Source organism: Eretmochelys imbricata, chromosome 2, assembly GCF_965152235.1.
Source record: "Eretmochelys imbricata isolate rEreImb1 chromosome 2, rEreImb1.hap1, whole genome shotgun sequence".
Classification (NCBI taxonomy): Eukaryota; Metazoa; Chordata; order Testudines; family Cheloniidae; genus Eretmochelys; species Eretmochelys imbricata.
This window is the reverse complement of record NC_135573.1, coordinates 78,539,006-78,827,363: the sequence shown is the minus strand read 5'-3', so window position 1 is coordinate 78,827,363 and position 288,358 is coordinate 78,539,006. Positions and strand designations below refer to the sequence as shown.

General features: G+C 41.9%; 1 protein-coding gene across 1 annotated transcript; it reads right to left on the bottom strand.

Annotated features, from left to right (window-relative positions):
• Positions 1-92,893: 92,893 nt before the first annotated feature.
• On the bottom strand, positions 92,894-270,222 carry CDH2 (cadherin 2). The gene is made up of 16 exons (XM_077808689.1): positions 270,148-270,222; positions 255,979-256,090; positions 143,904-144,130; positions 141,405-141,551; positions 140,048-140,203; positions 137,913-138,057; positions 135,999-136,171; positions 130,208-130,345; positions 129,261-129,446; positions 127,300-127,556; positions 125,517-125,659; positions 123,485-123,718; positions 122,882-123,115; positions 119,000-119,139; positions 103,283-103,447; positions 92,894-93,100 (listed from the first exon to the last, which is right to left on the bottom strand). The coding sequence occupies exons 1-16, from the start codon at positions 270,220-270,222 to the stop codon at positions 92,894-92,896; spliced, it is 2,739 nt and encodes a 912-aa protein (XP_077664815.1).
• Positions 270,223-288,358: the final 18,136 nt, after the last annotated feature.

Below are 288,358 nucleotides of genomic sequence, written 5' to 3'. Positions count from 1 at the left end.
CTGTACAGCAAAAGCATGAATTACTGAATGCTTCGGATCTGCCATCCAATTTTGGGATATTTCGTTTAAAGCTGAGAGTGAATTATGCCACATGTGACTGCACTGACAGACCCTAGGCTGATGCTGTCAGTGACTAGTAAAATAAAAAGGAGTACTTGTGGCACCTTAGAGACTAACCAATTTATTTGAACATAAGCTTTCGTGAGCTCACGAAAGTTTATGCTCAAATAAATTGGTTAGTCTCTAAGGTGCCACAAGTCCTCCTTTTCTTTTTGCGAATACAGACTAACACGGCTGTTACTCTGAAACCTGTAGTAAAATAAAGCAACTCAGCCTAATTGGATAAAAAAAATGTAACTTTTATTGATGAAAGCTATGATACAGGTTAGGCTCCTGTCCCTATACATTTTAGCAAGTACAAGTCTGATACTTCCTATTTCTATTATAGTTTGCAGAGCCAACACATGGTATCACTTAAGCTTTTTCAGTATCTGCCCTGTACTTATTCTTATTGTTGTTCACCTACACTATCTAAAACCCTGTCAAAAGTTAAAGCCAGCATCCTAATCCCAGCATGACTGTTTGAGCTCTGTGCTTTCAGACATCCTGCTTTGTGCTTTAATAGACACCACAAGAGACCCTACAAAAGGTGAAGGAAAGAGGCAGCTGCATTCCATGGCCTAGTTGTTGTTCTGCCCACTCCCAGCTCCAGAGCTTGACCTTGAAGTTGGACAGCTAAAGCAGCAGCAACAAATGGCAACTGGGGGGAGGAGGGGAAGGGAAGATGCACCCGTACAGCCCAGTGTGGGCCAGGATCTACGCTAGCTTGTCAAGCCACATCAATATTAAAATCCCATTATGACACTGAATGAAGGGGTCCGGGATGCTGCTGCCTTCCTTCTTTGTCTGCATCAGTTGTATTATAGCACTCCCGAGATGCCCCCAGATCATTACTATCCTAGGTTCTCACATGGGGCCTCACTTTCCCCAGCAGAGATAATTTCTAAAGCACTTTGATATCTACAGATGAAAAGTGCTATGTGAGAGCTAGGTGTTATACAAACACCTAGAACAGTGGTCCTCCACCAGGGGTCCTTGGGGAGGGGCGGGGGCACAAGCAGAGGGGCCGCCAAAATCAACCAGAGAGCAGTGCTGGCATTAGACTTGCTGGAGCTCAGGGCAGAAAGCCAAAGCCTAAGCCCCACTGCCCGGAGCTGAAAATTGAAGCCCAAACAGCTTAGCTTCACAGAGTCCTCTGTGGTTTGGAGCCCTGGGCAATTGCCCGGCTTGCTACCTCCTAACACTGTCCCTGGCTTTTAATCCACTGGATATGCAGAAAAACAGTTGTGACACAGGTAGGCCATGGAATTTTTATAATATGGGGGGGAGGGCGAGGTGCTCAGAAAGAAAAAGGTTGAGAACCCCTGACCTAGAGTACATCTATGCAGCAATCTGGAGGTGTTATTGCAGCACATGTAGACATACCCAAGATACCTCAGGCATGACTACACGAGCTGCAATCAGACCTCCTGACTGCAATGTAGACATACCCTTAGTAAGACATTGCCTTTTAGACATTGCCCTTCAGACATTGCTGGTGAGTAACCACACACCACACAACAAAAACACGAACCCAGGAACCTATCCTTGCAACAAAGCCTGTTGCCAACTCTGTCCACATATCTATTCAAGGGACACTATCATAGGGCCTAATCACATCAGCCACACTATCAGAGACTCATTCACCTGCACATCTACCAACGTGATGTATGCCATCATGTGCCAAGCAATGCCCCTCTGCCATGTACATTGGCCAAACTTGACAATCTCTATGCAAAAGAATAAATGGACATAAATCAGACGTCAAGAATTATAACATTCAAAAACCAATCGGAGAACACTTCAACCTCCCTGGTCACTCAATTTCAGACCTAAAAGTCGCAATATTACAACAAAAAAACTTCAAAAACAGACTCCAGCGAGAAACTGCAGAATTGGAATTAATTTGTAAACTGGACACCATTAAATTAGGCTTGAATAAAGACTGGGAGTGGATGGGTCATTACACAAAGTAAAAACTATTTCCCCATGCTAATTTTCCCCCTACCATTACTCACACCTTCTTGTCAACTGTTTGACATGGGCCATCCTGATTATCACTATAAAAGTTTTTTTTTCTCCTGCTGATAATAGCCCACCTTAATTGATTAGTCTCGTTACAGTTGGTATGGCAACACCCATTTTTTCATGTTCTCTGTGTGTATATATATCTTCCTACTGTATTTGCCACTGCATGCATCTGATGAAGTGGGTTTTAGCCCACGAAAGCTTATGCCCAAATAAATTTGTTAGTCTCTAAGGTGCCACAAGTACTCCTCGTTTTTTTTCGATAGATGCATCCAACTCATTGCACAATTCTTTATCCATGACAGGAGCCAAATGGGAACAACAAAAGAACTTCATTGCAATGGAATGGTCCAGAGCTCAGAAGGGTAATAGATTAAGCAAGTCTCAGTGCATACTGCACAAACATGTACATAGAACCAACAGCTGTGCCTCTTTCAGGAGGCGTGGGCATTGGGCTGGGGTGCGGGAGGGAGAAATAGTTAAGAGGTATAATCAATCTATATGTATAATGTAAAGATTTTTAATCATTTGTTTGATTTTGGATTTGGAGGTAGACTGCTGCAATATTACAAATATGGTTATGCACAGAGAAAGTCATTTAAGAAAAATAATAGACTAAGCAAATGATGTACAGATAATGCACATCATGAAGGAGGCAGACATGGTCTGAGTCTCATTTACACTAAGGCCCCTTTACACTGCTGTAATGATGTAAAAGGGCATTGGTGTAAATGCAGATTAGGCTCACAGAATCCCCACACACGTAACTTCCACACATTCAGCTAAAATAACATCACATACTGTACTCATATTCTTACCGGTGAAAAGTCACTGATACGATCTAAAGCTGCCAAATGCAGATTTGAGCAAGCCACCAGATTTCCAGATGTTGAAAGCTACTTGTTCTTAGCTCCCCCAGCTATCAGATTATATTAATTCTAAAAGGAACCTGGATGCCAGATTTATTGGTAAAAAATCTGGGAGTAAAAAAGAAAATCCTGAAACACAGATGCTGATGAAATTCTTTAGAAAGAGGCCTGTTTAGTATTAGAAAGCAGGCAAACCAACAAGGTATTTACATGACGAGAAAGAAAAAAATTCTCTCTCCAATCTTGGGCCTGGTCTACACTACGAGTTTAGGTCGAATTTAGCAGCGTTATCTCAATTTAACCCTGCACCCGTCCACACGACGAAGCCCTTTTTTTTTACTTAAAGGGCTCTTAAAATCGATTTCTTTACTCCACCCCTGATGAGGGGATTAGCACTGAAATCGGCCTTGCTGAGTCAAATTTGGGGTACCGTGGACACAATTCGACAGTATTGGCCTCCAGGAGCTATCCCAGAGTGCTCAGTTGTGACTACTCTGGACAGCGCTCTCAACTCAGATGCACTGGACAGGTAGACAGGAAAAGGCCCACGAACTTTTGAATTTCATTTCCTGTTTGGCCAGCGAGGCGAGCTCACCTGCACATGTCACCATGCAGAGCTCATCAGCATGGGAGACCATGCAGTCCCAGAATTGCCGAAGAGCTCCAGCATGGACCGAGTGGGAGGTACGGGATCTGATTGCTGTATGGGGGAGACGAATCTGTGCTGGCAGAACTCCGTTCAAAAAGATGAAATGCCAAAGTATCTGAAAAAATCTCCAATGGCATGAAGGACAGAGGCTATAACAGGGACCTGCAGCAGTGCTGCATGAAAATTAAGCTCAGGCAAGCCTACCAAAAAACCAGAGAGGCAAACAGCCGCTCCGATTCAGAGCCCAAGACATGCCGCTTCTATGATGAGCTGCATGCCAATCTAGGGGGGGCAGCCACCACTACCCCAACCCTGTGCTTTGACTCCATCCAAGGAGTGGGAGGCAACATGGAAACGGGTTTTGGGGGCGAGGAAAATGATGAGGAGGAGGTTGTAGATAGCTCACAGCAAGGAAACGGACAAACCGGTTTCCCCAACAGCCAGGATCTGTTTCTCACCCTGGACCTGGAGCCAGTACCCCTCAAACCCACACAAGGTGGGCTCCTGGACCCTGAAGGCAGAGAAGGGACCTCTGGTAAGTGTACCTTTGTAAATAGTTTAAAAGCAAGTGTGTTTAATGATTAATTTGCCCTGGCATTCACAGCCAGTACAGCTACTGGAAAAGTCTGTTAATGTGTCTGGGGATGGAGCAGAAATCCTCCAGGGACATATCCATAAACCTCTCCTGGCTGTACTCCCAAAGCCTTTGTAGAAGGTTTCTGGGGAGGGCAGCCTTATTCTGTCCTCCATGGTAGGACACTTTACCACGCCAGACCAGTAGCACGTAGTCCGGAATCATTGCAGAACAAAGCATTGCAGCGTATGGTCCCGGTGTTTGCTGGCATTCAAACAACATCCGTTCTTTATCTCTCTGTGTTACCCTCAGGAGAGTAATATCATTCATGGTCACCTAGTTGAAACAGGGTGGTTTTAGTAAGCGGACATTCAGAGATGCCCGTTCCTGCTGGGCTGTTTGCCTGTGGCTGCACAGAAATCTTCCCCGCTGTTAGCCATGTGGTGGGGGGAGGGGTGAAGCCATCATCCCAGAGAATTGGGTGTATGTGTGTGCAGGGGGCGGTTAGTTGGGTTTCTGCTGCACATGAACCCGGAAACTGCAGCCCCTCCTTTTAAACTGCCAATCCATTTTTAATGGCCAACCCAATGGCTACTTCGCACAGGAAATGAGGGCGCTGCTGTTTGAAGCCATTCCCACATGTTATGAAGGTTAAAGAAGCCAAAAGACTGTGGCTTACCATGGCTTCCTGCAAGCCAAATTCTGCTGCCCGGCCCTGCGTGAGTGATCTCTCACACCAAACCACCATACCCTCAATAAGCGGCAAAATGCAACCTTGTAATGAAAGCAGATTTGCTGTGTAATGTTAACAGCAAGGTTTACCGTGAAAGAGTGTACCCATTGTTCTATAAAATGTGTCTTTTTAACTACCACTCTCGCTTTTTTTTCCCTGCACCAGCTGCATATGTTTCTCCTTCCCAGAGACTAGCGAAGATTAGAAGGTGAAAAAAACACACTCGTGATGAAATGTTCTCTGACCTCATGCTGTCCTCCCACACTGACAGAGCACAGCAAAATACGTGGAGGCAGACCATGTCCGAGTGCAGGAAAACACAATAAGATCACGAGGAGAGGTGGCGGGCTGAAGATGGTAGGTGGCGTCAGCTTGCTGAAAGAAGGCAGGAGTCAATGCTCGGGCTGCTGGAGGATCAAACTCATATGCTCCAGCGTATGGTTGAGCTGCAGGAAAGGCAGCAGGAGCACCGACCGCCGCTACAGCCCCTGTGTAACCAACCGCCCTCCTCCCCAAGTTCCATAGCCTCCTCACCCAGACGCCCAAGAATGCGGTGGGGGGAGCCTCCAGCCACTCCACCCCAGAGGATTGCCCAAGCAACAGAAGGCTGGCATTCAATAAGTTTTAAAGTGCTGTGTGGCCTTGTCCTTCCCTCCTCCACCACCCCACCCGGTGCTTCCCTCCTCTACCACCCCTCCCGGGCTACCTTGGCAGTTATCCCCCGATTTGTGCGATGAATGAATAAATAAAGAATGCATGAATGTGAAGCAACAATGACTTTATTGCCTCTGCAAACGGTGATCAAAGGGGGTAGCAGAGGGTGCTTAGCTTACAGGAAAGCAGAGTGAAACCTGGGGGTGGGGTGTTTCCATCAAGGAGAAACAAACAGAACTTTCACATCGTAGCCTGGCCAGGCATGAAACTGGTTTTCAAAGCTTCTCTGATGTGCACCGCGCCCTCCTGTGCTCTTCTAACTGCTTTGGTGTCTGGCTGCGCATAATCAGCAGCCAGGCGATTTGCCTCAAGCTCCCACCCCACCATAAACGTCTCCCCCTTACTCTCACAGATATTGTGGAGCGCACAGCAAGCAGTAATAACAATGGGAATACTGGTTTCGCTGAGGTCTAAATGACTCAGTAAACTGCGTCAGCTTGCTTTTAAACGCCCAAATGCACATTCTACCACTATTCTGCAATTGCTCAGCCTGTAGTTGAAGAGCTCCTGACTACTGTCCAGGCTGCTTGTGTACGGCTTCATGAGCCATGGCATTAAGGGGTAGGCTGGGTCCCTAAGGATAACTATAGGCATTTCAACATCCCCAACGATTATTTTCTGGTCTGGAAAGTAAGTCCCTTCCTGCAGCTGTTGAAACAGACCGGAGTTCCTGAAAATGCGAATGTCATATACCTTTCCCGGCCACCCCACGTTGATGTTGGTGAAACATCCCTTGCGATCCATCAGTGCTTGCAGCACCATTGAAAAGTACCCATTGCAGTTTATGTACTCGCTGCCTTGGTGTTCCGGTGCCTAGATAGGAATATGGGTTCCGTCTATCGCCCCACCACAGTTAGGGAATCCCATTGCAGCAAAGCCATCCACTATGACCTGCACATTTCCCAGAGTCACTACCCTTGATATCAGCAGATGTTTGATTGTATTGGCTACTTGCATCACAGCAGCCCGCACAGTAGATTTGCCCACTCCAAATTGATTCCCGACTGACTGGTAGCTGTCTGGCGTTGTAAGCTTCCACAGGGATACTGCCACTCACTTTTCGACTGCGAGGGCTGCTCTCATCTTGGTATTCATGCGCTTCAGGGCAGAGGAAAGCAAATCACAAAGTTTCATGAAAGTGCCCTTACGCATGCAAAAGTTTCGCAGCCCCTGGGAATCATCCCAGACCTGCAACACTATGTGGTCCCACCAGTCTACGCTTGTTTCCCAGGCCCAGAATCGGCGTTCCATGCCAGGAACCTGCCCAATTGACACCATGATATGCACATTGCAGGGGCCCGTACTTTGTGAGAAGACTACGTCCATGTCCTCATCACTCTCGTCACCACTCTGCAGTTGCCTCCTCCTCACCTGGTTTCGCTTTTCTTGCAGGTTATAGTCCTGCATATCCTGCTGGATAACACGCGCAGTGTTTATAGTGCTCATAATTGCTGCGGTGATCTGAGCAGGCTCCATGTTCCCAGTGCTATGACATCTGCACTGAAAAAAGGCGCGAAACGATTGTCTGCCATTGCTCTGACGGATGGAGAGGTGACTGATAACATGGCTTACAGGGTTGGCTTACAGGGACTGAAAATCAACAAAGGGGGTGGCTTTGCTTCAAGGAGAAACAGAATGGCCCCCTCAAGAATAGAACTCAAAACTCTGGGTTTAACAGGCTGTTGATTTCACGCAGGGAGGAGAAAATGAATACAAAACAAATCTGGTCTATTTCTTGTTTGATCCACTTCATCTATCTTTATACATCTTGCTGGCAGCAGACTGTGCAGTATGACTGCTGGCCATCATCATCTCCTGGCTGCTCATTAAAAGACGGTGCAGTAGGACTGCCAGCAGGACTGAATCGCCATGAGACAAAACTTAAAAGAGTAATGACCTGGCTGAGTCACTCCCATGTTTGCCCAGGTGCCCCTGACCTCACTGAGGTCGGTTAAAAGAGCACCCTGGAGTACGTCAACGATGGCTACCAGTCATACTGCACTGTCTGCTGCCAAAAGGCAATGAGCGGCTGCTGTGTAGCAATGCAGTACTGTGTCTGCCAACATCCAGGAGACATACAGTGACAGTGAGCTGAACAGGCTCCATGCTTGCTGAGGTATGGTGTCTGCTCAGGTAACCCAGGAAAAAAGGCACAAAACGATTGTCTGCCGTTGCTTTCACGGAGGGAGGAAAGGGGGGGCCTGACGATATGTACCCAGAACCACCCGCAACAATGTTTTTGCCCCATCAGGCATTGGGATTTCTACCCAGAATTGAAATGGGCAGTGGAGACTGCGGGAACAGTGGGATAGCTACCCACAGTGCAGCGCTCCGGAAGTCGACGGTTGCCTCGGTACTGTGGATGCACTCCGCCAACTAAATGCCGGATAAATGCACTAAGACCATTTGTGTGGGGACACACACAATTGACTGTATAAAAACGCTTTCTACAAAACCGACTTCTATAAATTTGACCTAATTTCATAGTGTAGACATAGCCTTGGTATCTATTTTAGCACTGGTCAGCTTCTTCTTCACCTTCTTTTAGTGTTTCTCTTTTTGAAATGTATTTTCCCCAGGATATGTTAGTTCACAGAGGCTTTTTTATTTCTTGGTTTTGTGTTATATTGGTTTTAAACCAACAAATGATATTGCTAAACTGAGCAAGAGAATTAGGAGACATTTTTGAGATTACACAATAGGTTAGTGGGTAATCCTACTTTGAACCAAGGGGTTTCTAATTACTTGACTTTTGCTGCAACCATCTGTGCTGTCTCCTGTGGCTTTGGCCTTTCAATATCAGTTGAAAATTGCTGTAAAGATTGCAAGGGTGAAAATATGATCAAGAGGAAAAGATGAGTTATTAACTATCACTAACGAGTCAGAGGTTGTGACTTCTAAAAACATATGAACTGGACTATATCCTGATGTATTTGACATTCACAAAGGGATTAATCAACTCTCAGAAATGGCGGCTATAGGTAATAGTATCTTACCCTCAGATCACTGAGCACCTAATGACAGCCATGCCTATGATATTATGGTATTTTCTTGTGTTTCATTGGTGGAATGTGTTGTCACTTAATGTCCCGGTGGGAGTATTGTGTGGGTGGAACTCTGGAATAGGCCACACTTTCACTTGAGGCCTTTCAATCAAATTTCACTTTAAATTTACCTCTTAATAAAAAAAGCAGTTGTTATTTTTTTAAATTTGCCTTGACACTTTTTCTAACCGCTACTTTACACACAATGGGTATTGGCTGCAGTTGATTAAATTAGTCATAAGCATTTGTTGGCTCTCTCACTAACAAATGTGACTGTGCAGTGTGCAGAAATGAGGCAATTGCCATTCAGGGTCAAGAGACCTCATGCTTTCAGGAGGTTTCATTAGCACTGTGGAAGATGAACTGGAGCATCTAATAAAGCTACTAAAATGACAGAGAAATATATAATTTCTTTCGTCCACATACCCACTTTCAGCTTTTGCTCCTATACTTCTCTGAAGTTCTGAACAGTTGTGGCGAATTTTAGACCCAGATCCTCGAAGGGTATTTAAGGTCCTATACTCCATTGATTTCAGTGGAAGTTAGGAGTCTAGATACCTATGGGGCTCTGACTCTTACTGTTAAAGGTTTAGCGGAGACATTTCTAGGTCTCTGCATGTTCCTATGTCCCAAAGAAAATCACAGGAATACTTAAACTGGTGCTTATTGCCGCATGCCTAATATCTTACATCTAAAGGAAGGATGATTTAGACAAGCTGATATGCATTGTGTCTCTTGTGTCTGACATGAAGGAGGAGAGTATTATATCTGGACAGGTATCTGTTTATTGTGGAGCTGTCAGTATTCGACTGTTGTCATGTCCATCACTAGAATTTGCTCACCATATCAAAAGTGAGTTGCAAAACTAGAAGAGAAGAGGAAAAGAGGTTTGACAGCAGTGAATACCCCTCTATTCTCTAAATACTCCTGTATACCCTAACAGGAACTCCTGCCCCAATAACCTTGCAAGATTGCATCCAATCACTTTGGCAGGGAATCAGAAGACTGCCCTATTCACACACTAACCAATTCCATGCAACACGAACCTCTGCAGCCATCTGCTATTTGAAATGGACTTTGGACACAAGAGAGAGGGGACTGTCCAGAAGCTGGTTAGAGCTGATTCTCTGGCCCCAGCTCTCCATATAGCCTCAGGGCTATTTTGCACCAGCCATTCTACGTGATCATACATGACCTGACAGCTGGAGTACACTCTAGTTACTCCCCTTTCCTGACTCTGACACACTCTCACCGCTGGAGATTGTAAGGAGGGAAGCGTGAGAGCTGGTGGAGCTGTGAGAGCTGTGCCTGCTGAAGACTCTCCTGCTCTGGAGAATCCCAGACAGGACATTTAAGGGAAGCACCCTCTCTCTTTGAGATACTTGAATGGTGCGAGGAGTGGAAAGGGGCTGAGAATCTGGTCCAAAATCTCTATGTAGCACGGTCCCATCCACGTAGTATGACATCTTTGGACCATCAGCTTTCATATTAATGTCAGCATTGCACAAATTCCTACATTCATCAAACAGAAGCTATAGCTGTGGTCATCAGAACCAGCCATGACATTCAAAAATATTCTGTGGGCTGAGGAACGGGAGGTAAAATAGCTCTAGAATATAATATAGGACTAGATCATCTCCCCACCCCCCATCTTCATGGGCAAAGGGGATGAAAGCCAGCAGACTGCGGGAGTGCTGCCTCTACAGCTTTGTTTCCCCTGCCACTAGAAAAGCCCCTCCAAGGAGTGAAATGGTGATCTGAATCTGCTATGTGAAGGGCTAACCAGGACCAAAGATAAGAGATAGTTGGATGGACAAGCTTCAGTCCCAACCACTAAGCTATTCCCCTTCCACCTCATTCCCAATGCAGCATGCCCTGAAGGTCCACAGATGAGATTTCATTGACTAAGGTAGCGTGCGAGCCAAAAGGTCCTCCACCGAAAGTGTCCGAGCACCACCACTGATCACTAGTGCCATAGCCCAGAGGGGGTGTCTAAAGTAGTTAGGACCCAAACCACTGAAGGTAAAAAAACCAAGTACTTTAAGGTTCATCTGGAACCTAATATAGATAACTGAGCACAAGTGTAGTGTGAACTAGTACTTCATATGCGGGCACTCCTGCTTTGCACTAGCTGATATTTCAGTGTGGTCTTCAGGTATAGCCTCATGTGCAGCTGTGAAATTGAAATAATCGTAATAATTTTACTTGCTAGGCTGTACTTCCATACCGTACTTCCTTGTCTATATTTTAAAATGCTAGCCATTCAGAACAACTTCAAACCTCATCAGTACTCACCAGAGGGTTGGGGTTTAGAACCTCAGTCAATTAAGTCTGTGTAGATGAGTAATAAACAGTTTAAAACATAGCTCCCATTCTGGAAAAGGATCTGCAGCTTTGACTATTCAGAAGCAATTATAGTTTAGTTGCAAAAAGACATTTTCAACCTCTAATTGCTCCAAATGCACAAAAGAGTCATTCCATTTTAACCTCTCTCTGACATCAGGAACGAATGCTGTAATTGAAATGTGTCATCACTGATCTCAATTCAAAGCCATTAAAAGAGTTGTTCTTTTCCCATCTTGCTATTGCTCTTCCTGATCACAGCAATGTCCACAGACACGGAGCCAGAACTGCTGCTGTTGTAAATGGATGCAGCAACATTGAGGACAGTGGTGTTGGGTCCACCTACAGCTGTGATTAAATTGGTCTGTACACCCTGTGAACTATAAAAATAGCCAGTAAGGTGGAATACTTGAAGGGACTTAGACATTGCAACACTAAGCAACAAGGCACCTGGAAAAATCAAAGGAACACTGTGATACACAAAGCCCAGTTAGGTGCCTAGATTCTCTATAACACATATGGGGAGAGTAATTGGAGCAGGGGACTGGACCCTGGGTTTCCCACATCCCAGGTGAGTGCTCTTATTACTGGGCTAAAAGTTATAAGATGATGTCACGGTTCCCCAAGTTTCGGTGCTCTCAAACAGCCCACACAGGAACCTGTGGTGGTGTGTTAACCCTCCTTAGGGTCTCACTCACTGGGGTAAGCCCCTTGGCTTCTCTGCCTCCTGGGACTGAACTTCGGCGTTTCAGTGCCCCTGGTTCACACTGTGAGTCCCCCTCAGTGAATCCACCCAAACTGGACACCTGGGGGAGACTTACATGCCCAAAGGGAGCAATGCACCTCTGACTCAATCTGGAGTGACTCTCAGCCAGCATTGTAAAACAGAAGGATTTATGAGTTGTCTGGAACACAGTGTAGAAAGACCTTAGGTCAGGAATGAAAATGGAAAAGTTACAGCAAACTCCATTTGGGTGAACCCTGAGCTCAGAGGCCCACTCCTCTGACCCATCCTGAGTCCCAGTCCAGCAGCCGATACTGTACCATCCCCCTGGCCCCTCTCAGTCTTTGTTCTTCTTCTCGGGTGACCAGAGTCACCTGGTCATTCCCCTTAGCTCTTTGTTCTCCCGCTGGCCAAAACTGACTGGCTTCCTAGAGAGGGTGGGCCCCAGAGTCATCAGCTGCTGGGTTACAAAATGTATGGGCCATGGCCTGGGCCCAGGCAGTGAGGCAACCATCACACCTGGATTGTTACAAAGAATAAACCACCTTGTTCTCACCACCTTGTTAAACATGCAGCACAGAGGGGAAACTGAGGCACTGTCAAGGTTCCTTCCCCACTCTGAACTCTAGGGTATAGATGTGGGGACCTGCATGAAAGACCCCCTAAGCTTATTCTTACCAGTTTAGGTTAAAAACTTCCTCAAGGTACAAACTTTGCCTTGTCCTTGAACCCTATGCTGCCACCACCACACGTGTTAAACAAAGAACAGGGAAAGAGCCTACTTGGAGATGTCTTCCCCCAAAATATCCCCCCAAGCCCTACACCCCTTTTCCTGGGGAAGGCTTGATAAAAATCCTCACCAATTTGCATAGGTGAACACAGACCCAAACCCTTGGATCTTAAGAACAATGAAAAAACAATCAGGTTCTTAAAAGAAGAATTTCAATTAAAGAAAAAGTAAAAGAATCACCTCTGAAAAATCAGGATGGTAAATACCTTACAGGGTAACCAGATTCAAAACATAGAGAATCCCTCTAGGCAAAACCTTAAGTTACAAAAAGACACAAAAATAGGAATATACATTCCATTCAGCACAACCTATTTTACCAGCCATTTAACAAAAGGAATCTAACGCATGTCTAGCTAGATTACTTACTAACTTAACAGAAGTTCTGACCTGCATTCCTGATCTGTTCCCGGCAAAAGCATCACACAGACAGACAGACCCTTTGGCCCCCCCCCCCAGCTTTGAAAGTATCTTGTCTCCTCATTTGTCATTTTGGTCAGGTGCCAGCGAGGTTACCTTAGCTTCTTAACCCTTTACAGGTGAAAGGGTTTTGCCTCTGGCCAGGAGGGATTTTATAATTTGGTATGCAAAAAGGTGGTTACCCTTCCCTTTATTTTTATGACAGGCACACACAATATTCTTATGAAATATTATGAAAAAAATCCCACTTTGTCACAATGGGCACCTGCTTCTTGATTTCAAATGGGGCTTAATCTGGTAGGTGAAGCACTAACGTGCATGCCCAGAGGCAGAAACTTAAGCGCCTAGGGAATATTCACTTTGAAAAACTTCAACACCAAGTGAATTTAGGTGCATACAGGGTTCAGCGGGAGTTTGGGGCATTTTGGCACCTAAATCTTGGTTTAAGCACTTAAGTAGCTTTGTGGATTCCACGCAATATGCTGCATGATACCCCTTATCCCGTTCAGACTGCAGAGTCACACATACAGTACTGAAGTAGTGGGCAACTACCTAACACAGTGGTATTGAAAGACAACTAGGTTTTCACCTGCTTTTCATCAACAATACATTTTACAATAGCTAGGCTTATTTCACATCAGTTCACATGATTCTTGATTCCATTTCTAAGCAGGAAGATTAAGTGATGTTTAAATACCTTGGACCAAACTGTGTCTCAGATTGTATCATGCCATGCTGTCAACTTCACTGGAATTGCACAAGAGTAATGCAGATCTGACTTAGCCTCCCTCTCCTTACTCCCCAAGATTTTAATTGAGGAGCTAAAGAAGCTAAGAAACATAAAATTAAAATCTAGGTTTTGCTGTACATGCAAATGAGAAACATTAAAGGTAGGGAACGTTTTTAAGTACAGGACTAGATGCTGATATTTCTTCATAGAGTATGGTAGTTATTGGCAACTGATAATATGTGCTCTGTGGTGACACTATAATTAGTATTCTCTCAACGTTTGTGTTTCATACCGAGTCATAAAACCTTGCTCTGAACTGTAACTTGGCATCCAGATCTGAGCACAGCAGTCATTTTTTTGTTTTGTTTTCAATTTCAAAAAGTCCATTCAGCCATTTTATAGCAGGGAAAAAATAAAATCTGAGTTAGAATTTTCCAGACCCTTAGTTTCACTCTTATACAACTCATCTGAACCGAATGTTAGCCCTCACAAATGTGACAGATTGATAGCATTTGCTTGGCATTAGATGGCGTAGATCACAACACCCAGATGACAGGCACTGAGCGAGTTTCCCTATCCTAGCACTGCCAAAGCAGCTGCCTCATGACCTGCAGCTCTCCTGCCTTTCTATTTTGATCCTTTCCTGAAGAGAAATTCCCTTTCCAAACCATGTGGCAGTTTTGTTACCTACAGCTGTCCTCCAGGGGTTAAACTGAAGCCAACAAATTTATATCCATTTGTGACATGAATTGAACCATGGTGTCCAAAGGTGAAAAACTAGTACACCTGTAGGCCCGCATCCTGCAAACTAATCCACCATTATAGATCTTATATCTGTGCCAGTAGAAGTCAGTTTGGCTCATCATGGGTGCAGGGGACCCACGTGGATCAGAATGCAGTAGGGTGACCAGATGATCCGATTTTATAAGGACAGTCCCGATTTTTGGGTCTTTTTCTTATATTGGCTCCTATTACCCCCTGTCCCGATGTTTCATACTTCCTGTCTGGTCACCCTAGAATGCAGTATTTGTGGCCTAGAAGTGATAAGCAGAATCTGTCCCTAGACCACTGCGCAAACCCTTCAGGTTTTCTGTTTTAAAACCCAGGTTTTGAGGCATTTGCTCCAACCATATGATCTATATTTAATCACTTCTGCTATTTTGCAAAAGTAAAATTAGAAATGACTAATATGCTGAACTTTAGAATTTGCCCAATGTGTATGCACAGTCGGTTTCTTCCATGAAGCTTAATAGGAATTTTTTCTAGTACAGTCACACGTCGTAATTACATGTGCTTATCTAATTTAATTTATACTAAATAGATAATGCAACCTATTTTCAATAATTACTTTCCTTAATAAGCAGTTGAAAATTATTTAAAAAAAAACATTATTAAGAAAATTCACAAAGCACAAATTATATTATATTAATTATATTATATCTTTATATATCTATAAAGATAGACAGGTCCATTCTGCATGAGCAAACATTAGGGTGAGATTTTCCAAGAGCACTCAGCGTTGGCTTAACTCTGCTCCCCAAACTGGAAACCCCCGTCTTGAAGGTCCATTGCATTTCTCGCATGTCAGAAGAGTTTGGAGCAAAAAGTTCCTTTTTGCTCCAAAAAAGTTCCAGCCACTCTCCTGCAGCATGCTACACAACAGTTATCCTCACCACTGTCTTGTTCGCCCAACTGGTGGCTTCATTTCAGTGGCACTGAACAGATCTGGATCTTGTGTATGCCAGGCACTGGAATAAATGGCAATGATTCTTATCAGCTGTGGTAGAATAATCATTATCATTATGATTCCAAAATTAGGTTCCACATTAATATTTTTCCTGTGGTGTCCTTAATATTAAACCACAGAGGTTTAATCTGCAACTATAATTTTTCTTGTTTTGGTGGACTTCTTTTATAGCTTTAACATTCTTTTAATAGATAATGCTTTGGGTACCTGAAACTGTGAGCATGTATTGTAAACCTTAAAAAAAAAAAAAAAAGCATTCTGATTGGCAATGGGAAAAGATGATTTAGGTCCCAAGGAAGGCTTGGGTTTTTTGACCAGAAGCCGTTTCTGCATTCAGATATTGTGCTGATTACCAAGCCTGCTAAACCAAAGCCATAATTTCTATTTTTAGATTGCATGGCTTCTGTGTGAACACTTTTCCCTGCGCCATAGAACTAATTACCGTCCTATGCACCATTTTGCACACCTTCCATTTAAATCAAAGGTTATGTTTATTCAGCAATTCTTTCTAAATGAGCACAATGCTAAGAGATTCATGCCCTCTGCCTAATTGTAACGCACGGAAACCTTCAGTTTATCTACCTCCATATTTTAAAGAGTTAATTTCCATTTTGACTGTGCCTTATTAATAGGTTACTGGCAGCTTACAAACACTCCAAGGCTTTTCAGAACACGGTTTGAGAAAATGCTTAATTATGCAGTGTTATAGACTGCGATGCCCTCCTTTTTCATGGTTTTCAAAATACTTGCTTGCTGTCATGTAGCTTCAACAGTTTGGTGAACACAGGAACGTTTTCTCCCTTTTTTAAGGAGCCTTTGATTTGTTATTTAGGTCATATTACAAGGTGCAACTATGCCACTCACACAGTTATGCTGCCCTGTTGCTCTGAAGCTGCAAGATTGTTCAATAACGTGTTGAATACTCAACACCTGTTTTTTAAAGTTAGTTTAGTATTTGTGCAGAGTGCCCAGGGCCGTCCTTACCCATACACAAAGTACGCAGCTGCGTAGGGCACCAAATTTCCTGCGGCACTGCACGGCTCCGCGCTGCTCCAGCCCCTGCTCTGGCTCTTCTCCAGGCCCCCGCCCCAGCCCCGACTCTTCCCGCCCCGACTCCCCTGAAGATTGCAGCCAGGTCAGACCCTGCACTCACCGCGTGGTAAGTGGAGCGACCCGGCCCCAGCCTGCTCCGCTCCCCTGGCTCCCAGGCTTGCGGGGAACCGCCCCCCAGCACTCTCCGGTGGCGCGGCTGGGAGCCAGGGGGGTGGAGGAGGCTGGAGCCAGGTCACTCCATTTCCCACTGGAAGTGGCCAGCCCCGTGGAAGCCTGGGGCGGGGCCCCCCCCAGCAACCCCAGCGGAGGCCTGGGGCCACAGGGCGGCTGCGTAGGGCACCAAAATAGCTAGGGACGGCCCTGAAAGTGCCAGAGTATCATTCCCAGAGACTAACAGATTTTTAAGGCCAGAAGGGACCACTATGACCATCTGCTGTGACCCCATGTATAATACAGGCCATAGCACTTCACCCAGTAATTTCTTCAGTGGAGAGAATTTTTCTTCCCTATTACAAAAGGACAGGGAAGTGACAAGCTACTGTCTTCCATGCCGTCTTACTAATGTATCTCAAGGATCTTTTAAAGAGACAACATCTAGGTAGCTACCATATGGAAGCAGTCCATGAAATCGATGTTGATCATGCCAAGTGAATACTGTAAGAAGAGTCTGAGAATAGCTATTTGGATTTTTAATGAATTTAGTTAGGACCACTTTCCTGTTATCTTTCTGTGAATATTGCAGTGGATGACGTGACGGGGAATGCGTGCATTGCACAGGTACAGCAGAAGAATCACAGAAGAGGACTTTTGATTTCATAATTGCAAAAATTCACAGTGGAAACCTGATTATAATCCGTATGACTCACCTGGCTAGAACATCATGGAACATACATATCCAAGCACAACAGGACACATTTCAAACATTTCCAGTGTTGACCAGTAAGTATCTGCTGAAATTGTTCTGAAATAAGGTTTGAATATCATGTAAATTCAACTACACTGTGATGTGTTCACAGGCAGTTCAGAAACAGAAAAAGATGCAACAATCTTAGACAAAAAGATACAAATATCTTAACAACAAGCTGGCCTATGTAGCCGTTCAGGGCAGCAAGGTGGAAAAAGACACCCTCTTACTCCCCTTTGTGGCTTATCTGCATCAAGGGACCCAGAGTGGCTGCCCAGAGACCTGCAGGGGGATCTGCAGGCAGGGTTAGGGAGTTTCTAGAACCCTGGCTCTGCCCCTCTCCCCCAAACCTGTCAGCAAGCACAACTGAGCTATCATGAGAGGAAACTTTCAGAGGTGGGCTAGAAAATGGCTGGCACAGCTTGCTTACGCCTTGCTCCATAGGGGAAGTGAGGAAACTCTGAGCTACAATTCAGTACCTGCTCTGCTCCTGGGGTAGGACAACTACATGCTGCCCCTTACTTAAAGCAGATTGCAAAGTCTAGTCAGGTCTAGCCTAGCCCAGAGTAAGTAATTCAATACAAATTGTTCATCCAGCTCCATAACGGAAAGGTACCAGTTATTTCCCATTATCACTTCTCTATAAAGATTTTGCATACTGATTTGTAATTATACTTTGCCTTTCTGTAGTGACTTCCACCCCGATTTTCAGAGTGGTCTAAAAACATTAATAAATTTAGCTTCACAACAAAAGTGTGAGGCAGGCAAAATCCCATTTTACAGGTGGGAAAACAGAGGCACATGGATGTTAAGTGACTTGCCCAGTGACACACAGGAAATCAATGGCATGAGTGTGTGTCTACTACTTCCTTAATATGAAGAAAGAAGATGGGCAAGAGGAGGGCTAGAAAGGTTCAAGGCAGAAGGTCTACAGTGCAGCAATCCCTCCTCGTCCCCTCACCCCCACCCCCACTGAGAGAAATGCTTTACGGATAACTTTTTTCAGCTCTAGAATAAAATTCCTTTTTGAATAATAGAAGAAAGCAACTTTTTCTGTGATTCTTAGCTATTGTCACAGGAGAGTGACAGAGCAGATTATACAACCTAATGCTGCTCACCCCCAGTTTTGTGAGTTAACAACAAAGCGAGCCTTCCTCTCCCCACAGCTGTCAGATGGTGATAATTTCTGGCCACATCTGACCAGGGTGGATTTGAATCAATGAACTATAGGGGGAAAGCTTGATGGTATATCCTATTACTAAACCCTCTGAATCATCCATTCCTCCCGAGGCTCAACTTTTTGAATATTTTCTTCATGAATGAACATCAGCTTAATTCCCCACAAAAGCTTCTTTTAGTATAAGAGCATAGTGAAAAATGACTAAGTTCAAACCATCTTGGATAACCAACATAATGAGCCTGTGCTGCAATGGTTCACAAGTCCATCATTTGAATAATGAGTAACAGCACAGTCTAAAGAGGGGAGTTTACCTTGAAACCAAGTCAGAAAACAACAGGCTAATAACAAAAGTCCATATGAATGCGAGATGATTTTGGAAACAGAACAGAGAATAGAAAAACCAAGCAACAGAAATGGCTATGAAGAACAAGAGCTGAATCTCATGGCATACTCAGTTACAAAGAGCACCATTGCTAGGAATGGCAAGTAGCCAACAACACTGATTGTGATCAGGATTAAGTAAGCTAATAAATCCAAACTTGGACCAAGTTAGTATTTTAATAATAGGATGAAGCTGCAGAATTCATATCCAGATCTCAAACCCTTCAGAAGTATGGGATGCTTAGGTCCCGGGTTTCAGTATGGTGCCTTGGGGACGATGCCATGACAGATGTGTGAGATCTCTGCTGAGCATTCCCTGGATCAAACACAGAGTGAGGTTTGTATAATGCAAACCAAAGTTCACATTAACGTGAACCAGGTTCCAGTTGGGTAGATGACTTGACTGTTTGCTTGAGGAACTTACTACTGGTTGTAGAGATTTTGAGATAGACGACTGGTCCCAGTTGTGTTGCAGTGAGGGGGGGTCACACACCACAGATGCCACCTAGTGGTTAAACAGCTCATGGCAGGTTCTCTCCTTTCCTGTTACCCTCCGACTGACAGCCACTCTGGTCTCACGGTGGTCTGCCCCTTCTGAGACTCAGCTCTCCAGGCCGGTTACACATTTTATGTCCAGCCCTTTCAGAGTATATAAAAAGTCCAGCAGGGGTAGCCCTCTGGATTAGGCAAGGAGCTTCAGGTGTTCCCCCCAGGTTGGGTTGGGAGGGAAGCATAATTTTGCCCATAATATACAAACTCTGCACCATATGGAAGGGGTTAAGCAGCTGCTCTGGGGTCAGGCAGCCCTACCCTGCTGCACCTGCAAAGCATGCATGGCTTGGAGGAGGCGCTCAAAAGGAAAGCAGCCCAGCTCAGGAGAAGAGCAGATAGTGGAGGTGAACTGAGCTGTACTCTGAGAAGGCGCACTGCGGGAGCTACTGTGCTCTAGCTGTAGCAATGTTGCTGAACTAAAAGGGAAGAGACTTGTGAGTCTCAGAAGGTCTGAGACTTTATCTTTGATTCCAAGTACTTTGCCTATTGGGAAAGAGGAGTCTGCCAGGAAGGCAGCAAAATAGCACATTAGGGGTACAGGACTTAGCATCTTACAATGGGCCCTGGACTCGAATCCAGGAGAGAGGGTGGACCAGGTTCGCCTACCAACTCCTAGGGGGGTGCCAAAGACAGAAGCTGACCCCTGGTAGGGGGAGTTGTCTAGGAGAAAGAAAGCCTCGAGGATAGATGAGTCAAATGGCAATATTATAGACTATAATAGTTAACTGTGCTTTTCAACATAAAACTTCCTAACTTTAGAACAAAAGACAGCTGAAGATCCAGAAGATTATTTATTTATTTATTTAGATCTCTTTGTTATGAGTTGTCAAATGACAACTCAAATCCCACCTGTGGCCAGCAGTAAGCAGGGTACAGCACCTGATGTCTCTTAAGGTTTTTGCTTGGGCTCCTTTGGTAACAAGAATTTACTGCATTCAACACACTTTATCTGGTGCAGTGGGACGAGTCTGCAGGCTACTGTCTTCACAAAGAAAGAGAATCTCTAGTTACTATTTCTCTTTCTTTTTTCATCTCTTTTTTTTTCCTTTATTCCTATCTCAAGGGCTTCTTTCACTTGGTCTTCCTGACACTTGCACTTTCACCTCTTAGTTCCTCTCTCCTCGGTTGTTCATCTTTTTAAGCAAAACATATTGTCTAGGTGGTACAAGAGCTGGTTTTTGGAACTTTAGTGAAAGCCTTTTTTCCCTCCCAGGACTTGTCCCATCTCCCAGTCTGAGGTTTTTCTGCACAGCCCTTGTCTGTTTTTTTCCTTTCTTTCACCTCATCGAAGGCTTAGCTCTTCAAAGTAGATTTTCCTCTCAGCCCCTGCAGCAAGAAAGATGCAGAACTATGCTACAGCTTTATTTTATTTATCTCTTACAGCTGTAATAGAGAATATTCCTTTGCTATTACAGCAGATTGATTGTCTACACTTCAAACCAAACTAGTAAATCACAAAAAATAGTGGCGTTAAACACATCAAATAGCTTCGTACGACATTTATGCCATCCTGTGTCTTTTCTCTTTTCGTATGACCCTGTTTATTCTCGGTCACTGGTCCCTCAGCATTTTACAGTGAAAGGCAGATAGATATTATAGGTTCTTTGCAGATAGAGCACCCCTAACTGCAAGTTGTCTCACACTGGAAATTCTGTAGTATTTGCAGTGTCTTAAAAATGTAGGGGTCTCAGATGGGGAAAATTGAGATAGCTCTGTTGATTTCAATGGAGCTAGGCTGCTTTACAGGTGCTGAAGATCTGCCTGAGCAGCTTGGTCAATGGATAGGTGAAAAACATCACAACTGCCCTCTCTTCCCCACATCTGGGTAGGCTAGCACTGATGATAGTTGTAATGGTTCCTTCCAATGTGCTGCCTAACTCCCTGCAGCCAAATAGCTGCCTGTGTGCTCTGTGTAGCCCACTAGTCAGTGCATGTTATGCATTCCCCTCTGTGCGTGATCCACAGAGAATATGATGTGTTGAAGTCCCCAGTTATGCATGTGTAAGCAGGGTCTGAATGAACTCTCCCCAACAGCAAGCTGGGAAGGGGAGAGACTTCAGGAGCAAACTGTATTTATATGAACAAACGTACTCTGCTTATCCAGCAGATAGAGCGGTGTTTCTCAAAGTGATCAACTTTGGCTGGTGTTGGGTTACAATCACCTTAGTACTGAATGCAGGGTTAGGGAAATGCTGTCATCAGTGTTGTTGTCTTTACTGTATGAATAAAGGGACCTGTCCCATATGAGGGGGTCACCCTCAGCTGAAAGGATCTCGTTAAACCAGGAGCTCGAATGCCAGACCCCTGTAAAAGTAAGAAGGATGGAGACAGGTGTCCCAGCCAGGAGGTGTGGACCCTCCCTAAGGATACCTGGTCTGGTTTAACCTGTTCCTCCCTACTGCTCAATGATAGAGGTAAATAGGCTTCATTAAGAGACTTTTGTTATGTTACGTACTCAATGAGAGCTGAAATCACTTGTGACGGGGTAGCGTTTCTGCCCAGCCTGCTGAGAGCTTTAAAAAAAAATCACTAAGAGACTGACTTACAGAGGTCACAGCAGAAAGGCAGGTGGCAGCAGGAGGTGACTGACGGGTGGCTGGCGAATGTGGCAAGCAGTTGGCTGGAGGTAGGCAATGAGGAACAGTGGCTGGCAGGGCAGCCAGGCAGCGAGGAACAGCGGCTGGCAGGGTGGCCAGGCGGTGAGGAACAGCAGCTGGCGAGGCGGCCAGCCAGAGCAAGTGCTCAGATGGTGGAGCAAGCCAGGTGTCTTCTTCCCCGCGTGGGAGGTGAACTCACACAGATCCACTTCTGAACTCTGGGTCCTCACTGACCAAGGACAACCACTGTGAGTGGGGTATGGTGAGGGAGCAGAGAGGGGCACAGAAAAAGAACTTTTGGTTGTAGAACTCAAGAACACGAGGCAGAAGACACTGCCCCACGCACTCTGGGGTGGGTGTCCTGCTCATGGTTTTATGATTATGAATCCTGCTTGTGGCATTTTCCCCAGTTAATGTTGGGTGACTTCCCACTTTTCATTAAAAGTTTCTTTTCTACACTCAGACTCTGCTTGCGAGTGGGGAAGTATTGCCTCTCAGAGGCACCCAGGGGTGGTGTGTAATTTTCCTAGGTTACTGGATGGGGGCTTGAGCCCGTTCTGTATTGTATTGTTGAAAAGGAACCCCTAGACATTGAACCAGGCCCTGGTTGCTGCTGGCTCCACCTGGCAGAAGGGTTACACATGTATGGGTGTGGGGCAGCAGAGCTATCCTTTCAGTCACACATGTATGGGAGTGGCACCATCAGGTCATGTCTGAGGCACAGGGGTGGGATAATGTGAGGAAGGCTCCACGGCACTCCTCCTGTGTACGGAGAGGACTTCAGTCCACAGAGATGTCAATCCAGCACAAACTTTAAATGTACCCTTCCTGGGTGGAAGGTACTGCAGCAGCTTTTCCTCGCTTTCCATAGGTACCCTGCGGAGGAAATGCCCTGGAGTTCTGGGTGCAGTGCCAGGGCTTGGAGGGTGTTGTGGAACAAAGGAAGCCCTGCAACAGCTCAGTCATGAGGTAATGCAGCAGACAGCTACACTGCCACCGCTGGTACTGAGCAGCTGCAGGGGGACTTAGACAGCGGAGCTTTGACAACAGGAGAGGGGGCCTTCACGATATAGTTCCTTGCTCCACATGAGGAGGGGTCTCTTACCTACAGATTACAGGGATTCGCAGAACGAGGTGGGGGCACTAGCTCCAAACTCTAGGGTCCCCCAAACTAAAAGGAATGTTTCTTCGTTATTTTCACTGCATCCCTTTACAGAACAGTCTCTCGCCCCCCCAAGAGCTCTCAGAGTGTTGCTATTTTAGGTCTGGCAAGTGGGGACAACAAGTCAATGGGAAGGGATGGGGTGAGGAAGGATGAGTTATTGCCCATTGTGACCATTTCATTCAGTTCTAAATACACATGAATAATAATTGCCTCATGTACTGCAGGCATCACATAAGAAGTAAATCTTACAAAGGCAACGGGTGATCTACTTCAATGTGTAATATCTGCCTAAGAAGACATTGAGGTCTGGTCTACACGACAGACCTATGTGGGTATAACGACGTCGCTCAGGGGGTGTGAAAAATCCACACCCTGAGTGACGTCATTATACCGACCTAGGCCCCCGTGTAAACAGTGCTGTTAACAGGAGAGCTTCTCCCGCCTCTCAGGGAGGTAGATTAACTATGCCAACGGGAGAGCTCTCAGCTACAGCCGCATAGCTGCACAGATACAGAATCAATCTTGAAGTACTTGCATGAGAGGAAAGTGATCAGGAACAGCCAGCATGGATTCACCAAGGGAAGGTCATGCCTGACTAATCTAATCGCCTTTTATCATGAGATTACTGGTTCTGTGGATGAAGGGAAAGCAGTGGATGTATTGTTTCTTGACTTTAGCAAAGCTTTTGACACGGTCTCCCACAGTATTCTTGTCAGCAAGTTAAGGAAGTATGGGCTGGATGAATGCACTATAGGGTGGGTAGAAAGCTGGCTAGATTGTCGGGCTCAACGGGTAGTGATCAATGGCTCCATGTCTAGTTGGCAGCCGGTGTCAAGTGGAGTGCCCCAGGGGTCGGTCCTGGGGCCGGTTTTGTTCAATATCTTCATAAATGATCTGGAGGATGGTGTGGATTGCACTCTCAGCAAATTTGCGGACGATACTAAACTGGGAGGAGTGGTAGATACGCTGGAGGGGAGGGATAGGATACAGAAGGACCTAGACAAATTGGAGGATTGGGCCAAAAGAAATCTGATGAGGTTCAATAAGGATAAGTGCAGGGTCCTGCACTTAGGACGGAAGAATCCAATGCACCGCTACAGACTAGGGACCGAATGGCTAGGCAGCAGTTCTGCGGAAAAGGACCTAGGGGTGACAGTGGACGAGAAGCTGGATATGAGTCAGCAGTGTGCCCTTGTTGCCAAGAAGGCCAATGGCATTTTGGGATGTATAAGTAGGGGCATAGCGAGCAGATCGAGGGACGTGATCGTCCCCCTCTATTCGACATTGGTGAGGCCTCATCTGGAGTACTGTGTCCAGTTTTGGGCCCCACACTACAAGAAGGATGTGGATAAATTGGAGAGAGTCCAGCGAAGGGCAACAAAAATGATTAGGGGTCTAGAACACATGACTTATGAGGAGAGGCTGAGGGAGCTGGGATTGTTTAGCCTGCAGAAGAGAAGAATGAGGGGGGATTTGATAGCTGCTTTCAACTACCTGAAAGGGGGTTCCAAAGAGGATGGCTCTAGACTGTTCTCAATGGTAGCAGATGACAGAACGAGGAGTAATGGCCTCAAGTTGCAGTGGGGGAGGTTTAGATTGGATATTAGGAAAAACTTTTTCACTAAGAGGGTGGTGAAACACTGGAATGCGTTGCCTAGGGAGGTGGTGGAATCTCCTTCCTTGGAAGTTTTTAAGGTCAGGCTTGACAAAGCCCTGGCTGGGATGATTTAACTGGGAATTGGTCCTGCTTCGAGCAGGGGGTTGGACTAGATGACCTTCAGGGGTCCCTTCCAACCCTGATATTCTATGATTCTATGATTCTATGCAGGAGATACTGCTTGTGAAACTGTTGAGGGAGGAAGAGGGGGACTACCTTCCACCTTTTGTAGCTATTCACACCCAGGCAAAGTGAGTGTAAATCAGAATGGTAGCATTTTATACTCAGTCTGCATTGGGTAAATGTCATGGGAGCTAAATGAAAGGCTGTCATTCAATTCACAGTGAGAAGTGCCAAATGTCTTAATTTTACAGAACGCAGAGTATTACCCAAGGGAAAAACACATATACACACCGTGCTACCCTTCACACCAACCTATAAGGACACTGAACAAGCAGTTACAATACAGGACCACAGAATGCACAAGGCTCTGGCCCACCATCACATGAAAACTTTTCACATCTTTAATAACTTATGAGTAAGGATCTCACCAATCGATAGGCATGACTTCTTTACAAGTTTGCCCAGAGCACTTTTTTCCTCCCTGGTGAACTGACAGCAGTAAAAAGTACATTGTGTATAAACTACTGCATGGAGGAAATTCCATCACATCTTTGGCAACATGACCTGTGACATGTTTGGGAACAAGAAAAAATGGTATTCTTAATATTGTAACATCTTACTCCCAAATCTTCTTTGATGCTCATTACTTCCATCTTAAACACCGAATTTCAGACACAACTCAAAGAGAGTGAAGAAAATTCCCAGGCTTTTACCATTACTATTTAGAAATAAGAAACAACGTAACAGCTCTGCTACAGCAAAAGGTAATGGAAGGACAGAAAGAAGGATATTGAAATGTTATACCTCAGGTCTCTGCACAACCTTTGGTAATCTCCCTCAGTAATCAAAACCAGCAATCTGACCTGAAAAAATGACTGACTGAAGTTGCAACAAGATTTGTCTCTTCTGTATTCAAACCAGTGTTATACCACATATGAGTAAATCCCCACAAAACACATGTAACAGAGCAGAGACAGAAGGAAAAGGGAGAATGAGAGGAAAAGTCTTCTTCATTGTGCTCGACTTTTCCTTTTGATTTCTTAGCAATGTGATTTTGGCAGTGATGATCCTGTTGGTCTCAAAGCTCTCTGCACTTTACAGCAAGAGATGCAGCTCTTGGGTCATGGTAGCATAAAGGTAATACTTGTACTGTTGTTTGGGTTTTTTACACTGTGTGAGAGGCTAAGGCCCCAAAGTATTCTAACATCCTGTTCAACGAGTTACTATTATTACTAGTATTAATAAGAATTTTCTTAATCTTGCTAGGCAAGGATCTTTCTGGCCTGCACAGAAAGGCTAAAATACATAGCGCAATTGCTACCATGTAGTTTATGTACCTGTATTACCCATAAAACAAAAGGGGTGATAGCAAGTAATTCATGAATAAGGTTGAAGTCCTGGCCTCTCTGACTAGAAAACTTCCTCTGGCTTCATCTCAAGTTTCCAGTTATATAAATCAGAGTTAATTACAGGTATCAAAAATGAGAATTGTACTGTAGCTGTGTGATTAGTGTACTTGTGTTATGAGGTGTGTCCATTTCAAATGCTGTGGTTATTGTTACCGGAAGTCATTATTAATGGAGTTTAAACTTGATATGCAAAGCATGGCATATATAAGGGCTACGCTGTGCTCCTGTATCCTCCAAAACTTTACTGCATGCACAACTGAGAGGGAAAGGCAGGTGGTGGTGGAGAACCACCAGGATTTAACATAGGCAGCAAGGTCCCTTTTACGGTAGCGGCCAGTCCTGCTACCATAGAAATCAATGGGAACTTTCCCATTGTCTTCAAAGAATGCTAAATCATGGCACTTAATGAGGAGATGGGGATTATGACATTTAGGCAAGGGAGGAGAAGAGGTTTTCCTTCAGGGAGGGGATTCCACCCAATTCCCTCCTGCTCCATTTGTCTGAACTGATTCCATAGTCGGGAACTTCATATCTAGCCTCTACCTCAGCAGGCGAAGCAACTGTTGGGGAAGACATCTGAGGTAAGGAGAGTTGTCTCATTATAATCTCATCCAGCACTGGCTCAAAGGGAATCTGATTTATGGCCCAGCTTGAAACCCAGCTGCAAAATACAAACAATTACAATAGATTTTATACACCATCATTCCCACAGAACATGAGAGAACATTGCTCAGCAGGTTACAATCTATGCTCACAAACACAAATGTACTTGGTTACTATGAGCCATGCAGAAAACACCTGAACCTATGGTAGGGCAGAAGTGAAAGATGGGAAAAACAGCCAAGTTTCAGAGACCTCATCTCTGATAAGGGAAATGGAGAACGATCAAGGGGTAAAAGTTAATTATTCTATTAGAAAAGGAAGCATAGGCCAGGGAGAACAGATGTCTCTTGAGATGGGATAGTGAAAGAGCCAATTAGTGAAAGAAAGGCTGCTCCAGATGGTGGAAGGAATATGGGAGAAGGATCTACCACCGACTGTTGAGAGACGAGGAGGGAAAGGAGACAGAAAGTAGTCTGGTAAATGCAGAGAACACAGTCCTATGCTAGATTTGAGGGAGAGAAAGTTATAATGTATGGATTTTACTTGGTAAAATAAACGGTTTTGACTGACTGTAAGATTTAAGTTTGTCACTGAAATTCTCAAGCAGCCTCTTTTCACACCCCAAAACAGATTTTGTTTTCTCCTGCACTTTGTGTTGAGGGTACAAGAGACTCCTCTGTCAGCACATTTGTGAAGTATTCCTGCAAGACAGTACACAATGTGCCTGAGCAAAACTTTCAAGCAACCAACCAAATAATCCACAGTTCCTCTTTACCTTGTATGCTATGGTATCTCTGACCAACATCCACAAAAGAAGAGTATATGGTTATCTTTTTTGTGTTAAGCCATTGCAGTAGGAATGGGGGATGTAGGACTTGTGGAATCCCAGCAGTGAGTTTATGAATGATGCATGAAATGAAATCTCCCCCCACGTGGTGCACAGAGGGAATATCAGACAGTGCTGCGAGATCACTGCTGTGCTGGGCTGTTTGATGTAATATTCACTTCAGATGCAGTCAGGAAAGACCACCAACCCCAGATATCTCAAAGTAAATGCATAAAAATAGAAATGTAAAAGATTGTAAGTTGTTTTAGGGTCTTTTTTCCCCTCCCTTGCTGTAACTCCCCTTTCTAAAGTCTATGGCTACAAAAAATGGTTGGGAGTAAAGAGATCTTCCTCTAGCACACAATCCTCTCATCACCCTTAAAAATGACAGTATTTATATCCTCTTGGGGAAAAAAATTGATCAATTTTATAACCTTTCCTCATTTAAGGCAGGTTTGAGAGGAAAGAGGAGGGAGTTAACTGGATAAATATAATGGAATGTGACCTTCTTACTCATAAAACCAATAAAATTATCTCCTGAGAGTGCTGTGTGGTAGTAAAGGGATCAGAGGAACAGCAGAAGCAGTTTCTGAGGCATGAGGAAGAAGCTGTCTTCTTCTCAGTAACCTCCCTGTGCTGCTACTCCAGATGTAAAGCTGAGGGCTAGTGGCAGTAAGTGGTGCATAAGGATTAAAGTACTAACTTGGCCCGCATAGTAACACATATCCAAACTAATCACCATCGCTGATAGTTATGAAGACAAGAGGCATCTTTCCATTTACTTCATTCATTTAAATAGGCTTTGGATCAGACACTTGCTGTAAAATACCTATTTTATGCTTGGCTTATACTAAAGACTTCCAAACTCATGTTCCTCAAAAGCTTGTTTGGGGTATAGGCTGGTAGTGGAATACTGAATATTTCACCTCTCTTTTGTATTCGAGCACAACCAACGTCACTGGGTATCAAAAGCAGATACCCAACAATTGTTGACATATATACATTGTTTCAGACTGCAGAACACCACAGAGGCACATCACACTGAACACACAACACACAAGAGTCATTGGCCAGCAATCTTCCTCAGTTTTGTGGTCTTCACACAGCCTGGAGAAACACGTCATACTGCATCCCATCCAGTCAGCGACATCATTGAACCACACTTACCACAGGTGCACCTCTGCCCCCGGCACCAGTTTCTGTGAAACTTGCTTCAGCAATCTTCCTCTGCTCCTTTGGAGGAGTGGTGGAAACTTGAACAGTAGCTTAGTGGCCTGTAATTGAGTTTTTAATCCCACTTCCCAGTGGACAGAAGTGTGTCACTCTCACAACTGGCTGACACCTGTTGGAAGTCCCAAAGCAGAGATGACTAAATGGGCACAGAGAACGAGTCATCTTCTTGCCCCATGAGGGGCGAAAGTGGAACTGGGTGAAATCTTTGGGTCTTCTTGATGTTAACTTGGAATTTCTAACTTTGGTGGACCTGAAACTCAAAATAAACCTCACAGTTTGTTAAACCCTGCCAGACTCCCTGACACACACAACTCTTCGCCACCAGTCTATGCAAAATGTAGTTGCTTAGATCACCTTCCTTGTCTATCATTGTGTTATTATAGATCTGACTACATCACCCTCCACTAACTCCCCCTTCTCCACCAGTTCAAGTTCATACCTATTGTCTTTCAAGGACCTGCATAATTGTGTCTCACCTACTTATCTGCCCCCGGTCTCATCACATTGCCTCCTACCCTCTCTGCTTCATTATCCCAGCTTCGGGGTCCAATATGTCTCCTCCTCCCACCACCTTGATGGTTTCTTCCACAGAACACCAGAGCTGGTCTTCTGGCTCTCATTTATTTCTTCATTCTTTCCTCATTCACATCCTTCTCAGGACCCTCTACTGCCACAATGCCCACAAGAAATCCGCTCCCTAATAATGCCTAGGTGGAAGATAGATGGGATTCAGTTATATAGACAGATCAAAATAATAAGCTGTTGCTTATTATTATTAGGGCTGTTAAGTGATTAAAAAATTAATCGTGATTAATCGCGCCATTAAACAATAATAGAATACCATTTATTTAAATATTTTTGGATGTTTTCTACATTTTCAAATATATTGATTTCAATTACAACACAGAATACAAAGTGTACAGTGCTCAATTTATATTTATTTTTATTACAAATATTTGCACTGTAAATAAACAAAAGAAATACTATATTTCAGTTTACCTAATACAAGTACTGTAGTGCAATCTCTTTATAATGAAACTTAAACTTACTTTTTGTACATAATTCTACATTTGTAACTGCATTCAAAAATAAAACAATGTAAAACTTTAGAATCTACAAGTCCACTCAGTCCTACTTCAGCCAATCACTCAGACAAACAAGTTTGGTTACAATTTGCAGGAGATAATGCTTCCCATATCTTGTTTACAATGTTACTTGAAAGTGAGAACAGGCATTCTCGTGGCGCTGTTGTAGCCCGCATCGCAAGATATTTAAGTGCCAGATGCACTAAAAATTCATATGTCCCTTCATGCTTCAACCACCATTCCAGAATACATGTCCATGCTGATGATGGGTTCTGCTTGATAACAATCCAAAGCAGTGCAGACCGATGCATGTTCATTTTCACCATCTGAGTCAGATGCCACCAGCAGAAGGTTGATTTTCTTTTTTGGTGGTTTGGGTTCTGTAGTTTCCGCTTCAGAGTGTTTCTCTTTTAAGACACCTGAAAGCATTCTCCACACCTCATCAGTCTCAGATTTTGGAAGGCGCTTCAGATTCTTAAACCTTGGGTCGAGGGCTGTATCTATCCTTAGAAATCTCACATTGGTACCTTCTTTGTGTTTTGTCAAATCTGCTGTGAAAGTATTCTGAAAACGAAGATGTGCTGGGTCATCATCCAAGACTGCTATAACATGAAATATATGGCAGAATGTGGGTAAAACAGAACTGGAGACATACAATTCTCCCCCAAGGAGTTCAGTCACAAATTTAATTAACGCATTATTTTTTAAATGAGCATCATCAGCACAGAAGCATGTCCTCTGGAATGGTGGCCGAAGCATGAAGGGACATATGAATGTTTAGCATATCTGACACGTAAATACCTTGCAATGCCAGCTACAAAAGTGCCATGTGAATGCCTGTCCTCACTTTCAGATAACATTGTAAATAAGAAGCAGTCAGCAGTATCGCCTGTAAATGTAAACAAACTTGTTTGTCTTAGCAATTGGCTGAACAAGAAATAGGACTGAGTAGTCTTGTAGGCTTTAAAGTTTTACATTGTTTTGTTTTTGAGTGCAGTTTTTATGTAACAAAAAAAATCTACAGTGTAAGTTACACTTTCATGATAAAGAGATTGCACTACAGTACTTGTACGAGGTGAATTGAAAAATACTATTTCTTTTGTTTACCATTTTTATAGTGCAAATATTTGTTATAAAAATAATGATATAAAGTGAGCACTGTACACTTTGTATTCTGTGCTGTAATAGAAATCAATATATTTGAAAAGTAGAAAAATATCCAAAAATATTTAATACATTTCAATTGGTATTCTATTGTTTAACAGTGTGATTCATCACAATTAATTCTTTTAATTACAGTTAATTTTTTTGAGTTAATTATGTGAGTTAACTGCAATTAATCAACAGCCCTAGTTATTATATACATTGTATCACGTTCACTTCCCCCACATAGGTCTGGTTATCTATTTGTCTTTTTAAATTGTAAGCTCTTCGGGGCAGAGGCTGATCCTTCCTGTACCTCTGTAGAGCATCTAGTACAATCTGGGCATTACAGCAACGTAGATAATACTCTTGATTTATCGTGGTGAGTGCAAGTCAAAATGCAACCTCAAGTACGAAGCCACTAGTGTTCCGCTACAATACTTGATGTACAGGATGAACCCTACGGCTGCTGACACAGGTGTTGTCACTTGCATCAGGAGAGAGAGAAAGGAAAAAGAGAGCTGGGCACCCCAGAGGAGAAAGACTAAGAGGGCAGGAAGAGTTAACATCTAGGCAGTGTATAATGCATCCAAACTGGAACACACCATGTTGCTATCTCCAAATGTCTGCAGGTTATGCTGGACAGACAGTGTATGGCACACCTGATACAGGGTAACAAACCACCAAGCTGTTTTCAACAACAGTTGTCACTTGGCAGGAGTGAAGGAGAAGGAAAAGGCTGTGCTCCATATGGAGAAAAGACAAAGAGGGCAAGAGCAATTAACCTCTGACAGACAATATAATGTATTATAGTCATCATCTGATTCATTAACTACAGTGCCTGGAGTAGGAATGTGCTCATACTTGTACACAAATCTTGCAGGCTTCATTTGCAAAATACCACGTGCTCTGCAGTCTCTGGTAGCAGTCTGCATTTCAGCTCTTGTGTAATTCTTCGACACAAAGAACAGGAGGACTTGTGGCACCTGAGAGACTAACAAATTTATTAGAGCATGAGCTTTCGTGGGCTACTTCATCGGATGCATAGAATGGAACATAGAGTCAGAGAGATATATGTATACGCATACACATGCAGATAAGGTGGAAGTTACCATACAAACGGTGAGAGGCTAATTAGTTAAGATGAGCTATTATCAGCAGGAGAAAAAAACTTTAGTGATCAGCAGGATGGCCCATTTAGACAGCTGACAGGAAGGTGTGAGGATACTTAACTTTAGGGAAATAGATTCAATCTGTGTTATGACCCAGCCGCTCCCAGTCTCTATTCAAACCCAAGTTAATGGTATCTAGTTTGCACATTAATTCAAGCTCAGCAGTTTCTCCTTGGAGTCTGTTTTTGAAGCTTTTCTGTTGCAAAATTGCCACCCTTAAATCTTTTACTGAGTGGCCAGAGAGGTTGAAGTGTGCTTCTACCGGTTTTTGAACGTTATGATTCCTGATGTCAGATGTGTGTCCATTTATTCTTTTGCGTAGAGACTGTCCGGTTTGGCCAATGTACATGGCAGAGGGGCATTGCTGGCACATGACGGCATATATCACATTGGTAGATGTGCAGGTGAACGTGCCCCTGATGGCGTGGCTAATGTGATTAGGTCCTATGATGGTGTCACTTGAATAAATATGTGGACAGAGTTGGCATTGGGCTTTGTTGCAAGGATAGGTTCCTGAGTTAGTGTTTTTGTTGTGTGGTTGCTGGTGAGTATTTGCTTCAGGTTGGGGGACTGTCTGTAAGCAAGGACTGGTCTGTCTCCCAAGATCTGTGAGAGTGAGGGATCATTTTTCAGGATAGGTTGTAAATCTTTGATGATGCGCTGGAGAGGTTTTAGTTGGGGGCTGAAGGTGACAGCTCATGGTGTTCTGTTATTTTCTTTGTTGGGCCTGTCCTGCAGTAGGTGACTTCTGGGTACTCTTCTGGCTCTGTCAATCTGTTTTTTCACTTCAGCAGGTGGGTATTGTAGTTTTAAGAATGCTTGATAGAGATCTTGTAGGTGTTTGTCTCTGTCTGAGGGATTGGAGCAAATGCGGTTGTATCTTAGAGCTTGGCTGTAGACAATGGATCGTGTGGTGTGTCCTGGATCAACACAGTAACTGTAACTTAAAGTTCCCAGTGTGAGAAACATGACAAACAAAATGCTAAAAGTGTTTAAATTAAAAAATAAAACCAGAGCCATACAAAAGTATGGAAGACCTAATAAGTTTTAAGGACTGCATATAATGGTTTGAATATTCTTACTGCTTATATATTTGCTAGCTTAAATCTGCTCACTTGCAAAAAGTGACTGTAGCTATTCTCCTGACTAGTGGGACTCAGGGACTGGGGCACTGGATCAGGACTCAGGAAACCTCGGTTCTATTTTTGGCTCTGCCACTGGACTGGGGGGTGACCTTGGTCAAATCATTATGCCTCAGTTTCCCCATCTGTAAAATGGGGTTAATGCTACTTGTCTTATAGAGCATTTTGAGCATTGTGGATGAAAAACACTCTGTAAAATGAAGGTATTTTTATTCCCCATATTCATAACATGATCTAGCACCAGCCACTGCACAGTAATGTTTGTGTGATGTGGTTTATGTTACACACTCCCTGAATGCATGAGGAGGAGGTTTCTGCTGCCATCAGTGCTCTAATATATGGGCCTTAGTTTAATGGGATGCTTCCCAGGGGTCCTCAGTGTTGTGAGGCACCTGGCGACCATTTGCCTTTAAGGTGAGTAAACCTGGTCTGTGCCTGCCGGGGTCAGTTCCCCAACTCCAATAGCCACAGGAAACACAAGCACTCCCCTCTAGGCCTATGTAGGGCCTGCTCTCTCTCTCTGCTGGTTAGTACTGGCAAATTCCAATTCCAGACACCTCCTAGCGTCACCTTGGAATGTGCAGCCCTGTAGGCACTGGGCACTCACAGCACTCACAGATTTGCTGGTTCCAAAGAAGCAGCACACCCCAGCTTACCACTTTCACCTCAGATCACCTCTCCGCTGGACAAACAACACTCAGATATGTTTATAGTGAAAACAAGTAAACGTTTGTTTAACAAAGTATACAGACCCAAGTGATAGCAAGTAGATGTATTGGAAAGAAATGGTTATATATAAAATAAAGTGATTACACACATTCTAGAACCTAAACTTACTTAATTGGATACTTTCATGTCTTGCAAAGCAATGCTCACCCACATCCTTCCAGTGTTTTACAGCCAGGCTTGTCTGTGATCCTCTGTTCATAAGTCAAATATGCTGTTAGCTTGCCTCCTCAGTGAAGGATCCAGGGTGTACCTCTGCACCCTCAGACATACCCCAAGAATGCACTGTCTTTACTCCATAAATAGGATCCCCTCCTGCTGTTTATTTCTACCTGTCAATTTCCTCTCTTGAAGATTTTGCTTAATTTTGATTAGCATTTGGCTCAGTATGCAGACAGGCATTAATTGTGAGACATACAATGCCCACTACACATGTGACTAGCCACAGAGATAAGCATCTTTACCTCTTGTTTGAAAGGAACCTGTCTCAGACCTGTCACCTCCTGATTACTTGCCTTAAGAACATACTTTTTCGTACGGATACCTAATTCCTTAAATATTATCCGAACATACATTTGACAGTGATTGTGATGACCAGTAGGCTACTGGCTCTCGGTAGGTTTTAATACAAACTAAACGTTTGGGTTTTTAAAACTACCCAGCAGGAGTTTTCACTTAGCTGTCCAAAATGAGGCCTAAATCTATCTACTGAATGCTTACAGTTAATTTAGAACTGATCAGTATAAAAGTGCATTTCCCTCTAATCTGTATTATCTTATATTTGTTTACACTGAATTTCATCTGCCAGCATTTTGCCCACTGCCTAGTTTTGTTCAGTACTTCTAGAATTCCTCACTGTCTTCCCCATCCTAAGGGCTAGATCATGAAGTTACCAAAAGTCCTGAATAAGACTCATGGGCTTGTCTACACAGTGCATTAGTCTGCACCAGCGTATCATGCATTAACTGGCCATGTGGACCCTGCAGGCATGCACTAAAAGTCCCCTAAACGCACGTTAACATAGTCCCATTTCAAACAGTGCTACGTTAATGAGCACTAGGGAACTTTTAGTGCATGCCAGCAAGGTGCACAATGGCCAGTTAGTGCACGGCGTGCTGGTGCAGATTAAAATTTACACCCCACTGGTGCGGACTAACACAGTGCGCAGATGAGCTCTTAGTTGCGCTGCTCCAGAAGACCAGAATCCAAATTGTGCCTCAGCCACAATTCAGTCTGTAGTTCTTCCAGCCCTTATCCTGCCACAGCTGATATCCACTTCCACTCCAACTCAGCTATGGTAACAAGCACATTTGGAATAGGGCTGGGCAGCAAACAAGAATTCCAAAAAACTTCTGCAGCTTTCAAAATTTGTTTTCATTCCATGTCGGAGCAAAACCAAGACTTTTCAAAAATGTTCACAAAAAACAGAGAGAGATTAACCAACCCGCTCCAGAATACCAACTCGGGCTCTCACCTGGGATGTAGGAGACCCAACTTCAAGTCCCTGCTCTGCCTAAATCAGAGTCAATCAGTCTCTCTCTCTGGCCCAATGAATATTTAATTTATACAAAGTAAAACAGCTCCAACAGGAGAGATTAAGTGAGGGACTCCCACATCCCAGATGCCCAGATAACCAAGCTATTGGTTATTCTGGGAGGGTTGGTCTCTCTCATTTTGACAAGAAATTGCATTTTAGACTTGAGGAACCTTCCTGATTAAAGTTTCCGTTAACCTGATGTGTTTCCACATAGAGTTTTGGTTTCAACAAATCGGCATTTCCTACAAGAAAAATTTTAGTTGAAAAATTCCTCACCAGCTCCAGTTGGAGCGTGGAGTCAAGGATCTACAACTCTGCCTGCCCACTCTCCCGTCTACACACCTGGGAGAGGAACCAGCAACCCCACCGATGCTGAACTCCATGCTTTTGCTATGACCCACATTGCAAGTAGCCCATGCTGGGGAGCACATGCCTCAGGTTATGATTTGTCCCTGACTGGGTTTCTTACTGACTACCTTGTCTAAACTAAGCAATTCTGTATCATCCACACACTTTGCCATCTTACTCCTCGCCTCCTCTTCCAAATCTTTAAATATAAGGAAAATGCCAATCCATGGATTCTAGGGAACCAGCTATTCAACCTATTTCCATGCTAAACAGTGACCATGTATTGCCACCATTTGATTTCAACCTCTTAGCGAGCATCTAATATATGACACAACCATTTCACTCAACCCATGACTGCTTCATTTCTTTAGATGTCTCTTAGGAAGGACTGTCCGGAAATGTGCAGCAGGTGGTACAGCTAGAGTGCTGTCTCCTACAAAATGAAGCTGAATTGTCCTTTCCCCCAAGCATTTCAGGCTCAGACGCACAGTGGGTTCCCTAAATTAGGATGGCACTTGGCAGCAGCAGCTGCATGTACCACAGCACAGCAGTTCAGAGAGTGGCCCAATAGAAGAACAGATGCCACAGCAAATGACTTCTGCCTGGAATAACTGGTTGTGTTTTGTTCTGAGTAAAGGCATCTGCCCTCTCTCACCTCCTTGCAGAGTGTTTCCTACCTCTAATAAAGGAGTTTCTTCTTCTTGCCTCTCTCTCTCCATATATGCAGTTTATGCAATTTTCTCCATTCATATCCAAAGATTTCTGCTGCCTTCTTCTTCTCCTGTTTCTGGCCTTCTTTTCTGAAATCATTCCCACCCACACAGCAGTTAGCTCAAACAGGCTAGAAATATGAGAGAGCTACTCCCACAAGACTTCCATGGGGGAGGCAGTAGTGTGTATTAGAATTCACCCGCAAACCCCCTTTGTGATTAACCATTTCTGCAGGGACCCATTTTAAACTCTTACACTAAAGTGTGGGCACAGATGTTTGAACCTGCATTACATATGTTGTGCTTCCAGCATTGGAAATACAAAAAAAAAGTGTAAATTGTATTTGTTTATGGATAATCCAGAAGCAAGGAAACCAGCAATTTCATGAGAGACTGTTCTGGCCAAGTTTCCAGTTTTGTTTTTTCCCCAGCCTCCAGGGGTTGAGATAGTTTTGTTAAAAATCAGAATTTCTGGGGCTTTATCTAAAGAAAAACATAGCACTACTGACATTTTCCCAAAACTAATCCCATAGTTCTCACAGGCAGTATACACAGAAGCTCAGATGACACTGAAATGTAGCCACCTCTGGAACTGGACCATAGCCGATATTCTGCACCAGCAACACTGCACATCAGATTTTAGGGAGGAAAGTAGGAAAGAGTAACTTCTCTAATTAAAACCACGGGGGAAACTTTAAGGAGAGAGGATCTGACTCAAGCTGGAATGCCACCAGGATACAGAGATTATCTCTTGAGAGAAGTGCCTTGGGATCTTTAATTACAAAAAATGATCAGGGCCTTAGCTTTATATCTAGCAGCCTTAATACCAGGTTAGTAATATTAGGCTACTAGCAGTGTTAATCGGTTCAGTACTGGTTGTCCACACATTTAGGCCATCATCAAATGGTTGAAATCATGGTGGAATTCCTCAAGGACCTCTTTTCCATGGGTCCAGATGATGAAGATGTCATCAATGTAGCACAAGTAGAGTAGGGGTGTTAGGAGACGAAAGCGTAGGAAGCGTTGTTCTAAGTCAGCCATAAAAATGTTGGCATACTGTGGGGCCATGCGGGTTCCGATAGCAGTGCCGCTGACTTGAAGGTATATATTGTCCCCAAATGTGAAATAGTTGTGGGTGAGGACAAAGTCACAAAGGTCAGCCACCAGGTTTGCCGTGACATTATCAGGGATACTGTTCCTGATGGCTTGTAGTCTATCTTTGTGTGGAATGTTGGTGTAGAGGGCTTTTACATCCATAGTGGCCAGGATGGTGTTTTCTGGAAGATCACCGATGGATTGTAGTTTCTTCAGGAAGTCAGTGGTGTCTCGAAGATAGCTGGGAGTGCTGGGAGTGTAGGGCCTGAGGAGAGAGTCTACATAGCCAGACAATCCTTCTGTTAGGGTGCCAATGCCTGAGATGATGGGGTGTCCAGAATTCCCAGGTTTATGGATCTTGGGAAGCAGATAGAATACCCCAGGTCGGGGTTCTAAGCATGTGTCTGCACAGATCTGTTCCTGTGCTTTTTCAGGGAGTTTCTTGAGCAGATGGTGCAGTTTCTTTTGGTAATCTTCAGTGGGATCAGAGGATAATGGCCTGTAGAATGTGGAGTTAGAGAGCTGCCTAGCAGCCTCTTGTTCATATTCCAGTTTATTCATGATGACGACAGCACCTCCTTTGTCAGCCTTTTGGATTATGCAGACTCCAACGAGAAACTGCTGAGCTTGAATTAATATGCAAACTAGATACCATTAACTTGGGTTTGAATAGAGACTGGGAGTGGCTGGGTCATACACAGATTGAATCTATTTCCCTAAAGTTAAGTATCCTCACACCTTCTTGTCAGTTGTCTAAATGGGCCATCTTGATTATCACTACAAAAGTTTTTTTCTCCTGCTGATAATAGCTCATCTTAACTAATTAGCCTGTCACAGCTTGTATGGCAACTTCCACCTTCTCTGTATGTATATATATTTCTTCTTACTGTATGTTCCATTCTATGCATCTGATGAAGTGGGCTGTAGCCCACGAAAGCTTATGCTCTAATAAATTTGTTAGTCTCTAAGGTGCCACAAGTACTCCAGTTCTTTTCCTTTGGAATCCCTGAGTATTGTTCTCCCCTTCCCCGCCCCTCCCCCAATAATTCAGGCTAGAGTAATGGAGCTAGACCCAGCCTTTGGGGTTCTTCTAGTCAAGTCTTCCACTGAAGATCTTGAGATCCTGTCTCTCCAGATTGGAGGAAGGGGCTTGAGCTCCTGTTTAGCTGGAGAGATTGGAGGAGATTGCTGTACTGGGTGATACAGCTGCAGGCATATAGGAGTAGAATCATCCCTTCATGGGGACAGAGGAGGTGTAGCATGTGCTTTCTCTATTCAGGTTCTGAGGGGGCCAGTGAAAACTCTGGCACAGTCTATGGCCACTGTAGTGGCTACAATTCAATGTGGCCCTCCAAAATTGGCCCCCAGGAGTACACTGACAGCACACATTATCGTCTCACATTGACTTCAAAAGAGAAAGTGACAATTAGGAAAGGTGAAGGAGTACAGCAGATACGAGATAGTCGACTAAGGATATTAGTGGATGGATGAAATTCATCCGCCCAAGCAGTTAAGATTTGAAGGTTTGAAAATGCATCAGAAGCCGGATAAAATATTTCAATATATATCAGCACAGCAGAAAAAAAGACTCCAGCCGAGAAAAGCTGCAAAGCCACACACACGCTGTGCAGGAGAACAGGATTAACATAATTTATTCACTTTTGAAGTTGGGGGAGTGAACACCGTGAATGTGCTAATCAAAATATTAGAAAATTGTTGCACCCTTAAGATAAATACCCATTTCAAAACCATGTGTTCAATACTTGCAAACAAAGAGCACACGAGACATCTGATCCTTTTGTCACAGACTTTCAAATGGCCTTCATACCTATGTGGGGACATTTTATAGAGAAATAATTTGTAATAGCATTAAAGATGGGTTGAAAAGTGATGAGGCAAGGCAGTGATAACATGGACAAGAGCAACTTTAATCTACGAGAGTGCACAGATGCATGCAGGGCAAGAGACACTGTGGGTACCGCACAATAACAAATGAGAACTCTGACATAAGATTGTGCTGTAAGCTCTGTTCAAAAGAAAATCATATGATACCACATCAAGAAAACAAATGCACTCTTGTACACAAGACAGAAAATGAGCTTGGGGGCCAAAGTCCCAAACAGAGCTAGGAATTATGAGTTGCCAAGAAACCACATAAGTGAAAATATTGAGGAAGACTGGTGTGCATTTAAGGCAGTGGAGTGAGGCTCAGGAGATCAGTATTCAATTCCTGCGTTGGTCTCTGACTTCCTCTGAGACCTATGGCAAAATCAATCAGTTCCCATCTGCAAAATGGAGACAATTGTTCCTTTCTTCAACCCTTTGCTGGTCTTGTCTATATAGATTGTAAACTCTTCAAGCAGGGACAATGTCATTTACACTTAATTGGGGCCTCTAGGTGCTACTGCAATACAAAAAATAAGTAGCATTCTGGAGACATGATAAAAGAGCGAAAAGTGATACAGGATAGCCATTTTGAAAAATTGAATATATTCAAAGTAGAGTATGAGACTATCAGTGACCATGAAATAGAGTCTCTCTTTTTGTGTAATGACAGTGAGTATGAATTCACAATTCCTTGTATGCAAATCCGGATATCGTTATGGTGACAGATGCTAATAGCTGCCAGCAGGTGAACCTTAGATCCAAAGACAATCACAGACATCATTAAAACCAATGGATGTGCCAAACAGTCTTTTAGGTTCAACAGGAGTGGTAGTCAAGCCCGCTTACGTATTAAAGACAGCTGCCGAAAATGGTTGGATTACCCTTACCATGACAGGCTGCTGTGAAGTCAGAACACTCAACTTCTGGAACCATCTTGGTCTCCTAGGTACTGGCTGGGCCCCACCCAACTTGGCCAGTTGAAAAGAAACCTTAGTGGATTGCAGAAGCAACTGTGTTCAATTACATGGAAAGGTCAGTTGTTATGACAGCAATCTAAAGCAGAGAGAAAAGGAACTCGGGTATGCCCCTTGCTTGCTCCCATTGGCCAGCAATCCACTGTAGATCCTGTACATTATCAGCCACAAGCTCATGGTATTTATACTGTAGGACAGTGCAAAAAATGTAACCTGGGTTTCCTCTGTCACCGCACCTCAGTCTGTATGTGCCAAGGCCTGGAGACTCTTTTTCTCGTGTGATCTACTTCTTTCCTAGTGGGTCTCCAAAAGAGAAGGATAGAGTCAAAAAATGTGAAGATTCAATTCCCTTTCAATCTGAGTGGGTGAGGTTTTAAGACTGGGAAACGGAGACCCAAAGGGAAACAGGAAAGAGAAGCCACCCTGTACCAGCACAACTGGACCTTGTTCCACCTAGAGCAATTGCTCTTGTCCAAACACAGCATCGAAGGAATCCTGTCCAGCTGCAGAAACCCCACTTGCAAACAGAAGGCAAATCCAGAAGAGGGCAAGTCATGCTGCTGTTCGGCATGCACAGTGGGCATGCTGCGAACTCTGACTACATCAGTGTTGCTGTAGTTTACATTTTTTTTTAAATGTGTTTAGTTCATTTGCCTTATTTATTCCTTATCCCCAAAATCCAAGTCTCTCCTTCCCACACTTCCAAATAAGTGTGTCACCTTGTGGGAAGTCACTTCATGGTTTGAGAAACCCAATTACCTACGGAGTTTCTGGTTGAGTAACTATCTTTATATTGACAGGTTTCAGAGTGGTAGCCATGTTAGTCTGTATCAGCAGAAAGGACGAGTACTTGTGGCACCTTAGACCTGGTCTACACTACGAGTTTAGGTCGAATTTAGCAGTGTTACCTCGATTTAACCCTTTTGAATCTCATTTCCTGCTTGGCCAGCATGGCGAGCTCACCTGCACAGGTCACCATGCAGAGCCCATCAGCACAGGAAACCATGCAGTCCCAGAATCACCGAAGAGCTCCAGCATGGACCGAATGGGAGGTATGGGATCTGATCGCTGTGTGGGGAGACGAATCCGAACTGGCAGAACTCCGTTTGAAAAGACGAAATGACAAAATATTTGAAAAAAATCTCCAGTGCCATGAAGGACAGAGGCTATAACAGAGACCCGCAGCAGTGCCATGTGAAAATTAAGGAGCTCAGGCAAGCCTACCAGAAAACCAGAGAGGCAAACGGCAGCTCCGATTCAGATCCCCAGACATGCCGCTTCTATGATGAGCTGCATGCCAATCTAGGGGGGGCAGCCACCACTACCCCAACCCTGTGCTTTGACTCCATCCAAGGAGTGGGAGGCAACATGGAAGCGGGTTTTGGGGGTGATGAAAATGATGAGGAGAAGGTAGAAGATAGCTCACAGCAAGGAAGTGGAGAAACCAGTTTCCCCAACAGCCAGGATCTGTTTCTCACCCTGGACCTGGAGCCAGTACCCCCCAAACCCACCCAGGGCTACCTCCTGGACCCTGAAGGCAGAGAAGGGACCTCTGGTGAGTGTACCTTTGTAAATATTATACATGGTTTAAAAGCAAGCGTGTTTAATGGTTAATTTGCCCTGGCATTCGCAGCCAGTACAGCTACTGGAAAAGTCTGTTAACATGTCTGGGGAAGGAGCAGAAATCCTCCAGGGACATCTCCATAAAGCTCTCCTGGATATACTCCCAAAACTTTTGCAGAAGGTTTCTGGGGAGGGCAGCCTTATTCTGTCCTCCATGGTAGGACATTTTACCACGCCAGACCAGTAGCATGTAGTCCAGAATCATTGCGGAACAAAGCATTGCAGCGTGTGGTCCCGGTGTTTGCTGGCATTCAAACAACATCCGTTCTTTATCTCTCTCTGTGTTACCCTCAGGAGAGGGATATCATTCACGGTCACCTGGTTGAAACAGGGTGGTTTTAGTAAGCGGACATTCAGAGGTGCCCGTTGCTGCTGGGGAGTTTGCCTGTGGCTGCACAGAAATCTTCCCCGCTGTTAGCCATGTGGTGGGGGGAGGGGTGAAGCCATCATCCCAGAGAATTGTATGTGTGTGGGGGGAGCGGGGGGGTTAGTTGGTTTTTTGCTGCACGTGAACCCGGAAACCGCAGCCCCTCCTTTTAAATTGCCAACCCATTTTAAATGACCAACCCAACGGCTACTTCATATGGGAAATGAAGGCGCTGCTGTTTGAAGTCATTCCCACATGTTATGAAGGTTAAAGAAGCCAAAAGACTGTGGCTTACCATGGCTTCCTGCAAGCCAAATTCTGCTGCCCGGCCCTGCGTGAGTGATCTCTCACACCAAACCAGCATACCCTCAATAAGAGGCAAAATGTGACCTTGTAATGAAAGCAGATTTGTTCTGTAATGTTAACAGAAAGGTTTACCGTGAAAGAGTGTACCCATTGTTCTATAAAATGTGTCTTTTTAACTACCACTCTCGCTTTTTTTTCCCCTGCACCAGCTGCATATGTTTCTCCTTCTCAGAGGCTAGCGAAGATTAGAAGGCGAAAAAAACACACTCATGATGAAATGTTCTCTGACCTCATTCTGTCCTCCCAGACTGACAGAGCAAGGCAAAATACATGGAGGCAGACCATGTCCGAGTGCAGGAAAACACAATATGACCACGAGGAGAGGTGGCGGGTTGAAGATGGTAGGTGGCGTCAGCTTGCTGAAAGAAGGCAGGAGTCAATGCTCAGGCTGCTGGAGGATCAAACTCATATGCTCCAGCGTATGGTTGAGCTGCAGGAAAACAGACCGCCGCTACAGCCCCTATGTAACCAACCACCCTCCTCCCCAAGTTCCATAGCCTCCTCACCCAGACGCCCAAGAACGTGGCCGGGGGGGCCTCTGGCCACCCAGCCACTCCACCCCAGAGGATTGCCCAAGCAACAGAAGGCTGGCATTCAATAAGTTTTAAAGTTTTAAACTTTTAAAGTGCTGTGTGGTCTTGTCCATCCCTCCTCCACCACCACTCCTGGGCTACCTTGGCAGTTATCCCCCTATTTGTGCAATGAATGAATAAATAAAGAATGCATGAATGTGAAGCAACAATGACTTTATTGCCTCTGCAAGCGGTGATCAAAGAGGGCCGCAGAGGGTGCTTAGCTTATAGGAAAGTAGAGTGAAACCTGGGGTTGGGGGGGTTTCCAACAAGGAGAAACAAACAGAAGTTTCACACCGTAGCCTGGCCAGGCATGAAACTGGTTTTCAAAGCTTCTCTGATGTGCACCGCACTCTCCTGTGCTCTTCTAACTGCTCTGGTGTCTGGCTGCGCGAAATCAGCAGCCAGGCGATTTGCCTCAACCTCCCACCCCACCATAAACGTCTCCCCCTTACTCTCACAGATATTGTGGAGCACACAGCAAGCAGTAATAACAATGGAAATATTGGTTTCGCTGAGGTCTAAACGACTCAGTAAACTGCGCCAGCGCACTTTTAAATGCCCAAATGCACATTCTACCACCATTCTGCATTGCTCAGCCTATGGTTGAATAGCTCTTGACTACTGTTCAGGCTGCCTGTGAATCGATTCATGAGCCATGGCATTAAGGGGTAGGCTGGGTCCCCAAGGATAACTATAGGCATTTCAACATTCCCAACAGTAATTTTCTGGTCTGGAAAATAAGTCCAGCAATAACTTGCTGCAGCTGTTGAAACAGACTAGAGTTCCTGAAGATGCGAGTGTCATGTACCTTTCCCGGCCATCCCACACTGATGTTGGTGAAACGTCCCTTGTGAGCTACCAGTGCTTGCAGCACCATTGAAAAGTACCCTTTGCGGTTTATGTACTCGCTGCCTTGGTGCTCTGGTGCCAAGATAGGGATATGGGTTCCATCTATCACCCCACCACAGTTAGGGAATCCCATTGCAGCAAAGCCATCCACTATGACTTGCACATTTCCCAGAGTCACTATCCTTGATATCAGCAGCTCAGTGATTGTGTTGGCTACTTGTGTCACAGCAGCCCCCACAGTAGATTTGCCCACTCCAAATTGATTCCCAACTGACCGGTAGCTGTCTGGTGTTGCAAGCTTCCACAGGACTATCGCCACTCACTTCTCAGCTGTGAGGGCTGCTCTCATCTTGGTATTCTTGCACCTCAGGGCAGGGGAAAGCAAGTCACAAAGTTCCATGAAAGTGCCCTTATGCATGCAAAAGTTTCTCAGCCCCTGGGAATATAGTGCTCATAATTGCTGTGGTGATCTGAGCAGGCTCCATGTTCCCAGTGCTATGACATCTGCACTGAAAAAAGGCACAAAACGATTGTCTGCCGTTGCTCTGACAGAGGGAGGGGCGACTGACAACATGGCTTACAGGTTTGGCTTACAGGGACTGAAGATCAACAAAGGGGGTTGCTTTGCATCAAGGAGAAACAGAATGGCACCCTCAAGAATAGAACTCAAAACCCTGGGTTTTACAGATGGTTGATTTCACAGAGGGAGGGAGGAGAAAATGAATACAAAACAAATCTGGTCTATTTTTTGTTTTGATCCACTTCATCTATCTTTGTACATCTTAGGCTGGCAGCAGACGGTGCAGTATGACTGCTGGCCATCATCGTCTCCTAGCTGCTCACCAGAAGATGGTGCAGTATGACTGCCGGCAGGACTGAATCTCCAGGAGACAAAACTTAAGAAGGGAAATGACCTGGCTGAGTCACTCCCACGTCTGCCCAGGCACCCCTGACCGACCTCACTGAGGTCGGTTAAAAGAGCACCCAGGAGTACAACGATGATGGCTACCAGTCATACTGCACCGTTTGCTGCCAAAAGGCAATGAGCTGCTGCTGGGTAGCAATGGAGTACTGCGTCTACCAACACCAGGGAGATATACGTGACGGTGACGGTGAGCTGAGCAGGCTTCATGCTTGCCGTGGTATGGCGTCTGCAAGGGTAACCCAGGAAAAAAGGCGCGAAATGATTGTCTGCCGTTGCTTTCACGGAGGGAGGGAGGGAAGGGGGGGCCTGACGATATGTACCCAGAAGCACCCATGACAATGTTTTTGCCTCATCAGGCATTGGGATTTCAATCCAGAATTCAAATGGGCAGCGGAGACTGCAGGATAGCTACCCACAGTGCAACGCTCCGGAAGTCGACGGTTGCCTCAGTTCTGTGGACACACTCCGCCGACTAAATGCACTAAGACCATTTGTGTGGGGGACACACAATTGACTGTATAAAAACGCTTTCTAAAAAACTGACTTCTATAAATTTGACCTAATTTCGTAGTGTATACATACCTTTACAGACTAACAAATTTATTTGAGCATAAGCTTTCATGGTCTAAAGCCCACTTCATCAGATGCATGCAGTGGAAAATACAGTAGAAATATATATATATACAGAGAACATGAAAAAATGGGAGTTGCCATACCAACTCTTAATGAGGCCAATCAATTAAGGTGGGCTATTAGCGGCAGGAGAAAAAAAAACTTTTGTAGTGATAATCAGGATGACCCATTTCAAACAGTTGGACAGCATTAAATTAGGGTTGAATAAAGACTGGGAGTGGATGAGTCATTACACTAACTATTTCCCCATGCTAATTTTCCCCCTGTTACTCACACCTTTTTGTCAACTGTCTGAAATGGGCCATCCTGATCATCACTACAGATTTTGTTTTCTCCTGCTGATAATAGCCCACCTTAATCAATTGGTCTTGTTTGTAGTCAACCCCCATTTTTTCATGTTCTGTGTGTGTGTGTGTGTATATAATCTTCCTACTGTATTTTCCACTGTGTGCATCTGATGAAGTGGACTTTAGCCCACAAAAACTTATGCTCAAATAAATTTGTTAGTCTCTGAGGTGCCACAAGTACTCCTTGTTCTTATTTTTATATTGGTTATTCACTTTCCCGCTTATTTCCCAGGGGAGGCAGGCACCAGGTGCTTATACCAAACACCAAATTCAGGAATCATTTGGGTATAACACAGTACTTTGATGGGTACATAGTTACATAGCTAAGATATTTCTACAAAATAAACCTGGCGTTCACAATATAGCCATGACTGAGCACTGATGGGACTTTGCAAAGTTCTTCTGTCTCAAAATCACCTCAGAGAGGTGGTCAGCAGCTGAAATCTGTTTTGTTTTTTCTCTGCATGAGAGGCTATCCTAAACTGTAAGTGATGCAAAATCTAAATGAGCTGGGAATGGGTTTGCCAACCCCTCCTCTGTAGAATCTGTATTAGCTTGCACACAAAATAACATTTCAGACCATCATGTACTAAAGTTCTGACCATCTGTGACAGTAAATGACAATGACAAATTCAATGGGAATTAATATTTCTCACTTGTTAACCCTCAGTATACTATCCCTGTAGCTAATACCACCATGTGCTTTGCTGTAATTCTAATAAATAGCAATTGGTAGCAGCCCACTTGGTAATAAGTGTTAAAAAAAATGGTGTAAGGTAGACATACTCTGCAGAAGAGAGTCCAAGATAATTTGCAGCAACCACTCAGGCATCAGTGCCAATCACAGTTGTCTGCCTGGTAGAAAAAACAGTCCCCACACAGCTGCTACCAATTGTAACAGGCCAAATTAGAAATAATGAGAGAGAGAGAGAGAGAGACACTACTAGGAATGGTTGCAAAGTCACATAGACCAGTTGTAGCTGCCCCCACAGCTCCCAGGGCGTCTTTCCCTCATATTATCCTCACAACAATATAATAGGTCATCATCTGTTGGTGGCCTCCAATTTTGCACTGCAGCAATTCAGTGAACCAATCTGCAGAACATTGTTCTTGTCTTTAAAGGAAGTGTGATATTAACAGCCCAAACCCTTGTGAAATGGTGGCTTTAGGTGAGTGTGTGAAGCTCAGCCAGCATTCACAGCTTGACCAAAGAACCCGACACAGAGCTGAAGGACAGGAAAGAGGAGAGAGCCCCTGAAAGAAGCTCCACTCTTAGGAAGGGGGATTGAGCACAGCCCCTTGAGGAACATGATGGGGAACACTGATTGATTGGCACAGGGGAAAGAGAGAAAGGAAAAGCCAGAGAGAAGCGGTACACTCTAACTCACAAGACTGGGCCCCAATCTCTCAAGGTCCCTGATCAAACCCCTCCCTCCCTTGATCTCCCTCAGGTCTCCATCCACCCTAAACTTCTCCCAGTCATTAATCGTGATGTCATTTTGGGGGTGCCTGGTCAGCACATTCCCCCATCGAGCATTCTTCAACAACATCTGCCTGCTCATCCAACCATCTACTTTTTTTGTGTGTGGTAATGCTACAAAGGTACAGGATGCTTCCCCATACTAGTGTCTGACTTCTCCATATACAATAATTCTAGTAAAAAAAAAGAATCTATGCTATAACTTTGCTTTTCTGCACAGATCAATTTAATATCTTCATCCACCTTGGAGAGGACAAATTAACATCTGAACAGCACTTCGAAGGTGTAAAATGCTAAGTACACAGCACACGGTCTTATTGTTGCCACATTCATCTTCCCCCTTGTTTGTTCCTCTCTCTTCTTTTCCCTAGATCGCAGGCAACATTTTGTCTAGGTTGTCGTGCCAATAAAGTATTATTGAATCAAAATGTCTGAAGAGCCATAAGCTCTATCTACATAATAAATAAGAACTATTAGTTGTACTGAATGATATGTCAGCAGGTTCCACAGACAATAAACATTTTGTGTGTTTCCCAGCCCTGATCGGTGCCTCTTTGCACTGCCACAGTACAAATAGGAATACCTCGGCTTTCAGGATAAATGGGGATTTTGGGGTACCTTGTAATGATAAATTCTCTCTTTACGGAGTTGGAAGAAACTTCCACCCTCCCACCCCGAACTTGAGGCCAACTGACAAAAGATACAAACCTTAATTATCCACTCCCAACGTCATTTGCTGAACGTTGGACTGTCTTTGTCCAGGGCACGTTTTGCACGTTGCTAATGACTTTGATGTAATTAGTGCTTCCAACATCGCCACAGCTATCCTTGCCATTACATATTCAGGGGACATGCTGCATGCTTGGATAAGATTCAGGAGATAGAGTTAAATGCTACGTTTTATTCAGAGGAAGAAGGCATGTTTGATAAGCAGCTTTATCTGTATGCATCCGATGAAGTGAGCTGTAGCTCACGAAAGCTTATGCTCAAATAACTTGGTTAGTCTCTAAGGTGTCACAAGTCCTCCTTTTCTTTTTGCAAATACAGACTAACATGGCTGCTACTCTGAAATTTATCTTGAAAGTAATTCCAGGTTTTGTTGGGTTTTTTTTAGCTTATCATGCTTCTCTTGTATTCAGTCTAAATGTCACACATCACCATCTATAGGTTGGCTGTTGTCAGTGACCTTTACATTACCTTGAAAAAGCACCGGCAGCTTCTTTTCTTCCAGCAGCTCAAAGAAAGAAGAGGCGGGAGACACTGAACTCTTTCATTCCCTGCTAACCTAATACCTCGTTTTTGAATAACACGCCTGGTCCCTAACAGGTTAGGGTTAGTCACTCAATACCACTAGCACGGCACAATCTACAGAATTGAAAGGAAGCAAGAAACTACATAGAATGTGCTACTAAAATGGGTCACATAGTAACCGGTGTATTCATTTTACCTCCAGGGACTGTGGATCCCCCAGAGTGAGCCAAAAACAGGACAGCTAAAGTGTTGAAAAAAACAATTAAAAAAACCAGTTTCCATTGGATTGTAGATTAAACAAGAGAAAATGTTAGAGAATTAAATGCTAATGATTCAAGCTGGGTGCTTATGTTTTGGCTTACTTGCCTAATAGTGTTAGCATTTAAATGGTCAGCTTTGAAGTTAACAAACAGCCTATTAAAATGCATGGGGGGAATTCTCTGCTCTTTGGGTGCTATTGTGTCAGGCTGTCTGGTTGCGGACTCAGCAAAACAGCAGTGATGGGATTTACATAGTGGTTTTGCAACTGGAAAGGTTAGAAACTCTTTTTTTTTTTTCTTTTTTAATGAAAGCTTATATTATTGAGAACACAGCATGTGGGAAAGGCCTAAATCTGCTAGTTTTGTCCAAACCCTGGGATTTCTATTGTCCCAGCTGACTGCTTAAATGGAAGTTGCTTGGTTCCCAGCCAATTGCCATGTATAGTGACCATCCTATTGCAAAAAGAAAAGGAGTACTTGTGGCACCTTAGAGACTAACCAATTTATTTTAGCATGAGCTTTCGTGAGCTACAGCTCACTTCATCAGATACATACCGTGGAAACTGCAGCAGACTTTATATATACACAGAGAATATGAAACAATACCTCCTCCCACCCCACTGTCCTGCTGGTAATAGCTTATCTAAAGTAATCGTCAGGTTAGGCCATTTCCAGCACAAATCCAGGTTTTCTCACCCTCCACCCCCCCACACAAATTCACTCTCCTGCTGGTGATAGCCCATCCAAAGTGACAACTCTTTACACAATGTGCATGATAATGAAGTTAGGCCATTTCCTGCACAAATCCAGGTTCTCTCACTCCCTCACCCCCCTCCAAAAACCCACCCCCATACACACACAGACTCACTCTCCTGCTGGCAATAGCTCGTCCAAACTGACCACTCTCCAAGTTTAAATCCAAGTTAAACCAGAACATCTGGGGGCGGGGGGAGGGAGGAAAAAACAAGAGGAAATAGGCTACCTTGCATAATGACTTAGCCACTCCCAGTCTCTATTTAAGCCTAAATTAATAGTATCCAATTTGCAAATGAATTCCAATTCAGCAGTTTAAGCTCCACCGGCTTGTTAACTCACTTTTATGTGCACTGTGAAGGGTTAATAGCAAATCCACCCCTGTCCTCCAACGATAAAGAGGGTACAGAGGCGAAAATTACATCTCATAATGAAAATTCCTCAAGGTGCTGCCACTATTGAAAGGACAGAAATAATTGAGAGATAATTGTCAACGGAATAGCACATTCTCAGGGGATAATGGTCTCCTGCTGCTACAAGAATGCCAAGGCAAAGCCAAGGCATTTAGGGAAAATAAATGTCATGGTGAGGGCAAGCCTTCCCCCCCCCCCCCCGCCCCAAGCACTGAATGTTGATCCTGTGACAATGTTTTATTATTCCGGATCATCGATGTAGAGTTAATAATTGTATCTGAGGGATGCTGATGCAGCACCTGTTCACTATACCATTACAGGCCTATTGCAATTTGACTGCCTCAGAGAAAGGCCGTGTGCTTCATCTGATGGGATTTATATAATACTTACTGACCATGCTTGCCATTCCCAACATTCAACATACAGTGATGCTAGCGATATCTGCTTATTACCTATCCTAATAGGAAGTACTGTGATACCTTGGGTACTGCTGGGTGTTAAGGTGGTAAATATTTATATTGTAGTGGCCACCAGTAGGGGCTTGATGCATCTCTCTTTAAAGTTTTCAGGCCTACAGTGGTTTAGATGGAGACTTATAAATAATTGGTTTTAAATTGGCTCATATCCTATTTTGCTTCTTTATGATGTACAAAGAAGGTCAGAAAGGTTTTGGTTTTTTCATCTTATATCTATTAGCTATTAGAAAGACAAGGTGTGCGAAGTTACATTTTTATTGGTCCATTAAAAGATACTACCTGTCCTCACCCACTTTGTCTAATACCCTGGGATGAACATGGCTACAACAACACTGCATACATCTATTAGGTATGTCAGCTTTAATTATTCTTGGGTTTGTTAAAGGAATTAGTGGAAGTGTCACAAGGTGACACAGTTCTCAGACCTTAACTAAAGGGCTGGAGGCTCTGACTCTTCAACAAAGACTTCCTTTTCCCAAGCAAACAAAAAGCAAAGATTAATAATAAGCTGAATAAAAAACCCTTGTATGCAGTGTTGTTGTAGCCATGTCAGTCACAGGATATTATAGAGACAAGGAGGTGAGGTGAGGTAATAATCTATCTTTTAAAAGATATCACCTCCCCTACTTTGTCTCTCTAAAAATCCCTTCTTCTCCACTGCTCATCTTTCCTTTTTGGTTCTTATAATGTCATTCTACTAGTTAAAGGTAGTGCCTTCTATCATAAAGAAGAGACTGAACCTATCTATTTGTTTCAGTCACCTGTCACATCTTGCCATTAATTCAGATTGTTAACTCTTTAGGGAAGGGACTCTCTTTACCACCACTCATTGCCTCTTCAACAAAACTGTGGCCTTCCTGCTTCAGTTTGGGTGTTCTGTGACTATGCATCGGGGCATCATACCTGGCTCTCAGTCTTTCACGCAAAATTTGAATGTGATTACTTAAAAGGGTAAATTAAAATATCAGTTCTTTTAAAAAAATTAATCCAAGATATAGTGATGACCCAGGCAAAGGGAGATGCAGAATATGATAATTGTATCACGATTACATTGACAATGAAACACTGGCAACTGCTTTTCGAATGATTGGCTGATGATTTTTAATATTGTATTTTGAATCAACTACATTATCAAGAAAGTAAAGAAACCTGTCTTTCACTGTGGTTTTCTGTCTGTTAAAGTGACATGAGAAGCACTGTTATCAGGTTTATGATCTGATGGCCACCTTTCATATTTTAAATTATGTATCAAAAGTGATGGCTCTCAAATGAATTCTCCCTATGGTCAAAACCTTTTCAGCTGTCCATTTCAAACAAATTCTTTTTTTCTCCTCATATCCATTCCCATTTTGATTGTCAGCACATAGGAAAGAGACCGTTACAAATCATAAATGCTTTTCATGCTAAAACATACGGTTATGTTACTTGGGCAAAAATCTTTATTTTTTTATTTTTTACTAGGCTAAAAAGAAGTTTAGAAAGTTATTTCATAGCTACGCACAGCACAACTTGCTGTATGTAGCTCTCTTGGTATTGACACATCTTTGTGCATCTGACTATGGCCCATATACATGATTATTGCAAATGTAGTTGATACACACCCTGTCTATATGGTCTTCATGTAGTTTTTTTTGTCTGTGTTTTATTCTATCTTGCTAGGCTAGGCTTTCTGACCATAGTATACACCAGCTGTAAACAACTTGGCCACCATGTCATATGTATCACTAATTCTCAGGTCCTACTTATGACTGCTGCAATCACACGTGACACATTTCTCCACCAGTGCTACACTACAGAATTTACCAATGGACGATAGAGAATTTTGGAGGTAGGGTCACAACATACTGTATCAAAAAGGCATGTTACAGCCAACTGTATCTGTTTCTATCCTAAGATCATGGGACCAGTCACAGCATCGAGCCTGGTGGCAATTGTCTCTCATGTTATCATTTATTTGTATAACTGTAGGACCTAGGAGCCCGAGTCATCGACCAGGACCCTATTGTGCTCGGCGTTGTACAAACACAGAACCAAAAGACAGGTCCATCCCCTTACCCTTTGCGTTACCCCAGAGCAGCAGCTCCTTGTTTAGCAACTCATTCCTGAGGAACTCCAAGCTCACTACTGTAGTTGGTATGCTTGGGACACTTTCCAACAGACCGACAGCCTCATTACCATCTGCATATTCCATTACTCACAGCATTCATCCAGTGGGTGACTAGTAAGTGGTTAAACACTGCTTAGTATGGTTTGGCTCTTCTGTATTGGAAGAGGAAGAATAGGAAAGGTTATCTGTAATACAATGTCACTCATAGACAGTGCTTGTCTTCCGAGGATCAAAATGTGCTTTATACCGGAGGGAAGTAATAGCATCCTTTTGTACAGAGAGGGAAATCGAGGCACTGAATGGATGTCTGAAAGCCCAAGGTCATTCACAGATGTTGTCTGCATTGCCAGTATAACTCATCAATCCTGTGTTCCTCACTCAGGCAATACTCACTGAAGTCTGCCCCAGTAAGGTGAATAGGATTGGGCTCTGCATTGTTAGGTGAGCTGTCCTCTGCAGCGTCCCTACTGTAGCTGTTTGCACCTGTGCAAACTACAAACAAAAGGGGTATATAATTCTGATAGGGTCGCATTTTACATTCACTTTGCACAGGTGCGCATGCCTACACAAAGGGCACAGCAGTGGGCAGTTAGGTATAGACTATAGCTGTATAGCCCAAATGTCAGTATAGACATACCACAAACAGACCTAACCCAAATAGTCATGCAGTGCTCTAGGGAGCATCTCACAAGGAAAAAAAATCCTTTCCCAGGACCATGACAGCAGAGCTGGTGCCACCCAGGAAGTTAATCAGGTCTATATCTTTTGAGTACTTATAAGTCTGATTTTTAGGACAGCTGACAAATATTTGTATATGCTTTTTAAAACCTGGATTAGTCAAAGAAAAACCCCACATATCATGGGTTAGTTACAAAAGCCGCAGAGAGAACAAACCAAGAGAACACTGATCACAAAAAGAGAAAAGTGCAGTAGATTTTGATAAATTAAAGAAGTTAAAAAGAGAAATATATCATGAAAGGCAGGCAAAGATAAAGAGAACTGAATCTAGGTTGGAGCTGAGTCACACAGGTGACCAACCACAATCAGTTGCTTCATTGGTGGTCTTTAAATAAAGGTCAAACAAAATTGTACTGAAAGCCACATGGGGATAATTTAAAGTGGTTATTTAAGGCAATGGGTTGCCTGTTGGAGACAGTGTTCAGGGCTGAATTCACTGTATTTTTAATAGCATTTAATTTGTTCATCAGTTGTTTGGAGTGATCCTTCCTTGAAGTATTATATGAAAAGCTTTTTGTTACTGTTCATACTTTCTTTCATCTTACAAGCACTGCTTACTCCCACAGTGTTTCATGGAACAGAAATCGTATGGGTCTGGATTGTTTGCTTCCTTGCCACTGTACCATGTGATTTCTGAGGTGGGCAGCCAAAGTCTTTGGGGGCCGGATGCAGGGGGAGTCTATTGGGGCAAGGACATAGAGCACAGCCAAAGCATTTAGACTCCACACCCTTAGCCCCAATTCTTGTGGGACAGCACGAGCAGAGGATCCATGCACCCTGTGACGTTATTGACTTGAACTGGGACCATATAGATCATTGTTGCAACCAAGGTCCTGCAGTGGCACCAAATCTTATATAAAGGGGGGTCAAATGAGGTGTCTAAGACAAGGTTATGGTTCGCTGGTTATGATTATGCTATGTGTATCATTTTTATGAATATTAGCTCTATGCTGTATTTCAAACTTATGCTGTGCTTCTGGGTGACACCCCAGACACCCCTGCTCTGCCTAGCCTGCTTGATGGCCCATTAAGGACCATCAGCCATACAACTGACCCACTGAGAGAAGGCAGACATACCTTGTGACTCAGCAAGGTATGCAGGAACATGCCTATGGACAGAACTCTGAGGTTTTTTTCATGCCATATGATGGACAGCTTGTCTTTGGAACAAAGAAAGAAAGACCACATGGCAAGAGAATATAACAAGCTGCTGCAGCTCCTCCATCTGGTCTTCAGTCCTGCTTCATACCTCTGGAGGAACTTGGCTATACTGAAGCGTTGAACCAAGGACTGAAAGACCCATCCCAGCTGTGGATGTTCTCCAGAGACTTGATTTGAACCTGCAGTTTATTCTATCACTGCTGCAAGCCTGAACCAAGAACTTTGCCATTACTGTATGTAATTGATTCCAGTTAACCAATTCTAACTCTCATCTATATTTCTTTCCTTTTATGAATAAGCCTTTAGATTTTAGATTCTAAAGGATTGGCAACAGCGTGATTTGTGGGTAAGATCTGATTTGTATATTGACCTGGGTCTGGGGCTTGGTCCTTTGGGATCAAGAGAACCTTTTATTTTTTTTTACTGGGGTATTGGTTTTCCTAACCATTTGTCCCCATAATGAGTGGCACTGGTGGTGATACTAGGAAACTGGAGTATCTAAGGGATTTGCTTGTGTGACTTGTGGTTAGCCAGTGGGGTAAAACCAAAGTCTTCTCTGTTTGGGCTGGTTTGGTTTGCCTTGGTGTGCAGAGAAACCCCAGCCTTGGGCTGTAACTGCCCTGCTTTAAGCAATTTGTCCTGAATTGGCACTCTCAGTTGGGTCCCTCCAGAACCAGCCTCGCTACATACCCACCATGGCAATTTAACTCATGTAATTATCAAACAATTGATGACAAAAATATTTAAGGGCCTCTGATTCTGATATGGTGCTGATTGTGTTGTTCCTGTGTAGATTTGGTTATGGCAAAAGATTCTTAGATGTCCAGTTATATAGTTTTCACATGTAGTTGCCAATTTGGATATGAAAATGCAGGTTTTGCATGTTATGGTGGGCATGCAATGCAGGTCATGTACACAGATGGTAAATAGGCTTGGAAGGATTAGATTTTTACTGGTAAATGTTGATAAATGTCAATTTCACTGCACACACACACAAACCAACAAAATTTCCATCAATAATTTACAGATAGACAAAGTTAGAAAAATGCTGCTTGAGAACTTAAAGTTTGATTTTAGAATATTTACTTTGTATATTTTGACACATGGTGTTGACCAGTGGTGGGCAACCCACATGGGGCCCCATCAGGGTAACCTGATTGCAGGCCACAAGACATTTTGCTGATGTTGACCGTCCCAGGCACAGCCCCCGCAGCTCCCAGTAGAGCTCCCGGTTCGCCATTCCCGGCAGATGGGAGCTTTCAGAACGTACTTAAAATTAAAGGCCATTTAAACACTACACCGACCCTGTGCTGGGAGATGTTGGCCTCCATTGTGGTATGTACAGTGGACTGCCTTTTCATATGAACCTTTTAGAGAATGGTGCAGAAGGATGCTATACATCCTAAGAGCTAATATCTTTTAGGGGATCAACTTCTCTTGGTGAAAGAGATAAGCTTTTGAACTTATACAGAGTTCTTCAGGTCTGGGAAAGGTAATGAGTATCACAACCAAATACAAGGTGGAACAGATTGTTAAGTGGTAGCAGGTAACATATATTGCAAGAAACCATTCAAAGTTAAGTGAGCAATTAACACCTCTGTAGTCATACCACAAAGGAGAGTTAGTGGGTTGCAGATTTCAGAGGGGTAGCTGTGTTATTCTGTATCAGCAAAAACAAGGAGGAGGCCTTGTGGCACCTTAGAGACTAACAAATTTATTTGGGCATAATTTTTAGTGGGCTAAAACCCACTTCATCAGATGCAAAATACAGTAGGCAGGTATATATATTACAGCACATGAAAAGATAGGAGTTTCCTTACCAAGTGGGACGTCAGTGCTAATGAGGCCAATTCAATCAAGGTGGAAGTGGTCTATTCCCAACAGGTTTCAGAGTAGCAGTCTGTATCCCCAAAAAGAACAGGACTACTTGTGGCATCTTAGAGAGTAACAAATTTATTTGAGCATAAGCTTTCATGGTCTACAGCCCACTTCATCAGATGCATAGAATGGAACATACAGTAAGAAGATATTTATATATACATACAAAGAACATGAAAAGGTGGAAGTTGCCATACCAACTCTAAGGCGAGAACTCAGCAGGAGAAAAAAAAAGTTTTGTAGTGATAATCAAGATGGCCCATTTCAGACAGTTGACAAGAAGATGTGAGGACACTTAACATGGGGAAATAGATTCAATTTGTGTAATGACCCAGCCACTCCCAGTCGCTATTCAAGCCCAAGTTAATGGTATCTAGTTTGCAAATTAATTCCAGTTCAGCAGTTTCTCATTTGAGTCTGTTTTTGAAGCTTTTCTGTTGCAAAAGGTAACAATTTTGCAACAGAAAAGCTTCAAAAACAGACTCCAACAAGAAACTGTTATAATGAGACATAAAACCTGTGTCTCTATGGAAGCCATGATTTTTGGTGTCTAGCAGAGTTATGCATTTAAGCGCCCAGGCTCATCTTTTAAAGGCGTTCTGCAAATTTCCCTTGAGGACGAGGAGCGAGAAATCAGATGTGGAGTGATTGCTTTATGAAAAGTGTTCACCCACAGGTGGCTGGGTGTTTTTATCTTATTTTTCTGTGTGAGTTCATTCAAGAGCATCATGATTGTCTAAATTCACCTGCAGTTGTTTTTGGGGCATAGATGCACTGGATGAGGTACACCACCATTGTAACAGGCACCTGCAGGTGTGTTGTGGGGGGATATGGATCATCATAGCAGTATAGATATGGCTGCAGGGTTTGCATCTGTTATTATGGCAGGGTTTGGTGCCACTTTGAGTTGATGTATCCTGGTCTGTGAGGAGCTTGCTTCTGATGATGAGCTTAGAAAGGTTGAGGGATGTGCAAAAGCCAAAAGAGGGGATTCTGGAAATATTTCTTTCAGGATGGGGTCCCCATCAACTATGGGTCATACTTGTTTGATGCATGGGTTCCAGTGTGGGGCCATAGGTGACAAGCAGGTGTGTGCAGTCAGTGAGGGTTTTTTTCCCCTGTAGTGAAGCAGATTCTCCTGGGGAATTAAGGGGGCCCATTTCATGAAGTCATCTACTTCGCTGGTGGAGTTTTCTTGTTTTACGTAGGTGGTTTTAAGGGTGTATTCCAGATTTTCTCCTCAGAATGTATTCTGTGGTATCTGAATGTTTAGATGTAGAGAACAGATTTCTTGGTGGGTCTAGGGTGCCTGCTGGATCTGTGGAGTTAAGTGTGGTGTTCCGTGGGTTTCTTTTATTCAGTTTTCTGTTGGGCTCCATTGCTGAAGCTCATTGTGCTGCCCAGAACATTGATGCTAGTGTGGGAGTGTTCTATAGAGAGCTTGAGGGCTGGGTAGTGGTTCTTGAATTTGTGATAGAAATCTACAAGGGAGTTTAGGACATCTATTCAGAGGATGAACATGTCATCATGTATCTAAGGTAGATCATTGGTTCCATGGTGTGTTTATCCAGAAATTTTTCCTTGAGGTGGCTTATGAAGAGGTTGGCATATTGGGAAGCCATCGTGGTATCCTTGGCTGTTCCCCTGCTTTGGCAAAGTGATGGTTGTTGAATGTAATTTTGTGAAGAGTGAGGATGAAATGGATGAGTTTGGCGATGTGTTTGGGGGTAGATATCTGAGTGTTGTCCCTTGTCTTGTAGACATTTGAGGCAGGCAGCAATGTACTCATGGACAGGGATTTTGGTGTACAGGGAAGTGATAACCGTGCTGGCAAGTATGGTGTTCTGAGGGAGGTTGTTGATGTTGCAGACTTTCTGGAGGAAGTCAGTTGTATCCTGGAAGAAACTTGCCCTTTTGTGTGGTGAGTGGTTTGAGGATGGTTTCTATGAGTCCTGGTATTCCTTCAGTAAGAGTGCAATGGCCAGATATGATGGATCTACCTGGGTTCCCTTATTTGTGTAGCCTGGGAAGCAGGTAGGTCCCTGGGGTGGGTTCGTGGAGGAATAGGAGTTCCATGGGACTTGAATGCTTGTCTCTTTCACCAACAGTAGCTGGTCCAGGAAAAGATACCCACCTTGTCTCTCTCATATCCTGGGATCAGCATGGCTACAGCAACACTGCTATACCACTGAAGACTTACTGGGTTTCAAGAACACAGTACTACCAGTATCTATACCTTTGCAGGAAAGAATATAATATAGCAGAACTCTGGAAAAATCTCTTTCCTCCCTTGACTCAATACTATTATTTAAAACCAGCAAACAAGCCCGGAGGTCATTGTCTGTTGTAATCTGGAGACTACCCAGCTAAAACTGACCACAAAATGCTTGTACTAAACCCTGTGTTAGGACCCCAAAATACATGGATAATTACCAGTCCATTATCACTCATGGCCCACAATGAGCATGTGCTCTCATAAATATTACTTTGTGTTTAGTGGAAACCACCAATTCTCATTTTAAGAAAGGTGTGATGAGAAATTCCCCTGCTGAATACACAGTCGGTGGTTCCTACATGCTACTCTTGATGACACAGAACCCTGAGTAACTCCCAACTCTGCGAAACCCCTCGGTTCCCCTGGACAAGCAAAAATATCCAAGAAACACAGCCCATTTGTTTAACAATTGCACTATACAGGCATTAAAAGGGAATGGTAGAAATTAATTATGAGGCCAGTAGTCTGTCTGTTGGATTACCTACCTCGTGTGGTGTCATCGTATCCAAGGACAGGTTGTGCACTAATTTTTGTTCACCCATACAACAGGGTAAAATGTTTTGAGATGGCTTAGAAACCCACCAGTGTCTTGTTAGTGGTCATCTAATATCCAAAGGAATATCTGTTCTGCGGCTAAGAATATTGGCTGTCCCTGAAGGTCCTAGCAGGGGCTGGCTGGTCACCCACTGAAGATGTCAGAGGTGGGCATTCCCAAGACCAGACCGGCCCAAGAAAATGCACCATGTTAAAGGCAAAGAGCCCTAGCCAGTTGTGTGCCTATGTGGTGGGGGTGGTGATAGTGTTATGGGGAAAGAGGACCATGGCCTATTGAAAGGAAAGATGGGTTGTTTGTGTGTGTATTTGGCAAGGGGGGTAGAATGAGGAGCTGTGACTAAAGAATACCTTAACCTGTTGAGGGGAGAAAAGGATGCTTGACTTGGGACTGCATTGGTATTACAGGATCTAAATATTTCCTGTAGGACCCTGCAATGCAAAAATCATCCAGATGTGGACAATGAACTATCCACCCTCCATTACTAGTATTTAGATTCAGAAGGCCTTGAACCCATCCTTACGCAATGCCTGAATTAGGACTGTTGGTGTGCCTTGCTGCTAGGACTACTCAGTGCTGGATAGTACTAGCACAGGAATGTACAGCTCCAGTTTAGGATCAAAACTACTTTCTTAAGAACTGTTCCTTTAAGGCAAAAAGGATTTAGTATTACATAAGCCCTGCAGGGAACATTCTGCTCTTTGCTTCCACAGAGAGAGTGCAAGTTGTTCCCTACCTTTCACAAAGTGATATTTGATAAGTACTCGTATTAGCTGGAAAACGTACTTTGCTCAGCGAAACCAGTTCATTTTTTACTTCTGAATTGTTGCTGTTCCCTAAGGAAAAGTACCAGTCCCCTGCAATCCAGTATCAGACAATGATTTTGTTACACCTGGCACACATTTATCAGACCAACAATTATTTTTAAAATAGGGGTGGGAAATGGCAAAGTCTGAAGAGGCGTCTTGATCAAATGGGAGAAGTGTTTTCCCTTGTATTTGACACTCTTTATGTCTGCCAGCAGGGTGCTTTACAGGCACATACAGGGATAAAAAGCAGTCACGCAAGATATTTTATTCAGCGCAGATTATTCACTTCTCTTTCACTAAGCTTCATTATCCATATGCCATTTCTGGTGTAGTTTGGTTTTGGTCACTGACTTTTAAAATAAGCAATCGTTGTTTTTAATATTTGCTCCAAAAATGTATTAACATGAGACATTGATTAGCCTCTAAATGGGCCATAGACAGTGGCAAGAAAAGTTTGCTTTTAAACGGACACCTTTTTTGCTGGTTAATGCTTTGAAGTGCTCACTCTTTATTAAAGCTATTTGATCCTTTGGTTCCATTTCATCATTTTTACTATGTTTCCTCTTACACTCTCGTCTTCCAGGTTTTTGGTTTCCATAATCACTGGTATCCTATTATACCTGCCTCACTGGCCCGAAACTTATAACTACATAAAAAAGAAAACTAAGGGATATATGTGCTATTAGGACTGGGCAGACAGGCAAATATTGAGATTCAGATGATATTTGCATTCAGAAGTCATCTTATTTGGATGATATACAGATTGCAAAAAATGTGCTATGAATTTCAGATGCGACAAATTTAGAGGAGCATGAAGCACACCTTTAGAAACCCAATTTAGAGCAGCCCATATTGCTGGCATCAAGCCAGAGCAGACCAAGTCTACAGTGGATAATGGCACACTAACCTCATCGACCAGATTGTGTAGCCCTTATGGACTCAAGTAACCACAGGGGTTTCACTGGGAATTCACACATGAGTAAGTGATCCCCAGGGAAAGTAAGGGATCCATAATCCAGCCCTAAATTTTTAAACTCTGAAATTAGAGCTACTTACACTAGAGAAATGCTGATCGTTAGCCTGTTAGTCCACTTGAGGGGGACAGAGTGCAACACCGAGGAGGCATGGCTTGTACCCTTCCCTGGCCAGGGAAGGGCCAAGCTTCATAGGCTTTCTAGGTCAAGTCTCTGCCCGGGCCACCACCTGTAACTCAGGGTATGATTTCACTACCCGCTGGATTGGCGGGCAGCGATCGATCCAGCGGGGATGGATTTATCGCATCTAGTCTAGATGCGATAAATCGACCCCCGAGCGCTCTCCTGTCAACTCCTGTACTCCAGTGCCACGAGAGGCGCAGGCAGAGTTGACGGGGGAGCAGAAGCAGTCTATTCACCGTGCTGGAGACACCACGATAAGTCGATCTAAGTACGTCAACTTCAGCTACTTTATTCACATAGCTGAAGCTGAGCAACTTAGATCGATTTCCCCCCCTCCCCAGTGTAGACCATGGCATTGATGCCCCTTGCTGGGTCGTTGGCAGCAGGGATTAAACAGGGGAGGTTTAGATCTTAACGCATAATTCTATTGCCTGAGCTAAAAGACCACTTCTAGCCAAGACTGTAGCAGGTTCATCAATTGTTTGTTGGCCTAGTTCTCCTCCCCTCCCCCCTCAACCCCGGAAGGGGACAGAGCATCACACCTAGCAGGGATGACTTACACTAGGTTTGTCAGAAAAAGCTACAAGTTCTGGCAAAGCCACACTCTGATCACAGAGAGCAAAGTAACCTGTGATGGGGAGAGAAGTGAGGGCAGGAACATCACAAGAACAAGTAGGGAGGAGAAGAGAATTGAGATTTCTCTCTCCTTTTTATTAGGCCATGCTTATCTTTAATGAGAGGATCCTGGCAGCAGTAAGAGAGAAATTCTGACACACTTGGGCTTATGAACTAACATTGCTGAGTTCACTTGAGACTTTCTAACAGAAGTTCAAAATACACACATTGTGTGTTACTCTCTTGTTAAAGTTGTTCTGTTAAACATTTAGGGCTAGCTCCACATAGCAGACTCAGCAATGTAATGCCTAGTATGTCTATTTTGCTTATTTGTCATAACTCTAGATTATCCAGCTTCTAAAACTGGTTTTTTGTAGCAGGGGGAGCAATGGGCCCAATTCTCCTCACCACTTACATGAGAGTTAATCAGAAATAAAGACTTGGAAGTTACATTTGTGTAAAACTAGTGTAGCCAAAATCTTAGGGTACGTCTACACTTGGGGCTGGGATGTAGTTCCCAGTTCAAGGCGACACACTCACACTAACTCTTATCAAGCTAGTGCCACTAAAAATAGAATGAAGCCAGGGCAGCATGAGTGGCAGAGGCCAAGTGACCCCAAACGTGCATCTAGCATCTCAGGCAGGGCTGTACTTGGAGGAACTAGTCCATCCCACAGCTTGCTTTGCCACAGCTAACCTCTATCTTTAGCCTGCTTGCTGGATGAGAGCTAGCATGAGTGTCTCCTCAAGCTGGGAATCACCCACCCCAGCTCTAAGTGTAGACATATCCAGAATCAGTCCCACCGCATCTGCAGATACTCATCATGGATTGTTCTGTAACAAAGCAGGTGCTCTGGAGCTGTCGACATTAAAGAGTTTGTGCAGTAGACTTTGGGCATAACATCTTCTAACATCAGTATTTCCTAATCCTAAAATGGCATTTTAGAATACAGCCATTAAACATTTCAAAGGACCCTGCCAGGATTTATGGGGCCCTATGCAGTATTATTAAACTGGTGCCCCTATACCCGATGGCAGCCCGAGCTCGCAGCCCAGCGTGGGGGGAGGAAAGGACGAGGCAGCAAAGGATAACAAGATGCCTGGCCCACCTCATGGTAGCACAGAGTCGCAGTTCCCCCCAGGCACCCCCGTTCCCTCTCCCTCACGCACAATAGACATGCAGAAGGTACCTAATTAAAACCACTAAACTTGGGAATAAAAAATGTCAGTCACAGGTTTTTTTATATGCCCTGAAGTTTGTCAGACATTTATTTGCAAAAACTTTGTAGTAAGGGTGAGTCAGCTGTCTTGCTGAATACAACATTAAATATTATGGAATACATGAGGCAGCTCTTCTCTGTTTTACATTTTCTTAATCAGTATTTCTAAGCTGATTTTATATTTTAAATGTACTCTTAAGCCTTCATAAAGTAATCATTCCAGATTACTACTTATTTAACTGACTGAAACAAAGACATTATTTTAAATTAATCAGTCACAGCGGTTTAGTGTGTTCATAACCACGTTCATTGCTTTTAGAAAAAGGGAACACTGATTTACTTTGTGTGATCTCCATAACAATAGACATGTTTATGAAATTTCGCCAACTTTAAAAAATATGTTTCCAAAGATTTTAGGCATAAGAAAGGATTTTATATCTTACTAAGGTATTGATTTTGCTGGAGGGTTCTCCTAAAACTAGTTTATCAGATAGTCAGAAGTAAAGAAAGGGAATCTTTCTGTCCAACTATCTGGAAGGAAAGGGGGGGGGGGGTTCCCTTTAAGACTCTCTTCAATGGTGGGGGGTGTGAAGGGAGAAAGGGATCATAGAATCATAGACTTTAAGTTCAGAAGGGACCATTATGATCATCTAGTCTGACCTCCTGCACAACGCAGGCCACAGAATCTCACCCACCCACTCCTGTAATAAACCCCTAACCTATGTCTGAGCTATTGAAGTCCTCAAATCGTGGTTTAAAGACTTCAAGGTGCAGAGAATCCTCCAGGAAGTGACCCATGCCCCACGCTGCAGAGGAAGGCAAAAAACCCCCAGGGCCTCTGCCAATCTGCCCTGGAGGAAAATTCCTTCCCGACTCCAAATATGGCGATCAGCTAAACCCTAAGCATGTGGGCAAGACCCACCAGACAGACACCCAGGAAAGAATTCCCTGTAGTAACTCATATCCCACCCCATCTAACATCCCATCACAGGCCATTGGGCATATCTACCGCTAATAGTTGAAGATCAATTAATTGCCAAAATTAGGCTATCCCATCACATCATCCCTTCCATAAACTTATCAAGCTTAGTCTTGAAGCCAGATATGTCTTTTGCCCCCACTGCTTCCCTTGGAAGGCTGTTCCAGAACTTCACTCCTCTGATGTTTAGAAACCTTCATCTAATTTCAATCTAAACTTCCTGATGGCAGTTTATATCCATTTGTTCTTGTGTCCACATTGGTACTGATCTTAAATAATTCTTCTCCCTCTGTGGTATTTATCCCTCTGTTACATTTATAGAGAGCAATCATATCTCCCCTCAGCCTTCTTTTCGTTAGGCTAAATAATCCAAGCTCTTTAAGTCTTCTTTCATAAGACAGGTTTTCCATTCCTCGGATCATCCTAGTTGCCCTTCTCTGTACCTGTTTCAGTTTGAATTCATCTTTCTTAAACATGGGAGACCAGAACTGCACACAGTATTGCAGATGAGGTCTCACCAGTGCCTTGTATAATGGTACTAACACCTCCTTATCTCTACTGGAAATACCTCGCCTGACGCATCCCAAGACTGCATTAGCTTTTTTCACGGCCATATCACATTGGCAGCTCATAGTCATCCTGTGGTCAATCAATATTCCAAGGTCCTTCTCCTCCTCTGTTACTTCCAAGTGATGCATCCCCAGTTTATAACAAAAATTCTTGTTATTAATCCATAAATGCATGACCTTACACTTTTCACTATTAAATTTCATCCTATTACTATTACTCCAGTTTAAAAGGTCATCCAGTATGATATCCCGTTCCTTCTCTGTATTGGCAATATCTCCCAGCTTTGTGTCATCCGCAAACTTTATTAGCACATTCCCGCCTTTTGCCAAGGTCAATAATAAAAAGATGAAATAAGATTGGTCCCAACACAGATCCCCGAGGAACTCCACTAGTAGCCTCCTTCCAGCCTGACAGTTCACCTTTCAGTGTGATCCATTGTAGTCTCCCCTTTAACCAGTTCCTTATCCACCTTTCAGTTTTCATAGTGATCCCCATCTTTTCCAATTTAGCTAATAATTCCCCATGTGGAACCGTATCAAATGCTTTACTGAAATCAAGGTAAATTAGATCCACTGTGTTTCCTTTGTCTAAAAAATCTGTTACCTTCTCAAAGAAGGAGATCAGGTTGGTTTGACATGATCTACCTTTTGTAAAACCATGTTGTATTTTGTCCCAATTACCATTGATCTCAATGTCCTTAACTACTTTCTCCTTCAAAATTTTTTCCAAGACCTTGCATACTACAGGCCTGTATATTACATACTAACAGGCCTGTAGTTATCCAGATCACCTTTTTTTCCTTCCTTAAAATTAGGAACTATGTTAGCAATTCTCCAGTCATATGGAACAACCCCTGACTTTACAGATTCATTAAAAATTTTTGCTAATGGGCTTGCAATTTCATGTGCCAGTTCCTTTAATATTCTTGGATGAAGATTATCTGGGCCCCCCCTATTTAATCCCATTAAGCTGTTCAAGTTTGGCTTCTACCTCGAATGTGGTAATATCTACCTCCATATCCTCATTCCCATTTGTCATTCTACCATTATCCCTAAGGCCCTCATTAGCCTCATTAAAGACTGAGGCAAAGTATTTGTTTAGATATTGGGCCATACCTAGATTATCCTTAACCTCCACTCCATCCTCAGTGTTTAGCGGTCCCACTTCTTCTTTCTTTGTTTTCTTCTTATTTACATGACTATAGAACCTTTTACTATTGGTTTTAATTCCTTTTGCAAGGTCCAACTCTACATGGTTTTTGGCCTTTCTCATTTTGTTCCCACATGAAGGACAATCAGCGGATTCTTGCCCACTCCCGTTAGGATCCTCTTCAGCCTCAGGTCCCCATCCCGTATTTTAGCACCCGGCAGACAGCACACCCTTCTGTTCTCTGGATCAGCTCTTGTTACAGGGCTGTCTTTTCTTCTCAGTAAGGAGTCCCCAATCACATAGACCTGCCTTTTCCTGGTGATGGTGTGATTTTCTGGTCTATCCCCTGTTGCCTCTGGCTGCAAGTTCTCTCGATTCCTATTGTCCCTTGCAGTCCTCTGCAACCCATCCCGTATCCTCCTGGGGCGCATATTTGGTGTTATCTCCATTGACTCTTGCCCTCTTCCTACAGGACTAGCTGCTTTTCTCTTCTTCCTTGCCCTCTCACCTTCAGTGACCACCTGCTGTGCCCCTTCTTCGTTTTCCAACTCCACAGACCTGTTCCTGAGCTCTGTTTCTCCTTCACTAGCTAGTCTTTTTCTCTGCCTGGTTCTCTTAGTCACATGCTTCCACTGTCCACTTTCCTCACCCAGCAGTCTCCCATCAGAGTTCTTTGGTCCTGCTTCCATCTGCAAGTCTGAGCTTTTCCCTTCAGCCTCCTCATGTCTTTGCTCCATCATCTGCTTCTAAACTCAACCAGAGTTTCCACCTGCGTCTCCAATCCTCGGATCTTTTCTTCCATCAGCTCTATCAGGCAGCACTTCATGCAGACGAAACTCTTTTCAGGTACCCCCTCCAGGATCATGTACATACCTCAGCTTCCACATCCAGTCATCTTCATTGTGTCTTCCACTACTTGGGTCACTACCACCACTGCCTCTGTATCTGTCATAGCCTTGCCACCTAAATCCTGTTAGTCCGGGAAACACAAACCAAACCAAAACACCATCACCCACAGCAAAACAAACCCCCAATGAGCACCAAAACACTGCCAGGCACACCACACACTAGCCTATCTGTTCCTTTGCCCGACTCTCTTAGTCTTCCCCCAAAACTCCCCTTACAAACTCCCCATTCAAACTCCCATTCAAACTCCCTTGTTTACAGCTCTGTTTGCTGGCTCCTGTGCCGCAGCAGCTCTCTGGACAGAAAGGACAGGAAGACTTTGGAAGCAAGTTTTTTTTTACTATAGTAATTAAAATGTGTATTTTAGATAAGGGTGGTCTTTTGAAGGATTTATTTAAAAAACTGTATGTCTGATGATCTGAGCATTTAAGGCTAAAGATGCTTGTGCATCTAAAAATCTATGCAAGGATTTTTTAGAGATGTGATTTTATAATTTTCACCAACACACTAATGAAATATTTTTAAAGCAAATTTTAAACGAAGGTCCTGTAGACCGACATGTTCTGAGTAAATATTACAGTAGTGCACAGCTGTTTTTGTCAGTAAATTCAGAAACTGACAGTATATACCTGGGGGTTGGCAAATGCCTGTTAAATGGCTTCATTACCCCTTGAATGGCTCTTTAACAGTTTCAGTGTTGCTAATAGGTCTGGCAGGCTGGAGGCTTTTTCACTTTTAACTACTAGATCCCCTCCCAAGAAAGATTCACCAGGCTGCAGCAGCCAGCTGTGGGAGCCTGTAGGAAGGGTTAGAACAGGGATAGGAAAGCCAGGTGGGTGGACACTAAGACCCAGTGGTGCCCCAAATTTTCAGGTGCCCTATGTTCTGTATGCCTAAGGAGGGCCCTGGACCCTGCATTCCAAAAGGCCTACAGCAGAGGAAGGGCCAGCTTCTTGTCTATTCTGTGAACTTAACAAGAGTGCTGTGCCACACAGGCAACATTTTATAATGTATTTCAGCCAGGTAACAGAAAGTGAACTCCAACTTGCACATCAGAAGGAATCCTGTTCTGTAGGTAACTGTAGAGGACTCCCTCCAGCAGATATTGTCCTTGACTAGTTCCACCCTTTTAACAAATACCATCAAGACTTTAGTTTGGGCTCATTAGGGAAAATGTATTTGAAAATTTGTTCAACCCCATATAAACCATCCCCTTCAATCATGAGTCCCTAATTAACCCAATTTTCTTTGGGGTGTCTGCAGGCTAATCCTAAAATGAAAGAGATATGGGATGGCTTGCTCTATCCAACCCCATTGTTTTACCCATCCCTAGTACCCTCTTATTTCTAGCTCACCTCCTTGCAAGGCCCATCAGCTTGTATATCTAGAGACCTGTTCTCAAGAAGGGCTTTTCCCTTCTGCCTTTGTTTATAGTTGAGCTGTAATTGACCCCAGCTGGTTCTCCTCTTGCATCTTCCCGTTCCCTTCCTTCAGGGTGCTGGGTCCATTATTCCCATCACTCTTATACAATGGAATCTTATTCAGAACGCCTCAAACACAAGGTTCGGAAAGGTTTGCACAGCAAGAATGACTAAAAATCAGGTTAAGGCAAAACGTTTCTGGTCCACTTCTCTCAGGTTCCCCAGCTGAAGCTTCAGAAGGACTCAAAAATAAAGAGGTATTTTCATGATAGCGCCTTACAGGGATTATGCAAAAAGAAAAGGAGGACTTGTGGCACCTTAGAGACTAACCAATTTATTTGAGCATAAGCTTTCGTGAGCTACAGCTCACTTCATCGGATGCATCTGATGAAGTGAGCTGTAGCTCACGAAAGCTTATGCTCAAATAAATTGGTTAGTCTCTAAGGTGCCACAAGTACTGCTTTTCTTTTTGCGAATACAGACTAACATGGCTGCTACTCTGAAATCTTACAGGGATTTTGTAAGACAGTAGACAAAAGCTCTCACTACTGCTGCGATAACAATGGACATATCCGTCAAATTAGCATTATCAGTAGCTTCAGGGACTGTCATTCCCAACTGGGAAATCAGAACAGACATCAGGAAAAATTATATTTTCTGCCACCTGCTAACATTACTCTGGAACTCAGAGAGAGAGAGAGGTGTGAGAGTGGGAAAATTACTGAAGAGAGGCTATATTCAGCGCTCTGTGGCCAAAAACCTTGTCTGTTGAGGTGAAGCCACTAGAGCACCATGTAGCTCTCCACAATCCATGAAGAAGCTCCTGTGTAGTCCAGGGCTCTGGCTGGATATGGGAAGGGTGAGAAGAGTAGTGATCTCTCTTTCCACTCCCTTCCAAGCTTTCAGTAAGTTAAGGAGCAAGCAGAAAAGTGTCTGTGGAAGAAGTAGATATTCTGTGAAATGCCAGTCTGTGTGGAGGCCCTGTGCTGCCACACTGGTTCGGGGACCCTTGGCCTCTGGCTCCCTGGTCGTGTAGTTCCATTGGACCTGTGTGGACAGGGACATCTTCAGCTACCACTGCCTCTTCCTATTGTAGAGGGGACACCACAGGAAAGTTAGCACAGACTCAAGCAGTATTAACTTTTCTGCTGATTCTACACAGGGTAGTTGGGTGTTGGCGGAGGGTGGGAGAGGAGAGCATGAGGGACAATGCATGTCCACCCTGACACCAGTCCTAGCCAGTCCCATTCCTTCCTCTCCCCATTCAAGGTTACTAACTACTGGCAGGGGTAGAAGGAGGCATAGTGCAGGGTCTCTGGAGGTGGGAGGGACAAGAGAAGAGTGCTGAGGTATCAAAAACATAAAAGACAGACCATCCTTGAATGCTATTTTTTCATACAAGGTTCAGATACTGTTTAACAGTAAGAAAATCATGCACAAAGAACTGTTTATCTGTCTATACATGCACATACACACACAAATGCGATGGACCAAATCCTCAGCTGGTGTAAATCCACCTGGCTTCACTAATGTCAATGGAGTTGCACAGGTTTGCCACAGGTGAATACATATATATAATAGTCACGTCCCAATTAAATGTAAACCAAATTGAATCACTCCCATTTCCAAAACAGGCCGAACCTGCATTCATTATGTGATTCTATACCTAGGCAGTAATGTTTCTATTTAGGGCAAAAATTTAATGTGGCTACAGTGTAGAACTGGACTGGAACATGTCTGAGGTTGGATAGCATCCCTGACATGCCTTTGGCCAAATGAGCCATTTGGAGGTAATGCCATCAACAATGAGATGTGATTTTCTGACAGAAGCGAACCAAGTATTTTGGTACCAAAAGGAACAAAAGATACAAGGGTTTGCCTGGAAGTGAGCTGTAGCTCACAAAAGCTTACGCTCAAATAAATTTGTTCGTCTCTAAGGTGCCACAAGAACTCCTTTTCTTTTTGCCTGGAACTTGTTTCCCATTCTCTTCTTCACACACTTTCTCCCAGCTGCTGAATTATTCTCTCTCTTAAAACCTTCCTTTTCCTTTAACTTATGATGATTGACTCCCTGTAAACTGTTTTGTGATATGCTCTGTATGAAGGATGCCATATAAAAATAAATTGCATTGTATTCTATCCAAGTGTCATTCAACTTGAAATTACATTCAGGGATTTTTTTCTCCCCATTTTTAGGACTGACTGGCAAGCCAAATCAGCTTGCTTTGCTATCATAAAGGCTAAATAAAAGGGCAGGGAACTCATTGCCATTTCAATAAAATTCATGTTATTTCAAAATGCAGTTTTCTTTCTTACCCGCATGTTTGCATGGAATGCCATTTGGACTTCTTGTGTGTTTGCATAACACACTGTCTGCAGAAATTGTTTCATTTCTAAATGTAGGATCAATTTATGCCTCTTTCTGGTAGACTCCATGGCTGGGGAAAAAAGAGAGCCCATTGGAAAATTAGTTTTTAGTTACAATATTGAGGACAGTGAATAAATGTAGCCCTTTGCTGGTGTACAGAGAATATTTCCTTCCTTGTAGTAAATCTCAGGACACCCAATTAAACCAAACTTACAGCATGCATATAGTCAGCCTATTAAATTTGCCAGAGATAAGCTGTCATATCATCAGTCAATGTACTTTATATTAAACAGTATGAGACTGTGACAAAACCTCTGATTATCTGATTAGGTTGCAAGAAATAGAGTTCCTTACTCATACTGATTTTTGCATATAGCAGATGTATTGTCTGCATTATTGGCTGGCATGTATTGCTCACTAACTCTAATAAAGAGAAAAGGAAAAATCTGACTGTCAAATACTGGTTTTCAATTGTTAATTTTCCCCCAAACAACAGGGACATCTTTGTTATGTACTTAACCACAATAAAAACGTACGGTACGGAAGGAATTTGGGGGACATGCAGGTAAAGGACAGGTCTTTCCTCTTTGTCTTGGTATGATCTTGCAAAGATTGAAAGAAGGATTAGACATTTATATGTATAACAAGGATAGCTGGCGTTACAATAGTAAAAATCAACCACCAATGGTTTTGGACCTGATTAGGCTCCAGGCCATAAGCCAACCTCACAATAAAGGGGCTAGGAAATAACATTCCCTGTGGGCACATTATTCCACACTACCTGCTGTAGGGTTTCCTTGCACCTTCCTCTGAAGTATCTGGTATTGGCCAGTGTCAGAGACAGAGTAAGGAATTAGATGGACCAGCGCTCTGATCCAGTATGGCAATTCTATGTCCCAAGCTTCCAAATGAAAAGACAAACCCTTAAAAAAAAAAAACAGGCTTTAACAAACGTAGAGAACTAGTCAGAAAAGTTCCTTGGGAAGAAACTCTAGGGGACAAAGGAGTTCAGGAGAGCTAACAGTTTCTCAAGGAGCCAATGGTAAAGGCACAACTGCAAACTCTCCTGATACGAAGGAAAGATAGGAAGAATACTAGGAGGCCACTGTGACTCCATCAGGAGCTTTTTAAAGACCTGAAAATCAGAAAAGATCCCACAGGAAGTGGAAACATGGAGCAATTGTTAAGGAGCAGTACAAAAGAATAGCACAAGTATGTAGAGAGATAATCAGAAAGCTAAGGCACAAAATGAGTCATATGTGGCAAGGGACATAAAAAGCATTAAGAATAGGTTCGTTAGCAGCAGAGAAAGATGAAGGAAAGTGCAGGTCATTATAGCAGGGCAGCTTTGCTCCTGGAGTTTTGCACCACAGAAACCAACTCAGACTCCATTGGCTGTGTACTCAGATGCCATTTATTTGAGTTCCCTCCACCCATACCTTCAGGGGGCAAAGCAAGAGTGCTATTTACAATATCCCCTGTGCTTTCAGCCCTCTTCTCAGGGCCTGAGGGGAGCGGAGGTCTTCCCTCCCTGAGACCTCTACAACAGGATCAGTCAGCCCTGTACCTCTTCCACTTGGCATTGCTTTCCTGTGCCTCTTTAACAGTGTTGAGCTGATGTGCTAAATTGGCTCAGTATCTCACCCAGTCCACCAGCCTGATTAGCTAATTTCCTTTAATTACCCCAGTCACCTTTGGGGGAGGGGAACTAATGGGTATCAGCCTGATCAGTAAGCTCACCTGTTAACTTCCTACTCCTTGTCACAAGCCCTACATTTCTATGATTCTATTACTGCTGCTCTCCTGCCCTTGTCACTGAGCAGTGATTACAGGCCTGAATCTGCACTCCTAGCTCTGCATGAGGTAGTATAAGATTGAGTCCATGAAAATCAGTCAGTAACAAAAGTAGGCGAGCATATAGGAAAGGAAAAATGCAAAATTCTGACAATTGAATTTTCTTTTCTGTTTGTTAGAGCTAGCATGGGCTGCATGCCAGCCAATAATGTACACAATACTTCTGGTATTATGTATGCACAATTCAATCAGAGTAAAGCACTCTAGTTTCTTTTATTACATTTTGTGGCAAGAAAAAGAGATTTTGCTGAGTGTCACGCAACAGCAGCAATTTTTATGGGAGCTGTTCTTGACTGTGTAACTGCAGTACTGTATGTATCATCACATCAGCTATCGTTGTAGTCGGGTTTCATTGCAAGCTTCCTCAGTGTCACAACTGCCCCACCACTAAACAGTAATCTTGGCCACAAGGGACCATCTTTTCCAGAAGGGAGAGGCAATTTAGCCTCCATAACATATCAATCTCCAACTTGTCTTCAAAAGACCGTCAGTTGTGATGAATTATGTATAATATCGATGTGAGATGCTGCCCACGGGGGAATGGGTTGACATTAACAATCTTATATCATGGAGGGCCTCGGATCTCAAATCCTCATGGACAGAGAAGAAACACTAGTTCTTTGCCCACCTATCTGTTTCCAAAATGATCCCCTTCCATAGAATGTCTTTAAAATTCGATAAAGTGTGTAACAAAACCCAGGAAACATCCCTTTAACACATACACTGCATATAAAACAATGACCAAATTAAAATATTGAAGAAGCAGGGCTTCATTAGAAAGCTTGAACATTTCCAACTCTATACTCAGCTAAATGCACATTTGCAAGTGCTTTCTGTAGGAGGACTCCACACAGTATTATTCTATATAGATTAAAATAATGTAAACAACAAAAAACTAGCACTCTTTCAATTCAGTTCCAATAGCAGGAAGTAAAAGAGGATGTGAGTAAATATGCAGTAAACACTAATATGAGTTACTCATAAGAAATGGGGGGACAATACATCTTTATGGAGTTCTTCAAGAAGCATGACGCTGGATTTTCCTGTACCTATTAATCCTATTAATGTAGTGCCATAATCACTACACAGCTATCTATCTATCTGATTGTTATGAGATGTTACACACAATCCCATAATATATATGCAATATACATCTTGCATGCCAGCACTGTGCATTCTATCATACGTTAGTTTAAAGTAGTATATGTGACTGAGACAGTTCTCAGATGTCATTTTTTAGAATAAACTTTGCCTCCTCCAGCAGAATGGTTACAAACCTGATTTTCTTGCGGCAGCTACTACAGGTCTTAACAGCTAGTACTCTTTCAGACTGTGACACAGTCAATCAGCAAAGTTGCACTCTAAATTCTTGTCCAGATATACTGTCCAGAAATGGAATTCTGTAAAAGTTTAATCTACACAGTGTTGTCTAGAACAGTGGTTCTCAACCGGGGGTCTGGGGCCCGCGAGCAGGTTTCAGGGGATCCGCCAAGCAGGGTTGGCATTAGACCTGCAGGGGCCCAGGGCAGAAAGCCAAAGCCCCACCACCTGGGGCTGAAGCTGAAGCCTGAGCAACTTGGTTTTTCAAGGCCCCCTGTGGCATGGGACACCGGGCGATTGCCTTGCTTGCTACCCCCTAACGCTGGCCCTGGTCTTATATGCAGAAAACCAGTTGTTGTGGCACGAGTGGGCCATGGAGTTTTTATAGCATGTTGGGGAGAGAGGGGGAGCTCAAAGAAAAAGGTTGAGATCCCCTGGTCCAGAATGACAGTTTGCGTCAAAGGAACACAGATAAAGCGCCTTCATGGATAAAATGTGGTTTAATAAAATTAACAAGTCTACTTTTCTACTTTACTTGTAGTTAAGTAGCCATTTTGAAAAAGAAGGTAAGTCCTGACTTAAAACAACTTAGCGTCAGTATATTGATTTATATTTGTTGTTGCCCACATGCACACTCCTGTCTTTTCAATGGGATGGTGAAAGAATTGTCAGCCCATACCACACCCCATATGAATTCAGATATTTTATAACAATGAATACGCTCTTTGGAAGGAATTGTGCACTCTGGGCCTGATCCAAATCACTGAAATTGATGGGAGCTTTTCTCCTACTTCAGGGGGCTTTGGATCAGGCCCTAAACACAAAGGCCTAGATGCTATCACCCTTCCTTACATTAAATAGAGCCTGACTCCCTGAGTAGCCAAACTGATTTCAACCTGAGTAAGAGTGGCAGAGTTGGGCCCATATTTTTCACAAAAATGTAAGTTAGTGGACTAATTTTCAGTTCAGAATTAACTGGCAGTTAATAATCTACCTTAAACACTTTGGCCAAAAACGTTCATGCTTGGTCTGTCAATGGGAGCTATGGGCACTGTGCACCCCTGAAAATCAATCCACTTTTACCCTGTGTGCAGCCTTTGACACTGATCACCAAATACTACTGTCCTGCCTTCAAGAAGCTGCAAGAAGGAATGGAAATTCCCTGAAGTGACTCAGGTTTTTCCTTGCAGACCAAATGCAGAGAGACATGTTGAGCAACTGTTCCACTACCTCCAAAGCCCTCACCTGCGTAGTCCCACAGGCCCAGAGCCCCAAAGGGACTTAATCATTTAAAGGCCAGATTTAAGTGTCACTGCGATCCACATAACCCCCACTCAGCTGCTGTCTAATCCTGTAGGAGCCTAAATTTTTGTTGTAAAAGTCCTGTAGCAGCCTACATTTCTGCCACCAAGCATGCATACTACCACCTCAGGCAGGTGTCCAGCTGTCTGCTTCATGTCTGATCCCCAGCATGACCCTCAAGCTGGATGAAGATACACATTTCTCTGCCTATGTAGTTTGCAGGGCCCAAACCAGTAGACGTGATCTAAGAATACTTAACTCCACACAAATTGGCTGGGGGAGGAGCATTTCCTTATAAGCTTTAGCTCAGTGGCTAGTATACTCCTCCAGGATGAAGAAATTACTCACCTTATGCAGAGACGATGGTTCTTTGAGATGTGTGTCCCTATGGGTGCTCCACTGTAGGTGTGTCTGCGTCCCTGCGCTGCTGATCAGAGAACTTCCGTAGCAGTGTCCATTGGGCCTGCACATGCTCTGTCTCTCCTTGTGCTGAGCCACGAGGCTAGCCCGCAAGTTCCTTCTCTACCACAGAGTCATAACGAGAAACTCCGAAGGAGAGGGGCGGAGGGCAGGTTGTGGAGCACCCATACAGATGCACATCTCGAAGAGCAATCGTTAATTCACAAGGTGAGTAACTAGGGCTGTCTGTTAGACCAATAAAATAAAACCCAGCAGGATCCATTTTTATAGGAATTTCTTCCTATGCCAGTCTATGGGAATTGCTTCATCATGCTGTTGCTGAATCAATCAGCAGATGGCACATTCCTGACGGCTGCCAGATGTTATCTTGTTCTTTGGTTCTCCCATCCTTGCATGGATTCCAGTCTGCCTTTCGGGGGTCCTCTGGTTGTTTCCACTTGACGCCTTCTTCAGCCGATGGAAACTGGATTCTTAGGCTGGCACCTCCCTGATCATTCAGTTATTATCCACACCAAGCATCCATCCACATACATCCTCTATCTCTATTTTAATCACAATTGTTAACAAAACAAGATAAATACAACAAAAGGGCGGGGAGGCTCTGTGTGTTGTTTCTGTTGTTACAGAGTATTGCTTTGAATCTCTCTCTGTGTGAGTAGTTGTTGTTACAAGGTATTGCCCTGATCATCGGAGCCCTGGGCGCTCGGGACCCCTGCAACAAGCGTGTGCTGCAGACCTGTGGGATTGGTCGACACTACGCACGGCTCATGCGGTGCCTCATGGTCTCGGACACCATCCGATGGTCCAGGGACATCTACATCGAACACATCACTGGCCACCGATAGTACCAGGAGGTGTGAGCCGGTACGACAACGTGCATCCACTATGGGAAAGGGACTGAGAGACTTTTTCCATTGGACCATATGAACTGGAACCATAAACTCACTGAACATTAAATCCCACCAAATGAGGGTAAATCCATCCTCATCATCGTATCTGCTCATTATACTCCACACCTGAACATAGCCATTATATGAGCAACATACCCCCATATCTCAATGTCTATACTTTGACCCGTTAACCTTTTACCCCCAATCGGGGAGATTGCAGATTATGTATTCCTTAGGCCACCTGTTCCTAAACCGAATTTCGCACCCCTTGATAATCTATACCTTATTCCCCGATAACCAGAAACTTCTATGCTTAAACTCTGTACTGTTTTCTTTTTACTTCAACATCATCTTAATAAAATTATTAAATCTCTACTAACACAATTAGCAGCTTGCAAGTTTCACACAGAGAGGGAGAGAAACAGTACCAAAAACCAAGAGACCTCTTTATTAGTAATACCCTGGAATTTAAACTACGGAGAATCAAACTCATTTGTGATTTTAATACAGAACTTCTTTAATGTGATCCAACAAGGTGTCCTGTAGGTTGAGGGTTGAAAACCAGTCTCCCTATTTCAGTGATGGAATGATCATCGATAAGGTGACTGTCTTGAACTTCTGAGCTTTGACAAACTTGTTGAGAGGTCTGAGGTCCAGTATAGGTCTCCTCCCTCCCTTCCTTTTGAGTATTAGGAAGTAATGAGAGTAGAACCCTTGCCTTGAAGATGTTGAGGAACTGGTTCTATATCTCCTAACTGGAGGAGCCAATCTATCTGCTGTCATAGTAGACTCTTGTCAGAAGGGTTCCTGAAGAGGGATGGGGAAGGGTGTTGTGGAGGGGGTAGAAAGGTGTAGTGGACAGAGTACCCGGAAAGGACCCATCTGTGCAACATTATGCGTTCCCAGGCATTGCAAAATGCTGCCAAATGGTGGCCAAATGGGTGCATGGTGATAGACAGGTAGCGTCTCAACCTCCCTGTCAAAAGTGGTGCTTAGAGGCAGGGGGCTGGGTTGAAGATTGTGGCCCAGATGGCTTATGTTTCAGGAATTTTCCATTTTTTCTTTGTGGCACATAATGGCATTGTGATGGGAATTGAGACGCATAAGGTCTGTGTTGGGATTGAGGGCTAAATGTCTCTTTTGCCCTACGGTGTAGACTCCCAGTGACCTAAGATTGGCCCTGGAATCCTTCAAGGTGTGGAGGGAGGCGTCGCTCTTCTCAGTTGAAGAGGGAGGTGTGGTCTGCAACTCCTTCGGGAATCTTAAAAAGTGGTGCCATGATGCCGTGGAGATGGATCTGGCTGCCATGTCGGCGGTGTCGAGAGCCGACTGCAGTGATGTTTTTGCCACCAGTTGTCCCTCCTGAATGGTGGCCTTGAGGGATTCCTGATGACTCTCTTGCAACTTATCAATGAAGTCATTGAGGTTATTGTAATTCATGTAATCGTATTTTGCTGTAACTGACTGGTAATTGGCAATACAAAATTGTAATGTCTCCAAGGAATAGGTCTTCCAGCCAAAGAGATCGAGGAGCTTCCAGTCCCTGACGTAAGGCGTTGCCCTGGAATGATGTTGTTGGCCACAAGAGTTTACAGCATCCACCATGATGAAATTGGGTGGTGGGTAGGAGAAAAGGAACTCTGATTCCTTTCAGGGGACATAATATTGCTTGTCTGCATGCTTGCATGTCAGGGTAACGATGCCGGGGTTTGCCAAGCTGTTTTAGTGCTTTCTATGATGTCTTCACTGATTAGGAGGGTGATCTTCGAGGAGGATAAAGAGTGGCGGATATCAATGAGCCGATGATGGGTGTGTTCTTGACCTCCTCCAGTGGTATATGGAGGGTATCTGCTACTCTTTTTGCCAGCTCCTGGAACAGATGGAAATCATCTGACATCAATGGTGGTGAAGGCATAACCTTTTTGTCTGGGGAAGAGGAGGATATGGCTTTATGTGTCACCTCCTCCTCCATGTTCCCTTGTTACTCCTCTGTTTCCCGAGGCTCTGATGCACTTGATTCTGTGATTGAAGGAGCGTGCCTGGAGGATTGTCGGGTGATGCTTGAAGCATGTGAGGTAGGATGTCGGTGTGCCACCAAAGGGACCCAGTATGGCCATTGTGGTGGAATAGGGCCTGGTGGAGACGCCCATTGGTAGCTCTACCAAGATGGTGGGACACTACTCAAAAAAGAAGTAGGAGATACCATATCAATTCCCCCTGCTGCCTGATGTGAGATTTGGACAGGGATTTCCTACCTCTCATGGGTGTACCCTGGGTTATTGGCTATTCTTGTGTGGAGCTCTCTCACTGCCTCCTTTTGAAGTTGTTACTTTTGTATAAATAAGTAACAATAAAATATACACTGGGCCAGAAAGTGTGAGTGAGAATGACTCTACAGCCCTGTGGTTAGACCATTCACCTATGAGATGGGATACTCCTATTTGAGTCCCTTATGCTCATCTGGCAGAGGGGGGAATTCTCCCACATCCTGGGTGAGTTCCTTAACCACTCCACTAAAACTCATCAGGGAGGCTTCCATCTCCTTCTTTTTTATGCAGAGTTAGGCACTGCTGCCACTGTTCTTGCTAGAAATGGCTTAGATGCCTGACTCCAGGTTCCTGGCTCTCAATCCCAAGCAGAGATACGGGCCCTTTTCCCAGATAGGGATGGAGCTTATGACACATCCTCTTCCCTGGCATCTACTATTGACTAGGTTATGTGGCTCCTCATCTAGTATGTTGGTTTCAGTGAGCACCGTTCTTAGGCAACGCTCTCTCCCCATGCATTGTATAGAGAGCCTAGCACCTAATTCAGGGTTTGTTGGGTTCCACTGGGTGGCGAGAGCATCTAAGTTCCTTTATGGACCAAGCCACAAAGTTCAGTCATTTGAACCCAGAGCTAAAACCACTGAAATAGCTGGTGGGGCAACAAGGTCTGAAGAGAGAATAAGTAAAGACAAAGACACACACGTTTACATACTCTTCGCATCAGCTGTAAACACCACTATCCTCCAGCTTTCTTGGTTCCTTTCATAACATCTTTATTATGCAACCAGACACGGTCTTGTTTTGTTTGTTCCTGTTGGCGTTTACACTGGAAAAGTCAGGTCTTTACTATCCTCCTTTTTGCTGGAGGACATCGGCAAGATCCTTGGAGTATCTGCATGGTAACATGAGAGGAGAGCGAAACCTGAAGTGCAGCTCATGTCCTAGCCTCCAAGGCCCCAATTCACTTGAGCATGTGTGTAATTTTCAGCTTATGCTCATGTGCTTGAGTGCCCTGCTGGATTGGGATCCAACTGGTGGCTCAGGTGACATATCTCAGCCAGATAGAGCTCCAAGATCTTGCAGTATTCTCCCAGTCATAAAGACAGAAATGAGCACCTAAAAAGGTAAATTAATCACATAATGAAAAAAGTTGAAACTCTGGGTTTTACATCATATAGCAGTGTTAAAAGGCTTCTTTTTGTTTGGCTCCTGCAGAATTCACCCTTAAAATAACATGTTGAGTAAACAGCCCCCTATTACTGCTATATCCAAAATATACCAGTAATGACTATGTGTTTTTAGAGTAATTCTCTCTAGATAATCAACCTAGCAGAAAAACTTTGCTTGGTTTCATATCTCCTTTATATAATACCATCAGTTATGAATGCCATAATTTTGATTATCTGGCCATTACTTTTGGTTTCTGGAGCTCAGAGACAGCTGGATTTTTATAATCTCACCCTGCTGTATTGAAGATAACAAATGGAATACAATAATCAAACTTCTGTAACATGGAACACAGAAAGGGTGTGCCTATAGATCTGTCTATCTATATAAACACACCCACACACACCAGCATCAAGGAATTTTATCTTCAGATGGAAGGGATATAAAAATAATTTGCACAATGCTCCTATTCATTATTCATACCCAGAGCAAACCACATTTCTTTCAGTATCAATATTTAGGCTATGCATTAGGGAGTGAACAATTTAAAGGTAATTTCATTAAATTATATAAACTTATATTGCCACGAGGCTTACTAAAGCCTGCGTTAATAAAAATCACAGCATTACAAGAATACTACATTTAAAAAACTTAAAAATAACCCAGTGAAGATGGTGGAATAGGAAAAAAAATACTAAACCGAAACAAGAAATCACACTCAATCCTAGAAGAAACATAATTTGATGCATCACATTAAAAAAGTTAAAAGACAGGGACAACTTGGTTTATTTACAAAGGACGTGAGAATAAAAATAAAAGAACCTGTAATCAAAGGGAAGGAAGAAAATAAAAATACAAAGTCAGGCTTGCCAGGAAAAGATAAGGAAAGTAAAAAAGCAGAATGAGTTAATGAAAACCAAAAGGGTTTTACAAATATGAAAGCAGAGAAAAATAAAAAAGAACTAGAGAGAAATATCATGTGTTACTAAGGGAGAAGAGAAAAAAAAAACTATTATCCTAAAATGCTTTTAAAAAAATCAATATTTAACAGGAAAAAATAAATCAAGGATACAGGCAATGAGAAAATAATTGACTTTTCTGTATAGCTGTTGATTAAAAAGCCACTATGGGAATATTAGGAAGTACGGAATATGTAAAAGTGTCAGCAAATCTGAATGTTCTGCATCCTGGTGGTAAAATGGAGGTGGCCTTTGAGTACTCAGAAAAGGAGGGATTAAAGAGGTGCACCAGTTGTACACCAATCTGGGTTCTTCCCAAACCCCAAGAGTTCACTTTATTCATGTCCTCCACAGATGGAGCTATAGAAGGGGCATTCCAGAGTATGTGGGCAGTGCACATGTCTAGCGTCGCATCCAGATTATTCCTACCAGGGAGCTCTGTAGGGAGTTACTGGATGAGTTTAAGGGCTCGTATTAATGCTGTTTTTGCAACATCAGTGTATGCCTTTGTGTGACAAAAAAACCAAACCAAACCAAACCAAACCACACACACACACACACACAAAACATCTGAATAAGGCTCCAGCATTGATTCAAGGGATTCAAGCAGTTACTTTACTGAATTACTGGCAATTGCTCTACAGTATTCTTACCAGGCACAGAGATCTAGAGAGGTACCAGTATATAGGAAGAAAAGTAATTTGTGGTGCTAAACTTCAAAAAAGAAAGATTGTTATCTTGGCAATTACCATCTGGCTTCAATCTTCAGTGAAATATAGAAAGAAATACAGCATCCAGGCTTTGATTCAGCAAGGTACTTAAAGCACATGGCTAATACACCCTTGCAGAGGAGTCTTTGAGCCCCTTATCACATGGAAAGTGGCCCCATGTCAGCCTCAAATAGGCCACTATGGAACAAGCTAGCCTGTGTATGGAGCTGCTGGATTGATACTTATTCAGACCGAGTTGACCAAAACAGAATGGGAGCACAGGTGTGCAAAGGGGTAATGCCCCTTACTGCAGTTTATATACCAGACAAGTGATGGTGGAGGGACATTGCTGAGTCCCTGTAGCATGTGCATAGGTTGGAAAGGTATATTCTGCTTTCCCTTACATCCCCCCACCGCCGCTCACCTCCCCATTGGGCTGGGTGTGTGTGTGGTGTGGTGTGTGTGTGTGTGTAAGTGTGAATTCCATCCCATTATAACTGTTTATATTATAGCAAACCCAGTTAGGATAAGAGCCTTACTGTCCTAGGCCCAATACAAAGACATAGGAAGGCATGGTCCCTGCCCGAAAGAGTTTGTAATCTACGAAGACATGATAAATGCATGGAACAAATGGGGGTGCAGGGGTGGGGGAGGCGGGGAGAGGAATGGGTAAGCGAGGCCACGGGTAGTGATATGAATAGATAGCTGCATAAGCCATAGGCTACAATATGCATGGCTTGATAGTTCTGAGATACTAAAAACTGTATAAATATATGAATATACATTATTTAATATATATTGGCACAACCCCAGATCCTTTACTGTGAAGACCACCAGAACCAGGAGCAGTAAAGGGTATGAGTTCGGAAAGAAGAAATCATACCAAAGCCGATCACCTTCAACAGAATTACAAAATGAGCAAAATGGGAAATACCATCATTGAATTCGGCATTTCAGAGTGCGCTAAATCGTATTTGACAAATTCATTCTAATTGGCTTAGATACAATGGGTGAGCTCACTACTGGACAAAAGAACAGACAATTAAGTGCCTTCATTTTCCATTCCTAGCCAATCGAGGCCAGACTGACAGTTATGAGGTAAGATTCCACCCGCCGACCCAGAATAGGACCCATTACCCACCTTTTGTTCCTACGTCTACACTACGAAATTAGGTCAAATTTATAGAAGTCGGTTTTGTAGAAAGTGTTTTTATACAGTTGATTGTGTGTGTCCCACACAAATGCTCTAAGTGCATGTAGTTGGAGGAGTGTGTCCACAGTACTGAGGCAACCGTCGACTTCCAGAGCGTTGCCCTGTGGGTAGCTCTCCCACAGTCTCTGCCGCCCATTTGAATTCTGGGTAGAAATCCCAGTGCCTGATGGGGTTAAAACATTGTTGCAGGTGGTTCTGAGTACATATCGTCAGGCCCCCGTTCCCTCCCTCCTTCCATGAAAGCAAGGGCGACAATCGTTTTGTGCCTTTTTTCTTGAGTTACCTGTGCAGATGCCATACCACGGCAAGCATGGAGCCCGCTCAGCTAACTGTCACCGTATGTCTCCTGGGTGCTGGCAGACGTGGTACTGCATCGTTACACAGCAACAGTTTATTGCCTTTTGGCAGCAGACAGTGCAGTATGACTGGTAGCCATCGTCGACATAGTCCGGGGGGCTCTTTTAACCAACCTTGATGAGGTCAGGGGCGCCTGGGCAAACATGGGAGTGATTCAGCCACGTCATTTCCCTTTTAAATTTCATTTCATGGCGATTCAGTCCTTTTAATCTGCACCCAGCAGAAGACAATGGCCAGCATTCCTATTGCACCGTCTTCTGCTGAGCACCCAGGAGATGACGATGGCTAGTGGTTGTACTGCACAGTCCGCTGCCAGCAAGATGTATAAAGATAGATGAAGTGGATCAAAACGAGAAAAAGACCAGATTTGTTTTGTATTCATTTTCTCCTCCCTCCCTCCGTGAAATCAACAGCCTGCTAAACCCAGTTTTGAGTTCTATCCTTGAGGTTTTGAGTTCCATCCTTGAGGGGGCCATTCTGTTTCTCACAAAGCCACCCCCTTTGTTGATTTTAATTCCCTGTAAGCCAACCCTGTAAGCAATGTCGTCAGTCGCCCCTCCCTCTGTCAGAGCAACGACAGACAATCGTTCCACGCCTTTTTTCTGTGCAGACGCCATACCAAGGCAAGCATGGAGCCCACTCAGATCACTTTGGCAATTAGGAACACATTAAACACCACGCGCATTATCCAGCAGTATATGCAGCATCAGAACCTGGCAAAGGGAAACTGGGTGAGTAGGCGACATCAGCGCAGTGACGAGAGTGATGAGGATATGGACACAGACTTCTATCAAAAGCACCGGCCCTGGCAATGTGGGCATCATGGTGCTAATGGGGCAGGTTCATGCGGTGCAATGCCGATTCTGGGCTCGGGAAACAAGCACAGACTGGTGGGACTGCAGGGACGATTCCCAGTGGCTGCGAAACTTTCGCATGTGTAAGGGCACTTTCATGGAACTTTGTGACTTGCTTTCCCCTGCCCTGAGGTGCAAGAATACCAAGATGAGAGCAGGCCTCACACTTGAGAAGCGAGTGGCAATAGGCCTGTGGAAGCTTGCAATGCCAGACAGCTACCAGTCAGTCGGGAATCAATTTGGAGTGGGCAAATCTACTGTGGGGGCTGCTGTGATGCAAGTAGCCAACACATCAAAGATCTGCTGATATCCAGGGTAGTGACTCTGGGAAATGCGCAGGTCATAGTGGATGGCTTTGCTGCAATGGGATTCCCTAATTGTGGTGGGGCGATAGACGGAACCAATATCCCTATCTTGGCACCGGAGCACCAAGCCGCCGAGTACATAAACTGCAAGGGGTACTTTTCAATAGTGCTCCAAGCACTGGTGGATCACAAGGGACGTTTCACCAACATCAACGTGGGATGGCCGGGAAAGGTACATGACGCTTGCATCTTCTGGAACTCTGGTCTGTTTCAAAAGCTGTAGGAAGGGACTTTCTTCCCAGACCAGAAAATAACCGTTGGGGATGTTGAAATGCCTATAGTTATCCTTGGGGACCCAGCCTACCCCTTAATGCCATGGCTCATGAAGCCGTACACAGGCAGCCTGGACAGTAGTCAGGAGCTGTTCAACTACAGGCTGAGCAAGTGCAGAATGGTGGTAGAATGTGCATTTGGGCATTTAAAAGTGCGCTGGTGCAGTTTACTGACTCGGTTAGACCTCAGCGAAACCAATATTCCCACTGTTATTACTGCTTGCTGTGCACTCCACAATATCTGTGAGAGCAAGGGGGAGACGTTTATGGCGGGGTGGGAGGTTGAGGCAAATCACCTGGCTGCTGGTTATGTGCAGCCAGACACCAGGGCAGTTAGAAGAGCACAGGAGGGCGTGGTGCACATCAGAGAAGCTTTGAAAACCAGTTTCATGCCTGGCCAGGCTACGGTGTGAAAGTTCTGTTTGTTTCTCCTTGATGAAACCCCCCACCCCTTGGTTCACTTTACTTCCCTGTAAGCTAACCACCCTCCCCTCCCCCCTTCGATCACCGCTTGCAGAGGCAATAAAGTCATTGTTGCGTCACATTCATGCATTCTTTACTAATTCATCACACAAATAGGGGGACAACTACCAAGGTAGCTGAGGAGGGGTGGTGGAGGAGAGAAGCACCAGGGTGGGTAGTGGAGGAAGGAACGACAAGGCCACACAGCACTTTAAAAGTTTAAAACTTTAAAACTTATTGAATGCCAGCTTTCTGTTGCTTGGGCAATCTTCTGGGGTGGAGTGGCTGGGTGGCCAGAGGCCCCGCACATTGCGTTCTTGGGCGTCTGGGTGAGGAGGCTATGGAACTTGGGGAGGAGGGTGGTTTGTAACACAGGGGCTGTAGCGGCGGTCTGTGCTCCTGTCTTTCCTGCAGCTCAACCATATGCAGGAGCATATTAGTTTGATCCTCCAGCAGCCTCAGTATTGAATCCTGCCTCTTCTTATCACGCTGCTGCCACCTTTCAGCTTCAGCCCTCTGTTGAGCCTGCCACCTCTCCTCCCGGTCATTTTGTCCTTTCCTGTACTCTGACATTGTCTGCCTCCATGTATTCGTCTGTGCTCTGTCAGTGTGGGAGGACAGCATGAGGTCAGAGAACATTTCATCACGAGTGCGTTTTTTTGTCTTCTAATCTTTGCTAGCCTCTGGGAAGGAGAAGATCCTGTGATCCTTGAAACACATGCAGCTGGTGGAGCAAAAAAAAGGGACAGTGGTATTTAAAAAGACACATTTTATAAAACAATGGGTACACTCTTTCACGGTAAACCTTGCTGTTAACATTACATACATAGCAGATGTGCTTTTGTTCCAAGGTTGCATTTTGCCTCCCCCCACCGTGTGGGTAGCCCCTCATCCCTCCCCATGGCTAACAGCGGGGAACATTTCTGTTCACCCACAGGCGAACAGCCCAGCACCTCTGAATGTCCCCTTAAGAAAAGCACCTATTTCAACCAGGTGACCATGAATGATATCACTCTCCTGAGGATAACACAGAGAGATAAAGAACGGATGTTGTTTGAATGCCAGCAAACATACACTGCAATGCTTTGTTCTACAATGATTCCCGAGTACGTGCTACTGACCTGGAGTAGTAAAGTGTCCTACCATGGTGGACAGAGTAAGACTGCCCTCCCCAGAAACCTTTTGCAAAGGCTTTGGGAGTACATCCAGGAGAGCCGCGAATGTCAGGGCAAATTAATCATTAAACATGCTTGCTTTTAAACCATGTATAGTATTTTAAAAGGTACACTCACCAGAGGTCCCTTGCAGGTCCGGAAGGCAGCCCTTGGGTGGGTTCAGGGGGTACTGGCTCCAGGTCCAGGGTGAGAAACAGTTCTGGCTGTTGGGAAAACCAGTTTCTCCACTTGCTTGCTGTGAGCTATCTTCCTTGTCCCCAAAACCTGCTTCCGTGCTGCCTCCATCTCCATTGAAGGAGTCTGTCAAGGTTCCTTCCCCACTCTGAACTCTAGGGCACAGATGTGGGGACCTTCATGAAAACCCCCTAAGCTTATTTTTACCAGCTTAGGTTAAAACTTCCCCAAGGTACAAACTATTTTACCTTTTGCACTTGGACTTTATTGCTGCCACCACCAAGCATCTAACAAATATGTAATAGGGAAAGAGCCCGCCTGGAAACATCTTTCCCCCCAGATCTTCCCCAAACCCTACACCCCCTTTTCTGGGGAAGGCTTGATAAAAATCCTCACCAATTTGCATAGGTGAACACAGACCCAAACCCTTGGATCTTAAGAACAATGAAAAAGCAATCAGGTTCTTAAAAGAAGAATTTTAATGGAAGAAAAAAAGTAAAAGAATCACCTCTGTAAAATCAGGATGGTAAATACCTTACAGGGTAATCAGATTAAAAACACAGAGAATCCCTCTAGGAAAAACCTTAAGTTACAAAAAGACACAAAAACAGGAATATACATTCCATCCAGCACAGCTTATTTTTTCAGCCATTTAAACAAAACAGAATCTAATGCATATCTAGCTAGATTACTTACTAAGTTCTAAGACTCCATTCCTTTTCTGTTCCCGGCAAAAGCATCACACAGACAGAGCGAGCCTTTGTTTCTCCCCTTCTCCAGCTTTGAAAGTATCTTGTCTCCTCATTGGTCATTTTGGTCAGGTGCCAGCGAGGTTATCCTAGCTTCTTAACCCTTTACAGGTGAAAGGGTTTTTCCTCTGGCCAGGAAGGATTTTAAAGGTGTTTACCCTTCCCTTTATGTTTATGACAGAGTTAAACAACACGGCTGGGGTAGTGGTAGCTGAACCCTCTAAAATGGCATGCAGCTCATCATAGAAGCGGCATGTTTGGGGCTCTGACCCAGAGCGGCCGTTTGCCTCTTTGGTTTTCTGGTAGCCTTGCCTCAGCTCCTTAAGTTTCATGCGGCACTACTTCGGGTCCCTGTTATGGCCTCTGTTCTTCATGCACTGGGAGATTTTGACATATGTTTTGGCATTTCAAAAACTGGAACGGAGTTCTGATAGCACAGATTCCTCTCCCCATACAGCGATCAGATCCTGTACCTCCCGTTCGGTCCATGCTGGAGCTCTTTTGAGATTCTGGGACTCCATCATGGTCACCTCTGCTGATGAGCTCTGCACTCACCTGCAGCTTGCCACGCTGGCCAAACAGAAAATTGAAATTCAAAAGTTCGCGGGCCTTTTCCTGTCTACTTGGCCAGTGTATCTAAGTTGCGAGTGCTGTCTAGAGCGGTCACAATGGAGCACTGTGGGATAGCTCCCGGAGGCCAATACTGTCTAATTGTGTCCACAGTACCCCAAATTTGACCCAGCAAGGCCGATTTCAGTGCTAATCCCCTTGTCGGGGGTGGAGTAAGGAAATCGATTTTAACAGCCCTTTAAGTCGAAAAAAATGGCTTCGTTGTGTGGACGGGTGCAGGGTTAAATCAATTTAACGCTGCTAAATTCAACCTCAACTCCTAGTGTAGACCAAGGCTGAGATAAGGCATGTGAGTGCTTCACCTAGATCTCCTGAATAAAGTAGAGTGGTTTGAAAGTCTGAAGGGAATCTGCATCCAATTCTCAGAAGACTGCTGCATAGGACCATTGACATGGATGTGAATAAGAGGGTGCAAATGTAGATATTCTTTAGGCTGGGTGAGGAATTCTGGGGCCCCAGAAACAGAAAAATAAACAACACAGAAGAAAACGAACCAACCAACCTCCTGAGCAGTAGCTGATTTCAAATGGCTCTCAACACCAAAGCGACCCTGCTGCCCTTGAACTGAAATAGGTGAAGTAAGAGAAAATAAGTAGCTGTCTAAAATGTTTTCATTTACAATGAACAGAGAAACATTGCCTCCCCTCAAACTAGTGCAATTCCAGCAGTAAGTTAAACATTTCTTTTGGTTTAAAATGTAGTTATAAACATATTGTAAAGGTAATGCCAGACAAAGGAACTGGGGGCGGGTGGGAAATAGTTCAGCTTGTAAGTGTTTAGCACTTACCATCTTGCCAGTACAGATTTATAGAGTACTTATGATTCACAAGGATCCCAAAGCACTTTACAGCTACTGTACTGCCATTAGCTGGATCAGCATCTGCTCTGGTGAAACCTGCAGGAGTAGGCCAAGGGATCCTTTCATGTAGATTCTGCCATGTCATTCTGTTGGTATGTGACAGGCACGTAATTTTCTCCTTTGTGGAATGAGCAGCTGAGTTCATCTCCAAGCCCTAAGGACCACAGATGATCCAAAGGAAACCAGATCCATCCATACACAGGGACTGTGTATCCATCTTGGCTCTGTGTCCCCACTGATCACTCCCTGGCAATGTGGCTCTAATGGATCCATGCTACAACGGACTCCCCTTTTAGGAGAATAGCCATTGCGGAGAGGAAGATGACATGGCTTTACTTTTTGCCAGGAATTTTCAAAGGATATGTCGTGTGTGTGTAAAGGGGAAATATATGTTCTTCAGGTGCAAATCCACCACCAAAAATGAGGCTGCCCATTCTCATCTTCCCAGATTACAACCCAGTGCAGCACCTCTAAAGGGCCTGGAGGAAGGGATGGTGCTAGAGAGATGGCTGACCAACTCCCCTTCTGCAGATAAGTCACAGATTATGGAGATCCCTGCATGAATCATGGGAACATAATCTACCACCGTGCTTTTAGGGAGGGAAGAATAAACTTGAAATTCAGGGGAAATATAAGCAGACAAAATAGAGTCAGTACACTTTGTCTTGTAAGATATGTTATGAAATCTTCAATGGCCATAAGTGCCAGGACCTTTCGTTTGTCCAGTAGACAGAGCAATGAGTTTTATATCCATTACTGCTAGAATTCCAAAGTAACTCTAGATTGAATTGTGTGATTACTCTGATCAAGATAAATGGATATCTCTCTTCTTAATGGACGTATGTAACTCCTAGTGCTGTTCATAAGAGCTCTGCATTCAGAAAGAGAAGATGCCCATCATATCACATTTTTCTTTCATAGTTGTAGTGTAGGAGGTTGGGCATTCTTCATATTCCCCCCCCCCCCACCCTTGTATTTAATGTCAACAGAGTGAACATCTTCGACTGACCTTTCCATTTCCTAGCTATGTTTCCTAGCTTGGAAAAGCAGCAAAAAAATTGGCTACTATAATTAAATACATTTCTGCGTAAATTACAGCTGCTGGGAAAGCAATGAAGACGCTGTATGTTACTAGGGGCCTTTTGCCTACCTGTATAATTTGCATGTATAAATCTAGCTTCCTAAATCATGACAACTTTGCTCACTTACGCACAGGCCATCACGTCTTCATTTGCAACTGTTTATACATCTTTCCTCATCTCTAAATAATAAACGTACACCCATTTTTAATAAAGGAAAAAGCTCATTGCTAACTTTCACACCTTATTTAAACAATTAGACTTTCAGAGTTAGTTATGATTAATTACAAACATACAAAACACCTAAATAAAACAGTCTGGGATGTGGAGACACTAAAGGGATCCATTCTGACCCCATGCACATCTATGCCAAAGTCTCCTGCTCCATGCTTTCAATGTGAGCAGGATTGGGCCATAAAATGAACAGGTTCATGAGGAGCCCATTTAAGAAAATACATAGTCTGTTTCTTAATCCCAGTGATATAGGACAAGCTAAAGATAAAGCTCCGTTACTTAGATTGCAGGCTACACCTTTAGAACTTGTGTCCAAATCCCGCCTACAAACACGGGAAATGTGTAGAGAATGCAATGGGGCTGAAGAACAGAATCCTCAAGCTCCACATGTAGATGTGGGGGGACACAGGCTATGTCCCATTGACCTGCACCAGAGCAGAGACAGCTGCCACACTATCTAAGGGAAATGGAGATCTCCACTGCTTGATGCTCTCAGCACACAGAGAAGATGTGACATTTCTGCTAAGTTTTGAGTCTCAGGTGCTTTTCAGAATTTGGCCCCTAAAGTATGGATTAAAAATGGGCGGCAAGTAAATGAATTTCTGTGCCTACTACATTCATTTGGTTTGTAAATCAATAGTTAGGTTAGAAATTTACCTAGTTATTATTACCTACCAAATAGTACTTTTTACAAATATCATTATTCCACTGATAAAACCGTATGATTTTAAGGAACAATTTGAAGGGCTTTTTCTCACTTGTACGGGGAGTATGGACACTGACTTCAACATAAGCAAGGTTAGGCATTGGGTGATTTGCCAGGAACTGCAAAGTCCTTCCAACCTATTATATTTATATAACCCAGTGTCATAATCATCCCATTATGAAACCGGAAAGAATTCAGAGAGCATGCCAATTGGATTTTTTGGAAAACGTATGTTAAAACTGAAGAGCCATCCATCCATTTGAAATGAGAGTTCTGAAGGTGTTGCCTTAATAGTAACACCACAGCGTATTCCTATTTCATTTTGGCACTTTGCTTCCAAACTTGTAACAAAATTCAATCTTTCTTCTAGCCTACATATAGTTTCTTCACAGATCATGTGTACTGAATGATGAAAAACTGCACACACTTTTTCACCATTATTCAATGAAGCTATAGTATCTTGTATTTTTTTGCTACAATCAGAGCTGCTCAAGTGCAAAAGAAGTCCAAACCAGCCACCAGATCCAAAATTAGCATTTTATTCAGAACGTTGGGGTCAGAGGTGTATCATTTATATTCTGGTACACAATACAGAGGCAAAGCTGTTGTCAGAAGTCTCTCCAGTTCAAAAGCTCCTTTTTCCAACATACTGTATATTTACTAGTACCACCAGTATCAGGCCACCCCATCTTCTTTTTGGTACAAATTATGTAAAATCGTTTGTGCTAAGAACTTTTCTCCCTCCCCAAACCAAAACATTAAAATAAAAAATAAAAAATAAAACTGAGTACTCTAACTACAGTTCAACAATTGAATCAATGTCACTTGTTTGCAACCTGTTTTGTAAATACTTTATCCATAACGAAAGATATAAACATGCAAAAACCTGAATCCATAGTCCAAATAATACATACACATGTTCTGAAGTTTCTGCACTTCCCAATAGACTATGCCAATAAAACATTATGTACACATACCATTTTTACAGTGAAGTGAAAAAAAAAGACAGTACCAGAAATTTTTTAAAAAAGTGTACATGGATTAAGACCAAAATGTGCCTAACATTCTACCATAAGGAAAAAAAAATCAATACTGCTACAAATTGGTGATATGAAAACTCCCTTTATTTGCAACCAGCTGCATAAGTTTTAGAATTTTAGTGAAAAAAAACCCCTAACATCTAAAACTAGAAGTAATGTACATTTTTCAATCTCATGGTCTTCTCCCCCAGATAATAAAATGGCTCCATGAGTATTTTTTTTTTAATTTCCTTATTTTAATAAAAGCAATGCACTGTAACAAAAGCATGTTGAAGCATACTGTGATTTAATTTACTCCTCCCCACCCCAACATATTTTGTCTCTTTAATGCATCATTTCAGAAATCAGTACCATTAAAGCCTTAAACATAAAACTAATTCCGATCTGTAAAAGGTACAAAAAGGCACATAAAATCCCAGTGCTTCTGTACTGTAAAATTCAAGTGTAACTGAGCTCAATATTGTTTTCCAAACAGCATTGGATTACTGATATTCCCACTGAGCCCAAATTGGTTTGCAGCCTATGCCAAAGCCTTCAGCAAGCACTTCTGCTAGTAGACTACAAAGTGAAAGCCTAGCTTCTGTATGCTTTTGGGGAATATCGGTTGTAATGTTTGTACTTGTCCAAAACCAAAGTTCGCTTTGAAGTTCAGTCATCACCTCCACCATACATATCAGCAAGTTTCTTGAAACGTGGGCCCCAGTCATTTAGGTAGTCGTAGTCCTGCTCACCGCCACTGCTTGAGGAGTTAAGAGAGCTCAAAGACCCAGCAGTGGAGCCACTACCTTCGTAGTCAAAGACTAGGAGGGAGTCATAGGGTGGAGCCGTAGGGTCGTTGTCAGCAGCTTTAAGTCCCTGAAATAAGGAGAAAAGAAGAAAGACAAAATTCTATATGTGACACAGGGAGAAAAAATGCAACAAGAGTATCTCAATTCTGTCACGTCCACGGCAGGCTGAGAAAACCAGATTCTTCCTCTTATCCATTTCCTCAGATTTCAACTAATGAAACAGCATTCATATTTTTGAAACTTCAAAAATATAAATAATGAGTCTTCTGTTCTTATGGTCAAGTTTCCAGCATTAGCCGATTTTGAATTTAACTGAAAATATGGTTACACATCTTTAGAGAACACTATTATTACTGTTATTTCTGTTGCAGTAGCAACCGAATGGGGATTAGATGCTGTACAAACCAGAATAGACATTCCCTGAGCCAGAGCGCTCACAATCTAAAATATACAATAGGGACCATCACTTGAAGCAGAACTAAGATATGGACAGTTTATGAGAACATGAACAAAACCACAAACCATTGGAGTCAAGGGTATGGAGGGGTAAAGAAAGGAAAGGTTATAGGACAGACAAGTGTGTTTGTATAGATTTGTTACAACAGTGGTCTCACATGGTCCCCACCCAACCACTGAAAGACAGCAGGCCTTTGGTTAATCTGCACATGCCACAAGACACTGGTAGCTCCATAAATAAGTAATTGGGAGGTATTTAACTTCACTCTTGCTCCCTAGTTTTCAGCACTCAGATCACCTACCTCTAAGCCCCACCTTGAGGAAGAGAGCATTAATAAATAATGGCCTAGGCTTTATGAGTTTTACAGTGACCACACATGAGTTCTCGTACATCACTTCACGAGTGCAAATAATAAATTTCACAAGAATGTTTTTTTCAATTATTGCTTTCTTGGGATTGTAACCTTTGCTTCAAAGTCTTCAATCTATTAGACAGTCAAAAGACAATCCATAATTTTAAAATTCCGCTTCTAAGGCTGAGCACCATAAACTAAAGAAACCCATAATTATCAGTGGATCCCAAAAGTTTGGTGAAGTAGTAGTAATAAGACCGGTCTGGCAAATACAACAGCCTGGCTTTGTTTTTTTGGTGGGGCTTATTTCAAGGCAGGGATAACAGATAGCTGTTGCCAATCTCATTTTGGAGGGATGAAAATATTTCATTTTCTGAGGACATTTTGAAATAAATACAAAGTCGGGCATGACTTGTGTTTTCTTTTGTGGATGAAGGATTTCAGTTATCAACATCCTGAAGATAATTTAGAAGACCACTTCTATAGCTTGTCCTGAGGAAGTAAGTGACTCGAATTTCACTTTTAGGGGAAGGTCCTAAAGGGTTTGGAGCACATCCCAGGATTTGGCTTTTAATGAGAGACTGTGTTTTGGTGAAACAATTTGATGCATTAAAGGACAGATGTTGTGGCCATTCATATCTGCCAGCCAAGGAGAGAGCCAGAATGCTCCATGACTTTTACAGCAGGGCTTCTCAGCTCATGGGATACATTTTCAAATGAGCTGCAAGCAGAAGCAGATTAAGGTCTACCCTAGGCCAGAACAAGTGGTGGGCCTCGTGCCAGAACTGTGGCCCAGCCCCTCCCCTTCTGGCTGTGGCCCCGCCTACAGCTCCGTCCCATTCCACCCATTCCACCCTTTTCCCCTGCAGCCCTGCCCCTGTTTCGCCCACAGTCCCACCCCATTCTGCACCCCCCCCCCACCGTGGCCCCAAGACCAGAGAAGCTCTGTCCCCCTGCCATGGCCCAGGGGCCTCAGCGGGGAGTGAGAGTGTTAAGTGGCCGCAAAGAAACTTGGGATTTAGAGGGTCATGGCAAGACCATGGGAGACCAAGGCTACATGCCTGACACTTCTCCTCAGGAGCTGGTGGGCAGGGGATGAACAGAGCCACTGCTGAAGAGGAATACAGGCAAGGCACTCCTCCCTTGAAGCAAGGGCAGAGTAGGGAATGAAATCTCTCTTTCTCCCCTGCTCTCTCTCCGAGACAATTCTTTCCTGGTGCTACCTGCACCATCTTCTTACCCAGGTTTAAGCCTCAAAGCTCAGTCTAGCCTTACAGATTTTAGAAGGTTAAATGAGCATCGTTTGCTAGAGTCTCAGAGACACTGAAAGGAATGGCCACAAAGGCTCAACAAAGAGGGTTGATGTCTGGAAGAGAATATAAATAGAGTCACCATCTTCAGGGGTTTTCAACCGTGCAGTTTCTTCCACTGGACATGAAATATTTTTTCAAGGCCTTTAGCTGAAGTATCTACTTTGGCAGCCACTGGCAACAGATAAATTGTCAGCCAAAATGCCAGAAGCCTTAGTGAAGAATTTAAGAGGGAGGGCCCTGTCAAGCCTCTGACTCTTAAATTAACACTTACAAATTTCTCTGAAAACAGCTTCCTGACAAAACAGATTATCTGCAAGATTGAGTATTTCCTCGGAGATTATCCCTTTTCAGTAAAATTCATTCAATATGGTTTGACATGGCATGTTGTAGGTCTAATCATGTGATGTACAGCCAATTGCATGGGCACTGATTTTCTAGAAAACACCCCAGTATCGCTAAATCAGTTAATTAGGCCATATGTCACGTATGCAGAAGAAAAGAAACACCAGTAAAACTATGTGCCTGATTCTCTACTGTCTTGTGTAACCATTCACAAATATGCAAAATGAGTGTACAGTGCTACCAATGTGATTTAATAGCACGTTATGCCAACTTTGCATGGGTGTACATGACTACACAAGGCAGCAGAGAACCTGGCTCAGGGTATTTAGTTTTTGTATATTTATGATACTAATAACCTCAGCCAAGAACATTTCTAGAATTTAAATAAATGCTTTGGGGTGTACAAAGTCACTGAGCTGGTAATTAGTAGCCAGCACTCTAGTCGAATGATCTAACCAGGATAATTGGTAGCCTTTGTTATATTTCTTTTCTGAGTTTTCCATCCTGATAGCTATAATAAGGACAAATGAGTCCATCATCCTAAATGTCTGTAGCTGGAGTGCAACATCTTATCTGGTCCAACTTCAAAGCTCTAGTCTTTCTTGTTCATTTCTGCTCTTGCAACAGAAACACAATTTTACTTACTGAGCTATATATAGCTGGGTCTACATTGGTGAATGTTCTTCCTTTCAGTCAGTCCCTTAAGCTTGCTCGGGGCTACAGACTCCCATCCTTTTGGATGTAGGTAACGGGGAAGGAAGAGAAGTCCTGCTTCAGCTGAAGAGGTTATGTGGAAAGGATCAGAGCTATTTTGTAAAAGCCATTCACAATGCTGGCCTGGAGCAGAAATTCTGGAGATATTCCTACAGTTTTCACAGTTGATCCACTCTGAGGATGACCAGCTTGTGAGTCTGACTCTGGGATACTAGCTTAATCGGTATCTGTAAATAACAATAGTTTCCCCATGCAACTGTAGAAGTTCTGCCAGGCACCAGCCATCTACAGCATGAAGCGAGGCTTACAGACTGAACAATCTCTTATTATTTTCAAGTTGGTATCTGGTACCTGTTCTCAAGGAAACAATTTGCACATTATATACAGCCTCTGGAACAGTGAATTTTTCATTGTCGTTCTATCCTGTAAACTCAATGACACAGCAAGTTTTATTTCATCCACTGCCAGCAATGGATGCTGAACCAGGAAAATCCAAGAGGCAGCATTATGGGGATATCAACATGGTTAAACTTAAGTTGACATTTGCACTGAAAGCAAGGTTAAAAATCCCTCTATTTCATCTTCTAATGCTCCGAATTTAAACACAGTAACTCTTGGGAGGACAAGTGAATTTTCCACAATATATCCTTGGCAAAATATTTACTAAATTTTAGAGGAAATTTAAAATGAGACAATTTTGCTTTCCTGTTGCTGAATAAAATCACCACACTAACCCAATCTGCCATCTACTTCTGTTGTCTGGTGCTATTTCTATGACTAGCTAGCTCTCCATGCCTTCCTCACATGTGTTCATTACCAGAAGGAGTGCCTGTCTAAAGGAGCTGGTAAGGTCATTTGGACTGGGCTTCCCCATTTGAAGAACCACAGGAGGTTTGCCAGATGGATAAGCTGCCTCAACAGTGGAGATGTAAACTTTACTCAGACAAATTTGGCTGCAACTTCCCCCTTTCTGCCCATGCCCCAGCCCCTGTTACTCAGAGGAGGCATGAAGGAGGAAGGGGAATTTGCACCCAGAGTTGACTAAGGAGGTTCAGCAACCTTATGTTTACATAAGCTAAGCACACATAACGCTCTCATTTTATCTATTGTTACCAAATGACAGGAAAGGGTAAACTACAGAATCCTGAACAGGAATGGGAAACATTAGAGAATCAATGTTCTTGTGCTTATATTTTCATAAATGATAGTTCTTTATCGGATCTGAGAGATGTTTGGTGGTGCTGGGATAGGGATTGGGAATAAGGAAGGGAAGCCTGAGGAATAACTGTAACAATCTAAGAGCTGGCTTTTGAAGAGAGAGCACATTGAAGGGCTCCTTCTTGCAAAAAGCTTAACACCATCAACAACAACTTTACTTCAAAGTGAGTGGAGGGTCCTCTCATCTGATGGGACCTTTAGTTTGTAATTTACATTTAATTTAATGCAGGCTACGTCCTGTGTTGATTAGAAATAGATCTTTAGCCTCAAGCTCGCTACCATAATACAATTTGTTTCAGATTTCTGTTCAGGGACAGGTGACTCTTGAAAATGTACTTTTAGATTGAACAAAGCTATTGCAACGTATGCTTAATTTACACTGGTATGCAAATCCTCAGGTATTCTAAGTGTTAATAATGTTCCACTTTTTAAAAACTCAAAATAGAATGCAGAATGTCTACAGAGGATTCCTAGTAACACATGATTTATCTTACCAACTTGTTTGTACACTGGACTGGAAGCAAAGGAGGTTTTTCCTTAAAATTAGAGACTTATCTATCCACTGAAACAGACAAAGCAAGCAAGTCCCTGTGGTAATTTTTGTTTATGCCTGCAAACCATATTATAACTAAGTCACAACTGGAATTCTTTTCTTTTTGGAAAGTGGTTAGCTATTAAGCATAACTGTATAAATATTTTCAAAATGCTTGATTGTTTTAACAGCATTGCATATTTTAACAGTTGTTTTTAACTGCCAGGTCATTAGGATGGTCCAGCATATTCAGTTACATATTCCTCATCAAGTTCCTTGCATATCACTTGAGTAATTTGGGCCATCTCAAAAAAGATACATTAGAAATGGAAACATACAGAGAAGGGCAACAAAAATGATTAAGGGGGTGGGAAATCTTCCATATGAGGAGAGATTAAAAAGACTAGGACTGCTCAGCTTGGAAAAGAGATGGCTAAGGGGGCAATGATAAAGGTCTACCAAATCATGACCGGTGTGGAGAAAGTGAATAAGGAAGTGTTATTTACTCCTTCTCACAAAAGAATCAGGGGTCACCCAATGAAATTAATAATTAAAACAAACAAAAGGAAGAGTTTCTTCACACAACGCACAGTCACCCTGTGGAACTTGTTGCCAGAGGATGTTGTGAAGGCCTGAACTATAACAGGGTTCAAAAAAAGAACTATATAAGTTCATGGAGGATTTGGTCCACTAATGGCTACTAGCCAGGGTGGGCAGGGATACAACCTCATGCTCTGGGTGTCCCTAGCCTCTGACTGCCAGAAGCTGGGAGTGGATGACAGGGGATGGATCACTTGATCATTATTTATTCTGTTCATTCCCTTTGAAGCACCTGGCATTGGCCACTGTCAGAAGACAGGATACTGGCCTGGATGGGCCAGTGGTCTGACCCAGTGTGGCTGGTCTTCTGACTTGCACTACCAGCATTTTTGTAAAATTCTCAGCACAGACGGTAGAATTAAAAGAAGAGGCTTGTACAGAAATTCGAAGCTCCCGTATGCAAATGCACATGACCAAGTTCCATTCCAGAGACCTTTTTTAGGTGCTGGTAGGGACAAAGGGACTGTGTTGCCAATTCTGGTTTAGAGAGTTTAAGCCCTTTTGCATTCTTTGCTGCTAATTTCCCAACAGCTTTTCACCTGTGACTTGAATGTGCAGAGTATCCATGCTGATGACTGTCTGCTGTCCATGGATGTAGGCACCACTTCCTTGTAGCCACTGAACTGGAGACCTTGCTCTTGAAACAAATCACATTAAGGCCAATAATTTACATAAACTTTGGGTGTACCTGTCCAAAATCTGAACCCAGTCAAATTTGCACAAAGCGAGAATAATTCTCTGAGGCCAATAAGCCACCGGGCTACCATAAATATATTTTCCTCAATAATGACAAGGAATCCTTTTATCTTTAGATCCACACCTTGTAAAGTTGCTGATCCTGCAACGTCTGTGATTGCTACCACTATCTACATGGCTGGTGATGAGGGCTTCAAAGAACTCCCTACAAGGTGTCTTTTGTCTTAAAGTCTCAGTGATTTTTTGTATATAAGTTTGTGTGAGGCTACTCCTGTTCTAACTTTAGGGTCCTGTTGTACTTCATGTAAATGTATGAGATTTTTATGATTTTATTTAACATTTTAATTTGAACTGGGACTTCCCATTTGGAACCTGCCATGTCCTCCAAGGAGGAAAGTAGGGGAAACATCTAATTTTGTTTCGTGGGAAGATATTTCCCCTTAATTTTGGGATCTTCTTCTTTCATTTTGCCTGTTTTACTGCCTTTCAATTGTAGTATTAAAGCACTAGGGGAAAAACCTGAGTGTATGGCTTTCCAGGTCATCGCCGGATGCAGAGATCTTGCCCTCCTCAGAAGCACTGCTGGGGGGAGAAGGGAACTCTTTTGTTGTAGATTCTCATGTGTGACTGCTGCCCTGCGCAAATGGGTGTGAGGCTGCAATACCCTGACTGGACAAAGAGCTTGCCATGGGGCCCTGGGAACCACCTGAAAAGACATCTTCCTGCTTTCCAAGCTATTAACATCCATTTGAGTACTTAAGGAAAGACTTATGAGCACTTGAGGCTTTGCTAAATAAAACATTAAGTGTGTTGTGAACAGAAAGAGACTTCCCACTGCTGAAACATAAATTAAAATTGAAATTATAATAGAATTGTTCAGGAGAAGCCAAACCTCCAACTTTTTCAACAGGCAAAACCTGAGGCAGATGGTCATGAGGGGCACGGCTTAGTCTGAAGAGCCCCTGCAACAACACTGGACTGTCCCCAGCTTCCACAAGGAAGAGGTGTAGCTCATTGTTTATGGCTGACGGGGGATGCCAGGTGCTAGAATGATGCACTGCAGTGAGGATTGCAAAAGAAAGGTGCTGAAAACTTGAGTCTAAATGGTTTAAAAAAAGCCTTTCAGCATCAGAAAAGTAACTGAAATAAAGACTTCTTAAAAATAAAATGTGTTTCTGAAATTTATTACATATTCAAGGATCAGTCTACCAACCCTTACGTACGTAGCAGTCAACAGTACCACTTACATCTGTAGAAGTTTACTCATGTGAGTAAGGGTTTGTTGGAACAGCTCCCTATATTGCAAAGTAAAAATAAAAGCATAACAGTGAAGCATAATTGTAACTGGGTAGCTGGCCCCTTAAATGGAATTGGGCCCAGCTCTCCTGTTCCAATCCAGGTGCGCCCTAGTTTGGTGTAATGTCCCTAGAAATTAGAAATGAGAGACACTCCAAAGGCAAGGGAGAGTTTAGAATGCTGAGTCCTTAGAGAGAAAGAGAGAATCCAGAGTTCTGAGAGGAGAAAGAGCTCAGAGCTTCAGGGAGGGGAAGCCCCTAATACAGGGACCAGTGGAGCTGGTGAAAGCGGAAGGCAGGAAGGCTGCCAGCGGGTCACCTACAAATGTCCCCAGGCCAGAGAGCCAGAGATAGCAACAGAGGGAGATGCCTGCTGGCTCCTTCAGCAAGAGAGCTGAAGCCAGAGGGCCAGAGAGGGTCGAGTCTGGGGATCGACGGAGGGGTCAGCTCGCTGGTATTTCTGGGCAAGTACTGTAACCCTACCCAGGAAGGAAACAAGGTAGAGAAGCACCCCACTAGTGGGGTTGGTGTGAGCAGTGGTGAGAGACACCAGAAAGTATCTGAAAGTCTAAGCGAGGCAAGAGACGCTGAAGCTGTACTTTAGAGCTGGAGTGAGGTGGATGCCGGAGCTGTACTTAGTCTGTTGATGGACTGTTGGGCCTTGAAAGACTTGATGTTTGGATTGTGCTGCGGAATTCTGGATTATGGTTCTTCATATATTGGACTTCTGAAATAAATTAACCTTGGAAAAGAGCTATTTATACGCGAAGAGCTTGTGTGAAGTTACTGGGGACTCCATCATGTGAGAGGCAAATAAGGAAGGCAGTCCAGTCATGCTGTGGCCTGCTGCAGAAGGGCACCCACCCAGGGCCACCACATGACTTTATGAAGGAGGGTGCAGGCAGGCAATCCATCCCTGGGCAGAAGACACCAGAAGAGGGAATTCAAGGCAGGCAACCACTTGCACAGCCAATCTGAGGCCACGAGGAGAAGGTGCCTTGAAGGTAGTCTCCTGCCTCGATTTCCCTTTTCCATGGCTCAGCATGTCCACATTCACAATAAATCATGACTGGATAGTATAACATCATTGTACAGCACGCAGAAACTATGTCACAAGAAGAGCTGGATAAATAATATGTAAGAAATACTTAAAATGGAGCTAGACCATCTCTAGCCCTTGTTTGGCTGTGCAAGGAAGTTAGAACCATCCCCAGAGAGGGGATGGAAACAAGGGACCCATGATGAATGTCACCTTTTTCCCCTCTTGATTCCATACTGTCCAAAAGCAGATTGTGGATCTTCTCAGATATTTATTATTTGAAATAAGAAAAGGAGTACTTGTGGCACCTTAGAGACTAACCAATTTATCTGAGCATGAGCTTTCGTGAGCTACAGCTCACTTCATCAGATACATACCATGAAGTGAGCTGTAGCTCACGAAAGCTCATGCTCAAATAAATTGGTTAGTCTCTAAGGTGCCACAAGTACTCCTTTTCTTTTTGCGAATACAGACTAACACGGCTGTTACTCTGAAACCTGTCATTATTTGAAATGTTAGCTGTGTGACTGGCCACCTTGTCACATGGTTGGTTTCTGCCCTGATTCGAAGAATGCTACTCTCAGAATCAGATTTCTAATGCAGATTTTGAATGCTCATCGAAAGTAAATACTAATATTCTCTCAATGGTTACTTAGAAATGGAGGTCTCTGTGTTCATTCCTGGGAGTAATCTTGTTGCATCCAACAAATATTCTAGCAAACACAAAAGAGGTATGAACATCCCAACAGGGATTTTGTTAAAAAATTCAAATATTCACAAGAGTATTTCTGTAAAATTTTCCTAGCTCCATTCACCAGTCACCTTAAATTGTTTATTCAGGTAACAAAGACTTGAGAAAATCAGAGAATATAAATGACAAGCTATTCTTTAATATTTCTTCTGCCCAAAGTAATAAGCATAAAGAACACACTGAAATGTCTCACATTTTAAGTTTCACAAAACAAATGACTTAAATATACCCGAACATTTGGACAACGATAACAATAATTTAAAAAAATGTTTGTAGGCAAATATTTCTTTCATAACTGAAAATATCTTTTAAAGTAAATTCTTAACCTTCATTCACTGTCAATTATCTTTTTGTTACTTTGCAAGAATCAAAAAGGCACAGAGCCTCTTAAAAACTCTCAGACGAGGAAAGTACTTAAAGCACTTATATAACATTTAATTTAGCTGCCCTACTCACTAATCTTGTTTGCTGGAACTCTTTTGGTCTTTTTCAAGGCATTGAATTTCCACTATTATCTGGATTCAAAGGGTAATATGTGAGGAAAATCAAAATGAACTTCTTCCATTATTAAATTAATCTGCATTAATAAATGATTTTAGGCTAAATTATAATTTTGTTAGTCTGTTTATTACTCGGAACCCATGGTATAATCCCTCTTGGAGATATTGTGGTTAAGGCTGATAACACAGTATGAATGCAATTAATACAAATGTACAAAAGTTAATTGACATATCTTCCCTTTCTGTTTGAATGAGTTAATTAAATTTATCTGCACTTAAAAAGGCCATATTTATTTCTATCTTCCAAGGTCATTTTAATTGTATAAGCAAGTTTTAAAAAGTTATTATGTTCCAAATATAACAGCTATTCATGCAGAGTGCAATTAGCAACATATAAAAGCCTATCGGATCCTACAAGGAAACTATTTTTTCTCCTTTACCTCATTAATGAAGTCCCCGATATCCCCAGGATGAGGAGCAGCTGATCTGACTGGGTACTGAGGTTCTGCATGGATTGGTCTTTCATCGAGCCGTCTGATCCCCACAGGTTTGATGGCATCTGGTTCTATGGTATCGGGTTGCTGAAGCTGACTTAAATCATAGTCCTGAAAAGAAGAAACAAAGAAAATGGGTCCAGAGATTTTTCAACAATTTTTATAGGAAAATAAAATAAAAAGCACATATTCAGCAAAAGACATACCTTGCAAATCATAACATTTATTGAGAATGATTCTGTAGCTATCCTAATGGAAATCGGCCATTTACATTCATGAATAATGAAGAAAACCATCATTTCTTTTATACCCCGTGTCTACCTTCGCAATACCATATCAAATGTCTATATGTCATCAGCTTTGTAGTGCATCTCATCAATTTTCCATTGAGAAACAAAGATTTGGAGTAGCTCTATTAAGCGACTGAACAATTTGCCTAGTAAATGCTGATTTACAGCATGTAGCACAGATGCCAGATCTGACCTGTATTTTTCAAACCAAATAAATGCCAGACGCCCTCATTCTGAGACATACGCAAGTGCAGAGTGCTGCAGTTTTATAATACCTTCCAAGACTGAGTTTAAGACTGCTTGCTGATTTCATGTGGCTTCCATAACAGGAAAGCTAAAGGGGGAAAATGTCATGAAAAGTACAAAACTTCTCAGATTTGGCCTTAATTCTAAGCACTTTCTGGAGATTACTCTTGGATCCGATCATTAAGTACTTGATTCTGCAGATTCAGAACTCTGGCTGATTGATGACACGAGCATAGCATTATGAATTCCATGTCAACGGAAGAGAAAAAAAATCTTTCATTAGTTAAATATCTATAGATTTAAAATATAAATCCCCATCCTGGGCTGCATCTGAATAGTGCCCAGCAGGTGGATGCCCGGCCAGTCCCTGGTATATAAGTAGCATAACCTTAAGGCTGCTCTACATTATGCCAGCTGGCCACTGCCCCACGGGTCATTCCAGCAGCCAGGGGTCACCCAGCCATTCACGCCCACATTTTCCGAGACATGCCCCGTCATAAATATAAAGGGAAGGGTAATCACCTTTCTGTATACAGTGCTATAAAATCCCTCCTGGCCAGAGGCAACATCCTGTTACCTGTAAAGGGTTAAGAAGCTCAGCTAACCTGGCTGGCACCTGACACAAAGGACCAATAAGGGAACGAGATACTTTCAAATCTTGGGTGGGGAAAGGCTTTTGTTTGTGCTCTTTGTTTACGTGGTTGTTTTCTCTTGGGACTGAGAGAGGCCAGACAGAAATCCGTCTTCTCCAACCCATCCTAATCCAAGTCTCAATATTGCAACCAGCATAGGTAAGCCAGGCAAGGCGGATTAGTTTATCTTTTGTTTTATGTGAATTTTCCCTGTGTTAAGAGGGAGGTTTATTCCTGTTTTCTGTAACTTTAAGGTTTTGCCCAGAAGGAGATCCTCTGTGTTTTGAATCTGAATACCCTTTCCATCCTGATTTTAACCTTCCTTCCTTCCTTCCTTTCTTTCATAAAATCTTTCTTTTAAGAACCTGACTGATTTTTTCATTGTTCCAAGATCCAGGGGTTTGGGTCTTTGATGATTTTGTAACCAATTGGTTAGGATATTATTCTCAAGCCTCCCCAGGAAAGGCGGTGTGTAGGGCGTGGGGTGATATTTTGTGGGGAAGATGTCTCCAAGTGGACTCTTTCCCTGTTCTTATTTTAAAACGCTTGGTGGTGGCAGCATATTGTTCAAAGACAAGGCAAAGTTTGTAACTTGGGGAAGTTTTAACCTAAGCTGGTAAGAATAAGCTTAGGGGGTCTCTCATGCGGGTCCCCACATGTGTACCCTAGAGTTCAGAGTGGGGAAGGAACCCTGACACCCCCTATGCTGGGACTTGGGTTGTGGGGAGTGTAGGAGCTGATGTGGTGGTCCTCTGCCATCAGAGAGTGTCCCCTGTATAGACGAACTCCTCATGGAGTTGGATCCATTGACTTTCTGGATGCTTTGCACACTGAAGTGGGGATCAGGATCTGGCCCATGAATATTTAGACCAGGACTATGCCATGTCTGGCTATCATCTCAATTAAATATAAAGATTGTTTTTTAAAATTATGGTCCTGAAGGTAGTTTCAGAGGAAGATGTAAGGAGTTAAACAATACCAACTGCACTTATTGGAAATGTTGAAAATCCCATAATATCATTTAACATTACTTTTCCACATAGAGTCGGCCTAGTAAAGATTATTATTTAGAATTGGAGCTCTCTGTATGTAGTGGGTCTCATGAAAGGCACTTCAGAAAATGTGACATAGGGTGTTTTTGAAAATGTTACTTTGTAATAAAAGGGGTCATGCAGATGGGTGGGTGAACAGGTTTGCTGATAGCAGTAAAATTTGGGAGAATTGTAACAAATTGTCATTTGCACTCTCCACCCCAAAATTTGTTACTGTTCCTCAGCTTTGGGATTGAGACTTTTTGATGGCCATAAATATGTAGTTAAAAAGGTGGAATAGCATTGATGAGCTCTGGGAACGGAATTGCATACATTTAAAATTTATTGCCTGTTTTTGAATTAGCTGGTAAACTCTTCCTCTTTAAAGTGCTCAATACACAAAACAGAATAATAAAGCAGTCTCTACTAAACAGTATGTGAGGTCAATACAATGTAAGAACTGATGAAAGGTGTACAAAAGGAAGAAAGAGCTCTTCATCCTTTCCCTCTATTAAGTAAAATAATCCAAAATAGTTTAGCGACATGTCATATCAGAAAATTCAAGGAAAGACAAAGCAGAATTTTGATTTAAATTTTTAGAAATTATGAAAACAGACTCTAAATATACTTCCCACACCCTCATGAAAGACAAATGTGGAAAACATCAATAGAGAGGAATGAAAACAATTTCTTGATTTTTGTACTCAGCATTTCATGAGGACGCACTCGAGGAAATATGGTTAATAACCAATTTAATACAACTGTGAGGCCCATTCAATTTTTATAATGATGTTAAAAAAAGGCATTTTTGAACAACAATCATACAGCAACAACAAACAAGTCAGGCACAATAATTTAAATATGGTAGCACTCTTTTTTGGTAAGTTTGTAAATATTCCTGGTCTCTACAGCTATGGAGGTTACCTTCTATTGCAAGTGAGTTCTACTAATGCCAAGTTTGTCTTTACACAGCCACCTAGACCTGTTGGTTCTCAGAGCTCAGTCTATGATACTCCCCTGCCTTGTTTTCCAGCTATTGAAACTGTCTCACAGGAATGTCATTATCAGGGATGGCATTCACCAAGGTATGTATTGTGCCTATTATCAGCATATATTCTCTGATATCATTAAAACGTCATTAAAATATTTATCAGTGAGCCATGGGTAGGATCCTGACCACTCCACCAAAATAATTCTAAATTGGCCCAAAGATTGAGAAAAGAGATGGGCCTTATTATACTTTGACATGGAGTTCTGGAAACCAGACGACAGATGTGAATTCCGGAGTGGAGAACCCGACACCAAGAACTTTCTGTCTAAAACCAATTCTACTTTTTGAATGAGGGGAAATGGTAGACGTCAGTATACTTTTGGAATCACAGGTAAAAACAGTGAGTCAGTGCTTTTTACCCAGCCACCATAGCTTGATGTGTCTTTCTCTATGTTGTGCCATGAATCTCTATGACACCCTCTGGGGTTAACTGTTTTAGCACACGCTGTTTAGGACTATCCTTGAAAACTGCTCCTGAGCTTCATGTAGCGCAGAAAATGATGGCCTATCTATTTAGTAGTGCAATCAGTGTTTAGCACATACCCCATGTGCTGCATGTATTGCACTGGCTTCCTTTTTGCATTCATGGAGTTGATATTAATCTAGAAAGCCCTATATAGTTTGGGTCCTGACTATTTAAGACATTTCCTCTTTCCCTCTTTAAACATGCAGCCAAATCACTGTTTGGCCCTTGTTTACGAATATGATGAACAAGGCTGGAAATCTATCAGCAAAGACAGCAGGCCATGCCTGCCAAATCTTTCAGGGTATCTCTTCACAGCCCAGGTTGACGGCCTCAGGCCTGAACGGCTTGTACTAGTGCTCTAAGAGTATATCTATAAACAGCACTTTGAAGTTGCGGCTTTGGCTGGAGCTCAGGCTCTGATGCCTCTTGAGGGGGGCAGGCTTCAGAGCCTGAGTCTAATCAACACACTATCTACTCAGCTGTTCTTAGAGTTCTAGCCTGAGCCCTGCAAGCCTGAGTCTGCTGACCTAGGCTGAGAGATTTGCTGCCATGGGCTGTGTAGACATATCCTCAGAGGCTCCCTTTATTTACCAGTATCATCTTCTTCTTCTGTCTAGCTCAATCTCCAGCAGCTCTCAAATTTTAGTCCCTCCCAGGGAATTTCACATCAGGTAGATCAAATTAACCATACTTTGTGACTAGGTGTAAGAAAAGACAGCTAACTTTTTCCATAACTGGTGTTCTTTGAGATGTGTTGCTCATGTCCGTGCCATGTTAGGTGTGTGCTCGCCATGTGCACTGGTGCTGGAAGTTTTTCTCTCAGTAGTATCCGTAGGGGACCAGCTCTGGCGCCCCCTGGAGTGGTGCCCGCATGGCGTGGTATAAGGGGTACCACCGGTTCCCCCATCCCTCAGTTCCTTCTTGCCGGAACTCCAGCAGTGGGAAAGGAGGGCAGGTCATGGAATGGACATAAGCAACACATCTTGAAGAACAGTAACAGAAAAAGGTAACTGCCTTTTCTTCTTCAAGTGCTTGCTCATGTCCATTCCGTATTAGATGACTCCCAAGCAGTACCAATGGAGGCGAGTAGGATTTCACAGAAAGGTATAAAAAACGGGGAAGATGGATCCGGGGAATAGCCTGCTGCAGTGGGGGGCAACCTGCGGCCTGCACGCAGCCCATCAGGATAATCTGCTGGTGGGCCGTGAGACAGTGTTTACATTGACCGTCCGCAGGCAAGGCCACCCGCACCTCCCAGTGGCTGCGGTTCGCCGTTCCTAGCCAATGGGAGCTGTGGTAAGTGGCAACCAGCAAGTCCTTGCAGCCTGTGCTGCTTCCTGCAGCTCCCATTGGCTGGGAATGGTGAACAATGGCCACTGGGAGCTGCAGGCGGCCGTGCCTATGGACGGTCAATGTAAACACTGTTCATGGCCCGCCAGTGGATTACCCTGATGGGCCGTATGCAGTCCACAAGTTTCCGACCTGGTAGGTTGCCTTCGGGCACACCCTCAAAATGATTGTTTGGCCCCCTGCTTGTTTCGGGTTGAGCCCGACTGAGCAGAGAGTGGAGGAGTGTGGCTCGGACGGCGTCTGTAGCCTTTGGCTTTCTTGTGAGGCAGGTCCTGCCAAGATTGGCTCTCTTGGCCCTGAGGCTGCTGCAGCTTGAACCGCTTACACGTCTGACCTGGGACATAAAGCCCCAGAGTTTTCAGGGTGGTAAGGGAGTCCTTTAAACCATGCAGCTTGCTGTCTGTTCTGCAAACAGGGTCTGGCCGTTGAAGGGAAGGTCCTGCATTGACTGCTGAGCTTCACTGGATAAGCCTGAGAGGAGCAGGCAGAAAGCGTGCCGCATGGAGAGGGCAGAGCCCATGGAGTGGGTGGCAGAGTCCGCTGCGTCAGATGCTGCCTGGAAGGCCACCCTGGCCGTGCCTTCACCGAGGATCACTCAGAATTCCTTCCAGGATCCTTCAGGAAGGGAACCCTTGAACTTGGCCATGGTCTGCCACATGTTAAAGTCACAGTGGCCCAGGAGGGCCTGGTGGTTGGCCACAATCAACTGCAGGCTGGAAGATGAATAAACTTTGCGTCCAAAAAGATTCAGCCTCCTTGAGTCTTTGTTTTTGGAGGTAGCACATGTCCTGTCCCCAGGATAAGTCCCGTTCAGAACTCACAAAGACTCTAAACTACTATTAAGGGTAACTATTTTAACTACTAACTATATACAACTAAATTACAGGTTATTTAAGTTCACAAGAACAGAGAACAGGTAACACTAGCCAAAGCAGCAGACATTCCAGCACCGTCACTGGTGGCAAGAAGGAACTGAGGGTGGGGGTAGCCGGCGGCACCCCTTATATCGCACCGTGCGGGCACCACTCCAGAGGGCTCCAGAGCTGGTCCCCTACGGATGCTGCTGAAAGAAAAACCTCCAGCACTGGTGCATGTGGTGAGCACACACACCTAATATGGAATGGACATGAGCAAGCACTTGAAGAAGAACCAGCAGGACTAGAACCTGGGATGTTCTAGGCCACTGATACTTCTGCATCGTCATTGGAAGCTTGGGCTGGGTTTCCGCTGGAGGACCCTATGAAGCTAGGCTCTTCAGGAAGTACCGCTCTGCATGGCCTGATTGGCGGCCTCTGACAGCCCACTAGTTGGCTTATGCTGCTCTATAAACTGGGAAGCCATCATGGGGAGCTGTCTGAGCAACAATGCAGATTGCCTGTTTGCTTTTGCTCCAGACCTTTCTTTGCTCTGGCTTCTGACCCTAGTTTGTCCCTAACTCTGCTATTTGCATGCTGTCTATAACTTGGGGCCTGATGCTGACTTCCAGGTATCCTGACCTAACTTGACCCTGACACCGCTACTCATCTCCTGACTGCAATTTAGTAGCTGACCGGTGCACACAAGCCACCCACAGCCCAGCCCTGACACTAGGCAGCTCTTGCACTAGATCAGATACAAAAAGCTATATCTCCTTCCCAGCAATCTCCCAGGACAGGCTCACTGCAGTACCTCTTTGGAAGAATCTGTGCCAATATCGTGCCAACCAAATTATCAAAGCAGATCTCCATAATAAAATCCTAAATGATTACATTATACTACCAACTTGAAAAAAAATGACATTTTACTAGGAAATAGTTTGCCTATTATTGCAGCTAAATACTGAAATAAATTAGCTAAATATATGATTTCTCACTATTTTTCAGTTTGTTCTTTTAGTGCATTTGGTGGCACTTTGTATATTGTCACTGTCTTGTAGATACATGAGACAGGAAGCTCAGGTTATCTTTGGTATTGTTTCTCAGCCTTGCTGAAAAGTTCCTTGTAAACATCAGCACTGAAGCAGAAAAATCTTACTTTTTTCCCTCTCATTTTTTTAAAGAAAGGTATAAAGAAAAAAAGATCTGGATGTATTATTGAAAGGGTGTGCTAACAGAAACTTGAGATTTCTGAATTAGGCTATTTTAAAAAAAAATAAAGCTGACAATATCCCTTTAAATCATAGATGGTGGTGACTTTGCAATGGAGAGCTCTGAAGGGAGATTTGGGTCACTGTTAGATCCTGCTTTGCATTCCTGAACCCAGACACCAGCTGAGACAGATCTTAAATGTCAACCAACTGGCCAAGCCCCAGAAATTAACTGCTTCTTAAGTAGGAGGTGCGTAAAAGGGTCCAAACCCCAAAGTTGATTCCTTTCTGGATCTCTAACTCCATAGCACCTGGAAGCATATACCAAATTTCTCAATGACCAGAATAAGATAAAAATGCCATTTTACAATCCCCAGAAATCACTCATCCAAGAGTATACCCCAGTCCAAACAGAGAGGTTCCTCCCCTATCCCCTTGACATGTGCCTAAACAACTTCCTCCTGACACTACAGGGCAGTTGTCACCCACCAGTCCTTACTCCTAAATTGAAAACCTCTCCCCTTTCATGGTGTAGGATAGCTGTAATCCAGTCTCAACATTCCTTCCAAAGACCTAGGTTAGTGAGAATCAAAACCTGATTGCAGGAAACTGGGGAAGGCCCCCTGGATATGTTCACTTGTCTCCAAAAGAGTAAGTAAACATACGAATAAAAAAAGCTTCAACTTGGCCCACAGCAACAAAACACGCTCCCTCAGCAGTTCAGTTACAGGAAGACAGAAGTCTTCTCAGTGGCCTAAGAGAGTGCTGTCACTATAATTTCTCCCTGGCTAATGTCCTCATTACAAATACCACTGAGAGACAGAAGACTGGGCTGGGAGCACATCCAACTGAAGGCACTTTCCCCTCATGGCAATGAAGGGAAGAGAAAGGAGGAACTGACTACTAAGCAGGTGAAACTTCCCTTCTTATAACAGCACTGGGGGATGAGGTCTTGATCACGAATTGAGGGCAGGAAAGGTGATTATAAAAAGCAACCGCCCCTCTCACCATTGGATTTCTGAAGAATCCCAGCAGGAGATGAGGAGACAGACCAGGAATCAGGAATAGTGGTGCTCAGTGGCCACTACACAGAAGCTTTGAGCCCCTCCAATTTATTTTACTTTGGACAGCGGGCAGACCTTTTTCTGGAATAGATACGTCTAATGTACGTGCTGCATTTCAGAACAGCTGTATGGTCCCAGAAGCCCATGTATATTTAAGCTTAATAGGTCCTTAAATCAGGGAAGTATGGTAAACTAAATTAAAGACAGACATATAAATACTCATTTGATGGTTACTAGAGTCTGGAATGCTATCGTTATGAAGGGAAAAAGTATATACAATGCACATATAGCGCCTCTGTCTCACAACTGTCTGACAAGTTATCGTATCTCTGACTGATAACTGAATGAAAAATGTTTGAAAGTGGTTCAGTTTAACAAATGGCACTGTCTGCAGTGAATACTATCAAGAACAATCTCTTATGTAGTTTCAAGGACCAACAACTGACCCTCTAATAAGCATGTGACACCGCTGCAAGTGGGAAAAAAAACTAATTATGCCAAGGAATATATAACTTGAAACTGGGTTTCAGTAAGTGCATCAGGAATACAATACAAAGTACTTTTATGCAACATCCTTCATACTAAGCATCTCAAAATGATTTACAGATAGGAGAAATTTTACCATTAATAAAAAAACCCAAAACAGATGTATTTGAAGGGAATCCAATTACAATGTATCAGTTCTCCTGAGTAAAACTTAAAGATTGGACTGCAGCCATGCATATTTAAATTATAGGGATAGGCACACATTATATAGGTTATAGTATTAAGCAAAGTATAAGGTTATATTCCCAGGTATTCAGGTGCATCCCAAATTTAATGTGTGAAAACTGACACAGTTGCATTGATTGGGGCAAAGCAAGTATTTGATACAGCTGTGCAATCCAAATTGGAACAAAACAAAATAATAGGAAATATTTTTATATGCTCAGTACTTGAAAGCTGTTAAGAGTTTGGAAGACTGTAGCTCTGAAATTGGCCAAATTATGCTTTATTCTGTCTACATATCTTGGAGTGAAAGAGGGGAACAAGTCAAGCAGTTGTGGGGGAGGTTGTCTAATTCAGTAGGATGGAGACATTGCCCTCTCTTCCCCCAGTACACCAGCATATACCTACAGGGGAATGTCTTGGAGAGTGCAGGCTACATCTTTGCAACAAGTGTAGCAAGAGGCACTGTGCTGGGACCCCTGGAAGTATCCTCATAGTCAGACCAAACGTCCATCTAGCCCAATATCCTGTCTTCCAACAGTGGCCAAAACCAGGGGCTCCAGAGATAATGAACCGAACAGCTAATCATCAGCGATCCATCCCCTGTTGTCCATTCCCAGCTTCTGGTAAACAGGGGCTAGGGACATCACTAACATGCCACAGTCAACATGCATCTTTCCACACTACTCCAGAGAAGAAGGTGCGTCTCGTGCCATGAAGTTCCACCATGAATACATCTATAATTTAATTTAATCTAATTAGAGAAATGCACAGCAAAACACTGGCACCTTTCAAGATTAAGTTTCCTCAAAGAGGATTTTTATATACCATGTTTTTTCTTAAGGTGGAAGCAATGTCATGGCTTTGAGAGCAACCAAAGGTAATTTTAAAAAATGCTAAAAGGCAATGCCAGCTGTGTTTGATTGTGGCTCGAAACATCTAAAAATGGGTAGGTAAACCTGACAGACTATTATTAGCGTCTTCAGATTGGGTAGTGTTCCCTTCTGTTTGAATTGCAGGTTTTTGCAGACTCCCGATGAACAGGGCAGCTACGACCTACTCTTCCTGTTCTGGACCAGCTGCTCTGGTTATATTTGAATGTTAAGGTATTTACTTAAATCATTATCAAGAGTTTAACAGATTTTTCTTGTGAATCAGTGAATTATACTGTGTGTAATTAGAGAACTGGATCTGGTCTACATGAGTATGTATCATAATTGCACAAGCCAGATTCTCAATCAAGTGAACGGGCTAGCGACCTCTGTAAAATACAAAACACAGTGCACAAGTAGGGCCAATTTTTCAAGATAATGCTCAGATCCATGAATAAACTCATAAGAGTTCAAATATGACTGTCCACAATTCCTGTGACTGTGTGTGTAAACTGCATGACTGCATACACAAATGTCTAGTTGGCCACCTAGCTAGCTATTTTCATATACAATTACCCAAGCTGCATGCACAGCCCAAGTAACCGTGTGTGGAATCACAGCTGCCTTTTATTTTAAATGTAGGACTTTTAGGAATCATACCCAGGCACTCCATATTGCAATTTGACTTGACCAATCTCTAAGGCTCAGACCCATTCACTAGAAGAACAATCAATTTCAGCAGAATTTGTCTGCTGTTGTACCCACTTAGCTTAAGTTACCTCTTAAACACCCCCAAACCCTAATCTGGAAGGGAGTTTACACTGAAAATATTGGCCCCGATACTACAAGGTGTACTTTGCAGGCTGAATCCGACAGTGGCTCAGGTCAACAGGCTTCAGGAAGTGCAGTGATCTACATAGGTGGTGCAGTTTTGCAGGAGTGTTGCTATTTATGAAAAGCCATAGCTTCACCAATAGTGGACGCCTTTTTTTATTTTCCATTCACTTTTCTGTTACTTTCTGCTGCCTTGGTTTTTCCCATTTGTTTTTATTGTCAGTCTATCTGGAGCACTACAACTTTATAATTTCCTAAGATAACGAAAGAACCAGCTATCTTTTTTTATTAATAAAAAGTGAAAGTTAAACCCAAGCTACAGATAAAGCTCTATACAAGGCCCCAGATTCTAGACAGGATAAAATATATTGCAACGATTTTGTAATGGAATTAAGAAAACATTACCTTTTCTATAATTAGGAAACGGTTCACAAAGGAATGAAAATAATTCCTGCACATGAGCATTGTATGTAATCATTCAGAAAACAAAGTCAAATTTTTTAATATGCAAATTTGATCCCAGTAGGAATTTCCTTTTAATGATAATAATGGAGATGCCTACTGGCTTATAGCAGTTAGTTTATCATTATCATTAAGAACTCGATATAAAATGAATGACAATCTTATCTAACACAAAACAAAGGTTAAATGAGGAGGGAAAATGATCTGATAAGCCCTTTTATGTCACTTGTCTGATAGGAAGGTAAAAATAAAACATGATAGTAGGACTTTACACTTTGATCGGTAAATAAGCAGTATCTTCATATATACAAGAAAAATACCAGTAGGGTCCACAGCACAAAACTGATCAGCTGTTAAGATCTAGGTAACTAGGAAGAGATTACTTAAAATTTCCTTAAGTGCATTTTCTTTTGGTATTTTAAAGGGGAGAGCAGAAAGAGTCAAAGGCTGGCTGGATAAACTCAGAAGGCTACTCAAATATCAAGCATATTTCACGACTTAAGTGCTAGAACAAGTCTGTTCTTCTAATTATCAGGAATTATAAATAAGCTTAATCATTCTGTAACATGCCAAATACTTTATGTGCAATTTAGAAATTAGATCCATTCCTGCACAAGTCCATTCTGTTTTTATTTTTAATGTTCTGGTTATCACCTCTAAAATAAATACTACTAAGTATAGTAATGCTAGTGAATGATTTCTCTCTCTCTCTCTCATACACAAAATAATTCTTATAATCAAAATGATGACACACATCTGAGCTGTAGGCTTTCTAGATAGTTTTTGAATAAGAGTGTCTCTTGTAGAGAACTAAGATCTTAAGGGAAAATATACTCAGAAAAATCTTAACATTGACTTAGAAACTCTTGGAATGAAGAGGGTTGTAGGCAAGACAAAAATAGAAGTCGAAAACAATAGGTCCAAATCCTGCAACACATATGATGAGTAGCACTTACTCACCTGACCAGTCCTACTGACTTCAACGGGACCAACTGCATAAATGCTATTCAACAGGAGTAAGGATTGCAGAATTAGTCCCAAAGTTAACAGGGGATTTGAGTATCAACTTAACTTACTAAAGAAAAATTGTTATATAACCTAATACAATGAGAAAAGAAGGGAATGGTTCAATGTTATTTGGTCAACATTTACTTTGATATCCAAGTCAAACACCCCAGTGGCTTCGTGTAAACCACATCAGTATCCTGATTTATATTTTAAAACGAATTACTATATATATCAACTGCGTTGCACCATGTGCTAGGTGCATTAACACTGAGTCAGTATAAGGTTTGGATATTTAGAGCTGACTGTAGTGGTTACAAATTGAGTGCACATCATTCCAAGGGAGAGCATCATAGTGCCAGTCATTTGTCTATTACACCTATCACATTTACTAACTATGGCAACCTCAAAGTCATGTAATCTGTTGATAATCAGTGCTGTGACGGGCGACTACAGAACTTGTCTAAAGCCTAAACTAGATATGCAAATGTCAGGCGATAAGTATGGGATAATATTCAGATTGCAACGATTTTCTTTCCCTATAAAAATGTTGGGCTAGATCCTCAGCTTTTGAAGTCAACAGAACTATGCCAATTTACACCAGCTGACAATCTCGCTTGTTGTCTTGTACTCCATTGCCCGTATTAACAAACACTGGAAAATAAACAACTCCATCCCCTCGCCCCCACACCCTGCGAGTCAACAGCTGTCTTCAGTACTTAGGGGACTCTTTCTACCCATCTTAAAGAGAACATCACCTCTTTATGCCGGGAAGTCTCTCTTGCTAATCTAAATTTATTTGCCTATGATATAGTGGTGATATTGTCTGACATCAGAAGGATGTATCTGTTGATGTGAGGCCATGGTAACCTTCACACTCATCTCTAGCCTTCTGCCTACCACAGGATAAATCAGCGCTGAAGGGATAGAAATCATGCCCCTCGCCAGTGCTGGGACACAGGGAAGAAGTGCAATACAAGCAGAGTTTGTAATACAGGCTATGGCTGCCTCTCTTTAAAAACCAGAATGATGAAATATTGCCACAGAACCATCACTATTATGTACAAAATCTAAAACTGAAAATAACATGATGCTGCCCTCAATGCTAATCTGAAAGAGATTACTATTAACTAGAGAAAGAACCAATGTTTGGTTTGTATTCAAATACTGCCAGTCACATCCCATCCCATCAAATACCATTCTAAAAATCTCAAACATCAAATAGCATAAGGTATTCATTCACGTGACTTGTGAATGAGAGCAGTAACTGGATACAACATCCAAAGGCAGCCAGTCATGCCATTGGTTATTGAAAACTCCATTTTGATTCCTTGTAGGAAGACCATAAGAGAGAAGATGACACACGTCTTTCAGGAATTTTGCAATAGCAGCTCAGGAAAAAAAAAAAAAAAAAAGACTGAATGTCTGGTAAGAAAAGAACATCTCACAGTAATTCAATTTCAGATTGCACTACAACAACTATTTAATGAATTAATTGACATTTCTATGGCACTGATCACCATATCTGAGCACTAAGACGAACCACATGTAATTCAAGGGCCCCAAGATACGCGAGGGAAAAATAACAAAATGTCACACACATCATTAACTAGCTGTTCAAAAAAGTATACAGCTTAAACAATTTTTAAATGACTGGGATGAAAAAATAAATAAAGTGTTAAAAAGCCATTGGTTGGGGAAATATCTGTTGCTGTTAAAATATGCAGTGCTTTCATTGAGCTGTGACAGAAGCTTTGAACATGGCACCTTATTCTGCTGTGGAAGACAAGGTTTTGTTTGATTCCTCAGTGTTCTGGAGTCATATTATTGCTTTCCACCTAAGTTTTTTGCTCAGTTAATCCTGACATTTTTAGCCTAATGTTAATATTGATAAAAAGCATTCTCTCCGTCCTTCACTGCTCGCTTGTGGATGTGGGGTAACAATACAATTTTTCCTTGGTTTAATTTCACACTGGATTGACCTTGATCGTACTAAAAGGGCTGCAGTTTTCTCTAGGAGGCCTTATTTTGAAAAGAGACTAGAACTGCAATTTCAATTGCTATTCTGAAAGTGCTGGAAATATAGACGCTACCAGAAGAAAGCTCTCATATGTCATTTATGGCAAAGGCACATACATAAGAAAGGGCTAATGGCTAACGTCTATCGTTTAGAATGTTGTATAGGTAAGTCTACATCTGCAATACCTTGCTATGCCCAGTGCCTGTGGCAGATATGACTGCTACTTGCAGGGAACTTGTTAGGCCATTTCAAACATGCATTTCAGATATCTAAATTTTGCATTATACTGTACAAAAAGAGAACTACGAATGCCTATTACCCAGTTAAACTCAGATGGAACTCTAGTTTTTACATGGTAAAATGTCTTATTGGATCCCTTCCTTTCCCCGCTCCCCTGAAAAATAACCCCTCAGTAGTTGAGTGTACATTTTGGTTAAGAACCTAACACTACTCAATGGAACTTTGCAGTGACAGGGCTTTGTGTACTGAGCCCCATGAGGTATTAATTAGAACACTGGTTCTCAACAATAACCCCAACGTTTATCTTCAGGAGGTGTCCATGGAGTCATGGCCAAAAGTCCTCAATTTTATAAAAATACCCCTCAGCCTTCTTGTTTGCAGCTGTGCACCTTGACTCAATGGGAGACAAGGAGATTCTCCCTCTCTTCCCAGCTGTTATCATTTGCAGCTCCTTCTTCTACCACGTGTTCAGTACTCAGCACTGGTAAGAAAGCTCCATTTATGGAGGGTATGCAGTTTTTGTTCACGGTGGCTGCCTGCAGTAGGTGATCTCACACTGTTTGGCTGACTCTACCCCATTGTTAAAAACAGCACATTCACCAGAGATATGTCTACCTGTCCCAGCATCCTGGTATTCCAATGATGGTGCTTCCAGAGGTGGAGGAGAGGATGGATGCATATAGTGCCAACTTGTAAACATATCATAGGGCAGCATTCTCCTTTGGGCATGGAACACCCATCATCCTCTTCCTTGATACTCAATTGAAATGTAAAGCGTTTCTAATCTGCTGTTCCAGCATTGGCCAATCTCTGATTAGCTAGTATTTACAAAGGACCTTTCATCCACAAGAACCTCAAAGAGTTTTACTGATTATAAAATATTGGAAGCATTCATTTACCACTGAAATACGGTGATGTTCAGAGTGGAATGCATTAGCCATTCTGCATCAGTGACTCTACACAACAGTATTTTAGAGAGGTAGTGAAGAATAACATTTAAAAATTGAAATGAAGGGTATTTTAATTTTCTTTTAAATGTAATTACCTAAGTTGGAATTTCACCAGAATGCGAAGGGAAGCTTAATACCTATAAGTGGACAAGATACTGGTTTTACATTTCATGCAAAAGGCAGGAGTTGGACACCTATAACACTGATGAGACCTCACTGGAAAACAGTGCCTGCTTTCAGGATTCTGTCTATTACTCAGCATGTGTATAATTCATTGCAAGAACTGGCTATGTTATACAATGTGGTAATGGAAAAGAAGATTTATTACACCTTCAGGTCTAAACCTACATATTAGAAGCACTAACCACATTTCTCACCTGGTCTTCTTCTCCACCACCTTCTTCATCATATTTCAGAATATTGTCCCTTACGTCATCTTCTGGATCAATCAACAGCTGTTTGGCCTGACGCTCCTTATCACGGCGTTTCATCCATACTACAAACATCAAAACTAGAACTAGATTGGAAAGGGGGAAGACCAGAAACAAAAACATTACTACTCTCCACATTATACTATATTTACACCTTATGAAAATACATATTAAATCACCCACCTGAATATTAAAGCAGAATTCTACCCCATGACATGGTTTTAAGGAAGAGATTTAACTGAATTATTTTGGTAGCTGAAAAACACCACATCTCACAATCCAGACACTAATTATCCAGGATCTGAGACATATATAATGACCTGACTCTGAGATGCACCCTTCTGGAAGTACCACCAAAGAAAAGGGGGCAAAATTAGTTTTAAGTCAGAGGTTGATTTAAACCTAGGGGCTAGTCTACTTTATGGTGGCTTTGAGTGGCCACAGCTGGGTCACTTCAACAGCCCAGAATAGCCAGAGATCAGAGTGCTCTGGCCAGACTTCACTTCCCTTCAACCCACCTCCTTTCCTCTGCCAGAACACCTCTCCTCTTGGGGCTGTGTGGGATGAGGGCAGTGTGTAAGTGATCAACCAGCCCTACGTGACCTGGGGAAGTTCCCTATGCATGTGGTATTTGATGGAAGATGATTTAAGCCATCTTTTTGGCCCCTCTTTGCTAGCTGAATTAGTATCGTAAAAGGGATGCAGCAGAGCCCAGAAATAGGATTTCCATATTATATTAATTATCGTACAAAGAAACTGTGTTAAAAGACTATTATTAAGACTGCAAAGTTAAGCACTCAAAAGTTGGGATGTTTCAGAAAACAAAGGAACTTTGATTTTTCTATTCTTATTTGTAAGGGCAATTTGCGTAGTTTTGTTTTCTGAAGTTGAGAATTGTTCTCTCAAAATTAAAAAAAAAATAGTTTATATAAAATCATGTGACAAAGATGGCTGCACACTGCTGATGACTCGTGGGCTGAAGTCCTAGGTATCCTCTCAAAGTGTTGGATGATCTCTGGTCTCTCTCAAGGAGGCAATTCACTACTGAAGGATCAGTGGAAATGTTCTGAAGCAGACTATATTTATTTTACATAAAAAACACCATAAGAGTTAAATTCAGCTCTCAGCTATGTTAGTCTATCTCCAAATTATTTCCTCTCACTTCAGTGGAGTTACTCTGATGTAACACAGTTCAGAACTTAGGACATAAAATAGTATCTCCCTGTGGGCCCCAGTGCTTTTGTGTTTTTTGTATAGGTAGACTCAGTTGTGCCTTTAAGGCACAACCCTGCATTGGGGGCATTACAGAGTTGCATCACTCCAGGAACAGTGCTAGGAAGTATTCCGTCTGAATGAGGAAGAATTCCTCCCAGAGCCTTTGTGTGTACCGCAAGTGCAACCACTGTTTGCTAACTCCAGCACAAGGTGGAGCTTACTACACTGCCCCCAACTGCATGGCTGCCCAACTCTAATAATATTAGTTGGACTTCACATAATGCTTTTCATCTATAGATCTCAAAGAACTTTTACAAAGATGGGGAAACTAACGAACAGGTTAAGTGATTTCCCCAAGATCAGCGGGACCCAGCGAGTAAGAGAACCTAGGTCACCTGACTCCCAATCCTGTACCCTAGCCACTAGACCAAGCCGCTTCCCTGTGATTTGGAAATTAATAATTCATTGTTGTACAGTCTTTTAGATTTCTTATTGTGACACTGGTGTTTCAGTTCAGAAGTATTTAACAGAATGTTAGTTCTAGTTTGGGTGATATTCTCTGTAACATCTGCAATTCTCATCAAAATGAACACCTTAAACTCAAAGAGAAAAGGAGGACTTGTGGCACCTTAGAGACTAACAAATTTATTTGAGCATAAACTTTCATGAGCTACAGCTCACTGAATGCATCCGATGAAGTGAGCTGTCACTCACGAAAGCTTTTGCTCAAATAAATTGTTAGTCTCTAAGGTGCCACAAGTACTCCTTTTCTTTTTGCGAATACAGACTAACACGGCTGCTACTCTGAAACCTTAAACTCAGAAATGCTTAGACCTAGCTCCAATTAAGCAATGACTTGAACACCAATCGCTCATTCCAACAATACAGGGTCACAAACCTGTCGCATAGCCAAGTCTGCAAAGTAGGATGCACACTGCGGGCAAGAATGATTTAGACATAGTTTTGCAATGAGATGAGAGAATCTCTCTCAGAGAGAAACTGAGCTCTGAAGTTGTATATTATTAATTTATACAGTGCCACAACAGTGCATGGCACATCATATGAAGAGTTACAGTCTTTGACTTTGATCCAGAAGTCTAAGCCATGTGAATGCATGGTGCAGGGTCCACCTGAACAGATCAGTTTGCATGAATGAGGCCTAAGTTTAGGCTTGGGTTTAGAGGTAAAAAAAAGAGTGACTGGAAAGGAAAGCTGTGTTTTTTTGTTTCAATCTTGACAATTCTCAAACTTTAGTTATTTTGTTAGTTTATAAGCTAAAGTTGTTTAAAAAGTAGTATAAAGAGGTAATTCTTGTAGCAGGAGCTGGGTGACTTCGTTCCTAGTACAGAATGCACATTTCAAATTAGAACTAAAAAAGCATTCTGGTGGCAAGAAATCTCAATTCATCTGCCATGTAACCGCCTGAAGAACATTTGTAACTGATTTGGTAATTATGATAGCACTTCACTAAATCAATGGCTAACATTTTAAGAATGGCTCAGTAACATGGAAACATGTTTAATGTATCGTCTCTGTGCACAGCTTGCTTTTCCTGGACAAACTGCTACTATGCAAGTCTTTGCCAGGCATGGAAAGTTTATTCTTCTTTAGGACTCCACTCCATCATTCTGTATATTTTGAATTGGTGCGCTGAGTACTCTTAACAGGTGAATCCCTTTCTTGTGTTTCCACTGCAATCAGAGATAAGCTAAACATATATATAAGAGAGCTACAGTATCTAATTTTACTACACTGGACAGACAGTCATGGCATTTAGTCATTTCCCTCATCAAATGCACTAGACACAAAACAGAATACCACTTTGGGCTTTATGCAGCGCTTAGACAAACACATACCTCTGCTCTTGCGTGACTAGCTGCTTGTCAGGCCTTGTAGAAGGGACTGTGATGTACCATCTTCCCAAATCATAAATTTCTTTACTTAATTCCATTGGGTTTGAGATAACAAAGCCAAATTGTGCCTTACAGGCACTGACCCCTGTTGGGGATGGTGTGCAGTCACATCTGCAACAGCCTGGGGGAAAGACTGGGTCTCTGCGGGCCATGGCCTCGCCTCTTCTCCAGCCACATGAGGCAATGTGTGCCCTGCAATGTGCCTGGAGGGAGGAATCTCTGCACTCCTATGAGCACAGAGAGCGGTAAGCACAAAAGGGAAGCTCCTTAACCCCCAATCTTGAAGTGCCCGCACAAGGGCCAGCTGCCATCTGGCTCTCATATTCCTAATATTGTATTAGTAATTATCACCAGAAAATCTTAACATTGCATCAAAACTATAAAGGTGAATACGGGCAATTCTTTAGGAGGCAAGATTTTTGTCTGGTCCTGCTCATGGCAGAGAGATCTATTCTAGGAATTACTTTGGGGAAGTTCTATGGACTGCATTATACAGGAAGTCGGACCGGATGATCACAACGGTCCCTTCTGGCCTTGGAATATATGTATTAGCACTTGGATGGCTGAGGGGTAGGTATACTATTACCATACATGTAAAAATCTTTTTGAAAAAACCTCATGTTACCTGTTTAGGTTTGCTCTTGTGAAATACTATGAGAAGAGCTTAAAGAACTAATTTTTGAAAGACCCATGTACTTACTGAGCAAGATGATGATACAGAGCAGAATTGCAATGATGGCACCTGTGCCCAATCCTGCACCAACAATCCGATCTACATCAGTACAGTCTCCGTTTATGTCACACTGACAAACCTTCACCTTCAGAATAGATGTGCTGGACTTGGGAGGATTTCCAGAATCAGTGATTATTATAGGAACATCATAGATACCAGCCTCAAGGAATCTGATCCTTAACGAAAGTTGGGCATGATCACCTATATGAGAAAATACATTAGGAGTAAAAATAAAATTTACTGCTTATGTGGATGTTAAACAATGATGGAAAATTTACAGGTTTCTGAACTCTATATTAACCTTTTGTTACTGGATGTACTGGATGCCACATAAGGTGCCACAGACTTATTAGTGTGAACGTTAGTTTCTAAATCTAACTTTTAAAATATCTTTCTCTCATTCTCAAGGGAGCTCACTTTAATGGCATTTGATAACATTTCCTTCACATTAATCTAAACAATCCAGGCACCTAGGGAAGTACCCATTGCCAGACAAAATGAAACGAAACAAAATGCAGTCAGTAGTTCATTTAAAAACATTAAAGTTTCCGTTGTGTAAATTAATTTTACCACTAATACGAATGACGGTCCAATTCCTCTTAATACTAGGAGGAGTTTCTGGCAGTTCAAAGGCAAATGGTCCTGCATTCGGATCAATATCACGGTCTGTTGCTGTGATGTTAGTTGCATTGGGCTGTAGTGTTTCACAGGTTGTAGCCTCTTGAGGATGTACTTGGGGTGCATTATCATTAATGTCAAGCAAATATATCTGAAGAGTGCCAGTCCCACTCATAGGAGGAATTCCTTAAAGAAACAAAAATTGGTATCTTGATTCTGCTTCCCATTAGAAACCTATTCACAATATTTCATGCAAGCATATTTCAGCTACCCATGTACGTGTGTTCAGTTACAATGTAAACTGAAATTTGATTTGAAAGGATAATTAAAACACTGACAACAACAAAACATGCTTCTTCTACCTCTACATTACCCAAAATGTACCAAACTGTTTTATAATGTTTTATGTCAGAATGTCACCTAATAATAAACCTTACACGTGCTTTTGAAATAACTGCGAACAGTTCGAGCTAGACTGAGACGGGGCCTGCCCAAGAACTGCTTGAGCCAGCATTGATAGCAGTGTCAGTGTTCCCTGAGGATAAGAGTGGAGCCAACTGAACAGGACTGAAATCAATCTGTACCCTCTGCATTCTCTGAAAGCATAAAGCAGGGGCTGCTTTGGCCTGTCATCAAAGCAAATGCCTCCGGGAGGTCATGCTGGGGCAGTGCGCTTCCACATACCTCTATTTTAGGGCTCTGGATTTATAAACAAAATCTGGTGCCTGGCCTCGAGGCTGCAAACCTGAACATGAGTAGTTTCACTGTCTTCACAGGGAGTGGTCTTTGAAGGCACAAGTGTCTGCAGGATTAGGGCCTTAGTTGGTGAATACAGGAACAAAGGAATTGCCGTACTGGACCAGAACAGTAGTTCATCCAGTCCATTAAGCTATCTCCAACAGTGGCCAACACCAGATGCTTCAGAGAAAGAGGCGAACAACCGTTCAGTAGGCAGATCTGAGATCATCCCACCCTCAAGACCTCTCCACCTAACCCCCAAATTAGATTGACTTAAGCCCCTAAGCATGAGGATTTACATCCCTTCCAAAACTCATTTTTTTTAGTATTTACTTTTCTAACTCTGGATATTCTTATCTATATAGTGTCTAATATTTCTTTAAATCTTGTTAAATTCTACCTACAATGACAACTCATGGTAACAAGTTCCATAGTATAATTACCCATTGTGTGAAACTTGCCACTTTTCAATTTCATTAAATGCCCCTCTGTGCTGATGTTATGAAATAAGGAAAACAGAACTTTCTGATCTACCTTCCCTATATTTTTTACTGTTTTAAATACTTTTACGATGTCACCTCTTAGTCATCTCTTTACATTTTCTCTTCATATGAGATTTTTTTTCCACATACTGAATTTATACGCCTAAATCTGCAAAATCTGTTTTGGAGATGAGATGACTAGTAAGTAACGCAGTATCCCAGATGAGGGCATATAATTGATTAATGGAACTGTAATATCTCCCATATTAGACCCCATATCCCATTCCTTGTGCATCCTAAAATGTTGTTTGCTTCTTTAACTGCAGTTTAACATATTAACATAGAGGAGAGGTCTTCACTGGGGAATCCACAATGATGGCCTGGCCTTTTCCCTAAAATATTGCAGTTAGTTTAGAACTAGAAGGATATAGTGCGCTTTTTCATTCCAACATGCATTACTTTTCATTTTTAACACTGAATTTCATCTGCTATTGTGTTGCCCATTCACCAAGCTTGATTAGAGCCTCCTGCAGTTCCTCACAGCCTTTGCTGGACTTGACTGTCCTAAATAATTTTGTTGCATTTACAAAATTTGCAACCTCACAGGTTAACCCATTTTCCAGATATTTGATCAATATATTAACTCCAATCTTAGTACCTTCTGCCATGGTGAAAACTGATTTATTCTTCCTTTTTTCTTTCTGTGCTAGTACGATATAATGTCAATTAAAACTTTCTGAATATATATAAATGTGAATACATACCACTGTCAGAGGCAAGGAAAGTCGCATTATACATGTTATTTTCCACATATTGTGACTCTCTGTCCAAAACTGCAATTGTAGTTATCTGTCCACTAACTGGGTCAATTTTTAGCCAGTTTGCAGGATCTGAAAGCTTTGAGTACCTGCATATTTGACGATAAGAAATGTAATTTATCTTCCAATAAACTTTTTAAAAATGAAACATAACTATATTTCAACTCATATTCTGAAAACGCATATATCTGGTACTGTAACACTATTTTATGAGGTTCAGTTTATTAGCCTGCATTCTTGAGTTTTTTTGGATACACGTATTGTTTTAATAAAGAAAGTTTTTAAAAGCCTTTCTATGTAAGTAAGCTGTTATATAACTCTATTTTACATAAGTTATATACAACTGTCTGAAAAGTGAACATACATGTCATAAATTAGTAAAATGCACAATTTTCTTAAGTTGCATATGACTTATTCACCACAAGAATGCAGACTTCACATTCAACCATGATTAAAGTATTTTAATAAGAACTCCTACTTGATTTAAGGCATGAGAGCCATTTATGCGGCCTTCTCAATTCTGTTAACCATGTGTATGTACATGTACACAGAGAGGGAGGAGATGATAGACATATTCTGATTTGACAGAAGTGACCCTATTATCTTAGGCTCTTTTTAGTTTTTAATCCCAGTTGATGACAATATATCATTGGTTTTCTATGGATGCCTTGGTGTATCCAACTAGTTTTACTGTACTCTCTGATTCTGATCTGAAGGAATAGGGTCATTCAAAACCACCCTTCCTTATAAGAAGTTGTCATTGTATCAATTATTAGTTTAAATAAATTACAAACTATCTTAGCTCATGTGATATTTAAAATAAAAACAACAGTACTAGGCTACAAAATTATAGACCTATATATCATTTTTATGGCCCCAAATGAGCAAATATCAGCAATAATAGCTAATTAACTAGGGCTATGTCTACATTCAAAATGCTACAGTGGCATAGCTGCTTATTTCTCCAGTCACTCTAGTAAATCCACCTCCCCAAGAGGCAGTAGTTAGTTGATGGAAGGATTCTTGTGTTGACCTAGCTCTATAGGGAACTTAGGTCGTCTTAACTACATCGCTTAGTGTGGATTTTTCACACTCTGAGCAACATAGTTGGGTCGATATAATTTTCTAGTGTAGAGCAGCCCTAAATAATACAAAAAGCGTAAAATTATATGACGTATAAACGTAAAATCTTTCATTTTACAAGGAAAGAACAAATTAAAGATTATTTTGCCTGCATGAATTCCACAGTTGTTGGGGATGGGATAATGAATCCTGATCTGATCCAGGGCAGCCATAAAGTTGAGCCACAGCAATCATAGTCTACGATCCTGATCAGCAAGATACGTTAGCATGAGCATAAACTTAAGCCTCACTCAATTCACTGGGACAGCCCATATGCTTAAAGTTCTGTATGTGTTTAGGTACCTTGATGAATTTGAGTCCTATGAGCAGAAGAAGATGCCATAGTTTGCTGTACCTGCAGATCTGTACTAGATACAGACTTATTTGCAACACCATTCCCACAGTCCACCCATAATTCCCATCTGGGGTGCTGTAGTAAACCGAGAAATCGTACATGGGCTCTTCACTTCATGGCCAGCCCCAAAGAGAAATACAGCATTCTGTATTCTGTTTCAAGACTTCAGAGCCTGTGCAGAGGGCAGGGGGATTAGGCCCAGTTTTGAGATTACCAGCATGGGATAAAATAGGAATGTGCTCTACACCATACCTTAGAGCAGTTTGCTGCATGTAGCGATCTGGGTCCTGAGCGGTGAAAGTAGTTAACATTTTACCAGCAAGAAGCCCTTCCTCTTGCCGTATAAGCTTAGGGTTTGGGACAAAATATGGACTCTCATTCACGTCAATGACGGTAATGGATACAGTTGCTGTTGATTGAGGAGGATGCTGAATTCCCTTGGCCAAAGGCACTTGATTTTCCGCAGCTACAGTAAGTACAAACATCCTATTGGTCTCAAAGTCAATTGGCTGGCAAAAACAAAAGGGGGAAAATATTAGCAATTGTTCATAGTCGTGACTGGTATGCAAACAAAAAATTACTTTAAAAAGTTCTTCTGTTTTTATAATGCTTATATTGAGCTAGATGAACACAGAGCCTAAACAAAAGAGAACTATGGCAAAACCAGTACCCATAAAGTTTCTATATGTTTTTCTGGAATACAGAATTCTGCAGCACTTCAGGACAATTTCTGCAGCAGCTCTTCTAGTGCCAAGGGCAGCTAGGAACATCCATAGGCAAAGGGATTTAAGGGGCAATGATAGCAAATCTGACCCCAGCTTAGTGGATTCAGCCACTCCTTGTACCCCAAGAAGCATGTTGCTTTTTCACTGTGGCTGGTGATCTCCTGCCAACTTCTGCCCCCTCAAGAGTCCTTGAGCCAAATTAGTCCTCATCAGTGCTTACAACTTTTCTGGGGGGTTTCCTCAGAATGTCATTTATTTATCTCGATTTACTTTTTGCTTCTCTTCTGTCAGTTTAAAGAAATAATTTAGTTTGAAGTATTTCAAGCAGATTATGCCCTTGGGAATTTCATTTGATTCTCTTTATACTGGTTGGATCTGAGTATCATTTTGTTTGCTCTTTCAGAGGTTTCAAGTTTCTAACTGTCAATAGATTTGAAATGGACTTATATGTGCCTAAATACAAGGCACACAGGCAGTCAAGTGTGTCTTGTCAGCAGAATCAAACATAACAGGTATCTCTCAAGAAACGCCAATTATGGGACTTATGGGGGAAAAAAACCCCAAGCATGCAATGTAGCCTAGATTGCTTTATAAAGCCACAGATTCCCCCGCTAGCCCCCCTCCCCCACAAGGTACTGAAAGGATAAATAAATAAATAAATAATAATTCCACCATATCCCAGACTGGAATACAGGCATTTCAAGCCTGAGTGCTGGATTTCATATCCTGTCACCCACTTGAGTGGATGGATCCAAAAATGAACCAGATAAACTAAGAGTCCGGACACTTATCAGACAGTTGAGAGGAAAGGGGACTACTTCTTGACAGATTCAAATTGTAGTACTGCCTTTTTATCATAACTTAGAAAACAAGTCATCCCTTCAGTCCAGGACTTTTTTGGCTGGTGAATGAAGATGAAGAACCTGCTCCATACAAGGCTTTTGAATGAGGTTTTAAAAATAGCATCATCCTTTAGAAGCCTGTTGAAGCGTAGCCTCCTACCATCACTAACACCACTTTCCTTCCCCTCTGATATCATCCTGATTGGCTATTTATTTAATAGAAACATTCTGGCATCATACTTGTGGGGAAAGGCATTCCTAGGCCTGGAAGACCAATGCTGACCAAAAGGTAGAAAGCAGTTTGCTTACTACTCCAACAGACAGCCGTTAATGCTAGTTCTGATCCACTGATAGGCAAATGGCTTTTTCACAGGCTAATTTTTATTTCTGGCAAATAAAGGTTTTCTAATCTGCCATTTAAAAACTAGCTAACCTGATTTTCAGAACTGGTATTTTAGATTGTTCATGATAATGTAAGTAGGAGGACCATTCAAAAGGTGAACAAGTTACTTTCAGAACAAGCACATTAATTTTAATTTCAAATCTCACACTGGCCTCAGGATTAAACAGCAGGGAGATATTTATTCTCAGTGCTCTCCCACTTATTTGTCTCTGCATAATTCAATGAGTTGTAGGAATCACTTACCTTCACAACAGTTACCAACCCATCATTACTATTTGGATCAGTCAGAATAGTAAATCGACCTGTAGGATCTCCACCAGTCATTCGGTACATTGCGTTCCAGGCAGGAGTGTGTGGCTGATCCTTATCAGTTACAGTTAGATTAGCTACTATGACATCCACTCTATTTTCAGGTACCTCGCCATAGAACTACAACAAAAAAGCATATATTTTTACATATTTTACATTCTGTTTGCCAGAAGTTCGGAATGGGCATCAGGGAATGGATCACTTGATGAATACCTATTTTGTTCATTCCCTCTGGGGCATCTGGCATTGGCCACTGCCAGAACACAGGATCCTGGGTTAGATGGACCTTTGGTCTGACCCAGTATGGCCGTTCTTATGTTCTTATATATCAGTGTATAATAGCCCCATGAAATACCCATCAGAGCACAGAAACTGGTATTCATCTTAGTTCAATTGTACACTAAGAGGCAGAGCCTCAGCTGGTGTCAATTGTCCTCAATGGAGCTATGAAAATTTATACCACCTGAGGATTGAAAACTTATGAGGATTCCTGATGTCTTGCTTTAAAGTCAATTTAATCAAAATTCTCTGCGATCCATTTATTTGAAAGAAAAAAAAATCTGACAAATACTTTAATAAAAGGAGACCACCACCTAGCAGTCTACCATTATCAAACAGTAATGTGAGCTAGCAAACTAAAACCTATCTGAAACCACCTAGAAAACGAGAGGGTTGATTCCTTAGCTAAATTCTGTGTTTTGGATTAAGTATGGTAGTCCTAAGGGACAGATTCTCCTCTCAGTTAAATCATTGCAACACAGCAGGCTATTAGATAAGTAACAAATATTTTCAATTCATATATATATATATATAATGTGAAAAATTCCTTAATAATGGTCATAAACATTCATACCCTTCCTTTACTTCTGTACTGTACTTACAGTCATAGCAGTGAACTCTGGAGGATTGTCATTGACATCTGTCACTGTGATGACAGCAGTTGCTGTATTTGAAAGACCATATGTTGGGTTTCCTTCCATGTCCGTAGCTTGAATTATTAATGTATACTGCTGTACTTTCTAAAACACAAAATGACACCAACATAAGTTATAGACAAAAACAACATTCCAGTAGGACACCAGGTGTTCCATAAATTGTGCTTTATTACGCAAAGAGCCTATCATATTGTTTATTCCAGTTAACATCAGTTGAAATGACTGAAGTAAAGTTTACATCACCAGAAGTACAGCAGTGATTTGCATCTAAATATATTAGACTGCCTGCATTTTTCATGCATCACTTGCGATTGGGGAGGCTTGCATGATATGCCCTTACTATGGATAATGAAAGAACTTTATACAAGTTACTGTTATTACCACAGAGGTGGAATTTTGACCAATCTTTTTGTTTCGTTTTTAAATGGAAAAAAAGTATAGTAGTTCTACCTATATAAGTAGTAAATCCAAAAGGGTTTTACGAAATCTGAGCCAGGGAGTATTTCTGGCCAAATGACTACAACCGCCAAGGCTTTATTGTAGCGAAGCCTAAGTATTAGAATGTTGCTGCAACTTCTTGATATCACTATGGAAACTGGAGCTGTCAAGGCTAACAGAAACTAGTAAAGTGACTGGAACACCCCCTCCCCTCCATCCCTGATTATTTCTATAAATGTTAAACATTCCAAACAAGATAGTCCCTTCCTTCTCCCAATTTGCCAGTGCCAGTTGCTTTATGTATTGTTAAAAACAGCACACAGTACAGAGAATCTGTATTCTTAAATCATTGCTGGAAGTATGCCAGGTCTTTCTGAGGCTCAGTGTTAGGTCTATGAAAAAGAATTGCCTGACAGATTAGATCTCAAAACCAGCTAGATCTTACTACAATATTTATAAGATTTTTAAAAAATAATTATGAAGATTTTCTGTACATTTCTGTTGTGAAATGTAAATAAAGTTTTGGGGTTTTTTTACACTTCATTTACCAATTAAACTTCAGCTTTAGCACTCCCTAGCTTGGTGGGATGATACTATGAAATTCAGTTCTTCCTCCAGCAGAATTCTGGCAATGACACGAGCATTTGTTATTACTTTAAAATGTTACTTTCATGCATGGTTTATTGAGACAGCTAAAGAAATTTTTTTCTGTCAAAATAAGGATACTTAAAGAAAAGCTCAGTTTTTTTATTTCCTATGAAACCACATCCTCTCCCCCACACATTCTGATTGCTTGTAAATTGGAGGTATGCAACTGATTATTTCACAAGATAAGTTACAAGACAGAAATCTTTGATTTAACCCCTCCCCCCAAAATAATTACTTTTAAGAAAACTAACATGGGTCCATTCAGTGAAAATTTCTCATTTGCTTTCAAATCTTGGATTGATATTATCATATACATATTGGCCTAAGTTTTTAAAAGCGTGTACACTTATAAAGTATGCACACGACTTTCACATGCAAAAGATCCAGGGTCCAAAATTCACGAAACCATCCCTATTTAGGGAAGCACAAAAGTGCATGTTTAAGTCCCTTAAGCATGTACTTCCATCCTTTTCTGTACTGGAATCTGGACAGTGGGGGCAAGTCATTCTTTATAAAACAATATGGTTTATATATAAAACTCATCGTGCTTCAAGAAAAAATCCTCTTAAGGGTTTGTTCATGACACATAAACAAGGCACGTAGTGATGAAAGAATCAAAGGAATACATTTGTTACATTTATGTTATGGAACAACTGTGCACTGCTTATTGTAAAACAATAAAGGTAACATAAAAATATCAGGCCAAATCCTGGGCCCAGATTCTTCTGTGGCAGAAAGATAGCAGGAGCTCTGTGACCTGTCTGGGCTCTGAAGTCACAAGTCCTGAAGCGCTAGAGAATTCTGCTAGGATTACATGGCTACCCAAGTCTTCCTTTTCCCCAGAATCTTCATCTTATTTATTTTTGACGTGCACCCCACATATCAAGCAAACATATGGTCCCACCCCAATGAGCGTGCTATCTAAATATTCTGTGTAGTCTGACCCTCATGTATGAAAGACGAACTACTTGGAATGAGATTGTTGGGAGGCGTTGGGCATGCACAATAAAGGAACAGCCCAGCATGCTTCAGCCTCTCTAGGAACTTCACAGCAACACTCCTGAAAATGAACTGTCAGGTAGGGAGAGAAGACAGTCCCACTGGGTGAAATCTTTCCACTCCCACCCCAGGCAGGCGGTAAGAGAAAAGAGCACTCCACCTAGCTAACCTCAGTCGCAAGGCAAGAATAATTGGTTATGTCTAAACAACAGTGGCACAACTCTGGTGTGACAGCAGTGCTGCTATAGTGCAAACAGTTCTCACACTGGGGTTTTTCCAGTAATGTAGATAATCCACCTCTCCGAGAGGCAGTAGTTAACTTTCACCTGGGAAGTGAGTGTGGGTTCCCTCATTTCTCCTTTTACACACCAGGCCCAACATTCCATACCATGAGTCAGCTGGTTAGTCAGCTTGATATTCAGCTGGTTCATCAAGCTACCTAGAGCTAACGTGCCCCTTACTACTCTGTAAACAGGGCTAAAGGATCTAGCCCACATAGTTTTAGATTTTTGCAAAGAACGGGTATATGTCCAATGTTCTACCCAAGCCAGGGTAGACATGAAATGATAAAACATTATCCAGGTGCAGCCTAGCACCTTCAGGATGCTCACTGGCAGCTTCTGTAACAGTGAAGTATGCACTTCCCCAATCCGGGTTAGAGCATCTGGCTAGTGAATGAGTACGGGGCCAAGGGATGTGCTGGCCGCTGCTTCCTGCAGCCCCCATTGGCCTGGGACGGCGAACCGCGGCCAGTGGAAGCTGCGATTGGCCAAACCTGCAGACGCTGCAGGTAAACAAACCGGCCCTGCCCGCTAGCGGCTTTCCCTGACAGGCAGCATGCCGAAGGTCACCAATCCCTGCTCTATATCCTCTCCACTCCAGGGCAGTTGTTTTAGAGCAGCCACAATTTGCTCCTAAATTTCCAAATGTGCATACCATTGGCTCCCATCAGCTGGAAATATACTGATGTTCTTTTAGTCTGTTATGGATTAAAAATGCCTTTATCTTATTTTTGTCTAGTTTAGTATTTTAAATGAATATTTCTCAGGCACTTTCATACAACAACCTTTAACAAAGATGTCAAAAGATGACATGTTTTTCCAACATCTTTTACAAACAATTATTCACTAGGACATCAGTAAAGCAATCAGTGAGTAGAATTAATGGCAAACTACTGGGATGGAAGGCCTCTTTGACTGTTAGTTTGAGGGTCTACAGGGAAGTCCTGATGTGGCAGCTGATTTCTTCTGTGGTAAATCAGGTACTGCTAGTTGCTATGTAGCAGAAGACATATCTCATTTATACAGACTGTAAGTCCTTCTGAAAGTACACATGTCAAAGAAGATACCAGGGTTCCAAAACCGGAGATAGATGAAAACCCAAACCTTTCTTTTAGTTTAAAGGGGCAACACCAAGTGAATTTAAGTGACTTTTCCAACACCACATGGAGGAATTATTGTTAGAACCAGAATTAGAAGAATTCAGAAGTTCTTGGATACCAGTCCTGGGCTCAGAACAACTGACTAAGAATACCATTCCCCCTATTCATTATTAATCCTGAAGTACTCATTTTAATTATGCTTTCAAAATGTAAAAGTAGTAATATTTTTTCCATTTATTTTGCTAAAAAAGTTTAGATCAGATAACATTTATTAATTCAGAGGTGGGCAAACTACGGCCCACGGGCCACATCCGGCCCACGGGACCATCCTGCCCAGCCCTTGAGCTCCTGAACAGGGAGGCTAGCCCCCAGCTCCTCCCCTGCAGCCCCAGCTTGCTGTGCCGCCAGTGCTCTGGGCGGCAGGCCTACGAGGTCCTGCTGGGCAGCGTGGCTCTGCCGGGGCGTAGTGTATTAAATTGCTCCCCGTAGGAATGTGCTACTTATGGAGCACCAGGACTGGCAGCTGTAAGTAGTACACCGTAAGTAGCACATTCCTACAGGAAACAATTTAATACACTACACCCCAGCCCTCCATACAGTTTCAGAACCCCGATGTGGCCCTCTGGCCCAAAAGTTTGGTCACCCCTATACTATATGATGACATTAGCAATCCTCAACGAATCATCCATCAATATGACTGCCAGAAGATTTATCCTACATGTCACTAGTGCGGTCCACAGATCGAAGGAAGGTTAGATCCTGATCACAAGCCAGAAGAATGGCTCTATTTCCCAACCCCCACTTCTCCGGAGGAGCTGTGCAGGAGGAGGATGGAGCTCTTTCCTGAGGAACTACTGCTACCCCTGAGTCATAGCTAGCTCTGGGTGTCCTTGTCAGCACTGTTCTGCCACAGCATTCACTCTGTGTGATTTTTAATTCAACAAATGCAAGCTGGCAAGCGTGTCTGTGAAGGGTGAGCAATTATATCACGGTTGTGTAAATTAATTAACACTAAAATACAGGTCACAGGACAGTTCACAAAAAGTTTTGCGTTATGTGCAAAGAAATGTAAAATGAACTGTGTTAAATAAATATATATTAAATAATGTTAAAGAAGTAAATATATATTTTATAAGAAAGTGCAAAAGGGAACTTTTATGCTTTCTGTATGTATCTTATTGATACAACTTTCAAAGGCTGTAAAAAAATAATCAGAAAGTCAGTTTTTGTCTCATTGACAGTGGATTCTTGGTCTGTGTAGATGACAGGGCAAACAATGACTAATTTATCAGCCAGGCCCTAATCCCCCTAGCAAGACAGACTAGGAAAAATAGATAATGACTGGACAGAACTAGCCAACCACTCCAAGGCTACAAGAAGCAGATAAGTAATAAGACAACTGTTGTAAAAAATAATGAATACATAAAAGCAATGGTTTAAAAAATAAAATAAAATAAAAAATACAGCATGGATTAGAGTTGTAGCAGAATAAAGTAAAAATGTATTGGAAAATATATTTAGAATGGAATGTTTATAAATGAGACAAAGTATAAAAATGTGTGTTTAACAGAGGCGGGGTGTGTGTGTGTGAGAGAGTGAGTGACTGAGTGAGTGAAGCAACACAGGACATACACCAGATTGGACCAGCATGGATTTAATAAAGACAGAAAGAGCCTACCTGTGCCCAAAGACTGGGTAATTCATCACAACACTATCCTGCTCATCTGCTTTACTTATGTTTTATGCTTAATTAAGGTGGTAAAATATTGTCCTAAAATTTTCTTATTAAACCTTTAAACTAGTTAAGCTCAGTAAATGGTGTGGACAGTGCTTTTTTATCCAACATACAGTAAGGATGTTTGCTGGAAACTGAAGGATGAGTCTGTTTCTAGACTGAAGTAACCTCCAGGCCATCTCATCCTCTCCCCACAACCATACCCATGGCAAGACCCCCACCTTCCTTCCTCCTTCTCTCCAAGACTCCTTCCACTTTCTGAGCTAACTCCAGTGAATGTGAGTGAGACCAGATGTTTTACATTCTATGCAAAACGAAGCTCGAAAATATCCTTTACCCCTAGGATATTTGCCAAAATCCAAGTTTTCAAATCTTGGGGCTGGCCAGCTCTAAGGGAGTACTGGTTAGGTAGTGCTGTGCAAGGGGAAAAAAATTACATTTGAAAAAAATGTGTAAATTACCTACAAGCTATTTTACATATGCACAAAAATGGACAGCATTTAAAACACAACCTATAAAATTCAGGCCCGCCTTACCTCTCTATCAAGTCCAGCTGCCACTGTGATAATGTCACCAGTCTCATTGTTGATTGTAAACATGTTCGGTGAGGGGGTGCTTGGGGCCTGTGACAAGATTCTGTATCTCAGCATCCCATTCAGTGCATTGGGATCATCGGCATCAATAGCAGTAACAGTCATCACATAGGTTCCTAACAGCACAATACATAATTAGTGTTAAATAAACAGTTTACTTGAATTACACAAGGTCACTTACAAGCACAAAAAATGGTCAAAACATTTACTTCTTTTGATAAACATTACACATTCTTTCTCTTACCCAAAGGAAACTGAGTAGGCCTGAGTCCCAGGATTAATGAAGCAATTAAGATACATAACAGAAGATAACACTGGTGTTTATAAAGTATCAAACTTGCTTATTACTGAAAAAGCTCCACAGGCAATCAAACCCTGCAATTCTGCCATAAACACATTTAATTAACAATGAAGCTTCTAAAGTTTAAATAGCAGGCTCAATCGCTGGGCCACATGAAACATCTGATAATCAAAACATGGCTAATTTTAAAATGTGCCGCACGTGTTAATTGTGTATGCAAATCAACGCAAAAATCAAAACAAGGGCTTTTCTACATACTATTTCTTTCCCTTTGCAATCCTGACTGTTTAAGATCATGTTGGTTCTTGGCACTTGAACTTGGCATAATATGTCTTGAGAGAAACTGAAGGGACATGTCAGTTGTCCTAAAAATTCCTTGTTGCACTGCTAAGAAAATGGCTTCTGACACAAAATTTGCATCTAGATGTAAATCTGAACTTATTCCAACTTTGAGGGTGGTTCAGATACATAATTTTAGTTCTGGGGAAAGTCCTAAATTGTACAGTTTGATTCCAAATCCAAACTTCCCCAGAATTACTGAGATTCATATCCAGGTCTATATATAGGCTCCAATCCTGCAATTAATGGCCTGGATTGGACTGTTGCACTTGTGCACTGTCAACTGCATGACTGCATCTGTATATAGATACAGATGCTAATTTTAGGCTCTCATTTTTGGTCAGTCTTGGCCTAAATAAATTGTATCATACAGATCACATAATCTATTATGTAATACATACTATATTAGGTGTATTTATTTTATATATAACACAGAGAATGGGCTTAAAATATATATATATAATTATATAGACTCTCTAAGGATACTACATGGCATTTCCTTTCTATCAAGGAAGCTATTGTAAAACTTTTGTTTTTAAAATGTTGACATTGTCTTTTCTAGACATTGGATCACTTGTTCCTTGCTTCATTTGAAAAGGACGGTCAAGCAGGCTGCTAGAGTGCAACACATACAAATCTTCAGAATGTACAAATACCCCAAACTGCCACAGGATAAGCACAGGAAAATGTGTTCCACAACCATATAAGGTATCATTACTGTAAATCTGTTCAACTTCTTTTAGTTTTCATTTTTAATCCCCTAGTGTTCTTTTTGTTCAAAACTAGTCAGGGGAGAGAGATATTTTATAGGAAGAGGTGTATTAAAAGGTCACTAATCAGTTGTCTAGCAACAAGCTAATCTTCAAAGTTACAAAACAGCTGTTTGGCCTCCCTTATTTTTCAGGTAAAGCCAATCTTTAATGGGTGCTGCCATAATATAAATATGTGGGTGCTGTCCAAATAAAGTAGTCCTTCCTTATTTTCCTTCTCTCAGCATTGTCCCTTACTCATTCCCTAACATGTGTAATGAAGTCTTTCTTTTAAATTAATTTTTAACTTGCAAAAACGTAAATTAAAAATCAAGAGTAGTGGCAATATAGTATCCTGAAATTTTTGTTGATTACTTCTTTCAAAAACATTATGACTTCTAAAAGTATATTTCTCCAAAATTAAAAAACACACATCTATTTTCACACAGAAAACCTGCTATATTTTACCTGGCTTTGATCCTTCAGGGACTGTCCCATTCCAGACTTGGTGTAAGAACTCAGGCCTATTGTCATTCATATCAATAACATTAATGACAATGTCAATTGGATTCTCCACCTGGTTTCCATTTACATCCACTGCATGCGCTCTCAGCTGCAAAAGCCATTGGGAATTATGTGAGTTTGCAAGACATATGAACATACATGGACATTAGCACAGAGGAGAGGAAATTTTACAATAACCATTTTAGCCAGATCTATTTCAGTGTCTTTTATTGCTCCCCTATCTTGATGACTTCAATTTTCAGTTTATTGAGGGAGCCTTTATAGACTGAGTTCAATGGGTATAACATAAGTGTAACTCAGGGCAAAACTGAGCCCTTTCTTTATATTTAAGGACGGACACTGATTTTTTTGTTTTTTCCTTCTATTTTTGAAGGCCTTTTTTCTTCTGGAAATTTCTTGGGTTGAGAAAGAAAAAAAATCTGAATAGTTCACCCAGAGGGGACAGATTTCTGTGGGGAAGGTTTAAACTCCCCACGGCCTAATTTACAGACTCCAAATTACTTTTGGAATAATAATACTACCTAATGTTATATAGGCTTTTGTACTTCTTAACCCTGATTGCCAGTGGAAAGTCTCCAGGATCACCTAATCCTGCACTATTAGAAAATTTTTGTTGGTAATCCATCTGGAACGAATATTGCTTCGTTTCTGTAAAGTTTGAAATGGTATTATGGAAACTGTATTGTAAGAATATTTCAAAGGAAAGGTAGGACTTGAGATAATATTCTTAATTTAAAGCCTAAAAAAGAAAAAGACAAATTGTGTATATCTATTTTATTTTATTTTGCTGGCAGGGTATGGCAAAAATTGTTCTCACTGAACAACTGAAAATTCAAGAGTCTAAAGTTTATGCCTAAATTTTCCAAAGTGATATTTGGGTGCCCTACTTGAGACACCTTAAAGAAGCTGATATAGACAGTGTTATGTCGGACATAGATACCACCTCTCACAGAGGCAGGAGTTATTAATCCCACAGGAGAGCTCTCTCCTGTCGGATTAGAGTGTCCCCACCATAAGCATTACAGCAGCATAGCTGCCTTGGTGCATCTGTGCTGCTGTAAATGTTGTAGTGTAGATGTATCCTAAATTTGAAACCTGGGAGGTAAAAACCTGTCAGTGTAGCTCAGAAGTAGTTTTGACACATAGTTATAGGAGGCGGGGGGTGAGATTAATCTACCATGTTCTGGAAATGGTTTTAGGGGTTGTTCGAAAATTCCTTAGTCGCTAATACTTAAACTGGAACTGAAAGGGAAAGAGCTAAAACTAATTGTTTCGGTTAATCCAAATTCTTGGTAAAATTCCATGAATTCGAGAGCTGCTGCACCCTAGCATGGTCAAACTCGATCTGTGAATAGCAACTGCTAAATCCTCTGTACAGAAAGCAGGATTAACACTTGCTCCTCAGATGGGCCAACAAATTGTGCACTAAAACTATGCTACTCTGGAAATTATCTCCAGGAACTGTCTCTCTTCCCTATGGTTTCAAGTGAGGGCCGTTTCAGGTCAAACCTTGGTTTCCTGCTTTGCAACCAAATATTTTTTTTCTACTAGTGCTGCAGAATATTTGGTTTACTTTGCAATTTTTCTAGAGCAAAGAACATAGCTTTCATAAACAGAGAGACGTAATTTACAATTATAATTCCCTTAAAATGCTTAGATTTGCCCTGAGAATGAAACCTGGTAGTTTTTCTTCCCACCCATTTCTCAAATTTTAGCTGCTGAAATTCCAGTACAATTATGCCCAAGTTAGGGTGTTATATTAAAAATAAACTTCTGTCAAACAAACAATATGGTGGAATTTGTAATCAATGGTATAAATCAGAAAAATAAACTACAGCATTCACATTTCAGCCTTCTTTAATTATCTAAATATACTAACTCACATTTGTTAAGCTGTTTCAACATGCTAGGACTTCCCTGTATTATGTAATAATAAGTAGAATAAATATTAATTCCAATCCAGTATAAACTCTTTAATTCACATCTTGTAGAAAACTGTGCCAGATGCAGAAATCAAATTTGAAGCAGATGTTTATCTTTGATTTGATCATCTGGTTTATGGTAAATTAAAATCTTACATGAAATGAAGCTATCTGCTCCCGATCTAAAGGTTTCGTCACTGACAGTTGACCTGAGATGGGATTGATGATGAAGATTCCAGTTGGAGGTTGGTCAGCTCCTGGTCCAGTAACACTGTACCTCAGTGAAAGACTTTTATCACGATCAGACCTAATCTAAGTGTCAAGAAGATGAGGTTTTTGTTAGTTAAACAGAACAAGAAATTGGAACTGAGAGTGAAGAACAGTAGATTGGCATTCATTTTAATATTAATAATATTAAATATATTAATATATTTAGGCTGAAATTATATTTACAAGAAAACAATGGCAGAGGCATGAACACTAATACAATGTTTGGGCTTTTCTATATTATAATACATTGTCAGAAAATCAGTCACTGAATTTTTCAGAAAAAATTTCATGTAAAGTGACCCTTCTTATAAATCTCTACTTTTTCCACAATAGGATGAATTATATTACTAAAAATAATTAAATTCTTTTATCCTTAAATTTACTGCTTAGCTCCTAAAACAGTACACAAGATTTGTGAACATTAAAATATACTGTAATACAGTCTCTTTCATTTACCTTTCAAGACCCGTGTCAGCATTCTGCATTTCTTTTATAATACTTGTAGTATTGCAACCATTTAGGTGCTTGTGATTGCATGGTTACTGCAGGGGAAATACTGAACTTTGAACTGAGTTCTTGGCTAACAAATAAAGTAGAAATTGATTTTATAGTATGTTCACTGGTAGCCTTTGCTATACCTTTAAGAAAGTCACTTGCAAGTGTATAGACAGGGTACAGCCATGTTCACATCTGTTACCCTGTCCACACACACCCCTCTCCCCCCACCTTTTGGTAAATTGACTGTGCAGGCAACACTAATGGAACACCTGCCCCCAGCCTCTTGTGCAGGAATGCCTGGTAATAGACACCCACTTGCTGTGCATTCTTGCACAGTAGGCACTGTGTAATCTCAATCAGCCACGTCCCTTCCCCTTGTTCCCCTCCTCTGACAGGCCTATCTCTTCCCCCGCCTCTCCCAACAAACACATACAGAAACACACAAGTGGGGAGGTTCCAGTGCAGGATGCAGCAGAGTTGGCTGAGTTACAAATGCCACCTTTTGCACCAGCTGAAGTTCCCCCTACTTCAGGGCAGTTGCTGTCTGATTTAAATTCACTGTAATTCAATGTAAGAAAAACAAAGAGGGCTTGGCAGACCACAGAATTTGCCCCATTATCTTATGTATAGGTATAACAGCTGAATTTGGTCCTTTAATCTTTGATAAGCAGAAAGCCTATCCGAGGTTGACTTCCAAGGAATTCTGAAATCACACCTCTGCCTTCTTGGTGGTTAATTACCTTACCCTAACTAATTCCTGAGGAAAAGGCCCTCTGGAGTTTTCTGGTAAGTTGATTGGAGGGATGACCCAGTCTCTCTTTTGTCTCTGCAGATGACTGCTGTGCTTATATTGTTGCCGTGGAAATACTATTTCTTCAATTTTGTTTTCATCCTTAAAACAGACATTAGAATGAGAATTGGTAAAAATGTGTATATTGGAGAATGGTTTTCATACCATTACATGACTGTCTGAGACACACACTTCATTCCATGTTTATGAAGCTATTTATTGGGTTCACAGTACAAAATGGAAATAAGCAATATTATTACATTTTTCGTATGAAATAGTAGCAATTCCTTCATTTTTCAGCATGCCACTTGGAGGTCAAATGGAATTATAAGCAATTTATTACCCAGTACTGCTGTGTAAACTACTTTGCACTTTCTATATTCCAGTTGGATAGTAGTTAATATTGTGCAGAATTTTAATAGGATGCCTTTATATGTATATAATCTCATTAATTGGAACTACAGTTCAGGTAATGTGAAACTGTATATTAAATTTAGATCTGGGTGTGCTAAAATATAATTTGAGTTCCAAGAGAAGTTTAATACATACTGGTAAGGAATGTCTGAAATATTTATGACCTTATTAAATCCCATAGAATTAATGCTGTAATTATTTTAAACCTATGTCACCCATGATGGATGTTGTAGATGACCCACTTTGCACAGTGGGCATTAATCTCTGCTGGGTGTCAACACTGCCTTTATATTCCTCTCTACATCTGCAGTTATTTCAGCCTTTAGCTCTTGATGCACATGTGCATACAGACATGTTACTCTGGTTAGGGAAAAAAGCCCAAAATACATTCTTTGGTTACTTTGCGGAAAAAAGTTATTTTGAATCAAGTAAATGTGTTGGAGGCTAAAAACCACAGGTGCAAACTGAGGGCCAGTTTCTGCTACCTTCACTCCCTTTGAATAGTGCCTTACAAGTGAGTAGCCCCTGTCTAGTAAGGATATGCCTACACTGCAAAGAAAAACCCATGGTGCTGAGTCTCAGAGCCAGAGTCAACTGGCTTGTGCTTGAGGGGCTTGGGCTGTGGGGCTAAAAATAGCAGTTTAGACGTTTGGGCTTGGGTTGGAGCCCTGGGTCTGAAACCCAGCGAGGGCGGAGGGTCTCAGAGCCCAGCTAACGTAACCCAAGCCTCAATGTCTACACTGCAATTTTTAGCCTCATTGCCCAAGCCCAAGTCAACTGAACTGGACTCAGATTTGGTGCAGCGGGTTTCTCTTTGCAGTGTAGACATACCCTCACATGTAAGGCACTACCTGAGTGTGACTGAGGGCACCAGAACTGGGCCCAAAGGGTTTGTCTTCACTGCAACTCTTAAATCAGGTTAGGTAACCTGGGTTAAAATAGCAGTGATGACACAGCAACTTGGCTTGTAACTCTGGTTAAGAGCTGGAATTTGACCGCAGGCTTTCTTAGAGCTTTAACTTGAGTTGCGAACTCAAGTTAAAAGCTGAGGTGTCACTGTTATTTTAACCTGAGTTTCTTAACTCATGTTAGCAAATCCAAGTTTAAGGACATTACTTTCGTTGCAGAAAAGACGTCCTCTGAAAGGAACAGTTTCTTGTGTGCCTCTTTAATGTGAGCCACCGCATGCTTCTTTATTAAGATTTGGTCTTAAATGTCTCCAAAACCCAGAACAATTGCTTATTCTTAGAAAAATATATAGCACAACTAAAAGCAATCTATTTTGAAACAGATACTTAAGTCTTTGATCTGTAAATATAATTTTAGTGTGGCTATATCAATCTATGAAGAATATTTATTTTTTAAAAAGATGCTTTGCAAAAGGAAGTAAAAAAAGCAGGCAGTAGTATAAGGGGTGGGTGTAGCAGAAATATCACATAATATTTTACTACAGGGAGTATATTAGTATATTGGTAGGTTCAATTTTGTGTTACTTTGGCTTTGCGTATATTGGTTTCCACCAGAGTGAGACTATCTTCCCTAAAAGTAGTGCTGGAGTCCTAAATAATTTCCAGTCCTCAATTTGATTATTAAGGGACAATACAAATACTCTGTGCCAGGAATGCCTTCCTGCTACTGCTGTAAATCTACAGTTCTAGTCTAATCTTGATTGATGGATTCTAGCAGAGATTTGTTTATTTTGTGGTTAAATTTAACTGCTTGAATAAATATTGTAATGCTCTCCAGCAATTTAAAATAAAGAAATGACCACTTCCAATTTAAATTCAGGTACAAATCTCAAACTGTACAAACAATATGTTCAAATACAAATGATTTCTGGATCTTTAAACAGATATGGGTTTGCATGACTTTAGCAGGGATACAAAATAATAGATTATGGAACATTATTTTTAAAGACTACAGCTTTACAATTATTTATGCACTAGTTACCCACTAGCAGGAAGTCAGATGTGGAGGTGTGTGACAGATTTAGTCTAAAAACCTATTTTTCAGAGACATTTCCAAAGGCAAATGTTTTACCTTCTCTGAATGCTCTGCAAATGTTGGCTCGATGCTCAGCTTCACCACCACTTGCCACTGTTGCTGGGTTTCTTTGTCTTGAGCATATATGATGAATTCTGTGGCGTCTGTAGAAAGCTGAAAGCTTCTTGCTACATATACCATACCATCTTCACCTACTCTAAAATCTGCTGGCTCGCTGCTTTCAAACTGTACTTTTATCTTTTCATCACAGCTTCTAAATCCCACTGTAAAACACAAAAAACATTGAGAATATAAGAACTGAAAGAGACAGAGCCTGCTTAAACTGAATCATCAGCTGGTGTTAGGTCAAGAACAAAAACCTGTATCTTAAAAGCCTATTCTCCGCAGTCACAATAAACTCACTGTCATTTCATCATATTAAGTGCATGCATTCTTTAGGAATTAAAAATCGTACTTTATGGATCAGCCCACATAATAGTGGCATCCTTCAGAGAGGGAAGACTAAGTTCTCCTTCCCAACCAGATTGCCTGTTTCTACTACAGGGGCCTTGAGCTCCACAACAACCACCTGCTCTTTCTCACAAAGGGGCAGAACTGATTGGTTCCAAATACAGGTCCAGCCTCTTTGACCTTGACTGCAATTACTATCACTAATAAGTATATGTGATAGATGAACCCAAGTGGTCAAAGGCCACAGGGGATTAAAATGAAGAACACTTGGGGCTCTTCAAACCGACACAGAGAAGCGCCTGTCAAAGGGAGATTTTTCTATTCATAACTTTTTTTAAAAAGGATAGTTTTTTCGTATCTAGAGTTAGATTTCACTATGACCTCATTAGACTTTCTGCAGAGAATGACAAAACAAGTGCACAAAATAATATGCATTCTGAAAATTCAAAAGGTCTTTTCCCCTTTATGAACGCCTAAAACTAGTAAAAAGGACTGAGTGGAGAGAAAGTAGTCCAACTGCTATCATGGACTGGAAAAAAATATGCCCCGAACATTTTTAATATGTGGCAATCATCATCACAAACATGGTTTAGATTCAGCACCTCCAGTGCTAACAGCAGTGAAGTAGCAGCCTAGAGGTCAGTGCACAACTCTGGGAGTTAGACCTACTTTCTATTCCTGTCTCTGTCACCGACATGCTGTATTACTGTGGACAGATCACATAACAGCTCCGGTCCTCAGTTTCCCCATTTGTAAAAGGGGAATTATAATATATGCTTACCTCATAGGAATGCTAGAAGTCTTAAAGGGATGCAATTCACTTGAAATCCACTCAATTTCAAAAAGTAGATTAAAAGCAGTTACAGGTACTAGTCTTGCCTATAAGCTCCCTTTAACAATCACATTTTCCTACTTTAAAATATTTTCCTATTTACAAATGTTTTCCTCTCCTCTTTTGCTATGTGAAAGATCCACAGTGAAACAGATTTAGTGAAACCGAATATATACACAGTACTGTAAAATGCACAAAGTACAACAGATTTTTTTTCTCTATGATCCCCTTCGTTTCTAGTTATCGTCAGTGTTACTTGTAACAACAGCAAGTAAAAAATATCAGATGGAAATGTGGCTTTAAAATTGATTATCTCCCTTTAATGTTTTCAGAGCATTTTGAGATCTTCAGACTGTATGAACAACAGAAGTGCAAAGCATTATTATTAAAGGTTGGGCTGAAATGCAGATAGTGAAGATGAATCCTATCCTTGTGCCTCATTCCAGTTCTTGGACTTTTACACTGAAATGAATGATGCACAAACTATAAGTCTCCAAAAATCTAAAGGTTCCCCTCAAGAGAAACCCTGCTAAAAGCTGCACATCTTATGATTTCTTTTTTTTTTTTTTAAAAAATACTATAGTTATAAGGAAGGTAGTGAGAAGAGAGATTATAATTTTTGATACTTGAACTCCAAGGACTGGGACCGACGTTCAAATGACAGATAAAATTAGTTTCCTCACTAATCCTTTTGTGTTATGCTGGGTCTCCCACATCCCTTTGACCTCTGACGCAAACAAAGACGACGATGACTGGAAAATTATATATATAAAACTTTATTTCTTTTTTCAAAAATACAGAAAATTCAATAGAAATTTTAAAATGTTAGCTTTTTTAAGGAAGATTAAACAAGAATAGTCAGTTAGCTGTGATGGAATACAGGCCTTGATCACCCTTTCTGGCAGTAAAACCTGCTTGAGTTGTTCAGGGATGGGGGAGAATCTCCTTGAGGAATATTTCATGCAGTTCCCACCATATCATTCCATCAGGGGCAAGGTTAATTTCCTCCAGGGAAAAAGGCACACGAATGGCCATCAAACCTGGGAGATCTCACCGAATATGGGGAAGGACAAGCCTATCCATGCAGAAGCTCTGAATCTCTGCACTAGTTCTGGCCCCTGTTATCTCTGCCTGGCTCCTTGGCAATACTGTAGCAGAGATCCCATGCTTTTTGGTGGAGCATCCCCACAAACATTTCATCCAAATTGGGACTCCACTATTTTTTTCTAGGTAAGTTCCCTGGGTCTGTAGCTCCCAAGTCCCACCTATTTCATAAGGTACAGTCAACCCCTTCTCCCACATGGATCCACAGATTTACGAAGAGGGCTGTGTGGGAGGAAGGGACAGTGACATGGGGCAATTCAACCCCAATTCCACATGGGAGGAAAGAAAGCCACATGTAGAGGATCCCCTTCCTAGATGTGAGCCAAGTGGTAACTTATCCCTTATTCCCTTATCCATACTACTTCATTATCTGACCCAATTTACCAAGGCGAGTTCATATTCTGAATTGCAACAGGTAGCCAAAGAAATACAAGTAAAATAATTGGTTACAGCAACTCTATCATTATAAAGAAATCATAGTCCTAATTAGACATACTTCTGTGTTCTGACCTTCTAACCAGAATACAACCCCACACTAGACTATATTAATTATAGAAATGTAAGAATAGAAGTACCCAGAATGGGTCTTCTTAATTTTCCTGAAATCTACTATTGCAATATCCTCAAAACAGCATTCAAATAAACTAAGCTAACAATATTCCACATTCTCCTTTAGACAATGCCATTAAGAGCAGTTCTGAATCCTATTTACAAATAATCAGATCAGCTGTAGGGCTCTGTGGAGAGTTAAACTCTGTGAGGATCTTCTCAATGAGTTTTTAAATCATTTCAGAGAAGAAAGTGAGCAATCAGAACAGAATGGGACAGAAGCTAGGGTACCAAAGAGCATGCCTTCATGCTGGCTCTGCTCCCATGGAGATGCAGAACTCCTAGTAGAGAGGGAGCCCTGTAAGACACTTTGTTAAAAACAGTTAGGTTTGAAAGGGTCAGCAAGGAGTCAGAACCATGCACATGACCCATGGGTCTTTGTCAGCCTTCCTCCACCAGTTGGGGATTCCTGCTTAACAGGGGATTCCCGTTGCAGGGGAAGGGAATAATGATATTTGTGTATGCAGGGGGCATGATCTACCTCCTGACAAGTGTGTGTGTGTATGTGTGTTTGGGGGGAGGGTAATACATGTAAATTGTAACTTGATTTCTTTTTTTCCTCTCTTTTTTTTTTTTTTTAGAGGTAAGACTTAAAAGGAACACTGCAATGAGCATGATTCAAAAGAACTATTAAGATATGATGATATGAAAAATATAATTTAAAAAGTATTATTAAGTAATTTGATGCATCCAATTTTATATACTAAAATTCATGAGAAATTGAAAGATTTCCCATCCCCCCCACTTTCTCTCATATAGATCCTAATAACTCAAAAAATATATAATTTAATCCGCTATCCACTTCATTGATATTCTTCCTCTAGGCAACTATATGTTATGAGATTCAATGAAAACCTCTGTCTTTTGACAGCAACCTGCCTAAAATGTTTAAAATTGTCAATGCCCTGGCAGAATTATTCTCCTTCTGCAAAGAGCACACATTAACAAATTACAGAGAAGTATAACTGTTCATAATTAAATTACCTTGACAGAGTACAGGTTGAGTAGTAGCTACCTTTTCCCCAGCTGCATGGCTATTAGTCTCAGAAATCTGATTCAGTTTAGTTTGCTTCATTTTTCCAGTGCGCAACTGGTATCAACAAATATGGAATCCTAATTATTTGCTTTCAGTGCTAGTTAGTAGTGAGATTTTGTAGAAGTAGTAAGGAAATATTTTTCATTGAGAATAGACATTACTGGTACTAATCATGTTCCAAACACCTTGAAAGGGATGCAGATTTCCAAAACAATGTTACTGTCAAAAAAAAAAATTATAATGGGTATTTTTCACTTTAAAAAGATTTATCAGCTATATTTTTTATAGCACATTGTTGTGTCTGCGCCAACAAAAATGACAGATATTTACATAATCTTTTATTGTTCTTTATTATTGGTATCCACATAAATAATCAAATATAAATCTCTGCAAGTTAAAGGAAGCAGACTAATTATGAAAGGCTGAAATTTAGATTTTAAGAAGACTTAGACCATAATCCTACCAACACTTACGCACATACTTAACTTTAATTTATGTGAATATTCCCATTGAAGTGAATGGGACTACTCATGAGTTTAAAGTTATTCCTGTGTGTAAGTATTTGCAGGATATGGGCTTTAATCCAGAAGCAAAATTTATATTTATGTTATTGTTATTTGTATTGTTATGGTTGTGCTGTTAAATATGGAGTATTTTGAAAGGTAATCCATTCGACAGTTTTGAATTTAGAGGGTAAATAAAATTTATTAATTGGATATTGCTTTTTATTATATGCCAACCAAAACAAATACATATTTGTTGCCTAAAAGAGAAAAAAATTAATCTCTGCAACCACAAAAAGGTAAGTTAAACTCCTGCATCTCTGTGGTATTAAATAAAGCTCTCAAATTAAATTTTCTTGTATGCAATTAACAAAAACATATGTCTTAATGTGTAGTGTATAAAACCTGAAGTACTACAAAACATGCAATTTCATTTAGAGTACACTAGAGAACTAAACCATTCACACACTAATGAAATGAATGATTCATAATATCTGTAAAATACATCTCTACTCTGATGTACTTTACTAGTAAGTTTCAATTAACTAGCATCATTTCTCATACAATTAAAATATACTTTCAGTTTCTCCATTAACAAGTTGGTTTGCAATTTGACAGCCTGCTCCTACGATCCTCTCTCAGGCAAAACTCCCAATGAAATCAAGGGGAGTTTTAACTAAGGACTCAGAAAAGAGTGTAAGGAATGGGCTATCTTCGTATAATCAATAAAGATACTTTCATACAAAATATTTATATGCAACTTCATTTATTTGTGCTAATCCCAAGACAATCAGGGGTAGTTTGCCATTTGGATTTTTCAGCTTTAAAATGTGAGTCCATGCTTGGAGATTAAAGGCAGAAATATGGTTCAACGTTGGTTGTATTTTATAGAAACAACATTACTTATCTTAGCCTAATGTTGTCCTTAGAGCTAATGTCCACTTAGTGGATATTTTGGAGATTATACTGTAATTTCCAAGTGCTATTAAACACATATTTCCAAAAAACAGCAAACAAAATATGTCATAAAATGGAAAATCCAGATATATTTATCCCTGCAGGATAATTTCTTAGTGAATCAAACAAATAGCAACAAAAGTAACCATGATACAATTACACATCAATTACCCAGTCTGCACGCTTCTAGTCATGTTTCTTTACTTCTGAGAGAACCAGAAAGTATTTAGGGATGCTCTACCTTGATTTCTGACAGTCTAAAGATTTTTAACATCTGAACCACTGTACCGTTTCATGGATAGGGAAACTGGAAAAAATATTTTTACAAAATAAAATATACCGCTTTATAACATTGTATGTTGTTCAGACTGGTTACCCCCTTCTTTGCAAGGGGATCGGTTACTCCCAATTTAAACATCTGAACAGAACCACTCATATTTCAACTTGTGGTACTCCAGATTGACACAAGAAATGCTCATGAGACATCTTTCAACACAAATATAGGTAATCTTCAAGTAATATACAAAGTTAGATTTTTTTATAGTATCAGAACTGTAGGATTATTGTAGCTGTGAAGAAGTATATTCTAGCCTGCCTTATGCATCATCTGATTTCAGAATCTTTATTACGGATGATGTACATAGAAGAAAAAACAAGTTTGGTTTCTGGACAACAGGATGATCTGCAGTAATTGCAATTAAAAATATCTTGCCTTCACTTGCAAGACAAGCAAATTTGATAGGGAAATCATTAATTGGAGAATAAATATCAAATATTAGGTCATTTTTACATAGTCACTTTTCTGATTATAACCATGCTTAAATGTTATACTTAAACTTTTCATTGTATCTTTCACAGATGCTTCAATATCAGTATTCTTTTTAACGTGTTATTTAATTATTTTTTGTAGCACCTTTTGGTTCTGTCCTTACACACATGCACCACATTTTATAATTATTCCATGCTCTACCAAAAATAATTTTTTTAAAAGTCTAGTTACTTTTTGGGTGCTTCTGTTATTTGGGTGCCTAACTTGAGACACCTTAGTGGACTTTCATAGGGAAGTTCCTTAGTGCTTTCAGAAAGTGGGCATACTAATCCACTAGTTCCTTTTAAATATCTTGGGCCTACATTCTTAGGGTCTCTGTACACAGACAACAAAGAAAACCCTGTGGCTGGCCCATGTGACTTGGGATCATGGGGCTTGGGCTGTTCCATTGCTATGTAGACTTCCAGGCTCAGGCGGGAGCCTGAGATCTGGGACCCTCCCACTGCATATGTCCTACCCCAAGACCAGAGGTCTATACAGCAATGAAACAGCCCCACAACCTGAGTGCCGCGATCCCAAGTTGGTTAGCATAGGGCAGCCGTGGGTATCCCACTGCTGTGTAGACATACTCTATGTGCTACATTCTGACATCCTTACTCATGTTGAGTAGTACCTAACTTCAATTAGTCTTATGCAGTACGTATGATGCAATGGGAGTTCAGATGCTTATTAAGGGCCATATATAGCTCTTTGATTGCAAATCCTCTCTTCTCACAAAATGCTCTGCAAATTTGTGCAGACTCAGGGCAAGATTGTGAAAGTATTACTCACGATGATGTGGAGTTAATCACACAAGCAATACAATTGAAATCAATGGGACTATTCGTCTGAGTTATTGCAGTATTAAGGGGTCCACAATCTGATCCTTAGTATCTCAGCTTTCCACATCTCCATGTTGTAAGGCTCCCTTACTCAGTTCACTAATCCTTTAGGAAAAAAAAAATAAAAATACATAAAAAATAGCCTAACTAAAGGGGAAAAAATATTTGCAAAGTTGAGACCTAAGTCACAGGGTTTGTTTATCTCATCAGTTGAAAACAGTACTAATATAATGGTTTAAAAAAAAGTTTTGGTATGTATCTGTTTTAACCTACTGCTAGAATACATTATGCATCCGATGAAGTGAGCTGTAGCTCATGAAAGCTTATGCTCAAATAAATTGGTTAGTCTCTAAGGTGCCACAAGTACTCCTTTTCTTTTTGCGAATACAGACTAACACGGCTGTTACTCTGAAACCTAGAATACAAGTGTTACTCTGTGAAATTTATGCACTTTTTACACTGTGAATGAGTTATTAGGACAATATCCTGGCAAAAACACTTTGTGCCAGTTTCTGTTATTTTTTTGCCATTCAATACAAGAGCTAATTTGTTTCCATGTAGCAACAACAGTATATGCAACAACATCATCAAACACACAGAGTATACTAAGCACTGTTGTGCCGGCCAGAGTGCCCACAGTTGATGGCATCACACCAGGTGTTGTGGTATTTACGTTGTCCTAAAATATGGCATGTTCAAGACAATCTGGGTGTTTATGCCAGAGACACAGAGAGAGAGAGACAGACAGAAGTTTCACCTTTATTTTTCTTATTCTCTGTGCAGTTTTATAGTTTTTAATTTTAAAAAGTATACTTTCAGCTGTGCTGAATATATTTTTGCAAAATGTAAATGAGAAATATTGAACCTAAAGCATTCAATGCTACTTGGTTTCCACTTAAGCTAGCTAAATTAATATAAAGGTCCTATATTTTTAAAGTTACCTGTGAACGAGAATACTACCACAAGACTGTTCAATCCTTCAATTCACAGTGAAAGACTTGCACAGTTCTTTAATAAAACATGTCACCTACTTTCCATTTCCCATAATCCTCTTTGTTTGCTGAACAAAGTCATAATAGGCATGCCAGAATGAAAATAGGGATAAAGTTCTTTCTGTTTGATAGAAGTGCCTATGCAGCTTTTCAAAACAGGAATACTGGCCGTCAGCAAAACACAGATTTGGTATCTCAAACAGAGCCCAAATTACATCTGATTCACTGATCCTTTTCAGTTCTTTTCCGTACTGCTCACTAACACAAAGTCTTTCTGAGCTCCGACATCCCTTTTGTCTTTATTTCAGAAAAAATAAAATACAAGAGAAGAGAGTAAACATCTTGGGGTGATGAGGGAAAATGTTTATATTTAGACCACTACTTTAGTTTTAAAATATATACATATTAAGAGATTGCAGTCCTCCTTCACTTCACATTATTTAACACACTGTTGGTAAATATAAGGATATGCATCACTGCAGAGCTCTGCTGGAATTTTTTCAAACTGGTGCCAGTTGGAAGAAAACTCAGTAATAAGTATCATTTCTGTACTCTGGAGTGTGCAATACACCTGCAATACTTTCTCAAGTATACAATTCTAGATAGTAATAAAAAGCAGGATTAAACACTAATCTCATGTGCCCACAATGCATCAACTCACAACAACTACTAAAATCCAATTTGGTAATTAAAGAATATCTGTTCAGGAGTCTGAAGGGAAAGTGTAGCCTTACACATAGCCAGCAGAAAATAGACCACCTTCACAGTTTAGGCTCTAAGAGAGACGTTTCTTTGTCTTCAATATATTATAAAACAATGGCTTCTTTTCTAAGGCAATTTTTTGTGGTTTAAGAAACTGAGATGCTACTACTTGTCAGCACAATGTAGAATTTAGAAGGCTGTTTAACTACAATAAAAATAATTAAATATTACATTGTAAAAGGAAAACAACCAATGTTTTCTGTTTGTTTTAAGTCATCCCTAGAAAATGCAAGAGACAGCTCTTCCCCCACCTTAAATGCAAAAGCCCAGGGTGCAGAAGAGAGTAAGTGTCTGTGTCCCCTTTGCTATTTTCTCCCAGTCCCAGTTTCTGCACTGTACTTTCCACCATCTCTACATATTCAGGCTCCAAGTTCTATTTTATTTTTTGCTCTTCCCTGTCTCCTATTTTCTCCTTCTGCCTGAGTTTTCTGTTTTCATATTTTTTATGATTTTGTCTATCACTTAGCCTCTCTTTGCCCCACCTTTCAATCTACAAAATCTCCAATATCCACTCTAAATGGAGGTGCTGTGGCTGTCCTGCCAGTAGGCTTGCGACCTTCAATCATGCCCAGTCAGAGTGAGTCCATCACTTCATGTGATCTGACTCTAAGTATGGGGCAGGGATGGCTGAGAAGTGGGGCTTTAGGCTTAACAGTATGAGAACAGGCCTGATGTGTTGATCCTTGGTTGCTACACGTGCTTTCAGTCAACCTACTGTTCACACGTGGATGAGACAATGTTGTTCGGAGGATGAATTTAGGTTTGATAGGAACTGTGGAACATTTTGGGAAAGGGGGGAGCCAACAGAGGCAAATAAAATTGAAGGTCAGAGATGAATTTTTAAACTAAGGGCTAGGGGAAAGCCAACAGGTACAGAGGAACACATGATTTGGACAGACACATCCCTTAGGGGAGGATTTATTAAAAGGGATACTCTGTATCATAGTAGAGAGGAGAGGAGAGAAATTGATAAAGCATAGATAAGAGCTGAAGAGAAACAGTCAAATGAAAAAGAGTCCCATTCAATTACATCATAGGAAAGCAAACAACTAAATAGGGACAAATTTGATAAGTGACTGTATAAAAATACAAGCAGTTTAAATACTAAGATGGGTGAACCTGAGTGCCTGGTATTAAATGAGGATATTGCTATAACTGGCAGTGGAATGATGATAATCCATGGGAAATGGCAATACCACGGTACAAAATATATAGGAATGGCAGAGTAGATCACACTGGTGGGGGAGTGGCACTATATGCAAGAGAAAGCATGGAGCCAAATATAGTAAAAATCTTAAATGACTCAAACTATAAGAATAGAGAAGTAGGAATATACTACTGATCACCTGATCAGGATGATGGTAGTGATTGTGAAATGCTCAGGGAGATTAGAGAGGCTACAAAAACAGAAAACCAAATCATAATGGGGGATTTCAACTCTCATGATATTGACTGGGGACATGTCACCAAAGGATGGGATGTAGAGATAACATTTCTAGACACTTCTTTAGCTAGTCTTGGAACCCACAAGGGGAGAGGCAATTCTTGATTTAGTACTTAGATATGGTCTAAGAGGTGAATATAGCTGAACTGCTCAGTAATAGCAATGATAATGTAATTAAATTTAACATCCTTGTAGAGGGAAAATACTAAAGAAATCTACCACAGAAGCATTTAACTTGAAATAGGGGAACTACACAAAAATGATGAGGCTCGTTAAATGGAAATTAAAAGAAACAGTCACAAGAATGAAATTCCTGAAAACTCAATGTAAACTTTTTAAAAAATCATAATAGAGGCTCTAACTATACATATTTCCCTCCCCCCCCCCCCCGCAATAACAATAATAAACAGAGGACCAAAAAAATGCCACCGTGGCTAAACAATAGAGTCAAGTTGGAACTTAGAGACAAAAATATATTCTTTAAAAATTGGAAATCAAATCCTACGGAGGAAAAAAAAAGGAGCATAAACTCAGACAAATCAAATGAAAAAGTATAATGGGGCAGGCCAGTGTCAAATCTGAGGAACTGTCCCAGATTGAAGTGTCAATAGAGAAGGTTTGGGAACAAAATGATAAATTAAACAGTAATAAGTCACCAGGACCACATGGTATGTACTCATGAGTTCTGAAGGAACTCAAATATGAAATTGCAAACTACTAAATGTGGTATGTAACCTATTGATTAAATCATCCTCTATACCAAATGACTGGAGGATAGCTAATGTAATGCTGACTTGTTAAAAAAGGCTCCAGAGGTGATGCTGGCAATTACAGGCCGGTAAGCCTAACGTCAGTACCAGGCAGTTGAAACTACAGTAAAGAACAGAATTATCAGATACATATATGAACATGATATTCTGGGGAAGAGTCAACATGCCTTGTGTAAAGAGAAATCATGCCCCACCAATCTATCAGAATTGTTTGAGGGGGTCAACAAACAGATAGACATGGGTGATCCAGTAGATATAGTGTACTTGGACTTTCAGAAAGCCTTTGGGTCCCTCTTGGGTCTTAAGTCTCTTAAGCAAAGTATAGAATCATAGAATATCATGGTTGGAAGGGACCTCAGGAGGTCATCTAGTCCAACCCCCTGATCAAAGCAGGACCAATCCCCAACTAAATCATCCCAGCCAGGGCTTTGTCAAGCCTGACATTAAAAACTTCAAAGGAAGGAGATTCCACCACCAAAGTAAGCAGTCATGGAGTAAGAAGGAAGGTCCTCTCATGGATCAGTAACTAGTTAAAAGATAGGAAATGAAGGGAAGGAATAAATGGCCAGTTTTCACAGTGGAGAGAGGTAAACAGTGGGGTCCCCCAGGATCTGTACTAGGACCAGTGCTGTTCAACATATTCACACATGATCTGGATTAAAGGGTAAACAGTGAGGTGGCAAAACCTGCAGATGATACAAAATTATTCACAGTAGTTAAAGTTCAAAGCAGGCTGCAAAGAGTAACAAAGAGATCTCACAAAACTGGGTGACTGGCTAACAAAATGGTGGATACATTCAATGTTGATAAATTCAAAGTAATGCTCACTGGAAAACATAATCCCAGCAATAGATACAAAATGATGGGTTCTAACTTAGCTGTTACCATTCAAGAAAGAGATCTTGGACTCATCGTGAATAGTTCCCTGAAAACATCTGCCCTATGTGCAGCAGCCATAGTCAAAAAAGCGAACAGAATGTTAGGAAGCATTAGGAAAGTGATAGATAAGACAGAAAGTATAATGCCACTATATAAATCCATGCTACACTCACACCTGGAATACTGCCAGCTATTCCGGTCACCCCATCTCATAAAAGATATATTAGAATTGGAAAATGTCCAGAGAAGGGCAACAAAAATTATCAGGGGCATGGAACAGCTTCTATATGATGAGAGGTTAAGAAGATAGACTGTTCAGCTTGGAAAAGAGATGACTAAGACGGGATACGATAGAGGTCTATAAAAATCATGAATGATGTGGAGAAAGTGAATGAGGTGGTGTTATTTACCCCTTCACATAACAGAAAATCCAGGGGCCATCCAATGAAATTAATAGGCAGCAAGTTTAAAACAAACATAATAGGCAGCAAGTTTACAACAAACAAAAGGAAGTACTTCACAGAACACATAGTCAACCTGTGGAACTCGTTGCCAGTGGATATTGTGAAGGCCAAATGTGTAAGTGGGTTCAAAAAAAGAACTGGATAAATTCATGGAGGACAGGTCCTTCAATGGCTATTACCCAAGATGGCCAGGGACACAATCCCGTGCTTTTGGTGTCCCTAAGCCTCTGACTGCCAGAAGCTGGGACTGGATCACTTGATAATTGCCCTGTTCTGGTCACTCCCTCTGAAGCATCGGCACTGTCCAATGTCAGAAGATAAGTCCAATGTCAGAAGATAAGATACTGGGCTAGATGGACCATTGGTCTCACACAGTATGACCATTCTTATGTTCTTATGGTTCTTATGTTAATCTCACCAGCACAGCTGGCTGGCAGCTCTCACAGATGGCGAGTCTGCAGGGGTTTAAAAAAAAAAACAGGAAAAAAGAGTTGCTGTATAAAACCGACATAGGTGCTGAGACAGGCCCTGAAATATGGACATTCTCTCTATAGTTTATGGACTACTAGACAATTAGGCTCTGTCTATACTATGGACCTTAAAGCGGCACAGCTGTACCACTGCAGCTGCATCACTGTAAGGTCTCCTGTGTAGCCGCTCTATGCCAGCAGGAGAGCGCTCTCCCACCAGCATAATTAAACCACCCCCAATGAGCAGTGGTAGCTATGTTGGCGGGAGACGCTTTCCACACCAGCACTTTTGTTGGTGAAACTTATGTTGGTCGGGGTGTGTTTTTTCACACCCCTGATCGACAAAAGTTCGAGTGTAGACAAAGTCTTAATCATTATCATCATACTTGGCTTTATAGAGAAGTTTTCCATTCATAGATCTGAAAACAATTCACAAAGGAAGGTAGGTATCATCATCTTCATTATACCAGTAGGGATAGAGAAATGATTTGCCCAAAATGAAACACTGACTACGGGAGTCTTTCACCACTTTCTAGCCAACATTACTGCAATACATAAAACAAGTCCTACAACCCAAGGCTGTATGAGCATTAAAATGTACATTTTAATGAAAGGCTGAAATTTTGGAGACTGCACTAAAATGTGCATGTCTCCAAAATGTCAGCCTTTAATTCATTACTTTGTAAGGGATTTTATATTTATAAGCACAGTCCCTCCCCAAACAGCCCAGCATGCAGAAGACATTTAGTTCTGCCAGTTTCTGTCTGAGCCTGTATCCTTATATATCTGAGTTGCTCCCTCAGCTGGCTGCTATGGGAGCGGTAAGGGAAGGCAGACATCTTTTCAGCAGTTGCCTGATTTTTTAACCTTTGAAAGAGGTGCATATTTGTGATGGAGGAATGCAATGAACCAGAGCTCATGCTGCTCTCTCCACCTGACTTGTGCTTCTCTGTCGGCTGTCCTATGCCCAACCTCGCCTAGTCTGGCACAATCAAAAAGACCTGACTCTAGGATTCAAACACACCATGGTCAAAATTTTAGAAACTGTAAATATTTATGACAGTGCAGTGGTCTCTATTAATCTTTAATACAGAGCAACAGTGTTATGTAATATGTTCTGGTGATGCTTTCAATTTCCAGAAGACGTCTTGTTTTTAAATAGCAAACTAGTTCTTTAGAGAGTCTAGTGAAACTCCTGGAAAGTTTAATTAATGGGAAACACTGACACAGCTGTCTCATACATAAGTATTAAATACAATGTACTTGGTATTATGCATCAGTGTTTCCTGTCAAACTGTGAGTACGATGGAACTTAAGTAAAATAGAAATCTAGATCTAGAGATTCAATTTTAGTCTATATTTTACAAATCTTATTACCTCAAGAAAAAATCCTTAATTGTACAAAAATATCCTACTTGCTTTAACTTGGTGATTTTATATTCAGAAGGCAACGAATTTGTAGTTACTGCAGAAGAAAAGCAGCGACAGCCTAGCCATATTTACACTGATGTATTAGAGAGACAGAGCAATAAAACTCATAAATAATAAGGTTTATATTATCAATGGATCATGTCCAGTCTACCTCTGGCAGAAAACTAGTTAGTGGCTGCTTAATGTTACCTAGACTATCCTCAGGATTTTTTTTTGTAATAAACACTTGCACACTGATATGTACCCTTAAAAACCATCCAGTAAATTGGTAAGCTAGTGCAGTACATTTCACATACAAAACAGCCCTGGAAGAGTTGTGAAATTTCAAACAAATTGTTCCTCTGGTATTTCATAGTACACTTAAAATAAACTAAAGATAAGAGAACTAGCAGTACTTGGACTGACACTGAATTGCTTGTGTTTGAGGAGTATCAATTACTTTTTCATAGTCATTTGAATGCATTTTTTATATACTTTACACATATATATGAATGAAAACACAGCTATAGCCATTTATAATAGTACACTGAAGGAGCGCGTGCCTGCAACATAGTGATTAAAGAAAACAAAGACGTATAGAGATACCAAAGGCACTGACAAGGTAATACACATTTCTCGTGCTGGCAGGAATTTCTGTTAGTATCTAGATTGTTCACCATTCTGATGGCTCAGCGCACCTGCTAGTATGCATTCTTGCCCCCTACACAGGTTAAATAGCCTCAGCTAGTTTCATTATTCTTAGAAATAAACAAAGAAGGGTTAATGTTAGGCCTCACATTCATTACAAACTAATAAAATTAATTGGAGGAATTCTTTGACATCACAAACCATGAAAACTCATCTATGTTTTATAAACTACAGCAGAATCACATGGATGAATACAGCCTTATGTTAATTTTAGAGTTAGGCAATACTGAATATGTGTTTTTTAATTTTGACCTTAGTTCTTTTAAACTAAAACATTAAGAAAAAGTATAAGCACCAGAAGGAATCTACTACCTAACACTCTGCAGCGACTGGCACTCTATGAATACCACGGATGACTGACTATCTATGAAAGAAAGGGTATCACGTCCTCATTGACATCAAGGGCAACCCTCCCACTTCTAGCTGGCCCAGTAAGCAGGAAAAAAGAGGAAGAAAAAATTGGGTCTCTGGTGTGTCAGCACAACCAGATACTATTAGGTTACTAGACCAGCTTTGTTACTTGTGTTAATGAAAGTTCTTTGAAGGCCATATTTTTGTCAGAGTCTCACATTAGTGTCACTTTTGCCTCAGATTCAGGTTCCTTTACAAAATACGTAAAATTACTGAGGCTCGCCTGACAGTAAAGCAGATAGAAATACTGATTGTAGAAAGCCACTATAACTTTCCTTTCATTGCCATGCCTAACTACACCATAAAGTTCAAGCCCTTGAAAACGTAAAGAGCAGATAATTATGCTTTTGTATGAGAAAAGTCAATTTACAAGTAATAATTATTTTCTTTCAAAGACCATGACCCTCCCTCATATACTCAGTCTAGGAGACTACAAAATTGCAAGGCTCAAAAACAACCCACTTCAATTACTGTAAACCACCAAAATTAGAACAAAAAAGTGTAATGCTAATAAAATAACTGAGAGAATTGTTTTCTTGTTAAAATGCAGATGAGTGCAACAGCTATATAACATGAATACATATGATAATACAGGATGGGAGAAAGATCCTTGGATCTGAAATACAGACAAATGAGAGGGGTTGCAAATTTTACAGCATTCATCTAAGAAGCATCTTACGTTATTATACAGTCAACACAAATTAAAACATACTTTAAGAGCCAGTACCAAGACAACACTGTGCAAATGTATGCAATATATTCCAGGTAACATCTTATTAGGGAACAGACTGCCATAGACCTGGCTGAATATGCTTTAATGTAACCATCATGATTCCTTCCAGCCCCTGAAGAACAAAAAGGGAAATGAACAGACCTTTTGATATATTTGAAGATGTGCTTCCTGTGACAAATGAAGCAAATTTTTATCTGGACTTTCCAGTTGGCTTTGCTAAGTGCAAAATACAAGACACTGTAATTGCAATTCAACTTGTGTTGGATTGGCATACTGGGTGAAAATGGCAGGGGGGGTTGATGGATTAAAGTTCAACTAAAAGTCTACTTTTAGAAAACCATAGGGGCAGTGATTAAAGTAAAACTAGAAGTCTACTTTTAGAAACCGTAGGAACAGGAGTAGAATATTACCTTTCTGAAATCTATTGCAGGGTGAACAAAATTACAAGAGTTTGGAGATTACTGATGACATGTACCACAACAAAAATCTTACTGAAATGTTGTTTCTAAAGCAATTTCATTAATACATTCAGAAACAATCCTTAACCTATTATTGCCTACAGCCAGGAATTCTCTTTGATAAGCAGCAATACATTTTGGCTTATGAAATCCTGATTCATGAGGTTTCTAGGTCATGATACCGCAAAGTTTCACATTTCTCAGTAAAGACTACTGGGTTTGAAGAGAGATGTTACACATCAGAAACTTGTTTGCCTCCCACTACCTAGATTGAAAATTCTGAGGCTGCAATTGTTTTATGTACTCTATAGTGACTAGCACAATGGGGTCCTGATCTTTGATGGGGGTTCTTAGATACTACTGAAAAATAAATAATATTAATAATTTCCAAAAAAAGAGAAGTTGTTCTCAAGCATGGACCAACATTTGGGTGATGGAAATGAGATTTTTGGTAATCTGCAAAGAAAATAAGATGTTTGTTTTCCCTAAAGGCTACTAGTTCTACTCCTGCTTCTACTTCTTCCCCTTTTCCCAGCTATCTGGGCTCAGGTTGCTGGATTAGTCTTTTTCCAGGCTTGCCGGTCCATTGCCCACTCCATATGCACTCCATCCTCCAGTACACAATCAATCCACAGTTTTCTAGGCAATTCTCTTATTGTCAGCCTGCTAACTCTAGTCTCAAATGCCTCCCTAACAGGATTCCCTTCATTCATGCCCATAATATCTCAACCTCCTTTCTTGCAGCTTCTCTCTAATATCACAGACCTTGGTCTCAATTCTGATGACATCATTCTGCATGTGGTCCAGCAATATCATCCCTCCCCCCGCCACACACACTGCCCTAAGCTATTTCTGGTCTTAACCATGGTTTTGCATAAGTGTTCCTTAAGTAGTCTGGGCCTCCGTTTATCATAAATAACTCCACTTATCACGAACTGGACTTCCCCCATACTTAGCAGCCTTGCTTGCAGTCATCTCTCTATTTCTCCATTTGTCACTAACCAGCCTCTAAGGTACTTAACCACAGACACCTGATTTAGGTGCTGGCCCTCGATGCTAATATTCATCTTTCTAGGTTATGGGTGAGTCACCCATATGACTTCAGTCTTTTCTTTACTCATTTTATAGCCACAGTTTGTTAGTACCCTGTTCCAGACATCAATCGCCTCGAGCAAATATTACTCACTGATGGCCATTGACACAATATCGTCTGCCTAGATCAACTTCGTACCACCTTCCATTTGAATATGTTTACTTACAAAGTCCATTACAATTAAGAATAGCAATGGACTAAGAACTGATCCCTGGTGGAGCCCAACCTTCATTTCACAACCCTCCGTTACACCAAAGGGCATCCGCACTTTTGTCCTGGAACCACCATGAGCACCCATCACCATCTGGACAAGATCCTCTAATACTTCATAGACTCATAGCAGAGGCACCAGCAGTTGCCTGCATACTCTGTTGAATGCTTCCTCCAAATCCAGGAAAGCTCAACTGTGCGCAACATTTCCCTCCAGCTTCTTTTCCACCAGCTGTCTAGCTATAAACATGCCATCTGTCATCCCTGTTTCTTTTCGAAAATAAAACTGATCCTTTCCTACAATGGGCTTCACTATTCAACAAATGCTGCTATCTTTGATTCTCTGTAGCAGTGTTACGCAGTAAGACAACAGCTTCATTCTTCAGTACTTCAACCAGTCGTGTATGACACCTTTTTCTTTGCATATCAGTAGCAGTATAGACTTTCTCTGGTCTCTTGGGATTTAATTCTCTTTCCAAACTGTGTTCAGGACTTGTGTGAGTCAGCATACACCAACCTGTCTCAAGGCTTCGATCATTTCTACAATGATGTTGTGTGGACCTGCTGCTTTTCCAGGTGCCATCTTCAGCAGTGCAGTCTTGATGTCTGCCTCTGACATCCATAATTATCGATTTGCATGATGGTAATATAGCATATAAAGGGTTCTCCTCATTAAGCAGACCCTCAGAGTATTAATTGCCATTAGTTACATACCGTGTCCTCTGTCACAAGCAGTCTACTCCTGAGGGACTTCTGGCCGAAAAATTAAAAATTCTGTGCACCATATTTTAAGTTTCTGCAAACTTCTGCATATTTTATTTGTCAAAATAACACAATATAATCATGTCAGTTTCAATTATTTTGGTAATTGATTTCAAAATACCTGTCAGCAAGTATGTTTGTAACAATACACACAACAAAAAAGATTCAGGAAATGTTTTTTAACAAATAGATTCCTTGTTAGGAATATGAATACAGAACTTTGAGAAATAATTCATTTGAACTACAATACTGAAATGTACTTCCTACACCACTCAGAAGCAGTGCAAAGGCTTGGGGAAGTCAGGGATTATGAGAACCTTAGGGAGAGGGAAGTAGTTGTCGGGAAGGAGCCTGGGTGTGAACGTGTGGGGGTATGGGTGGGAGAAGTATGGAACAGTTTTTTGAGGGGGTGCGGAGGGCAGGGATTGTTAGGGAGTTGAGGAGCCTCCCCCATACAGATCCTGGCTGACCTCTAGCCTCTCCCATTCAATCAGGCACATCTGCCCCTGTCCCCATTTGCCCTTGCACCCCCACTCAGCCAGCCTGCTCTCCCCATGTATCCCTAAGCCTCCTTCCCCGTTGTGTCCTGGCACTCCCACTCAGCCATACCCTCCGCCGTCCCTGAACCCCACTCCCATTCAGTCCCCACCCCAGTCTTTCTTCCCCCCAGTAACCCTTCTAAACCCTAGTCTGTGAGCCCCCTCCCCAGCAGCCCCATGTGCCCTATGCTGTCTCTACCCCCATATCACATGTCTCCTGACTTGGCCCCATGGGCAGAGAACGGTGAGGAATGCAGCTTTTCTCTTCTCTATTCGCAGCGGGGGCGGCTCTCTGTTCTGGGGCCACAGTAGCCCCTGGTGGGTGAAAGGCATAAGTGTAGCACTAGCACTTCTCAGCAGAATATATTTTCTGCTGAGAAAAAAAGTTCTGCACGGCGCATGAATTCTGCACATGCACAATGGTACAGAATTCCCCCAGCAGTAGCAGTCTGTCTTTGTGCTCTTCAGGAATGGTATGTTCACTCTGTCTTCCTTTCTTTTGTTTCTCATCCGTATGATCACATATATTTCCTTTTGGCAAGTTGAAGATAGTTGTTAAACTCATTATACAGCTTCCCTAAAGCTACATTTATCGCCTGACTGCTTGCTTTGCTTCTTGCTTGGAGATGCTATCGGTGGCAATCACTTCTTCTGAAGGGTTATTTTCCATCACCTTTCTGGCATCTCTTTAATTTCTTACTGCTTTCTGAATCTCTTTTTTCCACTACCATTCTTCAACAGATTGCGGTCTACCCAGTTTAGCATGTCCACATAGCATCTCAGATTTTGGATCAATACGTTCTTGAAGAGACACCACTCCTCTTCTGCTGTTCTAATTTGTGTATCTCTTGACTCAAACTTTGTGAGTGTCTCAGTAAACTTGTCTACAGTCACACTGCACAGTTTAAACATTCTGATGCATGTTTCCTTGGAGCAAAGAGTAGACTAGGTTCATTTGCCAGTCTTGTCTTGGGGTGCGACAGTCTTGCTTGCAATCATTAACCATCTTCCTCTGGTTCTTTTAGAATAGCTAGAAATCTATTTGCACACTTACTCCACCACTTCGGTATGTGTAAAGATGACTTTCTTTTTTCTTAAACCAAATGTGGTAATCACCAACTGATTGCCATGTCAAGCAGTGCAACGCCCTCTGTGTTCTGCAATCCCAGTTCATACTGTCTCAGAATCTGCTCATAGCCTGATCAACCTGAGCTGGTCTGAGCACTGAAGTCTCCCAGAATGAACAGTAATTCCTCTGATCTGGCCATTCCCACTAGGTTCTGCAAACTCTTACTGACCTTTTCCCTCTCTTCCTCAGGGCAACCTTGTCATGGGGCCTATATTGATACCACACATAACTCATACTCCTTCACTTATATTTAGATAGCCATTCACCCTGATGATTTCTTAAATAGTTATCCCAAAGGAATCTGAGATGAAAAGCCACATCTGTAACCAAAACCAAACATGATGGCTATTGGAACTGTGGTTTCTTTTCAGTACTCATCATGTTGCACACATGGTGTCAATGGGAGGGCTTCAGCTTCCTCACCATGCAGTGCTGTCCCAGAAAAAATATGAAGCCCACCTGACCAAGAAGAGGAAGAGCATCTTTGCGCACCAACTCACCAATGTCGTGAGGAGGGCTTTAAACTAGGATCAAAGGGGCCAGGTGACAAAAGCCCACAGGTAAGCATAAAAAAGGTAACCTTAATGGAAGACTAAATGTTGCGGGGGGAAGGGGGAATGGAAAATTACAATAGAATCATGGGAGCAACAAAAAGGAAATTAGAGGGGGATTCTGCTCAACATCTTAGATGTCTATACACAAATGCAAAGAGTATGGGGAATGAATAGAAAAAACTGGAAGTATCAGTACATAAGCTAAATTATGATTTAGCTGGCATCATTGAGACTTGGTGGGATAAGTCTAATGACTGAAATACTAGTATAGAGGGGTACATCTTTTTCAGGAAGGAGAGGCAGGGTAAAAAGAAAATGGGGTTGCATTATACATCAAAAACATATATACTTGTTCTGGGGTCCGGAAGGAGGTGAGAGACAAACCAGTTGGAAGTGTCTGGGCAAAGAACAGAGGTGAAGTCATGGTAAGGGTCTACGATAGATAGGGCCCTACCAAATTCACGGCCATGAAAAATACATTACCGACCATGAAATCTGGTCTCCCCCCATGAAATCTGATCTTCTGTGTGCTTTTACTCTATACTATAAAGATTTCACGGGGGTAGACCAGCTTTTCTCAAACTGGGGGTCCTGACCCAAAAGGGAGTTGCAGGGGGATCGCCAGGTTATTTTAGGGGGAGTCGCAGTACTGCCACCCATACTTCCCCACTGCCATCAGAGCTGGGCGGCCAGAGAGCGGCAGCTATTACCTGGGCTCCCAGCTCTAGAGATAGTGCCCTGCCAGCAGCAGCGCAGAAGTAAGGATGGCAATACCATACCATGCCACCCTTACTTCTGTGCTGCTGCCTTCAGAGCTGGGTGGCTGGAGAGTGGCAGCTCCTGACTGAGGGCCCAGCTCTGTAGGCAGCAGCGCAAAAGTAAGGGTAGCAATACCATATGATGCCATCCTTACTTCTGAGCTGCTGCTGGCGGTGGCTCTGCCTTCAGAGCTGGGCTCCTGACCAGCAGACACTGCTCTCCAGCTGCCCAGGTCTGAAGGCAGCGCCGCCACCAGCAACAGCGCAAAAGTAAGGATAGCAATACCGCAAACCCGCCCCCCCGCACACAACAACTTTGCGACCTCCCCACAACTCAATTTTAGGTCAGGACCCCTACAATTACAACTCTGTGAAATTTCAGATTTAAATAGCTGAAATCATGATATTTACAATTTTTAAAAGCCTATGACCGTGAAATTGACCAAATGGACCATGAATTTGGTAATGCCCTAACTATAGATCACCAAATCAGGAAGAGATGTATGAGGTATTTCTATAATAAATAACAGAAATATCCAAAACACAACACCTGGTAGTAATGTGGGACTTTAACTACCCAGACATCTGTTGGAAAAATAATGTGTTAAAACAAAAAATTTCCAGTAAGTTCTTGGAATGTATTAGGGCAAATTTTTGTTTCAGAAAGTGGAGGAAATAACTAGAGCGACAGCTTTTTTAGACTTGATTCTGACTAACAGGGAGTAATTGTTACCAAATCTGAAGGGGGAAGACAATTTGGTGAATGGACAAACTGCTATGGGGGAGTACAAAAGAACAGCACAAGCTGTACAGAGAAAATCAGAAAGGCTAAGGCACAAAATTAGTTATACCTAGCAAACAACATAGAAGACAATAAGAAGTTCTTTAAATAGATTAGGGGCAAGAGAAAGATGAAAGAAAGTGTAGGTCCTCTACATAGGAAGGAAGTAGAACTAACAACTGATAATCAAGAAAGCTGTGGTGTTAACACCTATTTTGCTTCAGTTGTCACTATAAAGGTTAATGGTGACCAGATACTCAACACAATTAATATCAACAACAAGGAGGGTAAGAATACAAGCAAAGTAAGAGAAAGAACAAATTAAAAATATTTAGATATGTCAGATGTATTCAAATCAGTAGGCCTGATGAAATTCATCTTAGAGTACTTAAGGAATTTGCTGAAGCAATCTCAGAACAGTTGGCAACTGTCTTCAGGAACTCATGACGGACAGGTGAGGTCCCACAGAGCTCGAGAAAGGCAAACATAGTACTTATCTTTAAAAAGGGGAACAAAGAGGACCTAAGGATTAATAGATCAGTCAGCCTGACTTCCTTAGTTGTAAAGATACTGGAACAATTTGTAAGCACTATAAGATAACAGGGTAATAAGTAATAGATAACACAGACTTGTCAAGAGCAAATTATGCCAAACCAGCCTACCTTTTTTGATAGGGTTATTTTACTGGCTTAGTGGATTTGGGGGAAGTGGTAGGCATGATATATCTTGGTTTTAATAAGGCTTTTGACACAGTCCTACGTGATATTCTCATAAGCAAACTAGGGAAATGTGGTCTTAATGAAGTTATTACAAGGTGGGTACATAATTGATTGAAAGACTGTTCTCAAACTATAGTTAATAATGGTTTGCTGTCAAACTGGGAGAGTGTATCTCCTCGGTGGGGTCCTGCAGGGGTCAGTTCTAGGTCATGTACTATTCAATATATTCATAAATGTCTTGGATAATGGAGTGGAGAGTATGTTTACAACATTTGGAGATCACACCAGGCACTCTGGAAGACAGGATTAGTATTCAAAATGATCTTGACAAATTGGAGAATAGGTCTGAATTCAACAAGATAAATGCTCTTGGGAAGGGGAAAAAACATAACTACAAAATGGGGAATAACTGGCTAGATTGTAGTGCTGCTGTAAAGGATCTGGAGGGTTACAGTGGATCACAAATTGAATATGAGTCAATGACGTGATGTAGCTGTGAAAAAGGCTAATATCACTGTGAGGTATATTAACAGGAGTGTCCCATATGACACATGGGGGGAGGAAGGGGATCGGCAACTGTCCCGCTCGACTCAACACTGGTGAGGCCTGAGCAGTAGTACTGTGTTCAATTCTGGGTGCCAGGAAAGATGTGGACAAATTGGAGAGAGTACAGAGGACAGCAACAAAAATGATAAAAGGTTTAGAAAACCTGACCTATGATGAGAGGTTAATGAACTGGACATATTTAGTTTTGAGAAAAGATGAGTGCAGGGGGAACTGATAGTCTTCAAATATATTACGGGCTTGATCTGCAGCAAGGGAGATTTAGATTAGATACTAGGGAAAACATTCCAGCTATAAGGATGGTGAAGCACTGGACTAGGCTTCCAAGGGAGGTTCTGGAATCCTCATCACTGGCGGTTTTTAAGAAGAGGTTGGACAAACACCTGTCAGGTTTATTTGGTCCTGTCTCGACACAAGGGTTTGGACTTGTTGACTTCTCAAGGTCCCTTTCAGACCTGTGTTTCCATGTCTCTTGCCTCCTTTGCTTCAAGAGAAGATTTCCAGTTTTCAAATGGAATTTATGGCTAAACAGCTTTACTGCACTTCAGAAAGTACTTGCCCAGCATACCCTACTGGCATGACTACTTAATGAGCATGTTCTTTCTCTGCTGAGGTGTTTTTTCTCCAAACTTAGGACATTATTATGAACATCTTGTATAAAAATCACCTAAATGTGGCATCTTGAAAGCTAATAATGAAAGCCGATTCATGATCTATCTAAATGATTGTTACACAGTTATACACGAAAGACTTCTTTTTTTTTCTTCCAGTGCATGAAGTGCAGTTCACCTCTAATAAATCTCAGACACTTACTACAACCCACAATGTGTTTTTATATGCATATGAGAATCCTTCTGGTTCCGCTATCTAGACTAGAGAAAGTTGTTCAGTGAAACAACGTACTGCATCTCTGTTGAAACAAAACTGCAAAGTGTGAAATAGCAACCTGTCATCAGACATTGGGAGCTTCATATTCATCAATCGCAGCTAAAACAATCCTCCACTCCCATCTATGTCTGAGCACATTGACAAATACTATCTGCATGGCAATAAGAGTACGCGTCTTGCCAATCTACTTACTGCACCCCAGGACTATAGTCCAGCTCTCGTTGCTATTTGGGGTCTATTTCACTCTCTGAACATGACTGTTTCTCCAGGTTGTGTGATTTAGAACAGAGAGAGAAATTAAAACAACCAAAGGCACACTTGCTTCTGCTTGTATCATATTGTTTAATGCAGAGGTTCTCCACTGTGATTGCTTTATTTGGGGACATCTTGAGGGAAAAGACAAGTTTGAAAATTAAGGTCCCAATTCAGCAAGGTTTTTAAGGTCATAACTTTAAGCATGTGAGTAATACCATTAGAGTTACCCAGGTGCTTAAGTACCTTCTTGAATCAGGGCCTAATATGCTTAAGTGCCATCCTGAATAGGGATGGACTGGCATGAATCAGGGCCTCAGAGAGCTGAGAAGTCAATGTGACCAAGTCAGTCAACCGCATCATGTTACAGTGTGCTTACTGCATGTCCACACAGTAAAACTTACAATGACATGAGGTGCAGGCATGTAACACACAAATGAGATGGTTGCAGAGCTAAAATTATCTGTCCATACAGTGTCTGCATTGTATAATGGTGTAAGAGTTACGATTTTGGCATACAATAGATATGATAGCTGGGAGTGATTGATATTCTGTTCAGATTCTCTCCTCATGGCTTAAAATATGGTCTTTAAAGCTCACCTTCTGTGAGAGATGGATCTCTTTAAATCAAAAGCAGTCTCAGTAGGAGAAAGAAACAGCCCTAAAAACATGAAATTGAGCCGCTATGTCCCTACATTAGGCATTTGAGCTAGATTTTAAAATACTGGCACCAAAAAACTGGTATTTTGCTTTGATATGCTGCCAAAGGAAGCCTGAATCCACAGAAAATTCAGTGCTATGCAAAACCAAGCATCCATTATTAAATAATCCTTGTAATTCTTTAAACATAAGTTGGTGATTTTACAAAAAAGAACAGACTGTGATATCACAAAGTCATAATGTTAATGTGAAAGCCCTGATGGGTTCATTGTCTCTCATCAGGAAACCTACAAAGGTACATCCAATAGGTGTCATAACTGTGCAAAGTACAGTACCCGGGACCTGGTGAAAGACATTTGGGTCAGCAGCCAGGCAAATTAACAATTTTCTTAGCCCACAAATACATGATATGGCTGCTGCTCTTCATTAGCAATGTTTGACAAAGTTCATGACATGTTTTTCATTTCAAATGGACAGATGTGTCTTTTAGTGCCCATGACTGGCAAAGGTTCATTATGAATGTAGTTAATCGATTTTCAAGAACCTATTGTGTGACTACATTTTCGTCTAACCTTTCAGTTGCTACAGTGCATTTTTTTCAGCACGGCTCTTTCATTTGTACTGACAATACCAGAGAAACAGACTAAACAAGCTAAGAAGTTTGGATATACAAACCATGTATTTGTGCAGGACCACTAAATTCACTAGCCAATGCATGTACTGGTTGTCTACTTGTTTCCAAATCGCAGTCAGACTCCTGATCTTCAAGGTACTACACAGTTTTGCTTCTGCTACATCTCAGCTTCAGTTTGTCTATTCCCTTGCTTTTGCACTGTACTCTGCCAAATTAGCTTGCTTTGACACTCCACAAATGACTCCATATCCTGCCTCGAGCTGCCCCTGTGCATGACAGCACCTCACTCCTCATCTTTGGGTTTTACAGCAAAAAAATTCCCTCAAACAATATTTAATTAGCTTGAAAAATAGTAGTGCCCTTACCAGGAAGTCTAATATGCCCATGGTAAGAGGGGCAATGCTGGTGCTATATCAGCCAGTACCTGTTGGGAGCCAACCATCAGTTTTCCTCACCCATTGACCACTCCCTCAGCTAGACCACTCCCATCTCTTTTCCATAGGGTAGAGCTCTCCAGGCAGCAACCAGAGACATGAAAGGGCCAGCTGGCCAGCAGGAGAGAGGACAGCTCTGCTTAGGAAAACAGTCAGCTCTTCCTCATGAAGGCTGTAGGGGCATAATATGGAACATGAAAAAAAGGTCTGAAATACTATTCCCTTATAACATAGAATGATGAGCAAACTTAACTCATTCTATGTACATAAAGGCTTCCCAAAGCAATTCTTCAATTATTTCTCTGCACCAGACCGAATGGGGGAGAACTGAATTCAAAATCCGTTCATAAAGGAATCAAAAAATAGTTCTAAGCTGGGCACGATTCCTCAGGAATAGGTGATCTTATGGCAGCTTCTGATCCTTATCTAATCAGCCAATGCATATTGAAATTTGGAGGATATTCCAACAGAAAATAGAATAAACTAGGTTTTAGCTGCCATCCAATTAACTCCTATTTTTAGTGTACATTTACAAGGATTAAAGCTTTGTCTACACATAAAAGTGGTACCACTTTAACTGTACTAGTATAGCAGTACACAATCGCACTTGTGTGAACTCAGTTATACCAATATAAAAATGTTCATACCCATTTAGATATTCCCATGCAGAAAGGGGAGTAAGCTGTACTTCATTTACATTAATATATCATTTTTGTTAAAAAAAATTACACCCATGAGTAAAATAGTTATACTGGTACAAAATCTGTGTGTAGAGCAAACCTAGGGGACATCTTCCTTGTCCCCTCTATTATACTGAGTACCATGTTTTGTGTTAAACACCATCTTCCCCCAAGCTCTTTTTTTAAAGTAGATTACTACTATAGTTCAAATAAAGCAATCTTCACTTGGTAGGAAAAAAATTATCTAATTTATTTAGAGTTTAAAACTAGTCAAGGGCTATATACAAAAAGAAGAAAGGAAAACCGAACCAGAATGAACAAGAAGCAAAGAAATTAATAAAATAACCTTCACAAAATGCAAACATTTCAGCTACTACAGTTATGTTGAATAATACACAACCACCATGTCCTTATCTAAAAAAAATTATTAAATAGGTTAATTTTACCCATATTCTCTCTCCTGATCAATGGAGATATACTCCCTCTTGCTAGCCTCAGCAGATCAAACCTGTAGTTGGACATGATAGTCATACAAGGGAAATCTGAGCCTTTAAAGGAAAGTACTCAGTTTAGCTCCCAGTGGTCCTCTCACCGGGCGAGTTTAGGGTTTTGCTTCCCTTTCACGAAAAGCATGAATCTGCCCCCGAATGATTTTTCTGTCAGACAGTATTTTCAGCAACTTATGATATTTACCTTCCAAAAAAAAAAAAAAAAAAAAACCCATAGACACGCCTGACATTTTTTTTCAGGCTCATAGTTATATTCATAAATTGAGAAATGTTGAGACACTCTGGCCAACTCCATTTGATTGTATGTGGGAAGATTTTGATTGGGTGTAGAGAATAGTTTGGAAGGTCATGGGAAAAAGTCTTTGACTTCAAAGTACAGCACTGACAAAACTAAATACAGTTTTGACTGCAGTTTAGTACTGGACTCAAAAATATTTTCCTTTCTGATGTTAATATTTAAGGTTCTGAAAGGTGCATCAGTGCTTCTCGCAGCTACTTGACTATACTTTGGAGACCCATGAGCCGAGTCTACGTTACCCACTGAATTATGTGGGTTTGCATATATATGCCTTGCCTTTTGTCGTTCCCATCCCATTAACTTGTCTGACTTTGGATTGTGAGCTCTTCAAAGGAGAGACCATCCCTCTTGAGTGTCTTGAAAGCTCTCCAAAACAAAGTGTAGGCTACTGTAAAAAAATAATAATTCTCCAGTGGATAAGACACAGAACTAGATATACGTTCTATTCCTGCCTCTCTCATTGATTCACTGTGTGACCTTGAACGAGATAACGCAACCTCACTGAGATAGTTCAAGTAACCTCTGTACATAATTTTTCATATTTAAACAAACTGGAAATAAATAATGTTTAGCAAACCTTTATAAAGTGTTTGGAGATGAGCTGATGAAAGATGGTATTAAAATGCTAAGTATTCATTATTATTACAATTATTAGAGCAGAGGATTATTCATATTATAGAACCCACAAATAAGTACACTCTGACCTGGGCAGAGAAGCTTGTTAGCACATAGGTATATAGAGCTTTAAATATTTCTCTGATCTCAATGGTACACTATTTCTGCACTTCCTTTAAACGTCAAGAACTCCTCTCTCCTATCCAAACACAGAAATGAGCTTCTACTTTCTCTGGAATATGAATTCAAACTTGATCATATAAGCACTGAAAGACAACAATTTCAGTGGAAAATGTAAATACCAAAGAAACATTTCAACCAGTGAGTTTTCCATCTTTAAGCTGCTGCAGGGGCAACTCTACCAGATAGGGAGAACAAGAGGTCATCTAGGGCAACAAAATATCAGGGGCAGCAAATTGTTTAGTGACTATTTTGTTTACTGTGCCAGTGACTTTTGACTAGGAGGGGAAGTAATCTTTCTGGTTTGCCTGGGCAGTCAATACTATAAAAGCATTTGTGCTTTACTGGTGTCTGGGGAAATCAGAGATGGAGAGTTCTAGATTCGCTTCTTTATCGAATCTGCCAAGTCTTCTACTGCATGTAAAAGACTTTTATATTTTTCATTTTGCTCTCACTTTATTTCAAGTCATATGACCAGGAACATTACTAAAGGTCTAAATAAAGGGGTACGTATTTGACAAGTTTCCCTGTCCAAAGGTTTGCAGTGTAAACAAGTATTTTTGCCTTGTTTCTTAAAAAAAAAAAAAAGACATAGATTTTACACAAAAAAATTTCAATACTGATAAGTGCAATGTAATGCACGTTGGAAAACAATACTCCCAACTATACGTACAAAACAATGGGGTCTAAATTAGCTGTTAACACACAAGACAGATCTTGGAATCATCATGGATAGTTCTCTGAAAACATCCACTCAATGTGCAGTAACAGTCAAAACAGCCAACAGAATGTTAGGAACCATTAGGAAACGGATAGATAATAGATATAGAAAAATATCATTATGTCACTGTATAAATCCATGGCCAGGGCCGGCTCTAGGATTTTTGCCACCCCAAGCAAAAAAATTTTTGACTGCTCCCGCTTTTCTTTCGTGCCCCCCACTCTCAGCTCCGCCCCAACTCTGCCCCTTCCCAACCCCTTCCCCAAATCCTCAGTCCCGCCTCCTCCCCCGGGCGTGCCGCATTCCCCTCCCATTGCTTCCTGCGGCTCCCCCCCCCCGCCACCTCCGCTCCCCCTGCTCCCCTGAAGACGCCACCGCTCCGCTTCTCCCCCCCCACCAGGCAAGGGAGAGGCAGTGCGTTCAGGGGAACAGGCAGAGCGGAGGTGAGCGAGGGTGGCGGGGGGAGCGCAGGAATTAATGGAGGGGGTAGAAGAACCGCTCCCCGCCCCAGCTCGCCTCCGCTCCACCACCACCACTTCCCCCGAGGCGCTGCCGCTAGACTTCTCCTCCCTCCCTTCCGGGCTTGCAACGTGAAACAAGCCTGGGATGGAGGGGGGAGAAGTGGAGCAGTGGTGGCGCGCTCATGGGACCAGGCGGAGGCGGAGCAGAGGCGAGCTGGGGCACATTTCTAGGGGCAGCATGGCTGGCGCCAGAATGCCGCCCCTAGAAATGTGCCGCCCCAAGCACCTGCTTGTTTTGCTGGTGCCTAGAGCCGGCCCTGTCCATGGCATACCCACGTAGAATCATAGAATCATAGAAATGTAGGACTGGAAGGGACCTTAATAGGTCATCTAGTCCAGTCCCTTGCACTGAGGCAGGACTAAGTATTATCTGGACCATCCCTGACAGGTGTTTGTCTAAACTGTTCTTAACAACTTCACATAATTTATTCCAGTGCTTAACTACCCTGACAGTTAGGAAGTTTTTCCTAATGTCCAACTTAAATGCCCTTGCTGCACTATAAGCCCATTGCTTCTTGTCCTATCCTTGGTGGACAAGAAGAACAATTTATCATCCTTCTCTTTAAAACAACCTTTTACAAACTTGAATACTGTTATCTTGTCCCTCTTCAGTCTTCTCTTCTCCAGACTAAACAAACCCAATTTTTTCAATCTTCCCTCAGAGATCACGTTTTCTAGACCTTTAATCATTTTTGTTGCTCTTCTCTGGACTTTCTTAGAATCATAGAATCATCGAATATCAGGGTTGGAAGGGTCCCCAGAAGGTCATCTAGTCCAACCCCCCGCTCGAAGCAGGACCAATCATCCCAGCCAGGGCTTTGTCAAGCCTGACCTTAAAAACCTCTAAGGAAGGAGATTCTACCACCTCCCTAGGTAACGCATTCCAGTGTTTCACCACCCTCACAGTGAAAAAGTTTTTTCTAATATCCAATCTAAACCTCCCCCACTGCAACTTGAGACCATTACTCCTCGTTCTGTCATCTGCTACCATTGAGAACAGTCTAGAGCCATCCTCTTTGGAACCTCCTTTCAGGTAGTTGAAAGCAGCTATCAAATCCCCCCTCATTCTTCTCTTCTGCAGACTAAACAATCCCAGCTCCCTCAGCCTCTCCTCATAAGTCATGTGTTCCAGACCCCTAATCATTTTTGTTGCCCTTTGCTGGACTCTCTCCAATTTATCCACATCCTTCTTGTAGTGTGGGGCCCAAAACTGGACACAGTACTCCAGATGAGGCCTCACCAATGTTGAATAGAGGGGAACGATCACGTCCCTCGATCTGCTCGCTATGCCCCTACTTATACATCCCAAAATGCCATTGGCCTTCTTGGCAACAAGGGCACACTGCTGACTCATATCCAGCTTCTCGTCCACTGTCACCCCTAGGTCCTTTTCCGCAGAACTGCTGCCTAGCCATTCAGTCCCTAGTCTGTAGCGGTGCATTGGATTCTTCCGTCCTAAGTGCAGGACCCTGCACTTATCCTTATTGAACCTCATCAGATTTCTTTTGGACCAATCCTCCAATTTGTCTAGGTCCTTCTGTATCCTATCCCTCCCCTCCAGCGTATCTACCACTCCTCCCAGTTTAGTATCATCCGCAAATTTGCTGAGAGTGCAATCTACACCATCCTCCAGATCATTTATGAAGATATTGAACAAAACCGGCCCCAGGACCGACCCCTGGGGCACTCCACTTGACATCGGCTGCCAATTAGACATGGAGCCATTGATCACTACCCGTTGAGCCCGACAATCTAGCCAGCTTTCTACCCACCTTATAGTGCATTCATCCAGCCCATACTTCCTTAACTTGCTGACAAGAATACTGTGGGAGACCGTGTCAAAAGCTTTGCTAAAGTCAAGATACAATACATCCACTGCTTTCCCTTCATCCACAGAACCAGTAATCTCATCATAAAAGGCGATTAGATTAGTCAGGCATGACCTTCCCTTGGTGAATCCAAGCTGGCTGTTCCTGATCACTTTCCTCTCATGCAAGTGCTTCAGGATTGATTCTTTGAGGACCTGCTCCATGATTTTTCCAGGGACTGAGGTGAGGCTGACTGGCCTGTAGTTCCCAGGATCCTCCTTCTTCCCTTTTTTAAAGATTGGCACTACATTAGCCTTTTTCCAGTCATCCGGGACTTCCCCCGTTCGCCACGAGTTTTCAAAGATAATGGCCAATGGCTCTGCAATCACAGCCGCCAATTCCTTCAGCACTCTCAGATGCAACTCGTCCGGCCGCATGGACTTGTGCACGTCCAGCTTTTCTAAATAGTCCCTAACCACCTCTATCTCCACAGAGGGCTGGCTATCTCTTCCCCATTTTGTGATGCCCAGCGCAGCAGTCTGGGAGCTGACCTTGTTAGTGAAGACAGAGGCAAAAAAAGCATTGAGTACATTAGCTTTTTCCACATCCTCTGTCACTAGGTTGCCTCCCTCATTCAGTAAGGGGCCCACACTTTCCTTGGCTTTCTTCTTGTTGCCAACATACCTGAAGAAACTCTTCTTGTTACTCTTAAAATCTCTCGCTAGCTGCAGCTCCAGGTGCGATTTGGCCCTCCTGATTTCATTCCTACATGCCCGAGCAATATTTTTATACTCTTCCCTGGTCATATGTCCAACCTTCCACTTCTTGTAAGCTTCTTTTTTATGTTTAAGATCCGCTAGGATTTCACCATTAAGCCAAGGTGGTCGCCTGCCATATTTACTATTCTTGAATACTGCTTGCAGTTCTGGTCACTCTATCTCAAAAAAAGATATAGTAGAATTGCAAATGGTACAGTGAAGTGCAACAAAAAGATTAGGAATATGGAACAGCTTCCATATGAGAAACGATCAAAGACTGGGTCTGTTCATCTTAGAAAAAAGTCAATTAAAGGGAGCTATGACAGAAATCAATAAAATCATGAATGGTGTGGAGAAAGTGAATGAAGTGGTGCTATTTACTCCTTCACATAACACAAGATCCAGGGATGATCCAATGAAATTAATGGGCAGCAGGTTTAAAACAAACAAAAGGAAGTACTTTTTCATACAACGCACAGTCAACCAACGCACAGTCAATGGCTATTAGCCAAGGTGGCCAGGGATACAACCCCATGCTCTAGGTGTTCCTAACCCTCCAACCGCCAGAATAAGGGCCTGGACGACAGGGGATAGATCATTGAAATTGCTCGGTTTCTGTTCATTCCTTCTGAAGCATCTGGCACTGTCCACTGTGAGAAGTCAGGATATGGGGCTAGATGGATCATTGGTCTGACCCAGTATAACCAGTTCTCAAGGTTCTTACATTCCTAGGCTGAGAATTTGTATGGCAAGTTAAAAAGAAATTATAAATTGCTGAAAAATTATTTGTTTGTAAACTGACAGAACTTTATAGCTATGCTATCAGGTACTGATTTAACAACAATAATAATAAAGATTGATATCTTTATTATTTATTGGTAATTTATTTTAAATTACATTGCTTTCATGGTTTAAATATGGGAAATTATAACACAGCTGATGGCAAAGAGGGCCTTTAATAATAACCTTGAATATCAATGTAACTCTCCTTTCCAAATCTTATCTAAGCAAAGGAGCTATTTGTACCCAAACTACTAAAATTACTGTATGAAATGAGACAAATGTAAAAACATTCAATTTCTTGAAGACTGAGAAGGTGACTTTGGTAAATATTGATCTAATATCCATTTACAGAAAGGAACAATCAACCTTTCCAAATGAAAATGTTAGTTATTTCTGTGTTTCATGTTAAACCAACAACAATTCAGAATCTGTTAAATTATTAAACTCAAATACCATCATCGTCTGAGAAAAAGTCTTAGTTCTGTCTTTTTCATTATTTTGATACTGCACAGTGGATGAGGTTTTAAGGTCTTCATAATTATGTAAACTCTATGCTCACAACATCAGCACATACACATGAAACAAAATGATTTATTGTGCAACTGAACAGCTAATGCAGGGCAGCCACATTATTAGTGTGAAATTATACAAAGGCTGAAAAGCTTATTCTAAACAGCACCAACTAGCAATGTCCTGTTAATGCCTGAAAGGGAAGCAGATTGGAGTCCAATCAAATCAACCTTATATTCTCAAAAGTCTATACAAAATTTTGAAAACATCTAAAAGCTTATAAAACTTAAACTGAGAAAGCCAGATTCCAGACAAAATATCATTTCACTGATCCATTAAAACTGTTGAACAGTATACTTTCAGTATCTTCTGGCTACTTAATGTAACTTCAGCTCATGAAAATCAAAATCTGAAACTGTTAGAGCGTTCTTTGTATTATGCTTGCTATAAATGCTACACAAGAGAAATAACTTACAAGAACACGGATATAAATAATCATTAAATTAATGCTAATTTTCATTTGTGACTTCATTATGAAAGTTACACCAAAGACATCTTTGGACTACAATCATAAAACACAACTTTGTGTTTAAAATCTAAATAAATAAATGCCAACAATCAAAAGATTTCTGTGGAAATATATAGTCACTGCTGTAGAATAAAGTCACTGGATCTGCAAAGATGACACTAAAGGAAAGCAAGAGAATATTGCAAATACTCCAGTTGACTATACAAACTCCAACTGACTCCAAAGGAAGTTTTGCGTGAATGAGGACTACAAGAATTGGCTCTTATTTGTCTATATTAGGGGGAAAGTCAATGGAGATATGACAGTTTACACAAGATGAGGCTCTGCCCCTAGGATTTTTCTCTCTAAAATTCCCCACCATTGTTACCCCAACGGTAGGAAAATGGGAGCGCTAGTATCGACAGGGCATCAAGCAGACGTTGGTGTTTCAAGCACTGTGCCATATAACAGAGATCTTGAACCTTTGGCCCGTGGCCTGCCAGGGTAAGCCCCCTGGCAGGTCTGGGTGGTTTGTTTACCTGCCGCGTCCACAGGTTTGGCCTATCACAGCTCCCACTGGCCATGGTTCACCAATCCAGGCCAATGGGGGCTGCGGGAAGCGGTGCAGGCCGAGGGATGTGCTGGCCGCCGCTTCCCACAGCCCCCATTGGCCTGGACTGGCGAACCGCGGCCAGTGGGAGCCGCGATTGGCTGAACCTGCAGATGCGGCAGGTAAACAAACCGGTCCGGCCCGCCAGGAGGCTTACCCTGGCAGGCCATGTGCCAAAGGTTGCCAATCCCTGCCATATAATCTTGCTCAGACCAAGTCTAGATGACAGTTCTTAAACCACCAGCTACTAAGGGTGCCTGGTCTATGCTAGAACTTGCACCATTTCTCCTGTGAGTACAGTGGAGCTACTGGTAGCATTGGTAGAAAAATTTAGAAAAATCCTAATGTAGACAATGTTTAGGGAGTACAAGAATTGGTCTCCATAACTGCAAGCAAAGAAGAACGGGAGATTTCTTTCAAGTTATTTATGGTAATGCTCACACCCACAAATATGTTTTGATCTCATCAATGGCACAGAGCACAAAAACTTCATTAACACATGCTAACAAATGCCTTAGTGCTTCCATCTACATGCAAAGCTGAAAGTCAGTGGGAGCCAATTTACCTTGAAGATGCCAGTGTGTGAAGTTTGAATACATTAATTGTCTGCAACAGGGTTTAGACCAGTTTAGTGATTTCAAACAGATGGGAATGTATATACTTATAGGCACATCTGGCAGCATCACATTTAGTTAAGGTTTCCTAAACCCTTCTAATATAAAAGATCCTCCTTTTTTCAATAGCTTATAAAACTTTGCTAAACTTCAACCATTCTGGCTGAAATTTTCCATGCTACCCTGGATTAAATTTTTTAAAAAGTTTCAGCAAAATGGTTCAACTACTCCTGAGAATGAGGTTAGGAGAAAAAGTGTTAAAAAAATTCTTACAATTGTTGATCTAAGAGGCTCCTCTATGCTTGGACTCCACTATGCTTGGGAGCAGGGACTTGAAATCTAGTATAGCAATCACCCTGGTGTTGAAGGAGTGTCTTTTGCTTCCCTGAAAAAATCTGGTTGAATTATACACCTCAGTCTGAAAATAGCCATTTGCATATGCTCAGCAGAGGCTGGCAACAAAATTCAGTGAACATTCTATCTCCACTGAGAATGCTCCACTCCTACAGAGTTCCATGCTAAACACTATGAGCTTGCTCCACCCCCACAAAGCTCAATGAGCATGTTCCAGCCTGGGGCTGCGATTCTCCTCCTGGCTGATGGCGCCGCACACCAGCACTGAAAGAAGGGAAACAGTCTCTCCTGTGTTCTCAATTCTCCTCTCGCAGACCCAGGCAGTGAGGAGGAGAAGGAGGAAGCAGCCTGAGTTGAAGGGAGAAAGGTGAGGATTTGGGGAGGGAAAAAGAAGGGATAAGAGAAGGGGAAAACAGGGACCAAAGCAGAGGGGGCATTGTACAGAATAGGGGATGGGACAGCAACAAAAGAGGGGGGGGGAGAATGCAATAGAGACAGATTCAAGGGATTGCTAGAGGATAGGAGATGAAGGCCATAGGCTAGTGGGGACAGGAGCAGAAGTGTCTAACCACTAGAGAACACTCCCCTCCAGAACATGGGTTAGAACCCATGATGTCTGAGTCCAAATATTCCTCTGTTGCCCACTGGCAAGTGTTTATCTCACCCTTCCAGTAGATAGCCGACACAGAGGACAATAGCCTACTATTACCACCTGTTACTCAGTTAGCTCAAATGACAGAACACTCAAAGGTTAAAGAAATACCAAATTTATGGTTGTTCATGCAGCCTTAATTCAGTCCTCTTTTACATATGCATTATGATCTAATCTTTAATTATGTGATCACATACTGTTTTTCCACATCAACTCTGCCTCAGTCAGTGCACAAGACAGATAATAATAACACCTCAACTCAGGGGTGTGTGTGAAGATAAATTCATCAATGCTTGTGAAAAATTAAGATACTATAGCCATAAAAATGCCCGTGACTGAATACACTGCTACATTGATTTAATTGTTCATTATCATAGACTATCAGGGTTGGAAGGGACCTCAGGAGGTCATCTAGTCCAACCCCCTGCTCAAAGCAGGACCAATCCCCAACTAAATCATCCCAGCCAGGGCTTTGTCAAGCCTGACCTTAAAAACTTCTAAGGAAGGAGATTCCACCACCTCCCTAGGTAACGCATTCCAGTGTTTCACCACCCTCCTAGTGAAAAAGTTTTTCCTAATATCCAACCTAAATCTCCCCCCCTGCAACTTACTCCTTGTTCTGTCATCTGCTACCACTGAGAACAGTCTACATCCATCCTCTTTGGAACCCCCTTTCAGGTAGTTGAAAGCAGCTATCAAATCCCCCCTCATTCTTCTCTTCTGAAGACTAAACATCCCCAGTTCCCCCAGCCTCGCCTCATAAGTCATGTGTTCCAGTCCCCTAATCATTTTTGTTGCCCTCCTCTGGACTCTTTCCAATTTTTCCACATCCTTCTTGTAGTGTGGGGCCCAAAACTGGACAGCCGCTTTCCCCTCATCCACAGAGCCAGTTATCTCATCATAGAAGGCAATTAGATTAGTCAGGCATGACTTGCCCTTGGTGAATCCATGCTGACTGTTCCTGATCACTTTCCTCTCCTCTAAGTGCTTCAGAATTGATTCCTTGAGGAACTGCTCCATGATTTTTCCAGGGACCATTATACTTATTTCAGTGTCTATTTGTATGTGGTGTCTGCAATATACAATATTCTGTTAAACATTCTCCATAAAATTTGTGAACATGTATCTTTTTTGCATACTTAAAACATTAATGTATTATTAATGCATCATATGAGATATTGCTACTGATAATAAACAGAGATATTTATCTATCTGTAACTGTTGTTCCCTATCGCTATAACAGTCACCACTCTTGGGGTGACTAGCAGAAATTTCCATAGCTTGAAGTTTCAAAACCACTGACTTAACAGCTCCTGAAACGCAGCCACAGGAACCCTTAGCGCTCCCAACCATTAGCTCTTTCTGAGCAAAACGTGGTATAACCTGCCATTAGGAAAGTTCTGAGGGCAGGTGAGCATGGACATGCAAAAGTATGTGTATGTTTTGACAGTCTAAGCTTAAATTTATGACTTGCAATGATGTAAGAAAAATACAAAGACATGTTAATGCAGCAAAGAGCAGGCAGAATAAATGGTAAAATGTGCCTCCCATCACCTGAAGAAGAGCTCTGGGTAAGCTCAAAAGCTCGTCTCCTGCCAACAGAAGATGGTCCAAGAAAAAAGATATTCCCTCACCCACATTGTTCCTTCATTCAGTGGCAGTAGAATGCTTAATTTTAAATTCACAATGGGCCAAAATGTTATACTGTTATAACAAAGAGTTGGGACAGTCCAGTCACAAAATCATTAGGAGACAGAAGAGTTCGGATACCCAAAATTTCTTTAATACCGATAAACCAAACATTTTAAGTCTTGTGTTAAGCCTGATTCCAAGCTACACTGCTCTTGCAAGAGTATACAGGTACCCTACGCACTTATGTGGCTGTTCTAAACTCTCCCGTATAAAACATGACTGGAGGTTGGCTGCAGAAGCAGACCTACCAGCAAGCCTATTACAGAACAGCAATGAGAGATGCAGTCAGACAACCTTTTAGACATGGTTGTCTTGGAGATAACAAAACCTAGTGTATTGGTTACAAAAGAAACAAAAAGCTGGGTGCACTTTCTAAAGCTTTTCGTCTACTCCCTTTCATGTTGATTTTGCGGAGAAGGGCCTTGCTAAGATGGGTATGCAAAGAATGTTGGCAGGATGACTAACTGATTAAGGTTGAATTCTAGCACTAGCTTTTAGAATGGGTTCACAGCACCACTTTATCCTTAGAGAATGTAGTATTTCTATTTGGTGATCAATTGACAAAGACTGAAGATGGCTCACTTGGGGAGTTTAACACTGCAGAAGTGTTAAACCTTCTATGTAAGAAATTTAAGCTCACAAGTTGAAAAAGAAGTCTCATCAGCTTTGTAAAGCCCATATTAGTATCCCATGACACAAGTTTTCTGAATGGGGGATTTCAATTGCAATTAGCATCCCATGAATCTGAGTGATTAGTAATTGCAGATAAATTGATAAACTTTTAAACATGATTATGAAAAGCCCAAATAACTGAAAAATGTACAGTTGGGGAAGAGGTCTGTGAACCAGATTGACAAATAAAAGAGACAATGTCTAGCAGCTTGTGTAAAGGGATTCACACAGTGCTTTTGGAACCAAACTGTGAACTATTTCCACTTGATTGGAATGCCCTTCTGATACATTCCTTCAAACAACTGGAAGCAATTCAGATATCCAACCTCTGGTCGAGTGTGTGTGTGTGTGTGTGTGTGTGTGTGTGTGTGTGTTACAATGGCCACAATTACAAATTAGCTTTTGCTAACAAGTATCTAAGTGATCAGTTCCCCACTAGGCATAGAATAGGAAAGAACTGTGGTATTTGCGTCAGAGTAACAGCCGTGTTAGTCTGTATTTGTGTGTTAATTATTATTGGCAAATGGCAACCATTTTACTTCATTTCCTTATTTGCAATCTCTGATTTTTTTTTTATTTTTTTTTAAAGTGGGCATTATGACTACCATATCAGTAAAAATATCAAAGTATCAACTTTTACAAATGCCCCTCACTTTTGGAGTAAGATGAAGCATGAAAAATTTCAGCTCCCAGGGAATTTTTAAATCAAATTACAGTGGAATGAAGATAGAATTCTGCAGTTCTAACTGTTGCGTTGCTACTACAAGTCCATCATCCAGTAACTTCTCTATTGAACTGTTCAATTAATTAGCATATCACACCTTTACATATCTGATCCATCCCATACAAGTACCTGTTCTGCACCTTTCAATTGCTAGGAACAATTACAGCAATAAAGTAGCATTCAGTTTAACCGGCTCCCTCCTGGGAGTTTCTACCAAGTGCATGCTGGATAAGGACTGTTTCTATTTTTTCCACCATTTTTCTTGATAATCTAATTCAAAACTAAGTCTCACTGAGTATAATTGCCTTATATTGAAAAAGTTCAAATTGAACTAAGGAGCTGTTACCACCCATGTTATTATTTGTTTTAAACAAAGGGGCTAAAAAATCACAGTACTACAATAGCAACTGTGGTGATTAATATCAGTATCTTCAGGTACACGCTGCCATCCTGCCTGTAGTACTAGCACTAAGTGCTAATATTGTCGGGTGGTGGCTGGCTTCCACGACATCTGCCAGAAAACACGTGCTATAAAGGATCTTGATATGATGCCTACCTACCCCCGTATCAGAACTTCTCACAGGACAGACTTGCTATTGCTTAGCACTGCTGTAAAGAGATGCTATTAGAGTTGTACTAATTTCTGATAAAGAGGATCTGGATTCTACTCCTTTACTGGGTAATTTGATGTGTGTGTATTTGTAATTGTCATGATTTTAAGAGTTACTGTTTTTTTTGTACATTCATTTTAAAATTCTGTATCTACACTAAAAATTTGGCTCAGTACATCCACATTCAGTTCTGATTAATGTAGGGTGGGGGAACGTGAGATGATCTAGAAAAAACAATTGCCCATTGACAATACTCCTCATCAAAGTCTCTTTCTTCACGCTACTTCCCTCTTCATCTTACAGTAGATTGACTGAAGAGGAAGAGTCTAGCAATACACACATCATTAACTTTAGTGACTGTTTTTGTCTGCCTATTCCTTGACTTCAGACTCATAGCCTTTAAGGCCAGAAGGGGCCTCTGTGATCATCTACATCACCTCCTGCACATTGCAAGACACAGAATTTCATCCACCCACTCCTGTAATAGACCCATAATATCTGCCTGAGTTACTTGAGTCTTTAAATCATGATTTGAGGACTTCAAGTTACAGAAAATCCACCATTACTCCAGTTTAAACCTGTAAGTGACCCTTGCCGCAGAGGAAGACAACCCCCTTCCCCGCCAGGGTCTCTGCCAATCTGACCTGAGCCCTCCCCATCTAGTATCCCATCTCCAACTGCTGGGGATATTTACAACTAGCAGTTGCATATGGGCCACATACTGTTTTAGGCTGTCTCATCATACCATCCCCTCCATAAAAACTTATCAAGCTCCGTCTTGAAGCCAGTTAGTCTTTTTGTCTCCACCACTTCCCCCCATTCCGGGAAGGCTGTTCTTGAACTTCACTCCTCTGATAGTTAGAAACCTTTATCTAATTTCAAACCTAATCTTGTTGATGGAACAGTTTATATTCATTTGGTCTTGTGTCAACACTGGCACAACTTTAACTCCTCTCCCTCCATGGTATTTATCCCTCTGACGTATTTATGGAGAGAGATCATATCTCCCCTCAGTTTTCGTTTGGTTAGGTTAAACAAGCCAAGCCCCTTGAGTCTGTTCTCATAAGGCAGGCTCGCTACTCCTCTGGACAGCCTAGTAGCCCTTCTCCACACCTGGTCCAGTGTGAAGTCATCTTTCTTAAACGTAGGAGATCAGAATTGCACACAGTATTCCAGATGAGGTCCCACCAGTGCCTTGTATAATGGTACTAACACTTCCCTATCTCTACTGGAAATATGCATCCTAGAATTGCATTAGCCTTTTTCACAGTCACATCACATTGGCAACACAGTCTTCCTATGATCAATCAATACACTCAGGTCTTTCTCCTCCTCTGTCACTTCCAACTGATGCATCCCCAGTTTATAGCAAAAAGGCTTGTTGTTTGCCCCTAGGTGCATGACCCTGCACTTTGCACTATTAAATTTTATCCTATTTCTATTATTCTAGTTTTCAAGGTTGTCCAGATCTTCTTGTACGATATTCTGGTCCTCTTCATATCGGCAATACCTCCCAACTTCATGTCATCCACAAATTTTATTACCATACTCCCACATTTTGTGCCAAGGTTATCAATGAAATATGAAATAGGACTGGTCCCAAGATCAATCCCTGAGGAAAGGTACTCCTGGGCAAATTGTGCACCAAAAAAATAAAAATTCTGTACACAGTATTTTAAAATTCTGCATATTTTGTGTGTTAAAATAATACAGTGTAATCATGCTAGTTTCAATTATTTTGGTAATTTATTTCAAAATACCTGTCAAAAAGTATATCTGTAACAATACAGACAGCAAAAAATATTCAGGAAATGTTTAATAAATAGATTCCTTGTTAGGAATATTAATACAGAACTCTGAGTAATAATTCATTTAAAATACAATACTGAAACGTACTTCCCTCAGAAGCAGTGCAAAGGTTTGGGGGAGTCAGGGGTAATGGAGGAACTGAGGAAAAGGGAAATAATTGCTGTGAAGGAGCCTGGGTGTGAACTTGGAGAGTTGTTGTGTGTGGGTGGGAGAAGTATGAAATAGTTTTTTGGGGGGCGAGGATTGTTAGGGAGTTGGGGAGCAATCCCCATACAGACCCTGGCTGACCTGTATTCTCTCCCATTCAGTCAGGTACATTTGCCCTTCCCCCATGTGTCCCTGCACCTCCCTCCCCAATCCCCATGTGTCCCTGCACCCCTTTTAGCCACCCCTCTTTCCTGTCCCTATGTGGCTCTGTGCTCCCCCACTCCCTGTCCCCATGTGTCATTGCACCCTCACTCCCATTCAGCCCCGGCTCAGTACTGTCACTCCACTAGCTCTTGTGCCTCCACCTCAATCTGCCCCCCCACACTAGCCCTTCTGAACCCTAGTCTATGTGACCCCCCCCCCCAGCAGCCCTGTGTGTCCATCTTCCCCATATCCCATGCCTCTTCACCTAGCCTCCCTCTGCACAGCTGGCTGAGCTGGCTGTCCTCTCTTCTGGTGCCACAGCAGCCCTGGTGGCCAAAAGGTGTAATTGCAGTGCCTCCCCAGAAGAATGTATTTTCTGAAGGTGTGGGGAAAATCTGTGAGAGACATGAATTTTGCACGTGCACGGTGGCACAGAATTCTCCCATGAGTACCACTGGTACACTCCATCCTTTCAGCACGACCCATTGTAGTTTCCCCGTTAGCCAGTTCCTTATCCTCCTTTCAATTCTTATATTAATACTCATCTTCTCCAATTTAACTAATAATTTCTCATGTGGAACTGTGTCAAATGCTTTACTGAAATCTGAGTAGATTAGATCTATGCATTTCCTTTGTCTAAAAAAAATCAGTTATCTTTTCAAAGAAAGAGCTCAGGCTGGTCTGGCACGATTGACCTTTTGAAAAAACATGTCACATTTTATCCCAATTACCATTTACCTCTATGCCCTTAACTACTTTCTCTTTCAAAATTTGTTCCAATATCTTGCATACAATTGAGGTCAAACTAATGGGCCTGAAGTTTCTGGAATCACTTTTTTTCCTCTTTCTTAAAAATAGGTAATATAGTAATAGGACTTAAATTCTCATTGAGTATTTCCCAGAGGCTCGGGGCTTCAGCCCCGTGGGAAGCTCTGGGGCTCCCACAGGCTTGGAAATATTTACTGGAGCTGTTCTCCAGACAGCTCTGCTGAATTTAAACCTTGTATATAAGCAATTCTCCAGTTGTAAGATATGACTCCTGAATTTACAGATTCATTACAAATCCTTGCTATTGGGCTTGCAAGTTCCTTTAATATTCTTAGATGGAGACTTTCTGGGTCCTCTGATTTGGTCCCATTTAGCTGTTTGAATTTGACTTCTACCTCTGATGTGGTAATTTCTACTTCCATATCCTCATTTCCATTTGCCACCCTGCTGCTACTCCTATGATCTTCATTACCCTTATTAAACACTGACACAAAGTATTTGCTTAGGTGTTGGGCCATGCCTAGATCATCTTCAATCTTCACCTAATCCTCAGTGCTTAGCAGTCCTATTTCTTCACTCCTTGTTTTCTTGTTATTTGTGTGGCTATTGAATCTTTTACTGTTGGTTTTAATTTCCTTTGCAAGGTCCAACTCTGCTTGGCTTTTGGCAGCTCTCCCTTTTTCCCCTACACTTTCTGACTGCCAAGAGGTAGCTTTCCTTGCTGATCCATCCCATCTTCCATTCCTTGTAAGCTTCCTGCTTTCTCTTAATAATCTGTTGGAGATGCTTGCTCATCCAGTTAGGTCTGCAACCCTTCCATATTCTGTTCTGAGTGGTTGTAGGATAGATGAAGAGGTGGCACTTGAATAAAGGATGTTTCAGTAAATTAATGAAGACTAGAATCTTTTATTATTTTAATTTACAGTGATATGCCCTTCAAGTGGATATATCTGAACCAGCTGAGAGATTTCAGAAGCAATAATGACAGGGACAGAAAGCCTAGGTCAGGTTGTACCTGGTTTTGCGATCAGATGAGGTGAGATGCAGAGCTTCATGGGATCAGTTACTATCAGTCACCCAGGTTTAAAAATCAGATTTGCCTCAGCTGTAAGAAGCTGTTAAGACCATAGACGCTGTCTCTCTTCTGAGCTTGGTCAGGATTTTTGCTACCAAACAGAGCCAAGGAAAAGGCACTGTGTTAGTTAAAGTAACTGGTGGCTGGCTGGATGCTCAATATCTTTGAAAAATCAGGCCATTTAGACACCTACATATGAATTTAGGAACCTCACTTTAGGCAGCTAGTTTTTTAAATCTTGGTCCAAATTTCTCCATTGTGGGCACCCTCTCCGGGATGGGTGCATCTGCAATTACTATACTACTACAGATCTGGAAATCCATTCCTCAGTGTAAAGCGTACCTAGACTGTGAGTCTTGGAAGGAGTCTATTACCCAGATGTGGTGGTTACTTATATGTGCTTTTTCACCTCTAAGTCCTCAAAGTCCATAGAGGGGTGCTTTTATGTGGAGGTATGCTATAGATATCACAAATACTACTGTAGCCATACGGCCTGGCATCTAAAGCCTGATTCTTATTTAAACAGGTTAACTCTGACAAATCCTATTTGCTGGATTTCCAATGTCACGGATCTGGTCTTGAGTCAAACCAAGTCTACCAGGATCCCAGTTGTCTCTTGGGTTCTAGCCAAGTACCTGGGAAGTTTAGAATGAACACTTGTGACTCCAGCCCTCTGATGATGGTACAGATTGATGCTTAGATTCCTTCTAAAGTGAAGTCCTTGATCAGCCAGTCATCCGGGTAAGGGGAAAATATTCACTCCCATTCTGTGTGTACAACACAAACATTTCCCCAGTGCCAGCCTGAACATTGTGAACTGGCAAACATAAGATGCGTCTGGTGGGAGGGATAGTATCATGGGGTAGCTGTGTTGGTCTGTATCCACAAAAACAACAAGGAGTCCGGTGGCACCTTAAAGACTAACAGATTTATTTGGGTATAAGCTTTCGTGGGTAAAAAACTTTGTTGTTTTGGTATCCCAGTATGAGCGCAGTATCTCAGTATATCACCTTCCTCTAGCAGAGGTAGAATTGCACTTGCATACCTCATTTTGAATTCTTTTTGCAATGAGCAAGTTGATGAACTCTGAAATAAAGATGGGACAAATGTGTCTTTGTACCTTAAAGCATACTTGAGATGGCAATGTGGGAGGATCAGGCCACATCAGTGGTAGATGACTCTGATCTTGCTTCCACAAAGAGATCCTCTAAGATGGATATAGGGGCATTTCACAGGAACATAACGTCCAGACTCTTGCTGTAAAGTTTAGGAGAACTAAATAACCAAGTTGTGCCCTCCCTTTTCCATGTATCAACACCAACAATAAAGACTGAACTCAGAAAACAGATGACCATTTTGTTGATGATTCGTGAGGGAGAACAAAATATAAAATACTGTTCCTCACTTCTATTGAATTTGCAGAAGTAAAAACTAAATAAATATTTGAAATACATACAGATAGCAGTAATATACATATTACAATGTGTGACGGGGCAAGGCCGGATGGCTATAGAAAAGTAGTGGGAGATAGATATATTAGCTCCAGGCTAAACAAATCTCTGGTACCAGGTTAAATGAAATGGAAGCTGCTCCAGATCAATTAAGACACCTGGGGCCAATTAAGAACTTTCCAGAAGGCAGGGAGAATGCTAGGTTGATTGGGACACCTGAAGCCAATCAGGGGCTTGCTGAAACTAAGTTAAAAGCCTCCCAGTCAGTCAGGTGGGTGTGCATGTCAGGTGCTGTGGAAGGAAGTTATGCTGTTGGAGAGGCTGAGTAGTACACACCATATCAGGCACAAGGAAGGAGGCCCTGAGGTAAGGGTGAAGTGGAGCTTGATGAAGTGAGGGCTGCTGTGGGGAAAGTAGCCCAGGGAATCGTACATGTCATGTTGCTAAAAGGTTAGCTACCATAGCTGATACTATTAGGGTCCCTGGGCTGGAGCCTGGAGTAGAGGGTGGGCCTGGGCTCCCCCCCACACACACACTGTTGCCCCCTGATTAATCACTGAGACTGGGAGACAACAGAGACTGTGCAAGGAAGGATAACTTCTCCTCACCTCCCTCACCGGCTTATGATGAAAATGGCTCAGTAGACTGTGACCCTTGTCTCTAGAGAAAGAAGGGTTACGTGGAGGGTCACAGTGAGCCTCTGAGGCTAGCGAAATCTGCCAGGAAATGTGGGACCCATGGAGGCAAGGACAGAGCTTTGTCACAAATGATATTTTTATAGTCACTTTTCAGATCCACTGCACACTTTAAGGAGCAGGAGCAGCAGCTGTAGGATTTAAAATACACATACTCTTTCAGATGAAAATTCTTCCTTTAATGCAGTGGTTTTCAAACTTTTTTTTTGGCAACCCAGTTGAAGAAAATTGTTGATGCCTGCGACCCAACAGAGCTGGGCATGAGGGGTTTGGGGTGTTGGAGTGGCTCACGGCTGGGACAGAGGCTTGGGGTGAGGGCTATGGGGTAGAGCCAGGAATGAGGGGTTCAGGGTGTGGGAGGGGGCTCAAGGCTGTGGCAGGGGTTTGAGGTGTGGGATGGGGTCAGGGTCTGGGCTGGGGATGCAGGTTCTGGGGTGGGGCCAGGGATGAGGGGTTTGGGGTGCAGGAATGGGCTCTGGGTTTGTGGGGGGTATCAGGGCTGGGGCAGGGGATTGGGGTGCAGGCTTACCTTGGGTGGCTCCTGGTCAGCAGCACAATGGGGATGCAGAGGCAGGCTTCCTGCCTGTCCTGGCACCACAGACTGTGCCTTACCCCAGAAGCAGCCAGCAGTAGGTCTGGCTCCTAGGCGGAGGTGTGCATTGGTTCCCGGCCAGTGGGAGTGTGGAGCCAGTGCTCGGGGCAGGGGCAGCACGCGGAGCCCTGTGGGCCCCCTGCCTAGGAGCTGGATCTGCTGCTGGCCGCTTCTGGGGTGCAGCGTGGTGTCGGAACAGGTAGAGACTAGTCTGCCTTAGCCGGGCAGCACCGCTGATGGGACTTTTAACAGCCCAGTAGGCAGTGCTGACCAGAGCTGCCGCAACCCAGTCCCTTCCATTCCATGACTCAGTTCTGGGTCGCGACCCACAGTTTGAAAACCACTGCTTTAATGTATGCTTACTATGCACAGTTTATCCCTTTTTTGGAGAATATCTTCAAATAATTGCTCAAAATTAGCTCATGTGAAGTTGCAACATAATGTCAGATCAATCCATGAAAATTTGGTTAAACAAGTAGAGATTATAGTATTTAATTTTGCTTATTACATTATTGCCATATTTCAATGTAAACTCTCTTCAAGATGTGGAGAATTTTAAAACCCTCTTCTATTGTTTGTTCTACCCATGCCAAAACAATAAAAAAAAAATTCTGATCCTTCCTCATGCCTCCAGAAAAGCCAAAATTTTAATTCTGATTTTTCATACAGTCCATCAAGGACATTATCAGAATTAGAATTTCTACTATCTCTATTTATAGAGTAGTTGGTATTCATCTAGTGTTTGCTAAATTGTGCCACTGTGCTCATGACATACCAGAGAGAGTCTATAAAAACTAATTTCATCATAGCAAAGCAGGGAAACAGTGATCTTCAAGTTACCTAAATATTTATCATTTCTTTCTTCGCAGTTTGAAATCTATAATGTTGGTTTTTTTAGGATTTACAGGAATGCTCAATTTCCAAAGGCCTTTACCTGCCCAATTCTTTGCTGCATGTGGCAGAGCTACATGGAATGCCAAATTCTAAAGTTATTAGCCCACCTAACAGGCTTCAGTAAAACCGAAACAAGCTCATTTAAGAAAAACAAAAACAAAACGTGACATAATTATAATAACTAGAACCAAGAAGGTTCCCCCGCCCTACTTTCTCTTTTCACAGAACAGAATGAAACGCTACGAATGTATTAACATTTAGATTAGCACACTCTGCGTGCTCTCCGTAACAACAGTAATTGGTTAGCCAATTTGCAGAATCTTATCAAAACTAGTGAGAAAAATAAATATTTGCAAACTTACATCTTGAGGCTTTTATTACACTAAATGGAACAGGCCTTCCCTTTTTTTTTTTTTTTTTTTTTTTTTTTTTTTTAACAGAAGCCACTAGTTTCCATTCAAATATTTTATGGGAATTCCAATCCTTTGTCAGTCTGCAGTGAGGCTTTATATAGTCTATGGATAAAACTCAAAAGCCAGCTAGCATTTATCCTGCCAAAATTATCTTGGGGAATTTGAGGTTCAAAGTTCAGCTCCAACACCCCTCTGACATATTTTTTCATGACATCTGAAATTTTCAGACTAAAGCCAAACCTCCAAAATGTTTTCAAAATCAAGAGATACCCAACAGATCAAGCTGAAATTGCTAGAATAAAGGGAGAGGGAAGAGGATGAAGAAAAGAAATGGGCTGGTACAGGTGAGAGTATACAATATTAAATAATGTACGCAAAATCAGTAATGGCCTGATCCTTCAACACTTACTTGCGTGTTGAAGTCTTGTATGACTAAAGCCTGGAGGATTGGACAGTCAGCCCTGACAAACTGCTTCAGTATGTCCTCACTTTAAGAGGTGAGCAATCTCCAGTGAAGTCAATAGAACCACTCATATGCTTCAAATTAGGCATATGCTTAAAAATTAGGGTTATAATTACCTCTGTATCCTGATGTTAATTGAAGCAGCCAGATTTTACTCCACTCTTAATGTCTACAATGAAAGAGTATATGTTTTCTGTCTTCTGCTGCTAGGAGAGAGACAGGAACCCAGCAGGTCAGGGGTTGATGGGAGATAAGAGTTTTCAGTAACTGACCTTATTCAGGTATCAGAGGGGTAGCCGTGTTAGTCTGGATCTGTAAAACCGGCAAAGAGTCCTGCGGCACCTTATAGACTAACAGACATATCGGAGCATAAGCTTTCGTGGGTGAATACCCACTTCCTCGGATGCACCCACAAAAGCTTATACTCCAATAAGTCTGTTAGTCTATAAGGTGCCACAGGACTCTTTGACCTTTAAGTGCATCCACATCTTGATATTAAATCCAAGATGGCAATGCTGTTATGCAGTTCATTTTTACCTTACGCTTATAGCTCAGTTCCACACAGCCTTTCCTTATTTCTCTCCCTTTCTCCTCAACCCTCTGTATTCTGTCCTTCTTCCCCCCTGCTTCAGACAATTATTCCACTGTGCAGAAGCAGAGAAAGGCCAGAAAGTGCAAAGGAGCCTGTATCCCAGCTCTGGGATTCTGTTTCAGCAAAAGCACAGGGACGCTAACTAGGCTCATACAGTGTCAGATTCACTCTATTTCCACTGACACCACTGGGAAGGCTTTATTGTGGAGAAGAATAGACACTACAATGCTCCAATGAGATTTTTGCAAAGTTCTTGTCAATGAGTATGGGGCAGTATGTAGGGAGGTGGGGGTGCCAGGCACAGTGGGACTCCTGGGATTAAGCCATTTAAAATGTAAACTGGCTTCATACAACTTTTTTTAAATTGCTGTATAAGACAACATCAGAAAAGCACTTAAAACTGGACATGGCTGTTTGTTGTCACCTCATTACATTCTCTGGGGCATAATAAAAATAACTACAAACCACACTGTCCCATGCAAAATTATTGTTAGTTAAACCATATTCACATGAACAGAAGCAAGGACTGTGATTCCCGTAACCAACACTCACGTATTTTAAACATCTATAATTTTGATGCTCTTATCTCATATTATTAATCACGGTTCAAAGCTAATAAATTCAAATAAAACCACACATTTACACGGAAATACTTGTTTCCCTAATACAATGTTTACACATCAATTTTGGTAACAGCTTTTTTTCATGTAGAGACAAAGATAAGTACACTTCACATAAAAGAGATCTGGTTGCCAGAGCTGTTATTAAATAGACTCACAACCATCTGAGTTTGCACAGCAGAAACATTTAAAAGTTTCTGACAGAGATGAGTCCTTCATTTTGTAATCCATTCTTAGATCTTTAAAATCTATACACTACTGTTAAGCTAATACTTATTCCAAGTTGAGTACAATTTCTACACAAAATAAAATTCGAGAATATCAAGGTTCCTGAAGAATTGTGATTACAAAAGATTGCATCTGTAATTGAAACTGCATATTTAACTTTCCTTTTGGAGGGTGCAGTAGGAGACTGCAATAGTGATTTTTCACACAAATATATACCTCTAAATGTGAACGTTTTCTTTGGCCCTGATCCTGCAAAGGGTTATACACATGCTTAACTTTACAGGCATTGAGCTCCACATGACTACTCATATGTGTCAATATTTTCAGAATTGGGGCCTTAGATTGTAAACTCTTTGGGGTAGAGAGGAAGCTGTTGTTGTCACTGCAACAGTTAGCTAAAATTGGTTATTCCATTACAGTCCAATTACTTAGGCCTTGTCTATACTTGAAATGCTACAGCGGCATAGCTGCACCACTTCAGTGTACAGGGGTGCTAATAAGCGATGGTCACATAAACACCACCCTATACCGGAAACCTACTGATCGCTATTCCTACCTACATGCCTCCAGCTTTCATCCAGACCACACCACACGATCCATTGTCTACAACCAACCTCTACAATAAAACGCTTTTGCTCCAACCCCTCAGACAGAGACAAACACCTACAAGATCTCTATCAAGCATTCTTGCAACTACAATACCCACCTGCAGAAGTGAAGAAACAGATTGACAGAACCAGAAGAGTACCCAGAACTCACCTACTACAGGACAGGCCCAACAAAGAAAATAATAGAATGCCACTAGCCATCACCTTCAGCCCTCAACTAAATCCTTTCCAACGCATCATCAAGGATCTACAACCTATCCTGAAGGATGACCCACCACTCTCACAGATCTTGGGAGACAGGCCAGTCCTTGCTTACAGACAGCCCCCCAACCTGAAGCAAATACTCACCGGCAACCACACAACAGAACCAGTAACCCAGGAACCTATCCTTGCAACAAAGCCCGTTGCCAACTCTGTCCACATACCTATTCAGGGGACACCATCATAGGGCCTAATCACATCAGCCACACTATCAGACGCTCGTTCACCTGCACATCTACCAATGTGATATATGCCATCATGTGCCAGCAATGCCCCTCTGCCATGTACATTGGGCAAACTGGACAGTCTCTACGTAAAAGAATAAAAGGACACAAATGAGATGTCAAGAATTATAACATTCAAAAACCAGTCAGAGAACACTTCAATCTCTTTGCTCACTCGATTACAGACCTAAAAGTGGCAATTCTTCAACAAAAAAACTTCAAAACCAGACTCCAACGAGAGACTGCTGAATTGGAATTAATTTGCAAACTGGATATAATTAACTTAGGCTTGAATAGAGACTGGGAGTGGATGGGTCATTACACAAAGTAAAACTATTTCCGCATGTTTATTCCCCGCTCCCGCACCCCCTCCCCCCAGCTGTTCCTCACATGTTCTTGTCAACTGCTGGAAATGGCCCACCTTGATTGTCACTACAAAAGGTTTCTGCCCCCTCCCCCCCGACTCTCCTGCTGGTAACAGCTCACCTTACCTGATCACTCTCGTTACAGTGTGTATGGTAACACCCATTGTTTCATGTTCTCTGTGTATATAAATCTCCCCGCTGTATTTTCCAGTGAATGCATCCGATGAAGTGAGCTGTAGCTCACGAAAGCTTATGCTCAAATAAATTTGTTAGTCCGTAAGGTGCCACAAGTCCTCCTTCACTTCAGCGTAGACACTACCTACACAGATGGGAGGGGTTCTGCTATTGGCATATGCACTCCACCTCCGCAAGAAGCAGTGGTTAGCTTGATGGAACCACTGTCTCCACTGGGGGTTGGGGTCATCTTAACTATGTCACTCAGGGACCGGGGTGAAAGTAAGTTAGAAGACTTACCGGTACGCCAGAGTCCTGAGCAGAGGTCATGGCCTCCACCGGAAGAGGCGTGGCCTCAACCGGAAGAGGCAGGGCCTTAAATCCCCGGGCCCTTTAAATCTTGATTTAAAGGGCCAGGGCTCCAGCTGCGGTAGTGGCATCTGGGATCCCGGAGCCCTTTAAATCACCCCCAAGCTACCAGCTGCAGAGGCGGCTGGGAGCCCTGGGGCTTGGGGGCCATTTAAAGGGCCCAGGACTCCAGCTGCCGCTACCGCAGCGGAGCCCTGGGCCCTTTAAATCACTGAGGAGCCCTGGGGGCTCCCGGCTGCCACCACTACCCCAGGGCTCTGGCAGAGCTTTAAAGGGCCTGGGGCTCCGCTGTGGTGGCAGCTGCTGGAGCCCCGAGCCCTTTAAATCCCCGCCTGAGCCCTGCTGCCCGAGCCCTGGGGTAGCAGTGGCCGGGCTCCATCGGGGATTTAAAAGGCCTCGGGGCTCCAGCCACCGTTACCGCCCCAGACCTTTAGATGCCTGCCGGAGCCCCACCGCCGCTACCCCAGGGCTCGGGCAGCAGGGCTCAGGCTGGGGTTTAAAGGGCTTGGGGCTCCAGCTGCAGCTACCGCCCCGGCCCTTTAAATCCCCTCCGGAGCGCCGCCGCTACCCCAGGGCTTTGGCAGCAGGGCTCAGGCAGGGATTTAAAGGGCTCGGGGCTCCAGCAGCTGCTACCACAGCGGAGCCCCAGGCCCTTTAAATAGGGTAGCGGGGGCTGGAGCTCCAGGGCCCTTTAAATCCCCAACAGAGCCCCGCCACTGCTGCTACCCCAGGGCTCAGGCAGTAGGGCTCGGGCGGGAATTTAAAGGGCCCCGGGGCAGTAGCGGTGGCTGGAGCTCCGGGGCCCTTTAAATCCCAGCCTGAGCTCTGCTGCCCGAGCCCTGGGGTAACGGCGGCGGGGCTCTGACGGGGATTTAAAGGGCCCTGGAGCTCCAGTCGCTGGTACTGCCCTGGGGCCCTTTAAATCCCAGCCTGAGCCCTGCTGCCCGAGCCCTGGGGTAGCAGTGGCCGGGCTCCATCGGGGATTTAAAAGGCCTCGGGGCTCCAGCCACCGTTACCGCCCCAGACCTTTAGATGCCTGCCGGAGCCCCACCGCCGCTACCCCAGGGCTCGGGCAGCAGGGCTCAGGCTGGGGTTTAAAGGGCTTGGGGCTCCAGCTGCAGCTACCGCCCCGGCCCTTTAAATCCCCTCCGGAGCGCCGCCGCTACCCCAGGGCTTTGGCAGCAGGGCTCAGGCAGGGATTTAAAGGGCTCGGGGCTCCAGCAGCTGCTACCACAGCGGAGCCCCAGGCCCTTTAAATAGGGTAGCGGGGGCTGGAGCTCCAGGGCCCTTTAAATCCCCAACAGAGCCCCGCCACTGCTGCTACCCCAGGGCTCAGGCAGTAGGGCTCGGGCGGGAATTTAAAGGGCCCCGGGGCAGTAGCGGTGGCTGGAGCTCCGGGGCCCTTTAAATCCCAGCCTGAGCTCTGCTGCCCGAGCCCTGGGGTAACGGCGGCGGGGCTCTGACGGGGATTTAAAGGGCCCTGGAGCTCCAGTCGCTGGTACTGCCCTGGGGCCCTTTAAATCCCAGCCTGAGCCCCGCCGCTGCTACCCCAGGGCTCAGGCAGCAGGGCTCAGGCGGGGATTTAAAGGGCTTGGGGCTCCAGCCGCCTCTACCACCCCGGCCCTTTAAATCCCCTCCGGAGGCCCGCTGACGCTACCCCAGGGCTTTGGCAGCAGGGCTCAGGCCGGGATTTAAAGGGACCCGGGGGGTGGGGGGGGGAGGTAGCAGCGGCTGGAGCTCCGGGGCCCTTTAAATCCCTGCCGCAGCCACCCCAGGGCTTTAAACTGCCCTCTCAGAAAGCCGGTCCTGGTACGCCGTACCGGCTCTTACCGGTACGCCATACCGGGGCGTACCGGCTTACTTTCACCTCTGCTCAGGGATGTGGATTCTTCACTCCCCTGAGTGATGTACTTAAACTGACTTAATTTCCTAGAGTAGACAGGCCTCAGTGTGGCAACACTCTTAGTAGCAACACCAATCCAGCTACTCAGAGTGGTTAGATTAGAAAACCGATTAGATTAGCCATTGAGGAATTGTTGTAACTTGCGTTTCTGCATCCCCACAGCATTACTAACGATTAGAGCTTCAGCAGCACTCCAATTTCAACCCATCCCCTCTGAGGGGTCACCTAGTTCCAGCTAGAGATTTGTGTGTGTGGACAGGAATTGGGACAAGGGAAAAACTTGAGTTATAGCTCGAGCTAACAATGTGCAAAGACAAGGCCCAAGTCTGAACATGTGTACAGCATATAGGACACTGATCTTGACTGATGGTTCTGTGAACTTCTGCAGTATAAATATATTAAATAATAATGAAGTAATTATGAAAATATAAAATGAGTAATATTTTTCAAAGGATGTTTACAATTTACGCCTCTTAATGTGTGCCTCTATAACTTCCATAATGCAACTAGGTGGGGGAATATAAGCAAAAATAATAAAATACATAATCAACCAGATAAAAATCCAAGTGTTCAGTTCATCCTATCTCCATATTTTATCAAGGCCTTCATCTAAAATAAGGTAAATTTGATCACATTTAATTCAACAAATAAACACATCAGAGATGAGATGCAGTTTATTTAGAAAAATATTAGAGAGACAGGATGGGTAAGGTAATAACTTTTATTGGACCTTTTGCTGAGAGAGAAGCATTCGAGCTCTTCTTCAGCTCTGTGTAGCTCAAAAGCTTGTCTCTTTCACCAACATACATTGATTGGTCCAATAAAGAATATTACCTCACCCACCTTGTCTCTCTGATATCTTGGGCCAACATGGCTATACCACCACTACAGACAAAAATACGTTACGTACAACGTCTGCATAAAGTGACTCACTGAAGTATTTCAATGTACAAGAATGAGTAAACAGATTCTAAAAGTTATGGAGTTGCATTTTCATATTAGAAAGTGCATCTTAGGGTTGTTTTTCCTCTCTTTTGTGAAAACAAAGATTTAGAAGTTCCTTAGAATTCTCAAAGATCAACAAAAAATCCTCACTTTTTTCAATAGAAAAATATATTTCATATGTTTTTTCCTGATAACCTAATCAAAGTATTTGGTATTGTTTTCATACTTTAGGCCTTAATAGGAGGTCAGGACACTTTTCACAAACACAGACTCCAAAACATATCAGTCATTCCACAAATGAACATCTGTGATCTTTTCAAAGCAAGTATACAAATGCATATGGGTTATAAATTATTTGCTTTTCAAAGCACACAGTTTTTTTTACATTGCAATACATTTAGTTTCAGAGTAAAAAGTAAAACTTCACATAAGCAAAGAGATAAGTCAGTTGTTACTTAAATAACTTAATTCATGTCCGTTTATTTATTGAAGGAGATTGTGCATTTAAGTATGTATCCCCCAAGGAGATTACCTAGATTCCTGTGACGCTGTCTGCTGGCAGCTCAGGGAGAGGCACACTATCCCTGGTTGGGAGGGGGAGCCAAGGCAGACTCAGAGTCCGCCCAGCAACCAATAGGGAGTGAAAGGTTCTCCAAGGGAGAAGCCATTTTGTAGACAGTCTGGAGCCAGCGAGGGAAAGGGCAGGGCTGGCTGCGTGGGGAGCTGGTGAGTCCTAGGCCTGCATGTAGGGTTCCCCCTGAGAACTGGCCTCTAGGGATCTGCACCAGATCCCTCAGCTGGGTTTTTCCTTCCCCACTGACGATTCCCACTTTGTAGCATTTGCTGGGAAACTTCCCAGCCAGGCTGAGTTCGCCCTCCAGCTCCCTAGGTGAGACCCGTCACCACATGGTCAGCTCTGCTCTGTCTACTAGTCCAGGGAAGCTGCCTGCTGAGTGTGTGACTGGAGGCTGGGCTAGGAGGCTACAGTTTGGATGTTAATGTAGTTGTGTAACCCACACCTTGAGCCCTGCACCCCTTTGTGGTGAGGGGAAATCGGAAATCCTGGGACGGACACAGCCTGATTCCTGCCTGAGGAGGATCCCCGCCAACAGAGAACAGCCCCTCTGCAGTGACTGAGGAGTCCAGAGTCATCTTCGAATCTGAGGATCATTCATGGAGTTTTTGCGTGCACCATCTTTTAGTTAGTCAGGGAATTTGTTTTGGGGACCCCCTACTCCCTGAACTGTGTCCTCAAGCCAGGGAGTAAGGGTTTGAGGATTTTATAACCTGCTGCATATTACATCTGTGGAGGGATTTACCACCTTCTCCCACTTGTGAGTCCTTTGGGCTGTACTGAACCTAGTCAGCCACACTGCTAAACCACTACAGAGAAGAATTTTGTGGTCACAGGTCATCAAGGGCCACAGCAAAGTACGCGTACCAACGGGACACTAATTTTACATATGCTACATCAAGTCATGGGTATTTGCAGTGTGGGCACCAGTGACCCTAAAAATAGTGTTTTACCTTGTTACGTTGTATGTGTCTCCTGTTTAATATAATTATTGTGTTGAATATATTTTTGTGTTTGTTTTATTTCTTGGAAGTCTCCAACTATCTGGCAAGTAAGTAGGGATTACTCTGTAGTTAGAATTTTCCGCCCAAGCTGCCCTGGTGACCCTGCCAGGAAGGAGCGAGGGGGGTGGAGGCACCGCCAAATAATTTCATAGGAAAAAAAGAAAGAAGATACCCCCTTGAGTGGGTGGCGGGATCCAAAAGAACCCAGACCTGTCCATCAAAACCTGTAAGCAGATTGGCATTAAAGGAGGTAACCAGGTGGAGGGGGGGCGCTACAAGTACATACAGTATTCTCTCGACATCATGGGTGTTTGTGGGCAAGAGAGATTTTCAAACTGCGCCTATGCCCTTGACACACATCCCAGAATGCATATGATATTTCTTCAACTTACCCAAATAAACATAAGCCATAATGTGTGAATATTGCAACATTATTTGTCTCTCCAAATCAACCATTTCAAATACAACAGTAAGGGTCAGTCTGTATTAAGCAGATGGTGTTTGCTGCTGTAAGAATAAGAGCTATCATATCCAATGTTCATCTGTTGCATAAGACCTTGGTTTCTCCTTTGTCATTAATAAGGAGTACATACAAGGTTCAGAGATTCAGAAAGAGATTCAGATTCTCCTTGGAAGTAGAATTCAAGAGGCAAACAATAAACAGTTATCAAAACCTCTATCCCAAAGTGTGCTAGCAGAGTGATTTACATACTGACATCCTTGATTCTCCCAAGTAGCACAAGAATCAATGGCAAAAAAATCAAAGAGGGGATAACTTCCCTCCAGGTTCCAATTCAGGGGGCATCTATGGCTGTCACTGGCTAGCAATCCTCCCATCTAGTGCAGAAACAAGGATAGAGGAGCACAGACTAAGTAATAATTAAAAAACAAAACCCTATTTAACTATCTTAGTCAATGAATGACAAGCACCCCCTCTTTGTCAGGCAAAAGTTCTTAACACTGTGCAGCTGCACATTTCCATGTACACGGCTAGCCAAAAAGAAAATGCAAAGAATCTCTTTCTAGAGAGACAAGGTGGATGAAGTAATATCTTTTATTGGGCCAATTTCTCTTTTTAGCTGATCATCCAAAAACTGGACTTCCAGAGTTTATTGGCTAAACCCATATTTTTCTCAGAAACTACTGCAGTTTTACTGTTACAATAGATCTTCACATAAGTAAGAACATCTTTAAAGGTTGCAAGAGATAGATAGCTAACAATGTTTAGCGCTGACTACAGATAGCATTTTACATCTCCAAAGAATCATACAACCCCGACAATGGCACTTTGAGGTAGATAAGTATTCTCATTTTACAAATGGAGGAAGCGACACAAAACTTAAATGTCTTGCCAAATGCCACACACAGCAAGTTGATGGTAAAGCAGACATTAGAGCTTAGGATTTCTTGATGTATACTTCTGTGCTCATTCCTCTAGACCATACTTCCTCTCCACTCCCCTAATGCTGTGCTTGCTATACATAAGAACACAGACTTTGAAACTAGGTTTGCCTAAAGTGAGTTTCTCTGCCCATCATTCTGGCACTGGTCATAACCAATCTTTATGGGTGTGGGAAGTATGCTCTTTTGTAGGCCAGAATTTAAGTCCCCAGTGGAAGGACTGATACAATCCACAACACAAATAGCTAGGCATATCAAATCACATTGACACAAGCCACAAAAAACACCAAAAACTGCACAAATGAATAGATGTACTAACTCATTGAAACAGAGGTACTTCAAGTTCAGTGGACAGTCTTCTGCAAGGGAGTATTAATATTTTTCCTGTTTGAACCCAATACTGAATGTGATTTGTTCTTACTAAGGAAAACAGGAGAAAAGAGGAAGTCTGTTTGCAGCCAGTGACTCTGATAAAGTCAGTACAGATTACAAGAGGTTTATATACACTGCAACCCAGAGGGGAAAAAATTACAGATACATTTGTTTACAATTCTGAGGTTGAGGACTGCCTGACGTTAGAATCAACGTCTAAGGGAAACCAGTCTTCCAAAAATCTGTGCTCTCACACAACCCTTCCAGTGAACTGTAGCTAGATTTTAAAAACAGAACTTCAGTGCAGTTGTCCTTAGGGACTCATAGGCTAACCTGACCTTGGATGGATAGAGGCTGACCTGGCAAAGGCTGCTAGCAAGGGATCCAAAATAGTCTTTACAATATGGCCAATTTGGGTTGCAATTAATACTGCTGCTTGGGGAGGAACAATGCCCTCGTCTGGCTCGAAATGGAGTTGACAGGCACAAACAAAAAGCCTCCCATAAATTGCTGAACTGTGCCCAGCTGAGCAGGAAGAACCCAGAGGGAAGCTTTAAATCAGCCATTGAAGAAAAACTGGATGAGCGAAGTATGCAACTGGTAGACTACAGCGGCGGCAAGATGTAAGCCAATTGTATCCAATGGTGCAAGGCCTAAATCCATGGAATGATAATGCCAGTGTCAGAAGCAGGCAGGAGTTAGTGTGGGGGAAGGGCAGAAATGAGCGCTCACAAAGCAACTGTTGGAGTGGTAAGTCACATCAGAACGTGCATGCCTAGTTTACAGGTGCATGCTGACCGTGTATTTGGCCTCACTGCCTAATGCTTTATTATTAAGCGTTAATGCTTAATGGTTTATTGTTATTAAATCATGGCTTTTTAAATAAAATGTTAGGGTTTTTTTAAAAATTCATTTGTTTCCGGTCTCAGTTAAGAGAGACATGAAAGTGCCCAAAGCACCACAAATTGCTGCTTGAAAGGGCAGCATAATTCAGACAGACACAGGCAGTTTAAAAGTGTCAATTTCCCCCCTTTCCCCACTTTGTAAACTTTACAGCTCAGGAAGCTGATTTGTGACCCTCAAACCAGCTCCCTGTTCAGCTTCTCAACAACACTCTTTAAACTGAAACCTATCACGCTGCTGAGCACTGTGAGCACTCAACCAGGCTGAGAAGCATCCATTCCCTTGAAGGACCTCTGCATAAAGAACACCGAACAGTGTGCTTCAAAGGGACTCTGCTTCACTTTCAGCACAGCTTTGTGGTGCGCAGCAGTGCTACAGAGGCTTTAGGAGTGCTTTTAAGATAAAAGTATATTGAACAAACCTGAATTAGAAAGTGATTTAAGGCTCCCAATTTAGTTTCTGAAGATGCAAAGTTTAGCAGATGTGGGAAAAGAAGGGATCTTGTGGGTACAAAGGAAAAAAACATAGGTTTAAGGGTGGGGAAGTATACTAGTAAACATTTATTTTAAAAAAAATTCTGTTTAACCTAATGGATGTCTGAACTTCCTTGCTTTGTCTTGATGAGGTCCTAGCTTTGCACTTTTGAGTTCACCCAAAGTCCCAACTGAGCAATCAGAACATAGCTGTGACAATCAGCATCCACAGACAGTCTCCAACACACTATTAATTTATTATTAATTATTATTATTTTTAAGAGAACTAGTTGAAGAATACCAGCGCCTTGGGCCAATAGAGAGATACAGTTGGGTGCACTTGAAAACTCCAAATCTAGTTCTAACTCTAAAGAAGCCAGTGCACTTATGTGGATAGATATTGCCTTCTTAAATGAAGAGAGTTTTACTTCCTCTTAGGCTTGCTAAGATTCTGAGGTAGGGTGAGTCACAGGGAATAACTAATCAGCAGCCTTCACAGAAGTCTGCATCTATGGCCACACAAGTAGGAAACAAACAGACACACACACCCACCAAAGACTCACAGCTGTAAATGAAGTGCTCCTAAGTTATATGTTTCAGATAATTAGCACCATTTCTATTCTAGCAAAATGATAAAAATAAATATTTGGTAATAACAGCAATTTCTTTAATTAATTTGATAGTGCATGGCTTGAACAAAGCCTCTTTACATTCATTCCTCAGTTGACTAACAGAATGGAAAGAAACACACATGCACACCAGGATGCTGAGGGAAGCAATTTACTGGTCCTGCCACTGGCACAAGTCTGATGAGTATTTAGGTTCTTGTACTTTGTCCACTACTGCGGTATGTAATTGCCTGATATTGATAGAAGAAAAGAACATTACTTGCTACAGTTGGGTTCCTAGGTTTGCTCCAGGACCTGCTTCTTGCATGACTCATATAGCTTATAATGTTATTTAATAAGCACTTCACTCCTACCGAACATTTTTTGACAAGGAAGAATCTTTGGGTCAAATTCTACTCTGTTATACCAGTCTAAAGCTGGGGTAACCTTACTAACATCCATGAAGTCATTCCACATTTACAGCACTGTAATGGTGTAAATGGTGCAGAATTTGTGCCTGGTGTCTGTACAGCATGTATTGTTATAAACTGGATGCATATGACATGAAAATATGGTTAATAAAATGAATATCTGCTAACTCCTTTTGTGTTCTGATCTGATTTGGGGTTATATCACTTTAACCCTGTACCTGCATGGGTAAAAGCAATATTTTCAATCTACAACTAGTACATTAAATTAAATCCCTACTTGTGATGATTTACAGAACGTACTTTTAACAAATGGGGATGTACAATAAAAATTGGTGTTTTCCCACCACCTTTCTGAAGTAATGGTTAACACAAAATCCACAAACCAAATAGTTCAATGCAGGAGGACAAAAGAAATCAATTTGTGAATTAAAAAAAAAAAAAAGACACACATGAGGACAAGTTAAAATTCCATAATTCTTCAATAGCATAAAAGCAGAGCAGCTGCTTTAAGATTCTAGATCAGCATTTTCAGTGACAAATTCTGCCTACAGTTACACGTGCCATAATTTATCTTTTAGTGTGTAAAGGGTTTGAGACATTTTTATTTTTGTACTTTTATAGGTTGTTATTTAAGAAAGTACTTTCAATAAAACAGTTTCAAAATTAGTGCTGATTAATTTAAAATAATTCAAAATCATTAAACCTACTAAATTCACATATATGTTATCTGAAGAAGACAAAAAAGCTTGCTTATGTGTCAGCTAACTTTTGAAAACAGTGATATTTCTGGTTCTTGTTTTTTAAACTATTGTGCTATCCCAAGAGCCATATTTTCCTTGTCTAGAATCCTGTTGAGGTGTCAGTAGTCTGAATTTAAAAAATGACTCATTTTATAGGCTTTATGTTCTTTTCACTCACCCTTTAAGTTTTCCTTTTATTCATATTTACTTGGACATTTTTATGGGTTTTAATTTTTTTTAGTGCTTTATGTTGTGTGCTATACACTAGTGGCATGATTCTGAAAGTGACTGAAGCTCCTATTTCTTCTTTCAGACTTCCTTTATACCTGTTTATTTTTTCCTACTATTTGCTGAACTGACCAAAAAAAACCAAACAAAAACAACCACCATAAGTTCATGGCCTAGGACCTCCTGACTCCCTTCTGGAGGCACAAAGGGGTTGGAGAGCCATCCTAACGGAGTAGCTGAGGATTCCCTTGGCCTCGGGGAGTCCCAAGATGTCATAGAGCTGAGGCTAGCCAGCTCTACACCACTAAGGGTGTCCTCCCTTTCTCCCGCTCTTGCAACTCAGATGCTCAACAACTCTGAGAACCAAGCACACAATCAATTACACACAATCTCTAAGGCTTCTTCTGTTCATGCTGCAGCACTGGCCTTCTCTTTTAGATTCAGTTAAACCAAAGTAACTGAGTATGTAGGTAAAGAAGGCAACAAGATATCATGTGGTGGAGGACATCATATTGACCAATAGAAACCATACCTTAAAAGAATAACAGAAAACCAAGCTCCAAAAATATGTTGGCTTTCATTTTTGCAAATAAAAATATTTATTAACTGAACAGAGACAAATAACTTCACAACAATGTAGAAAGTAACAGTCAGTTGGCCTTTATCAATCTAACACAAAGGAAAAAATGAAATCAATTTCTTAAAAATAATTTGCCCACATCACCTATCTCATTTCTACATAACTAAGTTATTCTTTATTAGATGCCTACATTAAAAAAAAAACATTAATCTGAAATGCTTTAATTTTTTTTAGTCTCCCAGTAAGCATTATTCCATTTTCTTGCCTTTGATTGTTTAAACATTCCTTCACATTTAATTTTCTATTTCTGAATTTAATTTGGAGGACAAGTCTGTGAAAGATTATTTAGTGCACAACGTAGAGATTTATTAGAAGTCACTGCATCATAAAATCCCAAGAGAGGAAGATGAAAACTTCATGTGTATGAATTTAATTGATCTATTTTTAGTAGGCTCTAATCTGTGCAAATAATGTTTTAAACATACAATTATTTTCCTATTAATTTTGCAAGAAAGGTAAAAACAAATGTACAGTGCAATATGCAGGATATTTAAGTTAATATAACAATAATCATTACCAATATTACAACATCAAGCTGCCTACACGTACATATTTACTTCTTTTGGCTTTCAGTTTTTTTGTTTTGTCTAAAGACGCACAGGATCCTAAAATCAGTGTATGTTAGCTTCAATGCAATCTGTATTCTGTTAGTTTTTAGGCCCAAAGTCATACAATTAATAAGGACAATCAGTCATCCTAACATAATCCCAAGATTATGAAAAGTTATGACTCTTGTCTAAAAGAATGATCTCTCACTTTTTTAGACTGAACATAATTGTTTCATGCCATGATGTAGTGCACACAGTCTCTACTGGGAAGAAGTGCATCTGTTCACCACACTATTTACAGTCAATCCAAACATGAGTGTATAATCAAGGAAAAAAGTTTAAGTAGTAATTATTTTAAATACCATACTTACACACACACACACACACACACATATATATATATGTGATGAGGGTTTTGCTCAAGTTCAATGGGGCCTTGTATTCAGTTAGTTTCCTAGCCTATGCTCTCATCTGATTAGAATTTCTGTATCCTTTGGTCTTGCAGAATTCCCGCTACCTTCTTTTGTGTTAAGGCACTAAAGATGGCAATTTACGTCTAATTAACGGAACTGAGTCATAATGAGCTCTTTTCTTTTAGACATGATTTGAATGTTAAATGTCCAAAATAACCACTGAGATTGGGCTTTTAGTCCTGCTTCATTTTAAGTATTTGCAACACAATGCTCTCATTCAGGCTTCCTCCTTTGCATACAGTCAGAGGGCTGGAGGTTATCCACATTGAGAAATTCTTAAGATGGTATGCACAAAGGGATTTAACAGCATGCCACCAGCTGTAATATTTTAGCTATGCAGCCATGTTGAAGCAGGCAAACTCACTGTCTCATCCTTCAGAATCTGTCGATCTCCAGTCTACCTTTGAAATGGTATCCTTTTACCAGTTCCTGAATTTGATAGCATTCTTTATGAGGGATCAATTTCCATGCAAAAGAGACAAAAGGCAGGATGAAAGACAAGTTAGAAGCAAAGCACACAAAGAGCTGTGCATCTGTGTAAAGAAAAGCATGATAAAGCAGTTCTCCCACTGATCTGTGATGATGAACGAAGATGTAATGATGAAAATACAAGATTGCAAAGAAACCAAAAGCTAAAGCCAGAACAAGCACAAACCACTATATTTTAAGTGAAACAGTAGCAGAACTTCAGTCTCAAAAAGGAGAAAAATATTACTGATTCAGCATATCTTGATTTTAACTGCTGATACAGAATGAATAAAAAATTTAACACCCCCATCATTCATACCAAAATGCAACTCAAGATTATATTTTGCACTGCTGTATTTTTGCCATCATGTGCTCCAAAATATATTTATAGTACCACATATAGAAATAAAAAAGTAGTATATGCATAGGGGCAATTATTCAGCCAGGCCAACAACCCAGCCTGGATTTTTTGCAGATACAGTGAACAATGGATGGAAATAGTCATTGAAAAGATATACTGTCAAATTTAAATCCAGTAATTCAAAAAACAATATCAGAGCAGTTCATATTATATCCATCCCCACATCAAGAACAATTACTGTGGTGCTTCAATCACATCTTTTATCTGTTTTTTAAAAAAATTGTTTCTCTCTCTTCCGTTGTGCAAAAGAACAAAAAACCATGAAAACTGAAGAAGGCCCTCATATTGCAGAATGATTTATGACAGACCCTTACAGCTGCACAGATGCTTGACGACTTCGATATGGGTTTGAATGGGCGTAGCAGAGCTCAAAAGTACACAGGTCACTTTGCAGGAATGGGGCCCTATCAAACTGACTCTACAGGGAAATCAGGGAAACTGACTATATACAAACTAAAAAAATAAAGAAAATATTTCTTTCTGATCACTTTTTTGGTTTTATTAACTGTACTTTTAACAATAAGTTAAAAAGATTGTCTACATTAAGTGTGGTTTTAAACTGACAAAATCCTTTTAATGTTTAGCTACATTATTTCATTTCTGAAGATGTGTAAGTAATTATATATCAATCTGCTAATATTTTTGTCTGCATTTCACTGCAAGTGCAAAGTTGTGCGTGTAAAAATATTAGGATTACAGATTATAAAAACTTTTGGAACACAGTTTTTTAATAATTAAATGTGTAAGTAGTCCAATAAAAAGGATCTCATTATTCATGCCCAAATATTTCTAGATTGTAGTCTGTAATACTAAAAGCCAAATATTTTTCATAGAGTAACAATGCATGTATACAATAGCTATGCTATTTAATTCACAGTTGCCTTCTGTATTTTTTCCCCACATAATCTTTGTATGAGAACCAAACTTTGCTTGTAAAAGCACTGGAAAAAAGGAATGACAGCTTTGATGGTATGAGCTGAACACAGGGCAGTGCTTGCCTACAAAGTTTAGTTTTTCTTTTGCAAGGATAGATTGTGTAAATTACACATGAAAAAAAAAAATCCTCTTCTGCTGAGATTCTAGATTTGTCAAAAGAATTGATGCCCTATTAGCTAAAATATTAAAACTGACAGCATTTCAGAACAAAATCCATACTTATTTGACTCGGTTAAAAGCACCATTTAAAAAATATGTAGAGATGCAAAGTTCTGGTTTTAAGAACTCTTTCCGTTAATTCACTATTCTGTTTTCTCTCTCTCTGTGATAGTAATGGTTTAGTACCCACTGTTCCCATTGAAATATACAAAAGAAAGAAATTAATCACAAACTATAGCAAACAGTGCATAAACTGTTCTTCATTTTGTAAATACACTCAAAAAGACTAATTTCTCAACTCAAGGCTTGTGAAACAGTAAAACATCAATCACATCAAGTTCACCTGCAGACATTACATGTTAACAAATATTTAAATAAATCAGTATCCTAGTCAACTCTAACCCTAAATGTCCCTTTAAAGGTGCTAATCTCTAGGCCTTTACTTCACATGGTGAAGAAAACTGGTATGTCCATTAACGTCTGACTTCTGCTGGGATTCCTGCAATTTAGTTCAGGAAGAAACATTTGAAATACAGTAATAGAGAGGAATTTGAAGACACACATGATTTTAACACTTTCTGACTTGAACAGTAGATAGGTTGCATTTTTTGTTCACTTTTCACCTTTGAAAGAAAACAGAGACAGGTAAAGCAGCTTTTCACAGATTCATAGATTCCAAGGCCAGAAAAAAGGACCACTGTGATCATCTAGTCTAACTTCCTGTATAATCCAGAACATATTTAACATCATATGACTTGATTAACTGCAAAAATCAACTCAGTGCACAAATAATTGTCATAATTATGATTTTTTTAGAAATAAAAGACTAGGAGCAAAACCCCCTGTGACACTTTTTTCAGTGTTCCAGATGAGGGCATCTAAATCTTAGCTTAGGGCACAACTAAAAATGTTTGGTGGTCTCACCCCTTCTTCCTAGTAGATAAAAATCAACACATGGCCTGCTATAGTATAGCACAAAGTCGGTATTTGCGCGAGAGAGCCCTAGGACAGGAATATCATACATGTTATGGATAAGACTGATGTTTTGTGACAGAGCTACAAGGGAAAGATTGCACATATCACCTATTTGCACTATACTTGGCCCAAACAAAATTACCACAAAAATACCTACAGATCTGTGAGAAGAAATAAATTTACCTTTGAATACCTGAGACTAAACATAGGACTTCTGTTCTTGTGAAAATGGTAACAGACTGCAATCCCATATTTACTGTAGAATCGTCTCATTACTACAGGTAGCTTTGACAAGACTCCAGAAAGTCCATTCCTGCCCTGTCCCATTTCTGAGTCAAGTCTTTGAAGATCTCAGGGGGAAGCACCATCCCTATTGGGTAAGCCAAACATCTAATATGTTTGTCTTTCTAATTAGTTGACCAGTTGGGTACATGGGAGTTGGGTCTTTGAAACTGAAAGAATAGTCTGTGGCCTTCTGTTGCAAGGTTTCTGCTCTTGATGCTTCCTCAGTTCCCTATGTAGGACACCGTGTCAGTGTTGTCAGACCTGATTAAGACTGATATGCCCTCGGTTATATGTTCAAACCTTAACCAGGAGAGAAACACAACTATGGTCTCAAAAAAATATTACTCAGAAGCTGAGCTCTTCTGCTTGATCACAAGCCTCCAAACAAACAATAACCCCGGAGAAACTGTAGCTATCCATGCAGACCAGCATCTCTCAGAATGTCTGTCAACAATTTCTGCTGTAGTTCATAGATTTTTCCACCTAATTTTTGAGGGTCAATGCACATGAACTTTCAAAAGTTTTACAGTAGCCAAAACCTGTGGCAAAATGACTTTGGACCTAGCCAGCAAGCCTACAGTACTCCTTTGAGATTTGCCACCATCCCATATCCAGTAGTCACAAAATTAGGAAAAATGAATAAGGAATCTTTCAGTCCCAGTTTCCATCAAAAAGTACTCTCTGTATAAGGACAATATATGAGAACTTGTAAATATTTCCCTGTGGATTTAAATATTCTTTGTAAGGCAATACCTAAGCAGTTATAATTAAAAATAAATAAATATTCAGCATTTGCAAGCAGCTACCAAACAACATCTGATTTATCACAATTTTTGCCAATACTTAAACCAGGAATTAGCTGCGGTAATTGTGTTCAAGTTGCCAAAGGAAGCCTACATATCCACCTCTACACCCCTCCAAAAACAGCTATTGGATGGGGAACTGGGTGTTTGGGAAAAGGTACTAATCTCAGGAGGGAAGTTGATAGAGTAAAACCAACATTTCAACTCCTTCAACCTGCAACAGGTATAGTGATCAGTCTTTCTGTCCTCGTCATAAGTAGAGCCCCAAGTGGATACAAATTTATATCTGTCGATACGTGTATCCACAGAACCGCAGAGCTCTCCTGGGAACCACAGCAGTGAATACAGCAGAACGTTGGGCCACTCCTCCGGCGCAGCTGTACTGTTCCCAGCCCTGCCCCTGTCCCTTCCATGCAGCATCGCAAGAGCACGACCAGGGACAGCTGCTGGAGCCTGGTGCCCACCCCAGTGGGGGGTGGGTGGGGGTTGGGGGGTGAAAGGGCTGGAGTGGTACAGCTGTGCCTGAGGAGCTGCCAGCGAGGGGCGCTGGCTCCTGGGAGCGGTGGCCTCACATTCTGCTCCTTTTGCCACTGCGTTTCCGTGGATACCAATTTATATTTGCAGGTATAAATTTGTTTCCGTGCAGGACTCTACATAGCATGTTTCTTAGGAACAGCTGATAAGTTTTCGACAACATTTCTGACAGAGGACACCACATATTAGTCCACAAATGACCTCATTGCCCATAAAGATCTTTTGAAAACAACTGCCAGATGGGACTAATTTTACAGTTCCTTCTGAATATGTTTCACTATCAGACACCTCTTCTTTGCCTTCACCTGGTCCCATCAATAAGGGTCTTGTTCTTCATCTCCAAGTGTCCTTTCCAGTGCATCTTTCAAGCTGAAATTAACCTTCTTCATGTGCCCCATCAATATCTCAAAGCACCTTTTTCTAGGTCTTCCTTGTGATCTTTGTCCCACGAAATATTCACTCATGCACCGTCTGCCCAACATATTCCATATCTCTTTGTCTCACATGACCCAGCCATTCCAGTCAACACTCCCTCAGCTTTTCTGTGACGGGGAGATATTATTCAGACCCATTTCACAGCATAGCCAATCAGCTCTCATCTTATCCAGTGTCCACCCAAATATTCCCATTTCAGCAGTGAGTAGTAGTAGTTCTTTTCTCTAACTGCCACACGTTGTGCCCCTCTAATAGCCCTGGTATCTAGCTGCTGAAACTCAGCAGCCAGGCGTTCGGCCTCCATGCTCCACATCTGAGTAAACCTTTCGCCCTTCCCCTCACCAATGTTATGTAAAGTACAGCACGCCGCAGTAACCATGGGAATATTTTCCTCACTCATTTCCAGTCTACCGTACAATCATCTCCAGCACGCTTTCGAATGGCCAAAAGCACATTCGACAGCCATTCTGCACCTACTCAGCCTGTTGTTGAAACGTTCCTTACTGACATCTATGTTTCCAGCGTATGGCTTCATGAGCCATGGCATTAATGGGTAAGCTGTGTCTCCCAGGATCACAATGGGCATTTCCACTTCCTTGACAGTGATCCACTGGTCTGGAAAGAAAGTCCCCACTTGCAGCTTTCTGTACAGGCCAGTGTTTCTAAAGATACGTGTGTCATGCATCTTTCCGGACCATCCAGCATTAATATCAGTGAAACACCCACGGTGATCCACTAGCACCTGCAAAACCATGGAGAAATACTCCTCACAATTCATGTACTCGGTGCCAAGGTGGACCGGGGCAACAACAGGGATGTATGTTCCATCTATTGCCCCCCCACACAGTTAGGGAAGCCCATTTCTGCAAAGCCATACAAAATGTCATGCACATTACCAAGAGTCATGGTCTTGCACGGTCAGATGCAATTAATGGCCTTGCACACTTGAGTTACCATGGTACCCAGGATTGATCTCCCCACTCCAAACTGGTTCTCAATCAACTGGTAGCTGTCTGGAGTTGCCAGCTTCCACAATGTGACACAGTTCTCTAAGCCCTGGTCAACATTAGGACTGGAAGTCGAATTTATCAGCGTTAAATCGATTTAACCCTGCACCTGTCCACACGACGAAGCCCTTTTTTGCAACTTAAAGGACTCTTAAAATCGACAAGGGGATTAGCGCTGAAATCGACCTTGCCGGGTCAAATTTGAGGTACTGTGGACACAATTAGATGGTATTGGCCTCTGTGAGCTATCCCAGAGTGCTCCATTATGACTGCTCTGGACAGCACTCTCAACTCAGATGCACTGGCCAGGTAGACAGGAAAAGGCCCGTGAACTTTTGAATTTCAATTTCCTGTTTGGCCAGCGTGGCAAGCTGCAGGTGACCATGCAGAGTGCATCAGCAGAGGTGACCATGCAGAGGTGACCATGATGGAGTCCCAAAATCGCAAAAGAGCTCCAGCATGGACCGAACAGGAGGTACGGGATCTGATCGCTGTATGGGGAGAGGAATCCGTGCTATCAGAACTACATTCCAGTTTTGAAATGCCAAAACATTTGTCAAAATCTCCAGGGCATGAAGGACAGAGGCCATAATAGGGACCCGAAGCAGTGCCGCGTGAAACTTAAGGAGCTGAGGCAAGCCTACCAGAAAACCAGAGAGGCGAACAGCCGCTCCGGGTCAGAGCCCCAAACATGCCGCTTCTATGATGAGCTGCATGCCATTTTAGGGGGTTCAGCCACCACTACCCCAGCCATGTTGTTTGACTCCTTCAATGGAGATGGAGGCAACATGGAAGCAGGTTTTGGGGACGAGGAAGATGATGATGATGAGGTTGTAGATAGCTCACAGCAAGCAAGCGGAGAAACCGGTTTTCCCGACAGCCAGGAACTGTTTCTCACCCTGGACCTCGAGCCAGTAGCCCCCAAACCCACCCAAGGCTGCCTCCGGGACCCACCAGGCAAAGAAGGGACCTCTGGTGAGTGTACCTTTTCAAATACTATACATGGTTTAAAAGCAAGCATGTTTAATGATTAATTTGCCCTGGCATTCACAGCTCTCCTGGATGTACTCCCAAAGCCTTTACAAAAGGTTTCTGAGGAGGGCAGCCTTATTCCATCCACCATGGTAGGACACTTTACCACTCCAGGCCAGTAGCACGTACTCGGGAATCATTGTAGAACAAAGCACTGCAGTGTATGTTTGCTGGCATTCAAACAACATCCGTTCTTTATTTCTCTGTGTTATCCTCAGGAGATTGATATCATTCATGGTCACCTGGTTGAAATAGGGAGCTTTTCTTAAGGGGACATTCAGAGGTGCCTGTTCCTGCTGGGCTGTTTGCCTGTGGCTAAACAGAAATGTTCCCCGCTGTTAGCCACAGGGAGGAGGGGAGGGTGAAGGCGCTAGCCCCGCAGAGGGGGGAGGCAAAATGCAACCTTGGAACGAAAGCACATGTGCTATGTATGTAATGTTAACAGCAAGGTTTACCCTGAAAGAGTGTACCCATTGTTCTATAAAATGTGTCTTTTTAAATACCACTGTCCTTTTTTTTTTCCTCCACCAGCTGCATGTGTTTCAAGGATCACAGGATCTTCTCCTTCCCAGAGGCTAGCAAAGATTAGAAGACAAAAAAACGCACTCGTGATGAAATGTTCTCTGACCTCATGCTGTCCTCCCACACTGACAGAGCACAGACGAATGCGTGGAGGCAGACAATGTCAGAGTGCAGGAAAGCACAAAATGACTGGGAGGAGAGGTGGTGGGCTGAAGAGAGTAAGTGGCAAGCTGAAGAGAGGGCCGAAGCTGAAAGGTGGCGGCAGCATGATGAGAGGAGGCAGGATTCAATGCTGAGGCTGCTGGAAGATCAAACTAATATGCTCCAGCGTATGGTTGAGCTGCAGGAAAGGCAGCAGGAGCACAGACCGCCGCTACAGCCCCTGTGTAACCAACCACCCTCCTCCCCAAGTTCCATAGCCTCCACACCCAGACACCCAAGAACACGGTGCATTGAATGAGTTTTAAAGTTTTAAACTTTTAAAAGTTTTAAACTTTTAAAGTGCTGTGTGGCCTTGTCCTTCCCTCCTCCACCACCCCTACTGGGCTACCTTGGCAGTTATCCCCCTATTTGTGTGATGAATTAGTAAAGAATGCATGAATGTGAAGCAAGAATGACTTTAGTGCCTCTGCAAGCGGTGATCGAAGCGGGGAGGGGAGGGTGGTTAGCTTACAGGGAAGTAGAGTGAACCAAGGGGCGGGAGGTTTCATCAAGGAGAAACAAACAGAACTTTCACACCGTAGCCTGGCCAGGCATGAAACTGGTTTTCAAAGCTTCACTGATGTGCACCGCGCCCTCCTGTGCTCTTCTAACTGCCTTGGTGTCTTGCTGTGCGTAACCAGCAGCCAGGTGATTTGCCTCAACCTCCCACCCCACCATAAACCTCTCCCCCTTGCTCTCACAGATATTGTGGAGCGCACAGCAAGCAGTAATAACAATGGGAATATTGGTTTCGCTGAGGTCTAAACGACCCAGTAAACTGCGCCAGTGCACTTTTAAACGTCCAAATGCACATCCTACCACCATTCTGCACTTGCTCAGCCTGTAGTTGAACAGCTCCTGACTACTGTCCAGGCTGCCTGTGTATGGATTCATAAGCCATGGCATTAAGGGGTAGGCTGGGTCCCCAAGGATAACTATAGGCATTTCAACATCCCCAACGGTTATTTTCTGGTCTGGGAAGAAAGTCCCTTCCTGCAGCTTTTGAAACAGACCAGAGTTCCTGAAGATGCGAGCGTCATGTACCTTTCCCGGCCATCCCACGTTGATGTTGGTGAAACGTCCCTTGTGATCCACCAGAGCTTGCAGCACTATTGAAAAGTACCCCTTGCAGTTTATGTACTCACCAGCTTGGTGCTCCGGTGCCAAGATAGGGATATGGGTTCCGTCTATGGCCCCACCACAGTTAGGGAATCCCATTGCAGCAAAGCCATCCACTATGACCTGCACATTTCCAGGGTCACTAACCTTGATATCAGCAAATCTTTGATTGCGTTGGCTACTTGCATCACAGCAGCCCCCATAGTAGATTTGCCCACTCCAAATTGATTCCCGACTGGTAGCTGTCTGGCGTTGCAAGCTTCCACAGGGCTATTGCCACTTGCTTCTCAAGTGTGAGGCCTGCTCTCATCTTGGTATTCTTGCACCTCAGGGCGGGAGAAAGCAAGTCACAAAGTTCTATGAAAGTGCCCTTATGCATGCGAAAATTTCGCAGCCACTGGGAATCATCCCAGACCTGCAACACTATGTGGTCCCACCAGTCTGTGCTTGTTTCCCAAGCCCAGAATCGGCGTTCCACCGCATGAACCTGCCCCATTAGCACCATGATGCCCACAATGCCAAGGCCCGTGCTTTGAGAGAAGTCTGTGTCCATGTCCTCATCACTCTCGTCACCGCGCTGATGTCGCCTAGTCGCCTGGTTTCGCTTTGCCAGGTTCTGGTGCTGCATATACTGCTGGATAATGTGTGTGGTGTTCAATGTGCTCCTAATTGCCAAAGTGATCCGAGCGGGCTCCATGCTTGCCGTGGTATGGCCTCTGCACAGAAAAAAAGGCACGGAGCGATTGTCTGCCATTGCTCTGACGGAGGGAGGGGCGACTAATGACATGGCTTACAGGGTTGGCTTACAAGGAATTAAAATCAACAAAGGGGATGGCTTTGTGAGAAACTGAATTGCCCCCTCAAGGATAGAACTCAAAACCTCAAGGATAGAACTCAAAATTGGGTTTAGCAGGCCATTGATTTCATGGAGGGAGGGAGGAGAAAATGAATACAAAACAAACCTGTCCTATTTCTTGTTTTGAGCCACTTCATCTATCTTTATACATCTTGCTGGCAGCAGACTGTGCAGTATGACCGCTAGCCATCGTCATCTCCTGGGTGCTCGGCAGAAGACGGTGCAGTATGACTGCTGGCCATCGTCTTCTGCTGGCAGTGCCGGTAGGACTCAATTGCCATGAGACGAAACTTAATAGGGAAATGACCTGGCTGAGTCACTCCCATGTTTGCCCAGGTGCCCCTGACCTCATCGAGGTCGGTTAAAAGAGCATCCAGGACTACGTCGACGATGGCTACCAGTCATTCCGCACTGTCTGCTGCCAAAAGGCAATAAACTGCTGCTGTGTAGCAATGCAGTACCGCGTCTGCCAGCACCCAGGAGACATACGGTGACAGTTAGCTGAGCGGGCTCCATGCTTGCCGTGGCATGGCGTCTGCACAGGTAACTCAAGAAAAAAGGCGCAAAACGATTGTCTGCCCTTGCTTTCACGGAAGGAGGGAGGGAAGGGGAGCCTGATGATATGTACCCAGAACCACCCATGACAATGTTTTAGCCCCATCAGGCACTGGGATTTCTACACAGAATTCAAATGGGCGGCGGAGAGTGTGGGAACTGTGGGATAGCTACCCACAGTGCAATGCTCCGGAAGTCGACGGTTGCCTTGGTACTGTGAACACACTCTGCCGACTACATGCACTTAGAGCATTTGTGTGGGGACACACAGAATAGACTGTATAAAAACGCTTTCTGCAAAACCGACTTCTCTAAATTCGACATAATTTCGTAGTGTAGACATACCCTAAGTGAGTGCAGCTCTCAATCTGGTGTCCTTGCGACGCAGGTCTGGGGAAAGCTCAGCACACAGTTCCATGAAGGTGGCTTTCTGCATCAGAAAGTTTTAAAGCCACTGGTTGTCATCCCAGACATTCATAACGATACGACCCCACCACATTGAGCTAGTTTCCCTAGCCCAAAAATGCCATTCCACAGTGCTCAGCTGCTCAGTTAATGCCAAAAGCAATCAAATGTTACTGCTTTCCATTTCAGGCAGCTCATCAGGCATCTCTGACTGCAGTTCTCTTTGACAGTTAACAGAGTAATGGACAGCAGTGCAGGATCCATTCCTGCTTGTAGATGTGGTGGTGAAAACAGCCAGACAGCAGGGGTGTTAAAAAATGCCACGAAAGAAACGAAGTAGTAATGTGGCTGCTGGGACATGAGGCAGTACATCTCGGGGCACTGAGCAGGGACGCAGAATGCCTTGCGCTCACCCCCCCATCCACAAAATGGAGAGAGCTGTACTGTGGGATAGTTGCCCTAGTGCACTGCTCTCATCAGCGATGGAAGTGCTGCAAACTATCTGACACCTGTGGAAGTGAGTACACAAACCAGCGCTTTTCTTTCACGGTGAATCTGACAGCGCAAAAACTCTGCAAGTGTAGACATACGCTAAATAGTCTCAACTGTCTGCATTAAAATGTCTGGAGGTAAAAGATCTTTTCTTTTACAGTGCTATAGAATCTCAACAAGCTTCCACCAGAATGGTAGGCCTTTTAGCAGCTTGACATTTAAATGCACAGCAATGTTCTATGCTCATTGTTAATTACTCCTTTGTCACTCATGTCTCTTCATGGGTCTGAAGATATGGGGATCATCACTTCCAAACCAAATGACTGTTAGTGACCAGATCAAGGAAACAAAGCTATGTAGCTATTTGAAGTCACAGTGTTTCAAGAACTGCTAGGGTCCTGAAGGTGCTGCAAATTCATTCACTATAAACAAGCAAATTCTCATTTTGAGTATTATTTCCTTTTTGAACCCAATCCCCTCTCTCTCTCTCTCTCTCTCCATTGCCAATGCAATTTAAGGATTGGCTTGTCTCCCTCTTCTTCGTCTCCTAAAAAAGGATAAGGACCATAGTGCAAGAGGACCAGAAAGCTTTCCTAACGTGGCAAATGGAGATTCTGTCGTGTGTGGGAATCCCAGGAAGGCATACAGCCAGCACAGCTGGGTCTATGCCACCTGTTTTCAGTTCCCTGGCATAAGGAATAGTGGCATGGCCACAGCACCTTACATTTTGGCCGTTTTCAGCTGCATAATCTAGATTATCAAATGATATTCTTCACTACATTCGTGTAGTAGGGAACCCTAGAGCTTCTAGCTACTGCAACCTAGAATTTAATTAGCTGGTACTTGATGAAGTGAGCTGTAGCTCACGAAAGCTTATGCTCAAATAAAGTGGTTAGTCGCTAAGGTGCCACAAGTACTCCTTTTCTTTTTTTGTTTGATTTTGTTTCTGAACCCTTTGCCCAGTGTGGCTACCACTCAACAGGAATCTTACGTTGTTGGCAGCACCACTGGCCAATGGAATCAAATTCAGACACACTTAGTGGTTTAAAAGTCCTGTTGTAAACCTCTGAAGATTCAGGAGAGCAAGATGCATGGCTGCCTGACACTAATCAGAAAAGGAGCACTTGTGGCACCTTAGAGACTAACCAATTTATTTGAGCATGAGCTTTCGTGAGCTACAGCTCACTTCATCGGATGCATACCGTGGAAACTGCAGCAGACATTATATACACACAGAGATCATGAAACAATACCTCCTCCCACCCCACTGTCCTGCTGGTAATAGCTTATCTAAAGTGATCATCAAGTTGGGCCATTTCCAGCACAAATCCAGGTTTTCTCACCCTCCACCACCCCCCACACACACAAACTCACTCTCCTGCTGGTAATAGCCCATCCAAAGTGACAACTCTCTTCACAATGTGCATGATAATCAAGGTGGGCCATTTCCTGCATAAATCCAGGTTCTCTCACCCCCTCACCCCCCTCCAAAAACCACACACAGAAACTCACTATCCTGCTGGTAATAGCTCATCCAATCAGATGTCAAGAATTATAACATTCATAAACCAGTCGGAGAACACTTCAGTCTCTCCGGTCACGCAATCACAGACATGAAGGTCGCTATCTTAAAACAAAAAAACTTCAAATCCAGACTCCAGCGAGAAACTGCTGAATTGGATTTGCATTTTGGATTTGCAAATTGGATACTATTAATTTAGGCTTAAATAGAGACTGGGAGTGGCTAAGTCATTATACAAGGTAGCCTATTTCCCCTTGTTTTTTCCTATCGCCCCCCCCACCCCGGACGTTCTGGTTAAACTTGGATTTAAACTTGGAGAGTGGTAAGTTTGGATGAGCTATTGCCAGCAGGAGAATGAATTTGTGTGTGTGTGTGTGTGTGTGTGTCCCTGGAAAAAAAAAAGGGGGGGCGGGGGGGGTGAGAAGGCCTGGATTTGTGCTGGACATGGCCCACCTTGATTACCATGCACATTCTAGGGAGAGTGGTCACTTTGGATAAGCTATTACCAGCAGGAGAGTGAGTCTGTGTGTGTATGGGGATGGGGGGGTGAGAAAACCTGGATTTGTGCTGGAAATAGCCCACCTTGATTATCATGCACATTGTAGGGAGAGTGGTCACTTTGGATGAGCTATTACCAGCAGGATAGTGAGTTTGTGTGTGTGGTTTTTGGAGGGGGGTGAGGGGGTGAGAGAACCTGGATTTATGCAGGAAATTGCCCACCTTGATTATCATGCACATTGTGAAGAGAGTTGTCACTTTGGATGGGCTATTACCAGCAGGAGAGTGAGTTTGTGTGTGGGGGGGTGGAGGGTGAGAAAACCTGGATTTGTGCTGGAAATGGCCCAACTTGATGATCACTTTAGATAAGCTATTACCAGCAGGACAGTGGGGTGGGAGGAGGTATTGTTTCATGATCTCTGTGTGTATATAATGTCTGCTGCAGTTTCCACGGTATGCATCCGATGAAGTGAGCTGTAGCTCACGAAAGCTCATGCTCAAATAAATTGGTTAGTCTCTAAGGTGCCATAAGTACTCCTTTTCTTTTTGCGAAGACAGACTAACAGGGCTGTTACTCTGAAACCTGACACCAATCACAGTCCACTTTGCCTTCAACCTTTCTCAGCAGCCTCTGCCTGCAAGCCCCTCAGATGGTCCCAGCATTCTATGGCTAACCATCCACCTACAGTTTGTTCCACTATCTAGAGGATTCATCAAGGCTTTTTTGCAAATTCATTATGGCTAATGAAAAACAAAGGAGAACTAATACACCAATTTGTAAATAGCTGTATCATTTAGTACATTTATAACTGTAAAATTAGGATGAAAGCGCAAGAGAGGAATTTAGATGACAAATCTCCTTTCTTGGCTATTCATCTTAGAGGCAGGAAAAAGAAATCAGTATCTCTGAACCCCAGATATATGTTAAAAAATATACTGGATATTTTTTTTCCCATGCTACTTCCCTCCAAGAGCAAAGAGTATTAAAAAATGTTCCATACTCTTTTTGACACTTTATTTTTCACTCACTGTTACTTCCAAGGTTAAAATAGAGAAAGGAGGAGGAAAAGAGATCATGGGAAAAAACGAAGTGTAATATCAAAGTATTTTTCACGGATGTAAAAAATTTGAACATATTTAAAATAATCCAAAACCAAAAAAGTGGTTATGCTTTTAGACTTGCATATCAAGAAACTTAAGATGAAAGATTCTGAAAGTAACAAACAAAGCATGGAACTTGCCTTTCAAATCTGAATCTCATTTTCAGTGGCAAATTATCTTAACAAAAAAAGGGAAAACTGATTGGTAGGAGTACCTATTGTGTTTTTGGTCATATGCATGAGATGCAATTTTTCTTTCAGTGTGTTAGGAAGCAGGCTTCATGTAAATTTCTAGCTATTGGCTGCACACAAGGATCAAGCAAATAATAGGAAAAGTGCTATGAATATACATGTGTGCATTAATTTATTATTATAGGGTCCCAAAATTGCTCACTGTCTATATACTTTCACCCAACACCACAAAAGTAAGGAAACAAAGTTTTTGCAAATGAAGCAAATGGAAAATATTTTTCCTTGAAAAGGATAAGTGAAACTTTCCTCATGCATTTTAATAAGCCAGCTTGCAAAAAAGGAAGCAGGTGAAGACTACCAATTAACACCTTCTGTAGCTAGCACTTTGTTGTCTAGCAAAAGAAAAGCCCTCCCACTCCTGGCCATAAAAGACTATGCTTTCTTTAGCATCCTTCCTGAAGCTACTGACAGGATTTATCTTAAAAAGAACTGATTGTTTACAATACAAATATTCTCTTGTTACAAATTAAACCCAATTACCCTACAGTTTCCATTAAACACACACCCTACCCCACCCCCCTTAAGAGGCAAACAAAGCTGGCGCCTATCAATTGTTTTTTCTGCATCTGAAAGGCTGCGGATTTTGAGAAGTGAGAACTACTCACTTATGTGTTAAAAGCATAGGTGTTCAAGAGCATAAACTGTAAAAAATGTTAAGACTCATTTCCTAATATTGGCATTTGACCAAAGTGTCCTTTCCTGCAATGAAATAAAGTATTGCAAACTACCAGTCGCTAACACATCTAGAAATATAAACTTCTTTAGCACATTTACTCCTTATTAGCATATGCCCTCATTAACTTTTTTCTTTTAATTGCAACTGGAATTTTCAGCCCACTACTGAAGGACAAACCACAAGTATCCAGCTAAACAGGTCCAGCTGTCGAGACACCAAACAGATTAAATGCAATCACACACATTTGGGACCCTGCCAAGTCTAACACATCCTGATAGGCTGGTGCTCAGTCTTTAATCACACAGCTGCTACAGGACTCTTTTGAGCCCATTATAAGAGTCAACTTCAGCAGTAAAGCCAAAGGCAGGGTTATCAGAATCAATTTTGTTTTAAACATTTAAGGATTTCTTGCAATTCACAAAACTTGTGTATGCACTGCATCGCTACATTTCAACTAAAAACAGTACACTTTGACATCTCTCCGCAGGACAATAAATTTTGATAAAACAAACTCCCCTTCTCCCTCCCAAGTTTCCAGTTGCCATTTCTGAAAGACCAAATTCCTCTGGTAAGCATTCAAAAATCCTATTTAAAGGGGCAGGCGCTACATCCAGCAATTCTTTTTTCCCCTCTACATGTCTTCTATTTCTCTTAAAGCAACACATGCATTAAATGTTAACAGTTTGGTAGATTAGGCACCTTGCTCCTTCCTGGAAGTCTAAGCTAAAATTTGAAAGAAAAAAAAAAATAGAGGGTTGAGATGAGAGCAAGAGTTAATGCAGTGGTTCGGGGGAGAAAGAGTTGTATTTTGAACCAAATGGCTTGTATTTACAGGTGGTATATCCAGTGTTCTAATGAAAGAGAGGATCCAGGCAGAATTATTTTCCTGTCCCCACTGAAGTTTGCACTGCAATCCTGGCCATGATCAGCATCGACCAAAGGAGGGCACTGATGTGAGCAAACAATACTTTATATTTAGCATGTATGCAGGTAAGGTGATCATCACAATTCTGAAGACTAGTTTATACTGTGTCTCTTCATTCCTCAAAACAAAAAGTCCTACATAGAGTCAGAACATTGGTATAGTTGTAATCTATTTAATTTATTTATTTAGGTTTGATTAAAAGCTTGTAATCTCCTAAACATCTCCAAAAGGCTACATAAATACAAGTCATGCTGTCCCCTCTCAACTTGCTCTGAGACAACATATGTGGATGTAAAAATGCAGGCTAACATGAATACACAGTCTAATTTTAACGTTACCACGTAGAAAATCAGAAAGGATATAAAAAGCTGACAACACCTCCCTCCACCCTGCAATCTTACTTTGAGAAAGAATATAACTCTGAGTTATGTATCTTCTGGAAGGCTTCCTCCAAAATTATACCATCATCTAAGTAACAAATTATGGGGTTTATATGACAAAATAAGCAAATCTGGATTCTGTACCAAATCCTTAGACAGCAAATGACGTCTGCAAGAGAACTTCTTTTCAGTTCCTTTAGAACCATTTATGCCTCTTTATCATGTAATCTCAGAATTTCTCTTATTTTATCAACCATGACGTCTACATGAAGTTACTCACCTTATTTCTTGTTAAGCAGTAACTATTTAAATAATTAAATTATCTCACTAAATACATAATCTATATAGCACCTACATACACATAACACTTTACAAAATAGTGTGAGACAGTCCCTGCTCCAAAACAGAATAAGGCAGTTCTTGCTCCAGTTTATAGTATCAAAAAAATCTCGTTTTTGACTAATCCTAATGCAACTATGCAGAAGAGTAAAGGTCCCCTGCAACCCTCCACATGACTCTGTTAGAGCTGCCTCACACTGTGGTTTGGGGGTTCCGGGGAAGGAGAGAACTGTGCATCCACGATCACCTCTGGAGCACGTGAATAGGGAAGAAGCAAGGAGTTTGAGAGAAGCTATGGATCAAAGCACTGACCAAAATATTTGACTAGGTACCAGAGGGGAAGTAAGCTGCCCCCTGAAAAGGGATAAAGTAACTTTTCTCCCTCTTACCACTCCCTGCAGAAGACGAGCTGAGACTGAGCCATTATTCCTCTCAGAACTCGTCCATAGCTAAGTGGCGCCCCATACTGAGGACTGAGCCTGAAGGATCAATCTAGTCACAGTCAGCAGCTGTGCAGAGGATTATGATGCCTAAACTATTGGACCTTCATTGTTACATTATCAAGAGGAGTTGCATATAGAAAGAGGGAAGGGAACTACAGAAAACAAGGGAAAGAACAAAACTCTACAGACAATGTCTTCTAAAATTTTCCAGGAAGCAACTTCAGCTCTTTAAAGAGAATCTGGCTGACTAGTGGAATGGCCGTAACAAACACTTAGTGGAATTTCACCAGCATTCCCTGGCCAGAAGATAACAGACATCACAAGATGTATTTACTATGCACCAGACAGACTAAGGATAGAAGTAATAGTACTCAGCACTTCTATACTCTTTTTTGTCTTCTGTGTGCTTTGCAAACAAAAATCATCCTCACTAAATCCCTTTGAGGTATTTTGCCCAGAAAGATCTGTAAGCTCCTTCCATGCCCAGACAGCTTCCTCCCAACTGTTTCTGCTCCTCCTCCCTGTCCAGTATTGATAGGCTCAGTTTCTGTTCCCCTTAAGAACATTTCTCACTCCAGTGCTATCTAAATGTCTCAAACGAAGCCTCTGAAACTCCACGTTTACTCCCATAAAGGATAAATCAAGACCGACAATTATCCACATTATATATAATTCCATATGAGCCAAGGGTTTCAAAGGACTGGTAATGGGAAATTGAGGACTTGATTCTCCATTCACTGAAACCAGGGTAAATCAGGAGGACCACATAGAGCTACCTTGCAGTGTAGCTGGTCTGAGAAGGAAACTGGGCCTGAATCTTTCTCCTTCAAATCTTTGGCTCAGCTCCAACCTGTGTCAGTAGAGACCTAGTTACCAATTGCTAAATGGCCTGTCTGAAGTGAATGTATGGTCGCAGTCCAGCTATTAGTGAATATTCACATTGCAAAAACACATCCTCCCGTTTGGGAGCCCTGTTATCCAAACTCAGCAGAAAGATCAAGGGATTGAAAGGACATAAAGAATGACCTGCCCTCTCACGCCTTTGGAGGTTTCTCCACAGCAGATCTGAGGCAAAACAAGCATGGGGAAGCGTGCAATACCACTGTTCATAAAGTATTTGTTACAAGGTACAGAAATCAACTTCCAGTACACATAAACCAGCAGCAGACATGAGTACTACATTCATTAAAAAAAACCCAACAACCTAAAATCCAGAGCCTACAAATGAACCAAGCAAAGCATTTCTAAATTTTATTTTTTAAACTTTTGTATGGGCAAGCGTTAATCTTTAGATGAAAAAAGCACTTGTTAATAGCACAATCAACAATTCAAATTCTTAAAGAAAGTACACTAGCTGAAAATTAAAATTGAGAGTGAGGTTTTCTACAATATCAAATGTGCTGAACTGCAGTATAATATTCTCCACCCCTTAAATATTTCTTTGGTCATTTTAATGGCAGGGCTCATTGATCAGGCAATAGGTAGAGAAATGCCTTATCTAGCTTCACCTGACATTAAATAGAAATTACTTGAAATTCTTTCAAAATAATAATCTTACTAATCTACTTATTTTTCCAAGTTAATGGATCTATATTGTAGCTTTATCCATGTGCACTGACAAAAGAAATGGGAGCATATTATACACGTTCTTGTTGTAGAGATTTTCTCTGTATGTTATGGCATTTTCTTAAACTGTATTTTATTCTATTAGACCTGATTTTGTCACCCTTACTCACAATGAGTACTCCAAAAAAAGTCTCATGGACCTCAAGGGAACTAGTGGCAAAGTAAGTAATAACTCAAGTAAGGGTGGCAGGATCTGGGCCTGATTCTTCATCTTGTAGTTGTACACATGTGATGTTCACAAAAATAAATCAATCAAAAAATATCAAACATTTAAAGTCTATTTTTTCTAATTTACATTAATACTCATGCCAAATTTTTTAAAAGTCTTTTGAGTTTGATTTGGTCTTTGCTTTTGCTTTAGGTCATACGTAAGGTTGGAAGTTTTTCATCTCTTTACCATTTAACTTTAACTGATGTTATAGCATGTGTGAAACTATTAGCTGTTAGCAGTTAGTGACGGATTTCATAGAAATGACATTCAGTATCTATACATTGATGTATTTAGAAAGCCTTGTCACCCGTAGATAACTTCTTAAATCACACCCACTATGGGTTCCTTGAAGTATGCAGGCCTACTTATTTCATATTTCTGCTATGTGGCCATAAACTCATTGAACCAAAATAAACCACAGCCACTTTCTGCCTTTATTGTCCTGCAAGCTAGTTAATGATATTTGAAGAATTCCACATGGTGTGCTAATGACCTCAGCATAGCTGAAGCAGAGTGACTGTTAGAAATGCTGTATGTACGTACACACCCTCTCGCTCTCTCTCCCACCCCCCCATCCTGGATCTGCTATCAAGGTGATGGCTAGACCTAAAGACCGCGCTGTTGATGTTTTATTACTGCTCTTTTTAGATAATTTGTTTTAAACAGTATTAATGTCTGTAATAATCAAAGAGCAATTTTATATATTCTCTCTTTTTACTTGTGCTGTACTCCCTCAAATATTATAGATCTGCAATCGAGCAATTGAAGGCTCAATGTTATATTTAAAAATAAATCAAATGATATTAAAGACTATAGAACCTCTTACACCTTGCTCCTGTCTGTGTGTTTATTCAGACATTTACTGATATCAGTTACCCCACAAACTCTACCCAAAAACTGACTGTTAGAGGTCTGATTTAAGCCTACAAAAGTCAGAAAAGTCCAGCTAAAGATTGAAAGGTCCTCCTCAACTTTTTGCCTATAAATTGGCTGTTGGGAAAAAAAAATCAAAATCAGTAATAGTTTGGTTATAAATCTAGTAGCTGTACTTTGAACCTCTTGTTTTTCATGATATTTTCTTCTCTTCTCCCTCGATGCGATGCTTCAGTTGAATTTGTATCTGGGTTTTGTTTTGGGTTTTTTTGTGGGGACTCTCTGTTGTGTTCTATCCTGTTATGGGAGGAAAGCTTTCTCAAAGAGGCTATTGTGCCCTAAAGGTGATTATACTACAGGTCAGTCAAGTTCCTCCAAGAGCTTAGTGCATAACCGGACCCCTTTGAATAACAACACTATCGTCTATGGCTTTTGTGAGCTGCATTGTCCCAAAAGGGCATAGCCTAAGGTGGCTTAAGGATGGTGGTGTGGTTACACAATCAAGGCCTTGAACTGATACCAGAAGCAGACTGGAAACCAGTGCATAGGTGCCGACTCCGTGGTGCTCCGGGGCTAGATCACCCATGGGGAAAAATTAGTGGGTGCTCTGCACTCACTGGCAGCCAAGCTTCCCTCACCCCACCTTCTCCTCTCCCTCCCCCTGAGCTCACCACGTTCTCACTCCTCCACCTACCTCCCAGCGCTTCCCGCCAGGCCGCCACCAAACAGCTGTTTGGTGGCATTAGTATGCTCTAGTAGGGAGGGGGAGGAGGCGGGGAAAAGGCGGTGCTGGAGCGGGGATTTGGGGAAGGAGTTGGAATGGGGTGGGAAGAGGTGGGGCAGGGGCCGGGGGGTCGAGCACCCAGGGGAAAGCGGGGAAGTCGGAGCCTATGAACCAGTGCAGGAAATGGTGGATGGGAGTGAAAGGTTCATGGCGTCCTGCCCCTTTTGCATTAACTGGCGTCTCCACATTATTTCCACAATCAGCCCCAATTACAGAAAATTACAATAATCCAGTCAGGACATGACAGATGTGTGGATTGCTGTGGCCAAATCCTCATTGTGGTGGAAGGGGCAGTTTCCTAGCAGAATGAAAGCTGTTTTTACCACCAATACTACACCTGGTTGTTTATGCTTAATGATGATTTGATCCTGAGGCTTCGTACCATCTTGACAAATGGAGCATGGGAGGGGAAATTACCTCCATGTAAGGAGAAAACAGTGTCATTGTTAGTTCCTCTGTTTTCCCCTTCCAACCAGCATCATGCCAGTCTTTTACATGCGGAGTTTGAGCCAGCTGCCTTTCATCCGTGTGCTGACCTCCTGTATGTATTGTGGCATCTTTGTAAAGAATAGTATCAGTTCCATCTATGGAAAATGAGATAGACAGCTGGGTGTCAAAGACAGACTGCTTCACCCTGTTTTATGGAGAACTGGATGTTATTGTATAACATTGTGCCAACACAAAGCACAATAAGCACCCTTTGGAGCTACTGCACATATGGAATATTTATCACTTAAAAACACAAGTGGGTTACTCAGAAAATATTAAAAAGTGAAGTTATTTAAAAGAATAACTACGTTGCCCCACAAATAGTGGATAAAAGGCCAAAATTTTCAAAAGGGGCCACTAATGTTAGGTGTCTCAAGTTTTGAGTACCCAACTTGAAACACCCTGAGCCTGGCTTTCAGAAGTTTAGAGCACCAACAAACACTATTCAAGTCAAATAGAGCTACAGGTTCTCAGCACTTCTGCAGCATCTCTGAAAATCAAGCTCTAGGTATCTTGAGTCGGGCACCCAAAACCAGACACAACCAGACTGAGCGGCCACTTGAAAATTTGCACGTGAGTTTGTAAGCTTTCTTCTAACAGCTAAAGAACATTATTTATTTTTTTTAAAATAGTATGACTATTCATAGGACTTCCCAAAAAGTCATACTTCCCTTCTTTTGAAATATAGACAAGGTGTAATTTAAACCCACACACAAATTTAAAGAAAGATATCAATATTAATAACCATGTTGGATATGAGGGGTGGAGGAAAAAAGTCTGAATGTTTTTGCTAATTTAATTTTTTTCTATTATGCAATTATGAATGACACAAATTTGACAGTAAAATGATCTCTTAAAAGAAAAGGCAGCATCAGATTTGCACACATCATGTGGAGCCTGCAACATTTTCCTCATCGGTTAATTTTGCACAAGGGGACCCAGACGCTGTCACACTGCAGGGCCCATTCTCTCACTTTTACACGAGTGCTCCCACTCAGCTAGGCAGATTATGAGAGAAGGCATTTCATGGACCTCCTTTATTTCAGGATGGAGAAGCCCCTGGGAAACTCCCTTTGAGGGGCAGGGTGGTTGAAGAAAGAAATGAGAAGTTCCATCTGCCTGCTGGGAGGGCAGAGGAGTGGATGCTTTACCAGCAGCCTTCCCTCAACCAGTCCATCCTGCATCAAATGTAACAAGTACTCTGATCATCCCTCCAAATGAGAAGCAACCCCTTGAGATTCTTCAGAAACAAAAAGGGCTATGGGCCTTTTTTTGCTGTGACGTAGAATGCCAGACATTTCTTCCTAGGAGGTGAAGGGGGATTGGCTGCTAGTGGGGTACTGCTCTCTGTGAACGAGGGTTTCATATGGGTCTTTCTTCTCTCCTTGGGAGGGACCTGGCAGCTCCCACAGGAGCTAGGTCTATTCTGCCCCACCATGCTCTGCTCAGCGGGAAGCACACTTGTCAATTGGAAAGAGCGGTGAAGCCTGAGACTTAGAACAGACGTAGTTGCAGCCCGCAGGCCAACTTACCACTGTGGCAACTGATACCACAAGTTTCATCATAATTTCTTTACTGTGGGTGGGTGGATGGATGAAAGATAGAACTTATTTGCGAACCAAAGGGACGGACAAAGACCAAGGCAAGTGACATGCTCCACCATTCCAGTCCCCAAGAGAAGGGATACAGTGTTGTGTATGGAACAAACCTTCAGCGTTAAGTTTGAATCTCTACAAAATACAATGCATTTTAAGCTCTGATTACATTTTTTGTGCTGACTGCAGGTTACAGTCAATAACAACCTCTTACCTTTTGCTGCTATGTCAATGATTTTAGAAAGAAAAACACAAATCCTAGTGATAGTAAAGCCAATATCACTTAACTGTTATTGACATATTGCATAATTATGCAACAAAATCAGCCTCAATTTTACTCAAGTTTATTGCAGCTTGCAAGAAAGATGACAAAAACATCAAACTGATTTATAACTATCAGACTCCTAACAATCAGTAATGAAAGGTAACTGGGGAATAACAAACTTTTATATTTGGTCTTTTTGAAAAATATATTTTATAGCTTGTAACTGCATTTAAAAAGATGCCCATGGTAAAGCCAACCACATAAGGTTTTCTTATGGGAATCACAAGGAGCTACTAAGTCTTTTCTTCTTCATGGCACCCTCCCTCACCTCCAAAAGATGGCATTTTAATGTTCACACTTTCTTTACACAACACCTTTTATTAAAGACTCTCAAAGTGCTATACAATTATCAATCCCTGCAAAGCATGTGAGGGATATATACTTGGCCTCTTTTTATAGGTGCAGAAATTAAGGTAGACAGTGAGATTAAAGGCTAAATTTTAAAAGGTGACCTCTAATTTTGGGTATCACAATTTCTGAGTGCCCAAATTTAATCACCTGATTTCAAAAGGTCCTGGACACCAACAACTTCTGTAGAGTTCAAAAGCCAGCAGCTCCGAAAATCAAGCCCTGTGTGTCCAAAGTTGGACACCCAAAATAAGAGACCACTTTTAAGAATTTGGTCCCTACTAACTTCTCCAAGGTCAAAGCACCAGTGACTAAATTCAGATGAGAAACCATTCTTTAATACATGTCAAAAGATGATTGATTTATGTTTTAGTTGCAATGTTAACGTGTATACTTCTAGATTTTAAACACATTTCAAAACCATATCACTGTAAATAAAAAGGAAATAAGAGTTAAAAAGAAATGTTACTTTCATTAAGTTTTGGTCCCATCAATGAAAACCAATTAAAAAAAAAAATCTGTTCAGGAAATTGGAATTATTGGCAACAGCAACAGTGTATTTCACAATAAAGGCCCCTCTGGCCACAGCTGTCAGCTTTTACTTTTGGAATCAGGATCTGCCCACTGGCATTGAGATAGATTGTAGAGAATAGGCTCATTACAAGTCAAGGACAAATTAAAAAATCCATGGAAACCACTAGGAAACCCTAATGTTACTTATCATGTTCACATTTCGCAGTTGCATATCAGTGCTCCAAGACTAACAATGCTATGTTATTACATATCTAGCTTTCAATTAACTAAAAACCCACATAAAAAGATTTCAGCCTGTCACGGATAAACAAAGAAAAAGGAATAAATAGTTCCCTTGACCGTAGGGGTAGTGATCCAGATTAAAATAACACAGAGACAAAAATCGGTATATTAGGAGAAAAATATGTATAATATCAGATGTACATCCATTATATTTCAAATTCTAACACACACACACACACACACACACACAAGTGCAGTAATCAACATATGTAGCTCATCCTTGCCCAAACCAAAAAACAGTATCAGTATTCTTTACACAATACAATATTAACATATGTGTGGTTTATATGAGATAGTAAAACCATCTACATTATCTTTTTCAGAATATCTTTTCTATGCAAGTTATTGTTTCCTTTTTGTGCAATTTTCTTAATAAATAAAAAATTAAGCACAAGAAACCCACTGAATGTGTGTCTAATTTTGGTCCATACCAAATTAGTTATAATTTGCTTTTAGTTATAAGAATCTTTTTAAAACATATGGGCCTAATTCTTCTTACACTTACACAAGTTTTACATTTCAAGAGTTACCTCTTATAAAGACTACTGATGTGAAAGAAGAATCAGGGCCTGCTGGGTAAAGGTATGTACAGTAAATAATTAAGCAAGATTTGGGGGGTTTTTAATACTTTTTTTTTTAAGTTGTACTAGGAATTTCCAAGTATTTTTAAAGACTATAACTTAACCCTATGATTCTATGAAAAAGAAAAACTGAAGCGTTCTAGCGGTTGCTCTAAACTTCAGACAACCCATGAACTGATTATAAATCATGTCACCCCCTAAAATACAGTCATTCTTTTCTCAGTTACCTCAAGCACTCATCTTCCCATCTCAGTTGCCATTCATTACATACAAAACACTCTGGGTGCCTGCACCGGTCTACTTGTGCCTTAAAAACTCCCTATTCCCCCAGCACAGAACAGCAGAAAGACTCCCTTCCAAAGCCCTGCTGTAGGAGGAGCGTTGAGGCAGTGATGTGGCACTGCAGCTGACAGAGCAGCCAAGAAAGCGGCCATAAATTAGACAGAGCCCCAAAACTACCTAAATGGTACTGAAGACCTCTCTAGCCTCTGGAACAGTCCAGGATTGGGAGGGTGCAGAGGTGGCTTAAAGCCATCATAGCCTGCACCAGCTCCCCAGGTGGATTGCAAGTTCTGTGCTTCACCTTTTAGAGGCATGGCACAGAATCTCACCCTCTGAATAGACTGCAGATTTGTCTGCAGTGCAAATCCAGGCAAGCTCATACTTTGGAAAAAAAGAAACATCAAAGAGATTAAAATGGAACACTTGGTTCTCATATTTCATATGAGAGTGTTCACTAATTGTCAAATAACTGTGATTTACACATTCATTAAAATGTAATGGTAGAGGAAAGGTCATCCTGTTTGCATATGAGGTACTGAGTCATTCACTATAATTTTGCAGATCTACTGCACCTAAAATGACAACAAATCAACGCTCTTCCCCAATAAGAGGCAGCTAAACCATTATCTTATAAATCTTTACATCTCAGGCAGTCAGTCAGTGTTGGCCATTTTCCAAGTGTTCTGAAGCACTCTATCCTTACGTGTCATCACCCAATGCACTGAACTTTGGGAGAGAAGAGCGGGGCCCCATACATTTGGTGTTTCCACAGTCATGACGCTTCTGCACAATTGTATTAAGAGAATCTAAGCTTTCTTTTTTGTTACATTTCTATCCCTTAATGCTGGAAAGAAAATCTTCCAGATATGGAGAGTGAACCAATTCAGAACTGAATTCCTGATTCTGCAAATGGCTTGAAGCAACAGCTCAAAGGTATGAGCTACCACATATCTGAATGTGTGTTAACTCTGAATGCTAATGATGGCACATTAAATATGAACACTATTGACTAGCCAACTTCTGATAATTTTAGTAAAACTATTCAGCTACCAGTTATCCAACAATACAAAATTACCTCTCAAGCAGTCTCTCATGTGCCTAACACCCCAACAATCCTCTACTGCTTCTCTTGACAACTTGTACACTGCAATTGTTTTGTTAATACAAAACGTCTATTGTATTGTACTGAAAACTGCAAGAAAAATAAACCAAGTTTGACATAAATATAAACACTACAATGAATACTTTGCTGATTGTGCTGTTCATTTTATATTTACTTCAACTGTTTTAATTTGCTGCAGTGGAGTACCACTGAATTTAGATTCAGCTTGCCATGGAGGGCACTGGGTCTTGGCCCATAAAGATGTCACCAAAGAAAATTTTAAAATGAAAGACTTCCACATTCTTACAAGAATAATGATATCAAAAGGTCTTTTGATATCAAACTTTTTATTATGCATTTATACTATAAAAACAGCAATAAATCCCAAACCCAATAACCCAATTTTTACCTCTCATGTAACTACAACATTACATACAACTCACACACTACTCTCCATTTCACAAATGAATACAAATGGCTAACGAAGCACCTTGTTGAGAGGGTTGCATAACAGCTACCACAACCACTCCACTCCACCACACCATCATCACACCTATTCTATTAACAAGATAGTACTTTTATATAAGATGTGCCCACTAGTGTAAGTGCAGGATTGTATTAAAACCTTCAGACAACGTTCTTCTGCTATGCCCACAACCATGCATTTTAATTTAAAAAAAAAGTTATTTTGTAAAATGCTATCTACTCTGACCCAGGCAAAACAAAATAGCCCAACAGAATCCCACGAAATAAGGATTCCATTAAGTTGGGTTTTTATTTTGTTTTTTTAATAAGACTCGGATGGCGATCAATTTAGCTCACAGCATGGTCATTTTAAACAAAAACAAAACAATCTAATGGAAAACTTTGGAGTTCATTTTCAGGAAACAAAGATTATATATTGAGGATTTTCAGAATTTGTGAAGAGGAAAATAAGAAGTGTAGTTCAATCCTTGCATGATAGGAAAAAACTTCAAACATAATTTTCATTGTGCTTTATAACAGAAAAACAGACACCTTCATATCCCCTGCAGTTGATCCTTAGCAGAGAATTGGAGCACAGACTTCATTACAGAGTATTGATCTTATTAAACAACAGGCTCTGAATTTATTGATCAATTCTAACTAAACCCCTTACTGTTTGCTAGGCCATGCATGATGTGCAGTTCTGGATTACTAAACAAATGAGCAACACAACACTGTTTTCCCCCTTGGTCAAACAGTATTTTTTTTACAGTACATAAGAAAAGTTACGACTGACCTACTAGCAAACAGCACAGTTGTAGCCACGTCAGCCCCATGTCAAAAGCTTGTCTCTCTCACCAACAAAAGTTGGTCCAATAAAAGATACTACCTCACCCACCTTGTCTCTCTAGCAAATACTAGCAAACAGCATACAGTATTAAAACTAAAGTTATTCTGCACTCTGCCTCTGTTACTATACAAAATGTACAGTAATATCTGAAAGTTCATACTAACCTTAAAGGGGTACTAACATTAACTATTCAGAGCCCATATAGTTTTTGCTACTTGAAATCTTATTTTAAAATGGGGTTCCAAGATTAAGATACCATTTTGTCCATTTTCATTTTTATTTAAGGGAAACAAGAATTTCTATCCTGATAGTCAATACACTTGGCTTTAATTTAAAAAGAAACTGGAACAAAATGCAGATTCACATTACAGTGGGTGATGGGACGCCTGCCCCACACTGCGCTCTAAGGGGTTAATAGCGTCCTTGGGAGACTGCACAGAAGGAGCCAATCAGAGAGGGGCAGCCAATCATGGTCGGGCTGGCCCATTAAGAAGGGCTGCAGAGCAAAGCAGTTTCAGTCACTGTTTGGAGCTTGAGGAGGGAGGAGGACTGGCTGCCTTGCAGGCTGAAGGTAGCAAGCACCCCAGACAGAGCAGTGCTGCAGGCAGAGACCTGGGGAGCTAAAGGCAGCTTCTGGTGGGCTGCAGGGATCTGCTGGCTGAGGTCCTGAGGCAAGGACAAAGAGGGTGCTGGGGCCATGGGGAAGTGGGCCAGGGAAAGGTATTGAGAGGTTGGAGGGGACACAGCATGTGGCTGCTATCTACAGGGTCCCTGGACTGGGACCTGGAATAGTGGGTGGGCCAGGTTCTGCCCCTCCCCTGCCATGCCACTGAGGAAGTGGCCAGACAATTGGCTGCAGAAGACACTGAGGGAAGTGGCTGGACAGCGGACTCTTACACTGTCCCCTGGAAGAGGAGAGCACAGAGTGCGGCACAGCCGGAGGACCATGTCATGAAGAGGAAGCCATGGTCCTGGGAATGATGTGAGTCCCCAGAGCAGAAGTGACAGCAGTGAGGCACCATCAGAAGAGGGCACACTGGTGAGAAGAACTAACCCCCATGACAGCCTGCAGGAGGCGCTGCAGTGGTGAGTCGCACCCCGTCACACATTGCAAAGCCCTGATCCTGCAAAGCCAGGCCCACATAAAGCGTTGTGATCTGTGTGGTTGCACCACACCACCAAATGGAGCCCTGCTGACTTCAATACCTGTCTGAATCACAATGTAGGCTATCAAGACATAAGGGTCAAAGATCCCGTTGCAGAACTCTGTTCTAAAAATCACATCCATTGTTTGTAGTTTTGTCACAATTGTAATTTGCTTATAAGTAAAAGTCTCTTCAAAACCAGGAATCTCTAGTTTTACTTTTTTTTTTTTTTTTTGGGGGGGGGGAGGCTGTGTAACATATCTAAGGCATGGGGTTTGTTTTTGTTTTAAAAATCAAAAGAATACTTCTAAAGAAAACCCCCTTAAGCAGTTAAACATGATCTTTGACTCTGTAGCTATTTAAGAAGAACAAAATAGAGAAAAAGAGAATTTGGAAACCAAATATATTGTCATATGAAAATAACTTTTTAATTAAAGGAAAATAATGCATTTTATTAACATAAGATATATGCAGAGGTCCTGGAACAATCTGTATAGTGGGAGTGCTGAGAGCCATTAAACCAAACTTTACATATGATGGAAAGCCAGGGGGTGTGGCAGCAGTCCCAGCTCCCTTAGTTCCAGAACCTATGGCTATATGCATGAAATATTTGATTAAGGTAAATAAGTAAACAAGGTTTGAATAAAATAGACTTAATATAGTTGGAAATGGTGGTAAAGTAGCATTATAAACTTGACTGAGTCAATGTATAAATAAGGATGTGAGTCGTTGACTTTCAATGTTACTACTTTATATGAATGCAGGGCTCATGAAAAAAGTGCTGAACTGATAGTCCTGGAGATTGATAAAACAGAAAATTTTGGAAACACTTTTTCCAAGCTACCCCATGTACCTTAACTCTGACTTGGAGGGAGTCCTTCCAGTTGAGAACAATTACTTGTGACTCCCTTTTACTTGTTTTCTGCTCTAGCAAGTTTAACAATTAGTGCTGCAGCCTTTACTCCAGTGTTTTTCAAAGTTTGGGTCACGACCCAGTACTGGGTCACAGCATATAAGGCACTGGGTCGCCTTGCTCAGCACCCAGGGACCCTAGCAGCTCTGGTCAAAGCACCACCGACCAGGACATTAACAGTCCCATTGGCGGTGCTGCCCAGCTAAGGCAGGCTAGTGCCTACCTGTTCCAACACTGTGCTGCACCCCGGAAGTGGCCAGCAGTGGGTCCGGCTTCCAGGCAGGGGGGCCACGGGGCTCCATGTGCTGCCCCCACACTGAGCACCAGCTCCGCGCTCCCATTGGCCGAGGGCGCTGCCTGTGTGCAAGAGCCACGCAGAGCCACTTGCGCACCTCCACCTAGGAGCCAGACCTGTTGCTGGCCGCTTCCAGGGCACAGCGCGGTCTGGGGTGCCAGGGCAGGTGGGAAGCCTGCCTCTGCACCCCAGCTGCGCCGCTGACAGGAAACCGCCAGAGTTAGCCTGTGCCCCAACCCATGCCCCAATCCCCTGCCCCATCCCTGAGCCCCCCAAACCCGGAACCTCTTCCTGCACCGCAAACCCCTCATCCCTGGCCCCAGCCTAGAGCCTGCACCCCCAGCCCAGAGCCCTGCACCCCGAGCCCAGAGCCTCCTCCCATATCCTGAACCCCTCATTCCCGGCCCCACCCCATAGCCCTCACCTCCGCATCCCAACCCTCTGCCCCAGCCCTGCCCCCCTCCCACACCCCAAACCTCTCATCCCCAGCTCCGCTAGGTCATGGGCATCAACAATTTTCTTCATCTGGGTCCCCAGAAAAAAGTTTGAAAAGCACTGCTTTACTCTATCCTGAAACCCTTAGTCGTGTGAGTGAGACTTACTCACATATGTGATCCCACTTCCCACCCAACTCAGTTATACTACTAAATGTAAGGGTTAGTCATCTAATTCATGGATGGTGGCTTGTGTGACATAGACACATATCTACCAGAAACTGGATTGAGACCAGCACATTTTTTTCACAATAGGCTACTGAGGAGTCATCAGTTAGTAAGTCCTTTCATATACAACTGACAGACTGAATTTGAACTAGTGACCTAGAAGTGAAAGGCTGTATTCCCCATTACCAATCTCTTGAGAACTGAATTAATCAATTTTATAAAAGCAAGTGTGTGCACTCCAGCACTATATTATTAAGTAAGAAAGGAAAGTGTTGTTCTTTGAGTATAAGGGCATATGCTCAGTAAGAGAACTACAGATTTTGGTTGGCATTATTATTTCTACAGTGCCAAAAAGCGTGCTTGTTGCTTTGCAGTCTATAGACACACTATCCCCTTTTTGAAGAGCTTGGAAGTCTAAAAAATAAGCATAACGTTGCATGTTAATTCTAACAATAATAAGCAAACTATAATAAATGGGTTTGACAAAGACACTTTATAAGAATTGTTTATAAAAATATGTTCCAAATAGCTTACTACTTTGAAAGCTGTGTTGAATGACAAATGCAATGGGCTTCAAATCAAAGCGGGAGGAGGACATGATTAATGATTAGTTGCTATCCTCATGCACTCACACTTTTATCTGTCCAACAAACATAATGTGCATATGAATAAGGAAAGATTGAAGATAGTTACTAAACTACCAACATGCCAATGACTCTTTCAGAGCAGAGTAGGACTGAACAGGGATTTTTTTAATTGAAATCCAAATTTTAGTTGCAAGAGCTTTATTCATCTTTTGCACAACAGTTTCCCCTTACTCTATTTATTCTGAGGGTGTTTTGTGGAAAACAACTATACATTAAATTGTAAGATTCAAAAGCAGTGTTCCTTCTGCAATGCAAAACCTCAGAACAAATATCAGATGACATTTTAAGTGTCACATTTCTTTTTGCGTTATGTCTACAGTTATTGTAGTAATTACTCCATATGCAGGCTATACAACATCATTAGATAGTAAAATTTGCATTCTATTTTATTTTTATTCTATTTTTATTCCCATTGATTTCGGTGGGGCTTTGGATCAAACCCTATTGGGCAGAACCAGTAGATAAGCTCTGGGGAAGCAAACAAAAAAAACCCAAACAAACCCCGATCTCTATATTTGATTTTTTAGTGATGCTTAACAACCACCCATTAGTCAAAGACAGGTTTTTGTAACCTTTTCATTAGCCCCTTTTAAAGCAACAACTTGATTTAGATCCAATGCTATTATTAACAGACACCTCACTGAAAATGACCAAGAATTATATTTTTCAATTTTGACAGAGGTATGCTAAAGGCATAAACCAAAAGTATATTTGGATGTTTTGCCTCCATTTGATTGCTAGTTTACTTGTATTTGAATATCAGTTTTCCAGCTAATTAGAGAACATCACTGATCCCCTTATAGAAAAAGTATCATTTCACTATTAACTGCAGTGCCAATGCCTTTACAGACAGGCTTCAAATATTATCTGCATCTGCACTGAAATAAAATTAGTATATATATTTCAGATTTTTAACTGCACAGAATCCAATTTTTAAACACTTTTGTATTAAACACATCCCATTGCTTCTGTCAGCTTTTCTGTGACAAATTATGCCTTTCAAAGATTTTTGTCCTTTTAAAATCACACTAAACTTAAAACACACATACAGCTTGAAAATGCTGCCTGTCTGTGGCAAGTAGGAATCTTTCATAGGCTAGTGTCATTAAGGTCTTCATTTAAAAACAAAAAAGAAAATGTAGTCCTTATGGTTACAAGGTAATACTGCACACAAGGAACAACTTCCTTATGCAAATAAGGCTTAAGTTTGCAGGTGGACAGCTCCAGAATCTGTGTCACTGCTCAGAGCTTTTCCAAACTGCTGCAAATGGAAAACTGAAGTTACTGTTCCTACTCAGAACCTTGTGGGCAACAGAGAAACTGACAAGAATCAGGTCAATTTCATTCTGCTGACCCTCTACTAAGAGCTAGCTCTCTCCCCTCTCACCAGCCATGCCACCAGAGAAAGTGATCCCAGCCCAGTGATGGACTAGGTGCCTTGGTTCTCAGAGATTACCAGCAGCCAGACTCAGGAAGTAATGGAATTGGTTACTGCCATTTGCAACAGAGTTGAGAACTATGGGCTTAATCCTCCACATAATGTCATGTACAGCTGAGAACTGACAGGGAGCAAATCGTATCTTCCAAATCCTCAGATACCCAGGTCTGGCATAAATTGTAGCTGCAGGAGGACAGCTTTAAATGATAGTGCTGGCAGAAGACCTCCTGCCAACAGAGAATCCGCCATAGTGGAGTCTCCCTCTGCCATGCCCTCTTCTCTTCCCTCACCTCCCTCTTTTCCCCAGTAAGACGATTCCCCTTTTGCTGCGTGGTGCACCTCTAGCAGAGGCAGCAGTAGCGAGAGAGGAAGAGGCCACAGGAGACAGAACAGCTGCCTCTGTCAGCTTTACACTGGCTGAAGCGTCCCCTGACAGAGGGGAAGTTCTCCAACGGAAATCTCTAGCTGGTGTAATTTCACTTTGTGCTGTATAAGGGCTGGATCTTCTTTCTGTTCCTATTAGCCAGCAAGGGACCATTAAGATGATCCAACCTTTGGATCGCCTGAACTTGGTTAGGACCCTCACTACCAGAAGTTCTGGCAGGAAGATGAAACATCAAGTTTTCCTTCACAGGGGACAGAGAAGATGGCCTTCACCAACTCTGATCTCTTTTCAGCATTAGAGGCAGATGACAGGTGGCATTTTGTTCAGGGGTATGACAGAGTGCTAGCTGTAATACCCTGGTCACTAAGATTGCTACTCCATGGAGATGACTACAGGCTCAGCTGAAAGCAGTTAACCACCTTCTGTTGGGGGGATTACAAGCACGGACTGGTCATTACTAGGCTATTGACACAATTGGCAGTAACTGGGAGGTGGGAGGAACAGGTAGCAGGTGAGAGGAGCTCAGTGAGTGAGCTGTGTGGAAAGCTTCTGATGCAGTATGCCTGTGTCATGTTCTGCTTCCAAAAGAACTGTGGAATAAAAGGTACATGTGGTGAAAGGGAAACAGCCTGTGTATGTTTATGACCACCAGGCAATGGGAACAAGGCAAGGCAGTGTGGCACAGAGGGTAGCTGAAGAAGGGCCCTATGACAAGGTGACTGATGAACAGCTGAACTTTTGGGATCTCCCTTTGGAAGAAGATCTGTTGTAGCACTCATTGGTCTGGGGACTATTTCTGACAGTCCATCACAGTCCATTGCTTAGCCTGTCTGCAATAGTTCTTTTCCCTTCCTGCCACATGAATGGCAGATATACATGCCTGTAGCATCCCGTGTTGCTGCAGAACGTATAGCAGCATTCTGTACCAGTTGTAGTTTTATCAGCGTTGATGTTTTCACGCGGAGGTAGACTGCACTACTGTCATAAATATAAAGGGAAGGATAAACACCTTTAAATCCCTCCTGGCCAGAGGAAAAACCCTTTCACCTGTAAAGGGTTAAGAAGCTAAGACAACCTCGCTGGCACCTGACCAAAATGACCAACAAGGAGACCAGATACTTTCAAAGCTACGGGCGGGGGCAGGGACACAAAGATTCTCTCTGTCTGTGTTGCTTTTGCCGGGACCAGAGCAGGAATGCAGGTCAGAACTCCTGTAAAAAGTCAGTAAGCAATCTAGTTAGATATGCGTTAGATTCTGTTTTGTTTAAATGGCTGATAAAATGAGTTGTGCTGAATGGAATGTATATTCCTGTTTTTGTGTCTTTTTGTAACTTAAGGTTTAGCCTAGAAGGAGTCTCTATGTTTTGAATCTGCTTACCCTGTAAGGTATTTACCATCCTGATTTTACATAGGTGATTCTTTTACTTTAATTAAAATTCTTCCTTTAAGAACCTGATTGCTTTTTCATTGTTCTTAAGATCCAAGGGTTTGGGTCTGTGTTCATCTTTGCAAACTGGTGAGGATTTTTAATCAAACCTTCCCCAGGAAAGGGGGTGTAGGGCTTGGGGGGATTTTGTGGGGAAAGAAGTTTCCAAGTGGGCTCTTTCCCTGTTATATTTGTTAGATGTTTGGTGGTGGCAGCAATAAAGTCCAAGGGCAAAAGGTAAAATAGTTTGTACCTTGGGGAAGTTTTAACCTAAGCTGGTAAAAATAAGCTTGGGGGGTTTTCATGCAGGTCCCCCCATCTGTACCCTAGAGTTCAGAGTGAGGAAGGAACCTTGACAACTACTATGATCTAGATGAGAAGTGCTGAAAGTATGTATTACTGAAGCCAGGTCATCAGCAGCAGTGACAAGCAGCAGTTTTCTAGCTAGTTCTTACAGACACTACTATGCGAAAGCTTAGCTTCAGTGCAGAGTCCAGAACTGCAGACTGACAATGATTTGTGGCTGTGCATCCTTAATCAGTGGAGGCCACACTATGGCTGGAAGTTCTTCAAACTATTTCTCTTCTATTTACAAGTAAACTTCCATCTTGTTAGGGTTCAGCTTCAACCAGCTATTCTTTATGCATTTGCTGATCTTAGCCAGATACTGGGATAATGAGGTCTCCACGCAGTTATTATAGGTTGAAAAAAAATGGGACAGGTAAGTGCATATTATCATCATATGAATCCGTGAAGTCCCCCCAGGTTCTCCTAGTGGATATATGTAAATATTAAATAGGTCTAGGAAGACACTTGAGTCTTGTGAGTCTCTACAAGCGAGGGGTGGTGCAATTCTCATCATTACCTTCTTAGTGCCTCTTTCCCAGAAAGAGTTAACTCATTGTAGTGAGTTTCCTTGGAGCCCTGCTACTTCTTGCAGAATGGATAACAATACCTTCTGAGTGACTGTACTGAATGCTGGGAAGAAGTCCAGGAATATTAAGGACAATTCCCTCTTTAAATGGGGTGTGAACAACCTCAGTCTAAAGAGGACTCAACCGATCAGGGCTCTTCTTTTGCCTCCCTGCCTAAGCTACTTGGCCATGGGTCTTCAAGGTCACTCTCTGAAGGTCACTCACCTAAGTCAATGGCAAATCACACCTTGATCCTGCATCTTGTAAGTCAGTGGGAAAGTCATTAAAACTGAGCACATTCATAGTTAAAGCTACCATTCTGCTTTTTACTCTGCCGGCAGTACTCTAGTTGCCTCTGTAATACACACTTCTTTATGCTCTATCCACTATATAAAAAGACACATTAAAATCATTTTAAAAGGCCACAATCTACTTAAACACAAGTCATTATCTGAACAGTACCACTATCTAAACATACTGTAACTGAGATACTAAAGAAGGTGTGTTTCCTCCGTTTGTTTACTTTTACGTTTGACAACATTTTGTCTAGTCAGTTTCCCTGTATTGTCAGTCAGTCTTCCCTGTTTGTGCTGTCCAAAAAACCCATACAAGGGAGAGAAAAACATTTTAAAAATAAGAGTGTGATTGTAAAACCCCAAGAACTGGCAGGGGAGGCTCAGCCAAGTGTCCTACCTGAAACTACTTTTTACATTTTTTTAAAAATAACTAAAATGTCAAGTTGTCAGTATCTCTTCTAAGGTTGCCTATGCAATCTTTACTCTGTCGCAGACAGTGTATGCATTACAACGTATTCTTTAATTACATGGTTATATAAATATATTTCCATAGGAAATAAACTGGATAGTGATCTGTGACTGAAGCAGCTGAATTATATATTTTACTTTCATTGATTAATGAATGGCCCCGGTCTCATTCATTACACCAAGTCCATTCAATATAAGTGACAAAATACGGCCTCCGTTATAGCAGTGTAAATTCAAAGTCTCCAGCTTTCAAAAGATTTACTCCATATTTACATTTTGGAATCTGCAATCGCATCTTGGCCCAAAAATCAGACACTGAGCTAGGCAACCTGTTTCATTCAGTACGTATTGTCTGTGTATTGACATCCTGAGCCCTAATCATGATAGTAAGTTAAGCACATGCATATGTGTTTGCAGGATCAGGCACTGACTGAGGTAGGATCCTGTGGTAACTGTGTGTAAAACTGCATCACAAGGCATATGTGAAAGGAAATCATCAAAATATGTGCAACCACAATATTAACACTGCTTTACATATGCATGCTTTTCTCTTCAACCTTACTTTTTTGTTAACATTGCTTTTTGTATGGAGTTTCCTAGTTTTTCTTTTTAAGGAAAACTTGTAAAACAAAAATTTCATAATGTGAAACTATATGATAGATAGCAACAGAATATGGTGGCCTGTACAACATGTGCATTTCTACAGAATCCTTGCCTCTAATCTGTGAATTACATATAGTAACACAAATTCATCTTTGGTATAACTCCATAGAAGACACTGAAATGACACCAAGAATGAATTTGGCTCACTGCATAGAGTTGAAGTCACAGTGGCTCAAAATAACTTTGTATTTGTTGATTGATGTCAAGAACTTTAACACAGTATTATTTAATTTAGTCATCAAGTATTTAGCTACTACTGGAAATCAGTTCTATTTAGTATGTTAATATGTTCTGCAATACAGGATATTTCCCTATAATATCAGTTCAATAGGAAGCTTTTGTAAGTTTGTCTCCTGGGTTGTTAGAAAGATGACAAGTCAACAAAAGATGCCATTGTAGTTCTAAATGATAGAAGGGAATGTATAATTACACACACAATGTGAAAATCAATAGGGTTTCACGTAGGAATTATGTGAATACATACTCACTTGCATTTTTGTTCTGCAATTTCCAATACAATGGCCCTTTCTAATTTATTTTTAAAGTTTGTTTTTTAATTGGAGGCCTCTATAACTAAATTCCCCCCTTTTAGGGCCAAATCCTCAGCTTTGTGTGCTCTGGCCCCTGTGCAAAACTCTGGCATAGCCATAGCCCTCCCATATAGAGAGATGATAGCGGAAGAATGCTGCATTTCAGTGATCCCAGGAGGTGTAATGGTCCTTTGAGAGCTATTACCAGATGGCATAGTTTAGAGCAGCCCGGGCTGCTCTAAATGACATTGGAAATGGTGTAAAACTGGCCTTAAGATCACAGTCAGAAACAACTCCTTTCCAGCTCCCTGTTGAGCTGTGCCCAGTAAGCCCTGGGCACAGCCAAGGATTCAGCCCTTATACTTAATATTTTCTTACATATGAAGAACACTGTATTTTAGATCTTTATAAGCATTTGTTCATACAGTTAAAGAGGAAATGAAATAACGTGAATGAAGTATTTCTCCCCACAAATAACTTCACCATAAGCAAAAGCACACTCTTACCTAGAATAAGAATTTACACATTCTAACAATACAGGATTTATATTTCTCTATAAATGGATTTTCACCATATCAAAATGCATTATAAGCCACTGTACTGAAATTCAGGAACAGAAGTGTGATTTTGTTTTGTTTTGTTTTTTTGTTGGGGGCGGGTGTTTAACACGGTTAAACAAATACTTCTGTCTTTAGCCCCAGGTACTCCACAAGAGAAAAGGAAAACAAAGAAGTTCTGATTGATATGACAATTGAAAACTCATTTGAAAACAGCATTTCATCTTTTCATATCCTCTCTTTATTTTCAGTATTTGCTTTTCTCCGTCAAGTAAATGTAACAAAATGAAACTGGAATATAGGGTTTAGAAAAGCTAAATGTTCAATATTTAAGCTTAAATTCAAATGGCAAAAAATATTTATTCAGAATTCAAGCTAGTAAGAGCTACTACATTACAGACATGAGCACTCCCTTGACAGTTTGGATGTATACACAGGACCAAATTTTAACCTTCATTACAACTAAAAGCCCCAGTGAAGACAATGGAATTTCATGCATTTAAGTGAGAACTTAATTTTGACCCACTGTATATATATCCAAAATGTTGTATTTAATGACTATTATGTATCACATTTTATCTATATATTATTTTGATCAGTTATTAAAAGACAAAAATATGAATGAACAGTTTAACTAGAAATTTAAAGAAATTAAAATTGGACACCCTAACTTTAAATCAGATGTAAAAGTTTACAAAAACTGAAAAGCCAAAAAAAGATGCTGAGTTAATATAGATATTTTACAGCTGTTCAATAAGGTGAACAAATATTTTATACATACTCTAGGATATATTCTATATTTAACTGTGGTGCAGGGTGTGTGTAAGAAACCACATTACAATGGACAAGAAGGAAGTTCTGGCTTCAGAAAGGGAATATTTTGTTTTCTAGAGGTCAAGTGTTTGAGAATAAGTTAAAAGCTTTGAGAGGCTGCAGAAGGAGCGAGGGCACTCAGCCTCTCCAGCATTTGGGCTGCAGGGCAGGCAGAGAGCCATGGTGCTCTGCTGTTCAACCTCCCTCAGAAGCCTCTCTGCAGCTCCCAGCTGCCAGCATGGAAGGCTCTTGTCAATTTCATTTGCTGCCTGCAGGGTGAAAGCAAAACTGACAAGAGCCTACCAGGCAGGCAGCCTCATTTTGATTTTCCTAATGGAAAACAGACATTTTTTGACAAAATTAAAATTCTCCCATGGACAATTTGGATTTTACAAAAAGGGAATTTCCTGTTGCAAAATTATTCTAACAGAAAAACTCCTGACGAGCTCTACTGTTAAGGTCTGATGGAACACAAAGAAACATAGTACATGCTACCGGCACAAGAGAATAATTGTTTACAGAAGGAAAGAGAAGCCTTAATAGAAGGGTTATTGGCTCTAATTTTAAGCACAGTATGAGGTGTTCTCTCTTCTAAAGTTACTGATGAGCAGTTTTGTTCACAGCATAAAAGACAATGCATATACACTTGCACCAAAAACAGCCAAGTAATCCCATTATCAAGATTACTGTAATCTCCGGCCCTTCGTGGAGAGCAGGAGGACACCAGGTCCTTCTAGATGACGGGTGACGCTGTACACTAGAAGTCAGAGGCTCCAAATCATGGAGCAGGTCCTCAAGGAATCAATTCTGAAGCACTCAGAGGAGAGGAAAGTGATCAGGAACAGTCAGCATGGATTCACCAAGGGCAAGTCATGCCTGACTAATCTAATTGCCTTCTATGACGAGATAACTGGTTCTGTGGATGAAGGGAAAGCAGTGGACGTGTTGTTCCTTGACTTTAGCAAAGCTTTTGACACTGTCTCCCACAGTATTCTTGCCAGCAAGTTAAAGAAGTATGGGCCGGATGAATGGACTATAAGGTGGACAAAAATTGGCTAGATTTGGCTAGATTGTCGGGCTCAACGGGTAGTGATCAACGGCTCCATGTCTAGTTGGCAGCTGGTATCAAGTGGAGTGCCCCAAGGGTTGGTCCTGGGGCCGGTTTTGTTCAATATCTTCATAAATGATCTGGAGGATGGTGTGGATTGCACCCTCAGCAAGTTTGCAGATGACACTAAATTGGGAGGAGAGGTAGATACGCTGGAGGGTAGGGATAGGATACAGAGAGACCTAGACAAATTAGAGGATTGGGCCAAAAGAAATCTGATGAGGTTCAACAAGGACAAGTGCAGAGTCCTGCACTAAGGACGGAAGAATCCCATGCACCACTACAGACTAGGGACCGAATGGCTTGGCAGCAGTTCTGCAGAAAAGGACCGAGGAGTTACAGTGGACGAGAAGCTGGATATGAGTCAACAGTGTGCCCTTGTTGCCAAGAAGGCCAATGGCATTTGGGGATGTATAAGTAGGGGCATTGCCAGCAGATCGAGGGACGTGATCGTTCCCCTCTATTCGACACTGATGAGGCCTCATCTGGAGTACTGTGTCCAGTTCTGGGCCCCACACTACAAGAAGGATGTGGAAAAATTGGAAAGAGTCCAGCGGAGGGCAACAAAAATGATTAGGGGACTGGAACACATGAGTTATGAGGAGAGGCTGAGGGAACTGGGGATGTTTAGTCTACGGAAGAGAAGAATGAGGGGGGGATTTGATAGCTGCTTTCAACTACCTGAAAGGGGGTTCCAAAGAAGATGGCTCTAGACTATTCTCAGTGGTAGCAGATGACAGAACAAGGAGTAATGGTCTCAAGTTGCGGTGAGGGAGATTTAGGTTGGATATTAGGAAAAACTTTTTCACTAGGAGGGTGGTGAAACACTGGAATGCGTTACCTAGGGAGGTGGTGGAATCTCCTTCCTTCGAAGTTTTTAAGGTCAGGCTTGACAAAGCCCTGACTGGGATGATTTAATTGGGGATCGGTCCTGCTTTGAGCAGGGGGTTGGACTAGATGACCTCCTGAGGTCCCTTCCAACCCTGATATTCTATGATTCTATGATTCAAAATACTAGACATAGGGTCTAGCACCTAGTGAAACCCAACATACTCTACCAGCTGTCTCCAACTGCCATGCTCCTTTCAAGGTACCCAGACACCCTGCATCCCTGCCCTATTGTTGAATATGACCGAATGCCACAGACCCTTTCTCCTCTTCGCAGCCTATATCCTTCCAATCAGGAGCAAGAAGAGCACCAGATTTGCTATTAACAGTTCATGACACAGCCCCTCTGCTGACCTGTGACTGTTCAGCAAATTCATCATACTACATTAGTGTTTGGTGGGGGAAAAATAAGTATAGGGCTGTTTATTTGCACTCCACTCCTTTACCTGATTGGTATACCTCCCCCTCATCCTGTTTGATATTTTTCATGGAGTGCCTAACAGTTGGGTTCCTTAAAATAGCAAGAGGATCCTCTGCAGGCACCTTGGGAGAATATGGCTTTTCTTTCTCTGCCCGAGAGTCAGGTCAGGAAGAATGAAGGCTTGGGGGTCTCACAGGACACGTGATCATGTCACCTGGTACTGGAATCCATCTTAAACCTGGTGCTTTTCCATTTAGAAGGAGGGGTGGGGACTCAGAGAGACAAAAGATTCCTGCCTTGTGCCAAAGCTATATAAGGGGGTGGAACAGAACAAAGGAGGTTCCAGTCATGAGAAATCCCCTACTTACCACCTGAGCTGGAGATAACAAGAACTATACCGGGGAAAGAATTGGGCCCAGACTAGAAGGAGTCCAGTCTGTGAAAGAAGCTTATTGGAACATCTCTGAGGGTAAGATTTTATCTGTCATCTGTTTCTTAATGTTTTAGGCTTAGATTTGCGTGTTTTTGTTTTATTTTGCCTGGTAACTTACTTTGTTCTGTCTGTTATTATTTGGAACCACTTAAATCCTACTTTTTATACTTAATAAAATCACTTTTGTTTATTATTGAACCCAGAGTAAATTATTAGTACGTGGGGGAGCAAACAGCTGTGCATCTCTCTCTATCAGTGTTATAGAGCACGGTAAATTTATGAGTTTACCCTGCATAAGCTTTATACAGAGTGAAATGGATTTATTTGGGGTCTGGATCCCATTGGGAGCTGGGTGTCTGGATGCTAGAGACAGGAGCACTTCTTAAGCTATTTTCAGTTACGTCTGCAGCTTTGGGGCACGTGGTTCAGATCCTGGATCTGTGTTAGAGCAGACTGGTGTGTCTGGCTCAACAAGGCAGGGTGCTGGAGGTCCAAACAGGCTCAGAGGTAGTCTCAGCACATCAGGTGACAGTCCCAAGGAGGTCTCCATCACAGTAGGGTTCCTTAAAATAGCAAGAGGATCCTCTTCAGGCACCTTGGGAGAACGTGCCTTCTGTTTCTCTGCCTGAGATGGGAAGGCTGAGGAAGCAGTAGTAGAAAAATATACAGCTGGTGTTCCTTCATCATCCAGGGGACTGAAGAAATTGCGTTAAGGAGTTCACTCCAACCCCAGTCTGAAAAGGAATGCATGACTGGCTGTTGAAATTCCAGGGGATCTCCAAGTGGTTCATTTCTCAAGTTGCTAGAGTGATGCGAGCAGACCACATGGCCAGCAACCGACTGTCTTTATATTCATGCTACCTCTATCTCCTACGTTTCCATTTCCAGCCTCCATAACATGGACCTCATACAGAGTCTGAGATAATGAGAGACATCAACAACAGAGAAGGAATTAGAAAGCCAGCCAACAGGCCCCAAGTAACAGGATTCTCCCAAAAAGAAAAGCCTCTTTCATGCCACTGATCTACCATTCTCCAACCAGTTTGGTTTTTTTTAAATCAACATTTATATTTTCAGTAGTTCATTACAACTACGAAAAAAAATCATGGAAATGCCAAAACAAAAAAGTCTTGTTAGTAACAGTTAAGGCTGTGAAGTGTTTGTACAAACAATATTTACCATTACACACATTTAAAAAACAAAACACTAAACCCCAGAATAATCATTAGCTATAATTAACTATACAATTCAGAACCCTACTTTAAAAGACCATTAATTAACATATACCTATAAACAAAGCTTTTCTGTGTAACACAGGCCTAAAAGTATAATTGGGTTCAAAAAAGATTTACTTAAGTTAATGGAGGTGAGGTCCATCAGTGGCTATTAGCCAAGATGGTCAGGGATGCAACCCCATGCTCTGGGTATCCCTAAACTTCTGAATGCCAGAAGTTCGGACTGGATGACAGGAGATAGATCACTGGATACATTGCCCTGTTCTATTCATTCCCTCTGAAACATCTGGCACCTGCCACTGTTGGAAGAAAGGATACTGGTCTAGATGAACCATTGGTCTGACTCAGTATGGCTATTCTTATGATCTTAAAACAATCTTAACTCTGCCTTGTAATGATGTCCTGAAGAAGAAAGAAGAAACTGAGATAACCTTACCCATCCGTAATCATTGTTTCATCTCAGTGACCGACACTAAGATATCTTCTCCTTAACCATTCTGTAACTATGCCAGCTCTGAACATTATTATAAATATACAATCCACATAACAAATCTTGATTAGAAAAAGAACCCTCTTAGCACAAAACTTAGAGTACATGTGCAACAACAAGACTGACAAAAAATAAAATATCTTCATAAGCCCTACCACAGACTAATAGATCAAGCATCTGTAAATGTAGGGTCTGATTTTGCAAACATGACCCCAAATAATTTTACTCAGATGAATGACTTCAGTGGGAATGCAACTTTACTCACCTGTGTAATTGTTTGCAGGATAGACTCCTAAAGATTTAGCTAAACAAGCTAGAAATTTATTTGTAATAAACAAGATCCTAATTCTTTTTCTCACGCTAAACTAAAAAAAAAAAGTTAATGTGACAAATCAGCATAAGAAAGGACTATTAATATTTAAAATCAAACTCCCTCCTTAACTTACCCTCTTTTGCCCCAAGAATTCCAAGGCATATGTTATGTCACCTAAATCACTGATTATACATCCTTGTAGCATGCAGGCACGAAGGGTCAAGACAAGGACAGAGTTGGCAGTAAATTAAAGGTAGAGTTTTATCTCTTTCTGGTTTTTGCTTTCATTTGTGTATATCAAACTTTTCAAGCTATTTTAACCTTTAACTTCCAAATTGGAATTGCTTCTGAACTGTTTCTAGGTTTTACTCTACTACCCCACTTTTGCCCTCCAGTAAAGAAGTCCTACTAGCCAATAGATCACACAGACTCAAAAGAATCAATTTTTGAGTCTAGCCCCTGAAAGCCAGAGAATTGTCTTTAGAGAAGCTCTAGGGTGAATCTCTATCAAGAAAGCACACAGCTTTGTCTGCAGCTAAATCATAATAGGGATTAGGAGCGGACAACAACCATTTTGTTGTCACAGAGATTTCTAATTTTCTGCAAACATAGTAAGTTTGATTCTGAGCTAATTTACACTTATGTAAAGCCAGAGTAACTCCATTAAAATGATTGGAATAATAATGGTGTAAAACATTTGAGAGTGAGCACAAAATCAGCCCCCATATCTTCTGTTTACATTTAGGAGCCATTATGAATTAGGGCATAGTAGCATGACTGTACTGCATCTTGATCATAGGAATAAAGTAATTCTAAGATAAAATGACAGCTAAGATTCTTTAATCCTGCTGTGAACTTTAACTTGCAAATGAAAGAATGTTTACCCCCCGCCCCAAGGGGTATGAACTCAGACAGCTGACACAAGTGAAATGGAAATAAACAAGAGATGCTTGAGCCCATGCGCTGAGCTTATCGGAGCCTGCACCCCTAAACCCATGATTTCCCATTGCTGCTGGCTCTAGAAGCTGCTGTAGAAACAGGGAAGGAAGACAGGTAACATTCAAGGAGCTAACTACCTACTCCTCTACCTTTAGAAAGAGGAGAGTGCAGTGTGAGGACAAACATAAGAGCTATGCTTTAAGCAGCAATTAGAAAACTCCCTGACCAAGAAGTTCCTATCTTTATTAAGCTCCCCACTGCAACACATCCTCTTGGGATTGTTTCTACTGCTCCTGGTGATCTGCATGCTTTTTGCAAAATATCCCATTGTGAGGCATCTGTTACATTCTGCCTCTTTTCCTGGACATGGTTGCCATCTGTGGCTTGGTGTCTTGCCACAGAAAGCATATGCAGTGAAAGCATGGAGTGGGTGCAGAGCTATGAAGCCATCTCTGCCTCTACTGTTCCTCTCTTCTCTTCTCTTCTCCTCTCCTCTCCCCAGACTATTCCCCGTGGTCCCCACACATCCCAGACTAGTTTGAGTTTCCTACAGGTTAGGAAACTCTGTATTAGAGGCACATCTGCTAGAAAATGTAAATATTTTTAAATATGAAACAAAAATTCAATATTGCAAATATCTCCCCACCACCTCTTTAGTACAGACTACAGGTGAAGGAACCTAGAAATGGGGGGGTGGGGGGGAGGGGGGAAAACATACAGAAAGTACAAGACCCAGTGTGGTTCATTAGCTGTGGAACATCACCCAACATCCTGTACATTAAATGTCCATATATAATATTTTAAAACAGATTCCCTGTATCTGTTGTATCTTACTGAGTGTGCAACTGAAAGATCTCTCGGGCATGGCTCCCTATACAACATTCACATAAGTCTGACTTTTATTTAAATTTTGGGAGGGAGGGGAACATAATATTCTAAAAATACAAACCTTAAAGATGTTGGCTGTCTAACCATTAAGACAAAAGGGAAATAATGAAAAAAGTGTTAATTGTTTGGTAATTTTCTGAGTCAACATTTTCTATGAAAGAAAACAAAGACAGTGAGTGGTCATTGTCTATTTTACTTCTGGCAAAGAGGATAATAAAGCCTCTGTGAATGTGACATCAAAGTGCATAACCAAAAAAATCTTTAGTGCTCTCATTTCTGCAACCCTACAGGAAACCTGTCATTACAGAGTGAATCTGAAGTAACTCCACTGATTTCAAAGGAGTTAGAGATATGAGACTATTTACTCGTGAGATCAGAATCAGATCCATAATTTTTCTTTAGAAAGCAAATGTCATGCAACTATACTTAACTTCAATTGTCATCTCCATCTAGCTTAATAATCAGAAAATGGGCTTTTCACAACAATCATATTTCAAAATGAAAGTATAATTACATTTAAGTCAAAGCCATGCAATGATGGACTGTATGTTTGTGTGTAATGGCAAATTATATACTTTTTAAGCATGTCAAAATTTTCAAAAGAATTAACCATTACAATAATTCTGTTGAGGAAGTTGTGGTAGGAAGACAAACTCCCCCAGGTCATTTTTCAACTAGTTTATGTTATCTCACATATGTGATACATATTGTATGCATTGTACATTTTTTCAATTCCTACTTCCCTAAAATGTCACACATTTTTATATCTTTCAAGGGAAGATTGGCTATATTGCTTCACACACTTAGTTAAAAAGTAAAAATCAGCAGCGTACTGACTGGCTCATGGAGCTGGTAATGAATGGGGAAGTCTTTCATCTGTATGGCACTGTCTCAAATCCCACTCAGATTAGTAGTGACAAAGTCATTACCATCAGATGGTTGATATGAAATGAGTTCAATATCTCAGTTCACTTCTTAATAGGACAGGTATCCAAACCATTTAAAAAAAAAATCAAAGGAAAAAGCTTTGTCAGAAGTTTCTGAGGAGGGCAAAGACCGAATGGCCAAGGAGACTGACCAGGGCAACGTAGGGAAGATTTCACTGTCTATGTGGTGTCTGTTTTATGCTTAACTAGAAGCATTCTGTCTTCAGTGCTTCTCAGCTGGAACCTTCCTCAAGCACTTGTCTTCTTAAATTGTAGGTTCTTCAGGGCAGGGACAATGCCGTCTGTTGTGTTTGTACAGCACCTAGCACAGTGAGAACTGTGGGTGCTACTGTAAAATAAGCATTAAGTAATAAATAAAAATATAAACAATTCCCAGATGGGGGGAATAAAAAAAATCCCCACCTTTACTCAAACCAGACTACCTCAATTTGGCAAAATATTTACTTCAATTTATTACATTAATTTCTAAGCTACCCTTTTAACAAAATAAAGTCTGAAATGGAGAGTGTTTAGTTGCTTGAAATAAAGCAGAAGAATACTTAAATAACTCAGTTTCTAATACATTAAAGTTAATCAATTATTTCTGCATTCAAATTTCCATTATAGTTATAAAAAACACAGAACAGGTCCGTAAAATATAATTATGGGGAGATACTGCTACATACAGTTTGCTAAATCAAGACTAATGCTTTTGTTTCAAGGATCCGTTTGTGTTTTAGCTTCCTTTAAGAAAGATCTTTTCATTTAAATGTCTTGATCTGTGAAGCCATATTCATATGGGAGAGAAACAATGAATGGAATTAAATTAGTCCTTATTTAAGATGTATTTGAAACTGCCTGAAACTAATCCTGTTGATCAGCTCCACAATTTCTAAATTAGCTAGAAAGCAATTTCTTTGATATTCACAAATTATAAAACAGCAAAATTAATGTGTATTTCTTACATTTTAGACCATCTGCTAACCATTACTATTCCACTTAAATGTAACTATTGAGGTGCAATTTTATACACTAATAAATACTTAGGAAATATGCCACTTTGCATTCTCGAAAGAGAAACAACATCTGTATCTCCCCCAAAAAAATCGACATACAGAACTGCATATTAAAACTCCAGTCCAGAAGATACCTGGGCCCATGGAGAGACCCACTAAGTTCAGTTAAATTCCTCATAGGCACCGGAGTCTGCACTTGCAGAGCTCATTGTGACTTTAGGACTTTGTTAGCTTCATTCTGGGCTTTGTGCCATTTAGACATAGATCTGCGCTGGGGCAATGAAGAGCCACACTGCCCAACACGTAGCACTGGAGATACTCTGCCAGTGCACAGGGGGAGCAGGTACACTGCTACACCTCTTAAAGGAGTACAGCATACCCCCCTACATCCATGTGACTGGTAAACTCCACTGGCCAACGCATGGAACAGCAGAGCCATGACTCTGCCTTCTCTGTGCCTCTTCCCACCCACTTTGGAGCAAGGTGGGCCTTCAAAGGAATAGTAAGAGAACAGCCTCAGTGCTACGCTGATCACAAGGACTGCAGTTATTTATGACCCCTTTGTGGGTCAGGTAAAGTGGAAGGCTCTTATTCCCCATTCCCCCCATTGACCATTCATGTAAGGGGCCTTTCTAGTAACACAGTGGGGACATATGCTAATAGTGCAATTACTGGGAGGTAATATATAAGAAATACAGTTCAGTATGAAGTCTTTGCTGAGGAATACATTAGGACAGAGTCAAGGGAATATTTGCCAGAACTCACATATCTCCAAACTATTGTCAGTGGGAAGTTCACAAGTTACTGTTAAGGTCAACAAACTTTCCCTCAAGTCTCATTACAATAAGTTGAGAAAAAAAATCAAGTAATATAGCTGAAATAAAAAAGGTCTTATTTAAGAAGCTTAAAAGAAGCCCTTGAGTCCAATTTATGTTCAAGATTATAGATAATAAGAAAACAGAATCTCTCTTCTAACAATACCATTGAGAAGAGGCTGTCCTTCGTTTAAACCCCTCGATATGACTGCATTGTAAACATCTTCGGGAAATCCAGTCTTGCATAATATGCCTTCAGAAGTTGCTTTTATTGGTGCCTGAAATGCAAGACAAAATGTATGTAATACTTGCAGTCCCATTCAGCTGAGAAACATTCCACTTGGCATAAACCCCGTTTTGTTACCACACCGTCTTTGTATCTAAATAGCTGCAGTTAGAACTCTGAGGGCAAAGGGTTAATCTTTTTGATAACTGGAATGGAGGGAACAAATCCCATTTGTCTCATAAGATCTAAATAATACACAATCTTGATTCCTCTAACAACTGAACATTTCAACTAAAACAGCCATTGAGACTGAAGTGGAATCACAGAGGGGACAAAAACATTCCTGGAAATAAACATTGCACAAAACTGATCACCAACTTTTTCAGACATGGATATGTTACTTTTGAGAGGAGAGATTTAACCATCAGTTTAAAATGTTTGGTTGTGGGTACTTTTCTGTGTCTGCATTCGCTCAATGGGTAAATAGCTGGGAGAAAAAAATCACAAGTGCAACATTTTAATTAGTTGAACCTATATTTAAACAGAGACCATAGAAAGGCCACATACTTCTACTACAATCACCTTCTATGTGAAAGAGAGAAGGAGATATTACTAAATCAGCATAACACGGCAATATATTAGCCACTGAAACTGAGTTTACTATCTCACTTCTAAAAATAAAGCCTTTTCCAAATCACATATCGTTTTCACAGTTTGAGAAAAATAACTTCCACAAAAGACATTTAAAATTTTCACCTTTCTCCTTTATTTCCAAGCACGTTTTAAAGTTAAAGAGTTAACCTATTGACTATGCATAGTCATCAGTAACTACATACAATTCTATGAGGCAAAGAACTAAAAAGGTTTTCTGTTTGGTTCATTTTTTATATTAGTGGCACACATAGCAAAATTCTAGTTTACATGTGGCCAAATAACAGTGTATGGTTACAAACAGTCCTGCTGTTTAAGCCACAGTGGCCATCTTTTGTATGATCCTAGTACTTACTTTGTTTAAAATAATGTATCAAACAAAAGAAGAAGTGTTTGTGATCATAATGGAACACCATATTGGACTCCCCTTAGATGGTCTTGTGGGACTCAAACATATTCATACATTTTATGGCTCACAGGTCTTTTCACTCATTAGTGGGGATAAATGTACCAAAGTCTTTTTTTCCATTGGCACATATTGGTAGTCAGCATTCCAACTCCCATTACAAGAATTTTATCACTTGGAGAAATTCTTGAAGTGTTCAGCTGAGCCCACATCCAGCTGATCCTGGTTCATTTCAAGAGTTGTATCAGAACAGCAAATCTGTCAGCATACTGCAATTTTAGTTTTAATTAACCTACCATCCATTTGTGAGGTAGTACATTTTATCAGAGTAAGCACCTGTAACAGGGCTCCTAGTTGTCAAGTGTGTCTGTGTCCAATTAACTTTAAACTGTGGACTGCATTTAATTGTAACTTAAAGTGCACCACAGATCTCTCAGCGATGTCAATTACTTACATGCTTTTTACACTTTATAGACAAAAATGCTTAAAACAAAATGTAAATGACAAAAGCATATATATAATTTAAGACTGCAAACAAAGTTATAACTCTAAGTTATGAGGGACCTGTACTGAACACTCAGCTAAGTATCAGATTTATAAATGACAAAAATGTTTAGAGTTTTTTTCAATATTGAAAAACTACTACATCAAAAATAATGACTGAATCTTCCTTTTTTCCCAGCTTTATAACACAACTAATGGTTTCATACAGCTTCCATAATTTAAAGAAAGAACTGTTTAAACTACTGTGCAAAGGTGATCTCAAAGCAAACGTGATAGGGAAAAAAGGGAAAAAATAGTCTTTTATGGTATCCGTGAAACAAATAAATCCAGGGTGGGCAATTGAGTAGATAACGGGATTTTTAAAAGTCTGCACTGATGTGCCTGGGAATCCTTCAGCCTTTCCAACAAGCTAGATGTACTGAACAACTCTTATAAAGTGAAACAATGCCCAATGAAACAAAGACTTCGGGACATGAATAAAGAGGCCTCTTTATTCCTTCATTTGCAAGCCCTCAATTTTATACAAAAACAAAAGACAGTACGCTGTTCCCAAAAACAGTTCATTGTAAACATTCTTTGGGAATAAAACCCCAAGGGGAGGCAGAATTCTAATGTTTAACAAAACCTGTGTTATGCATTTTCAATTAAATAAAGTCATAGCTTGAGCCATGGCAAGATCTGGGTCATTTCAAGTTCAGCCCAGGAGTATTAAAAATCGTTGCTGGGTTTACAAGATAATATCTCTCAGAAAAACAATCTGAACTAAAAGTATGAAATCTTATGATCAAGAAAATATTGAAATTTGTTTTCCTTCCCTTACTGTATGGCCCAAAAGCAAGAAAGAAAGGGAGATTATAAAACAAATTGTTGTAATTTACAGGGTTTTTTCTGTGACTAGCACAGTCCAGAAGACCAACTCAAGCAGAATATAATAACTGTACATTCATCCACAAGAGAAGATTACTGAACAATTTACCTTTTAATAGCAATTGCACACAATGTTACCAATACAAAACCTTCTGACTTTAAGGGGAGTTTTAAAGCCTAGAATAGGGGCAACACTTTGAAAATTTGCATCTAAGGCTATATCTTCCACTGCCGCATTAACCCAGCCTCTTATCTGGGCTTTAGCCCAGCCCCTTCTACCATTCCCCCTCCCCCACAGAAGCTTTTTATCAGGGTTTGGAGGTGCTTTAAGCCCTGGCTAGCTTATTCAGATGGGAGTATAGGTTAGAGCCCGGGTTACACTTTAACTCAGACTAGAACCCAAACACTTTGCACTGAGGGTGCAGGCTAAGTCACTCAAATGCTGACAGTCTGACTCCGTTTACCATTCCTGCCCCAAAGATAGACAAGTTCTCCCACAACTGAACAAAGCATGGAACATCTCAGTGCAAAGAACAACAGGATATGCTTCCAGACACACATAGGTGAGGGAAGAAACAGTGAGGACACAGTAATGCAGGTATTGCTTTACACCCAAGCTAAGCTAACCTCAGTTATAGTTAGTTACCCTAACTATATAGTTCATTTCTAATAAAAGTCTATTTTCTGGTTTCCATGCATTATGGAAAGTTGCAATGTAAGACCCAGCAAATAACTGGGTAGTTCAGCTCTTTCTTCTTAATTAATTTGCAACTGTGGCCAGACATAATGTTACATTTGGGCCCCAGTCCTGCAAACACTTATGTATGTGCTTACCTTCAAACAAGTGTACAGTCCCATTAAAGTGAGTGAGTGAAATCCTGGCCCCACTGAAGTAAATGAGAGTTTTGCCACTAACTTTAATGCCGGCCAAGATTTCACCCTCTGGCACGACTCATAAATTTAAATCTAAACTTATGTGTAATTTTTTGCAACATCAGGACATTGTTTTCCAGTGTTGGCTTGAATTGGTGGAAGAAATGTTCCTTTCATTCAAGTTTCTATTTTGTAAGCTCAAGGCTTCCAAATTCAGGTTCAGAGCAACCTCTTCATGGTCTGTATTTGAAATGCTTCTGATTTGGTTTTCATTAAAAGTTCATCAGATCTAATCTGGTGTTGTACCTCATTAAGTCAGGGGATTTCAAATGAGAAATTGTTGATTCTTAAACCAACAGTTAAGTTTTCTTTAAAATACTTACTTTACCCCAAATTACAAAAAAATCTGTTTTTCCACCCATTCCTATTGTAAAATGAATTGCAAAGCAAAAAGAAAGTTGTTGTAATTGACTACTGCTTTACAGTTCATAAAGAACTCCAAACACCATTTTCCTGATGTAACATGAGGCTGTTGGAGTTGCAGCTCTCCTTTTGCATAACTGAGGGCAGGGGTTAGTTAAACATCTAAAATATTTGATCCACCAAAGAGGTCAAGGGTCTCCATCAAACATAGAGAACGAAGATCCGAATAGTCCAATTTTAAGAGAAAGAAAGTTCTAAAATCTACTTTCAGGGCCATCCTTAGGCATATGCCGCACACACGGCTGCGTAGGGGACCCGAAAATTTGGGGCACCGCCCTTACTGGCTGCAGACTTCTTTCTGGCCCTTCCCCCACGCTGGGCCAGCAGGCTTCTTCCAGACCCCCTGGTCCATCCCCTCCACCCACTCACTACTCAGCTGAGGGCTCCAGCTTGGGTGGGGCCAGGAGCAAAAGTTTGAATGTGAGCAAGCAGGGGGAGCCAGGCCAGATGGTGGGGGGCTGGGCAAGGCTGGGAACAGAGCGGGGGAATACCCGGAGGCTGGGAAGAGATGGGGGGGAAGCCGAGCTCGGGGGGGTAGAGCCAGGCACAGGACTACAGGGAGCGGGGCGGGACGGAGGAGGAACTGGGCTGGGAAGGGAAAAGAGCAGAAGAACGGGGGGGGCTCTTTGTCTGGCTCAGTGAGCGAGCAGCGAATGTGCTAGTTCTAGGGCCTCCTCGGGAGCAAGCTGGTGGCCCCAGGGGAGAGCAGCTGTTCCGAGCAGACCCGCCCTGTACCTGTACCTCTGTCCTCTTCTGCCCACGTGCCCTTCCCCGCCAGCAACTCCCTGCAATCTCTCTCCTAGTCTCCTTTTCACTCCGCCTCCCTCTGCTCTGAAGTTTAATCCCAGATGCTGAGGATCCCCTTTGGACCGCCACCTTTTCCTCTCCTTCCTCCCCCAGCTGGGATTAGCAGCAGACAGGGGCTGGGAGGAGAGAGAGGCACACACAAGGAAAATAAAGAAGATGGCGTTTGCTTTTCCTGCCCATTCACAATATTACGGTGTCAACAGGAGGAAACTGACACTAAAACAAAGGGAGGAAGGGGATTACCTAGAGCAGCAAAGCAGCAATCAGGGCTGCAGAATACAAGGAGGGAGCAACCACTTAGCTGGGAAAGAAGATAGACTCACATTTGACAAGGCTGGAATAGCTGAAAACTTCTATTTAGAGAAAAGGGACATGATTTTTTTTCTTGTGGAGCCAAGTATGTCCAGGGCTGTCTCTCAAGCTGGTAGCATTTTGAATGAGGGAAAGTTCTAAACAGTGCAGAGTTGATTTTAAAGATCCCTTTAAGAATGCAGCACCTTCTTCCTCACCCATGGCAAAGACCTTTAAAAACTGCCTTAAATAATCCAAAACAAGACCCACTGTTCAAATGAGACTTGGCTGGTTATGGCTCCAGCCCCACTGCTGAAGTATTGTTGAAACTGTGTGCTGAGTTATACCCAGTACAATCCCACTGAGCCGTGTGTGGCAACCAGGTGTGTAAATCAGGGCAGAAAAATGTGCCTGAATATAATTCCTTTTCTTTTTAAACTGCAAATCCTAAGCACCTCTTTACTTTTCAGGATTAGAGGGAAATGCTCTATTTTAGGGAGAATGAAAGGCCATTTGGGAGTTGATGGCCCATAGCGGTGGCTGGCAAGGACCTGGATGAGGGCTTGACTCAGCCATTGGTGTCAGCTAGTTCTTTTTTGTCATCCAAATGGATTTTGGGTCATGGCTCACATCCCAGCCACCATGCAAAATGCTTTTCTGTGGCCTTTTGAGGTGCACACAGAGGTAACTCACTGCCAAGTCCCTATGCTAGGAGAGGGAGGGGAGGGGACGAGAGGGGCAGGGAGGGAGAAAGCTGCAGGGTGATCTCCCACCTCCGTGCAGCCAGTGGCCTATGCTTGCCACTTCCATGCTAGAGCCTCACATTTATTTATTGACAAAATTTGCAGAATTTTAAAATATTGTGCACAGAATTTTTTGGTGCTGAATTCCCTCAGGAATATGGGGTGCTGGGCAGTTGGGGGGGGTCTGTGAGGGGGAGCTCGCTGGGCATAGGGATCTGTGGTGGAGATCTCTGGGTGAGGGGCCACTGGGCATGGAGGCTGCTGGGCATAAGGAAGTGAGGGGTACTTGGCAGGAAGGTGGTGTGGCAGGGCATGCTGACAGGTGGTGTGGCAGGGCTGGGGTTGGGGGCGCAGGTGGGAGGGAAATGCAGGGGTTAGCGGTGAAGGCGGCACAATTAAACTATTTTTAATAAAGTGCATGTGGCAAGTTTTCCAATACTGTAAGCTTGTCTGTGTTGCAAAGAACAAGTCAGGCATAGGAACACCAGTTTAATAATACAGTGTAGGGCCCCATAAATCCTAAGGACAGCCCTGTCTATTTTATTGACCTTCAGGGCACTTGCAAGGCCTACTTGTTTTCCCTAGCTGCCAGGGATTGGTAGGATATCATAAGATCTGAACTATGTTAAGCTGCTGGGTGATGATTATATATTATTGAGAAAAAGTGGAGTCCCTGGAGGAGTTTGTACAAAAGTATTTTTAAAATATGTCAAGTCGCACATAGAAAAAAGGATAAACATTGCTTTTATGAGTGTGTTTATAAATCAAATCCATAAATATTGACTGAAACAAAACAATAATTTGAGCAAAATGTTCAAAAGACTTGGCAGTGATGGACCTGCCATTTTGGAACCTGCAAACCCTGTTCTCATAAATCATTTATGAAAATTGAAAGCCTACATTTTCTCTCCTCACTCAGGCCAAACCAAACTCTCATGGACTTGAATAAAAATGGCAAGATCAGACCCAATTGTTAATCATACAGATTAGGGTATTGTCTTGTGAACTGGTAAAAGAATTGCAAAGTGAAGTTGAGTAATCCTGATATCCAGACCAAAACTTTGATCCCTCTCAAATCAGTAACAAACTAAAAACTCTTTCAGTAGCTGGTTGTGATACAACAAGCTTTCCTTGAATTGATCCATATTTAAGGATGCTACCCCTTCCTTCTACATTCCCTCAAGACCAACCCTCTAAGGAGGCCAATATTTAATCAGTCATTTAACAAGGGCTACGCTGAGGCAGAGGAGGATAGTTGAAATTTAGTTTATCTAATAATAATTTTAAAGCAAAAAAGGTATCCCTTTCACACACACCTCCTTTCATCTGTGACTTATCTTCTTGTGTCCTACACTTATACACACATGAGTAATCTCACCGAGTTCAATGGGACTACATGCGTATAAGTAAGATTATTATCTTTTCCTCCTAAAATTAAGTTAAAGACATCTTTGCAGGATTGGGGCACACAGGCTGGGGAAAGGACCATGATTTTTATATGTTTGTTGAGAACAATGACACCTCCTCTATCCTAATCAGGTGCCCTGTGCACTTATGAAACTGTCACAATGAGTTTTTAAATGGATATAATATTGGGTTACTTTAGTAAAGGGTTCCTTTTTTAAAAAGGAAGTGTAACTAAAAACATGTTACTTTAAGGCATGTCAGAGAAGTTATTTAACACCCCTGCCCTCCACTCCCTCACCTCCCAAAAAAGGGAAATGAATCTAAGGCTGAACTCTAGGCTGATTAACTAGCCTTACAGGGACAAATTGATATGCAGTACTTTGGGAGTTGTCCAATATGACAGTACCACTTTTAGGCTCCAATCCTGCCAACTTCTATGCACATACTTATCTTTGTGTATGTGAGTAGTCCCAGTGGGACTACTCACATACATACACAAAGATAAGTATGTGTAAAAGTCTTTTATTGAATTGGGGACTTCAATAGTCAATCAATATATATTTTAATGTTTAACATAAAGGAGGAGGACAAAGACATACCAGTAGGAAAATATTCAATCCATGATATTTCTCAAAATTATAAATAAATGAACAAAACATGAAAATATAGCATTATTCAGCAAAATGTATAAAAAAAAGCCTTTGATGCTGAACTTTTGTAAAGTTAACTGATAGGTCAATAGCAAAACTGGGAGGTGATTTTAAACCATTCAGTTATCCAAAATACTGTTGTATGTAGACATTCTACTGCACTCATTATATAAACTGGGAAAAATCATATGGTACTTAAAAGACTATACCACACATGGAGGAATAATTCATTTTCACAAATGAGGACTGAGTACAGACAATCACAAGATGAGAAAAGAAGCAGAGCATGAGTCACTTATGCATGATAATCTCTACTGAGTAAAAATAACTTTACTCCCAACTTCCTCAAGCTATTCTTACATTTATACAGTACGTTTTTACAGCTTGCATACTTTTAAAATAATTTTTAAATAATTAAACAACGCTGTAAGTTTCACTTGATCTGGAAACATCACCTGTATTAAGATGGGGCCTGATGGGAGTTTGCCATTGACTTGAGTAGTAGCCAGATGAAACCAATGAAGAGGAGAAGCTAAATTTTTGGATATACGTATCTTGTGCCAAATTAATTGCAGTTTTAAAATAAGGCCACTTCACTAGGTTCCCAAACTATTTTATATTATTTATTCTGACATCTTAAGCTGAATTTATTTATTGGCTGTATTTCAAAATTGCAGCAGAGCAAGTTGCGTGTATGTTTGGGGGAGTGGTGATGGGGGCTGAAGGGAAAGAAGAGGGAGGCTTTATAAACAAACAGATTAAAAATGTATGGTTTATTTATATAAGCTTACTTTAACTTCTTGAACATATATAATATAAACATAATATACAATGCTAATGTAACTCTATCTTAACAGCAAAACAAAATGAACTGGATTCATAAAGTACAAAGTAATTTGTGTGTGTCAAAACCCAGTTATTTTATCTCAAAGAAGTCAGTTTAAGACTTAAAGATGATCTGATATATCCTAAAATAAATGTAAAAAGCTGCAAAAGATCCCAAATCATTTCACACAACACATCTTTTAATGGTATCTGCCAGTTTAATAACAGGAGTAAGACAATGTAAAAAGAAAAGAATTCCTTCTTTTACTTTTCTGCATTTTCCCAGGAAGTGTGGATGACATCACTAACACCTAGCTGATACCATGACTGTAGCTACTTTGGTTATTATAAGTTTTAGTGATGCAGGAGAAAATAAAATCTTGAAATCAGATCTTACCACGTTAAAAGTTTTCCACATACCCTTTAAAAGTGGATGTACTTGAAACAGTAATAATAATGTTTTGCACCTACATAGAACCGTCCACTGAAAATCTTGAAAGTCTACACATGGCAAGTATTCTACTAATGATTCAGGATCGCCATAATTTTTAAATAATATTTTAAAAATGCTTTCTGTTCACTTTCAAGGGAACATGGTGAAGTTGAAGTCTAGTCAGTTTTAAAAAAATGAGTTAAAAGCAGTAAGACTGGTATTCCTCCTGCCCCTGAATCCTCAACTCTGTGTCTGTGGTTATACAATCATATTTTGACCATGTTCTTTTAATATATTTTAGTGAAATAATACTTGTGAAATATACCAGCCATACCATTGGAGAGTGAAGCCCTTCACTCACACACACACACACACACACACGAAACCACCACCACCAAAAACACAACACACACAACAGCAATAGCCACTTCACCTTAAACCTGACCTAAAGAGACCACTACTAGAGGAAACAGGGTAGTTCAGTCCACACAGAAATTCAATCATTTGATTCTCGCAGCAAGCATGGATGTCACTTAGGGTGGTGGTTTTGCCACATGGATAAATTTACTAGGAAATGTAATAAAACCAATACAGTCTTCAAACAGTATTAACTTTCATTCTGTCATTCTAGGCTAAGTTCAGACCAGCAACTACAGAGTGAAAGGCTCCATAGCACATTATTACTTACCTATTTTTTCTAACATGTCCATCACCATAGTGTCTGAACACCATCCCCACAGCCATCCAATCATCTTTCATATTTTAAAAAATACTGTCCCCCTTCTGAGTACTTATTTGCTATTCCCCTTCTCAACAAATGTTTGAAGGTCAGAAACATTTCTGTCAACAGCGCCACTCCCTCACTTTATTTCTTCAATTCTATGTCCAACTTTCCTGTTTCTATTTCAATTTTGTCCTTATCCCCAGTTAAAGCACCAATGGTAGCAGTTGATGTTTTCACAGATTCCAAGGCCAGAGAAGGGAGCACTGTGACCATCTAGTCTGCTCTCTTGTATTAGCCATAGAACTTCCCTAAAATAATAGAGCATATCTTTTATACCAACAGCCAATCTTAATTTTAAAACAGTCACTAATGGAGACTTCACCACAACCCTTGACAATGGTTAATTTCTCTCACTGTTAAAAATGTACACCTTATTTCCAGTCTTCATTTGTCTAGCTTCAACTTCCAACCACTATATCATGTTATCGGATAGACAAAAGAGCCCATTTTTAAATATTTGTTTCCTGTGTAGATCCTTATAGACAATAATCAAGTCACCCCTTAACCTTCTCTTTGTTAAGTCAAATAGATTGAGCACTTTGAGTCTATCACTATAAGGCATGCTTTCTAATCCTTTAATAATTCTCATGGCTCTTCTCTGAACCCGCTCCAATTTATCAACATCCTTCTTGAACTGCAGACACCAGAACTGGACACAGTATTCCAGCAGCAGTCACACCTGTGCCAAATATAGAGGTAAAATAATTTCTCTACTCCTACTCGAGATTCCCCTATTTATGCATGGAAGGATCACGTTCACTCTTTTGTTCACAGCATCGTACTAAGAGCTCATGTTCAGCTGATTATCTACCAAAACCCCCAATTTTTTTTCCCAGAGTCTCTGCTTCCCAGAATAGAGTTCCCCATTGTGTGAATATGTCCTACATTCCTTGTTCCTAAATGTATATATTTACATTTAGCCATATGAAAACATAAATTGTTTGTTTGTGCCCAGTTTACCAAGCCATCCAGATTCCTCTGTATCAATGACCTGTCCTCTTCATTATTTACCACTCCCCCAACGATTCTGATAGTTAAGCAAATCTCTCCTTTTGCCATCTCTTCTCCCCCTCCCTCTTTGATGTTAAGATTTTGCATAGCAGCTACAGAATCATGTTAAAATAGATCACCACCACAGACTAGGCCAGTTTCTAATCTCAAATGTTCTGTATATGTTGCTGAAAACCTGAGTTTAGTATCTGCTTTCAAATCCCACCTTTCTCAAACATAAACTGAAGTTACAAAGGTCTGACTCCTGATATTCTTCCAGTTCTAATGATCTTTCAAATAACTCAATTGTGACGGTTTCACTACACCACTGACAAATGATGAAGTCATCAATAACTCATGGAAATAATTTATATGTCTTCAATACAAGATTTGAAATGACAAAATAAACAAATTAACAGCAAATAGGAAGCTTGGACATTTTAGAACAATCTCTCACTAATTAACCTCTATTTACCAAAAGCAGTCAATATAGAAAGAAGTTATAATGCATGTCTGAATTGTAAGTTTTTTTCTTAGCAGTACATAAGAAAAAAAATCTGTTAAAATAAAAGACTGCTTTCCAGACACAGAGTTATTAAACTGATTTCATACCTAAGTTCCAACTTTGTTACACCCTATTAAAACTAGCCCTAACCTGAATTAGCAGATACCCAAACAAGGGGGAAATTGGATTTCCCAACCGTAACTGACGTTGAGCGATACACAAAAGCAATTAGGCTAGTTCCTGCCCTTAATTCATAGTTTGTGTTTTAATTTAAAAATCAGTCCTGCGTGAAAAGATGGTGGAATAATAGCCCACTGCAGAATTCATGATTTAAAGATTTACTAAGTGATATGGTGTATAAACAGAAGCAGAAAGGCACTTACAAGAAAGGCCACACAAAAACACCCATAAAGAAGCTGCAGGTAGGCTCTGCCAAGTTAATAACACAGAAACAACTGCCATCCAGACTCCCCCACTCCACACAAACTCAGATAACAAAACCAACCTTTTTAGTGACAGATCAAAACAAGTTTCTGAGAAGGGCAGCAGTTTCATATGGAAGGAACCTTGGCGCCCAGTCAGACACTTCTCTGTCACGAGAGAAACTAACATCCTCTTAAGCTAGTTTTTTTTGTAAAGAAAATCCCCCAGCTGTTTAGAATCAATGTTTCAGCACCTCCCATGTAGGGTGCAGCCATCAAACCCTGGTAAATGTGGGGGGAGAAGGCAGAAAAAAGTGACTGGAAATGGGGGGGGGGCAGAGAGGGGAGCTATCTGAAAACAAGGAGGGATTTTAGTTCACTTCAGTGTCACAAAGCGAGAGAGAGAAGGTGTAATCCTCTGCACCATGGACAGTGACTCTGCTGCTGCTGCTACCGCCTCCGCCTCCTTCTACCCAGCCACCAGCCCCAGCAGGACCAGGGGGAGGCCAGCCACAGCTACCAGCCTGATCCACTCAGCATACACACACTGTCCTACTAGTGATACCTCCTTCTCCTCATACCCACACACTGCGCTCCCCTCCCCCAGAGATCCAGAAATGCCCCAATCAGAAATACCATTAAGGGGGATGATCTGCACCATCTGTCCCTCAGATTTACGGCCCTCTCTGCCCCTTGCACCCAGCTTCACACTCAACTCATAGCAACGCCAACAACCCAGATAATGACATTCATTCCACACACCCCACCCAGGAGCACTCTCAATCTCCTACCCTAGAAAAGGCAAGTGAATTGGGTAACCCCACCCCACAAACCCCCATTCCTAACTCTGATGCACACCCCGCCACCAGGAACACAATGTCCTACCCCTAGCCAGCAGCACCCAAAACCCTTATCGAGGAGGACATACAGTGGGGATACCTATCCCAGAACGTAGGGACCTAGCCACCCACACTGATCACCCTATCCCACGTACACACTGCTCCCTCGACCTCCAAAGGATATTCGCCCCTCCTCCAACTCAACATATACAACACACACACACACACACACAGAGGATTTCCATCCAAAGACACTCACCCACTCTAGGGACACCTAAACTCATCCCCCCTCCCCCCAACACAGGCTGCACAGGACCCCAATCCCAAAGGCATCCGCCCACCCTAAGGATACTCAACTCTTGCTCCAGAGCCACTCCCCCGTACACTGAAGGGGACCCCTATCCCAGGGACACCCTGCCAGGCGCCAGACACTCCCTGTCCTCCCAGGCGCTAGGGTCCCCTCCCGGGAGAGGGGGCAGGGAGGTAATATACATTCAGACTGAGGAGCTGTCCCAATGGAAATTCCCCGTTAGTAGCAGCGGGGGCAGGCGAGGCTGCCAGGCGGAGGAGGCGGCTGATTAAATTCTTCCCGGGAAAGGATTAGCGGGCACATGGCTGGGGGAGGCGGCGGCGGCTCTGCCTGCTCCTCCTTAGCGGAGCGCTGGGGGCGACCCCCGGGGACCCCTCCCCAAAGCCGGAGCTCCGGCAGACGGGCTGCGGGGCGCAGTGCCCCCTACCGATAGCACCTCGAGGGTGGCGCCCCGAGACGGGCTGGGGTCCCCACCCGAAGTCCGCCCCCTGCCTCCCTACTAGCCGGTCCACCAAGCAAAAGGCGCACCAGCTCCTAGCCCAGCCCAAGTACAATGAGACCCCCGCTGTTGCCCTCCCAACTCCAAGGGATCCCGCTATTGCCCTCCCAACCCCAGCGCCCCCAACCCCAGGGGACCCCCACTATCGCCCGCCCCCCCCCAGCCCTCCCAACCCCAGGGGATCCCCGCTATTGCCCTCCCAACCCCAGCGCCCCCAACCCCAGGGGACCCCCACTATCGCCCGCCCCCCCAGCCCTCCCAACCCCAGGGGATCCCCGTTATTGCCCTCCCAACCCCAGCGCCCCCAACCCCAGGGTACCCCCACTATTGCCCGCCCCCCCCAGCCCTACCAACCCCAGGGGATCCCCGCTATTGCCCCGAGCCCTACCACCAAGCACAATGGGACCCCCCGCTATTGCCCTCCCTCCCCCCAGCTCCCAGGCAGAGCGGACCCCCTCTCCCAAACTGCGAGGCACCAGCTCCCATCCCTTCCTCGTGGGGCACCAGCTCCTCCGAGGCGGGGGGTCTCACGGGGACGGGGCACCAGCTCCCACCCCGAGGCTCGGGCACCGGCTCGCGTCCTCCCCAACCTTTTTTGGCCGTGTGGGGGGGTTCTCGCTCCGGCCCCAGCCGTTCAAAGCAGCCACCTGCTCCCTGCAGCCCCCTGCCGGGTCAGAGAAGGCAGACCGAGCCTGCGGGGCAGCGCAGCAGAGACACCCTCCGTGTCCCTCCCCCCCCCCCAGTCCCCTGCTCCCCTTCCCCGGCATCGCCGCGAGCAGGGGAACAAAGAGCCACAACCCCGACCCCCCTCCGCCGTTACCTGCAGCAGGGCCGCCAGCACCAGCAGCAGCGGCTGCAGCAGGCTGCGCGGCGGCGCTCCCGCTATCCGGCACATGGAGGCGGGGTGGGTGGCGGGAGGGAGCGGCGGCCACCAGCGGTCTCGGGATGCGGATCAAGTGTGGGGATCGGCGGAGCAAGGGCGGCTGCGGGCGCTGTCTGCCCCCCCCTTGGGCTGGCACCGAGCCCGTGGCGGTACTGCGGGGGCTGCTCGAGCTGGCTCCTGGGCAGGGTGCAGCGACGGAGAACGGGTTAAACTCAGCACCGGGTCAGGCGGCTGCTCCTCCGCTTCCCCCCGTCCTTGGTGCAGGGAGAGAAGGGGATGGGCTGGTGGAGGAGGATGGGCAAACAAAAGGCAGGGGGGCGAGTAGTGCCGCTGCCGGGTCTGGCTCCTCAGCGGCTCCTTTGCTGCCTTCCCTGCTCCTGGAGCGCGTCCTCCGCGGCTGAGTTCAGGGCAGGCAGGTCTCCTCGCAGCCGGCAGCCCACTGTGCACCGGCCGCCGCGCCGCTGCCCCCGCTCTGCTGCATGCTCCGCTCCCGAGTCTCTCTCCCCGTCACTTTCTCACTCCTCCCCTCCCCCGAGCAGCCCCGCGCCCAAACCCCTCCGCTCCGCTCGCACAATGATAACAATGCCAGCCGGAGCAGCCGCTGCCTCTCTCTCGGCGTGCGTGTGTGTATACGCCTTCCCTGCGCCTGGCCGCTTCTCCTCCCTGGCTCTCCCTGCCGGCCGCACGGCCAATGGGAACCCAACTACCCGCAGCAGCTCAGCCCTGCCCCGCCAGGCATCATCCGCCCACAGGGTGGGCAGCAGCTGCCGCCCAAGAGAAGAGGGTTTGCTGCAGCCAGAGGGGAGTCACTGGGGGTGTCTGTGAATTGTTTGCCAATGTAGGTTGAGCTTCCTGTAAGCCGGGGGAGGGGGAAATGCCCCGGCCCCTTGTGGATACCGCGGCCAGACAACAAACAAATACTAAAAACGAGCCCGGAACTTTGCCTGTAATCGGGACACAAACCGGAGTGAGGAAAGGGCTGGGGGCGGAGGGGAGAAATCGCCCCTCTCCCGCCTCGCCAGGGAAACCAACGTGCAAAACAAACAAACTCCCGGCGCCGGTAGGAAGCGCCGAGCGCGTCCATTGTCTGATGCAAGGCGATCGCGACGAGCCACCTGCTGGGGCGGGGAAATTAGCGCTTGGCTGCCCTGGCTTCACACCTCTCCCGCCATCGCCGAGCCCTGCTTGGAGCAGCCCGTTCGGAAGTTGCGGCCACTGGTTGTTACTTGGTTAGCGAGTGCCGTTTATCTAGCGGCCTAATTTATCAGCAAATGTTTCCAAAGGCTGGAGCCAGGGTGACCAGATAGCAAGCGTGAAAAATGGGGGAGGTTATAGGCACCTATGTCAGACAAAGCCCCTAATATCGGGACCAGGGGTGAGCACCACCCTGTTGTGCAAGGGATACTTGACAAAATTACCCTACTTCCTGAGGGACATGGGGGGGGGGGTTCATGTCATTCAGTCATTTATTTTTTTGAAAAATTACCAGGGACCTCAACATTCTTACCACAAAATAATTTTGTTAGTCTCCAAGGTGCCACAAGTCCTCCTTTTCTTTTTGCAAATACAGACTAACCTGGCTGTTACTCTGAAACCTGTCATTCTTACCACAGACACTTGTGTCCCTCTATGGACACGTTGCTGACCTCTGATCCGGACATCTGATCCCTCTCTTTTCATGCCACACCTTGTCCCAGCCTAGGTGGGGTCCAAAAAAGGTCAGCATAACGGAAACGAGGAAGGTTGCTGAGTGAACAGTTACAGCAGCAAGTATCAGTGCTGGGTCATTTGCTGCGCTGGCAAGGATTCCCCCTCACCCACAGGTCACTGAGCAAAGTTGTTTTGTGTCCATGCATCAGAGCTCCCATCCAGGGACATAGGAAGGAAAGGATTTATAGTGTTAGCCCCCTAGACACTCTCACAAACAGCAGATACAAAATGGTGCGTTCCTTATTTTAAAGCATCTCATTTTAAACTTGAACTTGCAAGGAAAAAAGCATCTTTGTTTTGCTTGTTGATTTGGAAATAATAATGTGAACTGCCATGCAGAGATGTTGAGAGGAAGGCTTGTATGTATCTTTATATTTAGTTAGTGATGGGGAGGGGAGCATCTACAAACTAGTGCAATGTTGATTTCATTAGCTTCAGCCTTCAAAATACCAATCATTTATGAGTTATCATGCAGCTCTTTACCCAGCCCAGAGAGAGAAAGAAGCCCTCTCCCTCTTGCAACAAAAATGGGAGAGCTGTCCTCTCCTCACCTTAAATCCTGCCTATATGGGCCATGGGAAACCACACTCCTTTTTCTCCCTCTCCTTTCATGCCACACCTTGTCCCAGCCCCACACCCTTTTACAAAAGCTGGGATGAAGAGGCATACTGTTGTGCTAAGTAGTTCCTTGCCACAGGGGAGGCTTCTTAGGATATATCTATACATTCAGGGCTCCAGCAGCGCAGCGGGGCTGGTGAAGATACTCAATGCTGATGGGAAAGAGCCCTCCCGTTGGATTACAAAACCATCTCAGTGAGTGGCTTAAGCTATGTTGGCGGGAGAAGCTCTCCCACTGATGTAGCGCTGTGCATACGAACACTTATGTCGCTATAATTTATGTCACTCAGGATGGAATATTCAGCCCCCTGAGCGACATAAATTTTGCCAACATAGGCAGTAGTATAGACATAGCCTTAGGCTACAAGTATATCTTTACTACCAAAAAAGTATGTTTACAGTGAGATATCAGGCATGAGTTCACAGACGTGTAGATTTTAAGGCCAGAAGGGACCATCATAACCATCTAGTCTGACCTTCCGCACATCACAGGCCACAGAAACTCACCCACCCATTCCTGTAATTGACCCATAATGTATCTCTTAATCAGCTGTCTTGCTGTAAAATCCTAGTGGCTTATTCATTGGAGCTCTTTATATCACCAGAGTAGTATTAAGGGGTCTTAGCAGAAAGGAGAATCAGCTCCAATGTTTTGCAAAACAACTTTGTGACTTTTTAAAAGGCTGTAATCCATGAGCCCATAACGTTGTATGTTGTCACAAACAGTTGGTATTAATTTCTTTAAAGAACTATAAATAATAGAAATTGCAAAGGCCAATAATGAAGATTTGCATAGAAATTCAGCCCAGGACTCATTGAAAGTAACCCTGAGCTGCACTGCTGCTGATTGGAACATGGGATAGGGCTAGAAGGATGAGTTTACCGAGTTTGCACTTGAGCAACCATGGTGTTGGATGCAGGTAGCAATATCAATTTTTATCTTTCCCCCAAGCTTCCTTGGTCTAAGGATATTTCTGTCTTATCTATATTTCATTTGTTAAATAATATAGTGAGGCTAAAGTGTGACTTTTTATGGGTAATAGATTTATATTTGTACTTTCTGTGCAAGTAGACGTGATTATTAACAGTTGCCTATTTATTTTATTTATTGAGAATTGTTTTCATTTACCTAAAACTTTAGATGTTTTAAAAAAATGCAAAATGTACAATATAAACAATCTATAGATATGTAAAATAAACAGAATGTCCACTAACATAATAAAGTAGTAATTACCCAGCATCTAATCAGCCCTGGCCCCTCATAGCTCTCAGCACATCCATTTCCAAAATGTTTGGGAAAATAATAGCTGTGCCCCTGGAAGGTTACCTCATGCAGGGGCTGGCTGACACTTTTCATGGTGCTGTTGCTGCCATGAAATTACTGAACAGAAAAAGTCATACCATGAAACAAAAATTGCTTTCACAAGACCTTTCTATTCAGTCCTTCAGCCTTCAACAAGCTGCTGGCAAAGGATTGGATTCTTCCCTCATTGACACCATTGCAACTAAGATCAGTATCTGGCCCACGGCATTTTCCCACTGCTGGAGATGCTCCTACAGCAACACAGCTCATGCTTTTCCAAACCCACCGACTGAAGAGCACATTTTAATCTAGCTATTTTAAGGTGAATGTCATGCTTATGAAAGGTGCCAGGATCACCATCACCGCTGGTGACTTTTGTCCTCTATCCACAGAACATGCAGTGCTGGAGCAAGTTTTCCTACATCACTCTGCCAGTGCAATCGAGCTCAACTTTGATCTGAGGAAGCACCTGTATCATTGAAAAACTAGTTCAGTCTATGTTAAATCTGCAACAAAGGTTCTAGCCATTTGTCACCAGAGTTTCTATGAAATGGGCACTGGGAACTGGACTAAGACCACCAAACTTTTTCATGTAGGTCACCCAACAGTCAGCAGATGGTGGCAGAGGTGATGTGCGGTGGGCAGAAGGGGGAGTATGCAGGGTCACATTCCCCTCCTCCCCCGATTTCTGCTAGGGTGGGAATCGGGCTGAATGTGGGTGAGAAAGACATGCCTGGGAAAGGCACAGGTACCTAGCACTCCCACTAGGCCCCTTAGGAGGTGCTTGGAACAGGGAAGAGAGACTGGGCGGGTAGCAAAGCTCTGCCAGAGTGGTCGCAGGGAAGCCCGCTGAGTCCTGTCCCTTCCTTGCCCACAGTTACCAATGCTCGGCAGTACAGTGTCCAGAGCCTGCTCCAGCACGTGCCGTGCCCAACGGGGAAGCGATGGGAGAAGTAAGTGGGGAAGGAGCTATGAGGTGGTTGGGCAAGGCGGTGCCGTCTTGGATTGGGTGTGGGAGGCGCGGTGGGGAATGGGAAGCAGCTCTATAAATCAAAACTCCTTTGTCTCTTGTGTGCCTGACCTGAATCTCACTGCATACCACCAGAACCTTTAAATTCCGCAACCCCCTTCCCCCACCCCACTATCAATACTTATGTGTTGCCTTTGGATGGCAGTAACTTCCAGGGTGGATTGATTTAAATCAAAGTGATTTAAATCACTGATTTTAATAATTATTTAAATCACCAAGCAGGAAACCTGGATTTAAATTATTGATTTTAATCTTGTTTTGCATCTGTACTTTTTAGTTATTTCCTAAAGAAAAGTTGATTCTCATTTGCTGATAACCATTAAAATGTTGATTTGCAACTAAATACAGCCTTTGTACTAAATTTGATATTTTCCTTAGCTAACCAGGAGGATACATTATATTTAGACACATTTAAGTAATAGCTTACCACACATTTATTCAGATTCTTAGTTTTTATTGTTTTTATTATGTTAGCAAATGGTGAATGACTCATTTCTTATTTATTAGATGATTTTTTTTTTACTCATGATTTTTATTCATAGAATGGAAGAGGAAAACAGGCTTTTTTCCTTTTTCAGTTCTTAGCTGGTTTCTCAGCTTTGAATGAGTTGGTCACTGGAATGAAGAAAATATTCTCTCTCTCTACCTGCAGAAGAAGCTACTGCTATCAAAAGCGGATTAGGTACCTTACCCCAGATCTTCAAAGGGAAGTCAATGGGAATTAAGCACCTAAATAACTTGGAGGACCTGGTCCTTCAACAACAAACGCTGGTTTCAGGTGCTTAGCCAGTGACTTCCTCCAGTTCAGTGGTTGGACTTTCTTTAAAACTTTGGCCGCAAGCAGGTACTGCTTAATATTTTTATTTAATTTAAATTATTTTAATAAATTATAGTAAGTTTAGGTCTTAATATAGGTAGTCAATTTCAAATGTAATGTTCAGTAGGTTTATTTTTAAAAATAAAAATGTATGTAATTTACATTAAAATATTTAAATATAAAAGAACAATTTTAATTAAATTGTTGATTTTAATTCACCCTGGTAACTTCCAGTTTACGTTTGAACTGGTGACCTAATGCTAAAAAGCTTCATGCCATAACCAATTCACTGTTTACATTTACTATATATTTTTTAAGTAGCATAAGGATAATGGACATAATTTAGTTCAACCTAGAAAAACTCAAGGGTTTCAGAAAACCCACATTAAAATCCCACAGGAAAACTAATTAGTAGATTCCCCAATCCCTCACCTCTTCGCTTTGTGAGCACACACAACTCTAGTTATTGAGGTTATCACAGTCCAAGTGGAAAAACATGGTAGTGGTAGTTCCTTGCTAGGTTATGGACAGGCAGTACAGCATAGGGAACTACCTGGCCTCCAAGGGTTATAACTTTAAATAATATAAAGAATATTAACAAAACAAACTTTCTGGGAAGTAAAGAATCATGCAATAGAACCTGGCCAGGAAAGATGCGTATAGCATCTATTGGACTTCTCTTTCCCCGGTGGCAGTGTGCTTTCACTTTCGGCAAGTGCCCAGAGTATGTGGAGAAGGAGGTAGCCTGAGCGGAACACAGAGGGGCAAAATGGGAGGTGGGATGGACTCAGTAGTCCTTTTGGATGTAATACTGAAAATAAATTTGTACTTTAATATTTCTCAGACATGAAGTGTTAGAAGCATTCACAGACCTTCAGTCCAAAGACCACTATCAATACAAACAGTAGTTCTACTCTCTAGATACTTTATAAACTCATAGACTAAGGCCAGAAGGATCATCTAGTCCAACCTCCTGCACATTGCAGGCCACAGAACCTCACTCACCCAGTACTGCAATAGGCCCATAGTCTCTGGCTGAGTTATTGAAGTCCTTCAAATCTTGATGTATAGACTTCAAGTTACAGAGAATCCACCATTTACTCTAGTTAAAACCAGCAAGTGACCTGTGCCCTATGATGCCTTCTTTTGTAATGGTGATAACTGTATTTTCTATAGAGGAACTGGGAGATGAAGAGTACAAAGCTGCCCAGCATCATGAAATTATTTATATTCTGTTTCTATTCTATTCTATGTTTATATTCTATGTCCTCCAATATTTCAAAGAAAGAAAGCACAATTACATAAGTTCTAGATCATAGACTGTGTACCCAAAATTGCAGTTTTAAAAAAAAGAGACCAGGGGCGGTTTCAAGGTTCTGGTCCAGTGGTGCTAGAAGTTTAGAGCCCTCAGAAATGTTGTAAAATGTGGATTCACGATTCACAGGAATTGCTTTTATTGACAACTAAGGTTAATTATAGTAGTGCTCCTCTTCAAAGCCTTGCAATTTGGCTGCAAAAATTCACTCCAGGTTAAAATTTGATACACTGTGGAAAATCTATTGCAGCAATAGTCTCCATACTTTCAGAAAAATCTGTTTGATGATTAAAAAAGATTTTTTCCTGGTGTTGACTGCTTTTTATATTTGTAGGACTTCAAAATGGCTTTGTTCTTTGAAATGACATTTTGGAGACTTTTTCGTTGTGTTGTGCAAATAATGCAAGTTTAAAATATCCCTAAATGCTGTATGCATTTACATGAGCAGGTCAGCAATCTACATTTTATTAAATCTGTAAAGCCTTATTTAGTGTGGAGGCATACTCCTGTGGTTAAATAAGACATTTGGGAGCTTGGGGATAGGGGTTTCATCCTGGCTGTGCCACAGACTTCCTGTTTAACACTGGGCAACACGCTTAGGTATAATGGTGTACTGGCCTATGTACCTAGGCAGGGATGTAACTGGGATTACAGTTGATCCCCATCCCTTCACCCCCTCACACACACCCCTGTATGGCCCCTCCACATGTTAAGATAATTTAAGAAGCTTACTATGGATTTAGGTGCTTAATTTTAGGCTCTGATTTTTGAAAAACTTGACTCTGTATTTGCTTCTTGTTTTCCTTTTGTTTAGGAGTCTGAACTCTAGTGAGATATGCTTGAATAGTTTCTGAAATGATGCTAGGGATTTTAATTCCTTAACACTTATTTTAAGGTTCTTTCTAATTAGGGCCCATGTGCTAAAAAAAAAAAATCCCATTTCTAAAGTGTCACGTTGAAGTTTTTCATAGATTTTTAAGCCCAGAAGGGATCATTATAATCATCTAGTATGACCTCCTGAAGAACACAGGCCATCAAATTGCACTCAGCAATTCCTGTATTAAGCCCAGTAACTTGTGGTTTAGCTAGAGCATATTTTAAGAAAGATGTCCAAGCTTGATTTAAAGTGATGGAGAATCCACCACAACTCTTGTTTAGTTGTTCCAATGCTTTAGTTATTTTCATGGTCAAAAAAACCCTGGGCCTTTTTACTTGATTGCTTCCCATGAAGATATTGAATTTGGTTATTGTGTGGTCATTATTACTTCATGGGTCAATTACAGTCACATCTTGAACAAAATCCTGTGTCAAGACTAAATCGAGAGTAGTTTATGAAAAATGGTGAGAGTACTTCACGGGTTGTTGCGAGGCATTAGTTATTAATGAATGTAAATCGCCTTGTGCTCACAGGACAGAAGATGTTATATAGTATAGTAAATGTAAAGTATTATTATTTATCTAATAACTGAACGTTAGACTGAGACTTGGGCGACCCACCATCCAAGGGTGAGTAAGAACCACCACTTCCTGAAATTCTTCAGTGAAGTATCTGGACCTTATGTTTCACCACACAGGGATAAATAAGTCCTGCACACATACATATTGCTGAGTTATGAGGAGTGAACAGGGAATGGATGGAGCACTTGCTTCACGTAGCCATGCTGCCCTGAAATACTACCCAGCACAATTGAACTGATGTAGGGAGTGTCAATTTGCTGTTCATTTAGGACTACAGCAAATTACTATTCCACCTGGTCAAGGGGGAAGGAGGGAGAGTACTGAGTCTCAGAGAGGTGTCTTACCTTACCTTACTTACCACCCCTTCCTGAGGGCTGTGCCAAAGCAAACAATCCATATTTTAATATGGCTAAATGTAAATGTTTACATCTAAGAACAAAGACCGGAGGCCATACTTACAGGATGAGAGACTGTATTGTGGAAAGCAGAGACTCTGAAAAATATTTGGGAGTCAGGGTGGATAATCATCTGATAATCCATGAGCTCACAGTGTGATGCTTTGGCAAAAGGGCTACTCTGATCCTGGGATGTATAAAGAGGGGAATCTCAAGTTGGACTAGAGACATTATTTTACCTCCATATTTGGCACAGGTGTAAATGCTGCTGGAAAACTGTGTCCAGTTCTGGTGTCCCCAATTCAAGAAGGATGTTGATAAATTGGAGCGGGTTCAGAGAAGAGCCATGAGAATGATTGAAGGATTCAAAAACACATGGTATAGTGATAAACTCAAAGAGCTCAATCTATTTCATTTAACAGAGAGAAAATTAAGGGGAGATCTGAGTGCATTCTATATCCTACACGGGGATAATGGGCTCATCAATCTAGCAGAGAAAGGTATAACACTATCCAATGTCTGGAAGTTGAAGCTAGACAAATTCAGACTGGAAATAAAGCATGTATTTTTGAAAGTGAGGGTAAGTAACCGTTGAAACAATTTACCAAAGGTCGTAGTGGAGTCTCCATCACTGACAATTTTAAAATCAAGACTGGATGTTTTCCCCAAAAATATGCTCTAGGAATTATTTTGGGGAAAATGCTACAGCCTATGTTATACAGGAGGTCACATTAGATGATCACAGTGGTCCCTTCTGGCCTTGGAAGCTATGAAAGAAAGGCATAATCTATTCTCAAATAAGTATCTAAGGAATCTGTTTTATTAAGTATTATGGGCCTTTCCCTCCACTCTTTTTTTGTACTTTTAAATTTCACAGCAAAATTGTGAAAAACTCACAAGCACATGGAAACTGGGCTGATTGGGGGGTTGGGGGGGGAGTCAATTGTACTGGGCTCTGAGTTCAGTTACCCCCACCCCCAAAAATGTCTGTAACAAAGTGATATGGGGGGGGTAGGGCCCGAATGATGTAACGTCCGCAAATTTATTTCAATGGGCCTGAATGGAAATACAGAATTAAGCCTGAAACTAACCTGAATACACCTTAGGACTCCTGCAATATTCCTTCTCAGCATGATTTTACATCATACGAATATGAGCTGTATAATAATCTTATAATGCAAAATCCCATCAAATGAAATTATGTCAGTGTTTACTACTAAGTAATACACATTATTCTAACTATGTGAAATCATGATAAATAGAATACTTTGCCGATGCATCTTCAGCTATGTAAAATCATGCTATGTAAAATCTGAGCAAAAGTTTGACTCTGCCAATGTTAACTGAAGGACAGCATTACATTTGTTTGTATCAAACTGAGTCTGAAAAAAATCAATATGATATCAATGTAAAGTTTTGTTAGTTTGAAACTAAGAGGACATGAAATAATAAAAACATTTTAACCATAGGTCTCTCCAAACAGCCACTGATTCATCTGGATCCACATTTTCTTTGGAAAAAAAAAGTCTGTTAAAATAAATACACTATTAAAAAATGAAGCAGCACTCGTTATTCTGTTTCTGTGACACAGCATGCTTTGCTGGAAAATCTAAGGTATAGCCCTTACATTAAAAAAAAAGGAGAGAGAGAGATCTTTTGTACAGGCCTAATCACCCTAACATCACATATGAAGAATAATTTGGATAGTTTCCCCCTGTATGAAGAAATGGGTGAGAATAGGAAAATTCTTTGTACTTTTTATTGAAGAAAACCACTGTAAATAAAGGCCGTGAACAAGCAAAGCAATTCAGTGCCTTTTTTAACTTTAAGCACTTGAGTAGTCCCACTGACTTTAATTGAGTTACTCACAAGTTAGGCACCTGAGTAAGGATAAACTAGGTTAAAAATACTGCTAAATCGTGTTAGCTAACACAGTCTACCTAACACTTTTAAAAGTTTAGTATAAATAAGGCAGCGTACTTTAAACATATGCTAGTTGGTCAATGGACAGTTCCACTGACTTCAATGGGCTTTGAATCAGGCCTTTTACAGATACTGAGTACCTGTATCCTATTGAAGCAAATGTACAACAGCTACACACACTGGCCTATGTTGAAGTGGGGTGGATTTCATTTCCTCAACTCCTCCATACTCAACATGTGTGGAGTCTGAATATTTAAAATTTATGTAGGTGGAGGATTGAATTTCACTCTAGAAATAACTTCTGTATAATCTTTTTAAAATTCTATAGACTCCTACTGGTGTCATCTCTATCGAATTCTGTAGGACTGTTTCATAAGACTCTGGATACTACATATTTAAACGAACACTGCCAAGTTTCTTACACCATGACAATTGACCTATATTGTAATTCATGTATTGAGGATTTCTGCATATATATATATATATTTAAATCCATCTATATCCAGCACACATCATACTTTTTGTGATAGGTGATGGCTCATATACAGTTTTTAGTTGGAGATGAAGTAAGTCTTCTTAATGTTATTATTCAGCAAAGATATATCCACATGTGTGTGTATAAATTATTTACTGTACTCCTGGAGATAAAAACACACAATGTGCGGTAACCTTCAAAGACTAATAGTGGTTTACGAAATGTGTCCTTTTAACAGACCTCTTTTTCTCTTCAGGTCTCTTTAGTGAGAAGATAATGTCTTTAAAATAACAAAGTTAACTGTAGCTAACACTGAAATGATAAATAAAAGATTTGACTCTTTAGAGGAGGCTATTTCTTCAACAGATAAAGGAGTAGCAATGTCTTTCACAGAATAATGAGATTAATTTTAAAAACAGGCTCAGCTTTGGACATTATGTCCAAAGGCAATGACATGATTTTTGGTTATTGTCTTGAAAGAAAATAAAAAGTCTTATTTTATGGAAAACAAAATTCGTATCAGGAACATTAGGCAGTAGGCAATCCTATGACTTTGGGGACTTAGCAAATGAAAGTTACTTTTAAAGTTGATGACTGAACTGCTACAGGGTACATTTTAAAAGGGTTTAGCTACATGCCTCCTATTGATTTTATTGGGATTCATGCAGATAAAAACCTTGCACAACAAGTCCAGGATTTTCTTGAGTTGATTGCTTTGGAAACTGTTTCACAGGCAAAGCTAAAACAAGATGAAGGACAAGGAGTACTTAACACAATTTTAGCTTTATGTACTACCTTGTACTTAAGAAGAAACTGTGTTCTTAACGCTGCTGAGATTTCCTTTGCAGTGAGTTCTTCCCTATCTTTTAATATATTTATGTTTATACATTATAATAGGATGTTCTATCACATGATCACACAGTTTTTCAGTGAAAGACATTTGCCGTACACACAGTGGAGCAGAGTTAAGGATGCTGTGGGAAGCTTAATTTTGAGTTTACTGACTTTAGCACAACTGAAGTTTAAACTTTAAACGGTGTTAACATAGGTTTCCCCCCCATGTAATATAGTTTTATTTGAATATTGTACAGTATGTTGTAAAGTCCCAGCAAATGCAAGTGGCAAGCCTCCAAAACCTGGCGGTGCTAAGAAAAGAGAGATAATTTATCTTTCCTGAAGACATGAGCAATTGCTTTATGTTTAGAATTTCTCTCCTATAAGAAATGTAGAGCAAATACTAGGTTTTACACCACAAGCTCAATCCAATGTCCTCTGGTGCAAATGAAAAGAATCCCATAGACCTCAGTTGAATCAGATCCCATTTAAGGTGAGCTCTGTCTCACATTCAGAAATTATTGTCAAAAGGTATTTTGGGGAAGGTGTATATGTAGCAATTAATATGGACTACAGCTACTGATATATTCCTGGTTTTCTTCTTTTAAGCAAAAGAAGTGACCTTCTGAATGGTATTTAGTGTACTCTATACTGTATGAACATTTTAGATTAACAGACATTTTAGATTAATATTAATATCATAACTCTAAAACAGATAGCTTTTAAAATGTTATAAATGAATAAAGTATCTTCTGAGAAGTACTCTTTTCAGACCAGAGATATAGTTGTCCAATATATAAAGGCAGAACACTACCACTGGGCATATATATACAGATGGGATATAATGACATTTAATCCTTGACTGAAATAGTAAAGAGTGCAAATTCCTTACCATTAGTAAAATTTAAGTCTTCATTGCCTTATGTGTCAGACAAAATGAACTACTTTATAACTGCAGGTACTATTTTCTCTGATTCCTTTGTTTTCCCCTCCAAGACTTCTTAATGCTATTTTAATGATAACATTACATGTTATGTTCTTTTCTGCTGCAGTTTGCTGACATGAAGTTTTATCATATGTGATATAGAGAAAAACCACAAGAAAGCTATTTGAAATACCAATTTAAGACATCAATAGGCTCATTCACTAAGTACTATTTATTTCATACCAGCTTTTGCCATTTTAGCCCCGATTACTGCTCATCTTTATCTCTCATCTATTCTCCATTCTTATTTTTCCTTTCTCTTCCACAGCTATGGCTTCCTTTGGTTGCCACATATTTTGGAACTTAGTATACTTCAGTTATATTTTTCTCCCTGTTAATATTTAGAGAGGAAAATATACAGGGTTGCATGACCAGCTCATCAGTATAGTAGGCTCTTAAAAAGATTTGGGAATGTAGCCTAGTAATATATTAAAACTAAGTTTTAGCAGCATTAGAGCTTAGGTGTAGATTTGGGCTGCCAAAGCCAGGGCAATAAGCCCTTTTCACAAGATTGTCTTCCCCAGTCAGGCACCAGTTCTCAATGATGCACAATGATCTCATCACCAAAAAAAAATCCTTATACTCATTATGTTAAATTGATTAAAATATGTGAATAAATGGTAAAAGGATAATTTTCACCCCAAGGGAAAAAGTCAGATATAACTGGTATAATAGGGATCACCTCCTCCTTATATTATAGGCTTTAAATACAAAGGCAGCCAAAGCATTTAACTTCCCTACCTTCCTGCTTGTCTTTCACCTCCCCACAGGGGTGAAAGTAACTTAAGGGACTTACCAGTACGCAGGGCTGGGGTCCTGAGCAGTGGGGGGCGGAGGGGAGTGCTTGGGCAGAAGGGGCGGGGCCTCAGGAGGAAGGGGTGGGGCCTTTGAATCCGCTACCACTATCCTAAGGCTCAAGCAGCGATTTAAAGGGCCCGGGGCTCTGGCTGCGGTAGCGGCGGCCGGGAGCCCTGGGCCCTTTAAATCACCACCGTAGCTCCATGGTAGCTGTAGCTGTGGCGGCAGCTGGGAGCCCTGGGGCTCTGGCAGTGATTTAAAGGGCCAGGGGCTCCAGCCACTGCGGGAGCCCAGTGCCCTTTTAAATTGCCAGCCTGGGGAAGGTGCCCCCTACTGTTAAGGTCAGCTGTGTACCGACTCTTGCCGGTATGCCGGACCGGACCGGCTTACTTTCACCTCTGCCTCCCCATCCCTTCTCTCCCCACATCTTCTGCTTTGGCCCTGCAGCTCCAAAGTAAACGTAGCCTCTTACTCAAGAAACTGAACTTGAGGCTTTAATTCAGCTCCTAGTTCTACTTCCCACAGCTGGTGGCCTTTCAAGCACTGCTCAGTGCTGTTAGGGAAAGAGGCAGCTTTCCTGGAGTCCTTCTGCAGCAGAAGTGCTACCAATAGCACTTTAGACTGTACATGTTTTAGGCCAAGGGCTGTCTCTTGTACAGCACCCAACACAGTGAGGACCTGATCCTTGACTGGGGCATCTGGGTGTTACTGTAATATAAACAAACAATATACAAGGTAGGCACTCCTTCCGGGCTCACCCCATGTTCCCGTCATTCTGTATGGCTATTCGCTTCCCTGTGCCTCCTTCCTCAAATACTTACCCTCTTTATTTCTTATGCAGCCACATTGAATGATACATTTGGGCATTGAGCTTCCCATGGACCTCAATACATTTAAACCCAAATATTTCAGTATTTGGACAAACCCAAATAGCATGGATAAGTTTGTGTTTTCATGGCCTTTTTGCCTTGGAGAAGAATTAATGGGACTAATATAATAAAACCTGGACATTAAGAATTTCAGAGGATGGTAACCACATCCCCTATGAAATTAGTGAGCTCCCTATTATTATTATTAAATATTTATATTGTGGTAGTAACCAAGAGGTCCCAATTGGGTTTTTGGCCTCATTGTGATGGATACTGTACAAACATAGACAAGAGATAATTCCTTCCCCAAAGGGTTTACCTCTTGATCCTAGCCAAGGCTTGTGGGACACTGGACATAGAATTCTTGAAGAGTGGGTGAGCAGGTTTTACACACATTCCAACTAGTCTAGTTCTGAGAAAAGGCAGCTGAAACCCACAGATGAGTCAGATTATGAGCAGATGCCATAGATTACTTTAATGAGTCCATTTAGAAAACCAAGAAAAGGGGTCTGTGTGGGTTGAGAAGGTTCTGTCCTGACTAAGAACAAAAGTAATATACCAAATGATATTAGGATGTGAGAAAAGACGGGAATTAGAAAGGATTTTTCAGCAACAATGAGATATTTCATAATAACTTAAACTTAATAAACATTGACTCACACTGCTGCAGTACTGATAAGTACCTACATTATAGCTATTGTTTAAAAACTCTGCTAAGGTTTTGTAAAAATTGACAACTAGAAACTGGCAAAAAGGTTTTACTTAAAAAATGACAACCAGATGCTTTTAAAAAACATGTAGTTATACCTGAATAAAACAGAACATGAGATTTCATAAAGAAATTTGAAATGCCCTGCTATAATTTTGTACTAATCTATTGGAGCAACATTTGCCCTCTTGTTTTATAACTCCACAGATTAAAGTCAACTCCAGTTTGCAAGACCAGATTCAATTCCTCCTCCTTCCTCATCCCACATTACCAGATAATGTCTAAAATATTTGCTGCTTCTTCCCACACAAGATTTCTAAAATCCAAACTTTTATCTGCTCAGATACCTAAAACTCTTATCCAGTCTCTTATCAGGTGGACAAAAAGAGCCTCCTAAATGACACAACACATTAAATTCATCACCATGACCAATCATTGAAAACTTTTGAACTTTGCCCAATTCCAAAGTGTATTCATAAAACCCAACCTAATGAAGAGGTCAAAATGTAGCTGTACTAGGAAAGCACTACAGCCCCTTCCTGAATCCTTCCCACCCCAACACCCACACATTGCCATGGTATTTGGATAAACTGAGATAGAAAAAGTGGGAAGAAAGACTATGTGGGTAGGAGTGTGGAAAATGTGAGCTGATATGAACAGCCTTGGATGGAAGGAATTTCTGCTAGTTGATGTCACTGCTGTTTATGTGAAGAGGTTCCATTTCTTCTGGATCAGAGATAGCAAAGTCATATTGCCTTCACTCAACCACAGAACCTAGCACCTCTTGTTGTCAGGAGTTATCTTGTTGTGCAAGATGGCCTTATGAACAATCAGGAGCAACAAGCCAAGCATAGAATCTGAAACATAGGACCTCTCCTTCCAAAAATTTGTCCTATTCACAGAAGAAGTTGTATTGGGAGCATAGACAGCAATCAGGAGCAACATCTGCAACTCTGACTTTTGCCTCTCCTGGCTAGTAAAAGATAGTAGGGAACATCTGGAACCTAATAGCAACTATCAACACATCTGAGAGGAGTCTAGCACCCACCCTAAAACGTGTCATATCCTGAACAATATTAAAGAAACCTTCAGTTGTTCTGTAGACAGGGGAAACACAGCCATGCTCATCCTGCTGATCTTCTGTGCGCTCTCTGATACCACTGATCCCAAATATTCTGGCCCTACCTCCAAGAGGTTGCAGAGGTGAGCAGGAATACCCTGAAATGGCTCAGGCAGAGCCTAGAGGGGATTTTTCCTCCTTGCCACTATTAAAATCCTCTCTCTGGCTCTGGAGTTCAGCAGAGTTGCAAACACTGTAATCTGAAGATTTCCCTACTCTACAAGTCCAAAAGCGCTATAGAGTTTAAATTCACAACTCAGTGTTTAAACCCTAAAAATAATCAGACCATCTTCTTAATAAGTATTAATGGTTCCAGAGATTTCCCTTGCCTTGTGGCACATCTGTAATATTTACCCCCTCCCCCTCCCCCACTCCCCAACTGATTCTCTAATGTTTTGGCTGAACGTAATATGGTATAGGGTAACATGTCTGATAAGAGTTTTCTTTATCACCATAATTTCTGCAACTATTTTTGCTGTGACTGCTGCTGTATGTGTTAACATGCTTCTCTGACAGATGGTGTTGGCAGCAAAAAGGGTTGGGTTCAATTTTCTAGAGGTTTTCTTAAAGATTTAACTAGCACCAGCTCAACTCCCCACCTGGGGAACAATGTAACCACCCTGGGTCCCACTCACAAGCCATGAATCCAGGGGTTTCAACAAAAATAACTAAATTGGGGTGCAGGGGAGGAGAAGGAAGATGACAGAATGAATTAGGAAAAGCCAGCAATTAACATATTCTATGATTTAATACCACCAGAACAGTAGGCCTCAATCCTCCTTTGGCCATTTCATCTGGCTGATGTATTCGGGCCACGTCCCTCATCCCCAGCTCCCCAGTCATGGTTAGCTGTCCTGGGTTGGAGAAGTCCAAGGATTCTAGCAGGTCAGTGCTGCCTGGGCTGCTCTGGGGGCTATACTAGCTAACCCAGCTGGAGTGATTTCAGCTGCCCACACCAGAGTCCCTTTGGTAGGCTGCTGCTCCCTCACGTTGCCTAGCTCCGCTGCCACTCTGCATCCTCTATGCCACTGAATGTGCCGCTGCTTTCACCTGTTTGTTTCTTCAGAGAGACTAGCAACCTTCTCATTTTTTAACCCCAACTTACCCTTGAAAAAAAGTAGTTTGTGTGGAGATATTGTTGGCCAATGCGCTTTGCAATATACTTTTAATTTTTGGTTTCTATTTTCTTTGCCACTAAACTTTATAATTCAGTTCACTATTCTCCCTTTCAAACTTATTCTGGAGTAAAAAAGAACATGGTCAGATTCTCATTCTCACTGCTGGATCATGAACATATTTAGGCAGTAGGATATTGCTTGAATTTTTTTTGCTGCTTCATACCGGGTGCCATTCCCCCCTTGTATTTTAACTTCTTCTTGAGCTAGTGGCAAACTCCACTGCAGAAACAGTCTCAGGCCAAGAGGATTAGATCAAGCAGCACTTGCAGCTGTTCATCATTGTATTTCATCCAGACTTTGAAATTCACTCCAGAGAGATGTGTGTTTGTCTGCAAATGCTGTCTCTGAGACTTAGAAAGAAGTAGGAAACAAGTTAAGATTCTCAAATAGCAGCCACATGGGATAAAGTTTAAAGTCATCCCAGGATTCTGATCCGGAACTTTTAAAATCAATGTGAATTTGCCATTGACAGCAGTGTTACAGGCCCACTTCTATGTGGAACTATTTTTCAAACAATGTGGCAAGCAAATACCTTAATTAAAATAATGATAATATTGCACTTAGTTTGATGTATAAGAAAAGTGTCTCGTGCTTTTGAATGAAAAGACGTA

Excerpts from the sequence above, each read along its gene's own strand:
- CDH2 (XM_077808689.1), bottom strand. The coding sequence starts at position 270,222 with ATGTGCCGGATAGCGGGAGCGCCGCCGCGCAGCCTGCTGCAGCCGCTG. Across the intron at positions 256,091-270,147 it reads TGCTGGCGGCCCTGCTGCAG|GCACCAATAAAAGCAACTTC; the intron begins GTAACGGCGGAG and ends CTTGCATTTCAG. Across the intron at positions 93,101-103,282 it reads TCGGGGACTTCATTAATGAG|GGACTTAAAGCTGCTGACAA; the intron begins GTAAAGGAGAAA and ends TCCTTATTTCAG.